This window comes from Carassius auratus, chromosome 28, assembly GCF_003368295.1.
Source record: "Carassius auratus strain Wakin chromosome 28, ASM336829v1, whole genome shotgun sequence".
Classification (NCBI taxonomy): Eukaryota; Metazoa; Chordata; class Actinopteri; order Cypriniformes; family Cyprinidae; genus Carassius; species Carassius auratus.
This window is the reverse complement of record NC_039270.1, coordinates 16628939-16865508: the sequence shown is the minus strand read 5'-3', so window position 1 is coordinate 16865508 and position 236570 is coordinate 16628939. Positions and strand designations below refer to the sequence as shown.

At 37.3% G+C, this 236570-nt stretch overlaps 9 protein-coding genes and 1 pseudogene across 17 annotated transcripts; 3 read left to right on the top strand and 7 right to left on the bottom strand.

Annotated features, from left to right (window-relative positions):
* Positions 1–15947: 15947 nt before the first annotated feature.
* On the bottom strand, positions 15948–87851 carry LOC113047012 (voltage-dependent calcium channel gamma-2 subunit). The gene is made up of 4 exons (XM_026208232.1): positions 86188–87851; positions 48988–49071; positions 24041–24181; positions 15948–18424 (listed from the first exon to the last, which is right to left on the bottom strand). The coding sequence occupies exons 1-4, from the start codon at positions 86411–86413 to the stop codon at positions 17880–17882; spliced, it is 996 nt and encodes a 331-aa protein (XP_026064017.1). The 5' UTR covers positions 86414–87851; the 3' UTR covers positions 15948–17879.
* A 19628-nt stretch (positions 87852–107479) lies between these two features.
* Positions 107480–108633, top strand: LOC113047366 (apolipoprotein L2-like). The gene has a single exon (XM_026208726.1). The coding sequence runs from the start codon at positions 107480–107482 to the stop codon at positions 108446–108448; it is 969 nt and encodes a 322-aa protein (XP_026064511.1). The 3' UTR covers positions 108449–108633.
* Positions 108634–118475: 9842 nt separating this feature from the next.
* Positions 118476–121895, bottom strand: LOC113047010 (GTPase IMAP family member 4). Its single transcript, XM_026208231.1, has 3 exons — positions 121738–121895; positions 119836–120588; positions 118476–119069 (listed from the first exon to the last, which is right to left on the bottom strand). The coding sequence occupies exons 1-3, from the start codon at positions 121769–121771 to the stop codon at positions 118981–118983; spliced, it is 876 nt and encodes a 291-aa protein (XP_026064016.1). The 5' UTR covers positions 121772–121895; the 3' UTR covers positions 118476–118980.
* A 202-nt stretch (positions 121896–122097) lies between these two features.
* On the top strand, positions 122098–127471 carry LOC113047011 (amine sulfotransferase-like; annotated as a pseudogene).
* A 1547-nt stretch (positions 127472–129018) lies between these two features.
* LOC113047009 (eukaryotic translation initiation factor 3 subunit D-like) lies at positions 129019–136419 on the bottom strand. Of its 3 annotated transcripts, none has more exons than XM_026208227.1 (16): positions 136286–136419; positions 134844–134969; positions 134679–134724; positions 134415–134551; positions 134235–134320; positions 134066–134138; positions 132562–132683; positions 132335–132467; positions 132090–132237; positions 130735–130865; positions 130532–130617; positions 130111–130240; positions 129888–130030; positions 129607–129799; positions 129224–129317; positions 129019–129119 (listed from the first exon to the last, which is right to left on the bottom strand). In XM_026208227.1, the coding sequence occupies exons 2-16, from the start codon at positions 134964–134966 to the stop codon at positions 129106–129108; spliced, it is 1659 nt and encodes a 552-aa protein (XP_026064012.1). In that variant the 5' UTR covers positions 134967–134969; positions 136286–136419; the 3' UTR covers positions 129019–129105. The 3 variants fall into 3 exon arrangements, with proteins under 3 accessions (XP_026064012.1, XP_026064013.1, XP_026064015.1); XM_026208228.1 differs by having other exon boundaries at positions 136332–136405; XM_026208230.1 differs by lacking the exon at positions 136286–136419 and adding an exon at positions 136194–136212.
* Positions 136420–147485: 11066 nt separating this feature from the next.
* LOC113047008 (somatostatin receptor type 5) lies at positions 147486–166992 on the bottom strand. 2 transcript variants are annotated; one of them, XM_026208226.1, is made up of 2 exons: positions 166828–166992; positions 147486–149629 (listed from the first exon to the last, which is right to left on the bottom strand). In XM_026208226.1, the coding sequence occupies exon 2, from the start codon at positions 149584–149586 to the stop codon at positions 148153–148155; it is 1434 nt and encodes a 477-aa protein (XP_026064011.1). In that variant the 5' UTR covers positions 149587–149629; positions 166828–166992; the 3' UTR covers positions 147486–148152. The 2 variants fall into 2 exon arrangements, with proteins under 2 accessions (XP_026064011.1, XP_026064010.1); XM_026208225.1 differs by lacking the exon at positions 166828–166992 and adding an exon at positions 162365–162824.
* Positions 166993–171569: 4577 nt separating this feature from the next.
* Positions 171570–185419, bottom strand: LOC113047007 (ras-related C3 botulinum toxin substrate 2). 2 transcript variants are annotated; one of them, XM_026208224.1, is made up of 7 exons: positions 185262–185419; positions 177889–177960; positions 177674–177791; positions 177307–177369; positions 173604–173763; positions 172247–172397; positions 171570–171992 (listed from the first exon to the last, which is right to left on the bottom strand). In XM_026208224.1, exons 1-6 carry the CDS (start codon positions 185294–185296, stop codon positions 172267–172269), a joined length of 579 nt encoding a protein of 192 aa, XP_026064009.1. In that variant the 5' UTR covers positions 185297–185419; the 3' UTR covers positions 171570–171992; positions 172247–172266. The 2 variants fall into 2 exon arrangements, with proteins under 2 accessions (XP_026064009.1, XP_026064008.1); XM_026208223.1 differs by having other exon boundaries at positions 172258–172397.
* Positions 185420–186159: 740 nt separating this feature from the next.
* LOC113047006 (cytohesin-2-like) lies at positions 186160–193255 on the top strand. The gene is made up of 14 exons (XM_026208222.1): positions 186160–186270; positions 186693–186753; positions 187280–187353; positions 187511–187575; positions 188353–188419; positions 188918–189036; positions 189128–189208; positions 189393–189505; positions 189780–189928; positions 190492–190603; positions 191031–191107; positions 191225–191296; positions 191624–191778; positions 192689–193255. The coding sequence occupies exons 1-14, from the start codon at positions 186265–186267 to the stop codon at positions 192771–192773; spliced, it is 1236 nt and encodes a 411-aa protein (XP_026064007.1). The 5' UTR covers positions 186160–186264; the 3' UTR covers positions 192774–193255.
* Positions 193256–194837: 1582 nt separating this feature from the next.
* On the bottom strand, positions 194838–205937 carry LOC113047005 (protein FAM83F-like). The gene is made up of 5 exons (XM_026208221.1): positions 205199–205937; positions 200938–201105; positions 197585–197706; positions 196630–197474; positions 194838–196016 (listed from the first exon to the last, which is right to left on the bottom strand). Exons 1-5 carry the CDS (start codon positions 205658–205660, stop codon positions 195967–195969), a joined length of 1647 nt encoding a protein of 548 aa, XP_026064006.1. The 5' UTR covers positions 205661–205937; the 3' UTR covers positions 194838–195966.
* A 177-nt stretch (positions 205938–206114) lies between these two features.
* LOC113047003 (GRB2-related adapter protein-like) lies at positions 206115–221686 on the bottom strand. 5 transcript variants are annotated; one of them, XM_026208216.1, is made up of 10 exons: positions 219540–221686; positions 219399–219464; positions 212219–212293; positions 211835–211986; positions 210962–211053; positions 210452–210571; positions 209435–209618; positions 209008–209112; positions 208419–208517; positions 206117–207143 (listed from the first exon to the last, which is right to left on the bottom strand). In XM_026208216.1, the coding sequence occupies exons 4-10, from the start codon at positions 211910–211912 to the stop codon at positions 206967–206969; spliced, it is 855 nt and encodes a 284-aa protein (XP_026064001.1). In that variant the 5' UTR covers positions 211913–211986; positions 212219–212293; positions 219399–219464; positions 219540–221686; the 3' UTR covers positions 206117–206966. The 5 variants fall into 5 exon arrangements, with proteins under 5 accessions (XP_026064003.1, XP_026064004.1, XP_026064001.1 ...); XM_026208218.1 differs by lacking the exons at positions 219399–219464; positions 219540–221686 and adding an exon at positions 216479–216872 and having other exon boundaries at positions 206115–207143; positions 211835–211954; XM_026208217.1 differs by lacking the exons at positions 219399–219464; positions 219540–221686 and adding an exon at positions 218283–218305.
* Positions 221687–236570: the final 14884 nt, after the last annotated feature.

Genomic DNA, 236570 nt, shown 5'->3' with positions numbered 1-236570 from the left:
CTATGTCTGCTAATATTATTATAGTGCATTGATGTTTTATAATAGTCAAGAGCATCTGTGCAACATAAAGAAAACATATATACACTCACTGGCCAATTTATTAGGTACACCTTGCTAGGACCAGGTTGGACCCCATTTTGCCTTCAGAACTTCAGAAACCATGTTTTAATTTCTTTATGTCCTTTACGCCTACCACACCTACCATCTGAATGTCGCAGCAGGTATTGTTTTTCCAATCTTCTATTTTCCAATTTTGGTGAGCCTGTGTGAATTGTAGCCTCCGTTTCCTGTTCTAAGCTGATAGGAGCGGGACCCGGTGTGGTCTTCTGCTGCTGTAGCCCATCTGCTTCAGGGTTGGACGTGTTGTGCGTTCAGAGATGGTATTCTGCATACCTTGGTTGTAACAAGTGTTTATTTGATTTACTGTTGGCTTTTTATCATCTCTAACCAGTCTGCCCATTCTCCGCTGACATTAACAAGGCATTTTTGACCACACAGATGCCGCTCACTGGATATTTTCTCTTTTTCAATCTCTATAAACCCTAGCGATGGTAGTGCGTGAAAATCCCAGTAAATCAGCAGTTTTTGAAATACTCAGACCAGCCCGTCTGGCACCAACAACCTTTCCACATTTAATGTCACTTGAATCCCCTTTTGTCCCCATTCTGATGCTCGGTTTGAACTTCAGCAAGTTGTCTTCACAACATCTAGCCATGTGATAGGCTGATTAGCAATTTGTGTTTCCAAGCAATCGAACAGGAGTACCTAATAAGGTGAGAGTGTATATATATATTGGACACACCTTCTCATTCAAAGAGTCTTCTTTATTTTCATGACTATGAAAATTGTAGAGTCACACTGAAGGCATCAAGGGCTATTTGACCAAGAAGTAGAGTGATGGGGTGCTGTGCCAGATGACCTGGCCTCCACAGTCACCGGACCTGAACCCAATCGAGATGGTTTAGGGGTGAGCTGGACCGCAGACAGAAGGCAAAAGGGCCAACAAGTGCTAAGCATCTCTCGGGAAACTCCTTCAAGACTGTTGGAAGAACATTTCAGGTGACTACCTCTTGAAGCTCATCAAGAAAATGCCAAGAGTGTGCAAAGCAGTAATTAAAGCAAAAGGTGGCTACTTTGAAGAACCTACAATATGACATATTTTCAGTTGTTTCACACTTTTTTGTTATGTATATAATTCCACATGTGTTTATTCATAGTTTTGATGCCTTCAGTGTGCATCTACAATTTTCATAGACATGAAAATAAAGAAAACTCTTTGAATGAGAATGTGTGTCCAAACTTTTGGTCTTTACTGTATGTATATATACACACTATAAAGATTATATATATGTTTTCATTGTCTTAGGCTGCCATTTCTATATTTATTTAATTACATGTTTTTTTTATCCTTTATGGACTGCATTGAAACCCCTCAGTATGAGTTTCCATTTGCGATTGCAGAATATAATTCACATGTATTGGTATTATTTTCTGAAGATAGATGCGGTAGAGACAGTGGACAGTTTTTGGCTAGCGTCTGCCTGACTGCAGCCCCGATGCACAAGTGCTGCACTGTGAAATCAGTATTCTGAGCTGGTTCCTAGGGACACAGCTGCATTCTAAAAGCCAGCAGCAGCATCAGCAGACTCCTGAGCAGGACACAGGCCCACCTAACTCTCACCTTACCACTAGAGGGCGAGAGGCGGAGCTGTGCACCCCACACAGTCTGCATGCATGTGCAAAGGGACATGGGGAAACGGTTGGGACATCGTGGTGAGTAATGGGTGATAACAGCTAATAATTAGCCACGGGCTGCTCATCTGCTCCATTTATGTGTTGTGTCATAATTTACATTCATTACATTGTCAAATAGTCTTTTATCACTTGAGTAACAGTTAGTCCCTCATTAACCAATTTAGTTGTAGTTCGCGTAGTGGTTTCTTTGCTTTACGGCTTTGTCCGATTAGTCTGCACATATAAACAAAACTCTAGATAAAACATGCAAGCAGAAGAGACTTGATAATGATCTTGAGTTTGATTTTGTATTAATATATATAAAATATAAGTAGGCTTTAGACCTATAGGCTACTCCCATAACTATGTGTGTGGTATAGTAAAGATATGCAATATACTGTTAATATAAAGTTTATAAATCTTAATGATTTATTTTAATAATTTCCATCTTTGTTGTAACAGTTTTGAAAGTGTCTATACTGGCTGTACCCATATGGACAAGTCATTGGTGTCTGCATTTAAAGTCACACCAGAGGTGTTCAGCGGGCTTTCTGAAGACCAGTCAAGTTCCTCCACACTAACTGAATCAATCATTTATTTTTGAACTGCTGCCTTATACACAGAGGCATATTAGAATAGAAAAGTTTCCTGTCCAAACTGTTGCTATAATATTAGAAGCACACAGTTCCCTTGAATATCATTATATGCTTAAACATTAAGATTTGATCTAATAGAAAAAACTAAAGTAGTCATATATGTTCATTATAAGGGGTTGTCCTACATTTGGTAATATATTATACAGCATAAAATGTAATCTGGTGCAATAAAAAAAAAAAAAAAAAATTCAAGACCAACTAAAATATTTTGTTAATAAAATAAAATAAGCTTAAAGCTTTTTTATTTTTTATTACCTGTTTCAGTATTTGAGTCTCATTTGAAGAGACTCAGCTGAGCTCAGATCCCAGCTGAGCATCACAAGCTTGAGATAACCCCAAAAAACAGACACAGCACAGCTCTGTGTCGTGTCTCATCCCTGACCGTTTGAAAGGATGATAGAGATACACTGAATTTTAGGCCTGTTGGACAGTTGGCTTTGTGGTCTGGGCTTATATAAGTGTGGTCAGGGGATGGAGACACAAAGGCAGCAGCTGTGGGATTGTGCCTTTAGTATTCCCAGCCAGAAGGGGACAGCATGTTCCTTGGGTCTCTGAGAAACCAACCACACACACAGTCTCTCTCTTTTCTGCTCACTCTCCACTCTGATCACACAGCACTGCAGTGAGACACACAAGGCACGTTTGATCACCACAACAGGAGAGAGAGCGAGAGAGAGAGAGAGAGAGAGAAAGAGAGAGGAAACAGATATGCGTGGATAGACATACAGAGTGATGGGGGATAAGAATGGAGGGAGAGAGAGAAGAGACAGAGTGAGGTGTCAAATGGAGAGGTAGCAGGAAAGAGAAGGCTGGAGATGGGTAGACAGACACTGACAGGTACACAGCAAGGGGCTAATACCTAACATCTTGTCTCACAGCAAGATGCAGATATTGACACTCCGGGTAAGGAAAAGAGAAAGACGGATAGAAAAAAAGCAATCTAAAGCAAAGACAATATTTGAAGAATCAAACCTCATTTATACTAAGAGTGCTGGAGGTCACCAGGTCACTGTTGTTTCTCACTGGAGTGCTTCATAACTGGCCATAGCTTTTGATTACCAAAAAAAATATATTTACTGCTGATAAAAATAAGATTTATTGCTGAAAATATTAAAGGGGTCATATGACATTGCTAAAAAGAACATTAAGTTGTTTATTTAGTGTAATGCAATGTGTTTATGTGGTTTAGGGTTTAAAAAAACACATTATTTTCCACAAAATCTATATTATTGAAACACGTTTGAAGTTCATTGTTCTGAAAAAAAAGGTGTGCTCTGATTGGCCAGCTATCCAGTGCGTTGTGATTGGCTGAATACCTCAAGCATTTGACGGAAATCTATTGCCCTTTACCATACTGTGATGAGGTGTCCCGGCGCGACAAGACAAAACCAATAAAACCCATAACAAATTAGGTATTTTCTTTTATTCAGTAGGGACATACACTCACCTAAAGGATTATTAGGAACACCATTCTAATACTGTGTTTGACCCCCTTTCACCTTCAGAACTGCCTTAATTCTGCGTGGCATTGATTCAGCATGGTGCAGAAAGCATTCTTTACAAATGTTGGCCCATATTGACAGTTTGAGATGATTTGAGCTTTGTGACATGGTGCATTATCCTGCTGTAAGTAGCCATCAGAGGATCATGGTGGTCATAAAGGGATGGACATGGTCAGAAACAATGCTCAGGTGGGCCGTGGCATTTAAACGATACCCAATTGGCACTAAGGGGCCTAAAGTGTGCCGAGAAAACATCCCCAACACCATTACACCACCACCAGCTTGCACAGTGGTAACAAGGCATGATGGATCCATGTTCTCATTCTGTTTACGCCAAATTGTGACTCTACCATATGAATGTTTCAACAGAAATCGAGGCTCATCAGACCAGGCAACTTTTTCCAGTCTTCAACTGTCCAGTTTTGGTGAGCTTGTGCAAATTGTAGCCTCTTTTTCCTATTTGTAGTGGAGATGAGTGGTACCCGGTGTGGTCTTCTGCTTTTGTAGGCCATCCGCCTCAAGGTTGTGTGTGTTGTGGCTTCACAAATGCTTTGCTGCATACCTCGGTTGCAACGAGTGGTTATTTCAGTCTATCAGTTGTTCTTCTATCAGCTTGAATCAGTCAGCCCATTCTCCTCTGACCTCTAGCATCAACAAGGCATTTTTGCCCAAAGGACTGCTGCATACTGGATGATATTCCCTTTTCACACCATTCTCTGTAAAGCCTAGAAATGGTTGTGTGTGAAAATTCCAGTAACTGAGCAGATTGTGAAATACTCAGACTGGCCCGTCTGGCACCAACAACCATGCAATGCTCAAAATTGCTTAAATCACCTTTCTTTCCCATTCTGACATTCAGTTTGGAGTTCAGGAGATTGTCTTGACCAGGACCACACCCCTAAATGCATTGAAGCAACTGCCATGTGATTGGTTGATTAGATAATTGCATTAATGAGAAATTGAACTGGTGTTCCTAATAATCCTTTAGGTGAGTGTAATTATTTATTATAATGACTTATACTGTCTTTTTACTTGTTGCGTTGCGTATCGCGCCGCGTTAACATTAAACCATATCAGCATTTGTGATCTGAGAAACGACAAACAACAAGTGCTACTCTACACTGCTCAAAACTTGCGTTTGAATCATCAGTGGCAAATCCTTTAAATATAAAACATGTACTTACAGGCTTTGAGTCAGAAGCACCTGACTGTCCTTGCAAAGTTGGGAAGTCTACCATTTTATAGAAACAGCCTTTGAGCACAGAACCATTGTAGGCTACTCTGCAGGTTCGGGGAAACAGTCCTCCATAAAATCTGTCACACAGCGTCATGTGTTATGGAAATCTTCCCCCATAGTGATGTAGACATGTGGGGGTGTGTCTAAACAAGGCGTTTCATGGTCTTCACTTTGATAAAGAATATTTCTTTGGATTTGAGGCTTTAGTCTGCATCTTTACAGATCTTCTTTATGCAACAAGATCTTGTAACACTCAAAATCACATCATATACCCCTTTACATTTTTGCTGAAAAAAAAAGAGTGCTGACAATTTCTGACATGGTTTTAATATGTGGACTAAGACTAATCAAATAGAACAGTAAAATGCTTTTAAAGGGTAGTCTGATAGTCTGGCCAAAAATAAAAATTCTGCCATCCTTTTACTCACCCTCATGTCGTTCCAAACTGTTTTGTTTCCCACTCACTTCCATTGATTTTTTTGTCTGTACAGTGGAAGTCAATGGAAACCAAAACTGTCTTCAAAACATCTTTTGTGTTCAACAGGAAAAAAAAAAAACTCATAAAGGTTTGGGACAACAAGATAACGATGAAAAGATGACAGAATTGTAATTTTTGGGTGAAGTGTTCCTTTCAGAGCAGTCCAAAAACTGGAAAGATATCCTTCATAATCTAATGAAATATGTGCAATTTACTTGCAAATATTTTTCCATTCAAAGTGTGGACCATACATGAATTAGAAAATGATCAATGAAAATGAACAACTTCTGGTACGGTAAGTTAGTTACTGTAATTCTCTGTAAGTGTGAACAGAGCTTCAGGTGGTATAGAGAGAGAGAGAGAGAGAGAGAGAGAGAGAGAAAGACACACTTTAGACATGGAATATCTTTTTAATAGTCTTTTTAAAGGCTGACAGTTTGTGCCTCCCAGCCACTGAATGGGATCGTTGGAGAGGGAAATGTAGGTCTCTCTGTAAGCCTTCAGCCACATCGTCAGTGTCACATACACATACACATACACACTGACATCCCTGCAAACCCTGCACTCAAATCTTTCTTTGAATAAAGCAGAGAGTCTCATTTTCTTTAGTCCCTTTTTGGTATACATATTAGAATTGGAATGAAATGAAAATCATAAAGGAGATGTGTTTGAAAAAGTGCACTCATTAAGTTTCCGTCCTTGTTTTTTTTTTTTAACACTATATAAAAATAAGTATACATGTGAAAAATCAATAAAAGGCCAGTAACCAAAAATACTGAGCTGCCCTGTAATGTCTCCCTTTCCTAGCAGCAATACTTTTAAAAATATATTATATATTTAGCTTAAGACTTATATTTCTCAATTATTTCTCCTCATATTTTATTTTTCTATATTTATCATCTCACTTGTGTCACCATTTTCTTGTTTCAACTGCATTAAGGAATTTTAGGAAAAAAAATCAGACAAAAATTATTCAAAATTTTACTATGGGATTTACAGGAAGTTCTGCTGTTTGCCTAATGTCACTAAAATATAACTAACATAAATTGTAATAGATATTAGTTAAGTAGTTCTCAATTTGTTTGATTCCAAAGCTCCTAATTGTCCACAACCATATTCAATGGCCCCAAGACCTCTTCATTTGTTTGTGATTTACTGGAAAAGTTAATAATAATAAAAAAATTTTTTAAATCTACCCAGTTGTTTAGCGGATGAATAAAAATATCTTTATTTGTAGTTATTTTGGGTTACTTTATGCTTGTTTTTTTTTCACTTAAATTTAAATTCATGCTGCCCCTTGGAAGTTTTCTTATGCCCCCTATTGTATGAAGGTAGCAAAACTTGAATACTTGTTGATTTGAATGTGAGAACTTGTCATAATGTCAATATTAATATATTAATATATAAAAGGGCTTCACCCCCACCCCAGCCCCACCACCTAGTTCTGCTCTCTCGACATCTGCATTTACAAGTGCATTAATGAGTTTTGCTAGAGGAATATCACGAAAGGAGTAGCAATAGTCAAAGCACTAAGATCTGAACTTGATCTGCAAGTTCTGAGAGGTTGTAAGTGCCAACTCGAGGTTATACAGCGAAACTGAAGTAAAGTGCAAAAGTAAATACGTTCTACATTTGTATCTCATTCTGTTTAGGTGAATGTCATTTTACTTATTTGTAACTCTTAATCTGCAGCTTCGAATCAAAACACGGGTGTTTAGATTATTGTCTGTATTTACAAACAAAGATTCAGCTTTTCAAATCAGCTGTGAGTGTAAATTTTATAGGGCTGCCCCCTAATAGTCGACTAACAATTAGTCGACTAGAAGAGGCTTGGTCGACCAAAATTGTATTAGTTGCTTAGTTGCAGAAAAAAGTAAAAAAAAAAAGAGAAGTCATGCATGAGCGAAGTCATGCAGTTCATGACAGATCTTAACGGCCGGTTTATGTGGTAATATAGGCTAGTTACATCGGGCAGGACATCCAAACGCTCGCCTGCATGCATCTACCTCAAATATGGCTTATCCTCTGAAAAGTATTAGCAAATTTACATTAGCGCTCAATCTAATGTTAACCCAGGCATTCAAAATATATCTTACGAAATGTCTACTTTCAAATGAACCAATTCAAATGGAAACATACATTCTCAGATTATGTAATCCATGTGAAACATGCATACAGGCGCATCACAACTGCGGATATGACGAGTAAGTGTTGCCGACTTCATCTCTTTAACCAAAAACAAAGAAAGCTAGTTTATCAATAAATTATAAAAATGTTATTGTAGCCTCCTTACTGTTTTTTTTTTTCCTCATTCATAATCATTACTTCTGCCGGTGTGCTGTGGCAAGCTTTATGCGCGTGCTTGAGCGCTTAGGCTATGAAGGCAATTAAAGGCTCTGTATTATGATTTAAATGGTTTATAAATAAACGTGTGATTTGTTGACTAATACTTCAAATGAATGACTAGTCTCCCGGAAAAATCTTTAGTCAGGGACAACCTTAAAATTTTATCTTACAAAAAATAATATTAATATGACAAGTTAGGACATTTCACTAGTTCACGCTTACATATAATTAGCTGAGGTATGGTATGCGTATTTGGCGTGCTGTCCGGGGAAGGGCTCCGAGCTCGGGAATTGCCCGAAGCTAGAGTACCCCCCCTTCCCCGTATATTGTAAAGTGAACTTGAAGTGAGGAGATGGGGTGGAGGAGGGATGCTGATAAACCGTCAATGGATAGAGGTAAGTCAGCGATATTTATACTGTGGGATTGATTACTTGATTGTGGTCCACCTGTGATGATTAGGCTAAGTATCTGACGCGCTCCTCCCGAATCTTCATAGATAATTACATTTCACTAGTTCACGCTTACATATAATTAGCTGAGGTATGGTATGCGTATTTGGCGTGCTGTCCGGGGAAGGGCTCCGAGCTCGGGAATTGCCCGAAGCTAGAGTACCCCCCAAAAAGGCAAATGTACAGGAGGACAGCCGCCAGTTTAAAGAATGCCCCCCAAAAAGCAGAGTACTGGCGGGGGCTGATTTGGTTTCTGAGAAGTTATCTCGTTGGCAGGCTGGAAGGGCCTACGTACTCCGGAGGGAGCGACTTGGGCGTTGAGAGAGTAGGCCCTACCAGCTGCAGCTAGTGAACTACGTGGTTGTTGGCGCCCGGTCGGTAGGGCTCGGGCCGATGCTCAACTGGAGTTTTTTGGCGTTGGATCGGTGAGCCCTGCCGGCAGATGAGGAGGAGCGGCGTGGTTGTGGTGCCCGACCGGGAGGACCCGAGTTGCCTCGACCGGAATAGGTCACGGTGTCGGCGTACGGGCCCTACTGGCTGATAGCCCCTGCTATTCAGTGGGTGAAGGGCCTAACGCTGACCGAGAGGGCCCATGAAGCCTCCGACAGGAGATTGAGACTCAGGATGACGGACGTCTGGGTCTTCTCGGTTAGGCAGATAAAAAGCTTTTGGGCCAGCCGACAAGGAGGACTCTGGCAACATCCGAAGGGAGATCCCGACTCACGGCATCGGCTGGATGAGATTCACTTGCGGCTGGCAAGCATAGGCCCGTCCGGGAGACTCTCGCCAGACGTCTGAAGGGAGCGCACGCGACAGACGGGTAAGCCTCGGCGGACGGGGAGGGTTGGAAAGGAAAACCCGACTGGGAGGACTCTCGCAGCATCCAATGGGGCCTCAAACTCAGACATCGAACGGGTAAGCCTCGCCAGACGGGGTTAAAAGATGTGAGAGTAGCTGAGGGTAGCTTTTTTTTTTTTTTTTTTTTTTTTTTGCAGGATTTGGCGAGAGGACGAGACTCGTGGCGTCGGACGGTTAAGCCTCGCCTACCGTCAAATGGAAAGGTAAGTTGTGTGGCCGAGAGACTGTTGCCGACGTTCGAAGGGAGCACACACATCGAACGGGTAAGCCTCGCCGACCGTAGGGTGGAAACGTAAAGCAAGTCTGACCAGGAGGCTCTCGCCAGCGTCCGAAGGGAGCACACACATCGAACGGGTAAGCCTCGCTGACCATAGAAAAGGAAAAGGTAAGGTTGTCTAACCGGGAGGCTCTCGCCGGCGTCCGAAGGGAGCACGCGCATCGAACGGGTAAGCCTCTCCAGATGGCGGACAGAAAAGGTAACGATAGGTGGCCAGGAGGCTCTTGCCAGCGTCCGGCGGGGACAAACTGGGTGAGCCTCGCAGGCCGTAGGTTGGAAAAGGTAAGTTTGCGTGGTCGTTAGGCTGTCGTCGGCGTTTAAGGGAGTTTGCTACTCCTGGCAAGAGACGGTTTAGCCTTGGTGACCATAGGAAGGAAGGAGAGTTTATTGTGTGTTAGGTACTTGCAGCATTTAAGCAGCTTGCTTGTAGGTTAGTAACCTGAAACACACAGTAGGGTCGTGGTTGGCTGGCCAGGAGGCTGTCGCCGGCGTCCGATGGGAGCACTCACATCGGACGGGTAAGCCTCGCTGGCCAAGGGTGGAAAAGGTCAGGTTGTCTAGCCAGGAGGCTCGGACCGACGTCCGATAGGAGCTTAGCTCCAGGAATCGAACGGGTAAACCTCTCTGGCTGAAGGACGGAAAAGGTTGTCCGGCCGGGAGGCTCTTACCTTCGTCCGACAGGAGCTTAGCTCCCGGATAGAACGGTTAAGCCTCGCTGGCCAAAGGACGGAAAAGGTAAGGTTGTCTAGCCGGGAAGCTCTCGCCTACGTTCAATGGGAGCCTTGACTCCATGCGTTGGGCGGGTAAACTTCTCCGTACGAAAGACAGAAATGGAAAAGCAGGTAGCCGGGGGCTTTCACCTACGTCCGAAGGGAGTGTGAGCTCCTGGCAACGAACGGGTAAGCCTTGCTGGCCGCAGAATGGAAAAGGTGAGGTTGTCTGGCCAGGAGGCTCTCGTCAGCATCCGATGGGAGCTCAAGCTCTTGGCATCGAAGAGAGAAGCCTTGCCGGCCATAGGATTGAAAAAGGTAAGGTTATCTGGTCGGGAGGCTATGGCCAGCATCCGGTGTCTTTTTATTTATCATTTATTTATTTATTTTCTATATTTATTTTTATTTTTATTTATTATATTAAAATTGCGACACCAGATGGGTAGTCTCTCCAGCCATCGGAGGGAAAATTGAGATTGTTTTATCTGCGAAGAGCTCGTTAGTGTTCGGCGAAAGCGTAACTTGCGGTATTGGATGGGTACATCTTGCCATCGAAGGGAAAATTTGTTTGGGCTGCAATGTACTCATTGGTGTTCGATAGGTAAATGTGGTTTTTTTTTTTTTTTTTTTTGTTTTTTTTTTTTTTTTTTTGGTTAATCGGCCTATTTTAATCGGGTAAGCTTCGCTGGTGGTCGGATGGAAAGTCCAAGATTGATTAAGTGGGAAAGCATCTGGCAGGATTGTAATACTTGCGATGTCAAACGAGTAAGCTTTGCTGATAGTTGAATGGAGAAGGCAAAGGTTGGTTCAACCGGGAGCCCTCTTGCAGGGCCTGGCAGGGAGTTCGATACTAAAGATTTATTTGTCTACGAGGGTAGACGCTGTGAGGCTTACTTGAATAATTGTTTAGCAAATCCAATGAGCTGCTTCCGATAATGAGTCCGAAAAAATCTTGGTGCAGTCATAGTATCCGAAATTAAGAGTGCAAAAATAAATTGGATTTCCTGTGCCAGTGTACCCCAAATAGGTGCCATGTATCGGCAATGTGGTCATTGTCAGTACGTGAGATCGATGGTACATATCGACGATGTAATCGTGCATGGGTGGAGTAAGAGAAAGATTCTTTATACTTTCTGAGCTTACTATTTACCATTTTGACCATGCAGGTGCACGAAAAGAGCCTATGGAATCACCAATAATCAAAAAATATATACTTTCGGACGTACTGATACACTGGTATTAAGTATAAGTACTATATTTAAATACTGCTAGGTCATGTAGTCGGCACTACGGTCATCTCGCTTGTCCAGTGATATTTTTTTTTTTTTTTTTTTTTTTTAACCTACGGGCTCACATCATCCTTTGAGAGCACGGGCGAGCGGGAAATGCAGTGCTGAGATGGGATAACGGAGCAGTTTGATAGCCGATTTAAGGTAGGCCGCCTAATGGTTATAATAAAAACGTTGGTTGGAAAATGGGCCTAATATCGTCTTGGCTATTGTCGATACATGATGCTATCACCGCAAGCTCGGATGCATTGCATGCCTTTAGGCAGAGGTGATGTGTGGTATTTATTTATTTATTTATTTATTTATTTATTTTTATTTATTTATTTTTTTTTTAATATTTAGGTGTAGGGAAGGCTCCTGCGGGAGCAGACGCTGCGTGGCAGTGAGGAGGTGTAGGAAAGGCTCCTGCGGGAGCAGACACTGCGCGGCAGTGAGGAGGTATAGGAAAGGCTCCTGCGGGAGCAGATACTGCGCGGCAGTGAGGAGGTGTAGGAAGGCTCCTGCGGGGGCAGACACTGCGCGGCAGTGAGGAGGTATAGGAAAGGCTCCTGCGGGGGCAGACACTGCTGCGGCAGTGGGGAGAACGGGAAAGGCTCCTGCGGGAGCAGATACTGTTGCGGCAGTGGGGAGATATGGGAAAGGCTCCTGCGGGAGCAGACACTGCAGCGGCGGTGGGGAGATACAGGAAAGGCTCCTGCGGGAGCAGACACTGCTGCGGCAGTGGGGAAAACGGGAAAGGCTCCTGCGGGAGCAGATACTGTTGCGGCAGTGGGGAGATACAGGAAAGGCTCTTGCGGGAGCAGACACTGCAGCGGCGGTGGGTAGATACAGGAAAGGCTCCTGCGGGAGCAGACACTGCAGTGGCGGTGGGGAGGTACAGGAAAGGCTCCTGCGGGAGCAGACACTGCAGCGGCGGTGGGGAGATACAGGAAAGGCTCCTGCGGGAGCAGACACTGCAGCGGCGGTGGGGAGATGCAGGAAAGGCTCCTGCGGGAGCAGACACTGCAGTGGCAGTGGGGAGGTACAGGAAAGGCTTCTGCGGGAGCAGACACTGCTGCGGCAGTGAGGAGGTACATAAAAGGCTACTTGCTTCGGCTGCTGTAGATGTTGGCTGTGGGAAGAGTAAAAAGTGTTAGTAATATTTGATGGGGCAAGCTAAAAATGGATGGGTAGCCTACTGTGTTACCAGCTTAGCAATTTGTTGCCTGATTTGACAATTCCTCAGGCCTTGTCCACCTTATTATGTTCCTGTTGGAAAAGCATCTTTCCTCTCATTTGGCCTCCGGGCTCTTTAGACGGACTCCCGAGCGGATACGTTTGGAACGCTGTTTTCACGTTGTATTATGGACTGTGGAAACAGAGGCTTTTGGAAACGATTGAGCATGTTTAGTCTTTTTAAGGCGTTGTACCGAAAGACATGATTATAGCAGTAACGTTAACCCCTTACCAGACACCCCCCATTTTTGGCATGGAGGCAGAAATTATATACCCAAAATAAAGATGTTTCTGTTCATGATTCTTTCTGACTAGATCCATGATCAACATTTGTCCATGAGCTAACACTTTGACGTTTACCGTTCAGGAATAGGAATAGTTTTCCTGACATGATGGAAAATTAATCACTGGAATTATGTTTTATCGAAATATTGGTCAAATATAAAAGCCAAAGTCTTTGGACTTCAATTGATGCGCGGTTTATCCAGATCAAGTAAGAGAGTGATGTTTAACGTGCTGTAAAAATGAAACGTAGACTGGGGGCGTTGGCGATGCTTGCAGCAAATGGGTTAACAGCAGTTATGTGCTATTCGCTTCCAAGTGGTTTCTAAAGAGATTTACTTTCCGGTTTTTTCGTATTACGGTCCTTAAAAGGCGATGGTAATTTTACTCACACTTGCTATCCTGCATCTAAACACGAGGGCAGATGCGTTTTAGATTAATTTTGAGTGATCACGCCAGTGAATGGTAAAATAGGTCCCTAAATGATTTGGTCCTACCAGGAGACTTGCATGGAATTTAAAATTTTAAAATTAAATTAAGCATTTAGCAGGCGCTTTTATACAGAGACTTAAGTTTTTTTTTTTTTTTTTTTTTTTTGAACTTATGTCTGTATCATTTCGGCGAGGTTTAAACGTGCGCGGTAAGGCGAATGTAACAATAATAGTAAATAATAATAAGAATGCATTTTATTTGTAGAAACGAACGCCAAAAGCAATACAACAATTCATTAAAGACAGACAGTCTTGGATAAATGTGACTTGTGACCCAACATAGGTGCATATCTGACGTGCAGAAGAAGTACATTCCATAGCTTAGGGGCTTCATATGAAAAGGCTCTTTGCCCCATGGTCTTTAGCTCACATTATGGCTGGTGAAGTGAAAGAGTTAGTAGAGCGAAGAGAGCGTGATGGAATATAAGGACTGATGAGTTCACAAAGATGCTCAGGTGCAGTCCCATGAAGTGCCTAGTATGTTAAGATAGAAATTTTAAAATCAATTCTCACGTTTACGGGAAGCCCGTGTAATTGTGAAAGAACCGGTAATGTGTTCGCGAGGAGAAGTACAAGCGTGCGGCAGAATACTGAAGCTTGCTCAACGATTTAGCTGGAAGGCCTGAGAACAAGGCATTACGATAATCTAACCTAATGCCTTTGGCTTCGTGGTTAAAAGTGGCATCATCATCCGACGGAACGGTGGATCTGTAGTCCAAATCTATGCGGGATCCACACCCCGGATCAGCGGGTGGCGGTAAAGCACCTTTACGTTGGTTTGCCGAAACCGCCATAAAACGCTACTAGAAGAAGACAGAACTACGTCAAGACGTAGTTTAACAAAACTTTAGCCCGCAAAACTGCTTTTAGATGCAACACTTTGAATGCGAACTGCCGTAAAAATCCAATGAAGAAAAAGAAGAACCTGTTTTTTAGCGTCTTCGCCTGGAAATGTATTAGTCTGCGCCGCTAGAGGAAGCGGCCTCACACTGCCACTCGGCCGGAACGCCGTGGTGAAAGGCTGAGCCGTGGTTGGATTCTTTCTGCTGCAATCCAGCGCTCTACGAGAGCTCGGTCTCGGGCGGCGCGATCGTGTATCGAGCAGGCAAGCTCGGAGTTGCACGGTCTATTGGCCACGATGTGTGGCTTGGCGAGGATAGCAGCTGTCGCGATGACGCTTAATGCTGCTCAACGGCCGTGTTTGGCTGGGTAGAAATGATCTCGGGTCCGGCAAAAGCAACGGGTCTTATAAATCCCCTGTTTAGCGCTCTTCGTTGGTACGAAAATTGGGTCTGTGATAAGGTGACTGACGAAGCGAACCAGCATGCTGATAAACCGTCAATGGATAGAGGTAAGTCAGCGATATTTATACTGTGGGATTGATTACTTGATTGTGGTCCACCTGTGATGATTAGGCTAAGTATCTGACGCGCTCCTCCCGAATCTTCATAGATAATTACATTTAAATCAACAAGCTCTCAAGTTTTGCTACTGTTTTACTCCGGCTCCCTAAAATCTGTCTAAAAACATAAAAGCACAGAGAAATCTGAGCAGAGGCAGCAAACATGCCGCTTCATCCCAAAGTCTGAGAGACAGCGGCTCATTTAGAAGAAACTAAAGAGTGAGCATGTTCATTCATCAGCCAGTAATCTTGATCTCGGGAACAAAGAGGCTATTACCTGATGATTGATTTGTCTGTTTATATCCGTTGATTTTTTCCCCTTTTACCACAATATTGAAATGAGGAGAGAGGGAGCTGGGGGGGTAGAATTTGATTTGCCGGATGAGAAGAATGGGAAAGTTGATGCAAGAGATGTCGGAATGTGATGAAGGAGAAAAAGGACAGAGCGAGTGATGAATGTGTAACAGAGAGGAGGATAGATGTAAAAGAGAGCGAGAGAAAAAGAAAGGAGCAAGAGCGATAGGTGGGGGAGGGGTATAGTATGCAAGTAGATGATTCACAGAGGGAGGGAAAAATTAGAGATTGTGCAGGGGAGGCAAATTAAGGACAAGCATGTTGGCCCAACAAGATGGAGGGAGATGGATGAGCGAATACACGGAGTGGGAGAATGAGGGAAGCATTTTAATTCAGAGAACTGAAAAAGGCATAAAGCACAGCTTGCGTGTGATTGTAATTCCACACTCTCTCTGCCTCCTTGGTGGAGGGAAGACTCGCAAAATGGCTGTCGCTTATAGACAGTGGATCATATTCCGGCATATATTAAGAAGGCCTGAATCCAATATGTATAGTAGCAGAAAAAAGATCTGCCTGAGAAAATTAATTCCTCACAGGAAAGCTTGTTGTCTAGATTGACATATTCTCTTATTGAGCATGAATTCATGCTTATATGTATTCATTCTGCAAGTAAAACTCAAGCCCTCTCTGAAGCTATTCTGTCCTATATGTGTAAATCCGAACCTGTTACAACAAGGTCTTCGGAAATGAAAGTGATGATTTAAGCATGCTAGAACGCTTGAGTAGGTCACATGTTTTATTACAAACCTGTGTTCTGTTTTTCTGGAACATGGCACACTTTCCCGCCACGTTCTTTTTTCCCTCCATTTTTCTGGGTTCGCTCCATCAGAGCAGAGCAAAACATGCCGAATCATTCACACTCATTATTAGCGCAACAGATACATTACATACTTAAGAGACCATTTCCCACATATAGATGATGAGCCTGGAACAGATGAGTAATTACGTGGCCTGTTACTTCACTTCCCTACTGTTACTTACTCACGTCTGACTCATTTGGAAAGCCTCGTGCTCGCTCACAACACGGCCTGTTTTTCTGCTGGTTTGAATGGCGCTCGAGACTTCGTCGGGTGCGTGAGGGTTTGCAAACACAGAGAAGCATCGAGTTCGTTCCCCCTTGGGTTTGTCTGTTTATTCATCAGGACTTGATGCATCCAAGTTTAGGATCATTCTGTTTTGGCACCTTTAGATTTCATTTCAAAGAAAACGACACGTTTAAAATGAATCCATAGAAATATGAAATGACTAAGGCGTGTGATTCCGAGAAAAAGAAAGGAGTAAATGAAATGCACTTGGATAGAAAGAAACAACCAACTCAGAATTAATAAAAAAAAATCAGTTTTGTCATATTTTGTTTGCTTGGTTTATCACCAAAGTATATTATTATAATGATTAATTATAATAATAATGTAATTCATAATAATAAAAACCAAAATAGAAAGTACACAAAACATTAATATTGAACTTTTTTAACATTGCTTTTCCCTTTATAATTATCATTATCCTTTAAAACTTAAGTTTCAAGAGCAGGTTTGCTGTAAATTTATAGCATGCATTTAATCTTTGTATTCGTGAGTCACTTAGCTTCGTTTCTCGTAATATTTCGTACTTTATTTGTCGCTTGCGTTCTTGCAAGTATTTATTAAGAGTTCAGCATCCTCTTCTTTTCCTCCCCCCTCCTCCCTTTTTTTCGTCTTGGCAGTCGTTTCTGGAGTCTTTCAGCGAAGTCTGACCCCTTTTTGTCACTCGTGCCAGCCAAAGGGTTTGCGTTTTTTTCTTCTTCTGTCGTTCGCTCCCATGACGACCAAATGCGAGAGTAGAGAAAAAAAGGAAGCAAACAGGGACTGAGAAAAAGATGAGAAGGTTCTTTTAAAAGAATAGAATTTTGTCTAAGGTTGCACGTCTTTGTCAGTCTCGTGGTACAGCAGCTTTGCAGTGAAGATTCTCTGTGATTTCATCAGTCGTCCAGCTACAGTCGTAGCTCCAGCAAACAGCAGTTTGACTTTTTTTTGCCTCTGAAAAGTCTTGATTATTATGTTGATTTATTTATAAAATTAATATATATTTACACACACATATATATACTATATGTATATATATTGTACCTTTTGTAAGAGATTGCAGACCGGGCTATTTCTTACTGAATACCTTACTGCAGTGGTTCACAGTTTTTTTTAATGCAAATAACAAATGAGCAAATAAATATGATGAATATAGTGGAGAGCGGAAGAAGACTTATGAGGGAGCAGTAGCTTGCTGATCCATGTAGACCGATGGGTGGTGAAATGCTTCCTTAACAAAAACATGTCAAATCAATGTCACAAGCTACAGCTCCCATGTCACGGGCCGAAAGAACCCCTCTGCATATCTCTTATAGCCTTTCTTCATTCCAAACCAGCATCATTTTGTCAATGGCAAATGGCAAAGTCATGCATACATGTGTAATCTCTGATCGAAATGTAAAAATCCTCCCGGTTTCTCCAAATCATGAAAACACATGGTACATGAAGTTTTGTCTGTAATATTTTGGGCCTCCGCCCCCTCTCTGCCCTGCTCCCGTCTCCCTCACCCAGCTATCTATATGGGGGGAGGTTGTGCCTCATACGGGGGTGGTGCGTCGGTTGGCTGTGTTAGTGTGGGATGAGTCTTTCAAGTCCTTCTGGATGCAGTTGTGGACCTGTAGGAAGTTGTGGTCCCTCTCCGAATTGTAGGTGGTGGTGGGAGTGCCGTGGCCGCCCTTAAGGGTGTCACCCCCACGGGTGAGTGTGTACATGGAGATCTCGGTGGAGGGTAGAGCCCCAAAGCCCTTCAAGCCCACTGGTGAGGCATCGCGGGAGTGCGAGGGGTCTGTGGAGCGGGATGAGGAGCGTGAGCGGCGCCGATAGCGGTACCGATAGCTGGGGATGCGTGTGATAGCAGAGCCCTGCAGGTAATCTGCAGCCCGCGCGCCTGCCCGCAGCTCCCTGTGCCGGTCGATGAACATGTGCACGGCCAGCACGCCCACCATTTCAGCCATGATAAAGGACAAAGCACCAAAGTAGAAACTCCAGCCATACGAGTAGCTGTTCTTCTTGGAGTCGCTCTTTGAGGGATCCCCCGCATTGGCTGATATGTACACGATCATGCCAATGATGTTACTGAGGCCTGTGGGGAAGAGAGGAGATAGTTTAACCTCAAAGTCATGGCTAAAATGTTTTTTTCACAATCTACATTCTCAGAAAAATGGTACAAAAACTGTTCCTGGGGTGGTACCCTTTTACCATATTTGCCCCTAAAAGATGTATAAAGGTACTTTAAATGGACACATTAGTATCTATCTATCTATCTATCTATCTATCTATCTATCTATCTATCTATCTATATATATATATATATATATATATATATATATATATATATATATATATATATATATATATATATACCTTATGTAAATGGTACACATTGTATTAATACCTCTTGAAAGGGTATCGCCACATAATGACAGCTTTTATATCTTTTATTTGCAGGGAGTCTTCACTGACAGTTCAAACTGACGGTTACACCACATGAAAAATGTTTGTCTCCCCCCCCCCCCAAAATAAACTATATTAATTGATAAATCAGAAGCACACACACAATTATACAAGATATTTATTAAAGTTACTGTCTGTATGAATGTTTGTGTTTTTGAATAGATCTTAAACTTGCTAATCAGATTGCTAGTTCTCAATGTTGCGTTTGACACTGTCGATCATAACATACTTCTAGAGAGACTGGAAAACTGGTTCAGGCTTTCTGGGATGGTACTCAAATGGTTCAGGTCTTACTTAGAAGGCAGAGGCTATTATGTGAGTCTAGGAGAACATAAGTCTAAGTGGACGTCCATGACATGCGGAGTCCCACAAGGGTCAATTCTTGAACCGCTCTTGTTTAGCTTGTATATGCTTCCACTAAGTCAAATAATGAGAAAGAACCAAATTGCCCACCACAGCTATGCTGATGATACCCAGATTTACTTAGCATTTTCTCCAAATGACTACAGCCCAATTGATTCCCTCTTCCAATGCATTGATGAAATTAATAGCTGGATGTGACAGAACTTTCTTCAGTTAAACAAGGAAAAAACTGAAGTCACTGCATTGGGAAACAAAGTTTTCAAGGTGAATGCATACCTTGACTCTAGGGGTCAAGCAACTAAAAATCAAGTCAGGAATCTTGGTGTGATTCTGAAGACAGAACTTAGTTTCAGTAGTCATGTCAAAGCAGTAACTAAATCAGCATACTATCATTTAAAAAAACATTGCAAGAATTAGATGTTTTGTTTGCAGCCAAGACTTGGAGAAACTTATTCATGCCTTTATCACCAGCAGGGTGGACTATTGTAACAGGCTCCTCACCGGCCTTCCCAAAAAGACCAATAGACAGCTCCACCTCATCCAGAACGCTGCTGCCAGGATTCTGACTAGAACCAGAAAATCTGAGCATATCATACCAGTCCTCAGGTCCTTACACTGGCTTCCAGTTACATTTAGGATTGATTTTAAAGTACTTTTACTCGTATATAAGTCACTAAATGACCTAGGACTAAAATATATTGCAGATATGCTCACTGAATATAAGCCTAACAGACCACTTAGATCACTAGGATTGAGTCAGTTAGAAATACCAAGGGTTCACACAAAACAAGGGGAGTCCGCCTTTAGTTATCATGCCGCCTGCAGTTGGAATCAGCTTCCAGAAGAGATCAGATGTGCTAAAACACTAGTCACATTTAAATCTAGACTTAAAACTCATCTGTTTAGCTGTGCATTTATTGAATGAGCACTGTGAAATGTCCAGCCTGATTGCACTATATTTTCAGTAAAAAAAAAAAAAAGTAAAATCATTTAACTGTTTTAAATTAATCTTAAATAAGTACATTAAAGTACATAAAAGTTTTAAAATTGCTTGTTATTATTTTTCTTTACTATTATTTTACTTTCTTTTATGTTAAGCAATTTGAATTACCATTGTGTACGAAATGTGCTATATAAATAAACTTGCCTTGCCTTGCCTTAAACATTTGATAATACCAGGTTTAAGTCATATGAAGATATACAAACTGATTTTTCTAAGAAAACATTGTGTGTTGTAAACAGATTAAATCTCAGTGGTTTATCGTCAGAAGTTTATCTTTGATGTTTAATAATTCCCATGAACTGCATGCACTGTTAATGAAACAAAGGATGAAATGGCTTAAATAAGATAATTATAATGAGAAAAATATTAAATGTAAATAATAGTTGAAAATTGTGTCACAGCTGATACATTTACTCTTTTGAGTAGCAAAAAGTTAAGTTTAGACCCTGTATGCAGCTGAGGATGACAGAACCTTACTGTCATCTCTGTGCCTTACAAAATAAAGTATAACTGCCCTCTAAATGGTAGGGTTAACACAGCCCGTTTCACAATATCCTTAACCCCTTAGCCATAAACTAAACGCTGAGTGCCTTAATTTGTCAGAGTGAGCAAGTAAATGAGGAGATCAGAGTGAAGAAGTGAGCTTATAACAGGACTAGAGTGGGTGACCTCACAGGAACATGATCTGTGGCTCACTGCTGACTTCAGTCACACTCTGCTGGAGTTGTCTGTGACAGAGTGAAACCACCATGATGGATCACTGGGAAAGTGTGTCAGGGACACCATATTTTTAGAGTTTAATCCCAAACGGCCTCTCTAAGCCTAGCAACAGAATCAGGACCAAAGAGAGTCAGAGAAAAAGAAATCGACTTGCTAACTGGCTACTGTATAGCACTGATGCAGCTTTTTCGAAAAAGTCTAGCACAAGTCTTTGTGTCTAAGTGATCTGATCGAACAGCGCTACACATGTTTGATCATGTGAATGTCTTCCAAACTTAAACATCAGGTTTTTGTTTACATTTAGGTGCAAGTTCTGATTGTCAGCTAGTCACCTTGGTAAAATTTATCTAAGTAAAGGTTGAAAATGATTTGTGGCAGCATGAGTAAGATGGGTGAAAATGACAAACAAAGTATTTGTAGCTTTTGTAAACAATCAAAAATCAAGATTCAAGAGTCAAGATTGCTGCATTAGGTCGTATATTTATTATTTTCGCACTTTAGGTGTCTTAACTACACATAAACAAAACTCTCTAACTCTTAAAGGGGACATGTCAAATATGCATGTGTGTGTGTGTGTATGTCAGTGATGTGTGAATTATGTATCAGTGATGTGTGGGTTGCTTGCCCACACAGGCCCCCCCAGAATTCACCCACACCGGCAACAGCAGCTTGCTTGGGGCTCGAACACTTCTCCCTGAACACATGCAGTAACTTGAGTCTGCAGCATGTTGAACCTCTTTAACAGTCTGAGATTCCATCCCTTTGTTGGTGGCTGGGCGACCCCTCCTAGGAGCCAGTGTGGGAACCATCTGCTGACCTATTTCTTCATGAGCTGGTTTAAGTCGATCAACAGTGAGTCATTCTGGACAGCCTCTGATGTCGACCAGGAAAGTTCCAGAAGTTCCAGAAAAACTCCAGCCTCCAGAACTAGAAAACGGCCATCTTACATAGGCAGCAAAGACTGTTGGTGAGCGCCATGACGAATGAAAATAAACTCAGCCGTAGAGAGATCTTTGGGAATCTAAGCTACCTTCAGTCCATGCTGAGAAGTAGGAACAGGTTTGAAAGTACTGGTTCTGTCCAGGAGGGCAGAGCGTTCAGAAGATGGATTCCATGGCCTTGTGCTGTCTGCGATTAAATCTCCTGGGACCCGCAGAGCCTGACCATACACCAACTCAGCTGAGGAAGTTTGTAGATCCTCCTTGGGAACCGTTCAAAGGCCCAGGAGGACCCAGGGTAGCTGCTCACTCCATCTGTCAGACTTGCCCTCAATGCAGTTTTGAGAGAGCGATGAAAGCATGCACACAGCCCATTGGCCTGTGGCTGAAAGGCCGTAGTATGGTGAAGCTGCACACCTAGGATCTGAGCCACCTCTGCCCACAGATGTAAATTAAGGGATGGGGTCAGAAGATATGTCCAATGGTGTGCCGAAATGCACAACCAAAGTTGTTGTTCTGGTCCCTCAAAAGTTTCCAGTGGCGCTTTCATTTGTCTTTGCACTTTAGCCCACTGACATGCCACACACATTGAAGTCCAGCTCTGCACATACTTTTTCAATCCATGCCACACAAACTTTGATGAGATTTGTTTCTGTGGAGCTTCCCGCCAAGGGTGTGACAAACTGTGGAACTTGTCGAACAATGCTCTCCTCCACTCCACAGGTATCACTGGACGATGGTGGCCTCTGGAGACATCACACATCAGCGTAACTCCTGCCTCCATGAATATTTTCAAACTTGAGATAGTTGTCCTGTAAGCCTGTACATCGGAATCAGATTGCTGGTCAGCTGCTAACTGGACAAAATTATACCCAAGTGTTCTGCTTGCACAGTGGCCCTGGTAAGGCAGTCTGCCACGATGTTGCTTTTTCTGCCGATTTGCTTTATATCTGTCATGAACTCAAGACATAAAGGCCAGGTGGCATTGTTGTTGTGATGACCAGGGTTCAAAAACTTTGGACATAGCATAAACATAGGGTTTATCATCCACAAACGCTGTGAAAACACATCCCTCTAAAAATAAATTACTTCCAGGTAGAGTGTGAGCAACTCTATGTCAAAAGTGCTGTACTTCTGCTCATTTGGGCGGAGCTGCCGACTGAAAAATGCAAGGGGTTGCCAAACACCATCTACCAGCTGTTCGTGTACAGCACCCACGGCACAGTCTGAATCATCAGTAGTGATAGCAATGGGGGCATCTGGAATTGATTGGGAAAGCACGGTTGCCTGTGCTAAGGCGGGTTAGCATTCACAAACAACATAGTCATCTCCACTGACCAGCTGATCTGTGTATTCCTGCTGTGTCCTTAGAGGGCCTTGTACAAAGTGTACATAAGCTCAGCTGCTTGAGGAATGAAACGATGATAGAAATTCACCATCTCCAAAAACTCTTGCTGTGCCTTCATTGCGTGGGGAACAGGAAACTTTGTAATAGCATCGACTTTGTCTGGTAGGGAAACTGCACCCTTGCTTGTGATCCGGTGACCAAGAAAGTCGATAGCAGCCAGGCCAAACTGACACTTGGCAGGTTAATTATCAAGCCATGTTGGCCAAGGTGAGTGAACCGCAATTGCAAACGAGTGAGGTGCTCTCTTGTGGAGGCACTGGTGACTAAAATGTCATCTAAGTACACAAATAAAAAAATCCAGGTTTGTGCAGCTTTTTTGAGACCAAACGGCATTCGCAAAAATTCATAAAGCCCAAATGGTGTTATCACCACTGTTTTTGAGATATCCTCCTTGAAGACTGGCACCTGATGGTAACATTGAATAAGGTCCACTTTCGGGAAAATAGTTTTCCCAGCCAGTAGGGCCGAAAAAATCCTGAATGTGCAGAACTGGTTATCAGTTGGGTGTGGTGATGTGGTGAACTCAAATAGTTACTTTCCCTGGTAACGAGTTACTTTTATTATAGAGTAATTCAGTTACTAACTCAGTTACTTTTTGGAACAAGTAGTGAGTAACTATAACTAATTACTTTTTTTAAAGTAACGTTCCCAACACTGTCAGTGACGGACAGGGGCACAACAAAGTTTTAAAATGGTCAGATACTGCTCAGAAATGAAAACAGTTGAGAATGCAAACAATAGAATCTGGGTCTTACAAGTGTATGTTTAAATTGACATTTCTTATCTCGTCCTTGATTCATTCAATAGACTCACCTGCGGACACAAAGAGGATTCCTGCACTGAGGATGATATTGTGACGGGACTTGTAGAACTCGCTGGCAGCTATACACAGGCCACCCATGAAGAGCAGGATGACGCTGAGAATGGGGAAGATACTAGACGCTCGTACGGCTCCTACAGATGGAGAGAGAGAAGAAGAAGGTGGTGGGATGAGTATAAAATGCTTTGAATTCCAGACTGTTACTTGTTGAACGAATCGAGGGAACGAGACGGATGAGGAAAGCTGTCATTTGGGTTGATTATAGCAGCTGTTCTCCTCTGAGCACATAGAGTACAGCCAATCAACACTTTGCCAGTAGAGTAAACAGCTCCCACACCCTGTTAAAGGCTTGTGGAAGAGCAATCTGAGGTCAAGAGTCTCACCAAACACTTGTGCCTAACACAAACACTCTTGTACTCCAAGACCGAACAGGACCAGAGACATTTACAGATGCTGCTATTCACGCGAGACTTCAAGAGTTGGCTTCATTCGAGCCATGAAATGACAAGTGAATGTGTTAATGAATGTTTTTAGGACAGACTGCCGAGCCTTCAACTCACCAATTAGTTCTTCAACTCGATGTTTGTGCAGCTTAAAGGGCCAGTTCACGCAAACATGACAATTCTGACATAATTTTCTGGTCTTTCCCTTCTTCCGTGGAACACAAAATGAGATATTTTGCAGAATGTTTTCCATACAATGAAAGCACAGTGACTAGGGTTTGTCATTTTATATTTACATTAGGCAGATGCTTTTATCCAAAGGCAACTTACATTGCATTCAAGGTGAAGTAACTTTGAATTTGAGTTCGATATAACAGACACATTTAATTTAAACTTTTGGCTTCTATACATTGAAACATAATAAAACAAAAACCAGTAGTGTTTGTCGAAATGATGTAGATGTTAAACAAACCACTTTTTAAATATCTTTGCAGAAAAGATGGATGAACTACAACTACATCTTGTCTTATATATATTATATGTTCAGAAATAATATGAGGAAAATGCTTTAAAAATTATTGTTTACTATTATTAACTATAAATGTTTTGTAAAAACAACAGCAGATTTCAGGATGTCACCATGATGCAAACATGAAATATCAGACATACAGTAGTTTTTGTGCTGCTTTTCCATAGTTTTTTTCTACAGTATGTAAACATGGATGCATTTGACTGTTGCCTTCACATCTCTTGCGGTTGGATCATTATTTTCTCTTTATTGTTATTATTGGCATATTATCAAAGTGTCTAATTCTAACGTTTGGTAATATTTCTATATAAAATCGCGATTCCTCAGTTTCTAAAAGATAAAATCATGGCAAAACATTAAATTCAAACGAATGGATAAAATTGGAAAAATCAAAAATAAGAAAAAAAAAAATCTATTGGAAATGACACCAAAATATGCACCTGCATTGATGCAATGCGTTATGGCAACTGAAGCTTAAACAAGAACAAAAACACATACCGCTCATGACTTCTGGAGAGAAATAGTGCAGATGCTGGACAAATATGAAAATTTCCATGTGTCATGTTATTAAATGGAGTATACTTTGAAAGGCTATGCATCTGGCTGTACACATACTGTGTCGTCATTTTCTCTTGTCCTTTTCCTTTCACCAGTCTTTCTCAATTTTTACTGCTTAAACATCTTTTACCTCTCCTCCCTTCTCTCTCTCTCTCTCTATTTCTCTCTCTTTGAAAATACTTAACATGCAAAGTTATGCTTTCATCAGGCTAGTTAAATTTTCACCACTCCATCTAGTCTGCAAGCTCAGCAGTTTTTTCTCTCTCTCTTTCTCTCTGTTCCTCCCTGCTCTTGTATAAATGCTTATATGTGACAGTACTGTGAACTCTTAGCTAAAGTGGGGACTGAAGTTCCCCTTGACAGGGTCATCTGCCCTCACCTCCACCTTAAAACCACTGCACTTGTGCCATCTGCTGCAGATCACACAAGGAACCAAAGTCAGCTACATCAAAAATTTTATTGTTTCGCTGCTAAAACAACTATGGTGCATTTAAGCTCATTTCAGCCTTTAACAAAATGCTACAAGTTCCTACACTGTTAATTTATGAATAGATCAGTATGTAAATGCATTGAATATGTGCTTTGCTAAATGGCCATATCTCATTTGCTGCATGTGTTATATAAGGTGAGATTTTTCTAGTGCACTTGCCGCAGTTCTTCTCTCCCTCTCTGAGAAACCTTAACGAGACTTCACTCGAGGTGACGAACGGCATTTTAATTTTCTTGCGCTTTGTCTCTTTCCCTCTGTGTTTCTCTCTATCCACTCAATCTAACTGAGTCCCTAATAATTCTCAGTGTCTTGTGCTATCTTTTCTCACCGTGATGTTCCACTAGTCAAACCATATGATGCCAGGAATTGCCATTTGTACATCTAAATCTGTTTGTATTCACTTCATTTGCAACTAAGGCAAGGGTCTATTCTGAGAATGATTTGTTTGTCACAACTATATGCAAGAAAGAATAATTAATATAGACATAGTAGAAACTAATGATTATTTAATAATAATAATAATAATAATAATAATAATAATAATATATAGAATTCATGACCTTTGACCAGAGCAAAGCAAAGCCTCACACAAACAATTCAGAAATATTAGGCCTACAAATAACAATAGTGAAAATCTGCATATTTTAAAATGAAATATTCATTGCAAATAGTTTAAGTAGGTTACTTCTTAAATTGAATTAAACTAGAATTTAACATTTCTTATTCACTTAAATAATCATTTAGTTAAACAGTCTTCCTCCTAATTTTCAAGACATGGTTTCAGCCTTGCCCATTAGTGCCTTAAAGGTACATCTTAGTAACTTTAAGCTTTTGTACCTTATAGAGTATCACCCCAGTGACAGCTGTGTACTTTTTTAGATTAATATAAATATATATTGAGTGTATACACTTTATATTTATTATAAAGAATCTTTAATATGAAGGCTCTGAAATAATTATTGCAGATTTGACTTGTATGCCAAAATAATGTAATGCTTTTAAATTGGCTTTATGTGAAGGCTTAGAGTTAGAAAATATTACTATTTGCAAATAACTGTGATTGATTTGATGTATTCATCAGGATATTGTTTTATTAATTCAGCTGCATTGATTACAGTTTTAATCAGTTGATATCATTAGCATGGCCTGTAAATTTCCTCTATTCTGCTGCCTTTGGCAGAAAGCTTTAATTTGGACACTGTTTGCAACTAAATAAAGGTGCTTTTATGTATGTCCTTGCGAGTTCTTTTTATCCTGTCTTCCTTTCTTTTTCTCATCCCTCTCTCTGTAGGGTGTAGAGTTGCTGGGAATGGTCTGATTAAATATTAAGGTGTGCTGGGTGTTGACCCGGTCCTCTTGCCCTGTATCAACCTTCTCCCAAATCACACTCTCTCTCTTACACACACACACACACACACACGCACGCACACACACACACACACACACACACACACACACACACACACACACAAACACTACCCAATCTCACATTAACCTGGGGACATTGACATGACCAGTCACAGCACAGAGAGGACACACTACTCCTTCTCATCCATCAGCCTCATTCACAAAGACACCACAAGGCAAGAGGGAAGGGAGCAGGAAAGGATGTGAAAGTGGGAAAGGAAATGATGATAACCTAAATCTATTGATTGTTGACACAAGTGTTTAAAACGATGGGCTTGAAGGTGACAGAGGTGTCCTCAGAGACCTGGATGCCATCTTGATTTTCAACTACTGTGAATGGGAGTCTCAGCTAAAGTTTTCATGCTTTAGAGTAGCAGATATTTTCAATAGACAGAATATGCTTTACAAAAAAATACCAGAATGCATAATGCGTTCTAAGAGTAAAACTTTTATACGGTAAGTGAGAGGATGAGATTGATAGGTTGTGGATGTTCATAGAAAAGGAGTGAATGTATGCACACATTCTTCATACATTCCTAATCAGCCCTGTGGACACATGTAGGCTCATAGAGACATGCTTTCGCTCATAAAAATCTCCAGCCGGTACACTCGCAGCTCTGTGACCTTGGCTTTGACCTCTCGGATCAGGCAGCAGCGCTGTATCCATGACTGCAGAGGCTCTGGAGGAGAAAGAGAGTTTAGCAGATTCTCCCCAGGCTCTCTGCCCTGATCACAGACGGAGACTGACCAGCCGGAGGGCTTTTTCACAAGAGAATGAACATTTGTTGGCGAATTTTCACTGCAAATAAGATTTTGAATAGATATAATGTGTTTCTATTGTACATCATGGACAAACATTCGTCTGTCGTCAAATCTTTTTTTAGCCCATTAAAAAACCTGATTGACCAGAGAGATATGAGCTTTTGATCTATAGCATTTGCAACTGAGTTTTTGCTGGATTTCATGATCTTTTGTAAACCTGTTCTCTCTTCAAAGTTGGCTAATATACACTGCGAGGCAGTAGCTTTAAAAAACATTATAATAGCAGCAAAAATACTTTTATTTGGCAAGGAGCTATCACATTTACCAAAAGTGACAGTAAAGACTTTGTAACTATATTGTTACAAAAATGTATATTACAAATAAAGATTGTTCATCAAATCATGGAAAAATGTATCACGGTTCCCATAAATATATTAACCAACACAACTGATTTTCACATTGATAATGTTAAGAAATGTTTCCTGAGCTCCAAATCAACATATTAATATCATTTCTGAAGGATCATGTGACACTGAAGACTGGAGTAATACATTAAAATTCAATTAAAATGAAAATAAATAATATTCAGCTTTACATCACAGGAATAAATTACATTTTCAAATATATTGAAATTAGAAGTTATTTTAAATTGTAATAATTTTGACATTATAACAGTTTTTTTTACTGTTGATAAATGTAGCGTTGGTGAGAATAACACCAAGCATAACAATTTTTTACTTTCAAATGGTATATATATATATATGTGTCCTTTTATTGTGGTCAGCCTAAGGCACACCGGTGCAATAATCATGCTATCTAATTAGCATCTTGATATGCCACACCAGTGAGGTGGATGGATTATCTCTGCAAAGAAGTGCTCACTAACACAGATTTAGACACACTGTAAAAAATAATTCAGTGGCTTAGTAAATTTCACAAAAATAAAGAGCTATATTAACTTAATAAAATCTTTTGAAATCATTTAAGTGATATTTTGAGTGGGTCAGATTAAAAAGAATAATTAAAAATCCAACAAATAATTTCTCTAAAATTTACATATATTATTTAAGTTTATGTAATGAAAATAAATAAGTATTTAACTAACTAATTATATTTTTAATATACCTTCAATATTTCTGGTGAATTCTAATAGAAATATTTGATAATTATTTACTTGTACTGATCTGTTTTAGAAACTAAAACCTAAATTATTAAGTATTTCCAACCAATTTTCCTAAATAAAGTTCCAGCTTAATAAATGACAGTTTAAATAAATTGAGTAAATTTCGCGGCTAAAGTGATCTAAAAAAAAAGCGGCTAAAAATCTGCTTTCCTCAGCAGAGACGTCGACTAGCCATACTCCTCACAACTCCTGGTAAGTAACGTTAGTCAGCTAATCCTACTTACGTTTGTAACACTTTATTATAAAGTTAATAATTATTAAGCATTTTCTAACAATTGTCTTTGTATTTTACGTCATATTCAACAAGTTTCGTAGCTTAATCGAAGTCACCTGAAGGACGGCTTTCCTCAGCAACGGCAAGACCCGCACTCCTCTCATATTGTGGTACGTTATGTAATTTAGCCAGCTAATACTAATTATGTTTGTAATGTTTAATTCAGAAGTTAATTATTAAGGATTTCCTAACAATTGTGTTTGTATTTTGCGTCATCTTAAGAAGTTTAACAAGTTTCGCGGCTCAAACAAGAGGCACCTGTCACTGAAGGACTGCTTTTCTCAGCAACGACGTGAACGGCATTACTCGAATTTCCTGTAAGTAACGTAGTCCTTTTATAACTATGTATATTTGCAAAAATGTTTTCAAAAGTTGATTAAACATTGACCGTGTGTACGTGTACATAACAGTGTAGTTTTCGAAGTTAGTTAGTGGGGCAGCCATATGTATGTTAGTTTTTTTTTTTTTGGAGTGGGTTAACGTTCGTACTATTTGGATCACCGTTTATTTCAACCGCCATTTGAAAATCTAACGATAAGTGTACCGTGGTCCAGCAACTATAACTATACATGCCCAATGGAAAACGATTTTGTACAGGTTCCCCTTTGGGGTCAGTGGCTTGTCAAAAGGGAACACATCATTTATGAACTTTCAAATGACAACATTCTTTCTTGTAAAAAGCTGTCACGTTGTTGTAAAACATCATAATTACAACATGAACTCAAGTATGAGCTCTTAAATCACCACTACAAATACGCCATGCAAAAGTATTTAAAATGGCGTGGACATAACATAGACTGGTGCGTTTTAATCAGCTCCCACTATAGGGAGTCGGACAGTTTAAGGCCTGCTCCGTTGTAAAATCATTCTAGTGCACTGAAACCTAGATCACATACAATATTGGTCAAAAGTTTGAAAACCGTAAGCTTTTTAATGTAACAAATCCAGACCTGGTGGGTATTGAAGGACAGCGGAGGCTGGGGGAGGGGTACGTTGTTTTAATTGAGTAAACTTTGCAACTCCTCCCCCTAGTAAACTTTGTTTGAGATTTTACCTATCATATGGTCCAACAGAATGTTTGCTTCTTCAGGTGCTATTTGTTTTGTGTATTTGTCACTTTCTTGTAACATTCAGTTTTGAATGTTAGCTCTAACCAGTTATCTTTAAAATTTGCCTGTAGGGTTCAGCTGATCTACCCGTCTTCGTACAAGCAGAGTTGGCAGAGGAGGTCATAAAAATCTACATCCTTCGGAACAATAATGGGGCAGTCAGCGACGTAATCTTGGGAATCTCAGCAGAGCCTGCTGCCATCTTTCAGGAGTCACATTGGATTTGAGATATCCCAAGACCCACAAATACAGGTCCTTCTCCAAAAATTAGCATATTGTGATGAAGTTCATTATTTTCCATAATGTAATGATAAAAATTAAACTTTCATATATTTTAGATTCATTGCACACCAACTGAAATATTTCAGGTCTTTTATTGTTTAAATACTGATGCTTTTGGCATACAGCTCATGAAAACCATAAATTCCTATCTCAAAAAAATAGCCAGGTCGTGCTGAAAAGCGAAATCTTCATCTCCATAAAGCTTTTCAACATCTGGAAACATGAAGTGCTCCCAAATCTCCTGATAGCTAGCTGCATTGACCCTGCCCTTGATAAAACACAGTGGACCAACACCAGCAGCTGACATGGCACCCCAGACCATCACTGACTGTGGGTACTTGACACTGGACTTCAGGCATTTTGGCATTTCCTTCTCCCCAGTCTTCCTCCAGACTCTGGCACCTTGATTTCCAAATGACATGCAAAATTAGCTTTCATCCGTAAAATGTACTTTGGACCACTGAGCAACAGTCCAGTGCTGCTTCTCTGTAGCCCATTTCCTGCACACGCCTGTGCACGGTGGCTCTGGATGTTTCTACTCCAGACTCAGTCCACAATCTTCCTCTTGGGTCCGGTCACCTCTTCTCGTTGTGAAGCATTTTTTGCCACACTTTTTCCTTCCCACAGACTTCCCACTGAGGTGCCTTGATACAGCACTCTGGGAACAGCCTATTCGTTCAGAAATGTCTTTCTGTGTCTTACCCTCTCGCTTGAGGGTGTCAGCGATGGCCTTCTGGACAGCAGTCAGGTCGGCAGTCTTACACATGATTGTGGTTTTGAGTAATGAACCAGGCTGGGAGTTTTTAAAAGCCTCAGGAATCTTTTGCAGGTGTTTAGAGTTAATTAGTTCATTCAGATGATTATGTTAATAGCTCGTTTAGAGAACCTTTTCATGATATGCTAATATTTTGAGAGATGAATTTTGGGTTTTCATGAGCTGTATGCCAAAATCATCAGTATTAAAACAATAAAAGACCTGAAATATTTCAGTTGGTGTGCAATGAATCTAGAATATATGAAAGTTAAATTTTTATCATTACATTACGGAAAATAATGAACTTCATCACAATATGCTAATATTTTGAGAAGGACCCTGTACTCACTTGAGTTGTTCCAAAAACTGTTTCTTGAGCTGGATCCTCCAAAACTCTGTTAATGTTCAGAGGTTAAAAAATTATCTTCTTGCATAGTAGTGGTTCATGGTCATCCCACAGAATTGGTATTCCTGATGGAAGTGTTTCTGTTATCTGATTAATTCTGTTGAAGACATAGTTCACCCCAAAAGATGATGCTGTCATAATTTACTCTCCCTCAATTTGTCCCAAACCTGTACGAGTTCCTTTCTTCTGTTGAACACAAAAGATATTTTAAGTGAAGTGACGTGACATTCAGCCAAGTATTAAAGAGTGTTGGTTAACGCAGTTAAAGGTTGCCATTGACTTTGCATAGTATACTTTTTTTTTTTTTTTTCCTATCATGGAAGTCAATGGCAATTTTCAACTATCTGTTAACCAACATTCATTAAAATATATTTTGTGTTCAACAGAAGAAAGAAATTCGTACAGATTTGGGACAACCCGGGGGGGCGAGTACATTATGACAACATCATCTTTTTGGGTGAACTATCCCTTTAATATTGCTGTAAGTGTTGCTTTTATATTTTTTTTATGGTTTAATGTTGAGTGTGACTGCAAATGGCTGGTATGCACCAGGAACAAAGATGTCATTTCTCTTACGGCTATCGTATTTTACATGTAATCAACTTGAATACTAAGATGGATTAAATGTTTCATAAGGTTTAATCATTTCCCTTATGGCTACTTTACAGTTTTTAATTTTTGCAATCTACTGGAATATTAAAATGGATACAATGTTTCAAAAGTTGATTTTAGACTTTGTCTTGTTTAATTGACAAATAAATTTTCAATAAAAAATGTGTTTCTTTCTTTATTTGGTTTTATTATATTAATTATAAAGGGTAAATGGTGTAAAAAAAAAAAAAGTGAATGCATCATTTTGATAATTTATAGTCCAATATTAAGTTAAATTCACTTTTACATGTAGTAAACGTAGCACATTTTTTTTTGGTAAAATTTCATCCAATATTTCAATTATATCTACTCAATATTTTTTGTTTATTTTACATAGAATTACAGTTGTGGTGTTTTATAATTTTGATTATATCCAATTAATTTTATTTCTCATATAAAGTAATTCAGTTACTCAGATTTACTTAATTTTTTTACTGACAATTACTCAATTTAAACCGTATATTTAATTGATTTCACAGCTTTAAAATTTACTCAATTTTTTTGAGTGTAAAAATGTTTCACCAAAAAAATTGAGTAAATAATAGTTAAACTTTTTACAGTGCAGATTTGTGAACAATATTTGAGAGAAATTGGCCTTTTGTGTACATAGAAAAAGTCTTAGATCTTTGAATTCAGCTCATGAAAAATGGGGACAAAAACAAAAGTGTTGCGTTTATGATTTTGTTCAGTGTGTGTGTGTGTGTGTGTGTGTGTGTGTATATATATATATATATATATATATATATATATATATATATATGTAGTGGTAGTCTGGCATATTTTTTTCACAGATTGATAAGAATAGATAAGTATTGACAAGTATTTTTCGGTCACCTAGCTTACAGGAGTGAATTTCATTGTAACTTAGCCCTGTAAAAAATTGTTTCATCAGTTGTTTCAAAGTGTTCCTGTAGCTCAACTGGTAGAACACTGCGCTTGCAAGCAAGTAAGCGCAAGGTTGGCGGTTCGATTCCCCGGGAACATATGACATGTAAAAATTGATAGCCTGAATGCACTGTAAGTCGCTTTGGATTAGAGCGTCTGCTAAATGCATAAATTTAATTTTAATTTTCATCTTGGTTTGCATATACTTTATGTCTTTGGTCCAGCTCGCTATTTGGTCTGTAATCCATTGCATGTTTCGCATTTGTTGTAGCTTTGACTCTAGCCTGCAATTTGTCATCAAATGCATAGGGCTCTCCATTTACAATGTATATTGTATGCTCTGCGTGTTAGGCTATTGTGGACCGAGGGCTTGAGGATGGAGGTAACTTGGGGAGCTGGACTGATAATGATGCCCCAGGGTAAGCACGTCTCTTTCGGCAATCTGCCCAGACTCCCCATGCATGACACTGGCACGGAGCACAGGGACATTTTTACACAAGCCCTGTGTAGCGTTTGAGGGTCTGTCAGGGGCAGAAACACTGCCTGCGGGGTTGTTATTAACATGGTGGAATAGGCAAAGAGGAAAGAGGAGTCAGGGGCAAGTCAAGCCTCAGGCAAGGAAAAGAGAGCAGCAAAGCTGCAGTGTTTGTATTATGTTGCCTTCTATTAAAGCGTTCTGTGCTGGTGAACCGGGGCTTTTATCAGAGGCTACTCTCAGTCGCAGAGCTGCACACAGCCATATTGCCAGTCAATTGTGTTATTTATGATTTTCAGAAAGGTCCCTGTAAAAATGTATCTACCCTTATAAAACAAGTACTGGGCCTGGGCTGTGTGCTGTCAGATAATAGTATAGTGTTTATATACATATATATATATATATATATATAAACGAAAGTTAACCATGGTTTTACTACAAAAAAAAAAAAAAAAATTTGTTAGCCTACTATAAGTGAACCATGGTAAACACAAATTAACTATGGTTTTGTCCCATCACAGGCAAGAGAATGGGAGATCTGATCAGGTCACGTTTGTGTTTTAAGCACAGGTCAAAATGCTGCCGGCTCGGGCAGACCCTTTTTTTTTTTAAGTAAATGTAAACTTCAGGTTTATAGCTTTCTGTTCGAATAGCTGATAAGCGTCTGATAGCGTTCTCTTTCACCTCAAGTTCCGATACTTCACAGGGATTACCTGGGCTATACTAACCAACCAAACCCTGATTCCTTGAGTGCAGCTCAAACAACCAACTCACAGATGTGCCCTCATCATGCGGCATGTATGAAATATGTAACCAGCTGCTTGAGCTGCTACACATAGGGCATATATAGTGCTCTCTCACACACTGACATGAATGCACACACTTTCTTCCTGACAGTGGCTGACTTTGAACTTTCATTCTATCCATTGCTCTCAGTCTTTCCTTCACTCTCTCTCTCTGATGCTCATTGACAGCATTGTAGAAGAAATTTAGCATTCACTCTTAATCAGCCTCCCACAGGCTTGAATGTGCTGATGTGCAGGACAGGGTCCTGGTAATCAGGTGCTTTAGCTTGCAGGCACATTGACTGAATACTACAAATGCTTATTAATCTAGCGCTGCCCCAGCATCTTGCCCTCTCACTACAAACACACACACTGCAGGGCTATCATTACCCATCTACCTATTAAGCATGAGCAAAATTATATATTTTTCAAAACCAACTAGTCTGTGGGTTGTCTGAAGACCGGGCAATAGCTGTGTTTCCACTGTCGTGCCAAAAGCTGGCGTGCTAGTGTGTGCAAGGGGCCAGTCGCGTTTGCACTGTCACTTTCGGGGCTTGATCGTGCGTCGTCAGTGCTTCCACATATCAGAAAGTTAACAGCTTCAGCAACATCAGCAGTAAAGTATTTTCAAATAATTGAGCTCAAATCTCACTTTTAGACAGCAGCGAGTGTTTGAAATAACCTGATCCGATGTGGATTATGAATAAATACAAGGCAGAAATATTTATTAACGATGCAAAAGACTATGAATGCTAGACATTAATGTTACCATATAGGTAAACATGCTAAATTCGACCGCTTGAAGAAATCAGATGTAAGCATATTCTCTATCACAATAGTGTATTTATTTAGTAACATAATTTATCTGTCATAAGTCTCGTCTCTAGAGTTTAGCTCAGCGTAGCCTGTCAATAAAAATATAATAATGGTTCTTGTTCGGAAGCTCTTATTAAAATATAGAAATGATCATTCTTTCTTAATGTGATGTATATAGCCTACTGTGACTACAAATAAACAAAAGCAGTCTCGACTGAATAAGCACGTATTGGCTATGTTCATACTGCAGCATTTTAAATCCTGATTAATTAATTATGATCAATGTATCACGTATTATTGTAAAACACTGATGCTTTTGGTTTTAAATCTTTAACAAAGCATGCAAACAAACGGCGGCTTTCACCGTGTTCGTTTTGTGATCGCGCTAGTTCCAGTGACTGACTTTATATTAGTTTTCTGATAGCTTCTCTTTGTTGGTGAAATGGTGGGGTTGTGTGACGTTGTTCCTGAGAGGCGTGTAAAGGGCAGGTTTTAATGAATCGCAGCAGAGCTTCTGGCCCGACAGTGGAAACGCTGCGTGATTTTGGCCTCAGTGCTACAGATCCGAGTCTATTAGCACTGCCCGGCCTGCTTAAAGCCCTGGCTCGCACTGGCCCGACAGTGGAAAAGTGGCTAATGACTCCATCTCAAGGAAGCACTGTGTAATTAGGTTGATTTTGGGTTTGTCTGACCCTGAATGGACCTTAATGGTTTTTCAAGGGGTGTTAACAGAAGATGCGTTCCTGCATTCAATACCATCTAGACAACAAAACATAATGCAAGGATTTTGTGACTGGTTTTAAAAAGTTGGACTTTTTTTAACTTGAAATAGTCTGCAATGTTTGCTTGCACAGTTAGAGAGGCTTAGATAGTAGATGGGTCATGTTGATTGTTTCACTTATTATTTTGCTATTTTAACTGTGCTACTTTTAATTTGCATATTTTATAAACTCTTTTAGACAAGTCTTTAAATCTTACAGTAAATGTGAACTATATTTGACTCCCTGCACCAACCCAACACATTATTTTGTGTCTCTTTATAGCTCTAATATATACATATACAATGTAGCAATATCATTTTTTTTACTGTCACTCTTGATCAATGTAATGCATCCTTGCTGAATATTGTTTTTATTTTTAAGAGAAATCTTATTGACTCCACTCAGATATGTGCAGCTATACATTTAAAAAAGCGCTTGTCAGTGAAAGTGCAATTTCTCTGAACACAGCTTAAGCTCTTCTTGTCAGTTATTTCCGAGTAAGTGCGAACAGACACAATCGCATTTACAGTACTTTTTTCATTAAAGCATTACACACTTAAGTTTGTTAGTGGTGAGTATTGCACTCAAGAAAACATAATTATAGTGAAATTACACTACATATAGCACATGAGGGTAAAAGATCCAAAAGCTGAAGTGCATTTGTAGTCCCTGCATAATGACAACACCCAGCTTTACTGCTCCACAATCTACTAGCCCCTGCTAGTAATTCCAAAAACTTCAATAAATGCTATTAAATGTGCTTCATTTTCATTTTCAGGAAACTGTGCTATTTGTGTTTTGTGATGCTCATCTGTTTCATCATTAATTACTACTAATATAATTAACCGTTACCCAACTTTCACGTTGCTTGATAGATTTTTACTCTGATTTGTAATGTGCCCCAATAAAATTATTACAAAAAATTATTTAAATTAATGTAATGCATGTAATTTTCAGACACAAATGGCTAACAATGACATGTCATCACACTACATTTTATGGACTAATTTTTTCTTAAAATGTCCTTCAGCTGACACAAAAGAAGATCATTTGAAGAATGTTGGTAACCAAACAGCTGCTGTTGGCCACCAAATTAAGAGAGCCGGAAAAATGCTGTGTAAGTCAATTTCAACCATCAACTGTTTGGTTAACAGCATTCATCAAAATAGCTCCTTTTGTGAACTGCAGAAGAAAGAAACTGGAGTAAGAGGAGGGTGAGTAAATTATGACAGAAAATTCATTTTTGGTTGAACTGTGTGAAGTGGTGACCAAACATGAAAAATATGAAAATCGTCGAAGATCTTAAAAGTGTCAACAAAATTCACTTAAATTTGAAAATGATGGTTTTTAAGGACAAGTGGATGTTACACAACCTATCCAGCTTGTTTTATCAAGTGACATGTAAATGCAAAATGGCAGTGACAATTTGAAGCAAAATACCAGAGTTTGATTTGATGCATTGCCAATGACATTAAGCAGTTTCTCCTTCCTTTTGAAAGCATTTTTATGTTGTTATATGGTAACTTCATTTTATTATTTGCATAAAAAAGAACTGTGACCCATTTTGCAGCCCACTAATTGAGAACCACTAGTGTAAATGCTGTTTTCTTTCTTTCTTTCTTTATTTTGATGCTCATTTCACACTAGATGCATATGCAGAACTGAAGCAGCACATGAACTTTGTGCTTTCACATTGGCACTGTTTCTAGAACACAAATGAACCGCTGCTGAGTGTGTAGCCCTCGATCCACATGCTTTTGTTTACAATCGTCAAAATACTCATGCATAACATGTTAAACCAACATGCTGTGTAGTGTAGTTTGTATGAGATTAAATAAATATTAAATATTAAATAATTTAAACATGCTTTTGTGGGTACAATAGAGCTTTATCATTTAAGTTTTTTTTTCCAAGTCATATGGTGACTGTGAAACTGTGAAATTGCTCATTTTTTTGTGTCAACCCATGTTTATTTTGACCATGAACAATGCACTGTCACTTTAATTTAGCATGAACAGCCCAACAAAAATAGATTCTGTGCTGAAAAAATACGCTGCTTACGTAGCTACTGTGAAACGGGCCCTGCAGCACCTCACAACTTTTTTTCCCCCCACTAGCCTAGAAATCATTAAATGCATAGATAAACTTGGAATTATTCCAAGCCCCTGTCACAATCATATCCTGCATTTACCTCTTTCAGTTACAATAAAGCGTTTTATCTGTCCATTTAAGACCATTACATATCCGCTAATGCTTTAAAACACCCATATCATTAAAGATTGTTCAGTGTACCTACTTTCTTTAAGTCTCCTTTACAAAATCATTACAAAATCCTTCACCTATTTCCTCTGAGCTCCACTGATCTCTATCACAATATGCAGGATCATCCTGTATTTCGCCCCTTTCTAGCTCAAAGAGCGGCTGCTGTGGTCCCGGTAATGCTGGGAATCCGGTATAGTTCACAGTGATGCAACTCTCATGACCTACAGGACAACTGTGGTCTAGATATATCAATAATGCAGAGCATGGCCTTTGCTATTATGATCATGGGCCATTCGGCTGGGTGCGTGGCCTCTCTATAGGCTAAGCGATGTCATATCAGGTGACACAGGCAGTGGCCTGGACTCCCATGTGTGTGTGCATGTGTGTATTTGTGTGTGTGCTCTATGCCCAGTGCCTCAGGGTCCAGAGGCATGTGCCCCATCCCCCTTGCCAGCCCTATGATGGATTGTCATGTTTGGAGTAAGAAAATGAGAGAGAGATAGTGACTGAAAGAGAGTGTGGTTGAACAAAAGGGAATGAGGACTCATTAAATCCCTGCTTGCCCCAGCGATCAGGCCATTCGCTGTGATGCCGGACGATGTTTTCCTCTTTTATTGCCATCTACTATTGCACCAGTCCATCCTCTGCCTTGAGCTAACCTACTGCAGCCTCCGCACATGCAAACCCGTTGTTGTTCGGCCAGTCTCATTGATTTTATCGGGCAGCGTTTCGGCATTTGTGCGTCTGTGTGTGTGTCTGGGTCATCCAGACACAGCCAGTTTTGGCCACACCGTGTGCCCGTGAGGGTGAGAGCCCTACAGACACTGATACACCAGAGCGCCTGCTGATAGTCGATATGTACTTTCAGCTGTTTACACCATCTATGAAAACTACAAAACACTTTGTTTCTGAAACTTGCAAACCCTTTGCCTTTATGAAACTTTTTTGTCCTTTTTGTGACATTCTTTAGTGTACTGTTGTTGTGATACAATTATTTTTATTCAGTGTATCTTAAAAAGATAGTTCACCCAAAAATGAAAATTCTGTCATTAATTACTCACACTCATGTCACTGCAAACCCGTAAGACATTCAACACAATGGAGCAGACGGGTACATAAATTACAATATTTTTGATGAAGTCTGAGTTTTCTTACCCTGCATAGACAGCGACACAACTGGTAATAAGGACATGATTTAAATAGTCCATGTGACTTCTGTAGTTCAATTAGTAATGCTATGAAGCTACGAGAATTATCATAGCTTCATAACATTACAATAATATTTTTTTGTGTTTTTAAAGGGAAATCGGAAAATTAGATGATGTTTAAATGTAAATGTGTGTTGGCAGTGTGTGTACACAACCACTCTATAATGATAAAAATCCCCCAAGTGCTTTTTTAAAATCCCCAACAATAATGATCCCTTTCTCAGATCAAGCTGGCAGAGTGATGTAGTTCTGCACAGGCCTCTCCCACGACTTTTGACTGACAAAGCCATTTTATCTCAGACCTGCACTGAGTGAACAAGAAAAAATCCACCTTTGTTTCAATGCCAGAGTGGTTGTAGACAAAAATTTCTCCTAAGTGATTGAGGTGGTTTGTTATTGTATGTTTTAATGAACTTATCTGTCTTCATTTTCCCCCGACATCTGAGCCACTAAAGACACAGTGGATTACGTTTTCGAAGTCTACATAAACATCTACATAAATGCATATATGTTCGCACAAATCGTTCGTGATCCAGCCGTGATCCACTGCTAAAGTTAACATCCTCATGAGATGGCTCATCACCCCACAGAAGAGAGGGGTGGGGTGAACAGGAGCTCATTATCATTTAAAGGGACCTGCACCAAAATGGCTTGATGAAAAAAGAGCTGATTTTGACGAGGTAAAAAGGATACTGTTTTAGACTAAGATTGAGAAATTTTAACCCAAAAATGTTATAGACTTTTCATTGAGACCCTAAAGAATCATATAAACTTTTGAAAAATGGGCATCCGATTACACCTTTAAAACAAGTATTGTATGCTCACCAAGGGGTCAAAAGAAGTTAATAAAAAAAACAACATAATTTTGTGTATTTGGTGTAATGCAATGTGGTTAAGCAGTTTAAGGTTAAAAAAAACACTATGTTCCTCATACTGTACATTATTGTTTCTCCTCTATGCTCCACCTTTCAAAAGCTCATCTTTCTGAAAAGAGAGGGGTGCTCTGATTGGCCAGCAATTCAGTGTTTTGTGATTGACTGAATACCTCAAGTAATATTAAGCTAAAACATGTAAATATGATAGTAAATATGATAGCTGGATTACTGTCAGATGAGCCGTCAGATGCTAAACTGAACCAGGACTCAACTTACCATCAGACTCTCCATCACTCATGGCATTTAGTATTTCTAATACCTACTTTCCATCTTTTCTTTGTCATTTTTACTTAATTTATGAAACTGATACCCGCTAAATCAATGAGTGAAAGCTGTTGCCTAGAAATGTACAATGTTAAAACATAAGCGGCAAGTAAACGACAGCGTGAAAATGCGTGCATTCTGTAGCGGGTAAATTTGTCCCACTGGTGCTTATAGGTATATAAATGCTCAATGTTTGATCTGGTTTTATCTAAATAATTTTTTACTACATTGAATTGTAAATTAAATCATTTTAGTAAAAGCCAATGACTGGGAGACTTGAATGTTTTATTTTATATCTGCTATGTACATTTGAAAAACAGCCACGGGTAAAATTGACCCCATAACTATTGCTGAGAAAGCAAATGCAATTCAAATATATGTTAAAATTTGGTCAAGGTCAATATAAAAAAATTGTATGTTACCTTTGGCAGGCCTAAAAACATATTTTACATTGCAAAAAAAAAAGAAGAAAAAAAACCATGACACCCCATATTTAAGGATCAGCATTTGTTAACAGAAACATGCTAAAGCTAATTGCTAATACTGTGGCTCCCATTAAAGGTACAGGTTGTAGGACCTGCCACTAGAGGGCGCACTACCAAAAAAAATAACAATCACGTGGTTTGATGACGCTAAGAAGGAGCGTGGAATGATGGGATTTGTTGTCTTCTACCCAACCACAGACTAGAGCTGTAATCGGGCCTTAAAAGTTAGGCCCGACAGGACCCGAGCCCGACAAGTACATTTTGATTGACAGCTTTTTTTAAGCCCGAACCCGTTTACAGCCCGACATTATTCAAATGTGCGCACGCACACAGCTCTTTTGCCTTTTGCCAACAATGAGCAATTTATTCATGTTTTAACATAATTTACTCATACCTAACATAGACTAGACTCCCGTCGGGTTCGGGCAAAGATCTTCAGCTCTACCACGGACAGCCATCAATCAGACGGAAAGATAAATCATGGATCTAACGCAAGTTCAACGATTTGCGTGTGTAGATTAGATACAAAGTCAATGCAAAGACGCGATCAGACTATGGATCAGATGCGTCCTTGCACGGGTCTAGAGACGCGATGCCCCGCGTTTGGTGTGTATGCCCCATAATACTAATCTTGTTGATCGATATAATAGCATACGTTTTCTGTAAAGATACGAATCAAAACAGCTCATCTGTCTAGTAAAACACAAGCGAGATCAGCATCTCTTTCTAGTTGAGGTTTGTTGTCATGTAGTTTCTACGTCAGTAAAGGCGGTAAAAAATGGTAACTAACGTCATTGACAGGCGACTGCACTGCCCCGTGTCACTGTTTAAAATGGGAATTTTCTCATGATTTACAAGTAGTTGAAAACATTACAGATATTGTTTGTAATCGGCTGGACAAAATATATAACACTAGCCTAGTGGTTTTTGGATATTTTACTGCAAATATCATACAAATTGTACCTTTAACTGGATGAAGGTAAAAAAATTTTGATTGATAAAGTGGAACAAATAGATAAAAACACGTGAAATTAATTTAGCCATTATCTCTTTTACCCTTTTCACCCTTATGACCCCACTCGTCTTTCTCCTCCAACATGTCCCTTCTACCAGCTGGCTTTCTTTCTCAAAATTTCCCTCTATCTTGCTCTCTCAGTGCCTTTGATTCCTGCTTTTTCGTGCTCCCCTCCCCCTCTCCCAGCACTTTTTGGTCCTCGGTAGCTCTGTAGAAGATTGCAGCTTTGACACGGCATGATCTAAAAACCCACTGGCGCTTCAGAATGCTTCAGCACTCTTATATAACTGTGTGTGGATGTGTGAACTGCTTGATTCCACTGCCTAGGCTGCATACCCGTGATCACTCCAGCAAAGAGAAGCCTGCCACTGATAGGGCCTGTGCCAATGTGTGTGCGTGCCTGTGTGTTTTGCGCATGCTGTAAATACATATGCATATGATGCGCTGTTACTACGTCGTAGATATTTCTTTCATGATAACCCTCTGAGCGTATGCCTGCGGGTGCTTGAGAATCAGCGTGCAATTCCCTCAGAATTAAATGTGCATGAATCCATACAGTAATTTTGCATGTAAGTATGCAAATGTTTGGGTCTAAAAATACAGGCATGAATATACACATGCTTTGATGTGCAGCATTAGAACGGATTTGAACGCTGACCTGTTTTTTATTTCCCCTGGTTTTCCCCATGTCTTCATAAGCATAGTGTGTATTTTCAATAAATGTCAATTCTTTGGTGTATCACTGAACTGCATGACGCTCTCTATGACATCACGTATGTGTCACTTCACTAATGTGGTTCCTCGGTCGAGGCCCAGATTTCTTACATAACTGTTTCAACGAGTGGTGGAGATGAGAGCATCCAAACCACAGTGTCTACTAAAGCACATGATAACTAGCATAAATGTGAGGTGCATCTAAAAGCCTCCTATTCAGAATTAGTCTGGAAGCTCCAGCCTTTCTTTATATATTTGCTCATAGGCACACTGTAGATCGCCAGTTGTTTGAAAGAGAGTCAGTTGTTGAAAAGACTTTTCTATGAGATGCTGCTCTCCGCCTCAGAGACATGTTCCCTTTTCTCTATTTGCCGAGGCAACTTTTTTTGGACACTTTCTTTGAAGCTTAATTAGAAATGATAGGAAAATGCTTTAACGTATTCAGGCTGAATAGCACACTTGCAAACTACTATTTCTCCCATTGTGTTGTGTACTGCAAAAGAAGAGTTTAAGATAAAAAAAAAACTAAAGAAAGAAAGAAAGAAAGAAAGAAAGAAAGAAAGAAAATTGTAAGTTATTTTTACTTAATCAAAATAACCCAACTGCAGTTTGACTTTGATTGTTGATGGTTAACAACAGAGCTATCAGTTTTTTGCAGATGAACTTCAGAAAAAATTGCCGGATCTTATGACAAATTGATTGTGATGTTTCTCATTTGTAAGTCACTTTGGATAGAAGTATCTACTAAATGTTAATGTATATACTGCAGAATCCGTAAGAGCAGTATGGTAGTGTGCTATTCCAAATTCAGCCTTAAATCATGAGAGTATGGTAATTATTAAAGGATAGTTCACCCATCATTAATTACTCATCCCCGTGTCCTTCCAAACCCATAAGACCTTTATTCATCTTCAGAACACAAATTAAGATATTTTTGATGAAATCCAAAATGAGGGTAACTAATGACAGAAATAAAATGACATATCATATCATATTGCATAAGCTAAAAATTACCAACTTTAAAATTTCCCTTTGTGTTTTCAGTTAGGAAGGTTAAGTTAATAAGCTAACAGCTGGTTCTATGTGTGTAGTATAGTGCTAAGCGATGAAGGGAAGCTATCATAAAGATAACATGATAATGTGCTTTAATTTTGTATTTATTTAACAGTCATAGAGAGAAGAGCTTAGGATCTTGCACGACACTGTAAAATAAAGTATTTAGCTTCAATTGTCCTGTAAGTCATATACAGGTGATACTGGACTTGTATTTATTTTATGTGCTAAGTGCATGCTTAAAATAAATAGAAATAAACACATAACCCATGCAAATATGAATGAAATCAATAACTGTGTCAATCAAATATCTGCATTGCACCAAACCCAATTAATAAATGTCAGTATTTGAACTGAATGTCGCCATACAAACAATCATTCAAAAGTTTGAACTCAGTACTTTTTTGAAAGAAATAAATTAATAATTGTATTCAGCAAAGATATATTAGATTGATCAAAAGTGACCGTACAGGCATTTATAATGTTACAAAAAATTTAAAATACATGATGTCTCTTTTTAATTCTATTTATGAAAGGATGCATATTTTTCCAGGTTTTCACAACAATATTAAGAAGCACAGCTGTTTTGAACTTTGATAATAATAAGAACTGTTTCTTGACCATATTAGAATGGGTCTATATCAACATTCTGAAGGATCATGTGACACTGAAGACTGGAGTAATGATAACATAAACATAACATTTAACATAACAGGAATAAATTGCATTTTATTATAATAATAAGACAAATAAGAAGAAGAACAAGTAGAATAAAACAGCTATTTTAAATTGTAATAATACAGTAATATTTCAAAATATTTGTAATAATTAGAGACAAAAACAATGAAAAGTCATACTGCCCCCAAACTTTTGAACAGTATTGTAGATAACCACTTTGCAGGCTTATCTGAACAAACTTTCTGTATTACAACACACTCTTTCTAAAGTTCAGCTAGACAGTTCTCGCAGCAATGCATAGGCTATCCTTCAGTGACCGCACTGCTCTTGAAGGATTCAGAACAGCTTGGTATTAAGGTTAGCTACAGCACCTATTTTTCACGCATAATGTACTGTTAAAAATGAGAAAACATTCATTTATTTACTGATGCATGACATCCTATTGAAATCGACGCCGCTGTATCTTCTCACTTCGTTGATCTCCCATCACTCTACTTTAACCCACAGTTGGTGACCAAAAGTACTACAGAACAGATGTCTGAGAGGATAAGACGTGCAAGCAGAAGAAAAGTAGGAAGAAGAGGATAGAAAGTGAGAGAGACAGAAAGCTGACCTATATAAGAAAGAGGCTGAAATATTTATGGAAGTGAGTGTCCTAATTCACAAGCCACTGGGAGCGTTACGGCCTATTCGTCCAATTGCAGCTATAAGGAAAAGGACAAACACACATATGCATTCATATACATGCACACACACACTTAGAGAGCACGGGGTCTGTGGTAGTTCTCTGTCCCATGTTGTTTTGACCACTCCTGGTCCACTAGTTCCCAATGTCAGAGCCTTTCTCTGTGTGTCGTTCTTTAAACTTGTTTTCATAACTATCTTTATTGCTGCATATGGGACGGCACAAGTGCTCAAAGCGCCAAGACTCACTGGCAAGGCTTTATTTGTGGAGTTTGCACGCAATGTGACCTGCTCGGCATCCACCTAGCAGCCCAAAGCGCGAGTCACGCTTGGACAGATCTGACAGACTGAGGCCTGTGCTCAGAAAGCGAATGCATCATTATGACAGTGTCAATTAAGGATGAACCGCAATGGGGTCAATGCTGCCGCATAACTGCGTAATCTGCACTGTTTAACTGCATGAGCTATAATCACAGGCTCAGTGAAGAGTTCATTACAGCAGGTCAGCCACCTGTTTGGGGTGATGCATGAAGCTTCGATACTGAAGAAGGATCTGTACTGGGATAATTGTATGGTCTTTTATCAGATATCATCATATTACCAATGGGTCCTTGGTTAAGTAGGTTAAACGGTTCTGACTGGATGATCAAACGTTGTGAAGGATAAGTCTGATTCCTTAGCTGTGATTTTAAGACTTTTGGCTGAATGTAACATTTTTACATATTATTATTATTTTTATTATTAATAAATGTTACAGTCTGTGCTGATTTAAATAACAGTTAAACAAGTTGTGTTATGTAGCAGGTGGTCATTCAGTGAGACCGAGCACAAGAAAATAGTACAAAGTGCAGGTGTATCAAGCTTTTAACTGACTCAGCATTTCAAAAACGTGGTGCAAGGTGTCACAACAGCCATGTTTAGTTATTCATTGTCCGTGCTTTAGTTTGTTGTTACAGAGTGTATTTACAACGTGACTTACACATTCTGCATAAAGTTTACTTAAATGTGCATTTTAACTTATTCAAAACAGCCTTTTTCAGAAATGTGTAGTTTGTTAGTCCTTTGATATATATTGTTACAAAATAAATGTTCTTTTTAACTTTATATTTCTAACCTTTTCACAAAAATACTTGGCAGCACAAATGTTTTCAACATGAATCATAATAATAATAAGATTAAAAGAATCGTCATATTAGAATGATTTCTGAATGATCATGTGACACCGAAGACTGGAGTAATGATGCACAGAAATAAATGTATTTAAAATTTTTAATAATATTTCAAAATAGTGCTGTTTCTATGGTATTTTTGATCATAAAATGTGTAAGAAATTAAAAAAAGTGTAAGACAATAAAATAAAAAAATCTTACTAAAGCAAACTTCTGAACTTTATATTTTATTCAAAAATTGAGGAATTATCGTCATGATGCACTTTTTGTGTTTGGTATTCATTTTTGTTCATCTGTGATTTCATTGTTGACATTAACTCGGCTTTAGCAAGTGTTCAAGCAATCCAAAAAAGTGCAGATGGACCAGGATGTGCCCTGTATGAATGGACCCTCAGACTAATTTCCCTTCTCTCTCCAGTAGTCTGCAATTGTTTTCCTGTGCAACGCTTCCAGAATCTTTAATTACTCTTGGTTGTTACCGTGTTGTTTCTGGTCAATTCAGGCCCTTGTTTTGATGACACTAACTGATAGTCCTGCTTGTGAGTTTAGGATTGATGCATGTGGCTTGTTTGACACTCACTTCCCGGTTCTGCTTGCGCAGACGAAAAGAGAGTGGAAATCAATGCTCTGTGTTTACGAGGGAGCCAGTGTACTGTAATCGGGCCTAGTTGAGCCGTACTGTACGAGCTAGAGAGTCTGCCGCTGCTGAGAGTCTAAACAGAGTGAGGAAACATTCACACGCTCCCGCAGAGACAACAGACCATCCTTACAGGGCTGAACAGCTTGACGAAACCAAAGATAGGTGGAACAAAGTAAAGACTAGGAGATTACTTCGATTACAGCTCTATTGCATTCATTTTTTTATTATTATTTTTTGCATTTTCTCCTCTGATTTTTTTAAAAACAATTTGAAGTAGACATTGTAAAATTTGTTCTATAAGATCTTATTCTCACTGGTATAGCTTCATGTTTTTCAATTGTTGTAAAAATATTTATATGACATTTTTCACTATGAAGAATTACTGTTTATAAACAGCAGTTACAGTACTACATTTTTATTGGTAGTTGAAATCTAGAAATATCCAATATAAGTGTTTGGCCAATATAATGTTTAGTATTTTAAATTATTATTACAATTGTAATATTTGATTCAATATTAAAATGTACAAATAAAGAATGATTATTATTCATTTAAACAGTGGTTAGATTATTACATTCCTATTTGTAAATGAAAGCTAAACTAATCCACAATATTTCATACTTTTCATTATTAATAACATTTTAGTAATTGATTTAACTTTTAATGGAAAAAGCTAAGATTTTTATAAGAGTACAATCTTGTTGTTTGCTAAAAGAATCCACAAAATTTTATAAGAAAAATAACAAGTTAAACAAGATAAATGCTGCTTTATTTCATGAATAATTGTAATCAATTGACAAGCCCTAATTTTAATTATTAATACAATTGTAATATTTTATTAGAAAATAAAAAAGAATAACTATTTTTTAAACAGTGGTTATAGTACTACATTCTTGTTTTTTGCTGAAAGGTGAAACTATACAGCATATTTCATATTTTTATTTCAATAATAAAACAATTGTAATACTGTATTTAATTACTGACATATAATACATATAACGTTGTGAAAAAAGGGAAATCTGACGAAAACTTGTGGGCCTGGTAATAACCTTCTCCAAACTTTTGGACTTCTGTTTTTCAACAACAATCAGTTTTTCAAAGATTGTACATGTATTTTACTTTTCCGCCTTTGTTTCAGCAGTAACAGCACTTGGGCAAAAATAGCATACCTGGTACTACTTGAACTGCCTCACAGATTGAACAAGAAAGAACAAGATGGTGAGAACATGAATACTGTCGCAGAAACACTAAGGAGGCACTCACGTAAGAAGTACTCCGAGGCATCTGCTTCATAATCTGTGTCTTCTGGAAAGTGATCTATCTGCTTACACAATCCTTTGAAGTTTCCTGTAACAGAGAAACATAGTCGCAGAGTTAGGTTTGCAAATTCAAACACCACATTTCCACATTCTATTTAACAGCGTTTCCGTATGGCTTTACACTTATTCGGAGGGGCACCTAGGGACACAGACGGACGTTTAGACCAGCACACATGTACTCGGGTTGGGCTCGGCTGCTCAAGCGAGCTTGAGGATGTGGTTGGGAGCGGAGGCCTGTCATGAAGCCGCTCCAGCAGCAGCAGCAGCAGGCGGCCGCTTGTAAACAAGAGCAGCACAGCTGGTGAAGACCTGGAGCTGCTCCAGCCACTGTGCTATGGGACGCTCATCTCCTAATTTTCGCTCATTAGGCATCCTGGCATTCCAGTGCCCAGGTTCAGACACTTCACTTCCCTGCCCTGGCCTGTAGCGTGTGACAGTCCAGTCAAGGTGAACTGGAGATGTGGGCCTGCAAACAGCAGCGATTAGCGCAGCCTTTGATGTGTGTGGACATAAACAACGGGCACGGCACCAGGAACGCAGTGCCAAGCTTATGAAGTTGTTCATCCCTCCCCCTGTTACGTCTCCGCTCTCCCTCCTTCATCTCCCACTCTCTCTTTTCCGGCCTCCCATGTATTTCTCTAATGATTTAATCAGTTTTTTTTCTTCTTCATGTTGCCAGGTGTTGCTGGGGATATTTTGGCTTGGAGGCAGAACATTAGTGGCATGCTTGTGGAGATGAGATGAGAGCAGAGGCCTATCAAAGGCGCTTTCATGTAGGAGACAGATTTACACTAGTCTCTCTGCTCCACACAGTCTGTTTCACTAGGCTTTCAGGTCGAGAAGAAAGATCGCAGGCGAGCAGTACCTTCTGCTTTCGCAGGGTCAGTCTATTAGGGGTCTTTTTTCTTTGGCTGTCATTTTTAGTTTTCATTTTGGTTAAGTGTGCAATTTCTGTGCCAAGCATAATGGCTGTTGTCAAACCAAGCAGGTCTGTAATACCTGGAGAAAGCTATCCAGTAGCATTCCTGTTCATTCCAATGGCTGCTTATTAGCTGCTTATTAGCAACAATTGCGTCCAGAACTGAAGAGGCACGAGCAATCACTTGAGCTGTAAAATGTCATGTGACTTATCGCACTAAAACTGAAAAATAACTTCATGACAATGCTCATTGGCTGATGGCAGCAAAAGAATATGCACAACCACAAACGCTTAACTATTGACTGTCCTTAGTGTTAGTGCTGTTTTTAAGAGTCCTTCAAAAATAATTGGTCGATGGTAAAACACTGACTATATTATAATTAAATAATTGTGATCTATTTTGTCAAAATACACACACACACCCACCCACCCACACACACACACACACACACATATATATATATATATATATATATATATATATATATATATATATATATATATATATATAAACAGTGCCTTGTGAAAGTATTCATACCCTTTATTTTTTTTTCATGTTTTGTTATGCTGCTGTTTTATGTTAAATTGCATTAAATTACTTTTTCCCCACATCATTCTACACTCAATACACCATTAAGGCAAAAAAAAAGGCAATTAAAAAACTGATTCCATTGGATAAGTAATCATACCCTTATCTGGGACAGTTGAAATTTAGCTAAGGAGCATTCATATTGCTTGTAGATGTTATTAAACTTCAAGTGAAGTTAACATGTGGCAAATTCAATTGAATGGGTATTATTTGGAACAGCACACACATCTTAATGAAAGGTACGAGATATGCATCACCGAATACAACAAATGGTTAAACCCATCTTTTGACACACACAGAGCACTTGTTGAAAACACAGAAGCTAATGCTGCTTGTTTTGGATGCGCTTTTAAGCTCTCTGGTTTTTACATCACCCTACCCGTAAAGTTTCGCCACTCCATTGGACTGATTTCACATGTGATTCAGAACGTGGTCATGCAGACGGATTTTGACGCAGCTCGAGTTCCTGAAGGGAAACAAGATTCTCTGGTTTGCTGAACCTCAATTCCAAGCATAACGCTTCAAGGAAACCAGGCACGGCTCGTCGCCTGCAGAATACCATCCAAAAAGTAAAGTGTGCTGGTAGCAGTCTCATGCTGTGGTGGTGTTTTTCAGCAGTGGGGGACTGAGGGACTCGTCAGAGTAGAAGAAAAGCTGAATGCATCAAAATATAGAGATAGCCTTAATGCGAACCTAGGTCAGAGCATTTACAGCCTCAGGCTGGGCAGAAGGTTTAACTTCCAGCAGGACAATGACCCTTAACACAGCAAGAGTGGCTTATAGACAACTTTGTGAATGTCCTTGAGTGGCCCAGCCAGAGCCTGGGACTGAACCCAGTCAAATATTTCTGGAGAAACCGGAAAATGTGCCTCTGCCCCCATTTTTTTTTTTTAATAATTGACAAAGTTGTGACAGTTCTGTTTTTCCTTGTTATTATGGTGTATGAAGTGTAGATTGTTGTGGAAAAAAGTAATTTAAAGCTGTTTAACATAAGGCTACAACATAACAAAACATGAAATAAATGAAGGGGTATGAAGGGATATATATATATTGCCATTGACTTTCACTGTATGGACAAAAACAGATAATGATTCAGATTTGTATTGTACAATTTTTTTATTGTACATATATGTATATATAGGGATACTTTATCTGTATCATTATCTGTTTTTGTCCATACAGTGAAAGTCAATGAGGTCAAAACAACATTGAGAAATTCTTAAAATATTGTCTTTTGTGTTCCTGACTCATACGGTTTTGGAAGGATAATGTATTCAAGATATGTAATATTCAAGTATATAATGAATTCAAGAAAATGATGACTGAATGATAATTTTCAGGTGAACTTTCCCTTAAACTGTCCCATCTCAGGAGTCTCAATTTAAAAAAAAACAAACAAACAAACAAACAAACAAAAAATACTGAAAACTGGTTTGCTGATAGATTTTCATAGCAGTTCCAGCCTTTTACTCTGTTGGATTTGTCAGTTATTTCATTGTATGCAGCTCAAAGCTATTTGAGGTTGACTTTAATGCAATAAATAAATAATATGCATGCTCAAATATAGTTAATGGCATTATGGTTAGATTGATTCAAGGCTATAGTCAGGGCTTCTGTGGGAAGCTTAACACAAACACAGTGTTGTGTGAGACACCTCTTAATCATCCAAGGATCAGATATGCAAGTGCTGAGTGTGTATGTTTGTGTATTTGTGATGTTTATTGCTCTGCTTCACCTTCCTGTGTTTTGGCTCACAATCAAACATTGCACATTGATTTCTATCAGTGAGCTCTGCAGCAATTAGCTGGAGCAGGAGTGGGAGAAAAGAGAGAGTGAGAGAGACAGAGAGAGAAGGTGAAGATGAAAGGGCAGAACAGGACAGAGAAGGAAGAACTGAACAAAGATAACAAACATAAAAAGAGAGAATGAGATACAGTGCGTATTGATACTGTAAACGGTTACAGTACATCTCCAAAATACAAATCTTCTCATGTCTGCAATGTTCTGTACTGTAGGCTTTTTGTGTCCAAATACATATAATAATATTGTTTTAGCATCTTCAAATCCCATGTCTTTAATATCAGAAAAGAAACATGAAAATATGACTGTCAATCACAGTTTTAAAATATTTTCATCTTTTTTAATTCAGCTATGCTTAATGTCTTTTTACATACAGACAAATGTTCACTTCCAAAAATAGTTTTTGACTTGCTTTCTAGTACTGAAATCATGTTTCCTATCAATCAAAATATCTTGACAGAAAATATTAAGTCTTGTACTCTGTAACATTTTAAGCTTAAAGTAAGAATGCCAGTGGGGTCACAATAGTAAACGTACCTTCCTTATAAAAAGTTAATTTTTCTTACCCCTTTGGCAGAATTTTGTTTTTCTTTGTTTTTTTTTCTTTTTTCTTTAAGGATAACATTTAATTTTGGTAAATTTTTAAGAAAACAACCATTCATATTTTTTTATGTCATGTTGCTTGTATCTTGATTTATGAATGTTTAGACATTTATATCGGAAAACAAAACAAAAATACTAAATATAAAAATGCCTTTTTGCAGTGTAGGAGTGCAATGACAAATGAACTCATTCATTAAATGGTTTCACCATTTTGAATTTGGGATGTCATCTAAAAAATGCTGCTTCTTATTCACATGCCACCCACAATGCCATTACTTTATTTGCTGAAAATGGACTATGCACTTTAAATTAAGAAAATCGTTTTGTGCATGTTTACTGATTATTGTGGCAGTTATTGATCAAATAATAATCAATTGGACATATATGCAGACGTGCAGTGCAGTCAGATTTCAAGACCTGATTTAGACGCCTTATGTCCTAGTGTTCCACCCATAATCACTTTAGCAAAAAAATAGTTTAAATGGAGGGTTAGTTCATAAAATGATACAGACGTCGCAGTTATGAATTAAATGTCTATCACTAACAAAGTTGAATGTTTTCACCTTCCTGTACTAAGAGCTGAAGAAGCTCATGATCTGCATCACTGTTATAGAGACAGAGTGTGTCTTATTTAATCACTGTAATGGCTGAGAGGGGTCGTCGTACCCATCCCATATTGTGATGTGTGGTTGGGCTATGCATTGCCCTCCTGCTACAGTTCCTCATAAAGCATGCAATTATCATTATGCTTAAGGGGAGGGGGTCAGGAATGAAGAGAGAACGAGAGAGAGAGGGATTGGTATGGAGGGAAGACAGCAAATTTATGAGTGCTTGTGCGGCAGAAACCCCGGTCAGCCCACGCACCAGGCTTTCCCAGTCACCATCAGTCGATGAACCTCCATCTCTTGTGTTCTCCATTTCCTAGCTCTTTCTCTCTGTTCACGTCAGTGGATATTCGGTTTCCATAGACACTGCCTGAGAACTGAGGCTGCTCGGGTACAATCACATGTGTGTGGGTGTTTCTTCAACTACATACACTTTTGTGTCCCAGAGGAGGATTTTCATCAAAATATCAGATTTCTTATGGCAGTAACCATCTTGAAAACTTAAGCATACATTTATTTTGGATTATATTTCAAGTGTATTTATATATACATATTTATATATATATATATATATATATATATATATATATATATATATATATATATATATATATATATATATATATATATATATATATAAATTATTTATTTTATTATTGTCCCCAAACCCACAATTTCAGCTTTAACTATGAATTAAATATGAAAAGTACTACATTATTATATTTTTAATGCTATGATGATCTAAATAAAAGGCCACAACAAAGATTAAAACCAATTAACCTTCCATCCTTGACTAACAATTTTGACCCACTAAAGTTGTTTTTTTCCTACTGTACTGCTTCTTGAGAGAAAATATTGTGTGATTGATTAATAGAGGAATAAAAGGGGAAATATTATTCCCACAATTTCCACTATGTTGGATTCTTGCAGGATTTCCCAAATTTGAAAAATTGTTAAATTCTTCTTTGATGCACACACATGTCCATTGTTGGAAATTGACAGTGGACAAATTAAACAAGTTAGAGTGCGCAAAGAGTGTTTTAAGGGTTCACAGATCAAGTGCTCATATCTGAAAAAACAAACCTTTTATAAATGTTTGAAATTAGTTTGAAATGTCACAAAAAAAAAAACAACAACAACAAACAAAGAAAGATGAACCCTGTTTTTTGAGAGATTGTGTTTTTTATTAATGAATGCAGTTGATGTTGAGATGTGAAGTCAGCTCCAGCTCTGCTACTCTCCCTACAGCAATGTTTTGATTCTGTGCTCAGGCCATTGGAGCATTTGTGCACCTTCCCCCCGGTCTCCTCTCATCCGTCTCTCTGAGTAAGTGCTGGATTGTAAGGCTGTACTGCGTGGGATTTACTGCTGGTTAAAGTGGGACAATTTCTCCCTGCTGTAACTCCTCGCTATTCATCTCTTTACTTTTTCCTCCCCCTTTCTCTCAATTCTCAACTCTTTTAATTCAAAACAAGCCCTGAGTTCATTTCAGTTCAAAATGAAGGTTTATGGATTGCTCAAAATTGTTTATTTTGGTGAAATGGCAATTACCAACATGGCCATTGATGGTCAGTTTTGCTTAAAAAAAAAAAAAAAAAAAAAAAAAAAAAAAAAAAATATATATATATATATATAGTCTGTTATGACCTAGTATGAATTCTTAACTAACCCTAACCAAACAAGACATATTTGTCTCTTTATCACTCTGTCTCTCTTTATATATATATATATATATATATATATATATATAGAGAGAGAGAGAGAGAGAGAGAGAGAGAGAGATACAAAATATTGTATAATTTTATAAACCAGCTAAGTATCTCCATATGTTGGACCAGCACTAACCAGTATAAACTAGATTGAAGCTGGTATTTTCAGCCGGATGTCTACTGAAAAATATCAACTCAGTAACTATGCTGTCCTGCCTCTTTTGTCCTCATTGTTTCATTCTCCCTTTTTTATTCCTCCCAGCCTCTTAGAGATGAATGACCGCCGAAAAACCATAAAGCTTATTGCCCAACGATGGCAGATTACTGCATGAGAAAAGAGAAGTGATTTTTACTTTAATTGTAATCTTTATCTTCCCATGCTTTTCCCTTCCGCACAATTTCCATTCAGTGTGAAAGATGACAGAGGGATTATTAAAGATAATTGGGAGCCTTCTCCTGCAGTCCTCCTCCCTTCTCATCTCCACCCTTCATGAAGCTCATTAGATATCTGAAGTTGCCTTCCTTATTAAGTCGGTGTCACTACGCAGCCCTTCTCACTCACCGTATGTGAGCGTGTATGCATTAATGGTCAGAAAAACAAGCTTGCTGGAGATGGATGTTCACAGAGTCCCTCGTCTGTCACTGACCCCTCTGAGGCCGCTGTCCTATCATCGTCCGCTCGACTAAAGACAGGCACGCAGAAGAGCCACCCACATGCTGCTCCCCTCGAGCAGTGATGTCATCCCTTCAGCTCAAGAGAAAATCAATGCCATTGCCCACACAGTTAAAGAGGGTTCGTGTGTGTATGTATTTGATGTGTTTGTGTGTGTAGGGGGTGTCAATCAGCTCAGTTCAGCTAGGTGGAGGAGTAGGCCAGATTTTTTTTTTCTCTGTAAGAGGGAAAGCTTGTCTTTTCCAGCGGACTCCACCCCATCTCATCTTTTTTTACTGGCCTGCTGCAGGTGGGAGTAATAGTTTCAGAAAGTTTACCAGCAGCCTCGTGAGCCATGCATTATTAGTCTGAGTTTCCATGGTTACAGTTTAGGCCTTTTAGATGGTTATATCAAATGGATATCTAAGCCTAACATAACAAAAAAAAAAAAAGATGTCCAACATATATAGTACAGACCAAAAGTTTGGAAACGCTACTATTTTTAATGTTTTTGAAAGAAGTTTCTTCTGCTCATCAAGCCTGCATTTATTCGATCAAAAATACAGAAAAAACAATAATATTGTGAAATATTATTACAACTTAAAATAATAGTTTTCTATTTGAATATACTTTAAAAAAATATTCCTGTGATGCAAAGCTGTATTTTAAGCATCATTACTCGAGCCTTCAGTGTCACTTGTAACATCCAGTCTATCACATGATAATTTAGAAATCATTCTGATATTCTGATTTATTATGAGTGTTGGAAACAGTTCTGCTGTCTAATATATTTGATGAATAAAAGGTTGAAAAGAACTGCATTTATAAAAAAAGAAAAGAAAAAAATCTAATGATATATATTCTAATAATATATTTTCTTTACTATCACTTTTTATCAATTTAACACCCTTGCTGAATAAAAGTATTGATTTTATTTTAAAAAAGAAAGAAAAAAAAATTACTGGCCCCAAATTACTGACCAGTAGTGTATATTGTTTATATTTTAAAAACATAGCTTATTATTATTTTATTTTTTTTACTTTTTATTCATCAAAGTATCTAAAAAAGTATCACGTTCTGAAAAAATATTTAGCAGCAGAACTGTTTCCAACTTTGATAATGAATCATCATATTAGAATGATTTCTAAAGGATCATGTGATAATGATCCTAAAAATTCAGCTTTCATCACAGAAATAAATGATCATTTAAAGTATAATAAATGTAAAAACAATTATTTTAAATTGTAATAATATATCACAATATTACATTTTTTTCTGCATTTTTGATCAAATAAATGCAGGCTTGATGAGCAGAAGAAACTTCTTTCAAAAACATAAAAAAATAGTAATGTTTCCAAACTTTTGGTCTGTACTGTGTATATATAAAAATAAAAAAAATAATGTACTTTTTACATACAAATTGTAGGCTACTCCATTATTGATTCAAAATTACATGAAAAAGTTGTAATTAGTAACATAATCCATTACATTACACATTTTAGGTAACACAATCAGACTACTTTTAGATTACTTTTGACCTATCTTATTTTTCACATTGATTTAAATAGGATAATCTTGTACCATATTGATATAAAAATGAAAAGAGTAAGAGAATGTATTCCATTTGTTGTTATCAGCAACATGAAGGGCATCAAACATTATATCACGTTAAGGTTTCTCAAACTGGGTTTGTGAAGGAACTGCAGGGAGTTCATGAGTTTAACAAAATGCTAATAATTAATTAAATCATGAAAGTGTTAAATGAAAACAAATCATTTTTAAATGAATTAAAATAAAACACTTACTGAAAAAAATATATTTTATTGATTTTCCTGCATGTCACATGACAAAAACCAATGTCAGAGACCTGTAGACATGCAAAGTGATCCTTTATTATTAAAATATTTATGTTAAAATCTCAGGGATACTTTAAATAAAAATATAATAGGATCAGATGACAAGAAATATTTTTTGTGAATTTGTTCATTTGAATGTGTTTAGAAGACAAACACCTTCCAAAGTAATACATGATAAAATTAGAGACTGAGTTATAATAAAAATAAACATGATTATGTTTATCAGTAGTTGATGCAATGTTCAAACACTTCTTAAACCTGCTTTGTAGCCGCCTGACTAATGACTGATCTCTGTGTGAACGTAAACAAATATAAAATGATGTAAGCAATATAAACATTTCCAGTCTGAAATTTCCAGTTTGAGTGTCCACAAAACTAGAAGGCTTTCTGAAAGTATATACTGTAAGCGGTTTTAACAATAAAAACCTAAAAGATGAAAGAAGAATTAGAAATAGGGAGAATCAATAATTTATTAATCATATTGCGTGAATGATATGTAATCATGTAATCCTTAAAAAAGTAACTGTACTTTGATGAGTATTTTAAAATGTAATATTATTTAATTACAGTACAAGTATTAAAATGTTTGGAATCTGATTATAATCCAAATTACATGTAATCAGTTACTGTCTCCAGCACAGGCCAAGCTGGGGTTATTCTGACAAAACCTAAACCTGTTTAAAACCATCAAACAGACCAGACTCAAGCAGGGAGACCATCTAACCTTCTCAAAACAGTTTCTCTTTTTCAGCAGGAAATTCACTGAACAATATGAATGTTGCCTCACTTTGGCTGAAGAGCCTCTAATGATCGTACTATATCTTAATAACCACAGACTTTACACCTCGCTGTGGTTTTGGAATAGCGAGCACGCCTTGGTTCCTCTTGCCCTCGGTGATGGGGATGGATGGGTATGGGGTTAATATCTGCTGGCGGTGTGCTAACGATATGGCCTTAATTAACGACAGTGGCAGCATAAGGCACAACAGACATAATCGGTGTATTCATCTTAATAATCACCGGTTATTAATCTCAATAATCCTGCTGGTGAGGTGCACGCTGGAGTACATCGCCAGGAGAGCTCTGCTCGCACCCGTCCCAGCAGGTGCTCCGTCTGTGTGTGCATGTGCCCTGGCGTAAATAATGATGCTGGATTGGTGTAAAGGTGGTGGTGTTTTGGACCGTACCAGGTTAGGTGTAACAGCTTAAAAAATGGATGCTCAGCAAATGCTATAGCCATATTCCTGGTGTAAAAACAGCTGAAACCAGCTTCGGGTGAACTCGCTGGTTAAAGCTTTGGTCATTTATTAGCCTTTCCAACTTGATCTAGGTGGATTACCAACAAGTAGGGCTGGGATCAACCTGGTTATACACCGCTTAAACTGTTTGACCCGTTAACTACCTTAAACATGCATGGCCTGTTTTTTTTTTCAAGCAGGAATATTACTTATATTCTCTTGCATGAAGTTTTTCCATATGAATCATATATGAAACATCAGTTTAGCAGTATATGCAGGTTCATTTTTTGAAGGATTCAGATTCAGCAAATTTATATAATCCTTACTGCTGTCAGTGATTTGATAAAAAAAAAAAAAGTATATATCAATATTTGCTAAGAAAGCCCTTAAACTGTGAAAGCATTGAACATACATTACAAAATGTGTCTTTAGAAGTCATTTGTTTTATTTGCAGTCAATATCCACAGCTATACATTTTTGCAATATAATTGGTTATTGTTAGACTGTTCACACCGGATACCATGTTGTATTCCTGTAATTTTTTTAATAAATTGCTCATTTATGCATACATCCAAATGGACATCTTTGGCCACTGCATCCTGCTTTTTAGTTTCACTGTTCTTGTTAAGAAAAAGAGTTAAAAAGGTCATTCCCCCCTTCATTTCATTATGCACTATATTTGAATGCAGGAAAGTCTTTTAAGTCATTCTCTGTTGAATTTCTCAGAGGTAGGACAATTGTAGTTATTTTTTATTTGTTTTTTATTATTATTATTTTTTCCTTTACTTCTGTTAATTTAAATTGTCTAATTGTAAATGCTAAACAGGTTTGGTTTGTTTTGGCTTGTTTTCATAAAAGTATATAACTGACCTCTAAATTCCTATGGTGAGAAGGGAAGAGGTGGTGTGCAAAGTAGGTGAAGATCAGTAGAAACGGGCTGCACTTTCCAACCCTTCTGGATGAAATGATCCTGATGTGCTCCATCTGAACTGTTAACTTTAAGATCCGAAACAAATGCATCTTTGGAAGGTTTAGACAGTGATTTGCAGTGCTAACACAATCATACAAACACACACCACACACACACACACACACGCTGTCAGTATTTGTGTTTACTTTTTGAGGATCAGAGAACCCTGGGCATTAGCTTTGATGCTCAGCTAAAAGAGGCCTGCACCCCACAGTCATTTTTCTATCACTCCATCACCACGGTGTTCTCTCTATCTCCACAAACACTTATCACCTCTTTCTCCATCTGCCCATCCCCCTTCCCCTGGCGGACCTCCTTTCTCTGCCAAACTTGATTTTAAGCTCTTTTTCCTTCCTTTTCTCATGACCTCTTTTTTCCTTTTCAGTTATGTCACTTATATCAGCTTCCTCTCTCGTACGTCTCTAAGCGCACCCTCCCCCTCGCATGTCCACCTGCCCTTCACGTCGGTGACAGCGTGTGAAGTGTGTGAATTGCTGATCTCAACCAAAGCTTATAAATTCCTAAAATGTTATGTCTTTGGTACTGCTGTGCAGCAAATACAAAACGGGCTACTCTGGGACTGCAGTCAAGAGTATCTGACCCAGCTGAAATTCACATCAAAGCTATAGAGATGATCCTTCACTCTTTCCCTCCGCTGGAGAGCTAATCTAAGACTCCAGACCGGTTACCAAGAACCAGGTCATCAGAACTGACAGGATGCTCAAGTATAGGAAAAGAGGAAGAGGAAAAGCAATGGTGGTGAGAGAAAGAGAGATGGAAAGAATGTTTAGGAGAAGAGAATGCTATAGTTGGGATGGCAGAGAGCAAACAGCAAAGTGGGAAAAGTAGAGATTTCAGAGAAAAGTTAAAGCAAAAAAAAAGATCTCGCAAATGAAAATTGACAATCGGTGTCAAAGGAGTATTAGAACTGTAGTCATTACCATGTAAACAGCGAAAATATATAATATAAGAAAAAAAATATATATATACAGTATCTATATAGAACTTGATATGCAACTACTTGAAAATTTGGAATCTGAATGTGCATTTTTTTTTTTTTTTAAGAAAATCAACTTTAAAGTTGTCCAAATTAAGTTCTTAGCAATGCATATTATAAATCAAAAATTAGGTTTTAATATTTTTAGAATAAAAGAATCAATACATTTGACCCATACAATGTCTATTGTTGGCTATTGCTACAAATATGCCTTTGCTACTCATGGCTGGTTTTGTGGTCCAAGGTCACATATTAATTATAAAAATAACATTTAAGTAGAAAATTTAATCTGGGTGTGCTTACATGCAAAATGTAAACAGTAGTTCTTTCAGAGTAAAACTCTAGGGCATAGTATTTAAAAAGCATTTTTCCTCATTTCTCATCTCATGTTGGGTACCAAGTGAGCCAGGACGGTCACTGGTGGCCCTCAAAAGTAGGTGTGTGAAGCGTGTCTCTGGTCAGTCACTCCTAAGCCAGCTTATTCCTCTCTGTTTCTCCTGAACATGTATATAAACCGTGAAGAGAGCTTAGACTTCAGATGTCACCCTGTCTATTTACCGCACGTGGTGCCGCTAGTAGGACAACAGTTGTTCTTATCCTAGTTTCCAGGCAAACTTTTTTTTTGGGTCATCCTCAATTCTTTTCTCACCTTCAAGAAAAGCGCAGAGAACAGAACAGAACTCTGAATGAATGAAATGGACAGTTTCATTTAATAAAAAGGACCACAGGACCCACAAATGTGAATGAGACCGAATAAAAGGTCAAGATGTGTTGTCAAGGAAGAAACTTTGAGGCCAGAATAGATATGGAGTACTTGCACGTTTCTTCACCAAACTATGGGAAAGTCAATACCCTATAAAACCAGGTGAGGAGTGATGGGGTTAAAACGTGAATGAGCTCCTGGAGAGAGAGAGGGAAAGGAGAGGAAAGGAATGGGGCGTACAGCCAACGGGGACTGGAGGGCGTTCTAAAAACAGCTGGTCAAAGATCTGCATGTACTGTTCTGTTCTCGCCTCTCTCTTCTCTTTCTTCTTCTCTCGCTATCTATATCAGGCTGCGGCACACAGTGTTCATGTCGCCTGAAAGGTGTTTAATCCTGCATACACACTAGGAAAACAATCATTTCTTAATCTGTATTTTTGTCTTGTTTTCTAGTAAACACATCCAAGCCTCCTTAAAACAAAATACACACTTGAAACAAAATCTTGAGCTAAGTTTATTTTTCCTGCTCCAAAGGCAGTTTTATTTTTTTTTCTTGTTTTAAGATTAAACCACATTCATTTGGTTAGATTTATGCAAATGCATGCAAATATCTCATGCAGCTTTGCTTCTGGTGCTGATTAGGAAAATGATTTTTTTGCAGCACATCATCAACATGATGGGACATCAACTCTGTTGTGTACATTTTGAATGTCTATCATAAATATTCTTTCAACGTAAACATCTTCTTTAAATAGTATAAAATTTAAGGGGAAAAAAATACAATTATCTGCAAATCAAAAGTTCTATCTTAAGCAGTATGCCTGAATTAAGTTTTTTTTTTTTTTGCACTTTAACAAATCTTGCCATAATGTCTGAGGATTATCAATATAGTGCTATCTTACACTGTTTTTAAATGATATTTACACATATCTATTCTAATTCTACAGAAATGTGTGTTGTATTACCTTTTTGTCATGCAGATGTGAGGTGGTCAAAGGGAAAACACACACATACTTAGCTCTGAAAACACATGGTTCATAGGGGGTGTGTTCACACTTCCGTTGCGCAGCGTGTGTACGTGTGTGTGCAGGCTCACTGCAGTGCATGCTTTGTAAAACACACTGAGTGACTGAGGCTGGGCTGCTCTCATTAACACAGCCACTGGCCAGCCAAGAACTCTCACTGACCAGGTGCTAATTTGATTTAGCTCACAGCGGCCATTCCTCTGCCACTGAGACACAGCCCGTCAAACCTGCTCCATACTCTAATATCACATACTGTATGCACAGGCCATATAAGACATGCTTACATATTTACAGACTTGAACACATAACTCCTGACATTATGGATTTCCAATTGTATTTTCCCTAACAAGAAAGAACCATGGCAATACTATTTTTATTTTTTATGTACAATGGTAATGACATTTATTTTATTATATATATATATATATATATATATATATATATATATATATATATATATATATATATATATATATATATATATATATATATATATATATATATATATGTGTGGACAATGGGGGAAAACTTACAATCTACTTACAATGAATTGAAGATTAAAATTTTTAGATATGTTCCATAGAAGTACCCTCTCATATTTTTAATGTCCAATTAATTGTTAATAGATGTAGTTTTCCCCCCTTTGTTCATTCATTCATTCATTATATTAGTTAACTACTTAATGCATCTGAATCATTTAAAAGCATTTACTCAGGTTTTATAATATATCATGCATTAAAAAAATAAAAATTTGATGTTTACATTTAATATTAGTTAATTTGGGTGTTATGTACACCACCATTCAAAAGACTTTTACATTGTTATATTGTTATATATTTATTTGATATATTTCTGTTTCAAATAAATGCTGTTCCTTTAAACGTTGTAGTCTGACAAATCTATAAAATATTTATAATGTTACAAAAGACTCCTATTTCAAATAAACACTGTTCTTTTCAACCTGCTATTCATTAAAGTATCCAGAAAAAATATATTAACACTTTTTATTTCCACAAAAATGTAAAGCAGAAAAACTGTTTCCTACATGTATCGTGTGACACTGAAGATTCTGCTTCGCCATCACGCGAATGAATAACATTTTAAAATATACTCAAATAGAAAACCATATTTATTTCACTATATTACTGTTTTACTGTAATGTTTGGTCAAATAAATGAAGCCTCCATGAACATAAACATCAAAAATAATTCTTACCGACCCTAAACTTCAGAACAGTATTGCGAGTGCATTTTAGTTTGGTTTAGTTTCTCCCGGTTTGTATTTTTGTCACTGATTGTGATGCAGTGGAGAAGTGATTGAGTACCAAATGCAGCATTCAGTAACACCAGCCTCTGAAAGCGTTCCCATACAGTGCTGCTGCGGCCCTTGCACATATTGATATTCATCATCTTGGTGAGGAATAGCTTGAGCTATCAACGTTAAAATGTGCACAGTTAGCGCAGGCACCTACCGAGTCCCATAAATCGCCATTTAAAACAGCCAGCCTTGGATCACACTGAGGGCTCTACTCATATGTAAATCAGCCGGATCTCCAGCCTCCTTTAGTTTAACAGCAGCAGGTATAGGCTAGAGCATGGATCTGCTGGACTGCTTTTATTAGAGACCATAAAAGATCACAAATCAAAGGCAATCGATGTTGCTGTGTCCCTAGATTATAAAGATTACTGTAAAAGCAGCCACCCAGAGAAAAAGAAGAGTAGAGGGAAAGAAGGGAGATGTCATGCGAGTGTGAATGAGGAGGAAGGGTGAGAGAGGAGTATATTTTATATACTTTATATTTATGGTTATATTTAACCGTGCATCTTGTTTTCCCATATTTTGACATTTATTTAACTTCTGCTGTCATCTAATGCTCATTTTAATAAAAAAAATGCTGCCAATTTAATAAAACTGTTAAATGCAAATTTAGCAAACCTCAATATATCATTTAAAATAATATATATTTTTATATTTTTAGTTCTTTGTTTTTTAATTCATATTGGCAATATATACTACCATGCAAACGTTTGGGGTCCGTAAGAATTTGAAAATGTTATTTCGAATAAATATTGTTATTTTTGTATGTTCTGTTTGTCAAATAATGCTGAAAAATGTATCATGTGACACTGAAGACTGGCGAAATGATGCCGAACATTCAGCTTTGCTGTCGCAGAGATAAATTACAATTAAATTACAGTTAAAAAGTTATTTTTTTTAATTGTAATAAATTTATTTATTTATTTATTTATTTTTTTTGTAATAAAATTATTACAGTTTTTATGACAATTGTTGGCAGAATCTTTATATCAGTTCATCCCTGTTTAGACGTTGACATGTAAATTCACCAAGAAAAACTCATCACCAAGACAAATGTTGGTGAATTCAAAAGGCTGGCAGACCAATATAATGACTTCATCAGAGTGTATTGTGATACATCTGTGCTCATATTCAAACCACAGAGGAAAAAACACTATTGAAGACCACATTATGAACCAGATTTGTCAGAGCCATGTGATGTTACATGTGCGAGTGCATTGCTTCACCTCCTGTGTGCATGTATGTGTGTGTGTAAACATCCCTGATTCTGTGCCCTGTGGTGTGTGTGGGCTGCAGGGCGGCTTCACTGCTAACCAGGTGCTGGGTTGAGGGGGTGGATCAATAACATCTGCTCTTATGTCTCCTGTGTAAGTTTCTCTGTCTCTCAGGTCACTCTTCAGGCTTTTACTGATACAAATGTGCCGGTAAGTTCCAATCATTCAAAAGCTCAATTACATCATATCCTATAAATGAAGCTGTGCAAGGACAGGACCACTACAAGTGAAGCGGCGATGCAAATGCAGAGTCCTCCTCTTGTAGAGCAGACACTGATTATAGAACTGTACATCTCAGTATATATAAATATTGACTGTAAAAAATAAATAAATAAATAAGATTAAAATTTATGGTGAAAAAACAACAGCTGTGGTTGCCAGAACTTCACTCTAAAAAAGACAGCAGCAGCATTAAAATTTTTACAGGTTGACCTTAAATTTGCATTACAAAAGTATATTTCATAAGCTGAAAACCTTGTTAAAAACACAGGTATTGCCACATAGTGAATCAAAGCGCATCACAAGTGTTTCCACAAGCTGTCATAACATGTGGCATTAAAATTATGCAATAAACATACATTTAACAGCACAAGATAACATATAACACAAAACCAAAAGTTGAAAAAGTATATGCAGAGTTATAACAACAACAACAACAATCAGTTGTTTATTTAATTTAGTGCTGGGCAACAATTAATCGCATCCAAAATAAACATTTTTTTAATCTAATATATGTGTATGTACTGTGTATATTTATTATGTATTTATACAATATACACACACATGCATGTATACATTTTAAGAAAAGTGTTATGTTTATAAATTAAATGTATTTATATGTAATATAAATTATATTAATATAAATATATGCATGTAAATACATGCAAATATTTTAAAAATATATATCGTTTGTGTGTTGTCTTAATATGCACAAATATACACCGTACACACACATATATATATGATATGAGCAAAAACCTTTATTTTGGATGCGAATAATCACAACCAATCATTGCCTAGCGCTAATTTATTTATTTATTAATTTCAATGCAAACTCATCAAATTGTCAGTTTATGATTTTCACTATCACAAGAATTACTTGTTCTTTATCGCTTGCAAAAATATTTACATTTAAACATATTACTGTAAAATGTCATGGAATTAAATGTCCCATTACATCTATTACATAATTTCACTATATAAAGTAAAAGAACTTACTTTTAACCAGTTAACAGTTTTTCACCATAGAATTTGCACAATATTTTATCAATAAAATTACAAACATTTTACAGTGTTTAAACACAGATATAGTAGGATGTCACTCAATTAGTAAAACCAAATAAAAAATTATATAAAAGTTATATATATTTTTCTGTATCTAGTATTCCAGTGAAAATATAAAGATGATGGGTTCACACATAGTGATCAAAAAATAGACAATGATGAGTTATAAATGCTAAAAAATTTTGTACTCACTGGACAATTAGTTCTATAATAAAAATAATACATTATTATAATAATAATAATAGCAGAAGTAGTTTGCATAACTTTTTTTTTTATCCAAACTCATCAATTTCTGTGTGAACTTATTGATGATGCTGCTAATAAAAATAATGATGACAGTAATGCATTTTTTGTTGTTGCTATTATGTTAGAAGTTATGCAGAAGTGAAAATAAAGTGAACCCCGCGATGCTCTGAGTTCACAAAGCTCATTATGAGCGCCCGCACTATGTGGGTTGCGGACAGAAGTTAAAGTGTTCACATTCACATACAAGCCCAAATTTTAGCAAACTGCTCTGAAACTAATCAAGCGTCGCCCACAGGCTGACAGAAACTATAAGTGGGATATGACTTTTTACTCTGTTTATGACAGTGGAAGCAGAATGAATCTGGCAGTGAAGATATGAGTGTTTCCGTTTCTCATCTCATTCTCTCCGCTCACATGCGCTCCATTAACAGAAACAGCAAAGGCCAATGATGTTGCATGGCGTATGATGAGTCACTTACATAAGGTAAATACTGAGCCACCTCTTAGTCAGCCTCTTTATGGATGACTAGTAAAAATGATTAGCTGTGCACACCTTACCTGCTATATACTTCTATGATACTCTTAGTTGCTTTAGGCTGGTCCCACAATGCACTCTCAGAAAAAAAGTTTATCTGTTTTATTATATTATACTGTATATTATAAATATTATACTGACAGGGGTACAATAGCTTGTCACTGAGGCAGTTTCCTTAAAGGGAAATTCTTGTTCCTTATTTACCACTAAAACGTATCTTAAGGGTACATATTTCTACATTATAAAAAATATTTATTGAAGTTGTAAATGAAACAATTGTTGGAATACATTTTAAAAGAAAATATCTCTATAGTCATTCTACTTCGAAATTTCATTTTTAATTCAGTGTTTTACTTGGAGCTTCATTGTATTTGTTTATAAAATGTACTAGTAATTTTCAAATGAAAATTATGAAAGCCAGTTTCCACCATGGAATATAAAAAATTAAAAAGGCATTTGCACCTTTTTACCTCCCAATTCAGATTTTTTTTCAGATTACAATTTCAAGTCAAAATGCAAAAGTATCCTGATCTCCTTTCCTACGTTTGTAAGTAATGCTGACTGACAAGATCTGAACAGAGCAAGAAAAATGAGCTCAATAACAAAACACCACAACAAGCAAAATAACCATTAGGGTAACGGTATCAGTTCCACCCCCAATATGAAATAATGTTGGTTTGGCCATAAGGAGAGCTTAAATCAAATGTCAGAACATGTACTACTGCCAATTCTTCCTCAGCAACACACACACATGCACTCACTCACATGCACACATCTCCGACCCTCCCCCTTTCTACTGGATTGCCTTAGGCAGAATGATTAATTTGTTGCTATTGATTTCTCTTCCTGAGCCGAGAGAGCGACCAAGGGGGCACATAGAGTCTGTTTGCATGTACTGTATGTGAGAGAGGCAGAGGAACAGAGAGTGTCTTGAGAATGACGTACAAGTTAAAGACAGACTGTGTATGAGATTTACAGCTATGAGGAAGTTAAAGGGATAGTTCCCTAAAAAATTACAATTCTATCAGCTAAATGTTATTCTGAACCCATATCACTTTCTTTTGTGTTTCAAAATGAATTCACTGCAGTAAAATGTTCCAGCGGCTGTTTTTCAAGCAATAAAAAAGACCACTTTTACCATCCTGACTCTCCCTGTTCCCCATCCACTAGTAAGTTAATTAGAAAAGAAAGAATCTACAGGTACGTTCAAATTGAACAAATTATTTGCATTCCAATACACTGCTTCCATTGTTGTTCTACAGTATCCAAACATGTGCTGGATTAGCATATTTGACCGCTATGCTCAAACTATTGCAGTGTTACACAAAGGACACGGTCTTCCAAAAAACACGGCTCTCAGAGAACTTCAACTTTTAAAAAAACAAAGCTTTTTTGCATTTGCAATAACATTCTTTCCATTCCACTCCTGTGTTTCATGTTCTGTGAATGGCGCCTAAATCATCATAGAACTTAAGTGGAATTTGAAACACTAAAATATTATTATTATGCCTAAATACAATATACAGTGCACACATGAAAATTGGGTAACACAGTCAGTTTTAATTACACTGAACTACTTTTATTCACTTTCACTTAAGTTTTTAAATGAAGGAATGCATCCTAATCTACTCTAGCATTGCATTCTGAATGAGGACCTTCAGTTCTGCCTTAGAAATCGGTGTAAACAAGACACATGAAAACACATGTTTAGGCAGCTCACTAGGTTTTCAAAAAGAGCAATAGATAGACAGGTTTGGAACGACATGAGGGTGTGTAAATGATGACAGATTTTTTTTTTTTTTTTTTTTGATGAACTATCCCTTTAAGGAGTGTGTTAAAGGAACACTCCACCGTTTTTTTAAATAGGGCTTATTCACATTATTTCCTAAATTTAGATAGGTGGGCAAATGCATTTTTGTGTCAGTGCATGCATTGTTTTAGTTTGACTGGGTCGGCGTTAGCTTAGCTTAGCACAATGAATGGAATCCTTTGTTGCCAGCTAGCATGGCCTGAGTAAAAGTGATCAAAAAAATAAAAAAAACGCACCTAATTACTTCTTGTGGACTGCGTATTCACAACGAGTACAAATAGCGATCCAGATTAACACTAGGCGATTTCCTAGGCAGATATTGTCTTGGGACTATATTATGGGGAAGCACAGGCGAAGCACTGCTGCTTAGGCGAAGCACTGCTACTTCGGCGCAGAGATATCACGCAACACATGAAATCCCACGACTTCCGTCAACATACCGGCGTGAATAGTAGCTGCCTGGTTATTTTCCTTACAGTACACGAATGGCGATGAACATGGCTGATTTTGAGAGAGACGAAGAGGGTGACTTCTCAGACAGTCAAGAACCAGAACCATACCTATTTGAACCAGAGTTTACAGAAGACGAGCTGCGTGCTTTGGAAATAGAACGACAGTAGGAGACTGCGGTCAAGCCAGCCGCACTTCAGAAAAACACCGTCAAGCCAGCCGCGAGTGAAATTTATATGCGCGTGTATTCGTTGCGATCGTTCAACAGCCTGAGGACGTGAGGATGAGAGCCAACATGAACTGGTGGTGTGAATGTGGGGGAATATGCCAATCTATGCCGACGGAAATAGAGTGTCTTTGTTGTAAAGAGTGGGATATGTTTTTGCCATTGATGACCAGGCTCAACACGTCAGATCAAGATGAGCGTGCCCGAAGTTGTGTCACATCTACAGAGGATTTCACGGCGCTGATCCATTCTGCAGTACTCGATTTTTTTTTCCGGTGTGACAAAGTGAACTGGAAAAAACGCCCCACGCCGAATGGACCAAATGGACAGCTGTCCACAGAGTAAGTGATTATTTTAATCATGACGCATGTATAGATCGACCCATATTATACCTGTATTCACATAGAGTTGATGTTTTCATGTGTTGCGTGATATCTCTGCGCCGAAGTAGCAGTGCTTTCTTCTGTGCTTCCCCATAATATAGTCCCAAGTCAATATCTGCCTAGGAAATCGCCTAGTGTTAATCTGGATCGCTATTTGTAGTCGTTGTGAATACGCAGGCCACAAGAAGTAATTAGGTGGGTTTTTTTTATTTTTTTGATCACTTTTACTCAGGCCATGCTAGCTGGCAACAAAGGATTCCATTCATTGTGCTAAGCTAAGCTAACGCCGACCCAGTCAAACTAAAACAATGCATGCACTGACACAAAAATGCATTTGCCCACCTATCTAAATGTAGGAAATAATGTGAATAAGCCCTATTTCAAAAAACGGTGGAGTGTTCCTTTAAGAGAAAAAGGGGGCTGAAAGAATCAGACAAAGACAAAGAAATTGAAATGTTAGTCATGACAGATGGATGTGCATGGATGGATGTGAAGAACAAATAGGAGGACAGAGAGATGAATGCATCCAGGATTCAGTGCATTGCTTCGCTGCAGTTTTTTATTTCTTCTGATCCCTAATGAAGAAAAAAGCCAATGGTTGCAGTCTGGATGCGTCAAACCACCTCCCCTCAGCCTCACTTTCTCCCCTCCACTCCACTTTCTCCTACTTCCTTTTATCCATACATATTTACCCTTTTGGACACTCTCTGACCTTTCTTTGACAACTGGGAATTCTTAGATTGCATATAATCTCGAATACTGCAATTTCATCAGCTTTTATTTTAATTTTTTTAAGCCTACAACAATTCATTTTAACAATAAACCCCATGACATATGGCTGGTTTTATGCTGAATACAATAATTTTTTTTTTTTTTTTTTTTTTGGTTTACATTTTATTTATTAAATATTCTCAGATTTTTTAAAATATATCTTAACATATTAATTGTGCATATTATAATAGTGCAATATCCCATTTGTATAACTGTAATAATTTGATTATTAGATAATAAGATATTAGAAGTTTTTATAAGTTCAGTATCATACAATGCAATGTGGTAACACTTTTACTGTACAATAAGGTTTCATTTGTTAACATTAGTTATACATAACTTCTAAAGCAGAGGTCTCAAACTCAATTCCTGGAGGGTCACAGATCTGCAGAGTTTTGCTCCAACCAGCTTCAAATCACACCTTCTTGGAAGTTTCTAGTGATCCTGAAGTGCTTGATAAGTTGGAGCGAAACCCTGCAGAGCTGTGGTCCTCCAGGAATTGAGTCTGAGACCAGTGGTTTAAAATACTTATTAATTTTTGTTAATGTTAATTTCGATATTTCCTAATAATTTATTACATTTATAAGTCATGTCTGTTAATAATGTTTAATGCACCTGAGCTAATTTGAACTAACAAACTTTTATTTACATGAACCAAAGTTAACAGATTGATAAATACTATAACGCATCTATTACTTATTGTTAACAATACATGAACAAATGTTAATTAATGGTACCCTTTCTTTTAAACTTTAAACTTTTGTTTTCACTTGTTTCAACTCATATATTTAACTGTTTTTATAATAGTTTGTTATTTTAAAATATAATAATTGTGTTTTAAAACATTTTTTAATTTTTTTAATATATATTTTTGCTTGAAACCAAGCAGAAAAAGTATTGATTTTGCAGCGAAGAAAAGACAAAACATTGATTATTCAGCCATTTCTGTGTTGCATTACATGCATATTTGCTTTTTCAAAAAGCCACCCCACATCTTTCATACGTATGCTTCATTTCAACATGTTGCATTTTCTTCACTACTATCAATATACATGTTTCTTCCTTCATTACGCTGTCTCAATCTTCCTCTCTTTCTTTGTGCATGTCTGCTTTTCTGCAGCCTTAATAGGCTGCTGCCGTTAAAGGTGTTAATACATTCTCACAGTATCTTCCTCACTCCTCCCTCCCTCTTTCCCTCCTCCTCCTCTCTCTGTCCCTTTTCTTGCTGTTGCTATGAGCCTGTGACTCGTGACGCTGTCCTCTCATCTGATTACTTCCTGATAGTGACACAAAGCAGCTTGACGTAGTGTGTCTGCCATTGGTTCCCTCCAAACACAGAGACACAATGTCTAAGTCACGCAGAGACACACGCGCACACAAACCCAGTTTTGAGCACCGCCACTGTGACCCTCAGAGCATGTTGCATGTCTGTGTTTGTGTGTACGGCTGTGGGGCTGGAACAGAATGAGCAAATATGAGAGCGAAATAGAGCAAGATATGAAACCAAGATGGCTGCCTGTCACTCAAGCCTAAATGCTCTACACTTCACTACACTCCATGCTATTTCTATGGATATTTTCATGTTCAATTTGTGAAAAATTAGCTCAAAGCTCCTCATTACCTTTAACACCCCCCCCCCCCAAAGTGTATCTGAAGCAGCAGTTTACTTAGCTTTAGCATTCACGCTAGCTGTGGTCACTCTAGAGCCCCCAAGGGGGCAGCTGGTGGAGCGGTATGTGAACTCAGCATATTTATGCTGATTAATTGCTGTAATTAGGCTCATGCAGGGCTTAGCAGGGATGCATTGCATGTAGAAGCACCTTGGACAGAGGTCAGTGTCCCAGGACCCCTGTTACTTCTGCCTCAGACTTCCTATCCATCTCCCAGCAAAGACTGACAGAAAGATTGCACCACTAAAACAATAATAATGACTGTTTCCAAACAGGTGTGCTGGATTTTAGACTCGGAAGTAAACACCCACTGCTATGATTGGTTGTGATTTATTGTGTCTGCCATCCTACATCCAGATGGACGCTGCTGTAATTTAGGTTAAAAACTCATAAATAACTTGATATATATAAAAAGATCTGTAATAACAGACAAAGCGATAGTAACCACGTAATAAAAACAGTTACTCACACTTGTGTTTTGCGTTTGAATTCTGCGTAGACCTACATTGGCTCTCATCATTTACCTACACATTTGAATAAGTGGGCGGGGCTAAACAGACAGCGATGTAGAAGCAGGCATTGATCATCTTCTGTGGAGGCAGTGCAGAACAGTAAACACTGTTTACATTCAGTGGATACTCTTCAAAATGACACTAGGGTGATGTGGAGGAGATTAATTGTTGAATAAAGCCTTTTTACTTTTGCACACAAAAAGTATTCTCATAGTTTCGTAAAATTATAGTTGAACCCCTGATTTCACACAGATTATTTTACTGATCTCCTTGCTATGTTTCTGGAAGTTGATTGTGTAAGGAACCTTGCAAGGTTCTATGGGAGGGCCAGAGAGCTCTCAGATTTCATCAGAAATATCTTAATTTGTGTTCTGAAGTTGAACAAAAGTCTTAAAGGTTTGGAACAACATGAGGCTAATGACAACATTTTCATTTTTGGGTGAACTTACAGTTTAAAGGATGTTTTTATAGCACAGTGACCTGTTCCAAAGTTTTGATCAACATTTTTTTATTTATTTATTTTTATTAAGACTTTGATTTAGCAAGGATGCATTAAATTGATCAAAAATGATAGTAAAGTCATATATAAATGTAACAAAAGATTTCTAATTTAAATAAATGCTGATCTTTTGAACTTTCTAAAAATATGTATGACTGTTTTCTCAAAAATACTATGCAGCACAATTGTTTTCAACATTTATAATAAGAAAAACTGTTTCTTGAGCAGAAAATCCACATATTAGAATGATTTCTGAAGGATCATGTGACAATGAAAACTAAAAGTTTCGGCTTTGCCAGTAAAGAAATAAAATGACGATGGGATGTGCAGTTCTCACTACGTGCTCGTTGAATATTTATCATCATTTATTTACAGTTTTCAAATACTTCTCAAATGTGCATCAAATGTTGTGGTGTTTTCCTATGGAGAAAGATACCTTGTTATGCTCTTTACATCTAAGCCACTGTGTTTATATTTTTCAGGAAATCAGTTATAGCTGACTCTGCACATTGAACTGGGATAGGAGAAAGGATTATGGCACACTTCAAATTTAAGCTCCACAGTCTGTGTTGATTCCTTAGCATGTTAATGCATTCATACATGCATACATATACATACAGGCAATGTGAAGATTAGAGACTCCTTGTCCTGGAAAGCAATCTGAAAGAGTAAAGAGATGCCATGCTGCTCCTCATTAAAAATTCATATTGTTCCTTATTACTCTAAGAAAAAGACACAGGCACACACACACACACACACACACACAATGGCCTGTTCCAAGTTCAGAACCCAGCAGAGATCTGAGACGGGTAGAGGAAAGTGGGAATAGAGGGCACAGATGACACAGCTGACAGGAAGTTCATCATCATCATCCTCCATGACCCAAGCCGCATACTTATCTATGGGCACATCTGCACAAAGAGGTGATAGCAGCAGTCTCTTTTGATAACTTGTGCAACCTGTTCCTGAGGTTATCTTCAGATGGGAAGCTTCTTGTCAGCGGTTTTGTTAAGTTTGTGTCCTGGCACATAGGGAGCCCTTAATGCTTTTTAAACATGAACAATTTGATGTCTGCAAAATTATGATAGCAGGCGCACATCATTTCTTGCTATGAACTCAGAATAGCTTCCACTTTCAGAGTGACTTAAATCAACGTTTTTCTTACCAATTAACCCTCTTTATCTCTTGACTGCATGCATGTTGTTGGACTTACAATGCAAACACACATAGACACACAAACACAAATGTTAGGTATAAACTTTTTTGGTCTGCTGACGTGTACAAATCTAAGTCACCACATTCTGCCTCTATATTGGTATGCAAAATCCAATCAACCAATCAGGGCCCGGTTCCCCAAAACGTTCTTATCGCTAAGTAGTTCTTAACCTATTCCTTAACCTCTCTCTTAACCTTATGGGATGATTCCCGACACGTTCGTATGCTAAGTATATCTTCTGTAAGTCATACTTTCGTAAGGTTGGTCTGGACCATTCGTAAGCTCTCTCTTAGCATTGTTTGAGCTCACAGCAGTCTTTAGAAATCAGCGCAGCGAAGTACAAGTCAAACTATGGTATGTTGACAATGTTGTGGCTCAACAATGATTTTATGTTATTTTTTAAGACTCATAATAAATTATGTTAGCAATGGATACAGGCCTATTTATGAAGTTGACTTTATGTGCTATCAGAACTAATATGGTGGTAATTAGCCTAGGCTTTTTCGTAATGTAATTAAACCGAATTGGCAATCACTATTGATAAGATATATTTTTCGAGGTCTTTTTAGCATGCTAAGAGTGAAAAAATTTATCAAGTATATGTTCTTTTAAACAATTGTTGGGGAGAAAATGTCCAAGACCAGTTTAAGTTTTTTTTTTATAATATATATATATATATATATATATATATATATATATATATATATATATATATATATATATATATATATTGCAGTGTTCCAGCTCATTCTTTAGAGCACTTTAGCAACTATCAGAAAATGAAAAAAAAAAACACTCAAAACACTAAACCACACTAAAACCTGCCAGAAACACCAAAAATCAACAACACAGAAATGCACTAAAATCACTTAGAAGAGCTTAGCATCTACATGATAACACACACAAATCCCCCAGAAAGCCTTAGCTACTACACAGGAAAAACACCCTAAATTTTTTTAACAACCACACATAAATGCACGAAAGTCACTCCAAACACCTACATATTACAATAGCAACATGTTCAATCTCAAACTACCAGAGCAATCACAACTTGTAAAAAAAAATGCCATCCTTAAGAAATTAGCAACCACATAGAACACATTAAAACCCTCAACCCTAAAAACCCCTGCCTTCGAAACTACACAGCAACACCCTGACATCATGGTGGTGAGTTTCGTATGGTCAAACTACACTTAGATATTCTAGACAGTCAGTCTAAAGTTAAAAGCTTGATTTTTAGGTCGAACATTGAAATATAGAGTGCACCGCAAGACTTTGGCTTCCCTGAGATTGCCGGTCTTGTTGGATTCTCCCAGATGAAGTTGACAGTGGCAGTCTCCTGACAGCAGTATGTTTAGCCAACAGCACCATTTGCTGTGACTGGAGGCTTTGCCAGCACTGGTGCCTGGTGTAAACACAGCCATCTGAGCTGCTCTGCTCAACCACAGCACTGCTTGGCCCCTTTGGACCCAGACCACCAGACAATGGCTTTGACAATTGCTACTAAAATTAGGTGCAAATTTTCAACACTGAATTGGGTGCCATTACCCAAGAGAAAAAGACAATGTGGGACACACACACACACACACACACACACACTCAAAAAATGAGGAGGGAGGAGATACTCGTACCATCAGAATGAGACACAGGGCACCATTTACTTCCCATCAATAGTCTTCAAAGTCCCTAGCAGAGCTGGAATCAATACAGATACAATGTGGACCGTTATACCTGATCCCCACTTAGAGAAGGAAAGGAAATAGGAGTAAGATGACCATATATTTGTATGAAACCAGATACTATAGTGCACCTCTTGTAGTTTCGGTAATTCATGCTAAACAAGTGCATAATTTAACTAACTGCAGTTCAAATGGTCATGTGGTTTCAGGTTCAGGAGGGACGCGGAAATGCAGCACGCAGCTCAATGCACATATCTTGAAAGCCAGCTAATAAAATGTAGTTAATGAGCCCTGCTGCTCTGTACCATATAAACTAATATACAGATTGAGCTAATGTTGTCTTTTGGGATTTTTCCTTTCTTTGTGTGGGAATGAACTCACTTTGTCATCTCATTGAGGCTAAATAACTTACTGTGCAACTTTGTGTGACTTTAGAAATCACTTTCATTATTGCTTCTCTTCTACAGTTCTCTGTGTGCATGCGCCGTCCTCCGTCTCTTCCTCCCCCCATGCACACAGCCGCAGAGGGGGGTGGATTTGGCCGTATGCTCGCTCCTAGACCGAGCAGCGTGACTGTCAGCACCTCGCCAGCTAGGTGCTAAGTGCGGGTCTGCAGAGGTGGAAACATCTCAGTCCATCCTCCGCAGAGCCAAAGCCACAACGAGAAGACACATGCTCATTATGTGAGTACCCATGGCATGTAATTAGATCAGAAATGAATGAACATGATGTTACACATGGTAATGTTTAGGGACATCTTAATGGACTGTCTGAGTGTTGTCCTATATGAAACATTACACTTGAGCCCTGTAATACATCAGGACCGAAGCAAACGCGTAGCTGCGTGTGCTAAGATATGATCTTCTCCAAGGTGAGACTCACCCATAGGATAGAAAAAAAAGATCTCATTAATTTCTCCATTTGACAGCAATGAGATTCAACGGCAATAAGAGAAAATGGAGAGCAAATGGAGTCTTCTGCTTCTGAAATTGCTCTCTTGAGTAAAAGACTCAAGTAATCTTACACTTGTCTCCTTTAGAATGTCACAAGAGATTTCAGTGTCACACACACATATATATATAATAAAAAATTCTTGAATGCAATAGCAGTTTATATGCAGAATATTTTTTTTATATATTGATGGATGGGTGGATGTACGAGACAAAAACTAGTGCTCAGCAGATGCTACACATACATACACACAAACACACACACATACGCACACACATATAATATGTATGTGTATAGCAGAATCTGCTAAGCACTATACTATATACAAACATAGAAATGAATTAGCACATTACAATGATTTCTGAAGGACCATGTGACACTGAAGACTAAAGTAATGGCTGAAAATCGAATAAAAGAAAAATAATGTAAAAAATAATTTAAAAATTTTAAAATATGAATGTGTTTTCTATGGCTTAGTACTGTGTTTTTGGTCAAATAAATGCAGCCTTGGTAAGCATAAGAGACAATTTTCATGATAAAAAAAAAAAACTTGACCCTAAACTGACCCTAAATGTTTGATTGGTAGTGTATACTGTATATTTGGTGTATATACTCTCTCTATATACTATAAATACTTTTCTCTGTATGTCAAAAATTATATCATTTATTTCCTAAAGACAAAGACAAAGGTTATACATAGACAAAGCATAACTGAGATCTCCATTCATTTAGCAAAGCTATACATTTTTAGACTCATCCTGTTTTAATGATATACTTATACAGTTCTGGCCTAAATTCAACATACTTTATAAAAGACTAATTGAAATTCAAACGTGCTTTGGAAGTCGATGGTATGTGGGTGTAAGGTGTAAGTTGGGGTCTCTGATCGCATCCCCTCACTTTAGTGATGCATGGTGTTTGGGTTCCTCTCTGACACAAAGCTAATGCGCTGTAATGGATTGCAAATGAACTGTGCCAAGGACACCACCAATTCATCACACCTGAGAGGGCCGCAGATTCCACTGCCGCTAACTGGGGGAAAACAGCAAAACACGTTGACTTAAAATGAATGGAGCAGATATAGAGTTAATCAGCATTTATGGCGGGATTTCCTCTAGCGGCTTTAAATCTGCAAAATGGCCATCAGAGTAGGGGTGGAGGGGGGATAAATGAATGATCTCCTTTAAACGTTATCACAGAATTGGTCTAATGTCTATTGTGTAGTGGAAATGAGATCAATTCTTTATAATTGGTCTTGTATCACTGAGATTTTGTCACTTCACACAAGAGTACAGACAGAAATTCTAAATGACCACACAACTCTTTGTGTAAAAAAACATGTCGAGTTTTTTATTTTTTATTTATTTTTCTTTAGCATGTGTTGTAAGAAGTCAGAAAGGAATTGATGCTGTAAAGGAACATGATGCTCTATTCTATACAATTAGACCTATATGGAGCCCTTAATCTAAAAAAACAACAACATTAATCTAGATTATTTATAATCCAGGTCTTCTGAGTAATGAGATCAGTGAAAAACTGACAGAAAAATCTCATCTTCTTCTTAGTCTAATTCTAATAGCATCATAACGTTTTGCTGCACCATGTGTGAATGCATTTTTAAAAAGTAGTTTGGAGTCAGTAAGTTTTTATGGTTTGAAAGAAATTAATAAATATATTAATGAATGATGCATTCAATGGATAAATAGTAACAGTAAAGAATTAACCTTATTACAACAACAACAACAACAACAAAAAATATTGGAAAATTTTGGAAAATGGAAAACAGCATCAGTCCCTCTGCTTGTCTGCCCTATTACATTCATTGATCAGCTTTAATCAGTGATGTTACACTGTAGAAGCCATTCCCACACAAACAGATCCTGGGAGTGCCCTCTATTGATCTGTCTCCTGGGTTATAGTGCAGAGACATCACACGGCACACCAGGACCAGAAGCAACCAAGATTTTTGAGGAACAGGTTTCCCCTGATGAAGGCAGCCCTCAGCTCCGGAGAAGATGATTGGAGGAATGATGAATAACCGTGACACGACTGTCAAAAAGTTACATTTAAGACCTTTTCTAATTTCACCACACCATGTATAGTTTATTACAAGGACTCTATGATCATTTAGCTTTCCCTTATAGTTTACAAATGAAGGAACCAAAGCAAAATGAATGCAGAAAGACTCTTTAAGGGGATTTTACTCATGCAGATGTGCTTCCTCAGTAGGGGGTCAACTGAGTGGGGAAAACAGAAGTTCCAGAATAGCATGAGTACTACTAAACATAAACCTGCCAACCATCAGGTAGAAAGAAGCAAAAGCAGGAGAGAGAAAGCAAGCGATAGAGAAGAGAGAAGACGAGAAATGAGATGTGGAACAGACTGTTCTGTTGCACTCTGATCACTGCCGTCACATTCAACCTGCTTTCAGAGCTGAATCAGAATGAGGATGATTCAAGTGGTATTCCACCCGGGCCGTCTCCCAATCCAATATTAATAATGCCCCTGAGACCCTCATTATGTTCCTTCCTATCCGAGCGGCAGAGGAGAATTTTGTCCTCTGATACCGGCAGAGGTTGTCTAGATGTCGCAAAAAAAAGAAAAGAAAAGATATGCTGTTTCGTGTCCTGCATTTGAGAGGTTCAAAATGAGAACCGGCTTGCCAGGACATTAGTTCTAAATAAGATCATTATTCTTTTAAACAAATGGCTTCTGTCATTTTTTAAATGGACAGTACAGCAAAAAAAAGAAAAAGGTTCTTCATCACTGAATCACCCTTATGTCTCCCATATGACTTTCTTTTTTTCTGTGAAACTCAGTAATATATATTTATAACTGTTTTATCTGCAGTTTTCTATTTTCTAAGTGAACAATTACAAATGTAAACCATGTAAATGTAAATCATATGGCTTCAAAAGACTTGGAACATTTTTTTTTTTTTTTTTGAAAGTCAAATCGATTTAGAATTACATGAGGGCATAAAGTGAGGTCACAATTTGGACATACCCCTTTAAAATATAGAAAAAGATACACTAAAATTGTGTCCGTAAGATATTTTAAAATGTTTTTGAAATATGCATTCATTTGATAAAAAAAATACAGTGCAAACAGTGCAATAATGCTGTGAAATATTTTTACAGTTTAGCTGTTTCTAATATTTTAAAATGCACTTCATTTCCACAAAGCTGAATTGTCAGCGACCACTGTTGCAGCCCTCAGTGTTACGAGATCCTAGATTTTTTTTTTAACAATGTAAATGTCTTTACTGTCACATTGCTCAATCAAGTGAATCCTAAATCTACCTAATGAACTTTTGTGAGCTTCCAGTAATAATTTTTTTTTTTCATTTTATCAACTGTCATCATTTACTCACTTTGGTTCTCCCTTTAATGTCCCAGCTGAACATATCAAACTAGAAATATGACACCTTAAAACTGTAATGATCATCTGACAAGGCAACGAGAAAAGGCAGTAAATGAAACAGCTCTTCTCTTACAGGTTAACCTGACAGGATGTTTTTTTCTCCTACTGTTCATCACATCTCTGGTGTTTATAGGATAAGTGGATCATAGTATTGAAGTGTTATAGCGAGTGGGCATGCCAAATAAAATATGGTTGGACTTTTGCTTTGGTAAGTGTAGAGCTGAACTGGGATGATTGTTTTTGGGCAAGGGGCCTGTGTGAGTGAACTGAAGCATGCAGTAGTGTTGTAATACTGCATAATGCCACTCCGGACCCGGGTCATTAGCTGGGTAGATCCATGCCAGGCTGGTAATCCTTATCTGATCAGTTTATGAGCGTAATCCGTCTCTACAGCAGTGCCAGGCATGGCTAAGACCCACAGCTTGTCTATCTATATCGCACATACATAAAAATGTGAACTTTTGAAACCAAAAAGTCTTACACACGACCATCATGATTCACAAATACTAGCACAACATGGCCACACTGGTTCAGGCGACCTGGATGAGACCTCACACACACTTGCTTACAAAAAGCAGATTTGTGAGTATGAACTACCGAGAGGTGAGAAAAATGCACGAGTATTTTTCACCCCTCCTGCTGAGACAATGCTGGTTATCTCTTCAAACAAACACTTTGGCTGCATGCGAGTGGAAAACTTGTGCAGGAAGCCCATTCATTAGCAACAGCCCCCCGTGGCCTGGAAAATATTCACAGCGACTCGAAGCATTCAGGAGAATGATCTGTCTTCTTGGGAAAGTTGCTGTCACGGAGATTCAGAATGATAAGTGTTGGGTATGCGAGGAATATAACTGTGCCTCCTTTGTCACTGTTCTTTGCTGCGCTGCTTCTGTGCTCTCGCTGTACTGTACCCTCACATCCATTGTTAGCGTAATGAAGATTAATAACGCAGATTACCTGTAGTTCTGCTGAAGTTCACTTGGCTCTGAGTCACTACAGTAATGGTGGCCCACCTTATACTGTACTAGCTTGTGTTCTTTCATGGCAATGTTTGTTCATGTGTCCATGCATGCACTGCAATGTCATGCTGATTCATATTTGCTTCCACTCACTATAGGGACACATTCTAATCTGCAGTGGCATTATAATGGCTCTGTGGGTGTCCAGAACAAGACCTTAACAAGCTGTCATCTTTCACTGAGAGGTGCGGTAACAGAAATGCATTGTGCTTTGCTTTTGTGTTGTAAAAAAAAAAAATAGTAGAAACTTCGGCCTAATTATCTGGTTTGGCACTTTTTGCTTTGTGATTGAGGATGGAAATAAAAAAGTTCTAAGTTGAAAATGTGCAGTGGCCATTAAAAGTGTTTGGACATTTAAGCATAGTTGAAAAGTTTATGAATTGTATTAGATAACAAGGTGTTGAACTAAGTGGCATCTGCAAACAAAAGATTCTAGACTTCACATTTCTTACTATAAAAATGACTTTTAATCAGCTGGATTCATGGTCATTTAAGATTCTTCGAGTCACCTTAGCTCAAGATTAACCAGCGGTGTAGTTACGTTTTAAATCCACTAAACTTTGACACTCAAAAGAAAAGGCCCATTGTACTGTGTTAATAAAGGAATGTTGTGTTTTGATGTTTCACTGGTGTTTTACCGGTGTTGAAATATGCAGTGCATAGTGTTTAGGCTTAAAGTAAAAGCCTGTAAACTTGACAGAAAATGTACTGGCAATTTTCTGACAAGACATCATCCATTTCTTTACAGATTATTAGCAGTGTACATTTTGTCCTCATTTGTGTCTGTGTCTATTGTATTATCTTTTAAAACAAACGACAAATGACATGCTTTTCTTAAAAGTGTGCTTGTGCTATTTATTTTAATAAATGCCTCTTGGTTTTTATCTAATGACATCCATATGTTTTTAAGTATGCCTTTAAGGTGTTGAAACATTGCAAATTCATTAAGAACAAAGTAGATCCGCTGACATTAGAAATAAATGCAAATGAACTGAAAGAAACTGAAATATATTAGAATAACAAGTGAATAGACACATGACCCAGCTACAAGAATAGCTTTAAGTTTCATAGATAAACAGGGCTCTCTATATATTATTTGCTCAAAGCAGACTGGTGTGTCCTCTATTATTGACAATTGCTTTATTTTAAGGGTTGGATTTTAATCTACTGGATATACAATATTGTTCAGAAGATCTTTATTTTATTTTTTTAAGATTTACTTTTATTTAGCAAGGATGCATTAAATTTATAAAATGTGACATTAATAATGTTAAACAACAACAACAAAAAACTTAAAATGTATGCTGTTCTTTTGAACTTTCTATTCATCAAAGAATCCTGAAAAAAGGTTATCCACAAAATTATTAAACCGCACAAATGTTTTGGGCAATGATAACAATAAGAAATGCTGCTTGAGCACCAAAACCAGTGAATTTGAATGATTTTTAAAGGATCATGTCTGTTGAGTAATTTAACATACGGTATATATATAACTGTTGTTTTACATTGTAATTATCAGCTTACCAACCCCCAAAAAATGTACATTTGTGTACAGTACATATAAAGATGCTTATGCTTTCCAAATACTGGCACCAAGTGAAAAGAACCACTTCATGTAGATTCTCTCAGGAAGTTATAATGCATCTGACTGAGCCAAGCTGTAGAATATATGCAAGTCTTTTTGTAGGTGTGATCCTCTGGATTGGTCTATAGTGTACTTCATACGGGGGCGGGTGCAAGAGTAGATGTTAAATATCTGAAGCATTGCTAATATTGCTGAGGACAGTCCAGCGAGGGTGTTTCCCCTCTCTCATCAGTTTGGAGCACTCCAGGGACAGATTACACTAACACTCTTGCCCACCTGCATGCTGTAAATCCATTCCTCCCCCAGCAAATCATCTTCTGCACTGGCCACTGAGATTTACATCCTGGCCTGCCTACACACAGTCTACGAGATGGCAGTGCAAGACGGGCTCTGAGAGGCGGCACCTGATGGATACAACCGTGTAGGTTGAGGGATAAGTGTTATTTACTGTTGCAGCTAATTGCTTTTGTCATAGTCTGAGCATGAGATCTGTGTGAGCCTGAACTGAGAACAGAAGGAATAGAGACGTTTCACAATTAAGCAGCACAGTCCTCTTCTAATTAAGACTTATCGTAGACCCACACCTAATTTTGCAAATGAGCTGGCTGTAATCAACAATTTAAGTGTATGTTCTACTATCTAAGTGTGTTATTTATTTAGTGATCACTTTGCCTGTTCAAAAACTGTAGGATTTTGTGACGCACACAGAAAGGCAAATGTTTCATTCTTCTGGGTTCAGTTAGGCTGGCAGTTTATTAGCTGAACCGAATCAAATGGTATTGCTGTTTCAAAGAATTTGACCTCAGTGTACAATATCTGTGTAACTGAGAGCTAAAATGAATCACAGACTGACTACCATGGGGAATTTTGTGGTGCCAGTGACACATAGACGCAATACGAAAGCTATTAGGAAACATTTTATGTGGAAATGTTCATCAGGCCCCACTTGGATGGTTCTCATGAAGCACCTTTTGATCTAAGAGATTCCTACACATCAAGGTTGTGTGTCTTGAGTCTTTTAGGTCATTTGACAGAAAAACCTTAAGGATGTATTAAAAAGCAGATGTTAAGGACACACTCACAGATGTGATCAAAGTCACTTGTCTTGACTTAGTGAACATATGGCTGTGAGAACTCATGCTGTCATAATGATGATCAAGATCAACATCCATTCTTCCCAGTCTATATGCCTTGTAGTTTAACTCATTTGACTGTATATAATGCCACATGGGCTTTCCTCAATGGTTCTTTCTGTGCTTTAGAAGCAGCAGAGGATGTGTACAGATAGCATATGGTCGAGTGCCTCAGAGACCCAGGACATCTTCTGTGCCTCCTCTGAGCCCTGGTGAGGATGAGGATTTGTTATGCTCTGTGACCTCACAAGGTGACAATGCTAGGCCAAAGTCAGCAGTCAGTACAGCCACTGAAGCATGACAGGAAATCAGCAGTCTGTGTATGTTGACCTGACTTACAGAGAGCATTTCTAAACATGGTGCATGCGAGTAGTGATTTCTTTTCCAGGTGGAAGTCCCAGTAGTGCACACATGCATTTATCTGCATTTACATCCATATCTTTTCCCTGTGGGAAAATCCATCTTAAAGGGATCGATAACCCTAAAATGTAAATTTTTGTCATAATGTTTTCATCCATTCTTAGAAATAATGGTTCTCAAAAGAGGATATTCTACAGCTATGCCCTATAGCCTCTCTCTCTCTCTCTCTCTCTCTCTCTCTCTTGGTTCCTTTTCCCACTGCAAATACATTTACATTCATGCATTTAGCAGTCGCTTTTGTCCAACTTACAGTGCATTCAGGATATACATTTATTTTATTTTTTTCAGTATGTCTGCTCCCTGGGAATTGAACCCGTGACCTTTGCACTGCTAACGCAATGCTCTACTACTGAGCCACAGGAACAAATAACCTTTGTTGGAATTAGAAAAAATTTTCATGGAATATAGGTGCCAATAAACTTTTTTTTTGTTTATCTTAATCTTAAATCCATATTACTGACTTTCTTCTGTAGAACACACACACAAACAAACAAATATTTTTAAAAAAGTTATTTTTTTGTGTTAAATTTTTTTTTCAAAAGATCTTCTTTTGTGTTCCACGGATGAAAGTCATTTGGGTGAGCATATGATGACAATTTTTTTTATTTCTGGTTCAACCCAAAGATGCTTGAAGATCTGGTAAATGGTTTCCAGCTGGCTTAAGCTGGTCGTGAGCTGGTCCAAGTTGGTCATGAGCTTTAGCAAGAATATATTAAACAAGTTAATAATAATAATAATAATATGTATCTAAAACGGTTTTTAGATCATGGTCATCTCAGACCAACAAGAAACCATTAACAACTTCCTAAGAGACAGCAGTGTGTTTGAACTATCTGGCGAAGTAGACCCTGTTTAACGTTTTTACGCATCAGTTTCAGTATTGTGCGCCGCTGTCGCTGTCCGTGGTGCTGAAGGCGGAGCTGTTAAACAATCACGAGAGCAGCAGGCCTGAGATGCGTTTCCGTAACAACAGACAGGAACACGTGTGCACATGCTGAGATGGACCCTCTAATGCAAATGGGGGACCGCTAAACGTCATCGGTGGATAAACGAGAGCAAGATGAGAGTCGTCTTACCTTCCAAGCAACATGTCCTCCACAGTCCCGAGTGGGTCATCACCTCTTCGTTCTTCTTGCTGGTCTCGTTCTCGTTGTTGCTCTTGATCTTACACACGCCGCGCGAGTACAGCCAGTAGTCCGTGCCCACCGCGATGGTCATGAGACTGAAGGCGGCGAACGCGCCCACCGTGGTCAATAACATCTGAACTCCGCGGTCAAACACACCCATGTTGCCGCATTCCATGAAAGGGGGACCCCCTTTCCTCTTGATGTATAGGAAATAAATATTTGAAAATTTACGGGACCAAACCAAATTTAAAAAATGGGATATATTTGAGCGAAAGGAGGGGGAAGGGGGAGGATGCGGTAGGAACCTTATGGTTGCGTTTGGGTGAGAACCGATTAAGGAAGAAATAGGTGAGCCTTTGTGGCTTTTTCGTTTGTTTTCGGAGTGGAACGGTACGCTTTCCGCACTGTTCCAACAAAGAGCAATATTACCGTCCTAAATCGTTTGTCCTTGTCTCTCTTTTTTTCCTAAACGAGTTGAGATATGCAGCAGCTAGTGCTACAGCTTAAACTTACATGAACATTCACGCTGCAAAGCCACTAATCAAAGATAATAATTAATTGCTGAGGCCTTTAATAATAGCCTGAGCATGTCATTCAAGCGCCACAGCAGTTAAGCCAATGTTGAACAATACTCGGTTTTAATTATGACAATTTAGGCGCGTAGATTTGATGTGTTAGGAATTGAGGATAAATAATGGTTTAGGAAGAATGTGAGATTCAGACTGGCGTTGATGGAGCAGTGGAAGGCGTTGCTTCGGATCGGAATATATATATATATAAACAATTCGATGTGTATCAACAACTGTTGACCTATGTAGCTGTTTAACAAACGCTGTTCTCTCTTAATATGGCTAAGTAAATCCTAGTTTATTCTTATCAAGAGGGTAAGAGGCAGAGAATAATAAAAAACCCGAGAGGATAGGGAAAGCTCTATTGAAGTGCAGGTGCAGAAAAAAATATATAGCCTATATAGGATAGATGGATGGATGGCCAGGATAGTCCAGTTCAAAAATCAACAAAAAGAATGTCCAGGTGATTCTAAATCTGCTGCATCTCTCGCTTCAATCGGAAAAATCAAGTCAACGATGGAATGAGAGAATTCATCAAGAACGAAACAAAAATGAGCAAAATTGAATAATAAAATAAAGCACTACTATATATCCTTTTTCCTAAAATTCTGATCCCCAGTTTCCATATGTATCTCCTAGCTCTTTGAAGGTTTCTTCCGAAAATGGCAATCTGCTGTTGAATATGGTGCCGTCGAAGATCCGGTTAGAGCAGGGAGCTTCCAGCAGAACGAGCCGACCATTACTCGTCATAGAGCCGGCTAGAAGAGACCGAGAAGGCGGAGGCGCCGGAACTGCTGTGGTCCACACCCGCCACTGATGCTCGCTTATCCAGATCCGCGCTGGCTTTCTCGCACCCAGAACCGTCCCGCGTGGAGAGCCCTTGCGCCATGTAAAAGACAAGAAGACCTGAGAATGAGGAACGTGGTGTGCTGGGAAAGGAGAATACGGATCTGCTTCTGTCCTCTTTGCTTGTGTGCTAGTGAATATTTGGGAAAGGGATGTAGGCAGGCGTGCTGTGGCTCAGAAAGAGGGAGGGAGAGAGAGAACGAGAGAGAGGGAGCGAGAGAGAAAATTATACCATAGAGAAGGGATGTGCGGCGACAGAAAAGGGTGCAGTTAAAAACTCTTATTTGGACGGAGCGAAAGATACGGATATGAACTCGTTCTCGAATTAATGTAGTGGATTTGAAACGATGCTTACATGCTGGGTTGTAGCAGACTAGCCTACATGTTATGTGGATTATGTAATCAGGTTTTATTGACAAAAGAAGATCATTTTATTACTAGCTGTAATAGCCTACGCTACATTTAAATATACAGAAAATCTACACTCGACCATGTCCCTGATCATTAACCTGCCAATTATAAAGACGTTTTATATATATATATGAGATGGGACTTCTATTTTGTATGATTCTAATTTTAACGAAAAAATGGTTATCAGCTCAGACGATCGCAAATTCTGTTTGCGAGCGTCAGGGCATTCTTTTAACAATTTGCACTTGCTGAAACCTTTGATAGTCTATGATGAATGGACATAAAAAATGACACAAACTTATGGTTTAAAAAGGGTCGTCCTTGCTTTTGCAGCATTTCAATGGTGTTCACACACTGCATTATTATAAGCCATTTATTTTCGATGCTATCCAGCAATACATTTTTATTGGCTTATTTGCTATTCATATTGATTGTATAATATTAATAAATCATGCTTATTAATTGTCCTATTGCCCAATTCATAAAGCATACATGTATCTCCTGTCATCAGTTAGTTCAATGGTTCACAATAAATCAATTATCTGATGAAAGTAGGCTAACATACAGTATTGGAATAGTTTTGTCTAGTAAAAACTAAAGTGAGAAAAAGGCTTATTCCCTAATTTGCACCAACTGCTGTGTAAAGGAATGCCAAGCCGCATAATATAGCTTGTTACCGTGCTAGAGCCTCCTTCAGAGCCCTTTTAAGTTTCATGCATATAGCAACCAACTCTACCGCCCCCTTCTCCTGACCAAAGGACATGCTTAAAATTCTAGTCTGGTACAGCGCTAGACCACTCCGGATTCAAAGCGCAGACAACAGATGAGGAGAGCACACTGACAGATACAGAGTGGAAGGCATGGGAATAAAAGGGTAGTGGATTTACTGAAGCAGGGAATTGGGGAGTGTGTTTTCAGATTTGTAGAAGAGAAAAATATAGCATATTGGACATTTGTTTGTGGTCTCAAGCATAAATACATCATAAGCTATGGTTATCATTGGGAGAAGAAGGATGAATGTAAATGTAATGCACCCAAATACCTTAGTAAACATAATATGCACAAACTAATGTCAGGGGCAAATATGATAGAGGTGGTGTTAGAGCATGATCAAGTGGTGCAGACTGGCTGGTCTCCATCATTAGTCTCTGTGTGTTTGCCCGCTCTGTTCCTGCACACTAATCCGGCCTCTATTAGCTGTGTCATGATCACTGGAATGAACAATGAGCAAACAGTAGTTCTGGCTTTGGGTTCTGGAGTTTGTGATCTACTGTGAACCAATAGGGATTGATTAAATGGACATAAGTTATTAGGGATTTTAGAGACAGAATTATGCAATTAATGCTGGAACATATTGCTGTGTAGCATCAACATATTATATAAAATCCCAGCCATGTTTGTGTTGCAGAAATCTGCCTGAAGTGAACCTATCATGGGCAACAGAGTATATTTACTGTGAAATATTACCTGAGCTACCGCTGTGCCTATTATCAGTTTATGGCTAATGTTTTGAGGTGCGTGGAGTTTAATATCAGAGGCTTTAAAGTGATACAGAAATTCAGTGCGGCTCCATTATCCCTGAGCAGTGGGGGGGCCATCATGTGGTTTTGGAGATGCTGCTAAAACGGCTCTCTGATGGTGTGGCTCCTGCTGATTCTGGGCTTCACTGGCAGATGGAAAACTGGAAAATCATTCCCGACGATTGAGGTCCATGTTCAGAGTACATACTTCCCATGTGGACCTTTAATGTCAGCTAAACATTAGCCTGCAAAAGACCAGCGCTAATCAACTGCTTGTTAAAACACCCCTTGAGCGTTGGCTTAAGCAATGCTTAAAGTGAATTGTGCTCTGCAGAAGAGAGAGAGGGAGCGAGAAAGAGTCGTGGAAACGCAAAAGGATAAGGTAGCTCTTTGAACTGCCTCCTTTTTTGTGATTTCATTAATTGGATGTGATTATGTGAAGTCACTCGGTAAAACTCGCCTCAGGGCACACTCTGTCTTAGGGGCTGATACTATTTCCCTCTTCTGTAGGTCCCGTAGATAATTGATACACTGGTTTCAATACACCTTGCTTTTGTGTTGCCACGTGCATTTGGTCTAACACAGGAGTCTAGATCTAGACTTTTTGAGGTCTGAATAAATCAATCAGGAACTAGTGCCTGTATAGTCTTAGTGACACACCTTTCATTTTATGTAAAAACTGCACTTGTTGTTAGTGCTGCGTTCGACACCATAGATCATGACATACTCATAGATAGATTACAAAACTATACAGGTATTCAAGGGCAGGCTCTAAGATGGTTAAGATCCTACCTGTCCGATCGCTACCATTTTTTTTATTTAAATGGGGAGTCATCTCATTTATCACCAGTAAAATATTGAGTGCCACAAGGATCCGTCCTAGGTCCCCTACTATTTTCAATATACATGTTGCCCCTTGGTAATAGTATTAGAAAATACAGGATTAGTTTCCACTGTTATGCTGATGTCAGCTATATATCTCAACGAGTCAAGATGAAACTTTTAAATTATCTAAGCTAACAGAGTGTGTTAAAAATGTAAAAGATTGGATGACCAATCATTTTCTCCTATTAAATTTGGATAAGACAGAGATATTATTTATTGGACCAAAAAAAAAAAAAATTGTACACAGAATCTAGTAGACTACAGTTTGCAACTAGACGGATGTTCTGTTACTTCCTCTACAATCAAAAATCTGGGTGTTATATTAGACAGCAACTTGTCTTTTGAAAACCATATTTACCATGTTATTTATTTATTTAACCAGGAAAGAAGACTCACTCAAAGTTACAACACACAAACATAAACAAACATCATTACATAGATATAAAAACATGCATCTGATTAGAAATATTTACACACCATTAATTTACTCTGGTGATTGTTTAATAAATATTTAAAGTAACCACAAGATACAAAATTCTTCAACTTCATCTCAGTCTGGAGAAGATTCCAATCCGAATTACAAAAACTGCATTCGGCCTCTAGACTGGACTATTGTAATGCACTTCTAGGTGGTTGTCCTGCATCTTCAATAAACAAGCTACAGGTAGTCCAAAAGGCTGGACTTTTGGTCGTTCCTAGGATAGCAAAGTCCACTAAAGGAGGTAGAGCTTTTTCACATTTGGCTCCCAAACTCTGGAATAGCCTTCCTGATAATGTTCGGGGTTCAGACACACTCTGTTAAAGTCTAGATTAAAAACACATCTCTTTCGCCAAGCATTCAAATAATGCATCTCATAAATTGTGACTGCAGTTGCATCTGATCAAATGCACATTATTATTCTTTAGCTTGGGTTAAACTAATTATAATTATTATTTTTTTAATTAATAATTCATTTTACTTTGTTCGAACAGCAGCTAATCTAATGATGTCTCATCTTGTTTCTCTGTTTTGCAACGGGATGTAAATCTTGTGTAAATAATGCTGACCCTCAGAGGACCTCAGATGACACTAACCCTGAAACAACATACAGAACTAACAAATATTGCTACAAGTGTGATTGCATCATATAATGTTTGCTGTTAATAATGTTAATCGTCTGGCTGACTACGTCTTGTATTAATTTTTCGGAATAATCCAGTCGTATGCACACTGTAAAAAATAAGTGTAATTTTAACTGTAAAATTTTGTAAAAACGCTACGGAAAAAAACTGATAATAGGTTAACAGTAAGTTCCCGTACTATTTACAGGAAAAAACTGTAAAAGATCTAACAAAGCATTTAATGTAAATTTACAGTAAAATTCTGTTAATTATACAGCTTTTAGAAGTAAAAAAAGAACAAATCAATGTATAATTTACAGTCTAAAACTGTAAACTGATATTCCCAGAATTCCCTGCGTGACACTCCACGTTTGAAAGTATTTTGTTTAAATAATCATGTTTTTAAATAGTTCTTGTTATCAGTTATGTACATTTGAGCTTTATGTTACATCTTCTGTTGCTTAATGAAAGTTTTTTGCATTATTTAAGTATCACGTGTGTTACCATGATGGTGTTTTGTGTTTCCATAAATGTGCACCTTCTATATGTTAATATATACTTCTGCTTGTGGTGAAGCTACTTGTGATGAGCTTTGATACTTCATGTGGCTTTCTCTTATACAGTACCATCTTTATTATTATGGTGGTTGTCAGTATTTTCAAGGTACAAAACAGATTTAATTTTGTGTGTTGTTGAATTTACTGGTTTATATTCACATTTTCTTGTTTGTAAATTACAGCTTTATATTGTAAAATTAACAGTTTTTGACGTAAATGTGTTTACAGTTTTCTGTATTTTTACAAAATTATTCTGGCAACCACAGCTGCCAAAAAGTTTTTGTAAAAACAACAAGAAATTTTTTACAGTGCACATAAACTGACAGTCATCACTTATAAGCTACTACTAAATATTGTAGAAACGTACTTTTCTGTAAAGTTGCTTTGTAATCATTTGTATCGTAAAAGCGCCATACAAATGAACTTAAATTGAATTGAATTCAATTGAATGTATGAAACATGGACGATTCAGTTAAAAATGCAGGTTTTGGTTTGCAAAAATTACACTTTAGCACTCAGATTTTTGAATAATGAATTCTGATCTTGCAGTCCTTATGAAGTCCTAATTTTAAAGGAGCCATTAAAAATAGTGCTGTCAAACAATTCATCCCAGTTTGTTGCATATATGTGTGCGTTTAATGTGTATTTATTATGTATGTATAAATTTACATATACAGTATATATTTAGATTTTATGTATTTTCTAACAATAATAAATATATATAGCGCAAGGCTGGGGGTTTGATTCCCCGGGAACACATGATAAGTAAAAATTGATAGCCTGAATGCACTGTAAGTCGCTTTGGATAAAATGCATAATGCATAAATTAAATTTTTTTTTTTTCTTAAATATATACATTCATGTCTGTGTATTTATAGGTACATAATAAATATAAACAGTACACTCATATATCTTATGTAAACAAAAAAACGTTTTATTTTGAATGCAAATAATCACGTTTAATCATTTTTTGACAGCACTAACTAAAAATACAAAATTCTGTCAACAAAAAACCTGTATCACATTATATATTCTATGCATCACAAAAGACAATATTTTTGTTTATATCTGTGCTTTGTTTTTATTTATTTATTTTCATTTTGAGGAACATATTTATTTTGTTTTATTCCACATAAAAACTTGGTTATTCGGGTGTTCTTTGGGGTGGCTGGGGTATAATATAGCCCCACTTGCCATACAAAGAACCCATTAAGCCTCTTTATAGTTCTTTAAAGTTTCTCTAACTCTCTTATACCCTTAGTTTAGTTGGAGAATGAATTAAAAAAAACAACAACATTAAAATACAGTGATATTACTTGAAGATAACTTACTCAACTTTACTCAAAGTTCCCCATAAGGAAATATTCATTTGCATATATTCACATTTGCAAGTGATTCAGCTTTTGCCATTGTAATAAATTCCCATTCATAGCGAACATGAGCATGGAATGACTTTTGCTTCTATTGTGTGTTCTACTGCTCTATTAAGCACCATTCATCTGAAACTTGACAATAGTTAGAAACATCCAAATATTCAGCTATGCTGTTGTGGTACATTAAGTGCATGGCTCCATCAATAGGCTGTGTTTGGTGCCTATAGCTTGTTGCCTTACACATTGACACCAGCAGTATGTCTGACAGCAATGCCCTGAAGCAGTTCTTTATGTAGTTCTTTCTGTATTTGCACTGAGATATAATGCTTTATTCCATTCCTTTTCTAAATAAACAAATACAAATCACTTTTCTTGTCATGGATTCCTGAGGATTGTAGAGTGGTGATACATTGCTGTAGATGAGGAAGCTATTGTATTGCCTGAGGGGAGACACTGACATACAACACAGTAGATGACTGCATTTGACAGCCTCACGCTTTTGACTTACCATCTGCCTTCACCAATACTGCTCCTATTTTGGTGCTTGTACCCAGACACACACATACACATTGGACCTTAGCGATCTTCCCTCTAGCGAACTATTTTGCTGTAACTACTTCCCCTGACGTCAGTTCAGTGGACTAGAATGCCCTCTTTTCATCTTATTTGGGGCAGAAATTAGCTGAATGAACAGGCGGAGCTATTTGCCTGTCAATCCAAACTTTCAACAGAAACATCCTTGCCGTTTCTTTTTCAGAATAAAAAAACAAAAAAATCGAGTGCATGACGTAATCTCCTTCCCTCGCTCTCTCTTCCATATTCTCTCAATTCTCCCACCAGCCCCTCTTTCCTGCTCCCCGTTCCCTTGTATGTGAATCTCCATCCTGTTCTCAGGCTAGGGAGAACAGAGCTGAGGGAGAATCAATATGTTTTCAATTTGCAGCAGCGACCTGCTCCCTCGCATTCTAATTACAGCTTCTGCTCTTTCTAAGTCTCCCGGCAAGAGAAGGAGGGAGAAAGACGCCACACTGCCACCACCGTTCACGGCATCACTGAAACATCCAGCTGCTGGAGTCCGTTTCATGCTGAATATGAGGTCATAACTGCATTATGTAATTATTACCAAAGCCAAGCAGATTGGAAAAATGCTATCTATCTGTCTGTCTGTCCGTCCGTCCGTCCGTCCATCAGGATATAGGCTCAGAATAGCATAGCAACATAGCACCCATTCGGCATGCCTTAAAATATCTCAACAAACACCTAGCAATGCCCTGGAAACCACCAAAAACACATTTGCTTACACCTAAATCCCACCCAGAACACCCTAGCACTGTGATGCTAAAGTTTGTATGAGCAACCACTATTTACATTTTCTTTTGAAAAAAAGACTTCTTTAAAACTAGCTCAAGTTCATTTTTTGCTCCCATATTTGTCCCAGAAATCCATACGATCTACTGTTGATTCTGTGAACCATTATGGAAACAAAGCCAAACCAAACCAGGCCAACAAAGAATAAAGTTAGTTGTGGTGCTGCCGTGTGATGCAGTCTGTATGAATGAAAGAGAGATCAGAGGAAATAAGAAATAAAGCATCGGTATAGGCGAAATTTACACAGGGACTCTGTTTCCATGGCAATGGCAGACATAACCTTACCCCTCCACACACACACACACACACACACACACTCCCTCACACAGACACTGATAAATACCAGGTATTACATGCCTCTTCATGTGTATATCGTAAAGCTCACCTCAGGCAAGGATCTCTTCAGTCTTTTACTTTAATGTCATTGATGCCCCAAGAGAGAATATCTTTTTGGGTGTGCAACATGATTGTAAAAGTGTTTCATGGCATAAATGGTGCTGCTTGTTTATGAGACAGTGGCTTCTCAAGTTAAATAAGGCTTTGCAGTTTACAGTTTTATTGCTCCTTGGTTTTTATTAAGTTGACTAAACTGATTAAGCTGACCCCCAATGCTCTACAATATGCAGAAACATGAGGATGGATGTTTAATAAAGCCTTCACGCTCTTGCCATTATTTATCATCTGCCACAATGTGAAAGAAAGAATAATTCAGATTCATGTTCAATACCTATTTATATTTGTAGAAAAATCTAATATAACAAAACAAGCACTGCTGCTGACATCCTTAGTTTGTTTCTGTTTCATTAATAAGATTGTGTTTTTTTTAGGAGGGTGGGGGTTTTGAGGTGGTGCTAACATGCACACAGGCTGTGACCAATCAGATTCTGCTTGCTTCAGTGATATTGGGATACTTGACCTTCCCAACTACTTCTTTCCCAGGAAGACTTCTCAATCCAATCCAATTAGTCTAACAGTGTGTCACCACTACACCAGCTCTGAGGACTAGAAACACACAGTGGGAGGCCTCCACACACACTCTCAGGACATTTAGCCAATCATTCACATGCAGAATTCATTCTGTTTAAGTGTAATTCACGTGTTAAAAGACAAAGTTTTCCATGATTCTCCGTTATGACTCTTTTTTGCTGCTTCTGATTTATAAATTCTCAGATAATATATATATATATATATATATATATATATATATATATATTTTTTGCAAGTTCTGGATGGTTTAAGAAAAAAAAAAATATAACACTGATTATTTAACGAAAACAATGAAAAATGTGTCATTTGAATATGTATCCTATGAGGAAATACTGAACTCAGTCGTGGACCGTGATGCTGTATCGTTATTTGACAGCGCCCTCGTGTGGACTGTATTGTACAGTTAAATTTACGGAAAACAACTGATAGAAATCAAATAACTCAAATCAGAGATGAATCTGAATTATAACTGTAATATATGAAATACATATTGCTCTGTATTTTTAATTGAAGGATGTCATAGTAGCAATAACCTATGAATTAAAAGATAAAAGGAGGTCTTATATGTTTGGAACAGCATAAGGGTGAGTTATTAATGACATAATTTTAATTTTTGGGGGCGAACTAACCCTTTAAGTTTACAGAAAACAAATTATAGAAAAATCAAATAACTCAAATCAGAGATACATCTGAATTATAACTGTAATATATGAAATACATATTGCTCTGTATTTTTAATTGAAGGATGTCATAGTAGCAATAACCTATGAATTCATACGGAATGGCTAAACTGGCCTACCGATTATGAAAAATTATTAAGATATTTAGTAAAATATTTGGTGCCAGTAGTAGCACAGATCATGGAATATGGCCATTTTGATATTAGTCAACATCAGTAAATAACTATCGAAATACAATCGTGTCCTGCGCCTGTCCTGCGCCGCTTCCCTGTCCTGCTTCAGTCAATGTACTGTTTGAGTAAATGAATTACTACGGGATATTGGTTTGTTTGAATTTAGAGGGAGTGTCAGCCACATTAAAAAAGTTAACAGCTTAAGTCATTTGTGGATTAATGCGTATTAGAGATGCGAACCATTTAAAACGATTCAGTTCGATTTGGTGAACTGAATGATTCGTTCGCGAACCAGATATCCAGACTGCTTTGATTTGAACTCTCTCTCACACAGACACGGAAGAGAAGACAATGCTGAATAAAGTCGTTGTTTTTGCTATTTTTGGACCAAAATGTATTTTCAATGCTTCAAAAAATTCTAACTGGCCCTATGATGTCACATGGACTACTTTGATTATTTTTTTCTTACCTTTCTGTACATGGACAGTATACCGTACACACAGCTTCAATGGAGGGACTGAGAGCTCTCAGACTAAATCTAAAATATCTTAAACTGTGTTCCAAAGATAAAAGGAGGTCTTACATGTTTGGGACAGCATAAGGGTGAGTTATTAATGACATAATTTTCATTTTTGGGTGAACTAACCCTTTAACTGTACAATACAGTCCACACGAGGGCGCTGTCAAATAATGATACATGCTAAATATGAGGTCATAACTGCCTCATATTTATATATATATAATATATATATATATATATATACAGTACAGACCAAAAGTTTGGACACACCTTCTCATTCAAAGAGTTTTCTTTATTTTCATGACTATTCTCATGTCCCACTGAAGGCATCAAGGGCTATTTGACCAAGAAGGAGAGTGTTGGGGTGCTGCGCCAGATGTTCTGGCCTCCACAGTCACCAGACCTGAACCCAATCGAGATGGTTTAGGGGTGAGCTGGACCGCAGACAGAAGGCAAAAGGGCCAACAAGTGCTAAGCATCTCTCTGGGACCTCCTTCAAGACTGTTAGAAGAGCATTTCAGGTGACTACCTCTTGAAGCTCATCAAGAGAAAGCAAGAGTGTGCAAAGCAGTAATCAAAGCAGAAGGTGGCTACTTTGAAGAACCTACAATATGACATATTTTCAGGTGATTCACACTTTTTTGTTATGTATATAATTCCATATATAATTCCACATGTGTTAATTCATAGTTTTGATGCCTTCAGTGTGCATCTACAATTTTCACAGTCATGAACATAAAGAAAACTCTTTGAATGAGAAGGTGTGTCCAAACTTTTGGTCTGTACTGTATATATATATATATATATATATATGAAGAGTTCAGATGCAAAATCCTCTAAGTGCCATCTGAACATGGCACGATGCAACACAACAGTTGTAGACAGTATACGACATTATAATCAGTAATTATGTTCCCACTGGATGCAACAAATGGCTCATTTATAATGGGTTTGAATGTTTTTGTCTCGGCACCCTGGGACACAGCATCACGGTATATTAAGGGGCATAAAATTTCCTTCACACACTTGAGGTATTCGGCCAATCACACACTGGATAGCTGGCCAATCAGCATACACCTCACTTTTCTGAACGAAGAACTTTGTAAAAATGTATGCTTTTTAGAAAGGTAAGGCACAGAGGACCAACAATGCACAATATGTGGAAAATAATGTTTTTTTTTTCTTAAACTGCATAAACAAATTTCATTACGCTAAATGCACAAAAATTTTTTTTATTTTAGGCAACATCGTATGACCCCTTTAATTATCAGACCAAAAACCTCTGCATGTAATGGCCTAGAACACTCTTTAAAGGGGGGGGGGGGTGAAATGCTCGTTTTCACTCAATATCCTGTTAATCTTGAGTACCTATAGAGTAGTACTGCATCCTTCATAACTCCAAAAAGTCTTTAGTTTTATTATATTCATAAGAGAAAGATAGTCTGTACCGATTTTTCCCGGAAAAACACGACCGGCTGGAAGCTTGACGTGTGGGCGGAGCTAAAGAATCACGAGCGCCAGTAGGCTTTTGCTTTGAGAGTGTTTGGAAGCTGTGACATTACCGTGAGGGAAAAACCATCATCCAAAACAAACCATGGCTAACAGTCAGATTCAGCCGTTTATTTATGATCCAGAATCAGATCCCGAGGCTGAAACTGAAGGAGAGCAGCAGCAGCAACGACTCGCTCCGAGCGGGGCTCGAACCCGGGTCTCCGGCATGGGAGGCGGACACACTAACAAGGAGGCAGAGATATTTGAAGCAGTTTTACTCACCGCCTGCGGTTCCAACACACGATTGTGACCCTTTTTTGTTGGGATTGCATCATCCTTAAGAAATAAACGATACGCAAATTCGTCGTCAAACTGGCCCTTGTTTGTAAAACAAGCATCTTCGAAATGCAGGGAACAAACAAAAACACTTGCACAACTCCATTGATGCTCTGTAAAAATAAACTCCATCCACTGGTCCCTTAATGCTGTTTTTTTTTGGTAATCTGTGCAGGGTTGTCTTGCCCTGGCAACCAAAAACACACTCCTTTTGTGTCATTTCGCGACGCTCTCGCTCTGATCAGTGAAATGTCTGTGCTGCTCAGCCTTGCTATACAGGAGCGCGCGCTCTTCCGGCAGAAGTGCCCTAGGACCCTTATAAGGAAATTCCGCTCCATCTAACGTCACACAGAGCCATACTCGAAAAAAACTTTCCGAAACTTGTGACAAACCAAAATACTCCTTCAAACTTACAACTTAATTTTTGAAACTTTGTCCATGTTTAGCATGGGAATCCAACTCTTTAACAGTGTAAAAAACTCATTATGCATGAAATAGCATTTCACCCCCCCTTTAAGATTTGATGGCTGCTCTGTAATTCTTCGTCATCAGTTAGTAATCCAGGCAGCTATTTGATAGCAATCTTTCCTTTGAAAAATGTTTATAGCATTTTTAAAACCAAATTTTAACAGCATAAAAACTGTAATGTTATGTAAAAAAAAAAGGTTGACCGATGAAGAGCCTTGGGGTGTTGATCGACACCATCTACATTTTGATTATCATTCTGAATCCAAATCCTATTTCAGCTTTTTGTTCAAAATGTTATTTATTTTGTATGAAACACATTAATGTGTTTATAAAAATAATGCATGAAGCTAGAATAAAAAGACAATTTAGTCCCAAGGAGTATTGAAACAGTACATTTATTTGTATACTTGCTACATAAAGTATCCTTAAAATATACTTTAACTTTACTTAAGTATACTTAGTAAAATAAACTTTAAGTATACTACTTTTTCGTAAGGGATGTGATAGTGCTCTCCATGAGAGTAGCATTTCTGTGTTCTGTGCGTTTAACCGGTTGTTAACGGACAATTGTTATGAAATCTTGAACCTCTGTGACGACGGGTGAATCAATGATAATTGAGAAGAGAAAGCGAAACTTAAAACTAATGTTCGGAGAAGCAAAAACACAATATTCGACTCTAGGTTTCTCACCTCAGTTTGGAAATAGTATCACAACTTTCCATCTGCAGATTATTCTGGAAAACCATGGGCACCAGGTAGGTAATATTTGTAATTGTAATATTTAAATCAATACAGTTATTTTTTTTCTTATTTAGTCACACAAAGTAAAATAAATAATAAATAAAAAATGTCGGAAGCCATTATCAGAGAGGAAAAAAAAGTCTAAAGTCTAAAATGCGTTTTAACGTGAATTAATATAAGTGTATATCCAGTTTGGCAAAGTTTAAGGGTCTAAACCGTTTTCTTCAGGTTAACTATAGCCTACTAAAGCATTACAACCTAGAAAAACTAGTTAAATTAGCTAATTTTTCTATGTAGCTAGCTGTTTATTTTGGGGGTGTGCAATTTAATGTATTCTATGAATAACTTTGGGATCTGCACTTATTGGCATTGATGGCGGTTTGCCAGTGTTTTTTGGCAACCGGAAAAAAGTAAGACCCGCATAACTTTCAAAATATTACTGTTATCGTGTCATGAAATGCAATTCTAAGAGTATTTCAGGCAAGAATGTAGTTGTTTAAACCCCAAATGTGCGGTTTATTTATAAAGATATCGCCTATTTGAAAATTAGAGACGTGAGATTCACGCATTCCTCCATTCAATTTTGCTTCAACCAAGTTACATGCATAGTGTGTTTTCACTTTGTGAATTATTGATTATTTAATTTTTTTCGTTAAAAGTTATAGCCTATGCATGTGATCTTAAAAAAAAAACAGATCTAACCAGCGTTTTATATTTATTTACACAAATGGTGGCATCTGTTTTTAACTATAAAAATGTTTATATAAACTTAATATTTCATATTTATTTCTGAATTACATATAAGAGCAAGAGCAAGAGACACAATATATTTATTTTTTATATCTGACAGTGTAACATTAAGCAGAAGTGTTTTGAATGAGTTAAACCTGTATCCAGTTTTCTGGGTAACATTGAGAATATATATTGTTGCAACACCTTCCCCCACGACCAGTCTGACGGGGCTCATGCTTATAACAGTAGCTTGGTGAAGTAAACTTTAGATTTAGTCTAGATTTAGACCAATATAGTCATTTGGTTTTAGCCAGATTTCAGTCAAGCAGAGTACATCAAAACTATTATCTGCGACAATTTCATTTACAATATCTGCTTTGGGTGTTTATGATCTAATGTTTATGAGCCCAAAACTTTAAAAATTATTTTTGTACATTTATTTTTAATTTTTCTGGTTTAATCATGATAAGATTTTTTGACCCCACTATGCAGGGAACAGACATAGTCTTAATAGATTGTACAGCGCAAGTACTTCTATCATTTAAGTTAGTGGAACAAAAGTCATCATAGTAGTTATTTGAGAATTGTAGAGGTTTGTTGGATCTTACTAGTGCACTTTTCCAGTTTTTTGGTATTTTCCCTTCTTTCCATATTCTATTATATAATTGAAGTATGTATTCATGTGTTTCTATTGGAATATGTTTGAACATGATATAAGATATTTGGTCTTCTCCCAGTGCTGTTGTTAGTTAATTTATGTCGAACATCAACATCTAGTGTTTTCCATTGGTTTCTTTGGTGTTTTATTATCTGGATACTTTTCTAAAAAAAGTTCGAAAAAAACATTTTTGCAATTAAATTGCCTTTATTCTTTTCTTTTATATATTCACAACCACTCTACCATCACTGGGATGTTTGCATATTTCCCCTTACCACCCATTTTTTTAACACGTTCCACACTTCACTTAAACTAGTCTCATGCCCAATCAATGAAATATTCCCTCCAGTGTCACAGTAGCAAAACCACTTCCAAGTGGTTTGATGACCATATTATTATTGTGCTTGATTGGCCAGCCAAGTCACCTGACCTAAACCTCAAAGAGAATCTATGGGGTATTGTGAAGAGGAAGATAAGTAACATCTAACAAACTATACAAAGGAGCTGAAGGCCGTTATCAAAGCAACCTGGGCTTCAGTAACACCTCAGCAGCGCCACAGGCTGATCGCCTCCATGCCACTCGCACTGAAGCAGTAATTCATACAAAATGAGCCCCAACCAAGTATTGGGTTCATAATTAAACCTGCTTTGGAGATCTTGAACATTTCTGTTTTGTAAATCTTTTTTTGGTTGATCTTTGAGAAAATATAAAAAAAGTTTTGAGATACTGAATTTAAAATTTTCCTAAGCTGTAAATCATAACAATCAGAATCAAAACAAATACACTCTTGAAATATTAACATTTCGGTCTAATGAATCTATAATACAAGAAAGTTTCTATTAAATTATAAAAAATATATAAAAACCTTTCCATGATATTCTAATTATCTGAGATGCACCTGTATATAACCTCTGTTCACACACAAAGCGCATTTATAGTCCAAATCTTGGTTCTTTGATGTTTTCTTTTACTGTATCTGTATATAGTTTTCTTGGTATTTCTCCTGCTGTGTTACTTTGTTCTTTATCTCTACTTTTTTTGCACTCTTTCACAGCGTCTGTGTACGTGGTTTTATTATCTATCTTGTATCTCTGAATTTATTGTGCTTGTTTTTGAATTTCAGAGCCTCTGTACACTGCACTGTTGTCGCCTCTACAGTTGCAGCATTTCATAGTCGTTGCATTACATTACAGTTCATATTCTTGCTCGTCCCCACATTTTACACATCTGCTACATGTCCTATCCTTTGACATTTGTAGCATCTCAGAGGAGGAGGTGGGCAATTCAGTGCAAAGGTCATCCTTACCATGAAAAAAAAAGTTGGACATACACAAACAGATCTTTTCTTAAAATGTTCAAGAAGGTCTATATTTTATTGTATGTAACCACACTCATTGAATCGTACAGATATTTGTGGTTTTGTTACATCATATACAAGGTGTGTGCCAATGCAAGCTGCATTTTTAATAAGGCTGTGTTTCTACTGTTTTCAAGAAAGTGAACTGATAGATTCAATGTTTCAATAAAATGTTATCACTAGGCAATTTCCCACACATAGCTTACTTTAACAGTAAAGCTCAATACATTTATAAGCCTCTTATTAAATGTGTCTTTGAGTTCCAGGGCAAGGTAACATCCATAACGTCTTACTTAGAGAATAAGTTTATGCTACACATACAGGGTTAATGCAAAAATATTCAATGTTTTTGTGCAATGCTAACTCATAAAAAGGTATCATGTGATGAACACTTCACACAATTTTGTTACTTGTAAACACTTTAATTTTGCGTTATGGATGTGACCTTATGGACTTGACATTATACAGATCTTACATTAAAAATTAAACACGTGATATAATGCATGTTCCTTCCTCTGGCGGCATGGCAGTGATAAAATCATTACTCCTCCGTGTTTCAGTGAAATGTAACACAGCCTGATGTCATTAGGCTATAAGTGCAATCATAAGTAAACGTTAATGAAACAAATGTGGATCAATTCTACTATTTTCCATGTCCAGAAGGATAAGAAAAACATCATCAAAATAGTCCATGTGACATCATAGGGTCAGTTAGATTTTTTTGAAGCCTCAAAAATACATTTAGGTCCAAAAATAGCAAAAACTATGACTTTATTCAGCTTTGTCTTCTCTTCCGTGTCTGTTGTGAGAGAGTTCAAAACAAAGCAGTTTGTGATATCTGGTTCATGAACGAATCATTCGATGTAACCGGATCTTTTTGAACCAGTTCACTAAATTGAGCTGAATCATTTTATACGGTTCGCATCTCCAATAAGCATTAATCCACAAATGACTTAAGCTGTTAACTTTTTTAATGTGGCTGACACTCCCTCTGAGTTAAAACAAACCAATATCCCGGAGTAATTCATTTACTCAAACAGTACACTGATGTGTACACTCTGTATGTGTGAAAAAACAAACTGCTGCAAATGTCTAAATTACTTGTTGTGCTTGTGGGGCAAAAAGTTGCTGAAATAAATCAATATGTACAGCTCTGTCTTTCTTTTCTCTGGGCTTACAATTTTGGCATGATTCTCTCACTAACCGAGTTTTGCAAGCATGAGGAAGAGGGTAGGTCCACCACCTTCTTGTAGTCAATCACATGAGGCTCTCAATGACTCTCCATCTGACTGGTTCAATAAACACATCATATGCCAAATATGCCAATTATACATAATCTTCATTTAGTTTCGGATCGTTCTCGCTGCCAGAATGGTACTTTTAACATACACATATATTAAAAATAACAATAAATAAATAACAATAAAAAATATTAACCAACAGTAATATATATATATATATATATATATATATATATATATATATATATATATATATATATATATATATATATATATATATATATAATTAATTTATTATTATTATTATTATTATTATTATTATTATTATTATTATCTCTAACTTATTGGGAACTTATTAACCATTTATCATCTGTAATACCATTGTGTGATGGCTATATGACTGTTAGCTCTATAAACATATAAACATGTCTGTGTGTTCCCTAGTGGCTGGGAATGTTGGTTTCTTTCATTTGGATATATTTAGAAATCATTAATGACATTTTTATTGTAATTTATTTTGTTTTGAAGTGTAAGTTTTTGCCTTTGTCACATCTGGACACAAAGAAATACATTTGTTGCTCATACTTTCTTCCTATAATAGCTTGATCAGTCACATGAAAGTAATTAGCATTATCAAAATTTCAAAATTATACAACTGAGGGTTAAATACCGTAAACAGAGACATTTGTGATTTATGTAGTTATATTGGTTAAGTAAAAAGGTTTTACAAAGTATAGCACTCTGATAAACTAGTGCTGAGCATTTTCACATAACATCATTTTGATTGTAATGTTTAATAGCTCAATGGTGTATGCAGATTATATGAAATTTCAATGTAAAGCCAAACCAATCCAATAATGTTAACACCAATTCACAATTCACTATGAACACATGGAAGTCTAGCCTAATGGTACACAATTTATAAAGCTTCATGTTTTAATTAATTTGTTATATATTTATTTTTAATGTAGCTTATGTATACATTAAAAGTACCATTCTGGCAGCAAGAACAATCCAGAACTAAATGAAGATTAACGTTTTGGCATATGATGGGTTTACTGAACCAATCAGATAAAATTAAATGGAGAGTCGGTGAAAGCCTCATGTGTTTGACTACAAGAAGATGGTGGCAGCACAGACAAAAGAAAGACAGCGCTGTACATATTAGATATTTCAACTTTTTGCCCCACATGCACAACTAGTCTTTTTTTTTTTTTTTGCATACATACATACTGGTTCTATCCAGTTGATCTGTTTTGCAGTTGTTTAAATTTTTGTTTTCTCTGGCAAATCACTGTTCACAGGCTTGCAATATTTTTGACTATATTTTAGCAAAAACCACATGCCAAAAGTGTAAGCGCAGAAAAATGGAAGTCTGAAGAATGCAAATCATATTTATTTTGCTTTAGCGTGAAGCTGCATTTTCACAATGCTTGAATAACACTTATGAGTAACAGTAAAATGTTGCAAATATTTTTCTTAGTTTTGAAACACATTTACACCTTTACAAAACTTATATTGTGCATGCAAATTTAATTTACGCTTACAGTTTTACGTACACTTCTAAAACTCTTACCCTGCGTATGCAGATCTATTTGACATTAAATTACCTTCATAACACTCACGGTACATATCACACATCCAGCCAGAGTTTACTGAACATGAATAATATCATAACAACTCGAGATTAAAATCAAGCTATGTTGCAACAACATTCAATAGCAATTGTCTGAAAAATGCACTTAACACAGAAATGGCTAAACCAGATCAACTTAACCTAGGCATTCTGTCACTCTTACTACTTCGCTAGTGCTGCTTACTTATATTGCTGTTTTTTTAGAGCAATATCAAATTATTTGATCACGTCAGTGAAGTCAAGGCTGCGCAGCAGCTCATGCTCAATGTTCATAAGCGCCAGCATGCTTAGCCTTTCCTGCCCCATTGAGGACCCCAGCTCTCCTTTGACTATTCCCAGTTTTGAGCAGCTCTGCTCGCCGGAGGCATTGGATACCATCATGCACAGATAGAAGCAACCCAATATCGACATTTGGAAATATTTCTGATAAAGGTTCAACAATGACAAAAGCTTTTACATGGTAAGCTCTGCTGATTCGTCCATTCGTTTGGTCACTGGTTTCTGAATGCACATAAATGAGTCATCTGGATACGAGGAAATTAGATTCTAAGCTTTCTATGACATTAGTTATGTCATACACCATCATCTGCTTTTCCAGTTCAGCTAAAAGACTGTTGATCATGACCACATACATCAGAGTTTCGAAAGTTTCCCTTGGGTTTAGGTCTGCTTCATTTGCAGCTCCTTCATCAGGCATTCACTTTCGCTAATGCCCTCAATGCTGCTCAGCCTTGTATTCGCCATGTTGAACCTTTTGAATTTTAAAAGCTATTTGATTAAATAAAAATCTTAATAGGCACAGATAATTGAATCACCTCTGTGGTATTTATTAAATCATTGAAGGCTTCCACAATTTCATCAGTTATTAATGTTTTTTCGCATTTATTATATTTTATCTCACAGATCTAGGAGTGTTTTTTGGTTTGTAGATATCCATAGGTAAGTAATAATAAATAATACATTACGATTGGGTAAGGTTCAAACATCTTCAAACCCTTATTAGTTTTTTTATAAAAATCACTTAAATATATGCCTATATATAAATCATAGAATGTTAGTGCTTTTCAGTTGCATCTCTTTGACTGGAATTCTTTTGACTTGTCTGACATTATTCAATTGACCTAAATTGGATTTACATAGAATATGTGATTTTACAGTAATGATGTCAGATGTATTTGATTTATTCTGCAAAGTAATTTAATAAATTCACGATTTTCACTTTTGTGCTATAAAAGCTAAATCAGCACTAAATAAACTTACTTCAAATTATGTGCCTTAATATATTGGCTGATGCATTGTCATGCTTTCACTTTCTGTACAATGCAAACATCTTCATCGCTTGGGAAGTTTTGAGTGTTTGTTAATAATTATGAAACTCTTCACAGACTTAAGAAGGGTGAGCCTGAAGTGAAGATTAGCTTGAACTTAAGTGAGGACTCCATGCAAAAAATGCTTGATCATTTGAAGCAGTTGTGCAAAATAAGGTGAGACCTTTTTTTTCTATTTTTGCATCATGATCAGCTGTTTTCTTTACTCTCGGGTGCATTGTCAATGGTGACTAAACTATTATCTTTCCTATTATTGTCCAGGATGGACCAGCACACCAGGCTGACCTTCATTTTTCAGAAACATGCTCAGCTCTTCATTGATGTTTTCAATCAGTGTTGCTCAAGAATGAAGCAGTTCCTGTCAGATCTGGAGGAGAGTGCAGTCCAGCTGGACAGGATGAAGATGGGGGCCACTATATCCTCTGTGGTTGGCAGGTCATTTGAGATAACAGGGGGAGTCTTTTCAATCGTTGGTCTTGCTCTGGCCCCCGTCACTGCAGGAGTGTCCCTGGCTCTGACAGTGACCGGTCTCAGTCTGGGGATGACCAGCAGTGTCAATAGTGTCGTCACAGGCATCACTGAGACAACAGTCAACATTCAGCAAGTGAGAAATGCACAGAACATTTTCCAGAGATTCATGAATGATGTGGGGAAGATTCTAGACTGTCTGGAGCAGGCCAGTAGTGAGCAGCGTTTAGAGGGGCTTGCTTTTGTAGATATGATGATTGGAGCAGGAAAGTTGATAGTTTCTGTAGGAGGAGTGCGCCGAAAAATCTATAACCTAGTAGATGCAGACTCAGCTGTTCAAGTTCTCAAAAGGGAGGTGATTCCAACTGCAGCCATGGTCGGGCTCCAGGAGTCGCAAAGTGCTCGCAGCATTCCCAAACTGGCAGCAGACCTGCCTGACATTAAGCAGCTGGCAAAAGGGACGCCACTAGCGCTCTCCAAGTCTGCTAGAGCTGGATTCATTGCTCTAAATGCCTTCTTTATTGGCTTTGATGTCCTATTTATTTGCAAAGACAGTAAAAGTCTGGCCAAAGGGAGTAAGAGTGAAGCTTCTCAGCTCATTCGCTCCAGAGCAGCTCTGTGGAAATCTGAACTTGAGGCCTGGCAGAAGATCTATGATTCCTTATGCATTGGAAAATTGAAGTTTAGGAAGAGCCAGGAAGTTTTGGACCAACTATTTCTGCCTTACTTTTTAGAGCAGGGCTATTCAGTTAGTTTCATTTGAGGGCCAGATTATCAAATTGAAAATTTGAAGGGGGCCAGGTGGGGGCGTTCATCCCAATGTCTTTTTCGGGGGGAGGGCTATAAAATAAGAAATTAAATTGAAAAGCATATTCAGCTGTAAAATAAACAAATATTATACCAACAATTACATGTTTGAAAGATTAAAATTAGTGCTAACAGTGTCATGAACTGGAGTGCATTTTCTGCACAATACAACCAGGACTTCTGGGTGCCATGTACACTGACCCAGTGCCTACGGTGCATTGAGATATTTAAAGACTGCCCACCTAGGTATGGGGAATGGCAGGAGGGGAGTCCTTTATGCATTTTATTCATTCAAAGAATTTGAGTGCTATTGCTCGGTTGATTGTTTTATCAGTGATGGAGATGGATTTCAGAATGAGTAATTTTTTTTTCTTGTGTCATGTTTATAGTCTGTAGCAGTGGTTTTCAACCTGTGGTCCGCGGCCCACTGTTTATAGTCTGTAGCAGTGGTTTTCAACCTGTGGTCCGCGGCCCCCTAGTGGGCCGCGGTGGTATTGCAGGTGGGCCGCCAATTATTTTCTGTTCATTTCCAGTCCATTCTAGGGCTGTGCGATTAAAAGAAAACGTCCTAAAAATCACGATTTGAGCGTGCGCATATGCCTAACTCCAGGTTCACACACTGTCTGTGATGCGCCATTTTTCTGAGCCAATGTTGACGGATCAGAGCGTTCTCACTGCGGTGCACACTCTCTCCTCGCAAAGCAGCGTGTATCTGAGCAAGCACGACCGGTTTTGTGACAGAGCAAAGGAAATCTGCTGCGAACAGAGAGATTCGCACTTGTGCATTATTTTAATGTGCTTTCGCGTTATATTTATGCGCTCTCACTGCTGAGCGCATACACATACTGTATACACACTGCAAACACCTGAGGCACCGCTACAATTAATGAGCTCTATGAACAATGCATGGCAAAAAAGAAAAAAAAGTCCCTGTATACAGGATTTTTTTTTTATTTATTTTTTTTGCCACAAGTCTATAATTTTTTTTACATCTTCACTATAGTGATAATTTTGACTTATGCCTGTTCTAGAGATGTTACAACTTTTTGATAAAGCTCTGATTGGTTTTCTTTTGGAAATATGTTTCAAATTAATCCTGAATGCATTTATGACTGTAAAAGCACAATTGCAAAATTGATCCAAAAAATTGCGATAGTTTTTTTTTTTTTTTTTGTCCATATCGCACAGCCCTAGTTTATTCAATAAATATAGTTTAAAATCTAGCTTCTGAGTACTAAGTTATTAACCCAACAATAGCGGGGTCAGTTAATTTTTTTGAAGTGGGCCGCGCAAACATATGTGTTTGGTTGTGTGGGCCGCGAGTTGAAAAAGGTTGGGAACCACTGGTCTATAGTCTAAATCTATTTTTGTATATACAATTATATTTTCTGTTTTGTTTCTTTGAAATAATAATAATAATAATAAAAAAGATCACTGTTATCAGTTATATACTGTATAACTGATAACAGTATAAATAGAGTCAATTGAACTTAAAACTACTTTATTTGCTTAAATATTGCACATATAGAATTGCCAAAGCAAAAGAAAAATGTACAAAATTAGAGTTAATAGGATCATGTTATACAGTGACTTTTCAATGATTTATTTAATCATATTTTCTCCAAAATGAGTCACAGATTTATAAGATATGGCTTAAATTATATATTTAGGTCTTCTTATTAGGTCCACTTAAACAGAGATAGTAGAAATTATGAATACTATTTTGTATTTTACACACCTTTTTATCGATATATGCATTCAATTTTATATCGTCCTCAATGCAAAGTAATCAATTTCCACAAGAAATATAAACCATGAAATAATGATTTTTTTTATGAAATAAAAAAATCAAAATATATTTTAATTATGTTATAGACTAGGCTAAACTGCCTCTAATCATACAAATCATGTGAAAATATAGTTATTTTCTTACAATTTTCTTACAATTTTCTGCTTGTCTCACCCTTGAAGTTCCACCCTGTTATGCTATATTATGGAGACTGTTTGTCCTATCAATGTTTTTTTTTTTAAATCTACATTTACATTTAGTCATTTAGCAGACACTGTTATCCAAAGCGACTTACACATGAGGACAATGGAAGCAATCAATAACAACAAATGAGCAATGATATAGAAGTGCTATAACAAGTCTCACTTAGCCTATATGCAGTACACGTAGCAAGGGCTTTTATATAATATAATAAATAAAAAGAAGACAGAATAGAACAAGATCGAGCGAGCTAGTTTTTATTTTTTTTGCTTTTGTTATAATAAATTAAAAGAAAACAGATTCATGAAGATGGCTAAGGACTCGGGTGCTCAGACTGAGTTGGGCAGGTCATTCCACCAGGAGGCAACATTTAATTTAAAAGTCTGTAAAGGTGACTTTGTGCTTCTTTGGGATGGCACAATCAAGCACGTTCACTTGCACAACGCAAGCTTCTAGAGGCACATATGTCTGAAGTAATGAATTTAGGTAAAGGGGTGCAGAGCCAGTGGTGGTTTTGTAGGCAAACATCCATGCTTTGAATTTTATGCGAGCAGCTATTGGTAGCCAGTGCAAATTAATAAACAGAGGTGTGACGTGTATTCTTTTCAGCTCATCAAAAATAATTTTGCTGTTGCATTCTGGATTAACTGTAAAGGTTTGATAGAACTGGCTGGAAGACCTGACAAGAGGGCATTGCAATAGTCCTGCCTGAACAGAACAAGAGCTTGAACAAGGAGTTCTGAAAGAACAACGTTCCGAAAGAAAGGGCCTGATCTTGATGTTGAATAAAGCAAATCTGCAGGACCGGACAGTTTTAGGAATGTGGTCTGAGAAAGTTAGCTGATCATTAATCATAACTCCAAAGTTTCTGGCATTTTTGAAGGAGTTATGTTTGATGTGCCAAACTTGATGGTGAAATTGTATTGAAACGATGGGTTTGCTGGAACCACAAGGAGTTCTTCCTTGGCAAGGTTGAGTTGAAGGTGAAGTCCTTCATCCAGCAAGAAATGTCTGTTATACAATCTGAGATGCGAGCAGCTACCATCGGATCATCAGGATGGAATGAGAGGTAGAGTTGAGTGTCATCAGTTAAATCTGACATAGTTATAAAAGTTCTGTTAATCTGTAGAAGGTTAGCTAGCTAAATGTTGATCACTCAATGAGCTACGGCTAACTTAGCTCAAAAATTTGTGCAACTAACAGGGTTGAAATTATAATAGAATAAATAGTATTTAGTGTATACAGCAAATAAATGTCTATATACGTATATATATATATATATATAAAGATACTGTGCAGAGCCCTTAAGCTCCAAGGTCACTGTATAAGAAAAGAAAGAAAAAAAGACCACCCACTAGGCTGAGCGTGGTAATATTAAAATATTTTATGCAATTAACGCAGCATCCATTTTTTCCATCATAATTATCATCATAATAAAAAAGACAAAAAATGGCATCACTGTCCATTATTGTTCCTTCTTGTGATGGTTTATGTGTTTGTTTATTAATCTAGTTAATCCAAATTATTTAGAACATCTTTATTTTTATCCAAATATAAATAAAAAATTATTTATGTCTGTCCTCTCTAATTTGTAATTATTTCTCTAGCCATCTGAACAGAGCATTGTTTTGCCGCCATGAATGATTGTGATAAGGAACCAGAGATATTTTTTGTGTCCTTCCCCCAAAGGAAATCTGGATTATTATTTATTTGAATTTTTTTGGTATTGTTTTGAAACAGTTATATAGGTGCAGTTCCACACATTACAGATGGGAAACCATGCAGGACAATGACGGAAAGTCCACTTTTAACTAACCTGTTTTTCACTGGTTTTCCACCCTGTTATACTCCATTCCACCCTGTTATGCTCCTTTCCACCCTGTTAGACAAGTCATTTTAAATAATAATTTGACAGCATCGTTAAATGTTTGGCATATTTTTGTCTTATTTTGAAAGGTGAGGAGCACTAACAGCATATACATGTTTTTTAGCAATTTTGTATTATTATTTACAACCCTATTGGCAAAAATTGGCACAAAAAGTACCTGTTCTTAATAATTAAGACATATTATATTCGTCAATAATTGTTTTGTTATTGTTTTTAAAATAAAATAAAAAATAATAAGATGGCATAAAGGACATACACTATCCAAGAAAATTAACATTTACATTATTAACATGTTGTGATAAGTATCTATATGGAATATTTTCATGGCCAGTGTCTGAACAATTTACCCATAATTCAAATTTTTTGAGTCCCTGAGCTTGACCAATATGCATTCCTAATAGTTAAACATATCACTATTTTGGTAGAATGCAAAAAAAAAAAAAAAAAACCATAAAAAAAATTTTCCAACACTTTTGAAGCCAATATGTTACCACATACTAGGAATGGCCCAATAAATAAACAAGAACCATGGCAGAGGAAAGATTAAAATAAGAAAGGCAGTGGCTATTTGCACTAAGTGCAAATATTGCATCATCGCGCAATGCAAATTACACACACATACATTGTCAGTTCCTGCTGAATGTTACATGTACTGTAAGCAACGTTAGTTATGATGACATAATATTAGAAATGTTAAAATAACAAAAATTATTGTTCAATCTTACTTCTGAAAGGTTATCCCGATCAATCTGGTATCAATACTGCTTAGGTTATTTCAACCATAAAATACACAAAAAAAACAGGCATAGTTGCTTGCTCTGCCTTGACTCAGATTGACTATGGTGCTAGCGTAGAGTAAGGAGACCTAACCAGTATGGTGGCGATGCTGGATTACGTTCCAGCACGTCATGAGGTGTTTATGTATAATATGTCAATGGCAAGGGGTGTGTGCGACTCTTCTCCCGGGCCATATGAAGATGATTGGAGGGCCGGATTAGGCTATAAATATGGGAGGCCATTTGAGACTAAACCCATTGAAACACTTGCAATACACATTGAAAACTTGCGATACACATTGAAAACATCTTGGGTTATGACTGTAAACCTTGTTCCCTGAGAAAGGGAATGAGAACTGCAATCGAATGAACCTGAACCTGAGACGGTTCCCTTCGAGGGAACTTTGAACTGCGTCAAATGAGCCCTGCCTGTCCTAGTGTGAAGCTGCGCATAGACACACTTAGGACGAGAGCACAAGGGTGCCCGGTTTTCAATGGAATGTTCAGGCTGTAAAGTCTAATAAAAATATGAGGGGTGGCTGCATCACAGACCTCCTGGATTGGGGCCCCTGAAAGGAGGGCTCTAGAGGATGCCATTCATCTGGTAGAGTGAGCCCTCATGGCCAGAGGTGAAGGCAAATTGTGCACCTGGTAGGCCATAGATATAGTTTGGACAATCCAGTTGCTAATGGTCTGTTTGGAAGCAGGAAGCCCCTTCTTTCAAAACACACTAACAACTGGTCTGTCTACCGCCATGAGGAGGACCTCTGGATATATATTTTGAGAGCTCTGACAGGGCAGAGCAGGTGAAGTCTCTCCTCTTCCACTGTCACGTGAGGCAGAGGATGACAAGCCTGCAGAACTGTAGGCCGTGTCACATTAGACGACACCTTGGGCAAATAGCCCGGAGTAGGATGTGGGATGGCTTTGATGTCGCCTGGAGCAAACTCCAGGCACCCATTAGATATAGAGAGTGACTGGAGATCTCCTACCCTCCTCAGAGAGGTAATGGCCAACAAGAAAGCCACATTTAGGGAATGGTTCTTGGCCTCAGCTGACTCAAGTGGTTTTGAAGGGGGCCTCAACCAACCCTTCGAGAACCACCGGCAGTTCCCAAGAGGGAACCCTGGTATGAGCCGCAGGTCTCATCCTCTAAGCCCCACGGAGGAAACGTATGACCAACGGCTGTCTCCCAAGAGGCCCATCACTCAGTGGAGCGTGGAAAGCCAAAATGGTAGCCACGTACACCTTGAGAGTGGACGGGGTAAGACCAGCCAAGAAGCGATCTTGGAGGAACTCCAGCACTGAAGCCACTGGGCAGTTAACTGGGGCCACTTCACACTCTCTGCACCAAATGGTAAAAATATTCCATTTCAGGCTGTACAATTTCCTCATGGAGTGAGCTCTAGAGCTGAGTATGGTCTCCATTACTCCTGCTGACAGGCCGGCCTCTTGGTACTGTAGCCCCCTCAGGGGCCAGTCCCACAGTTTCCATAGTTCAGGCCGAGGGTGAAATATTGAGCCCACTGCCTGTGTCAGCAGGTCCCTCCTAATGGGAAGCTCCCTTTGGAGGGCCGTCCAGGAGTAATATGTCTGAGAACCATTCTCGGGCCGGCCACAAAGGGGCTACCAATAATAAACTGATGCCAGCACGACAAACCCTCTCTAGAACTCCCGGGAGCATAGCGATCGGTGGAAAAGCATACAGATGCAGCCTCGGCCACGTCTGTACCATGGCATCCAAGCCCAGTGGGGCTGGATATGTGAGGGAGAACCAGAGTGGACAGTGAGTCATCTCTTGAGACGCAAATAGATCCACTTCCACTGGGCCGAACCTCTGAAATATTGACTCCACCACCTCGGGATGGAGTATCCATTTCCCGGGCATCAGCCCCTGCCTCGACAGGCCAAAAACGATTCTCGATGTGAGGACGCGAATGCTGCCTGGCCGCAAGCCTGTGGGGCGGACAGTGCAGGGCGCGTTCGCTGGAAACTGATGCATCCTGAAGCGCACTTGACAGCAGGAAGTCAACATCAATTTCCTGTGGGCTCCATGGAGGAGGCAACCACAAGTGGGGGAGCGAAAAACCTAGGCTAGATGTATCACGGCACAGTTTACTGGGCAGCACCGGGGTTTTTAGGGATGATTTAGACTCGGGGGTTAAATAGGTGGCAAGCGGCTGTTCCACTTAAGGCATCATCCCATAACCGTTCTCTTGCCCCCCCAAGATATTACTAAAGTTTAGCACAGGGGGGTTGGACATGCGAGATGAGTGTGGTTTGTTCCATGAGTTGTGTAAATCGGGAAAGAATGGTAAACCCTGATGATAAGGTTGCTCTCTGTGCTGCAGGAAACACTTGTCCAACTTGCTTTTAATAAGCGTTTCCTGCCTTTCATGCGGCCAAATGATATTAAGACGGGCCACCGCACGAGAGACCACCTCCACCAGTTCCTCATATGTGGGGACATCGGATGGCGAGTCATCCCCAAAATCCCTGCCTTCGATGCTGAGCACCTCTACGTCCTCAGAAGCAGACAGCTCAAGCATTAGGCTCTCCACACATGAGGAAGAAGCTGCGGGGCAGGAGAGCATCAGAACTGGCGAATGAATCACGAGAGCGTGCTTCGAAACAGAAGCACAGTTTATGCAAAGAGTATATTGTATATAAGAGTATACATATAGTGTTTCACATGTATTGCCAAGTGTTTCAATGTGTATCGCAAGTTTTCAATGTGTATCGCAAGTGTTTCAATGTGTATTGCAAGTGTTTCAATGGGTTTCGTCTCAAATGGCTTTCCATAGATAAATGTTTACACCTATTGCACCAACAGAAACTATGATCAGCCGACACAGCCTCCTGCAGTTATAGATATATCTGCAGACATCCCAAGTCTCCCGGAAGTTCCGGGAGTCTCCCGCATATTGAATCGGGATACCTCCCTGAAATGACTTCTTGCAGGTTGGGATGTCTGTATCTGTGATGATGTTCACGCAGCAATGGCTACAGCTGCTGATATAAACTGAATTGCTCAAGACATCATAACATGTGAAGCTACCGAGCCATGATTTGAGTAAACATTTCATAACAAGTCAGCATGTTTTTATGGGGTCTCCCTGCACATTCCTGTAACATATTTCATCAAGGTTAAGTGAAATATAATAAATAGTTTGCAATGCTTCTATTTTTTTTTAATAGCTGACTATCGAGTTTATGTTCAATGAATGTCTTTGCTGAGGTAAATGTGACTTTGGTGTAACATTTGGACCAATCAGACACACAACTGTTTGTTATATTTTACAAATAATCTCTAACGCCTCCTTCTACGCTTCCTCTAACACTTCCCCAAAATGCAACTATCACCTCAAAAAAGGCAGAACAGGCCTCTGGTTCCATAGCAACCAAAGGCACACTATCTGATAACACTAGGTTTATGACGCCCAGGAATGTGGCTAAGCAACCCTTAACGCAAGTCTCTCAAAAACAGATATACGATGCACATAAAAAGGGACTCTTCTCTAATTAATTCATAGAAAAACCCTTGACTTCCCACCTGTGAACTTGTACCAGATTGATGAACTCCCAGTTCTGAGCTCTGACATCACATAGCCCGCGAAAAAATAATGGCAGCCCTACGGATAATATTGCCTATGGATGCGGTGTTTATGCAAGTGGTACATGGTAGAAATAGACTTTAGTACAATATATAACGTTGCAATAAAATTAATAATCTAGCTACAATTACTTGCGCTCAGGCAGTTTGGCGTGACTTGCCTTGAATGCTACAAAGTCGTGAGTCGTGGTTTGAAGTCATGATTTACGGGCTCAAAAACCTGCCTGGAACGTAGCATTGGCTTACTGTGCATTCACACTGCCACCGTCGAGAGCGTTAAATTGGCCAGAAGCCATCCATTTTCAATGAGAGCCAGCGTCGAGCCGTGGCAAGGCACGACTTGGACGTAGAGAGCGTCGAGGAGAGTTGAAATCAGGGCAACTTTATGGTAATGAGGTATGACACAGTTTGGCGGCACCAACTGAAACGTAGAAGTCCACCGCTTCAGAGCATTCCAGAGAACGCAGCTCCGACCACATTAGTGATCCCAAGCAAAATGGAGGACAGGTTGATTATTGCTGTGGCAGGTTTGCAATAATGTATGATGTGTCCCTGTTTGTGTACAGGAACATAAATAAAAAAAATAAAAAAAGATACTTGAATCAAGATGTCTGTTCATGTTCCTGGTGAGTTGCTGATGTACAGTAATGTTACAGGAATAATCATATAATCATATAATAAATAATAGTACAGTAGACCCAGTTTACTTTTAAACAAATGTCCCTGATTATACTTAAATTAAGTAATGTTTATACTTGATTATATTTACTTAAGTAACATTGTCTGTTATACTTATTTTCATCAGAGTATTTTTAGAGTGCTTTATACATTAAAGGATCTTAATACTACGTTGTATTAAGCGTTGTGAGCAGGGTGGCCAGAGCAATTTTTTTTGCTCTCGACTGCAGCGGTGTGAACGCACAGTTAGAAATCTCTAACTGCTGGACAATAAAAAATAATAATGATTTATTTATATACTACAAACATTTTTTTCATATAATAAGGCAGAATAGTTTCTATACTGTAATAAATGCTATGTCAGTTAGCACTGCATTGTTCATATACTTTATTTATCACCTGCTGGAGATGTCTTGAAAAACTTTAAATGGGATTTTATGTCGAGCCTAGTCAACCGGGTTTACGTCCAGCTAGTGCAACCGACCCCTGGAAGACTAATTAATTATCAACACTTAGCCTATGTCTTTTCAAGCTTTCTGACTTGTTAATAATTCATGTTAGTAAAAATTTAAGCGTTACTGAGATCGGCTCAATTTGTATAGGCTACATAATAATATGAATGTTAAAAATTATTACTTTTAAAAAACTAAGCTTAAAAATCTGTTTATTATATGTACACACGATTTACACTGTCGAATTACATTTGTATATAACTGATAATATAATTAATTGCATTAATGTTTCTGTCTTATCAAGGACTTTTATGATCAAGGACACTTATGATTTATAATGGAGTGTTTATATTATATATAAGTGTTTATATTTAAGATAAGTGGTCTGGTTACATCTCATTTTTGGATCAGTGTGAAAGCTTTTGCAGTTTATCATGTTAATTGCTTTTGGGGTGGTGGTGTGAGTTTCACATGCTTCAGTTAAACACTGGCAAATCTACTGATATGATAAAGTGGGTGTATCAGCATAAAAGGACATTTTGAAAGCCACAGACTGATTTCAGCAGAGGAATAATTACAAATGTTGCAACTTGTATTTTATTCTTCAAAGACAACTAGAAAAACCAACATATGCATCTTCTTTTGCATAGTAAAGGAAGTTATCTAAGATTTAGCTTCACTACTAAAATGTCACAGAAAACCTAGATTTATTTAGCATACACATTTCAAGATTTAAAAATTTTAAATGTTTTTTAAACCCCAAAACTGGCAAAAGTAGGAGAATGTTGTGGGTGTTGTTTTTTCAAGTTCTTTAATTACCATGAGTGTATTTTCACAGAAGGGAAATAAGTTTGAATACAAAATATTGCGACAATATATTTTTACTGAGCTTTGACTATATAAATCATCATCTAAAGTGAAAAGTGCTGTTAAGTTCATGTTCCTCATTTGTCGGTTGGTTTGGTGTCACAGGTTATCCATCACTCTGTGGTGAATGGAGATGCGCGGTGATGATGACCTCTGGTGGTGGGTTGTGGATATTGCAGTGCTGGATGTTTGTGTTTTAAGCGAGGTCCTTTCCTTTCTGTCGTTCATTGTTGTTTGCAGCTCTGACGAACACTGCTTCTGCTACTTAGAGGCTGGTCACTGCTAATATTGTACCTAGCTGAATATTTCTGTTCTGTAGAAAACAAGAAAAACATCCTCTAAGCAAAGCGGACGTACTCAGGTAACCACATAGACGCCATATTTAATTTAACACGAATAGAAACGAGGTTGTGAGAGAGAGACTGTCTTTACAGAAAGTCTTTACAGTGGCACGCAGGTAGTTACTTATAAGGTCACGCAATTTTCAAACAATTCACAATTTTCAAAACAGTTTAATATATGGATTCTGTTTTTGAACAATCAGAATTTGTTAATCAACAGTGAATGCACTCGCTCTTCACAGCCTCGTTTTCCTGTCAGTAATTAAATATGGCACCACCTTGACTAATATTGCCATTGTTTTGTTGTGTTGTTATTTCTTCAACAAAATCAATTTGGAGGATCTCAAGACAGCTTGACAATATTACAAACGTAACAGAATTAGTGATGCAAACTTTCTTTAAATATGAGGCAAATACAAATTCAACAAAACAATAGTGTCAGTATTCTGCTCCAGTCAATTAATCTGCTTATCTATATGATTTGAAAGTTTTGAGTTATGAATTAAAACATAAATGGAAAGTACCCTAAATGAAACCACTTCAAAAGTAAAAAAAATAAAAAGTAATTTAAAGTTTTACATTTTACTTGAAATTTTGATTGTTTCAAAGTGGTTTTAATCTCTCTTAAATTGGTCATTACATTTCACACACATATAAATTGATATATTTTCATTTTTCAAAACAATGAAGAACATTAATATAAGTTAATGAGTCTTAAGGACAAGAACATTCTCCTACCATCCACTGTCCGTTGGGTCATTTTCCTTCCCGATCTTCTTAACTCTCTCACTTTTTCTATTTTCTCATCTCTTTTTCGTTCTTCCTCCAATCTCCTGAGCTCTTCTTCCTCCATTTCTCTGGCCCGTTCCAACACCTTCTCACTGGAGAGCATAATCTCCTCATTGGTAGCCACCATTTTCTTGATCTTTGCCAGAAGACCAGCCACCTGGTCCTCCCCTGCTTTGGGATTGCTGTACAGAGCACAGAAACGGCCTCCACACTTGACAATCAGCCTGTGTAACTCGACATTCAACATCACTTCTTTCTTTAAGGTGGAGCCACGTAACTGCTTTCTGTCTAAAATGGTGAAGAGCACCAAGCTGTAACTCCAGGCTTCTGGACCAAACAGCTCTACATGTTCCTCCACGGCACGACGTTCACGCTGGGAGAACGAGAAGGACAGTGGCACCACCAGCAACAGGGCATGGGCTCCGGGCTGGCACAGACTCATACTTCTCATTATCTCCTTCTTCACAGACCATGCAGAGGAGCCATTGACATTGAACCATTCCCAACCTGGGGTGTCAACCACCAGCACCTGCTGTCCTCTCACAAGACCCTGACATGACAAACTCATTCGGGTCTTCACCCCAACCTCGTCAAAGGCTTTCTTGCCCAGAATGGCATTACCAGCAGCACTTTTCCCAGATTCTGTCACTCCAACCAAGACAATTCTCAGTTTAGGACAGTCAGGAAGACAAATGCCTTGTTCTGTGGATAAAAAGATAGACATGACAAAAGGCCAAATTTAAGATTTGTGTATTTAAATTGCATTAAAAAAAACATTATTAACTTCATTCACAAAATAAACTTTTTTTATTGCATATTTTTCTGTCATAAATATCATGGTATAGTTTATTATTAACTGTTTGCAATGCATCTCTTTGATTTTATTTAAATAATCACATTTTCAAAATGCTCTTTTTCATATTGCTTAGAATGAGAATGAATTTGTTCAAAACAATTAAATGTATTGGAACAATAAATCGCTGTGGAACAGGCAACATTAAATGTATGAGATTGAAACTGTGTAAGTTACATGACGATTTTATATTGCTTGGTCTGAATTGGTAGCAGTAAAAACAGTAATAAAAAGGCTGTATGAATATCAGCTGTTAGGTATTGAAATTATTGCTCGCTCGATAATAGTATTATATAATAAGCACACACCAGACTGGTCTGTAGACACTAATTGCTTCATTAAATTTTCATTTGGTGCATGCCTTATTGATTTGGAAGTTTAGTATAGGTCTTTTTCATTAAGTGTTACAAATATCAAACACTGTAGGTCTACCTCTGTTGATATTACCAAACATCTGATAAATAACTTTGGCCTTATTTCACTGCCATGACTACCTATTGACGTTAGAGCTGTTAAAAAAAAAAAGGAGGATGATCTGGTAATAAAAATCTTTTTTGACTAAAAGGGAAAAACACGTGTTCCTGTACTGCTGGCTGTCACTAAAAAGATCAACACAATAGAATGTGAAATTAACTAATACATGTCTAAATTTAACTATAGTCACTGAATAATCCCTTTAGGAAATTAGCAAGATCTGTAAAATGAAATAAATACATTTTAAAGTAATAACACTGATTGTAATAGTCTATCTGTAGTATATCAATTATTTGGATTCTTGCTAAATATTCTTGACATTTAACTGTGATAATCTGTAATAATCTATTTTCTAAATTTCACAACTTACACATCATTTGCAGTATAAAACCAGCTACACTGAACAAACCACTGCAATCTATCGTTTTTAGCTGTGGTTACAGTGATCTTGCAACAAATTGTACATTACTGTCCAGTAACTTGTATATTTAGTGAAGGCAGTCTATCCAGAAGTGTGTACTGACCGTGACCGTGGGATATTTCTGTAATCTCATCCATTCTGATCCAGTCTGTTCAGTGTTTCTCGCTCAAATGTGCTGCTCTCCTAACAAAATGTTCATTCCTGATGACTTGACTGTCACAGCTGAGAAGATTGGACCAGGAAATATTTCATCCGTCGTCTTATCTAAATATTGTTTTCCCTGTACATTGTCAGAGCAATCCCGTATCAGGCTGTGTTTACAGCCTCTTTTACTGTCATACATATCCAAAGTACAAACTATGAAGACCACACCTGTTGCTTACTAACTTTTATGCTGTTTAAGATTTTATATATGCTTTATTTTCAAATCAATTGACAGTTATTATTCATTTTTAAACAAGTATTTCCAAATATGAAGTCACACTTTATCCCACAGTGTTCATTTTATTCTGTGTTGATGTGTAAATGATGTATTTTTAGTGATAATAATGCAGTTTAATGTGTGATATTGACTCTATTTCACTCTGTGTTATTATAATTAATTATTAACATCCAACCTGGGCTGAAGAAACGGGTTGACGTCACTTTTTGCACACTAAATTCAGCTTCCACACTGATTCCAAAGGTCATCCGCTTTAACTGGTTTCTCCACATTGCAGATGGAAAGAAGTGCAGCATTATAATGGAAAGACTTGACAACTATCTCTGTAAATAAAACGGCTATGTTTTTGCGAAAGGTGAAACCACCGCGGAGTACATAGACTCTTCAGCATTTTGTGATGTATCCAAAGTCAGGTACGATTAAGAATTATTTCAGTCTTTGCATGTAAAAATGTGTTTTCTTGACAAATCAATTTATTATACCGGGTTTCATCAAGGAGAGGCAATGATTACAGATTCTGTTTACTGGTAAAACCTCCAAGGGTACAGACATTTGTCTATATAGACACATGTTATTGTTACGCCAATAAAAGATAGGTAGATGTTTTTCCTGAACGTGGAAGTCACACCTGACTCTTAACCGGAAGGATGCTTTGCATTCTGGTCCCCAGCATTTTTAGTCAAATTAGTGTATATTCTGAAGTGATAATATATTGTTAAACCTATTAAAATGTTTAAAAAAAAAAAAAAAAAAAAAAACACTTGGATCTCATCACTTTACTGTGTCAAAATGAATGTTATTTGTCAGTGCATCACTGCTCAAAGTTTAATGAGTGTGTAGATTACACGAAGCTGCCTACATTAAAACAGATAGGCACTATTTGAATGGGTTCCTATGGAGAAAGAGAACAAAAGAGCATCCAGTAAGAAGTATGAATTCATAATTCATTCATTACTCATCGTTTACTCAGGAAAAAGGCCTATAGATAAATAGACTTTGACTCAAAATCTAATGGATAATGCACTAGTAGCGAAAACCAGAAGTAAATAGCATGACAACTGGTCCCAGTCTCCCTTATTAAGTTTGCTGCTAATGATAAAGATGTGTGTGTGTGTGTGTGTGTGTTATTTTTCTTTGGTTGTAACATGCTGAACCATATTTTTTTTAAGGTACAATATGGACATATAACATCATACATTTAATTTGAATTTGAAGATGCTACAGACTAAACAATATTTCCCAACAATCTTGAGATTCTTAGAAGATGCCTTGGTTAGAGAACTGTTAAGGCTGACCCGACTATTCATTGCGCTCGTCTCCACAGTTCTTTGACACCCATTTCATACCCATACTGTTGCCACCAGGCCTTAGGGACAAGAGAGGAACATATTTAGGTATCCAATGCAAAAATGTAAAACAAATAACTACTTCAGTAATAATGTAGTATTTTGTGCGAGCAAAGTAAATGTCAGCCACTTGTTTGGTTGTAAAATCAAAATGTATTGTTTGGTCTAAGCCTCACTGCTCTTCATGTCTTTTAAATAACAGATTGTGTATGTGCTTAGAAATCCAAAAGACAATGTAATGTCATATTATCTCTTCAGCCATGTCTGGGCCAAGCTTGAGACATGCAAGAGCTTTGAAGAATTTTTGCAGCATTATCTAGCGGGAAATGGTAAGACTTCCAGCACATTAGAATATTTTTAACAACGAAAACCATATTCAGAACAAGTTGTTTTGTAAAGTTAACAGAGTTAACAATTAGGTAGCACTTTATTTTACAGTCCTGTTCCTCATGTACATACTATGTACTTATTATAGTACTTACAATAACTATGTAATAACTAGGTACTAACCCTGAACCTACCCCTAAACCTAACCCTACCCCATGTAGTTACCTTGTATTACCAGAACTTTCTTAGATAAATACACTGTAAGTACACTTTAAGTACATGTTAGTACACGTACTGTAAAATAAAGTGCAACCAACAATTAATACCTCATGTTATAGTTGGTGGAGAATCTTGGTTTGATCATGTCCGAGAGGGGTACAGTAAAAGGGACCAGTACAATATCCTTTTCCTGTCATTTGTGGACATGGTCATGGTGAGTAATCAGTAATCACAACCTCATAACATGTGAAATGCATTTGCAGGATGTTCTTTAATACAAAATATTTAGAGGTTTAAGCGTGTAGCGCTGAAATCCTATTATAATTGTTAGAATGTCCAAGGATCAGCATGCTCCCCTAAACTAATCAGGCAGACAAAACCGTAAATTGTAGGGACTTAAAACTTGTACTGTTAAAGTGTGTACTGTTAAAATAAAGGTGCTTCACGATACCATGGTGAAAGTTATTTCACCAAGTACAACATGTTCCAGGATCAGCATCCTTGTTGACCCTGGAATAACATTCCTATCAACCAATCAGAATTGAGGGATAACTTTTCAGGAAATATCTGTTTTAGGTTTACCATCAGGGTAAGGTGCTTCTACTCCTTTGTTAATCAGCTATCATGATTCATGGGGTAGGGTGAGGTTTAGGAGTAGGGATTGTATTGGATTAAGTCTATATTTTTGGACAGTTATGTTTATCCAGGATCCACAAAAGATGTTGATTCAGGAACATGTCTTACTTGGCAGAATCACGGCAACCCGATACCATAGAAGAACCTTTTTATCTAATTGGTCCATAAAGAACCGTTAACATCTGAAGAACCTTTCTGTTTCACAAAAGTTTTTTTTTTTTTTTTTTTTGTGGGGAAAGGTTCCTTCAGATTATAAAAAGGTTAGAATGGGATGGTTCTTTAAAAAACCTTTGACATAATGGTTCTGTTTGGAACCAAAAATGGTTCATCTATGGCAACATTTGTGAGGAACCTACTCACACTGTCTACAACATCACAAAGTCTCATCCCAGTCGGCCAGATGGTGGCACTACAGTGATCGAAAATGCTCAGAACTCCTAAACAGTTTTGGGCTCAAGTGACTTATATTGTTGGAATCCTTGACCAAGGATGAATAACATGCATGCCTTGAATTTGGCGCAACATTTAGTTTTTTTTTTTTTTTTTTTTTTTTTACTTATGCGAGCTAATTCTAGGTTTTTCAATTAATTGGGACCAAACCAGTACAGAAAGATCTCTGTTCTCCTCTCGTCAGATGAAACCAGCAGTTCAAATTCCAGGCTGCAGCAAAGTCAGATTGAGCAGAGGAATCATCTGGTTTATGTGGTCTCATGCCGATGGCCATCTAGGTGACATGAAGGTCTTCACTGAAGATCTGTCTCTGGGGCACATCTAGTTGACATGGTCTCCACTGACAGGTCTCTAGGTGCTGCTCCACCATCTGGACTAGATACGGACTGGATCTGGTGGCTACAGTGTCCTCGGAATAAGAACGAAACAGACTAATATCAGCGTAGATGCCATTCTTCTTACGATGTAACAAGTACATTGGGTTTTAAGGGAATTGTTCCCAGTTCCAGTTAACCTATTTAATACAGCCTAAAAATCCTTTAACATATTTGAATTATAGAAATGTGTTAGTGTGTTATGTATAAAACAGCTTAAAAAGATGGATCTTTAATCTAGATTCAAACTGACAGAGTATGTCTGCCTCCCGAGAAGGGACATTGCCTCCTGACATATACGTAAACATAAGGAATATGGGCTCATATAAGTAATTACAATTATTAAAGACTAATTTCCGATTAAATCTAAAAACCAAAGAAAAAAATAATGTCAATATTTTTAGACAATAAACAGTATTACATATATTTTATTAAATAGTATTGTAGCACATTTGTTGGTTATAATGTGGTAAATGAGTCCTACCTGTCACAACATTACCTACACTGTCTACTAGCATAGCATAAAATAACATTACCAAGATAAAATTTATATAGGCCCAACAAACGTATTGTTGATTCATTAAATGATAAGCTGATTCCTCACAAAAGCTCTTTATTCAGCGTAGTGAAGCCTTTCCTCCATTGACATCCATTAAAAGAAAAGGACCCTTATAATTTAATAACTTTAGCCATTATGCTTTTTTCTTTTGCTAAAGGTTGCAGGCTTGTCTTACAATTTGGTTTGACTCATGGTCCTCAAGGTCTGTAAGAATTTTGAAGGAAATCGTTCACCAGGTGGCGTTAATGAGTTTTAAGCCTCTGTAATTGTGTGGTGTTTCACACATCCACACAATATTCATATCATAGATCTATTCATTCGGAAAAACTTTACCTCAAGAACCACCGCTATCAAATAATTTATTAAATAGTTAAAAAATAAGCAAACCTACTTTTGCGAACTAGTCCTAGGTTTTTCGCACAGCCTCAATAAAACCACTGCAGTACATAACTTATATACTTCAATCTTTGGGAAGCTATAATGGTAATTTGAAAAATGGGCATGGCCATTTATACCCAAAAGCCTATAAATCCTAAATAAAAACCAGATGAACGCACATGACAGATGATTGTAAAGAAGCATGCAAAGTTTTATGGAGATCAGAGTCGGACCATAGATGGCATTACAACAGCCATAAATGTTAATAAACATTTCTATTGTAAATTACCTGGAATTGCATAAAAGCTCTTTTTATTTACTGAAATAGCTGGTTACAGGCTTGTTAAATAATACACAATGTATTTTTCCTAATGCGCTTAAATATCATAAAGCAATTCAACCCCAGTAATCACTGCTTGCAGCTATATTTAATATTTATCTTTATACCGTCCTTACACTGATGTATTTGGCGCCACATTCAGGATCTCAGGACAGCAGTGGAGAAAATCTACAAGTTCTTGGAGAAAAGCCTGGATGATGCTGCTATTGCACATATTGTGGAAAAAGCCACTTTTAAAAATATGAAAAAGGACCCAAGGCCAAACTGAATTTGTTCCTGGAGATCATCTTCTTAAGCCCCAATTCATGCGCAAAGGTCAGTGTTCAAAGATTACAAACTTGGAAAGTGTAGACAGGTTTCATCCTTCACTTATTTTGTTGTTATAATTGGTTTGCTGTTGCAGGGACAGTAGGAGATTGGAAAAACACATTCGCTGTGGCACAAAATGAAATGTTTGACCAGACCTTTAAAGAAAGAGTGAAAGACTTACCACTGAACTTCATCTGGGACTTGGACACCAAAAGAAACTGAAAACAATCACAAAAGAACCAGCATGTTTTGCACTGGACATAAAACATGGTTTTATAAACATTGTTCTCCAATCCCCCACAATAATTTGAGTATTTTCCCTCTTCGTGTGTGTGCTCCATATTCTCCTATACAACCCATATATATATAAAGCATGACATTCAACAAAAATACATATACAAAATTGTATTGTTTTTACATTACCTAAACGTTCAGTAAAGTGTCCACTTTAACAAATTGGATTTTTGTTTAAAGTCCGTGTGAACCATTTTTTTTTTTTAGATTAGATTTAACTTTATTGTCATTATGCAGATTACAAGTTCAGAGCTAATGAACCTCATCAAACCAGAAGTGCAGAATATAGTGTTTTATATACAGATAAGTGCAGAATAAGTGAAGCTATAATTTACAGTATGTATAGTGGAGTTGCTATATACAAAATGAAGCAAAGTATTTACAGAATTTAAACAGGAGTGCAATTTAGGGTTATATGTACATTATGAACAGCAGCAATGTGGTAATAAATGAACAGTGGTAATAAATGGTTGTAGTATAGTATCATAAAACACTGTATTTAATGCAAAATATCAGTAGTGCAATATTTTTAGAAATAGTTTACTGTGCTTTGTACAGTAGCAACGTTAGACATTGTAATAGACACTGTATTTCAGTATGGTGACATATTTCCAACTGAAACAGAATATTGAGTAGAGAGAGGGGTTTTATTTTTATGCTCCTCTGTTTCACTCGCAACAAACTAACAGTTTGGGTGGCATGGTTAAGCAAATTCTGTCAAAGCCATTAGTCATCCGAGGAGGCCTGCCATTCCGGAGCAGAAGCAAATGATCAGATTTTGATAAAAAAAAATTCAGATGATTAACTTGCACAGATTAATTTTTCACCTTAAGACATTGTGCACTAACAGAATAGACATTGTAAATTTAGATTTCATGCAGACTTTAATAATTATATTCCACATGGCATACTTTACATGTTTTAATGCTTATTCGTAATGAAGACGGTCACTCGGGGAGAAGAATTGTATAATAAATTGTTTCAATTATTGTTTTCGTTGTGCACAAAAAGTAGCTTCGTAAAATTATGGTCGAGCCACCCATGTCTTTGGCATGTTTCTCGACCTGGGAACATTACAGTTGCATTGTTGATCTATGCAGGGTCAGAGAGCTCTTAGAGTTCATCAAAAATATCCTAATTTGTGTTCCGAAGATGAAAAAAAAGGTCTTACAGATTTGGAAGGACATGAGGGTGAGTAATTAATGACAGAATTTTTATCTTTGGATGCACTATCCTTTTAAGGAGCAAAGCTGCTTTCAATACTGATAAGTAGTGTTTATTGAGCATCAAATAATCGTATTAAAATGATTTCTAATAGAGTGGAGAAATTATTCTGAAAATTCAGCTTTGAAATCAGTAATAAATTACATAAATATTCAAACAAGTTATTTTAATATTCCACTATTTTTTTTTTTTTTGATCAAACATAGGCAGCCTTGCTCATTATGCATTTTAAAATTCATGCATTTATCAGACATTTATACATTTTTACTTATCGTGTTCCCTGGGAATCAAACCCATGGTCTTGGCATTTCTCACACAATATTTTAACAATTTAAGATGAAATATCCTAATATATCAGCACAAGTTTTTAAAAGAAGGGGAACTTATATTGCCCTCAAACTTTATAATTGAATCTACAATGATTAAAACAGGAAAGGCAGTCAAACCTGAATGTGCACATTATAACAGAACAGACAGACACATCGCCACAGTGAAAGAATAATCAATTATCTTTATTCAGCTCTGACAGCATTGAAACACATAATACCAACAGCTGTGGTAGTTAATGACACCTTAATTGTCTTCATCTGTTGGGGGAAATTAAAAGTGCATTAGACACAGAGGTAACCAGATAAAAACAAAAACAATATGGAAAAAGGTAATGAAGTAAGAAACAATCCGTTATCCTCACCCTCTTCATCTTCTTCCTCATCGTCTTCCTCCTCCTCTTCATCTTCATCCGAGCTGAAGGTTCCATCAGGCAAGCTGTACACCCTGATTACTTGCTGTAAGGGACACACACACACACACACACAAAGAGTTATGCATTAATAATCTTTGAAGTTACCAAGGTGATTCCTACTGGCACAGTATTGCAACTAAAATGAACACCACCGATATCACGTAGTATATTTCTACCCAAGGTGTGTTTATTGTTTAGATATATATATATAAAATCAGAGAAAATTACTCCTTCGATAGTCATTTGGAGCTTCCTGCTTTGTTGCAGTATATATCAAACATCTCAATTCTGCAATGCAACAGACTGAAAACCCAGCACAGCTTCCTCCTTGCCTTATTAGGGTCCTTGAGGATGAGGTATTTGCCCTCCTCCAGCTTGCGACAGATGTCGATCACACAGCGCAGGATGCCCCAGGCGTTCTCCATGCTCAGGTTAATTTGGCTGGCAAACTCGTTGGGCTTGAACTGCTGTGTGCCCAAGATGACATGTCTAGATGAGTCCTTGACATGATAACGGGAGACGTACCTAAAGAGAGAAGGATGTGCAATGACAAATCGGATAGGAAATGACATGAAAAATCAACATCATATAGAAATGGTTATATGCTTCTCACCCTAATTTGAGGTACTCAGATCCCGCGAGAATGGCACAGCAGGTCCAACGGGCCAATTTGTAGCTGTTGTTCTTCAGCTCTGTGGCCAGAACCGCTCCTCTCTGGGAATCCAGTTTCTGTCTCCAGTCCACTCCATTGCAGTACTGTGGAGAGCACAGAATTATGTCACCTGTATCTCTGAAACAGCCAAATACAATTATCCAGCTCTCTTTCTGTGTCTTACTCTGGAGTCCCACTCGTTCAGGGCCTTGACATTGATGAACGAGACTTCTCCGTTTGCACCGGTCATCACTCCATCATGCTCACAGCGCACAATGAGGTCAATGTCATCCCCGAGCTTCCACCTCCGGTACCTGAGAATCAGTCCGGTGAGGTCATGATTTCAAAACCTACAAAATTCACTATTTCTGCTTAATATTAATCCTTTGTTAAGATTAAGAATTAGTAATACTACTACTACTACTACTAATAATAATAATTGCTTATTATATATTTCATAATTGTTGGGCTGTTCAAACAAATATATCAGAATCTCAGGCTCAAACACCATGCTTAGTCTGTAACAAAAGTCAGATCTGATTTAAAGCCACACACACACAAAAAAAAGATATGTCTGTATCTATCTACAAAAGGTTAGCACAAACCTGTAGGCAACAGATGCCACCTCACTCTTCTCCATGTCCTCCTCAACAAATGGGTTAGGATTGGGGAACTTATGCCTCTCTCCTCCCTGACACCAAAGCAACAAACAAAAAAAATTCACACAAATATCTTTGTCTGAAACGGAATCTGGATCATTAATGTATCATGTTAATGGGCTGTTTACTGTGGGAAAACCCAATCGTACCATTCGGAGGCACTGCTGGCTGAAGTTGTGGTTGATGTAGGTTGCCTCCATGGCCAGGTTTCGGGGGGAGTTGAGGGAACTGCCCTCGTCCTGGGGCGGCTCATTCGCAGTCTCACTCACAGTAAGCAGGTCTACCAAGGAGAAAACGTTTAAACTTTAAAACCGCACACGTCCACAGATATTACTTTATGAAACAAAAACACAAATAATTGAATTATCAGGGCTTGATTGTTTTTTACACCACTAATCACAGTCATTTTCAATGACGCAACTAAAAAAAATGTAAGGGTTCATAAAGTGAAAGTGACGTGTGGCCAAGTATAGTGACCCGTACCCAAAATGTGCTCCGAACCCATCCCAGTGCACACACACACAGCAGTGAACACACACCCGGAGCAGTTTGGGGTTCAGTGCCTTGCACAAGGGCCTCACCTCAGTCATGGTATTGAGGGTGGAACAGAGTCACTCCCCAAACATACAATCCCTGCCAGACCTGAGACTCAAACCTGTGAACTTCAGATTACAAGTCCAACTCTCTATCCATTAGACCACGACTCCCTACATGAAGATGTAACATTCAGTATTTATACTAATTGATAGCACAAAGATAAAATTTTTTTTTTTTTTTTAAACACTGTCAAATTTGTCAAAACCTCATCTGATAACCAGCTTGATACCTTTACTTTGTATTTAATGTCACATATTTAAATCTGCTGAATCTGAAAAAAGTGTGCTCAAAAACTAGTAATGAATAAATAGTACGTCAATGAAAGTAAATTAAGTCCAAAACAGTTCATTTAATCTCCAAATAGGCAGAAATTCATTTCAGGAATGAACAAAGTGGTGTCAGTGAGTTTGAAGATCAGGGTTTGAAATAAACAGAACAAACGCAAAGCGAAAGTACAATCTATTCTATTATAGCGCTCTATATGAACCACATAAACTTTATTCAAGCTACAGATACACTCACAATACACCACCTAACAGACTAGGGTGAATTCATTATGTACATAAAGATCAATTTGGAATAAATAAACAAAAATACGTGGGTGGTATGGCAGGATTTTGAACAGCCTGAATTGGTGACGCCGAGTGGCGCCGCCAGTGTTCACACACTCACAGAAAACAACACGTTTCAATTTTAAAGATGTGGCATGATGCGACACTGCTTTGCTTTTGATCTACTGTGCGACCCCCTTCACACTGACCCAGGGTAATCCTTTCTGAGCTCTTCAAATCAAGGCAAGCGAAAATGCAATCGCTCTTGTGTTAAATCCGAATATGACCAGCATAAAGACTCTACAGCCTTTGACATCCATCGAAATGAGGCACACTCCTCTGAAGCACATGCTTACCAAAATCAGAGTTGTCTCTCTTGTCGAAAAAGAGCTTGTTGCCCACACGCTGGACGATGATATCCCAGGAGTTGACTGAGCGTGTGCAGCACATCAGAGTTGCCAGGATGGCATCAGTGGCAAACACATTGCCCTGGGTTTTTGCCAACTGTGGATGTCATTTTCAGAACAAAATACATTAGCACTGCCACTTATAATAGAAAAAAAGACATATAAGATTGTCAGAAGTGATCCTGTGGGAGTACCTTGCGGATCACGGGGTCATCAGTGGTGGTAACGGTGTGGAAGATCCTCTTGATGCTCTTGAGTGGTTTTTCGTTGCGTGTGGTGACGCGATCGAAAGCCTTGTCGTAGTGCTCAAGAGCTCCACAGCACTCACTGAGGAAAAAACACTCAGTGAAGGACTCCCTCGAGAGCAACACGCTCGTATAAAATGATCTGTCAGTGACCTGATTAACGTCAGAGTGCTTACATGTCAGCCGGGTCGGCCACATCCATGTATCTCATCTTCATGAGCCTGGGGAAGTCCATCTCCTCCTTCACCTCCCAGTCACTGCGCACCTCCACGGAGGAGTCCCTGGGCTTGAGCTGGGTCTGAAGACACGAAGAAGAAGAGAAGAATCAATTTAGCCAATGAAGGAGTAGCAAAGTGAAAAGCACTAAGTTTTGTACCTAGCTGAAACTGAAATTCAATACTAAAACTAGGGGCAGGCAATATGACTAAAATCAAAGGGAAGCATTTAATTATACGTCAAAGGGAAGCATTTAATTTCATGATAACTACCACAATATTAGTAATCTGTGCTTGAATTATGTTGTTACAACATCTAATAGTTTTGGTTAGACTTTACTGGTGTCCTTGTTACAGTGTAATTATACATTTAAGTACGGAGTAATATTAATTATTTTCTTTAGGGTTAGGTTTTGGTTTAGGGTTACTTGCATGTAATAATGCATAATGTATTATTATTATTATTATAGTAAGTACATGCAACATGTGTAACAAGGACACCTTAATATAAAGTGTTACCAAATTCTTCGGATAAATTTCATTATTGAACTTGGAAATTGGCACAAAAACACAATAGTCTTAGTCTAACTAAACCAAAAAAATGGGGAGGGCGGGGGTGGGGGGGTTATTCAAAACAAATAGTAGTAAGTGTATTTATTCAGCGATAAAAATCACAAACAACACAGTCGAGATCTCACGACAGAACACAGATCGGCTGAATGACGCTTTCATTTAAATCACTAAACTCCAGCTTGTTTGTTTTTCAGATCATCAGCGGTGGCGCTTCCCCAATGAGGAGCGAGCGTGTGCGCATGGTTGCCAGATTACTTCAAATATGCTAAAACCCAACGGGAAGAAAATGTATCAATATAAGAGCAAAGCTCTGATTCGAGGAACTCTTGATATATGGCAAGCGCTCTCATGAAAGCTTGCAAGTTTAAAGGTTTTTCTTTTTCTTTTTGAATACATTTTAGTCTTCCTTTCAGTCAATGAATTTGAACATTTATGTATTAGCTATCGTTTATTGACTTTATTGTCATCTCGTCTTAGTCATGGGAAAAAAGCTAGTCAACAAACATTTTTCATTGACTAAATTAACCCTAGTACCAACAGAAACTAATTACGAGCAATAGGACAAATAAATACAACAGAACAAAGATGCAAATAAAATAGTAATTTTAGGTTTACATGAAATTTTAGCTATGAGAAACATGAAATTCTACAGAAATAAATTAATCAAATGTTAAAACAAAACAGCACCGTTTTCTTTGTTTGGATCTAAATATAGATGGGGGGTGAATGAAAAGTCAAATGCTGAAAGACGACGATGGTAAAACACGACTGGTAATAAAGTGTGCAAAATATTTAAGACTGCAATAAGAAAATAAAAAAAGTGGAGGTGAAATGCTGTGGTGCTGGAGATCAAAGAAAAGATGAAAAGAGATGAAACGCATGAATTCAATACCTGGGACTTCTGATCCCACTTCTGCCGAACTCCAAACTGCTTCTGGAATTTCTTCTGCAAGCGCATACGGTCCCTATCCCCAGAAACATAAGGGTGAGTGCATGTTGACAGGTCACAACTAAATGTTTTAGTGTGTTTTTTTCTCATCCTCTGGTTAAGCAGAACTCACCTTTCCTTCTGCTTGGCGCTCTTAGGCAGGGTCTGCATGTTGAACTGAGTAAGAGTCCTGCGATCTTTGTCTCTCCGAAGATTCCTCTGTAGAAGAAAAGCACAAAATATGATAAAGACTTAAACATGCGAGAACATGGAGGTTAAGAGGGAGGTTATATGTAAATGTTCAGAAACCCACCTGAGCGAAGCGCATACGGTTCTTCTGATAGGCCGTCTTCTGAGTCTTAGCAGTGTCCACCAACTGGAAGCTGGTCTCGTCCTCCTCGTGGAAATAAGCATACTGACTGCCGCCTCCGAACTGAGAGGAGTATTTATCTAAACAGAGCAGAGAACAACCATTTTGACCGATAAGAGACTTTAGCAAAAAAAAAAAAAAGAAAGGTCCCAAAAGAGCAACTTCTGTTGGGTGAACACAAATAAAAATAAATGTGCCAACACTCACTTGTGTATCTCTTATCCTGGTACGTTGCACCAGTCCAGTCTGCTACCTGTGTACAAAAATAATTGCAATTCACTTTCTGGAGGAAAAAAATACAATTATGATCTTCCACCTTTCACAGTTATACGACATAACAGGATTGAGCAGGAAATATTCAAGCGAATTCACCTTTCCCAGTCGGTCTCCCTTACTGAAAGGCTGGTAGGGCATGTCTTTAAACTTCTCAGGAACAGCACAAGGACCCCATCCTGACGGGTTGTCCTGGATCACAGGTGCATGGAACTTTGCCATTGCCTAAATTTTTTTTACATAATTAACAATATAAAATAAGGCACCACTTAAGAACACTTCTATACGTTATATTTTATAAATATACTTCTATATTTTTAAGTAAATTTGTCTCTTGAAACAGAGCACTGGCTTTAAAATAAACATTACCAGCATAAACAATAAAGCTGGTTCCGGACACATGACTAGGCCTGTTGCAATGATCAATGTACATGACCCCAGGAATTTTTGGTGATGCAATATATTGGCCATTATATTTACTTAAATATTAATGTCACCATGTTCTGTACATTTCACTTGCGCCCATGTTTTCTGCAGCTTCTCGTACATAAGTGGTGAAGTCATGAGGAGCTAGTTCAAACAAAAGAAAAGTGAATAAAAAAATAAAAATAAATAAAAGTTTACTCTACAGATATGGTCTTATTTAGTGATCTGTATCTTTGTGCACACAGACATCTGACTGCTAAGAAGTGATAGTGTTTTTCAGCAATAGTGTGCACCCTTCATTTACAGAGAAAACAAGATCAGGGAAACATCTGTAGATGGAAATATCTTTGTGATTTTTTTTTTAAAGAAAATATTTATTTGCTATCTATTCAGGTTTTTTTAGGGTATCTAATATTTTGATAACTTAATTTCCATGATCCAAATATTCTTAACTTCAGTTTGTTGTCATTTGGAAGTATGTAGGCCTTCTTGCATTATTATTCGTTTACATTATGATTAAAGTTACTAAGATTTAGTAGCATAAAAGGACACTAATATCGCTTATCGCAATTTTTTCTGGGGCAATATATCGCACAAGAAAAAGTTTTTATCGTGACAGATCTACATACGACCTGAAGCTTTGTTCTCACTGATCAGCAAGTATTATGTAAAATCGAAATACAACACGAAAATACACTGGATATAATACACAACGCTCGGAATGAGCAGGGCTTCGGAGGCTCTCTCCTCTGATCAGTGAGGCCACTGTGCAGTGACGTTAGCATTTCTACATCCTCCATGATGAAAAGACTCAACGCTAATGCGAAGTCACAAACAAGAACCCTTCCCTCTCCCTATGACTTTTTCTTCTTCTTTAAATTTGTAAAAGGCATATGTTAGGAATTACTCTACGAAAGTCGCTGCCACGATAAGTTTGACTGATAAACAGCAGCGCGGAAGGACTGAGCGCGTAAAATCAGCTGATGCATTGAGCAGCGCACATCTCATTACACGGGAACTTACTGATTTCAGTTATTTTCTGTGAGCTTCGGTTTCTAGCCTTCGCTCTTGACTGTTTTCATACACTATCTGAGATTATATCACGTAAAAAATACCTTTACTGGAGTACAATTTCGTATTGATTCAAGGATGCACGCTTACTTCCAGACGGTGCGGTGAGAGGCCGTGCCGTAAAGGAACGCGTCACTACAAATTTACGACACTTCACAAATAAAATAAAAGTCTCCCGTATTTGCGGATATCTTTCAAATAAAAGCTCACACACAGGTTGAAAAAGGAAGAACAACGATTTAGATGTGTACAAGTTAAGTTTCTATTAAAATTGTTTACATTTACCTTTTCGTGTTGTTGAATTAATTTTGGACTTCATAGTATGAATGTAAATAGTTTAGCACAAACAAGCCATTCACAGTTTAACCCATTATGGATCAGAAGTTTGTACATTACACATCTTTATTACATATGTTTAATGCCAGTGTACCTGACTTGTTATTTGTTGGATAAAAATATGAACTTTATGGACTTCATCTGTGAATTTATTTGGTAGGCTTTATTTATTGAGAGAGGTATTCATCTAGCTATCGTCGCCATCAATGCTAGAAGCAGTCTTTTAGAGGACTATATATATATATATATATATATATATATATATATATATATATATATATATATATATATATTCTTCAGTTGTATCTTTTTTATTTATTTATTTTAACAATTATAAATAAACTTGTTACATGTTACACTAGGAAAATTGTGTTTAGTCTTGTCAATGGACATCGTTATCAGTAAATTTCCTAATCTTGGTGTATTTCTAGGGTTTGAAAATAATAGAGTTAGTCACTCTTATTCACACTTCTTCAGATTCTACAGTGTGACACATAAAATACTGAGAAATGCATCCCCTACTGCCAACTTCAGGCAGCTTCAGCTCTCAAGTTCTAATTCTCTTTCAAATTAGATTTTTTTTTCTTTTTTCTTTCAGTAATTAATATTTTAGGTAGAAAGTGATTACTCTGGAGAGCCTCAAAACCCACTCCACTCCATTCATGTGTGTCAACAAGGCATGTTTTCTGCAAGTTGAGTTAACTGTAGTGTAGGCGGCACAGTTTGAGGATATGTTTGAGCCAAGTTCCTGCACTCTTGGAGATAAACACATTCACACAAAAATCAAGAAGCAAGCACAAACAACAACAACAAAAAAAACAAACAAACACAAAACAAAACTTTGATGAAAGTACTTCTACACCACATATTTATTTGCAGTGTTTGCACTCTTTTATTGTATATACATAATTCTCTGCCAGATTAAGTTTATCTTGTGTGTGTATTTTTATTTATTTTTTTGATGTATGTATGTATGTAAATTGTAAATTTGACATCCTCACTATAGCCCCATTGCATCAGGGACATTTCATTTCCTCTATATTACACACATAGTGTCAGATAAAAGGCTAAATACTAGGTTGAGTTTATGCATTTCAGATCTCAGACTGTGCCCAGAGCCCCGGTGGTGTGGAAAGCTTCATGCATTTATTCATAGGGAAGATGCTATGATCCAAGATGAGCAAACACATGTATAAAAGCGATGCTGAGAGCGGAGTTGAGTACACTACTCAGCAGACGGAGCCAGCACCAGCCCTAATGGCTGTCCGACAAACACACAAAGGTCCTACGGGACATGCTGACATTTCATTATAAATTGATCTGTCTTTCTGTTCATTCAGTGTGAAACTAATGAAGGCATTCATGTACAGACCCTGTCAACTTTACAGACTGGTTGTATTGTGAGACTTGACAGCTTTGATGGAATCCTTGCTGAGACTTTCAGCGTTAATTATATTGAAGAAACAGTTCAGATTCTACTGAACAACAGAGAAACTGCAGATCTGGAGTGATTTAACAATCCCATTAGGTAAACTACAGAAGGGTATATTCCTTTAGGCACTGAAATGGTTTCTCTTTTCTGTAAATACTGCTTCTCCACTGGGTTTAGTTAGATTTGGCTTCCTGTACACATCTCCAAGAGTACCTGCTGAGTGCCATCTCTCATATCATTAAACTATTTTAGCGATTCTCTCTGCTGGTATTTTACATCTGTTCCGTTTTATCTTTGGCGTGATAGAAATGAGGCATATTTACTCCCGTGGTCTCATTAGTAGAGACTGGGAGTTTATTTGATGTTTTAGGGAGCGTTTGCTAATGAAAGGAATCGCTCTCTTAACTGAGCACCACTTTATTTTAGTTATGTGGTGTTAGACGTTGATACGAAAGCAGATCGAAATCATCCTTCTTTCTTTTAGAATTGCACATCTGGATCTGCAGTCACGCGAGGAAAGCTTTTCATTACCCCCCCGAGGCAAAAACAACACATTTGTGAGTGATACCTTTAGACTGAGTGAGTGGGAAAGACTGTCAGGGTTCATGTTTTTATATTCTCTTTAATGTGCCTGCTTTGCCATACATATGAAACTGTAGCAGCTTGAGTGATAGCGATGTAGATTTTGTACAGTTTGTACAGACAAAGTGGCATGCTGAGATTTGTTTGACACATTTAACATGACAGTTTTGTCAGTCTGGAAACAGGAGCTTTGAAAGAAACATAACTTGTATATGAAAGATGAGGCATTTCACTCCTTCTGATCTCTATAGTGTCTGGAGCAAAATGGAAAAAAAGACATTATCTGTACTCTCTCTCAGACATATATTTATTAATTGTATAAGTTATGGATTGAAGTCTTCTGTAATGGACTACAAATAAGAATGAATGTTTACATGTGACCATATTTATATTTAACATGGCACAATAAATCTCAGTTTGCAAGCTCAAATATGTTTATTGTACCCTCATTGGATGCACATGTCATATTACACACTAAGTCCATACTGAAAGTAAAATAGGGAACAGTTCTCACTATTAACTAGCTGTTTATTAGAATGCATATTTCTGGCTGTTTATTAGTAATAATAAAGCACATATTAACGCACATAACGCCTTAATCTGCATGACCATATTGTGGATCCCTTATACCCAATAGCTAAATATTACAACTATAGCCTACTAACTATTAATAAGCAGCAAATTAAGAGTGTAGTGAGGTCATAGTTAATAGTGAGAATAGTGAGGTCTCCAATCTAAAGTGTGACCACACTAAACCTGTCGGCATGTGGATTCCTCATTCCACATCTTCGAGGTAAATCAAAGCTGATGGCTGGCGAGGTGTAAGATCAGAGCTCTGACCATAAGGTCGTCACTGTGCACAGTTGGTTGCAGGGGGATAATAGGTGCAGCGAACCAATCAGACATCAACTGATTAAGAGTAATGGAAGTGTCTCAAGCCGAGCCGGCGAAGAAAGGTCAGCAGATAATACAGACACACAAACAATTACATACCACAATTCAACACAACTGTTTCTTCTTCAAGCTGTGAGTATGTATTACAAAACTTTTATTTTTAATAAATGCTGCTCCTTTTAATGTTCTATTTATTAAGGGTTTAAAAAAAATGAATGAATACTTTTAGTAGTCAAGCACACATTCAAATTATTAAAATAGACAGTATAGACATTTATAGTGTTACAAAAAATAAATGCTCTTTTCAACTTTTTATTCATGAAATTTACCAGAAAAAAAAAAAATATATATTTTTTTGCAGTACTTGTCTCTAGTTCTGCATAGATGAGACAATTACCAATTAGACATTAAATGAAACCAAGTCTGTCTGGTCTGTGTTTCAAATGTAAATCTGACACTGGGACATTCTACCATTGTATGTCCTCAACAGTTCTGGGACTTGATTGGTCTACAGCTCAACTCTGTCTTTGCATGTCAACTTTGGGTTGGAGCACAGACTGCTTTTCGGGTGTAAATGATGAGATACCCTCAGGCTTTCAGAACAGAGACGTTCTCTATATTTTACTTTATGTATCCTGATTAGGTGGATTAATGAGGAACCCCCCCCCCCCTCCCCCACATTAAATCCATGGATATCTACAGTTTCTAGCATTATTCAATCGGAGGCCTAAACATACTGATTAATCGGAGGCAATTCTCCACAGCATGAAGAGCAAAGCTTTTTCTGTTCTATCTGATTCGGGATCCTTTTTTATTTATTACGAGTCTTTAAGTCTGAAGGCATGTCTGTTAGACCTGGCTTAGATAAAAGAAGTGTAATCTATAATCTGTCTAAACACAACACTCTGGACTTGATGCATTTATTTATCTAACTTCTCTGATTGTATATTGTTTTGGGCTAAAAGAGTTCAATAAAAATATACTTAAAAAAAGTTAATAACATTATAATAATAAAAAAAAAACATAAAAAAATTAAATGGAAAGGTTATTTTAAATTCTCTTGATTAGCATAAGAGATGTCTTTCAAAAACATTTTGTAAAACGTTAATCTTAATATGTTTTAAAAATATTACACCATTCAAAAGGTATTTACAAAATAAAATACAAAATATTAAAAAAATGTCATTTTAATATTTTATTTTTTAGTGGTGTCAACTAAAGATTATCGTAGGTGAACAGTGTTATGTAAATACAAACTAAGTATTGACCTAATATCCTATTAAATTAATAACATCATCACTTGTTATTATTGATATTACATATCTTCACTCTCTTTTCTGCTTCTTCTCCCAGTTTCTCAACTATACTTTGTTTCTCCAACCACCCACTTACCTGGCACTCTAATATCACCTTCTTTCTTTCTTTCTTTCTTTCTTTCTTTCTTTCTTTCTTTTTTTCTTTCTTGTCTTCAGCTTTTTGGTCTCTTAGCAACATGACTCATTTCCTTTAAGGCTAGAGTGAAGTTTTCTAGTTTCAAAACGCATGTGGTTTAAAATTGTATTTCTCTCTTTCAACTTCCATTTGTGGGCACGTGTAAATGACTGTTGTTATTTTTGTTTCTGTTTATTCGGGTTGTTAAACTGAAATGAACATTTTCAGGACAGTCTTAGCAGAATGACTTTGGTGTGGAAATGAACATATGAGGGGGCATGTGAGGACTAAAAGTCTTTCGAATCTCTGCATCTGCAGCAGAGACCCAAACCTTTCTCGCAGACCTCAGTGCTCTGTGATACAGTAGCAGTCTTTCCATAAAAGCCACTAGCCTCTATGCATTTAAAGAAGGAGAAATCAATCAATCCTCGCTACTCAAAGGTTGCTGCGCTCTGCAAATACTCGAGCCGCTGAGAGACAAGTTACCTCGAGTGTACTCTCAGTATGTGATACTGAGAGGCAGCAAATTAGGGGTGGTGACATTTAATTTGGCTCCTTTGGTGAAGCGTCTCATAGCACTCATGAAGGATTGCAATTAGGGTAGATGAGCTGTTTTACATCTTGGCCTGTCATTCATTTCTAGGTCGTCCACAGGTCGCACAGCGGTGCGCTGTACCTCACTAAAAGCCAAGGCAGCTGCAGAGCCTGTTATTACCATCCCTGACACGGTGAGGATTAAAAAATATCACATTAAAAATGTACCACTATGTAATGAGAATGATATTTAGAGTGAGAGGTAAACATGTTTTTGCCTTTGGATACATGTCTGCTGCTGCACCTGTTTCACCGAAAGCGAGTCCTTAACAAAACAAAAAATATTGTGTGCAGGAATGCAGCATAATGGCATAATTGGTGTAATTTGGCTCATAAAAGAAAGATATCTAGACTACACCTGCAAAGGTAGACGCTAAATTAATATTAATGCAGCCTCATTTCTCCAAGTGTTTTTGAGGAGCTGCCTGGGAGAGAAACCCAAATAACCTTTGAGATAATTGTGAAGAAAAATGAAAGCAGGAGCTGAGATTGACACTTTGAGGTAATTTCCTCTCAGGGCTCCGTATCCTGCAAGTATTAGACTACACCTGCTTTAGCATAAATGTACGAATTTATACTCAATTGGAAAGACTAATTGAGTTGCTGGCGTCTCTCCAGTGTTTGGGGAGTGAAATGATCAACAGCTGCTGTGTAACATTTCTTCCTGTAGCATACCTGCTCTTTCTCCTTCACTGAGTCGCACACCTATCTAGAACAGGGCCACTAAATAAATGTTTGTGTGCATTATTTCGGAGACTTGATGGACTTTCATTTTCGACATGTTGGTATGATTCTTTAGGGTCTTCATCAAATATGTGCAAAATTCCTCAATGGCTGTGTAAAACAACACGCTTTTTACCTTGCCAAAACACCTCTGTGCACAGCAAGCTGTTTTGGTGCATGTCTCTTTAAATGGCAATTCAATCTTTAAATTGTAATAAATAATATTCTTTTCAATTTCCTCTCCAAACCATCTTGTTTCAATATTTCCCTCATGAAAAACATCCATCTATTTTCCGCACCACTTTATCTTCTCCCAGCATCTCGAGCCATCCAAAACATATTGGAAGTCCATCACAGACCTCACTTTATTTCTAAGGGCATTTTTTATTTATGTATGTGTTTATATTTTTATGTTGTTTATAGGCATAGTTCACCCAAAAATGAAAATGGTGTCATTTATTACTCACTATAATGTCAGTTCAAACCCATAAGACATTCATTCATCTTTGAAACACAAATTAAGATATTTTTGATGAAATCCGAGAGCTTTCTGACCCTGGATAGACAGCAATGCAACTACCACACTAAAGGCACAGAAAGTTAGTAAGGACATCTTTAAATTGTGCATGTGACATCAGTGGTTCAACTTTAATGTTATAAAACTATGCCAATACTGAAGAAAACAAAAATAATGACTTTATTCATTAATTTCTTCTCTTCTGTGTCAGTCTTCGAGGCACATTCATAACAGTACACAACACATACACAAATGTTTTTCGATTGCTTGCTACAGCTCACTATGCTGTCTATAGAGTCCAGAGAGATACTCATTATTTAATAAAATTTTAAAAATCAAATGCTAAAAAAAACAAAACAAAAAAAACTTTATTTTCACATATTTTATCTTTATCGTTTCCATTCTCATCAAAACAGTCTGTTGGGTTCCTGGTTCTATGAAGCCCCTCCCTCAGAAATACGCAATGGGCTCTGATTGGTTCGCTAACCGCTAATCCATGTTGTCTGGAAATGTCACGCCCCTTACCATTATAGGTAGTAGCGTGTTCCTGGGGGCGTGGTTTATGAAAACATTGGTGTCAGTAATGTCAAAAACCCAGGAAGAAGCATGTTGTAGTCCATACCAACCATTTCTGTAGTCCTTATTTCTTTTTTTCTAGCAATTTCTTTAAAGGAAAATATGTCTCTGAGCCTCATAACTTTGCAGACATGGTTTATGTTCTAAAAGCAACAGTACACACTAACTGAAGTTCAAAAAAAGAAAAATCATAATCATTCACCCCTTTAAATGTTACATAACAGAAAAAAAAATATATTTGAAGAGGCACATGTTAAGTGTGGGCCATTTGAGTCATGTTTTGGTAGCATTACTGATCCTGCCGAGAGATGCAGCCAGATGTCAACCATCAAGCTTGTATTTAAACCCATTCAGATCTGCATAATACACTTCTGCACTTACAGTACAAGTACCTGACCTCCAGCTCTGCCGTTTTCCTGTTCACTCCTCCGCTTTCTGTCTTTGTCAATCTTTCATGCATAATACAGCTTCAGTAAGTTTCTGTACACTTGGTTTCCAAGAATCCTGCGCAATACCCCCCCCCCCTCCCCACCCCCATCCCTTTCCTTTCATCTGTGATGCCTGTGTCCCAAACACCAGCGTAATGAACACTGTTACACGAAAGAGAAAATTAAAGAGAAGGGATTCAGGGAGATTGTGAGTATTTAATTGAAAGAGAAATTACTAGACCTTTCCTGCTGGCTGATGAAGCAGTCTAAATTCTCCATTTTAACAACAACCTCGCTATAATTGGCCCATGAGTCACAACGCTGAAAAATGCATAGATAGAATAATTAGGAAAAATGTTATTAGGAACAATGTGATCTGAACTACCCTAATTAAGTACTGACAACAGAAATTATTTCAAAATACTAGCTTGTCTCCTGCCAGGGGCAACTTAATGTTTTTACAGATACTAGAAGACTGATTGATTTATTATTATTTTTTATTTTTTTTGGTCTGACACTACATTCAACTAATCAGCTCATTTAGAGTTCACTTAGAGCACACTATTATCTGTATCAATGGCTGTATCAAATAAGGAAGGCATCCAAATAAGGCTTCCAGCACTCTGACCATATCACTAAGACATGTACACCTAATACATTCATACAACAGCTTGTCAAGACGTCAAGGACTTAATGCCATCCTATATACACAGATTTGCTTGGGGTGCTTGGGGTTTGCATATTTATTATTAGGTTAAAAAGAAAACAGCAAGACTTCAGCAGTGATTGACCACTTTCATAGCCTTAAGCCTATGGGAACCACTATTGATCTCACTTTCCTCTCACATCATCATTTCAGTCTTAAGTTCTGAATTTTCTTCAAACTAGAACCTGGCTGGCATTGTTGTGCAATCACTGGCTTGCTCATGCTAAACCATAAAAAAAAGCAAAAGTGCAAGGCTACATGATGTTCCACTCTGGTGCTTGGAGATATGCAGTCTGTTATGTCAAGCCACATGTAGTTGCAAGTCATTTCGAGAACTAGTTCCATGTAACTGCCATTTTCAATGCCTGCAGTGTTGTTGTTTTTTGTTAGGGCATTTATTTGTAGTAAGCAACGCTATTCTATTCTATTCTTGTTAAAGTTCTCCTCTTTCTTGGTATTAACTATGATTAATTTAACAAATTCAATCAAATGCAAACAACCGAAATAGCCAGCAGCTATGATTAAAAAGAAAGAAAAAAATAAAAGCAAGCATAAAAAGCACATTCACAGAGACAAAATATTTATTTATTTATAAATCTAGAATTTGGTAAATATCAGACTACACACACAGTGATTTATCAAATGAAAGAACTTGTTTAATCTAACACAAAATGCAGCCTTCAGCTTAAGCAGAACTTTTTAAAGAGAACAGTTAAGATATGAAAGTACGTGAATGCAGACAAAATGGCTTTGCCAACACATATTCATTTGGTGGTAATAGAATATATTTTTGGGGATCCACGCAAAATATTTCTTCATGCAGATTTCGCAACAGGCTCAGATTAGTCACGCAAATTCAGAGTTTACTTCAATAGTTAACCGAGAGCCTTTTTTTGCTCACAAAATTTCAAAGAGATAGAATAAAAATTTGGGTCTGACATTAAACCAGATGTGTTATTATTTTGGCAAACTGCTAGAAACATATTGACTTTAACCGCTGACCTAAAAGAGAAAACTTAGCTTAAAAGAAAACATTTAACTTGACTAATGGTGCATTCAAATTGCATTTACAAGCTGAACATCAATACAAAACCATAATTGTAACTTCCCAGGAGGACCGAAACGCACTATTATTCCAGCTATAACACCTCTTGTGGCAATGCTAAGAATGCAGTCTTCACCGTGAGAAAATTAAGCTTTTGTATCAAGCTACATCTGCATTCAGGTACTTACATGGTTCAAACATTTACACAATAGAAAATAAATAACCCCTCACAATGTTTTATACAATTCAAGGAGCTGTAACTAACCAAAGATTATAAACATTTGGTGTTAGAGAAAAAAACTTTCTTTGCACTTATAAAAAATGCTAAAGTATCGACCAAGGACACATGGGCAGCTATGTATTTTTATCCTTGAGCAAATGGCTTTGTTTGCACAAGAGGCCTATATAAGTCTGTGCCAAGAAATGAATAATGTCACAGCGTTCACAAGCAGCCTTCAGCACTATTTGCCTCTTTGTGGATCCATACCATGTGTGGGTGGGTGTCAAGCATCCAGTGAATCACAGAGATTCATTTAGATACGGAGAGCTGTCCAATCATAAGGTCACAGGATGGGCGCCTCTCTTCCCACAGCCACAAACGACAGCTTCTCTGAGCAGGTCAATAGTAAACACAGTGTGCAATAAATCTCATATACTGTATAGCTATAGCACAACAATTAAAAATATCCCTAAACGACAGAATAACATTTTCCGCAGCTTTTTAACACATTCTTTTTTAATATTTAAACAATCAGTTCTAAACGGAGGCTGTGAAATCCACAGAGTCATGATGGAAATGGTGGTAGCTCTCTCTGTTTCTCTCCATAATGCGTCTACAATGGCTTCCTATGCACCTCCAGACCAATCTGAGTATAAGCCCGTGCGTAGGAGGAGGTGGTGTAGGACGGTGGGGAGTGTAGTTGATACGTTAGCGCTGGCTATGATCTCAATAGTTAACGTTTATTTATAACACTCAGAAAAGGGTATCTAAATGTCACATAAGCATATTACGGTGCTGGGAAGAGACACTGTGGAATTTTAATGTATGTGTAGCTTACGTTGTCTGTCTGTGGAATTGGAGCATAAATGACATTATAATGGGAGGCACTTTAACCTCTTTAGCAGGTGTCGGAGAAACCCAGTGGCTCAATGCTCTTTAATTATGCTAAATAAACATCTTTCCATTATTTATTCACCCTCGTGTTGTTCCAAACTCACATGCTTTTGTATGTTTCATTAGAACACAAAAAGGAGATTTTTAGATGAATCATCGCACCGCTCTTTTCTATGGAATGGAAGTTAATAATGACCTTCAAGTATCAAAAATGTCTAAAATACATTAAAATTGTTTTATGAAGTATTCTATATTGCATGCTCTTTATTCCATGTCAAAGAAAAGTCATACAACTTTGGTTGAAGAGCATTTATCAATAATGACTTTTTGAGATTTGTCATACGGACTACTGTACCTTATTGTGCCGTTGTGATATTTCTTATCACTAAAGTCACTATAGTTTTATAGCCAAAATTATCACTGTATAGAAATATTACATGTCTCTTAGAAAAAGAAATCCATACATTTTTTGGAATGATATAAGAGTGAATAAATAGTGACAAGTCAATTTTAAGTAAACTATTCTTTTAAGTTCAAAACCTGAGTGTGTATGTTTTTTACCATATGTCAATTTACCATTGGTTAAATCTGAGTGTTAGTCAACCTGCACAAAATAATTCAAGAAGTATTACAAAACAGAAATTCTTTAGGACATTAATTCCAACAGTGGTGCATTAACTATAAAATAATATATATATATATATATATATATATATATATATATATCATTTTTTAAAGAGTCCTCATAAATAAATGATGATCTGGATAATAAACATTCAGTTTTTAAACTGACATAATATGTTAAGTATTTGTGTAATATATATATAAATAAATGCCAACAAATAAGAACACAACTGATAGGCATCACAAAGCTGTATAATATAACAATGTGTATGTAGAGTTTAAAGACCTGTTTGCAACATATTTCAATTAGTGTACAATACTTTTATAAGTAAGGCAAAAAACACATACAGATACATTTAGAGAAAACTACAAGCTGATGTGTAATTTTTGACCTGTTTACATTTACAAAATATTTTCCAAATTTTATCTCTTAGTAGTATGCTACAAGTATCACTAAGTATGTTCACATAAACAGCTAGAATTGAGCAAAAGTGCATGTAAATGTATTTAGTGATCTAGTGCCCAGTCAGTCGTAGACATAGATTTACTGCATTGATTAAATCTCCTAAACAAATTTAGAAAAAGGCACAGAGATGCTTCACATATTGTGGTGCTGGTCCCATAGGTATTGATACCATGGAATGCTGCTGATGACCCTTGTTTTGATTTGCCAAGTCTTATAAATAAGGCAAAATTCATTGTGACTATTTCAATTGTGTTGCCAGATTGTACACTTCCATACTACAATGTGTACATTTCCATACTTCCATACTACAATTAGACAATGTCTAATTACTAGGAGAAGATTTCATAGACATTAAGACGAGTTGTACTGTAACTACAAACTGGATAGAACTCAGGGAGGCATGTACAATAATACTGTTTTTCCAGCTGACACAAATCACAAGTTTACAAGTAGCTGATCTCTAGTGAGCTGTTTTTTTCCACCGGTTCCTCTGGCAGTGTTTTCACATTCCCGTTTTTAGCCCCGTTCAGAAGGGTTGCAGCAGTTCCAAAGCCTGGTCCTTTAACATCCCCAGCCGTGCCTCTCCTGTCTGGGGAACTTGTCTCAGAAACCCCTGCACCCGAGGGTCTCTCTAAGAAAAGCGCTCGGCTACTTTCAGCTTGTCTGCTTCCGTTTCCATTCTGAGTAATCCTGCAGATTTCCGTCATCTCTGTCACTTCCTCCCTGTACTCTTCTTCTTCCTCATCCTCTTCATTTCTCACTGCTCTTTTAAGGCTTTCCCTGGGCATCAGAACTCTTCTTCGTTCCTCTTGATTCTGTTGCTCGGTGGACTCGTGGTTCTCCACCCTTCGAGATGAGCGGCACAGAGCCTTTCGAAATCCCCGCTTGAAGTTGTCCGAAAGGAAGCAGTAAACGATAGGGTTAGCGCAGCTGTTAGCGTAAGACAATACCACCACAAAAAGATGCAGACCCTGGGGCTCATCGCGCAGCGATTCCACCAGGTTTATGATATTGAGGGCATAAAACGGCATCCAGCAGAAAACGAACACAGCCACAACGATCACCACCATTCGCGTGACTTTTCGCTCTGACTTCCGCCGTTTGGTCGAAGTGGCGTGAACCTTCTTTCCTGAGCTGCGGATTTTGATCACAATGAGGAGATAGCACATGCAGATGACTAGCAAGGGAAAGAAAAAGCCAACTGTGGAGGTGTAGATGATAAATGCTGCTCCCCAGATGTTGGCTGGCTCCGGCCAAATGATGTTGCAGATGCCTCCCTCCCGTTGCACGTTTGCAAAAATCACCACAGGCAAGACAACCAAAAACGAGACCGCCCAGATTGTTCCATTCACCGCCTTGGCCACTTGTGGTCGCCTCCATTTTGAGGACCGTATAGGATGAACCACGGCCAGGTAGCGGTCGATGCTCATCACGGTGAGGCAGAAGATGCTGGTGAACTGGTTAATGCCGTCAACGGTCATGACCAACCTGCATGTGAAGGAGCCGAAGGGCCAGGAGTGCATGGCGTTCTGCACAGCGAGGAAAGGAAGGCCCAGCATGAAGAGCTCATCGGCTATAGCTAGATTCAGGATGTAGATGTTGGTCACTGACTCTGTCTTGGAGTAGTGCAGGACGATGTGGATGACCAGTGAGTTTCCTCCCAGGCCGACGACGCAGACAATGATGTAAATAAGAGGGATGAGGATTCCTGCCATGCTTGTTCCTGCTCGGTTCCCCGCATCTGTCCCATTAGTGCAGTTCAAAGCATTGAGGAAGCAAGTGTCATTGAGAATGCTCTCGTTAAGGAGGAAACCAGGAACGGAGCCGTTGCCCCATAAGTCCAGCACAGCAGAGGCGTCTACTGAGGTCAGCTCCATCTCAGTCTCTTGTCGTCACTGCCTTCAGCTGGGGGCCATTGTCCTGCACAGAGAACAACCACAAACTATCATTTCTCTCTCAATGCACTCTCACATTCAATAAATGCATAATCTACAGACAATAGCACCACTGTTAGGAAGTTTGTTTCACACAGTTTTTTGCAAATCTGGAACTAGCTTACCAAGTGAAAACATACAATAGACTAGACCAGTTGTTCTCAGCCTTTCTGAGTCCAACAGCCAAGACGATATTCATCAGCCCACGTTTATTTAATGCCAGACATGACAAAGACACCTTTTTTCAATTCATAAAATCATACATAAAACATTAAATCCATGTATTGTCTTTTTTTTAATTTAGCCTAAATAATGATTGTTATATGAGTTTTGGCACTATATAAAAATATTGACAAGTTAAAGTAAAATTAAAAACAATAAACTGAAATGATCAAGTACATGCAAGTACATGCAGTATTGCTGCATCAAGACCTAAAAAAGCAGGACAAGACAGGATTAAATTCATTGTAAGAGGGACCGTGTGTACCACGCCGCAGGAGGGGGAAGGTTTTGAATGAAACTTGAAGTACTGGGAAAATTGGTCTACACAGACCTCTGTGCTGCAATGGACAAAAATGTGTGAAAGCTCAGTGCATGGTGCATTCTCATCAGAATGAGAAATATGTTCAGTGATTTTGTGTTTATAACATTTAAATAAAAGCAGATATTTTAATAATAAAATGTTATTGTTTATTTTTTAATTTAATTTAATTGTTTAGTTTATATCATGTTATATCTATTTATTATAGAGTCCTCCTTTGATATTTACTTTCCAGAGGCACCCTGATTGAGAACCACTGGACTGAACACTGGTCAAATGACATAAAAATACAGAAGGATTGCAGAAAAAAAGTTTGCCGTAAAAACACTCATATGGCTCACAGGGATATGGATGGTGTTATTTTTGTCCCTTAGGCAATCAGGCATGCCAATTATCCTGTGTATGTGAGATGCTCAGTAGAGAAAAGTCTGGCTCAGCAGTACCTTGCTGAATCATTGGAATGGCAGCGTTTCAAAACATTAGCACTGCATATATTTGAACTATGGAAAAACAAATATGGCCAGTGACAATTAAATTGTAAAGCAAAGCATAATAGAACAGAAGAATGGTGTGCCATACTGAGAATGGTAATATAAAATGCATAATTAAAATAGAATGAAGGAACAAAGGGTGAGAGCTGTTATATGTTGTGTCAGATAAGAAACAATTGCAGTGATGGCAACAGCAATGAGACTGACTCCATAGAGATGTTTGTGTTTGGCTTGGTTCAGCAAGACAGTTCAAATACTGCGCTTTCCAACATGTGGCTAATAATTGACATTTTATTAGCAACCGTGCACACTGGGATTCAGAACTGACTGAGCAGATGATTTAAAGCCCATTCATGGTGTGTGTATGTGTGTGTGCACATGTTCTAAGGATAAATACTCTCCTTGGTTATCTTAAACAGATAGTTCACTCAATTATGAAAATTCTATCATCATATACTCTACAATTTCATCTCGCTCAAAAATGACCAAAGAGTTTAAATATGTTCCCTATTTAAAACTTGACTCTTCTGTAGTTACATGAATGAGAGTATAGTTCCTAGCCATATCGTCCTAGAAAATCACAACTTTTCCATTTCCATCAGTCTTAGTACACAATGTAACTACAGAAGAATCAAGTTTTAAATAGGGAACATATTTAAACTCTTTGGTCTTTTTTGAGCGAGATGCTAACGGTCTAATCAGATTCAATGATCTATGCTAAGCTAAGCTAAAAGTGCCACCACCAGACCCGGAGATCGGCTGAATGGATTAGAAAACTGTAAAACACAACTGTTTAGCTCTAGGGTAGTTGGAAACTGAGTCTATTTTCAAAAATAGTGGAGTGTTTCTTTAAGAAAGGTTTGGAACAAGACAAGGGTGCGTAAATTACAGATTTTTTATGTTTGGATGAATTAACTCTTATATATAATATATACAATGGCATATAATATTCAATAATTCTATAGCAATATATAATATATATAATACTATATGGTGTTTGGAAGTGTAAGAACAGTCATGGGAGAGAAAAGTAAATAGGATCAGGTGATCAGATGTCCATATGTTTTTGTTGAAATGGAAATGCTTTGTATGTAAGATAGTCACACCTGCCTCTCTCCATTTCTATTGAATTTATTTTCTTTCTCCATCCCAATTACATCCAGAAGCAAAGAATACGGAAGATAAATTGACTGTAGACCACTGTGGCACTCACACAGAGACACAAACCCGCAGAGAAGAACTGCCATCATCATGCTCTACAGTATATAGGTTTAATGTAATCTAGGCTGAGATATGACCGTAAATTAATTACATTTAGGCTGATAAAATGAGATACACTGGATACCAGAAAACTTTTTGATTAAAGAACAATCTGTTTGTTGAAAGATGTAATGCCACTGCTTTTACTATGCTTCATTCTTTGAAGCACCGTGCAATTGAACATAGAAGACAATGTTTTGGAACATTTCAGAATAAAGGCGACTAATAATGTTACATGAATGAAAGCTAATTCATCATAAAGATTTGTTCCCTAAAAACAGTTAAAAGTTGTATTCAGTGTGAGTGTAATGTTGAAATGGGGGAAAGAAATTAATGCAGAATAGAATAAAAGTGTGAGTCGAACAAAGAGAATAACTGAAAAGAGATAAAAGCAAGAGAAGAAAAGCTATGACATTAATATGGAATCACACTCATACCTTAATGATTAAATAGCTATCCAAACCATCAAACCATCTTTCTGGCTCCGGTTTTGCTTAAAAAACTGCTCAGAAGATCAAATGATTGATTTCATTAAGACTAAGTGTGCAAGCAATGCTTTTTGCAGTATTTTCAAATTAATTGGTTCTTTTCAAGTAACATGAAACAGAAATGCGGAGAAAAGAAAAAACATTTATATGTCTTTATAAGCTTTATAATGATTGCACCACAGGCTGATTTTGTAGAACCCATTAGTTAGTGTTAATAGTATTATTTAATGTCCACCATTTACATGATCTCTGGACTATATTATTGAAATTGATTCTTATAGATTATTATGCTATACACACTGCAATTTTTGATGTTTTACAAGTTGGCAAGAATTTTTTTATTTATTTTCCCATTGGGAGAAATTGCATGTCAAAGCAATGTTTAAGCTAGGATCACGTGACCGGAGCAGCTGCTGTTACGTTTTCTTCCACGTGCACGAGTGTTATGAGTCAGAGCATGTTCATTCTTTTTCTACACATGAAATATCAAAAGCAGATAGACATAACTATTTTCTGTATGTGTTTTGTATGCAGCTCATGGTATTTTTATAGCAATTAAGGATGTTTTCGACAAATATTAGCAATAGCGTTATTAAACATACAGAGGGAATTCAAAGCCCGCCCTTTGAATACGATGCTCTCCAGATGTAGGGCTGAATGGGAAAGTTATCTGTGGATCTGTCCAGTAACTAATGATGAACGTTCAGTTTGCAGAGAGGCAGTTTAGATGTTCACTTTATGTTCTAAACCTGCATAAAGTGCTTTCCTTTGTTGAACACAAAAGAAGATACTTTGAAGAATGTGGGTAACCAAACAATTTCTGGTCCCTAATGACCCTGATACTATTTTTTATCTACTATGGAAGTTACTGAGAACCAGCAGCTGTTTAGTTACCCATTGTTTTATTAAAATCTTTTGAATGGGTGTCCCTTACTTTGCCTCGCTGAAGGTGGCAACACACACAATTAGACTAGTTTTTTTTTTTTTCTCTGCACTTCACCAAAACATTTGCACAGTCATTTTGAATTTTCTTTTTCTGTCTAGTATTAACAGCAACACTGAAAACCCTGACCTCCGTGTTTAGTGCAACAGCTGACACGATTGCCAGCTTGCAGGACAATCCTACCGTGTACCAGCTTTGATACAATTATCAGGTCAACTGACATCTGCAAAAGCTGATGTCCTCTCAAGTGCCCAAACTCGCACTGGCTTTGGAATATGAAGTCATTTTAAAATCACTTAACATAAGCTTAATATAGAATTAGATTTTTTTTTTCTAAACTAAGGAAGATACTTTTTTTAAAGGCTTTTGAAAATGGTGAGAGCAATGCATAACTCATCATTCAACACTGGGCACGTCTCCTTGTCCTTTTCACTTTCCTTCCATCTCATTGACAGAGGCCCGCTCTGCTCCGGGAGGTCAGCATTGTTTGAACGGATGCTCACTTTAATCGATCTTTTTTCACCCACCCATGGGAGCCATTCATCCATTCAATAGTTCATCTGATTATATGGCATTTGCTCATGAGGACAAGTGCTAGATAAGAACTTGTATACTACAGCCAACAAAACCATCAATTAGCAAAAGCCACAATTTCATTTATTTGATTTGTTTTGAGAGACGCTTAACTCGGTGCACTAGGGCTGGACAATTAATTTAAATAGCTAATTCCTAAAATTGTCAATTGAATACTGTAAATGACAATTTTGGGAATTAGCTAATTATATTAATTGTCCAGCCCTAGTTCATTGAGTCAAGCGTCTCTCAAAACAAATAAAATAAATGAAATTGTGGCTAACGCGAATTGACACATCTATTGAAAAAAAAAAAAGTAAAAAAAGATGTTTTTACAGCATTTTTTCTTGTAGCAGTAACCAGTCACATACATCTTTGTTGTATACAGATGAATGTGATGGCCAATCAAAGGGCTTCTAGCCTATCCATAATGACAACCGGCCCTAATGAGGGTTTTATGGGTTTTAAGTAGTCTCCTCCATAGAAGCAAGTTTAATGTTTCCTTTTCATGAATTTAGAGACGAAAATTATCAGAGAAGTCCAGAAAATATTCTAGTTCCTTCATTGATTAGAGAAGGAGAAGACTTTATCTAACAAACCTAAAATCATTTGAATGACTGTTAAAGCATTGATTCGGAGTGAAATAACCTCAGACAGTTTACTGCATCTGCTGTTTTTAGCAAAGGTGAAGAGAGATCATCTAATCACAGATTTCAAGGGTTCAGACAGCTCAGTTAATTGCAGATTTTTAGGCAGGCTGAGATGAAAGATGGGATCTAGCAATATCACTGCCTGACACTTTAGAACTAAAGTGAAAAGCAATGGCAGTAATCTGATTTGATATATGTGTTTGATATATATCACTCGTAGATGATGTAACATCCAATCAAACTGCAAGTGTTCCTGAGACTGCAGAACGTGCTGCATGTGGTCTCAAATGATCACATGCAGCTTTACTGATTACACTCTCATAAAAAAAAGAAAAATCAGTGTTACCCTTTAGTGGGCATATTATATAAAGGTTCAAAAGTGCATCTTTTAAAAGGGCACCGCCACAGTAACAGCATTTGTATCTTTGGTTCAGAGAGGGTATAATGGGATGGGATCATCAAAATGCCATTCTCACCTAAAATAAATATTTAATGTACATTTTATTAATTAAAATTTCAAGGGGGGGTGGGGGGTGTATTTGTCATTATCATGCAGCTTCTATGATCTGAATGATGCTCTTTATATGCTCTTATTGTATGTGATAGCATGCTTCTCATTCAAATGGAAATCAAATCACCGACTTTTCATGATTTCTTTTTTTGTCTGATGTCAGTTCTTTAATACAGTATTTACACTGAAAGATTCTTCTTCTCAGAGGTCATTATTCTGTAGTTCCTTTGTCTGTAGTTTGTTTTTCTAAGTAGGATGTCGGCTACATAAATTCACCATTTACAGTAAGACTATGTACTTTGCATTAACCACTGTCTAATTTAAACAAATCTTTTTTTGATGCATGACTAAAAAAGATTGTATAAGTGGCATTTAAAATATAAATGGTTTATTACAGTGTGAATCAGAAGGTGAAAACAATAATTTCTGTTGAGAACTTTTCTGCTGCCATAATCACTTCTATGATTAGAGATGCTCTAAGCAACTTAACGCGGGATAAAATTAGTCAACGTAACTTAGCAAAAGAATAATGCTGTAGAATTACCTAACCCCTGTATCACAAATAATAGTTTTTACAGTTCACTGCACTCCAATTGTGAGAATATGATTACATTACCCAAATAAATGGAGATTAATTCATCTATAGACAGAGAACAACAGATATGACTCATTTATGTGGGTCTGATCTCAAATGAATTAGCAGGAATTTATCATCTGAAAAGCAGAACTAATGTTTTACAACCGTAACAACCTTGACCTAATCAACCTGACGAAACAAAATAACTGCACGGACATATTAAATCTTTTAAATATTTTTTTGTGAGGTTGGTTTTCTGTCCAACAATTTTTATGTCTAAAAATGTCCTTTATCGTTTTGTTAAGGACATACAGTACATACATTTGCATGTGCAATTAAATTAAATATAACTGTCTGATTAAGTAAAATGTCAGATATGAAATGGAGATTATGATAATCTTGTAATATACTTTAAGTAGAGACTCACTTTTTCATCATATAAATAACTTAATCTGGCCTTTCCATGTCTGTGAAGTTCACAACACCATAGGGTGTCCTCCCATTTGTCATGTTATGAATCATTGGTGAGCTCACGAGACCCCCCAGCCCGTTGTGGCCACTCTATGTCCTCACTGTGCTCTCTCGCTGACCCTGCAGTGTTATGCACTCCACAGCAGACTACAAAACCCACAGTCTCTGGCATTAGCTCACCAGTGTCAGAAAAGGACTGCAACTAATATTTTTGGGATGGGGCTACTTCTTCGTGTAAAGAAGTGATTGTCAAAAAGGAGGAAACTTTGAAAAAAAAAAAGGAAACTTTGACATGGAAACACACTGCATCAGTGTAAAAATGATCAGTTTACATTAATGTTTCCTAGTTATGCATGGATGCACAATGTGACATAATTACAATATTTACAAATATTTGCATTTTTCCAAGAAGCAAAAGCCCTGCTTGCTAATGCCTCATTAATAAAGAAACATCTCGGTTCCCGAACAGATGCACATGCATTATACAGACAGCGAGAGACTAACACGGCATCTTGTGTTGTAGGATACAAATGAGCTTTGAAAAGCTTCAATTCAGTTTGAAAATCACTTATTTTTGGTGACATTGTGTCACATTATTCATAAATATTAGCATTGCACTGATCAGCACTGAAATATGCAAAATTACAGCACACATAGAGTTGTAATTTTATTTAAATATTATTTTAAATATGGTTGGAGCCTTTGTGTTATACATGCAACACCAACCGAAAAAATAAATAATGACTAAAATGTTAATTTAATGCTTCATTTAACTGTTCATTTAAAATTATTCATTTAAAAATCTAGAGATTAAAATTAATATGACGGCAACAACAAAAAAACGAAAAAGAATAGTAATGAATACCTGAAAGGAATGGTAAAGGGGAACGGACACAGTTACAGTTATGGGCGGTCGCTCAGAAATGTCTTATAAATATTACTCAAGCTCGCCTTTGAATATTTTATAAACATCTGCTATGTGGTGTCACCTTTGCGTCCCAATGCAATTCTGCATTCTGTTTTAAATATTCTTCTCCATGTCCATAGTGTCCCCATCAGCTAATCAGATCATTGACCCTTGCTGCTCATATCAGCAGTAAATCTGCTCTCTGGTGAGGTTTGCCAGATTTAGTTGTACACATCTGTCTCATATACACACGAAACATCCTTACACATTTGATCCCCAAAACTGCAATTATACACCCATGATTAAGATGATGATTTTACTTCAAAATGCATGCTCTTTCTTTTTCGCTGTCAAGGTTAATGTGCTGGTAATTAATATTTTCATTCAGTCTTGTTTGCATTACGTAATGAAATATTTGAAATCCTTCTCATGTCATTCAGACTGCTGATGACATGGTCTGTTAAAATAATCAGTATCACTGGGTACTGGCATTGTTGTCCTTGCACTGACAGATGCAAGTAAATCTACAATGTGTTTGTCACTGCCACAGGCATGAATACATTCATAATAAAGTAGATCACATAACTCTTGTTCAGCTAAAGTCCATGTTTGAGCTGATGAGCAGCAAGGACCTTCTATCTGGGACCTGTCCCATCATCCTTTGCAGCTCCAACCACACAAAAGGCCTTGAATTGTTTATAAATTCATGATCCAGAATGTCCTTAAAGGATAGTGATATCATTTACTCATCTTCGAGTAATTACCAAACCTTGATTTCTTCCTGGGACTGTCGGAAATGCTTGGAAAATGAAAGTATTATAAAAGTGGAGTACTACAGTATATATACTCAATATAAAAAATCTGAAAAGTTTGTGTGACCAATCAATCCCAATTATAGGCTGTTATTTATTATTATTTAAAAAATAAATAAAAAATAAAACTTGTTTTACACAGCAATAAGTCAGCCATTTAGGTTTGGAATAACGGGTGAATAAAGGATTACAGTATTCACACACACACAAACACACACACACACACAGATATAGGCCTATATGTCGGTATAATGTATTTGCAGCTAATATCATTTTGTATCATATTTATTCCCTGCACTAAAATGTTTTATTTGCTAAAAAATGCTTTGTGCAAGTCTTCATAAAACTATTTTTTTTAAAGACATATCTAAATACAGCATCTTGAATGACGAGGAAAGTTGCAGAAATTCATTGTCCAAAGTGTGTGAGAAGAGTGCAAAGCATTTTCAATTAAAGTTTGCCCATTTTTTTTTTTTTTTGTGACCATTTATTCATATATGTATGCTGCAGTTCATTTGTTCTCAAAGAATCTTGTTTTTGTGCTTGAATGTTCTGAGTTCAAAATTGGTTGGTTTTTGGGAAGCACTGTTATAATTATTTTTTGAAATGACTAGCCCAAAGCTCTGGTAGCCGATTGTAGCAGTCCTGAGAGAGATTATGTCACTCGCCGCAGGCTGGTTCAGAATCAGTGCTTGTGAAATGGGTTAGGTCTTATGGGCCACACATTCACTGTTCATGCCTGTCAGACAGTTTCTAAACTAGATGGCCTCTGATCTCTCAAAGACTTGCAATCTACACACAGAGCTTAGTAGCAACCAACAAACAACACACTTATCAGCCCTGAAATGCTGCAGACTTAAAACACTAAAGGCTGCAGAAGTCACACAGCAGGAGACCTTCTCAAACAGAAATCCCTCCATATCACCAGATCCATATTCCCCTGCTTTGCTACCCTAAGCTGATCTGCTTAGTTCCTCCCTTGATAACATCAAATATCTCGGACTTGTCTGAAACAATACCGGTCTACATTCAAGTTTCGCCTTGAATACATAGAGAGCCATTCAATCACCTGGGCACAGCTTCGCTCTTTCAACGTCAATAGCTGACAGCCTTGCAGATATTTCTCCCTCTCAGAGAATAAGTAAGTCTTTAAATAGCAATCCCGCATTTAATCAGCCTCTCACAATTCAGAAGGAATGATGAACTTTGCCTTCTGTCAGAAAGTAAGGCCGAGGTTACATATGACTGAGCTAGAGAAAGAAAAAGAGACAGACAAAAAGACTCTTTCAAAAATTCATTATACATGCAGCAGCTAGGCCTATTTGATCTATGCATCTCTACTGCATCGATCTGAATGTTCATCATATATATATATATATATATATATATGTTTCATCAAATTTAAGATATGATTCAGTAATAGATAGATAGTGTTAAATATAGCTAGATATAAATATAATTCAAATATAATTGATTGACATATGGGTAGTAACTGATTACATGTAATTTGGTAGTAGGCCTATATATAATTATATTAGATTACATTTTAAAGTACTTGTAATCATACAGTTTCTTATTGATAACATTATCACATATTAGTCACATAATTTAATAATTCTAATTCCTAATTCCTCTTTTTAACCTTTTAAATGTTTTTTTTTTTCCTTTTTCCTAAAATTACCTACATTTGCAGGTCATATGCAGGTCAACAATTTATTTATTTACTTTTAATAAGTGTTTTATTTTGATGTAATTACAATTTTGTTTACATTTTGATATATTTCTGATATAAATAATTCACTTTTTATTAAACTCTCAACCCCCCGCCATTTGTTCCTTCATGAACCCAAGTTTGGGTAACCTTGACATGATGTAATGCTTACTGCATTTCATGTTTTTAATAATGAATGGAATATATTTCCTTTACTTTTGTATCAATATGGTAAAAGAATATCCTATTTACATCAATGTGATAAACAAGTTAGGCCAAAAGTAAGGGGGGCGATATGACCAAAATCTTATATCATGATATCAATAATTGTATATCACGGTAATGTATATAGATATCAAAATATAGTTATTTTTTTTGTTTGTAAAAGGATTTTTAGGAAATTACAATCTTTGATACCGTAGAATTCTCATAATTTTTACCACCAATGTCAATATCAAACTAATATACTGTAAGCCTAAAAAGAGACAAAAAAAATCTATCTATCTATCTATCTATCTATCTATCTATCTATCTATCTATCTATCTATCTATCTATCTATCTATCTCCATAGTATCTACTGTATCTATTGATCAATAGATAGATTAACGAACGTGTATTATATATATATATATATATATAATTATTATTATTATTATTTATTTCTTCTTATTAAAGTTACAAAAGTGATTTAGTTAACAGCAGTGAGAGATTTTTTCTCACTGTTGTTTGATTAATATGAATGGCAGACCCATTGGACAACTTCCCTTTAAGACCGAAGTCCGAATTTTGGAAGCAACTTCTTTAAAAAAATCTCTGCCAGCAGAAAAATGAGTGGTAGATGTTTAGTGAGTTGTCTTAACTTTCTATATGATAGACGGTAAAGTGTGTGCTGCATGTGGGTGGAACAGTTGGAGCAGTGTTGGGATAGAGAGAGGCATGTGATGAGACAATGCAGTCCCACTGTTATCACACAATCACACTGTCACTGAGAAAAGTCGAAAGGCTACTGACAGAGGCGCTGACATGTTCTGTGGGTAAAAATAAAACATAATAAACTAACACACCCGATGCAACCAGACATGTTTGTGGGAGTCTTGCAAACACAGCAGGTGCGACGTGTCAGATCACAATATGAATTAAATCGCATGATCAGACCACATGCAACATACAGCAGTGCAAGAATGTGAAAATCTCCTGGTATTAATACGAAATATTATGCTCCACAGACTTGTGTTATGAACAGGTATATTCTGAGACCATTTGGGTTAGATTTGAAGAGACGGGTTGACAGGACTGTCAGCTAAAGGGGGAACAGGACTAGCAAGGAGCTGTTAATTAGAGAGTGGAGGGGGGCACATATTTATCACTCCTGCCCTCCCACTCTCATTCTGTCTCTCTATCCCTTTATTCCTTTTTCAATCAGTCTCTCTCTCTGTTTAATTCATGGTAGAACAGACCATTAATGCATACCTGCTTGAACTACTTAAAATAGAAAGACTATACAAATGGCATTCATTTAAGCAGCAACAAATAATTGCAATGCTAAGGGTTGGAATTATCAGTCTGTTAATGATACCGGACAAGATGTTGTCAAATGGCTCTATAGCAGAACCAGTTCACCAGTTACACTATGTAGGCTGTCAAAACTGACACATCTCGCTTGAGAGTAGAACAGGCTGAGTCTTCTGGCTCTCGCTATGCCTGCATTCTTGGCAGGCTGTGGCTTCTCTGTGGACAGCACTGGCTTTTCTCAAAGTCATGAGTTCAATTTTCTCCGAGAGCAAAGTGCTGTCCATCTCTGCTCACACTGAGTGGGTTTTTGAGTTAGGGCTTCTGTATTAGTATTCGTTTTTTCAGTCTTTTACCTCAGGATTAGTGTAACAAAAATGTAAGAAATACTATTTACCTTTTATTTTTATTTTTTTAATATCGAATAGCAGATACAAGTTTATCAGTAACTAAAAGTCAAATGTTGGTCCTAAACCAGCTACAGATGAATGACAACTTAATTTACGCAAAATGTGCATGGCTATTACTCTTTTTTTTTGTGCATAGTTGTATTTTTTTATTCTTCTTCTATTCTAGTGTTACTGTTAATTTAATGTAATGTTTTTACATTAAATGGTCTATAGTCTATATAACAGCCTATAAAATAGTCTAGTATATATATATATATATATATATATATATATATATATATATATATATATATATATATATATATATAAATATATAATTTTTTTTTTTTTTTTTTTTAAACAAACATACTACTAACAACTAAATTGCATACAATGCATAAAATTGGATACGCAAAACTGAATTGAGAGTTGCCAAGTTGTCAACATCATTTAGGAGCAATGATAAACCCGTGAGTACTTACATAGTCTATCATAACCACCTTTACAAGACTTTGCTACAGTATGACTGAAAGACTTTAATAGGATGTTACCAAGTAACAATTACGCTCTAATAACACTAAGTAATTAGTGTGAATAGCACCTGCGCTTCACCTGACTTGCTCATACCACATTACATGAAAAGCAACGATGTTTACTGCAGTCACGAATGAGCTCCGAAATATAACCTGGAATCTGTCACAACACTTATCTACATGAGCCTTGTCCTATTATTTATTATTTGATATTATTTCGAACAGTTTGATCATTCAACAGAATGAATATCCATAACTCTTTACAATATGACCGAAGACTATTAATCAACTACAAGGTTAACAATCTGCTGCCGACAGAGACCCTCCGAAGATGCACTTTGCAAAGTTTCCTACCTTAAACTTCACAACTGGGAATTTGACAAACTGGAAACTGTCCGTGGTGATACTTGTAACTTAATTCAAAGGTCAAAGCGTTTTTCCTGAACGAGCCGTTGCTCGCGCTCTCCGAAGACGCTGCAGGAACGGCGCGTGGTGCTTTGGCTCAGCAAGCGCGAGAGAAACTCTCATATCTGAGGAGTCGTGAAGATTACATTACTCAATGCTCCATCACTCCCCTGTAACCAGGTAACGGCTCTTCCGCAAGCACAAGCCAAGGCAAGGTAGGCGTGATATAAATCACTCCGGTACCGTCAGTCTGTGCGCGCGCACGCGTGTGTTTTAGAGCTTTGTTGTTGATTATAAGCAGCGAGTGCACGGCGTGTTCTTTATGGCACAAGACTGGATAGGTCATTACTGATTGTTAATAATCCCAAATGAGAAGCGTCATATTTTTCACTAAGATAAAACAAAATTATACAGCTAACCTATTTTGTTTGACAGACCAAGATGAAACCCTTAAGTAAACTGTGTTACAGCTTTTGGATTCGAAATTGTAATATGCACAAGATTTTCAATGTTTTGAATCTAATGATTATTCCATGCATTAATTGCAATATTAATCAGAATCGTGATAATCTGATCATGCACGCATCATATAAACGCTTTTAACAGACTGCTATAACAGATAAAAATAAAAAAATACATATGTGTGTCAAATTTCTGAACATGAAAACAATATGTGCAATATATAGCTACTAAACCTTGTTTGAACAACAATTTAATATGTGCATTTCTAAACAAACTTAATTTTGAGTGATATTAGTTTAGATTGCATTTATTTAGGCATTTATTTATACATTTACGTATTTGCATTGGTTAACATATAAATATTGATGGATCATTAAAGGTGCTTGATATGCACATTTTGGACAGTTACACATCTGCCCTGACTTCTTATGTCTGTTCTATTAGTATTTGCACAAAATGTTCTCACTTTTTTCTGCTTGTCTAAAATGTTTAAGGGTATTTTTAGTAAAAAAAAAAAAAGAAAAATATATTACATTATTCTTGCATAATACAATCACTTTAAAAGAACCATATAAAATCCCTTATAACTCTTGTATAACTCTGAATTTCTTGTTGAATACACCAGGTTTATTGCAGTGGTAATGTCTGATTTAGATCGTAAATTAGCTATATGGGATCAAAAAGGTCTAAAAATATGAATATGTGATACCTAGATCAGCTGTCACCTGCATGAGTATAATAGAGCCACCAAACAGCAAATAGAATGAATGATGCGCTCAAGAGGTTAAAGATGAAAGGATATGTATTGAAGAGTCATACCAGATAATGCATGAACAAGAAAACACTCTCACCGAGTGCATGCATGGTTGGAGACTTTAAAAGCACGTTACCAGGTAAGAACGGAAAGGTTGCTACAGCTCTTCAAACAATTATATACATTTCAACTTCAGAATTTTGTCTTCATTACAACAACTAATAGTTATGTTTTAAAATATCTCAAAAAAAAAAAAAAAAAGGATTTCTCAATTATAAGTGCTGTGCTGAAAATTCTTTACCTAATTTTGTGTTCACAGTCAAAAGTAAATTGTAAATCTCTCATTACACTATATTATGACCAAATTTTGGATACAGTCTTTTTGTCAACATGTTTTAATGTTTTGTAGTTTTATTTTTAGAACTGATTGTTCATACGCTTTATTGATCTGAACTTGTGGACATCTGTTTTTTGAGTGAGAAAAAAAAGTGAATCATTTGTGGATCATTTTGCCAGTAGTCACTCAAAAACTGAGTATAAGGTCAGTAAGCTTCAATGAAGCCTATGATCAGTCAGTTTAAAATAACATAGCTTGAGAAATTAATTAGCAATTTATTTTTGTATGCTGGTCCTTTTCATACTCTTTTCAGGTCAAAATGGCCAGAACAGAGATTTAAAGATTTAGATGTGTTGTTTAGAAACTCTTTTCCTTCGTAAGTGAGCTAAAAGTGGTCTGGATCTGATGTTGTGCCGTCAAGATTATGTCACAGGATGCAGGAAATCAATAGCTCATTACTTGCACTTGACTTAGGGATCCCTGTCTTGTTTATTCGTCATATCTATGGCATTTCAAAACTGTTGATGCCTTAACAGCAAAGAGGTGTTCTCTGAAAATCCATCAAACCCTGGGCCACCATAAACAACCGCTCAGACCTTAAACCAACCATGCCAATTTCACCATGCCCTCTCTGCCATAAAAAATGAGCTCCATTAGTGGCTTGTCCCAGTGCTAGTTCACAGGGAGACTGACCGTCTTGTGTACCCGACTGTCCGGGTTTGTGGGTCCACTCCCACGGTATGCTAAAGGTCACTGCTAAGGTGCACTGGCTGCTTCTGTTCCTGCATCATTAAGCCAGCATGAGGCTTGTAAATGTCAACAAGTATAACCCCCAAGCGCTCTGCTATGCTCCAGAGCATCATCATTTGTGTCAAACCTCTACTGTCTTCACTGAGTGGGTCTGCTGCTGGCCTGCAAATACTGAAGACTGGCTGATTTCCAGCTGAACCAGGACCGACTTTTAATTTGTGTAACTGGTTGCGTATTAAATTGATTGATAGGTCAAGGCGATCAAAAAAACAGAAATCCTTTTTAGGTAGCTGCTTGTTAGTGTAACATATGCCTCTGTTATATCAGTTCTGTCAGCCTGCCTCCAGGCTATGTGATGATTTCTGATATATTCCAGCAGATATGACTGTTGAATGCCTCCTGTCTATGTCAGGTCACACACTTAATGGCCAGACTAGCGTTTTCCACAAATGATTGTCATTGAGGTCACAGTCTAAACCGCCCACAGCAACAGTCTGATGCATGCCGTCCACAAAACTGGAAAGTACTTATTGCTTTTGGACAGAAATAATCACTTTCAGCTATATTTAGTGGTGTTATAGAAGCTGCCAGGCAGCTATTGAATTATTCTAGCTACACACGACAGTTGAGGTTCATGCCCCCATTGAGACTTTCCTTGTGGTTTCAGCATTGATAATTGATTAACCCTGATTTAGATTGATTACTTCTTGCTCAGAATTCAGAATAAGGCTTTAGAAACATGTATGCCCAAAAATGTGTTAAGATAAAGCCATAATCTCACATAAAACATACATTTACTTTCATGTTATGAATGTCTTTGGTGGAAGGCAATTTGTTCTTTCACACAAACACAGAGAAAAGGATGTGGTCAATAAACCGTGAAGGAGAAAAGTGAGGTTGATAAAAAATAATCAGATTTCAAGGAGGATTTTTTTCTTCTTCACTTGTTTAGGTTTGGTCAGCCCATATATATATATATATATATATATAGCATAATTCACTGAGAAACAGAGTCTGAGAAAATGCAGTTCAAAGAACTTCCAAATCATTGAGTATGCTTCAACTAGAGTTGCAAAAACATGCATCATTATTATTTTATGTGAAATATGTTTGATGTAAAATTTATAGGAAATGACACCACAGTTTGTTTTGGGCAACGTGCTATACATGCTGGTAATGTTAAACATTGATGTAATAAATTAAAATAGATTTTTTTTTTTAAATGAATACTCATAAGAAGATATTAAGTAATTTTATTTGTCATTTTAAATGTGATCATGGAGCACAAAACCAGTCTTAAGTCACTGGGGTATATTTTTAGCAATAGTAAAAAAAAAAAAAAAAAACATTAAAAAACATTGTATGGGTCAAAATTATCAATTTTTCTTTTATTTAAAAAGAAATCTTTAAGATATTAAATAAAGATCATGTTCCATGAAGATATTTTGTAAATTTCCTACTGTAAATACATAAACATAATATAAATATAAATATATTATGCAAAACATAATTTTTGATTAGTAATATGCATTGTTAAGAACTTATTTTGACACCTTCAAAGGGTATTTTCTCAGTATTTTGATTTTTTTTGCACCCTCAGATTCCAGATTTTCAAATAGTTGTAACTCGGCCAAATATTTTCAAATCCTTATAAACCATACATCAATGGAAAGCTTATTTATTTAGCTTTAAGATTATGTATAAAGCTCAATTTCATAAAAAAAAAAAATCTTAAGTTTTGTGGTCCAGGGTCACAAATACACTGTTTCACTGACAGCATGCTTTAAAAGTTAAGCAAATTTAAAGCTTTAGTACAGACAAAACAAGATGAAACTATTTGTCAAATGCAGTTTTCTGTCTTTTGATGTATTTCCTGCTGAAATAGCAAATAATCCTTAGCTATGAAAGTAAGGACTTCATATTGTCTTTACAAGGTGTGTGTTTTTGTGTTGAAGTAATTTAAAAATGTAATTTTTGCCTGCAGACAAGTGTATATGACAAAATATTGCTTCCTAAACACAAACAATATATACAATGCTGCATGTCCGTCAATCAATGTCTCTGTATGTTCACAATCTTAATTTGGATTCAGAAATGGATTGATCTCACCAGTGTTGTTTATGTCCAGAGTGAAGGAAATCCAATTGGATTCCAACATAGACTGTTTAATAATCCAAACTCCACACATGAGGATACTGCTGACAAAGATACGTTTACTGAGAATATAAATCTTCTGTTTAGTTTGGTTGTAAACTGAAAATGGTCACGTGGCAGGAAGCCCCCTCGTCATGTGACAGGAAGTATTAGTACATATATAAACATATAAAATATACACTTTGTTTCCATAGTTGCGAAGTCCGCTTATAATACGCGACTTTGGGCTTTTTTTTTTTTTGCGTTTTTTGGGGCTTATTAAAGAATTTATGGTTGCTTGTTAGGAAAATCTGACAAGCAACTTCGTTTTCTTTACATCTATGGTGTACACTGATATTGATACATTGATTGACACTGTCTGCTTACAGATATAGCCAAATCAGTGCAATCAGTGCAAGTGCTGTGGCGTAACATTCGTCAAAACATTCCGCTGAATCCGCCCCCTTATCCCCCTCATTGGAGTAAAATCACGTTCAACGCGCAGGCCGCGTGCTCTATGATCTACAGAAATACACGTATTTCAATTTCTACAAACAATGCCTCCAACGAAGTGGAGAATTGAATTTTTTTAAGCTAAATATATGTTACAACTACCCTTAATGCTCTTAATTCTCTCCGCTTTGTTGCAGTTCCCTGATTTTTATTTATTTTTATCCTTTTTTTCCTAATCAGTTTATCCTTTTCTAATAAAGCTGTGGTTTCAGTTTAATATGTTGCAGACTCATTTATTTTTAATAAATGATTATGCGGGAAATAAATAATCAAATAATATTGGGCTTGTTTTGGGCTTGTTTTTGAAGCTCCAGTTGCTTATTTGTCTCGCGAGAGTTGGCAACTGTGTTTGTTTCATTGGCAGCTTGCTGGTTTATTGCAGGTGCATTGACTTTCTCATTTAGATAGCACTTGATTGTGTAGTGTAACATTAATCATCAAATATCTTTCCCCAGAGGAGAAAAACTGGATTTTCAATACTACCTGTTAAAAGGTCATTTAGAGTCAACACAAACACATGAAAGATAGATCAAATCTTTTATGTCATGGGGTCTTCGCTGTGTCACTTGCAACACTTTTGTGTGATGTTATATGAGTTTGATCAATGTAATAAATTAATAAATTGTCCCTTTGGGATATACTGTCATTATTCATTACCTTTCAAAAGTTGGGAGTTGCTAAGATTCTCTAAAGGTATTTGAGGCTGCATTTATTTGATAAAAAAAATACAGTGAAATATTGTGAAATATTATTACAATTAAAAATAACTGTTTTCTATTTGAACATATAAAAAAATGACCTAATTAGGTAAAGTGCACATGAGCTGATTAAGACTGTGAAAACAGAAATGGTCTTTTTGTACGTTGTATTGGATAGAATGTGTTGGTGTGGGTGTGATTGTTGATTAAAGATAAAGAGAGAGAGAGAGAGAGAGAGAGAGAGAGAGCAGTGAGCAAACAGAAGCATAAGCCACAGTCACTGGCACTTATTTAACCCAATCTGACCTCAGTTAACTCCACACTATTTCCAACAAACACACAATTGAGAAGATTTCCGTGATCAGCAAATCCGTGGACACAGCAGCAGATATTTGGACCCTTTGAAAGACCACCTATATGAATACATTCTTTAGAAGTCTACTTTTAAATGAAATAGTAAAAATGACATTTGAACAACTCTTCATTCAAGCACTGACATGCAATTTAATGCTGATGGATTACCATTGTATCAAAACTGATTCTTTCATTCACTGCAGTGATGAAAGAGAGTGGGAGCAAGAAATGAGAGATGAGTCACACGTCATCAGACTCTGTCGATTTATGTAGCCTATGTATCCGTCTAACTTTCCGCCCAGAAGCTTTCTCATTTGTTCCTTTCTGTGGAAGACAATCACACAGATTGATATTCTGGTGGTATTGCTCTCGTCTCATCACATTGCGAATGACTGGGAGGTTTCTGAAGATCAGACGATACCTCACGAGATCTCGGGTGTCTGAAGCCTTTTTACGTTCACTCACGTTGGCACATAATTTAGAAGCCCTTGGATAGCTGATGAGAAGCTGAACCCTCTTGACTCCTCTTGATTGTGTTTGTGTTACTGTCTTTCACTCTCTCTCAGCTCTTTTTTTTCTGATTCCATTCCTTGGTCATTGGACTGACCCCATCGCCGCATCTTAGAGTGCTTTATTTGTCGCTGTGATATGAGAGTCATAACAATTTATTTGCAAGTCACTGAAATAAATATGAATGGGCATAAAAAAAATAAAATAAATCTAAGTGTAATTTTCCACTTCATGGTGTCCTGGTTTATTTCTCTAATTACAAAGGAACCACCACCTCCTGTCATGGTAAGCCATCCTGAGATACTGCTACCAGCTGGTTTATCAGGAGATCAGGTCATTCACACAGTTTGGAAACACCATAAGCCCAGTTTCACACTGCATGTTGTGTGTTCACACTGATGGTGTTTCTGCTCAGTGCTGTGCTCTGTGCCGAAAATACAGTTTCTGGATCACTACATTGAGTATTTCTTTTAATAAGCCATAAATGGCTACCAGAAGTGGGACAGCTGTCAGTATTACAAACTTAAGAACTGGGAAATCTAACAGGGGACCCCATTTACATTTAAATGTTAAAGCAATTACATGGAACCCCAAAATGTAGCTTTAGGCCCTGTCCACAAGAACACAGGCATTTTAACAACCACAGATTGTTCTATGTGGTTTGGCCTTTAGTCCACACATACATGCAGATTGAACCTTTTTGAAAACTCCAGCCAGGATGAAGATTTTCAGAAACTCCGGTTGCAGTGTTTTCGTGTAGCCGATGAAACCGGAGATTTTGGCTTGTGACTTTGTAGTGCGCGCTTTGTTCAGGGTTCTGATGGGCCCACATGACTTTACGGCTAGGGTTATATTGCCGCCTGTTGGTTTGGCATTCTGTTGACAGAGCTTCATAGCATGTTTTTGCATTTTCATGTGAACAAGAGTTTTATTTTTTAAAACAAAGGAAGAAAACCCTAAATTAAATTAAATGTATGCATTTAGCAGACACTTTTATCCAAAGCGACTTACAGTGCGTTCAGGCTATCAGTTTTTACCTATCATGTGTTCCCAGGGAATCGAACCTCAACCTTGCGCTTGATAAGCAATGCACTACCAACTGAGCTACAGGACCACTATTATTTACTTAAATTATTTATTGTTATCATCTGGATTTAGTCAGATTTGCTAAATGGTAATGGTGATTTCAGTGAAAAAAATGTCAATGTGATTTAAATTGAATAAGAAATGTAGTTACACTGTGAGATAAAAAAAAATAGGGCACAATACAGGCACAATTGCAGAAAATGCTTTTATTGCAAGAAAAAGTCAGAAATTGTAGATTATAAACTCACACCACACGATGTGTCACACCCCCAAATTGTTGCAAAACAAAGAAAGACTTGTATGTATCTTATGTGTCTTATTGTATGTATCTAATATATCTTATTCTTATGTAAGAGGACGCATGGACATTTTTAACCTGTACAAAGATTATGTGATTCTTGTTTGCTTGAAGTTACAAACTAGTAACCATATTCATTTACTAATTGCATTTACTTCACTTTGTTATTTTTCTATTTATTCACCTTTAGTGCCTAATGAACCAGAAGTCTTGGAACTAGCTTACTTCTGCATTGAACTATGGTTAATAAAGTCACAATTTGAGATATAAAGTGGCATTCATCTGCTTTTTACATTAAAGCAGAAACAGGCTTCCAAAAGAACTTCTATAAAAGCTTGAAAGTTGTTATTTTTTTTCAAACAGTAGGTTTACCTTATTACTTTATGTTGCTTCACAAAAGCCTATTGCAAAATACCACACTCTGCAGTGTGAAACAGGCCTGACACCGTTTTACTGCTAAACCTACGAGATGAAGAGGGTGCCACTGCAAGACTTGCCGTAAATGGTAACACTTTGATGTGAGCTCACGACAGTCCCATTGAAGTCAATGTTTGGCGTGTTGTTTCCTCACAAAGTCCACACAGCTAGTATTAGAGGAGGGGCAGGTAAAGTGAGAGAGTGCCATCATAATAACAGCTCACATTTCTGCTGTTACAAATTCAGCAATTCAGGAACCAATGAGAAGCTATTCAAGTCATAGTTCTGCTCTCAATGGGGAAAACACGCTGATCTGTATCACATCAGGAACTATAATTGGCACCTTAGAGGACTTGGATCAAAGGGTTTCTCAAAGTATTATAAAATACATTAACTAGAAGTGATGCGTTCACAATATAAGTGCTATGAGTGTTATAATTCTTTAGACAATAGTGCAGTTTAAATTTTTTTTTTTTTAAGATTACTGGAGTATGACGACGCCGGTAGCCACAGTAAGTGCATCGACTGTGCTCACATTGACCAGAGTTCGAATCCCATCTCGAGGTCCTTTGCTGATCCTGCTCCCCTATCTCCATCCCAGTACTTTTCTGTCATCTCTTCACTGTACTCTCAAATTAAAAAGCCCATAAATATAACTTTAAAAAAGATCAGGGGAATATTGTTTTTAAAAAACATACTGTCAGTCTGTCTACTTTAAAGTGTTCAGTTTAATTCCATGTGTTACTGTTCTTAACAGTGAGATTTACTAGCAATGCTTTACAACATTTTTCAGTGTGGTAAAAAAGACCTCAGGTGGATGTAGAAAAAAAACCCCACACCAGTATGGAAACAGAGTTGTAGAGTTTATTTTTGCCATTGTTGCCTAGAATAACTACATAAGTATTATGTGGATGTGATTCATAGGTCAGAAAAATCCTCCGAGTTCAACTCTGTGTAACAAGTACTTGTGCTATTCTTGGTCCAGAAATGAAGATCATCTCTATTATTCTGTCTTGAGAACGACAGCGTACCCAACGACAACAAAAACTCCAACACAACCACTCACAATGTAACACGATACATCAGATAAAATATGATTAAATATTTTCTAACAACAATATTATTTTAATGTCATCATGTGACATATTCAAGAGTTATATTCTGCTAAAAAGAGAAGAAAGGCTTTCGTAATGTAAATGCGCCCCTTGTTGGTCTGTGGGAGAAAACCAGTGGATTTCTCTGGTACCTGTTTTGCAGTGATGAATCTGGAGGCAGAAAGAACAAAAGGTCAGTGGACGTTCTACTTTTTGCATCTCCTCACATCCTCTTTTTAAAAAATAGCCTTTGACATGAGTCAGGATTACTGTGTTTAACTTCCACCTGGAAGCGTTTGTAAGTCGCGACTACTGCTAAGCAGCATTACAACAAAAGCTGTTTGCTATAATTTAGGTGGCATCTGAAATTTTATGCATGCACTTCTCCCTCTCTGACTTCTGTCTCAACAGAAAAAAACACACACATAAAATGTACCGTGCATCCTTAGAGCAGCACACAGCCCTTCTTCTTGACCTTGGTGGGCTGTGGGCAGAGCACAGCACGGATGGCCTCATCAAACACTGTCTTCAGACCTCTCTGAGTGAGAGCAGAGCACTCCAGGTATTTTACTGCATCTGTTCACACACAAGCACATGCACACAGATCAGGTTTGTTAACAACACCTCCTTTCTCTCTCTCTATATATTATAAGCATGGTTTGTATGCAAACTGAAGCATCTCTGATCCACTCTGAGTGGGATATTTAGCACCAGGTGTCTGGGTGTATTAGGTGTGCACAAATCTGTCATATCTGAGCGTGTAGGAGGACTAGCCCATGTGTTCTCCCAAATGCTAGATCAAATCACACGGAGAACAAATTGCATTTAGCATCTAAATCTGTAGCCTGATATGTAGCACTTTGTAATTTTGCGTATTTAGAGACTGTGGTAATTATGTGTTACAAAGAAACCAGACAATAAACAGTGTTTGCATTTGTCTTGTATCCTTTTCTATCGACAGATTTCCAATATAACTTTTGCAGTCTGGAGTTCAAAAAGAGGAAAACAATTTTTTTTTACGCCTAATTTCAGAAATATATTACTCAGAAAGGGAACTGTTCAAATGTTAAAGCTTAGTAAGAATTGCGTAATGTTTCTCAGTCTCTTATGCTCAACAAAGCTGTATTTATTTGATCCAAAATACAGTTAAACAGCAATACTGATTTAATATAATTGGTCACACTTTATTTTAAGGTCCAGTTCTCCATATTAAAAAAACATTAACTAAGACTCTTGCCTCAACAAACTCCTAATTATTGCTGATTAATATTTAGTAAGGTAGTTATTAAGTTCAGGTATTGGGTTGGGTTATGGATGTAGAATATGGTCATGCAGAACATGTGCTTTTTAAAAAACAGCCAATATGCTAGTGATATGCATGATAATAAGCAACTAGTTAATAGTGAGAACTGGTCCCTATACTAAAGTGTAGTATATTGTTTACACACATACACACACACACACACACACACACACACACAAATACTTTTCAGCATCATTACTCCAGTCTTCAGTGTCACATCATCCTTCAGCAAATCATTTAATATGCTGATTTGGTAATATTTATTCTTTTAAATGATGAATTGACAGTTCAAAAGGGACAGCATTTCAGCATTTATTTGAAGTATTTTATAATGTTACAAATGTGTTTACTGACACTTTGATCAATTTAATGCATCCTTGCTGAATAAAAGTAATAATAATAAAAAAATAAATAAAAAAAAAAACCTGACACCAAACTGTCATCCAGTGATGTAAAAAGCTGCCCCGCTGCTGCCTTACCAATTTCTTTGGCCAGTGCAAGACCCTGAGGGTAAGTGATTGGTGCCAGTTTTTTCTCCTTCAGCTTCTCGATGGTCTCCTTCTCATCTCTCAAATCGAGCTTGGTGCCGACCAGAATAATTGGAGTGGAAGGGCAGTGGTGCCTCACCTCTGGGTACCACTAGAGGGAGCAGATCAAAACAGTGATCATCACATCTGTTTATCAGTCCATCTTTAGACTCGTGGGATTTTTGTCAAATACACAGGCTACAAAGCTGTTCAAAGCAGTTCTCTTCATGCAGTTGAGTGGTTACTGCTCGCTCCTTTCCACAACCAATCTCTATGCAAGTCTTTCATTCAAATGCAGGCTACAATACACGCTAATGGACATGTTCAGTTTGTTCCACTTTACGTCTGTCCTTTTTAAATGTGCCAAGGCCTTTTTATTGAAAAGATTTTCCTCAGAAAAGCACTCATTCAATCATTCAGCACAAAAAAATGTCAGTGGTATTTCAGAAAGTGGGCAGACTATGTGAAAAATGCAGCTAAAAACTGTTTTTTAACTTAGTGACTGCAGAGCAGATGAAAACACCTTATGAAAACTTCTGGTGCACAAGGACTGTTGCACTTCTCAAGGCCTGGCCTCTGAATGTTGTCTTTAATCTGACAATCACAAACACCATTGTTTTCTTGCACAAAGCAACCCATGCAGTCACGTTGAGCAGACCTTGGGTGAACAATGGGCACAAGAGCATTGCAATAGTAAGCCTACAGTGTCCTTGCCATCTCAACAGACACACACGTTTTATATCGTCAAACACTGTCTAAAACAACAAAGCAGACATCCATTTATAAAGTTAACACTGTCAATGATGTTTTGATCTCTGAAGAGCAATTTAGCACTACGCTTATACTGTAGCTTTACAGATGCAGACAAACAAAACAGACACTGCACTGCGAGCTAAACTGCACACAATAAGATATCAGTTTAAAGAAAGCAGTAAACAAACATATCCTTGATTACTTCTATGACTCAGGGTCTAAATCTGGCACTAGCCAACATCAGTTCCCTTTCAGTCCTGGATTTGATCTACAGAGGCTCGTCTATTAAGGCTTTTGCATGCAACTTAAAGGTGTCTTTGTTTTTTTCTCTTCAAGCTTATTATTAAGAGACTTCAAAACGGTGGCCTTCGTTAGAAATCAGCACATCTGCAGTGGCATTTATGACTCGCGAGGTGGTGGGCCGCTATTTAGTTTCCTAAGCCTCGCTTTCTAATCTAGTCAAAGCATAGCATTATTGCAGCAGCCCATTTACAGGTACTATCAGCCCAGTAATGAGAAGTGATCTCTTCGCACTTAACATCTTCATGGCAGGTGATTGCTACTGAATGGATGCGTATGCACACAGGCCATGTGGCGTCTTACAACCCCCAGTGCATGTATGCGCTTTCCTCCCCACTTTTAAATAGATTTTAATTTGTCTCCTCAACCTCGCACAATCTATCAAGACTATATTTGCATATGGGTAGTGTTACCATGGTTACTTCTCAGGAATACAGTGCAGAAATAATAAAGGGAACGACCGGGAGGGTAGAAAAAGCAAAGATTGGAAGAAGCTTCTCAAGGTCTTTGATTGGGAGTGAAAGCAGAAATCATTAAGGCACCTGCGAGATGAGATTGCCATTGTTTGAACTTATTAAGAATTCAAAGGGCTGTTTGCATGCCTGTTTATGCGAGCGCTGGTTTTAAGCAATGTAAATTGGAGCGGATTAAGCCTCGAGTGGTTCTGAAATTATTGATATCACAAACAATTTACGTTCTGTTCCATCTCAGGAACATTAAACATGCTGCGGAGGCCTTGATAAGGGCTGGCGTAATAACAACAACAACAACTCAGCAGAAAAGAATCTCTCGTTCTCTTTCCTTGTTCATTTTATCTTTCTTAATGATAAGAAATCTTGGAGGGTACAGTGTTAAAGAGCTATCTTTCTGCTTGTGTTGGATCATCATGATTTCTTTGATCAACGTGAATCTCTTTTTTGCTTTTTGTCAATTCTCTTTGTACGTTCGCGGCTGCAGTCCGTTTTTTGCGCTCTCACTAATGCACTAATACGACCAAGCTCAATTCAGCCAAGATTCACAATACAACATTTTGCTATCACACTTTGCAAAATGGTTCTTAAAACTGTTGTAAAGACCAGTTAGTTTATGCAATAGCAATAAATAACAACAAACAATGCTCTTACATATCAGTTTTTATATACTAATGCATTTTTTATATTTAAGTTGTATAAATTAATATTACCTGATTTATTGCGTGTTACGAACAAACACAAACAACGAACAATAACGTATTTATAAATTAACATTAATATTAATGTAAAAATGCAGTAAAATTGTTTAGATAATGCATTAACTAATGTTAACGAATTGAATCTTATTGTAAAGTTTTATATTTTTAATAAGTATGCATTTATGTAAGTGTGCAAATCTTTACAACTTTTTTCCCCTTGCAAAACACAATATTACATATTTTGAAGGCTGTTGGGGTCCAAAACAACACAGACTTTCATTTTAGTCAAAATATTATTTTATGTTGCACAGAAGAAGGTCATACACGTTTGGAACGTCACGCTGGTGTGAAAATCATGACAGAAGTTTCAACTATACCTTTAATTATAATTGCTGATTTTCTCCAGTCAAACTGCACTTTGATATAAACACAAATCCTGGAGTCAATAATCTTTCCTGACAGAGAAAGATGTCTTTCTCAACAATACTCTATTGATTTGAATAGAGAGAACAGGATGATCTGAAAAAAAAAAGTTTTCTAAAGAGAACATGTCCCTCACAAAGTATTTGATTGTTAATGTCAGGGACATTTTCTCTTCAAAAAAAAAATATATATTTTTTATAATTTCTTACAAAGACATTCTTATCCATAGCATGCCAGGTTTCTTAACCAGGACTGCTGGTCTAAGCAGAACACACTACATTCATTTGTTAGAATCATGATAGTTTAAGGGACAAAATAATAAGTAGCAGTAACCGTAGTAAACAAAATATCATCCCAGAATCACAGTCCAGAGTCAAAGGTAAACTAACCAGTCTTCCTGAACCGATCTACATCACCTGAACCCTTGAGGACTGTACGGCACTCTTTTTGCCCCTAGGACACTGGATTATTTTCACCTCACTCTCAGCAGAGAACCATCATTCTCCCTTTTGGGATCACTCTTGAAAATGCTCTGTGTCAGGGTGAAATAGCAGCAGTTTAATCATGCTAACTGTAACACTAAGCGGTGTGTATCTGCCAGGCATCTACAGTTGCATTAATAGAGAACACATCAAGGTTTTGAATGTGAGGTAGATAAATAAATTAGTCTCTAAATAAATAACGAGTCTCTACTGAATGGACCTTTTGGCTGGCTGGTAAACATCATAGGTAAAGATGATGCAGGGTGATATAAATGCTTCTTGAGCACAAACCAACTCCCTTTTCAAAACAGCTGAATACCACTGAAGGAGCTCAGCCTTCATTTGTGAATGTCTGAATTCTCACAAAGCCCACGTTATCTCTATATGAATATGAACGTATGTAGTTAAGGTCAGCAAATGCATCATCGATTAATGCACAGTGGCATCTAGTGTCCAGTCCAATGCAGAGCAAGTGTTTCAGGGCATGCATGAATGCAGATACTATACCACCCATAAGGACTCTCACCTTGGCTCTGACGTTTTCAAACGATGCTGGGCTCACCAGAGAGAAACAGATGAGAAACACATCCTGCAAAATACCGTCAGAGGACATTCGTTTGAAAGACGATAATTCAGCCTTGCCATCACAGGAATAAATTACATTTTGAAATATATTAAATAAATAAGAAAACAGTTATTTATTTCAAATTGTATTCATATTTTACAATATCGATATTTTAATATATTTCTGATGAAAAAAAATGCAGCCTGGGTAAGCTTGAGACTTAATATTAATATTTTAAATCACTGTCATTGACATAAAAACATTGATAGATCACTGTTTTAAATCTTTAAGGGGACGTGTCCCACTAAATGTCTATGGTGGGGTGTACCGTCTGAGGGTAGGACAGTGGCCGCAGTCTGTCGTAGTCTTCCTGTCCAGCTGTATCCCAAAGGCCCAGGTTAACTGGTTTGCTATCCACCATAACATTCGCTGAATAGTTATCAAACCTGTGAGTGAAAATACCCAACCCTCACAATCTCTCAACATTTCGGCATGAATGTCAAATTTTAAAAAATCAACATTTCAAGTTGTTGTGGTACTCACACAGTGGGAATGTACTCCCCAGGGAAAGCATTGGTAGTGTAGCTGATGAGAAGACAGGTCTTTCCCACAGCTCTGAAAAATAGAAACAACAGAAGAAAACAGACATTCAGTTATCCCTCAGATTGATGAAAAAAAAAAAAAACTAGTAATGTACTACTTTCAGTAAAACACATGCTGCTAAAATGACTTCAAAGAATGCTAGGTATCTGAAACCGTCTTCCAGTAAGAAGAACAGGTGTAGGCTACTGTACTCCCATAGTGAATTCACACATTTGTTCTCAAACACAAAGAACATTGTATGTGGTCTTATTTTGAGAACCTTTAAATCCTAACCGCATACAGCAATCCCATAGATGAAAGGAGGGAATCTGTATTCACTTCATCTGGACTATTGCTTTTTATTGCTCACAGCTAGACTACCTCAGGACCGGTTCACACAGAACGAGTTTTTGCATGCCACCGTGTGGCTTTTTAGTTGAATATAAACATACGCTAGACAATGTTCTTTACATATGTGCTGTATTTGCTTGCTGCATTCGTGTCTCAATCATAAGCACAACGCGGTTGAAAAATGTCAACTTTTGACACCGGCTCTGCTGTCTGCAGTGTTGGGCAGTTAATAATTACTAATTACAGACATAATATAGCTTTTAATATAGCAGTAACTAGTAGTGTAACTAATTGCTAATAAAATTCCAGTAATAATATTACAGTTACATTCATAAAACAGCTAGTTACTTTCAATGCCTTCTCAATGTCCGACAATCCAATAATTCCTAGATTTATTTTCATAATTTCCACAACTTGCACAGGCACATGAAGACACCAGCGCACCAGACGTGTGGAATATGAAAAAGCTCACATTTAGCAGATGGAGATATTGCCATTACATGGATTTTGTCAGGAGAAAAGATGATCTGAACATGCCATGTGAAGCTGTGGCATTACTTTACTCTTCACATTACATGGCTTGCCAACCGAAACCTTTTTAGTGAATGAAACATTTTCTTATGAACTTATATGGTTTCAATTGATACATACATCATGGAATATATCAATTATAGCTACAATTAAAACCACTCAGTGTTTGTAGTAACTTCTGACTGCGATCCATTGTAGATTGTGGTCAAATGATGAGGCTGTAGTGTAACCAATTACTGTTGCCAGAGGGTAAAAAGTAAAGTAATAAAAAAACATATTTTGAAAGGAGTAAATAGCAATGAGTAATATATTACATTAATAACTAGTAACTAGCCCAACACAGGCAGTCAGTTTCAAAACACTGAACCAATCAGAAAAAGGCGAGGGCTGGGAATGCATTGTATTGTCTCACTGATCATTCAAACATAGTGATCTCATGTGTACGCTCACCAATGGCAGTCTGATTTTGACAGTTTGTCGCAATGTCTATTAAAATCATGTAGTGCAGGGGTGAAAAATTCACTTCCTAGAGGGCCACAGCCAGGCACATCAGTTTCAACCCTGGTCCAGCACACATATCATGTAGTTTTCAAATAAACCTGGACTTTATGAGCTGGATCAGTCCTGTCAGTCAGCATTACGAGCCTATGTAAGTACAGTCACTGTGCCGTTCCAGTGACAATTCTTCCGGCATTCCTCCACCTCCCCACCTCCTCCTCTATTTGTGTTATTCCTCTCTGTTGAGGACAGCAAGCCAAGATTGTTTATCATTAACTATTAAGACTGGATGGGCAGGTGAACTCGTGAATTAGGGTTGACGCTAAACTTTGCAGGGCTGTGGCCATCCAAGAACTGGGTGTTAGTTTACATGACAACAACATAATAAAATCATAAAAGATTTTTCTTTCTTTCTGTTTTTTTTTTTTCTTTTTTTTTTTTGCAGACAGTAGACAATGTTGTCTAAACAATCTTTGTTCACATGGATCCGCAAAAAGAATTAAGATGCTGTATTATGCATGACAGGCCAGTAGTTTTCACAAATTCACATTTTCATAATGTATAATAACAATGAAGTTTTGAAAACTTGTGCTTTGAAACCTGTTTTCAAAAGTTTGCATTTTTAGGCACTCAAGGACCCCTGTTGCAATGCATGTGTGGCATAACTGTTTAAATATCTAAAGCTGCGATATAAGTGTGAAATGTTTTAAATGAAACTGATAACTGGGGCTACAGTCGCGATTGCTGTGAAATGAACAGCAATCTGAAGATTTTAGACATTACAGTATTTAGAATATGGTGGCATTAGCTGTTACCAGGATGATAATTATTTAATTTACGCATTTTCACCTTTTGGTAGCCCTCATTTCTGCTGCTTGGCTATATCTGTTGTTTAAATTTTTACCGAAGGTATCATCCTTAAATGCCCCCTTACTTATGTATTTTGCTCCTGTAATTGTGTAAAAACATGATCCTTTTTTCTTTTTTGTGCATCCCCTTTTACGGATCTTACTGTATTACCAACAACAGAAGATTTCCCTCTGGGGGAAAAAAATTGCATATACTCAGAAATCCTTTCATTTAACTAGAAAAAACAACAACAAAAACCCCCTGCTGTCACACTCAGATTCAGTGATAGTGACGCCACATGCAGTGCTGTGACAGCACACCGGAGAGCAACACCAAATACCTCAAAACAATTGTGCATGCTTACATATCTCAAAAAGAGAAGATGACATTCGGTATGAAAACGGGTCACCTGAAGCTGCAAATACATAGATGTGCTGAAAGAAGTGCGTACGAGTGTACGAATTCCAGTGGCGCGCATGTTGATGCATGCAGGGAGCGAGAGTGAGGAATGCTGGGATTCAAGAGCCTGTGGCTACATCTGTGGCTACAAAGCCAAGGCCAAAACCACACACCTTAGGCTACACACGTTCAGTCACATCAGAACTATTTCAGAAATCAGAAATCTTTATTAAACTCACTGCTTCATCAACACATACATACAAACACATGGTAATAACCACATGTCGTCAGAGTTATCCAGACTTGTGTGCACTTGACTGAAGGGCTGGGCTCTAATGTATTGTGCACTATGAGCCGTGATTCAACAGCAAAAACAGAAAAAGTTCATTTTGACACGTTGCAACTAAATAAAGTAATATTAACAGCACTGTGTCTGTGAGTGCAGCCACTGTGGAGATCAAACATGCCTTCACACTAAGCATGGTTGAATACATTTTAATCTACAAAAAATTCAGTACAAATGGGAGGTGGTGTGCTGAAAACATAATTAGAAAACAGTGGGAGATAACTGTTAAGAGGTGCTTTCTGAAGCTCTTTGAAGTTGTGAATCAGATATAGATAGATACAGGGGGAGAGACAGATTCAGAGAGAAAAAGAGCAAGAGAAAGCTCAGTATGGGGTCTGTTATTGTCGTGACAGGATGACAGGAAGTTGGGCGGTGTCAGCCAGGAAGAGAGACAGCGAGCCTCTTTTTGAAGTGTGTCTTTGAAAATGTGCCCTTAGTTGCTTCAACTTCTTCATGCTCTTGTTCTCGCTTTGATTAAACATGAGCATTTTCTGTAGCTCCTACAAATGTTAAACAATGTGATAGCTATGCGTGTGTAAATGTCTTGTTCTTGCGGGTTACACATCCCGAGCTGATCGTATAAAATGGCAGGGCCTCGTGTTTTAGCAGAGCTGACTTCCGCAGAACGCAAGAGAGAATTGATACAGAAACTGATACTCAGAAGATAGGCAGTCAGAAGAAAATGTCCACCTGGATGTCAAGACAATTCATCGGTGCATCAGGGTTCAAAACAAAACAAAAAAGGAGGGAAAAGGGAATCAATCCAAGCACTGCAGGGTTTGTGTTGACGCATGGATGAGTTAAAGGATGTACATTCAATATGAAAAAAATAAAAATTAAAATCACTGAATTAGAAAATAAATTGTTGAAGTATTGCCCTGACGTAATGTGAATTGATTTGTTTGTCTTTGTTCACTCAGCTATCTGAAATGGATGTTTAGTTGTAAAGTCCTAAACACACCCAGTGGAGCATTTATATAACAGGGCTGATTCTGTAGACACACTGGACTTTGTGCATGCTACATTTCTTTGGACACTGCAAAGGTTGTGATATGATGTCACACTCCATGGGATCCTTCTAAAGACATGCATTCAACATAATATTGAATGTAAAAAAAACAACAACATCTACTCCACTACTGCGACACTGCAGACCTGTTGGTTTTATGTTTAGGTAGTGTTAATTCAGCTAAGAGGTCATACCGTGACACATCCATCTTCTATTAGTCACACATCTTCAGGTGACTCAAATTCACAGATCAGCGTCCACCATGATTTGGAACGCAGCAGTTGCATTTCCACTTGCTGCATTTGCATGCATATGAATGGAAGTCAATGGAATAAAAAGTTTAAGTGTGACCATTCATGATCTACATAACCATTTAGTAAGTTTAAGTTCTAGAGGTTTTAATATTTAAGAGTAGTTGAGCATGACTAGTAAAGAAATGAAGCACACAAAATAATTAAAAAATCTTCCCATAAAAGTTGTCTTCGGAACACAATTTGAGATATTTTGGTTGAAAACTGGGATGGCTTGAGACTGTCCCATAGACTGCCAAGAAAATTACACTGTCAAGGTCCAGAAAAGTATGAAAAGCCACAAGGATGCACTGTTTCTACGTGTATTTATGCTTTGAATTTGAAAGAAAACAGCACATCCTTGTGGCGTGGCTGATACAGAAGATCATATGCAGCATACGGTGATATGAAGAGACACAGAGACTGTTGACAAAGGAATTGTTGAATAAAGTCGTTATTTTTGTTTTATTCACGTACAAAAAGTATTCTCATCGCTTCATAAAGTTACGGTTGAACTACTAAAGGCAGATAAACTATTCTGATGATGTTTCTTTTTACTTTTCTGGACCTTGACAGTGTAATTTACTTGGCAGTCTATGGGACAGTCTCAAGCCGTCCCATTTATGATCCAAAATATCTTAAATTGTGTTCTGAAGACGAACAAAGCTTTTACGGGTTCGGAACGACATGGGGGTAAGTGATTCATGACAAAATCTTCATTTTGGGGTGGAGTATGCCTTTAAAGCATTATATCACACTTTATGTAAAGCTTTCAGAAGGCATACAATAGATTTGTGTGTGATATAAACCAGACTGAAGCTGTTATCTCTGCTGCAGATCTCAAATCAAATATAAAATATAATACAGACATCAATAACATTGTTTCATTAGCTCATTGGCTAGTCATAGCCAAACATAATGAGAGCACATAAACGTAGTGCACAGTTCACGTGCACTCATTTATTGTGGTTTTAAATGATGCTTTTTTTAGTTTGTGTTGCAGCTGGATAGACTGTGGTCACGTTGAACCATAACTGTATAAAAATATCTATATGATTTTTTTAAATTAATTAATTAATGAGGGCATAATAGTAAGTAACTTTTTCATTTTGGGGGCATTTTTTCTCTCACTGTGTAAAAGGAGGATTATTCACCCTGTTAAACTTTGAGCAACATACGGAACTTAAGACGCTGGGTCAAGACATCAAACGCAAGAGGAAGTTAGCAGCTTCAAAATGGAGAACTGTGCACAGGGTTAAAACAGGATATCCTCAAAGCAAAAGCACCTCTCCCCTGCTGCCATTCGCCATGTTAGATGTTGCACTTGACTTGGCCAAAATCCATAAACAGTGCATTTTCTCATGTCAATCATGAATTACCACGTCAACACTTTAAACCTTCAGCCCATGTTCCTAACAACCGCTGCATCAGCATCCCGCTCTGCTTCAATATCTGTAATTCATCAGCATCACTTTTATTCTCCAGTACTGTCTCACTGCATTATATAAAGCAGATGAGATAAAGTGATGTCGCAAATCACCTCATATACGTTCCCATGCAAATTCTCCCTCCCCCTTTCGAAAAGCAGCTTCATACTCGCATGTTTCAGAGCCATCTCATCCTCCATCTTGAATCATCACTGTCTGCAAGTCAGCATATGCTCTAGAAACACCTGACATGTTTGTCTGTGTTTATGGTTAGGGATCTTAACAGAAAGCAAACTACAGGCCTGACAAAGGAGAATCTGCTTCTCTGACATTGTCAGTCATCTTAAAACGAGATGTTTGACTGCATGACTAGACTTTGTATGGCTGCACTCTCACAATGAAAGACACTTGTATTCCTTGCACTGCTATGATGCATCATTCATGGAAAAAATGCTTGGTTAACTAGCCACAGCCCAAATGTTTACACCCAGATGAAGAGCCCAGTTGTCTAAGCCAGTGTTTCCAAACTTATTTTTGACTTCATACGACAACAGTCCCATCAGTAAGGTTTAAATACGGCATCATCAATATCAGACCTAGAAATGGATTCATACAACTCCTATACTTAATTATATTTTTTATATTATTAAATGTCTCCTTAGAAAAAATAAATACTTACGGAAAAAAAAAAAGATTCACAAGTTAGGACTTGTATCCTGCAATAAGTGTCACCCACACAAGTTTATGAACTTGCACACATTACACACTTTTTAGTTTTCTTTCCTTAAAACAAAGAGGTTTTTTTTAAAAAAAAAAAAAAGCTAATTATTTTTATCTATTAACAAGTTAAAAACGAAATCCTTTCCTGGAACCTTTTTTGATTATGTCTTAAAAATTGGTGTAGATGGTATGATTTCATTGCATTGTCCTCATGATATTGTCACTCACAGAATAAAACCTTATTATAAGAATGTGACCCATGTGCGGCTGCTGTTTCCTTTTCTTATGAAAATCAGTTGGCATGTGTTATGTGTGGCATAACTTCCTGCACACACTCGGAGGAATGGCGAAAGCAAGAAGGTGCTCTTCCCTCTGTGTATTAACTTGCCCATGAATGTCAAGACCTTAAATATCTCTGTGACCCCCAATCTGTCAGCCCAATAGGCTCCTGCATATCTGTTATAGCCAAACACAACTGCAGTAAGAAGCTAAACCACGGAACCTGTAGATGGCTTATTTTATGCCCTCACAACCCGAATTGAGAAAGATAGAAATCTCAGATATATTAAGTGTATTCAGGCGTGACCGAATAGATTTTGCAACCAACCTTACCCCGAGGGTATATAAACTAAAATACAAAGTAGCTATCTCACTTGACAAATGAGGAAATGAAAACTAGAGAACGGACGAAGTAGATAAAATAAGCGCTTTTAATACATTTGCAGTTTCCATGAAAACGATATAGGCCTACTTGCTACCAACTCAAATTTAAAAGAAAAAATTACTTTCAAAAATATAAAATATAATATGAGGAAATATAAACTATTTTAATGTTTACAAACAACTTTTAAATATAACGATGGAAAACAGATATTAATAAATAACTCCGTTCACAAATGTAACTTTTCACTCACCCATCTCCGACCACCACACACTTTATTGCTTGCATTTTTCCGATATACTTTTGACAAACTTTTGCCGCCTGCCGCTGTAAAACAACTGTAAAGGAACTAAGTTGTAATACAGGAAACTGATTTGCTACTTCAGTCTCTCTCTCGCTCTCTCTCTCTCTCTCTCTCTCTCTCTCTCTCTCTCTCGCTTACTTGCTCTAATCTGCGCAGTGCGTACTCGTTCTTGTGGTTGTGACAGTTTTGGACGTCGAACTATATGAGGAAGTATTTAACTTTGAAGACATGAACGCGCTTTATATCAATGCGTTATATGCATTATAGTCCACAAGGGGGCAATGTTGAATCATATTTGAAAGTATTTAAAGTGCACTTAGTACTGTTTACCTAAAAAAAAGAGAAAGGTTTTCAGCCCTAAATATATTATTAATACTTGAATCATATTGTCAAAATAATGGGTAGGCTACGAACATTTAATCAAGTTTACAGTCATATATTCCAGTTTGCATCTTATAATTCATATCGTTTTTCATTTCTGCAGTGGCACTGGAAACTGAAACCTTGCTTTTGTGTGATTATGCTTTCACTGGTAAGTACAGGATTACGACTAAATGATGGAGAAAGAAAGAAAGAAAGAGAGAGAGAAAAAAGAAAGAAAGAAAGAAAGAAAGAAAGAAAGAAAGAAAGAAGAAATATTGGAACGTTAGAGTAGTTCACTGATCATTTAGAATTTGTAAAAATTGTATATTTATTAGTTAGGACTGTTTTCACTGACTTTTTTTTAACAGTGCGGAGGAGGATTCTATGAATTGAAATGTGATAAAAATCTAATTGACATTTGTGAAAGAAAGAAAAAACTGTGAAATTTGGTGAGGAAACGCTGAGGCTGTCATTCATGGTGACGTCACCCTCCTCGCGCAAGGACTCAGTGCTTCTTCATCAATTAAAGCGCAGTTCACGTTTCCATTCGACTGTACGACGCCGAGTACCTGCTCACCGAGTTACACTTATGAAGGTATGCGTTTTCAACACTTTCCTTGGGTTTTGAGAAAAAAAAAAAAACAACAACAACTTTGCATTGCCTTGGAATCGTTACTTTATAATTTATTTATTGAGTGTTAGAAAAACGTTTTACGTCCTTGACCATCCATAACCTCTCACCAGTCGTAGCATTCGCTTTTAAAACATTCGTTTTGTTACCTGTGTCTTGTTTTGCGTCTGTTAGGTTATTACTGGGGTTATATTTTTATAATATTAAATTTGTTTTAAGAATATTAGCCTTTATATCTGTAAGCTGAAAACGGTCATCATCAAGACAATATCATAAAGTTTTTGTCATTTTAATATAATCTGTTATCTAACATAGCCTAGTACTTCCAGATGTACATTTCTCTTGGTATGCACTGATGTGTGTCTGCTCTTCCTGTTTTACTGCAGTCTCCCTGCAGCACAGCCGGCATGGGAACCCAAAGAAAGGACAGCTTCCTCTGGGGGAAAGGTATGTTCCTCCTTACTCATTTTCTTAAGGTTTGAGACTGCTGTATAAGTTCTGTCTCTGAGCTGAACTGTGAATAATAGACTTTAACGGCAAAATGTTCCATTGCTTCTGGGACGCCTGTGATATCACCTTCATCCAAACTTCCACACTGGACTTTTTGTAAAGGCCTACAGTGTATATGTGATATTAAAGATAGAAATTAGTTTTAAAAATAAAGATATTATTTACAATTTGGATAGCTTTAAAACTGTAAATGCAAGCAGAATCATATCCTGGAATCATATGCTGTTCCATAGCATTAGTCACTGTTGTAAATATTCATTATACATATTTTGAGTGATTGCATCCACAGAAATTTCAGTTTTGTGTAAATTCAACCACTAATATGCCAAAATCCATCCTATGTGGGACAGTTCTCCAAAACTGAGGTAGCAGAGATATATTTAGCTGAGAAATTTGGGCTATGTTTGGACTTCAGGTTTTTCTTCTCTTTTTTGCTAACTGCTGATATATATGTCATCTTCAGCACCTTCAGCTTTCAATTCAAATGACAAGAGGCAGACGGACGTCCATAAGCATGTGATTCTAGATGATATTCAGGTATATGGCTTTATTTTGTTTCATTCTGCTTATAGTATCGTACATAATGGTAAAGGCTTTTAAGCAAATTAATACAATTTTCTGCCAGCTGAACTTCATGAAGCAAATGATGTAAACTATATGAAGCTTTGGCGGATCAATTTCTCCACTCTTGCAGAAACTCAGGCTGGAGATTGAAAACATGATGTCAGAAATTCAAACGATGGAGTCCGATGATGAGAAGTGAGTATTCACCGCTATCACTCAGAGTTACCATGGCAACTAGAAACAGAATCGATAAGCCCAATATTTAGACATTTCCTACATAATATTTTTGCTGTGTGTAGTTTTTTTTTCTGTGTTGCACTGCTCTTTATGACAGGCTGTAATCATTGTGCTCATTTTCATATCCACTTTCTTAATGTTCACATATGTCACTTGGGTTTATAGCATTTGTAATTTAGATTAAGATTAGAATGTCTGATAAAATAACCTCTTTGAATATAGCAATCTCTATCCATGTCTCCCAAAACGGAACACACAAAAAAATGTGAATTCCTAGAGCCAAGGATGTAACAGTAGATTAGGATCCCAAACTTAATGTGCATTCTATAGTCACTGGTCAGGAGAAGTTGCTTTGAGTATTTTAGTATAAACATTATAATACATCCCTATGTGTACATGCTTGCATGTGCATTAGAAGCTGCAGTATCTCCACTGAACTGAATTCTGCCATTAATGCACAGTTAACATTTGCAGGTTCACGAAACACCATCGTTGAGCGTGGGCTTGTATCTATTTCCTGTTTCTTGGTATCAATTTTACGAGAAGAGCTTTAGCTCTAGATGTGACGTTGCTAATTGTAATGCGTGGACATGATAGAAAATGATAAGATTAGTTTATTTGCATCAGCCACTACACATTCCTTTACGATTTACCTGAATCAACGCTATATTGTCATAATATGCTGGAAGTGTTTCATTTCCATCACAATAATGTCATTTTTTTATTCTCCTCTAGTAAAAATGTAATGAAGAACAAGAGAATCCAGTGTGGAAAAAAGAAGTTTAACATGGACCCAGAAAAGGTATGAACAATGAATCATTGCATGCAGTTGCAATCACGAGTTGCATGCAGCACAAAACAACGTAATGCAACCGCTTCACAACTATGAGATTTAGCTAAACTAGGTTAAAGGAAGAGGGGGTGGAAAGAGAGATAGAACCACATCCTGTGTTTCTGTAGAAAGTCAGCTGAAGCTGCACTGCATTTTCCGAGTGTCTTGGTGTGCATGGTCAGTAAAAATAAAAAGTGCCTTACCTGTCCAGTTTTGATCTTTTTTTCATTTTTCACAAAAACAAACCCCCCAACACCCACCCCCTGTCACAGATAATATGAAACCTGTTTATAAGAGAGAATGCATGTGCATTTCACTGGTAAAACATGCAGTTGGTGTAGCTATTAGACCAAAAGCAAATCATACATCATGATCTGTATCTTATATCCTGTTTGTTAATGAATGTTTAGTAACAGTAGTACCAGTAATGGCAATTTCATTGATATTAATCAGTGTGTTTATTTCCAGGGTATCCAGTATCTTGTGGACAATGAGCTTCTGGAGTGGAAACCAGAGGCGGTGGCAGAGTTCCTCTATAAAGAAGAAGGCCTCAATAAAACAGCTATTGGCAACTTTTTAGGTGAAAGGTATGAAGATGAGGAGGAGGATGTTTTTGTGGCCCATGCTTCCTGTGGTTTTGATATAGAAAGAGAGTTGATTCCTTTTTTGTTTCCACAGGGAGGAGATCCATCTTCAGATCCTGCAGGCCTTTGTTGACCTTCATGAGTTCTCAAATCTTAATCTAGTTCAGGCTTTGAGGTGGGTGGAGATCCTCATCTTCCTGTTTCATACTGTATGTCATTTGAACTATATATATATACACACACACACACACACACACACACACACACATATATATATAGATATATATAGATATATAAATATAGATATAGATAATGTTTTAATTTTGGGCGAATCTGCGATGGTTTGATGGTGGACACAGGCAGTTCTTGTGGAGTTTCCGTCTACCTGGCGAGGCTCAGAAGATTGACCGAATGATGGAGGCCTTTGCTCTTCGGTACTGCACCTGTAACACTGGGGTTTTTCAGTCCACAGGTAGAGTACCTTTGCATTTGGAGGTTTTGTGTTTGACTGCTAAAAGAAAGAAAACATAAAAAATTAACAGACAATTAACGACCAAAATGGATGTTTTTCCTTTATCCAGTCTGTGTCTTGTTAATAATTGCAGGGTCCTAAAATAATAAATTGGCCTATATATCTCAGTGTTTGACTTACAAGCCATTTCAAGCTGCACATGTTGAGCAGCATTCTTGCTATAAACTACTTGCATGCAGACAATTGAAAGCGTGTGTATATGTGTGTGTTGCAGACACCTGTTACATCCTTTCCTTCGCTATTATCATGCTCAACACAAGTTTGCACAACCCCAATGTGAAAGACAAGACCACACTAGAACGTTTCATCAGCATGAACAGAGGAATCAACCATGGAGAAGATCTGCCTTATGAACTACTGGAGGTGAGAGGGGTCATAGATTACCAAACCAAATACCTGCATCTAGAGTAAATATACACATTGTTCAAGTTTGGGTTAGAATGGGTCTGCATGCTTTTATTCAGCAAGGATGCGTAAATGCACACAAAAACAAGTCATTTACAATGTGACAAAGCAATGTAATAAAATCCTGTTCTTTTGAATACTCTACAATCACAGTTTAAGCAAAAAATATTAAGCAGCACAACTGTTTTTGACATTGATAATAATAAGAAATGATTCTTGGACAACAAATCAGCATATTAGAATGATTTCTAAAGGATCATGTGACCCTGAAGACTGGAGTAACGACTGCTTAAAAGTCTGCTTTGCTGTCACATAAATTAATTACATTTTGATCAGTTGAACATTTTTAAGGGATACATAATTATAATATAATTTTTAGTTATTATTTTACAGCCATTTTTGTAATTCATTTTTTTCCATTCATTGAACATGTTTGTATATGAATCCATTGTTGGAGTCATGATTTTGTCTTATGCAATGATCAAGTGTTAATCATTTCTCTTTTCTGACACATCCTGTAGAAACTTTACGAGAGCATTAAGAACGAACCCTTTAAGATCCCAGAAGATGACGGCAATGATCTCACTCACACCTTCTTCAATCCTGACCGAGAGGGCTGGCTTCTAAAAGAAGGTTTGTTACTCTCGTGTACTATTAATATTCACAAAGTGTTGTACATGATCACATAGGAACCAGTACTCAGTGTACACATTTATATTCCTAGAACACTGTTCTATGCAGATGCACAAATAACGTTTTTGTCCTAACATTTATAGAACATTAAAGACTAGACAACTTTAAATGAATGTTCAATTAACATTACTGGAAAAACATTAGTTCAAAACTTGGACTGAACTTGGTGTGAGAAAGTTAACCAAAAGTTCTGAGAATGTTCCTGGTTAGCTACAGTATTCTAAAAATTTGATTGGCCCAAACAGTGAAACAGCTCAGTGCAGCTCAGCCGATCAGATGAGAGGACTGGAACTAACTGCTATGGAACTGTTCTGTACAGTTATCTTTATTTATCTAAACGTTATTAATGATTTTGGTTAATCCATAGGTGGCAGAATAAAGACCTGGAAGCGGAGGTGGTTTATTTTGACTGACAGCTGTCTCTACTATTTCCAATATACCACTGTAAGTACTCTACCTTTACACAACACATTAAAATCAGTTTAAAATTACAATTTTTTCCTATTTTAATAAGGAATATTACAAATGAGATAACTAAAAGTCAATATTTCCCCTCTCTAGGACCAAGAACCAAAAGGAATCATCCCACTAGAGAATTTATGTGTTAGAGAAGTGGATGATGCAAACAAACAGGTACATTTCCCATGTGTTTTCCATTCCTCCTCATTTATTATCACTGATCCACATAGATTGTGTGTTTCTCTACACTCTATTACACCTGCTTCTTTACGGGTTTTTTTAGTCAGCGCTGAGTGATAACTGAACCTCTGTCAGCACAGTCTAGATCTGATTTGATGCAACTCCGCTCAGATCCTGATTTCTGTTTTTTGTTTCTTCTTTCTGAGTCAGCATCTCGTAATACAGAGTGACTTTTCAAAGATCTTGATATAACAGGGTATCGTAACCTTTTGGAAATGACAGCATATGCATTTTCCCTTTTTTTAAAACATGCACGTTTAGTTCTGTTTGGAGTTGTTCAGCCCTCATCGTAAAGGAGAGACGATAAAGGCATGTAAGACCGAGACAGACGGGAGAGTTGTGATGGGCAAACATCAGTCCTACAGACTCAGTGCTGCTTCTGAAGAGGAGTGTGCTGACTGGATCCAGGCCATCAGGTACCAGACAGCACAGCATACGGGATTCATTTGACGGGTTGATTTTCCTCGTCTTTCGGGTCTACACTGATTTCATACAAAGAGCACTTTCTTAAAAATGGTCTCTTTTTTCCTCATATAACATACTATGACATTCATTATGTAGCGAATAGTGAATAAGTCGAGTGTTTCAGACCTCGCTGCAAAGAGGAGAGGAAAAATGTCCAGTTTTTCTATTATTCTAATGCTTACATTATTTCAAGAGCAGTCGTATTATTAAAAGTTTATTTATAAAGAAGATTTCATACATCGTGGTAAATTAAAGGGTCTCACACACTTATTAATTCAAACCTTCCTCTGTGCTTTTACATCATTTTGGTGTGAAAAATGAATCCAGTCTTTTTGAAAAGGTGTGTTCTTTCAGTAAGCACAGGTTATTTATGTCTTTTAGGAAGTGATACGGTAGACTGTATGCCTCACTGATCTGAAAAATCCTCTAATAAAATGCGTTGAAGTTGCTATATCCTGTATGAGCAAAGTCAGCCTAATTTCTCATTTTTAGTCTAATTTAGTCAAATATTTCTTGTATTTAGTATTTTTTTTAGAGAAAGGAATCCTCTCTGGGGCAAATGACCAGAAAACCACATGACGATTAAAAAAATATAAATTAATATAAAAAAAAAACAAGAAAATATGAGAGACAAATATGATGCGGACACTAAGATATTGATGGCGAGATAACAATAACTTTTCAGCAGTGTGTTTTGTAGGTCATGGGAAAGAGGAAGTTGAGTATGTTTAGAAATGTGCACACACTTAGTCATACATTAACAATCGAATTAAAATATATATAGTATGTTAGCATTAACAGAGGAACTGAGAATTTAAAAAAGCTGCATCTGAGTCGAACTGTTTCCTCTCTTGTTTTTAGAGCTTGCATCACAAAAGACCCTTTCTATGACCTGGTATCTGCACGCAAGAAGAAGATCATCGGCCACGCTGAACAACAGGACTGAAGCTGACCGGTGAACTGAGGGGTCTGACCGTTTAAACAGCTGCGCACAGACATGGAGACAGAGGACTGAATGAGCTGGAAATGATGAATGAGGTTCTCAGGGTGCTGATTCTCTCTCTCTCTCGCTCTCAGAGGTCACCGCTGCTGTGTGTGCAGCCTCAGGAGTGGCTTACACAGTGGTGTTGTGGTCAGGCTTTCTGTGAAAAAATATTTTCCTATTTATTTAACGCTTATGAGAAATTCAATTTTATTTGTGAAATATCCATGTCTAAACATGAAACCGTTTTGTATAATGTTCCCGGTCACTGTAGAATTTGTTTCTGTTTCTGTTTAAGGAGAGACACTGCAGGCAAAAACACAGTTTTTTTCATTAACCTGTCTTTTTTTTAGATCCAAAACATCCAAAAAACACTGTTAAGTGTTTCTTTTATTGCACTTTATCTATTTGTGCCAATAGTGTTTAATTACAATACATATTTTTAAAGGCCGTTTTCTCAAAATTATGTTTTTCTCCAACACTGAGCCATAAATCTCCACTTCTGTAGCACGTACACACACCAAACTTTGAATTTTTATGCTTGTCTATATTCTGAAGGTTTTTACAGAGGGATTTATTCATATAGAATTTTCTTGATTATATACAACATTTAAATCCCCTCAAATTGTGAAAATATATTGTTTTCTAGCTGTTTAAAGTATTTTTATTTTTTATTTTTTTACCCTATTCACCTGCAGTGTCTTAAGTGATATTTTCGATGAAAAACACTTAAATGAAGCTACATTTCAAAGAACTGAATAAGGTATTTGTGTTTTGACGCACAATTAGGCCATTTTTTTATTTGTATCTTTCCATTTGACTAACACGCACTTATCATTTTATAATCATAGGATTTGTGAAAATCAAATTGGTATGTCTGTCTTGTAAATATTGTGATGCCAGTTAGCATTAACGCTTGTCAGGTTGAAATTGTCCATATTCTGTACATAATAAATGACTTATTTAATGAATATACCATTATTTGTCATTCCAGATCATTCCTAAAACTTTTGAATACATAAGACCATGTTATTAAAATCTAATGACTGTGCACTGGGATTCTCTAATTAAAGCTCTTTACAAAACAAGCCTCGTTTTCACCAAGTAATGCACACATCTGTCCAGCAGAGAGCACCATTGGCCAAGCTTCATAATCCCTTCAGTGTATGCAGCTTATATATTTTTAAGCGTACATACAGAGAGGTTATGAAAATGGACTATAATATTAAATAACATTAAATAGGATATTTGGGACCCCACCCCAATCATTTCGATGGCAGAAAGTATACCTGAAGTAATGAAGCTATATATAAATGAGCTTTTTTGAGCCTGGAGCATGAGAAACATTTGAAATGACGTTCTAGTCTATTGAAAAGGTTGCACATTTGCTTCCACATTTGCTACACCTACAGTATAATGCACTTGTGGTCTTCAAAAGCACACTCCCCTCTTCCTGTGCATCATTTCCTTTATCTCTGCCAATTCGTTCGCCATTTCTGTTATTTCTCTTAGAAGACTAAAAATACATACTTGTTATAAGTGCATTAGTTTACTCAGAAGTTGTGCACTATTTGGTGGTCAGTGAAGAGTCTGGCTCAAGGTCATGTAGGCCACTGGTTTACCACACATGCCTTAGTAACACACATTATATTACTCTTAGCAAACAAGGGAATTAAGGCAGTGTCACACCCATGTTAGCCTAACAGATCTGTTGACGTATCTCTGATGTTTAGTACATTATCAAGCACTTAGTTTTTCTATATATTTTCTTTTCCAATAAATTGCTGCATTCAAAGAATTCAGTGTGATACTATGTCTTCCATAATTGTCATTTTCTAAGCGTAGCAAGCCCCATAATGACATTTGACCGCTGATAAATAGTGTAAAAGCAACTGTTAGCCACTTCACAATTAAATCTGATTAAACTAACATTTGACAAGTTAGGCTTATAGTCTTTTCTTCAAGGCAGTTTTATACAGTGCAGATCACATCTTCTGGAGTTCAATGAAAAGAAATAAGAATTAACAATGTATTTAAGGCCACAGCCCTTTATTTATTGGCACTCTTGATCTAAAAATCAGTTGCATAACATCTATTATTCCCGAGGGCCATTGGTTCACACAGACGTTTGTCTGTGTTTTTCAATGTGCTACATTGTAATTGATTGTTTTTATGTAAACATGCACAACAGATGTCTGCTTTTTATTATAAAACCAAAGTGGTCTTATACGTTCTGCTGTTTTGTTACAGCATCTTTAAATCAAGAATGTGTTCTGTGTAAATTCTTAAAGACACAGTGCAGACATTTATATCTATAAAGTAATACAAGTGTAAAAATCATTCAATTTATACACAAAGCCATTCATTTTACATTGCTTGAGTGATTTTTTTTCTTCTTCTTCTTCTTTTTTTGAACAAAATTATTTAAAAGTCACTTTCAAACCAAGCAGCTCGAAGACCAGTGCAGCGATTTCATGGGAGCAAATTAAATCTGTATCTGCAACCTTTTCCCCCTCAAGCAAAACTCTCCATATTACAGATTCATATTGAAATGTGTGGATTTGGCCTGGGAAATTTTGCTGAGCAATGGAAAATGTGACCGCACCTTCAATGGTAACTGATCGGGCATGTTTTTATCTGTCATCTGTTTTCCAAGATTTGATATGGAGCTCCGAGGGAGCCACACAGGCTTGAGGATTGGATAAGTGCAACTGATTAGGCCTGGGTCAATGTGCAGGGTTAAGATCTGCTGAACAGGAAATATGTGAAACATGCTACATCTTCAAGCTCTCTGCAGTCCACCTTTGTAACCGGCAGGAGGTCACATGATCACAGAAGGCACACTAAAGTTCAGTCATTTTTTTTCTTCTGACGCCAGCTCCTCGCAGTGTCAGCAGCATTTTGGAGGTTGTTCAAACAACCTCACTTCCCTTTAAAAACACAGAACCAATACTTCGTTTTTCAGCTGACAGCTGAATCAATATTATTGTAGGGAGAATCACTATCCACATCTTGTCAAAGCTGAATATAATAAAGAAAAATGCCCTATTTTTTTTTTTACAGCATATATTGTTAACATTCTCTCAGAAACGTGTCTTGTATCCAAAATCCTGATCTAAAAGCACACGTTCTAGTTGATTCCTTTTGCAGAGATGCCTCAGGACTGAATACAGGCCTTCTTCTGGTTACGCCTCCGTCCTCTCGGGCCTGAAAAGAAACAAAAGATGGCAAACAAGTCTTTAAAAATATCAAAATAGGACTGCATGATAAATCTAAATAAAACTCTGATATGTGCTATTATCAAATTGCAAGGGCCGCAATTTAAATAGATGCAATGGTACAGAGTGAAGCACAGCGCTGTGTTCTTATACGTCTCAATGCCGCTCCACTTGAGCTCTTTAATAAGTGTTTGGGAACACAACATGTGGCAACCATCTTCTCAAACTTGCTGTAATGAGAAGCGCTTAAAAAGGAAGCTTTAAGGGCCCCCTGTTGTTTTCCACCAAAGTAAAAGTTCTAACATTGGAAAATAAAGAAATTAAGACAGCTTTAAATATTATTATTGTAATTTTATAGTTTATAATTACATAGTTTATATACGGTAATGTAAAATAAAATAGCAATGCTGATATATAATAACAAAATCTGGGCCAAATTGTGTAGCCCTACAAACAAGCAAGCCTAGAGTTTTTTTATATCACATTTTAAATTGCATCACAATTTTTATCTGAAAATTACAATTAATATTTTCCCTCAAACTGTGCATAAAAACACTGCACCACTCGAAAAATTAAAAGAAAGAAATAATCAGCATACGTACCATCCTCACTATCTGTGGCAATGGTCTGAAGAGAAACACTCCTTGGGCCCATTTTGTTCTTCTTGAGTTTAAACTTCACCTGTGGTGGACTCTCTATCGTCTCAAATGTGTCTTGGACTTCACCAGTGCTGTCAGTCTCGGAGATCTTGCGAGGAGCGGGAGTCACGTGTTTGGATACGTCCTCTTGCTCTTTAATATGACCGGCCAACCAAGAAGCTTCCCTGGAGTTGCTGGTGATCTTAGTGTCTTTCTGACTGATCTGTTTCACATCCGTGCTTTGATGGGTTGTTTTAGAGAGAGGGTCTGGGCTCTGGTTGTTTGCTCTGCCTTTCAAGAAATTCCGGAAGGAAGAGCGCTGCTTTTTAGAACCAAACAGTGAAGGCTTCTTACCCTCCTCTGTCCCATCTGGGGATGTAGGGGACTGTGGACGTACACCGTCCCCATTGGAGTAGATTAATTTTTCCATGTTATTAACAGGGGCATGGTCAACATAGTCTCTCAGCTTAGAAAGATCCTGCAGGGAGCCAGTCACACCTAGACTGTTGCCGACGACTAAAGAGTACTTGGGATTATGGTATTTATGTGCAGGCACTTTCTGGATGGAGTCCCCTACAGAGATCTGGAAGCGTGACATGGATACAGGAACTGTGAGTTTGTTGGGTTCCGCTGGCGTTTTCAGCACAGGGACTGACAGGGCCGGCTTACTAATGTGAAACTCACGATACAGGTCCACCTTATCAGACACCGCATACAGCTCTCTGAAGTCATTGTCGTAGAAGTCAACCACTTGTCCTGACATCACAGTGATTGTGTTGCGGTTCATCCTAGAGGCACTCCACGTAAAACTGTAGAGATGGGAAGTGTACGGTAAATGTATTGATTAGAGATGGAACAAACGTACCACAACGGTGGGCGAAACTACAAGATGCACTGTTTGGTCTGCATGCATACGAACCTGTATGATCCAAACATCACTTTCTCTCCATCTACCAACATGTACTTGGAGCACAGCGATCCAGGCAGACGACCGAAGGACAGAGGCATGCCAGAGCCTCTCACAGTTCTCACACGCAGGTTCTGAGAGAGAAGAAAGAGAGACAACTCTTGTAAATCTACAGCACAACATGTAACACTCTGAAATGCCTGAGCTTCTCATCAAAGATTTTGCTTAGCATTGCGTTACGGGCGTCCTGAGCTCGAATCCTGGATTGATTCCACCCACTTTCTCGCTTCCCATCACTTCTACATTGATAACTTCCTATACTAATAAAAAGTAAACACCAAATATAAATAAACTGCTAGTGAACGGTCTCACACTATTCAGTTCAATAACATCAGGCACCCGAATACGAGATAACATTTAGTCTGCGCACTCAGAGGTGCAAGCAATTTATTACGTAGGAAAAAAAAATTACAGGCTTGCCTAGTTGCAGTAGCTTTTTTATCAATGATGCTTTGTGACTGTTTCACAGGAACTGAAATGTTTGGGTCCATCTAGTAAAACAATTACAGAATGAGGAAACCAGAGGTCAGCAAGAGATGACATCAGGGCATGTGAGAGACGAGACCATATTATTTAGCAATGCATTTAAGTTATGAACCAAATTACCACAGGTCTGCTCTGAAGAATAAAGAAAGATCTCTTTAATACAGACACAGCTGACTCCGGACAAGATTTTTTGAATGGAAAAAAATGGCCAACATTAGCTCAAGGGCTTGCTTCCTGCGGTATCATTTCAATTATGCATGTAAACCAGGATGTCAAAACAACCCAGTCATTTGAAAAGTGAAAGTCGAGACATTTGCCACGTATGATAACCCATACTCGGAATTGGTGCTCTGGATTTAACCCGTCCAAGTCCACACACACACACACACACACAGACACACACACACACACACACACACACACACACCCACACACAGACACACACCCACACACACACAGACACACACACACACACAGACACACACACACACACACACACCCACACACACACAGACACACACAGACACACACACACACAGCAGTGTACACACACCCGGAGCAGTGGGCTAGTCTGCTGTAACTTTTAACCAAGATCTGGTTTGTACCATAAAAAGGTCATTAAAGGGCAGTTAAGGCCTATTTACAATAAGAAAACTATCTTTCACTAAAGGTTTTAATAACTGTTTTAGTTCTATGAAAATAGTATCCATAAGACAGCTGTAACCATATTAACACACAATTATTTAATTGGTATAACTCTCAGAAAGTTTTTTTTTGTTGTTGTTTTTTAGTTAGCAGTCAAAATTCATTGACTTTAAAGAGCTTGCACGTTAAAAGCAGCAGAAAACAAAACTGCCATCTTAATAATAATGTATCGTTATCGTCTATAAGTGCGGATGATATATCAGCTACCGAAATCTTTCTAGTTATTGTTCGTGGCATGAACAGTATAAAGTGGCAAATCTGGATTTTACAGAAGGCAGGAGGTGTCAGAGCAACACACCTGACGTGGGCAAATATCCAAGGTGAAGTCGGTGGTGAGACGTTAATGAGAAAATCCTTGCACACAGGGGTGTGGCGAATTCATTTGCACACTGAGGACTCCAAAGAAAGGAGTACTGTAGTGACAAAAGGGCTTTGAGTACAAGGCTGGCATGGATGAAGAAAAAGCAGAAGCGTGAGAGATGAGAGCACTGCACAACTCTCCTAAACACGATCAAGTTGCCGTTTTTCTTAGTTCTGTTGAAATCTGCAGATCCTCTTTCAGGAAATAACAATGCTGAATTATCCGACTCTATTGCTCAGTGTAAAGTGTCAGATGAAAAGCCCTAGTGTCCTATATTAAACAATCCACACAGACCAGGCTCATTGACAGGTTATCTCCAGGAGATCGGCAGTATTTGGGGCAGTCTTGTGGAAAGCACTGGGTTTGATTCTACAGCGTGGAGTTCATAAGTGTGTGCAGAGCAGACCAGGAAGTCAGTTGAACCCTGTGGCAACAGCTCCAGACTCAGCATGAGTTACAAGTTCACACAGATCCCTTAAAGGTCAGCTGACACAGTCTGTTAACATGTGCATCTGTGAGTGCTATGGTAAGTCACGTGTTCTTTTTGACTTCTTTTCCAGCTAAGCTGAAAAGCCACGTCTGACTATGGTTAACACATTCTGATGTTTTGATAACACGTGTCTTCATTTTAACTAGCATTGTGTGTCATCTGTGTGATCACACACAGAGAGTTAAGAATAAAAGGGCAACGTTTTGGTTCACTAATGGCTAGTGTTAAAGAATAAAACTTGATAGACACGATGTGCTTGATGTGCTTCCAAAAACCAAAAACCTGGAAGAAGTTAAACGTTTACAAATTGTCTGTTTTAAATCTCCATGTACTCAAAACTCAAGTTAACCACAATTTCCATGTAATTTTATAAGAAAGAAAAAAAAATTACACACACACACACACACACACACGTTTGATTTTGTGAAAAGTGGGGACATCCCATAGGCGTAATGGTTTTTATAATGTACAAAGTGTATATTCTATCGCCATTCACCAACCCTACACCTAACCCTAACCTCACAGGAAACTTTGTGCATTTTTACTTTCTCAAAAAAAAAACTCATTCTGTATGATTTATAAGTGTTTTGAAAAATGGGGACATGGGTTATGTCTTCATAAGTCACCATCTCCTTGTCATACCTGTGTCATACCCATGTCATTATACAGAGTTGTGTCCTGATATGTCACAAAAACACACACACACACACACACACACACACACACACACACACACACACACACACACACTTTTATTAGATAGTTTTGTAATTTGGTGTAAAATAGGACCCTGACATATATTATCATTAATTTCGATTTCATTTAATCACATTGAAAATGAAGTCTGTTACCAAAATATTTTGCAATGTGACATTATTTAAAGGCAAAAACTGATCTCCAATTCTCATTGTCACAATGCTTCCCTTACTTTCCCCATTATTTTCAGTGAACATTCTTTTAGCTAAGAACCACACATCTTTTCAATTAAAATAAGAAATTATAGACACAAATAGTTCCACAAATACTACTATGATGCATAAATATTAAAAAAATGTAATAAATATGAATTATATTATGGTAATGAGATTTATTTGTATTATGATAATGGGAATAGTTTTTTTATTCATTATTTTGATAATAATTTGAGGGAAATGTGCTTAACTACCAAAAACAATGGCACAAAAGAATTGCCCTAAAATTGGCTTCATTTTTGTTTCATGCAAAACACATTTTCCTCTGCATCAACCAGTTGTTATCACTCACCCTCAGGTGTTGCACAGAAATCTGCAGCCTGCTGCTCATGTCCAGGAAGTGTGGCAAGCCGTGCTCCTCCAGCAGCAGGTACACAGCCACCCCCCTCTTACTGGCAGCGTCTAACAGATCCTGCAGGATCAGCAGGTCCGTCAACAGGTCCATGACCACCGCAACCAGCTGAAAACCAAGTCAAACCAAACTGTGGTTAAAGCTTAGCTGATTCACTTAGCTTATCATTACATCTGCTTTGAGGTGAGTGTGAGCCACACTGGGCATTTCTCTTTTCTTACACTATGACAGTGTACTTGGTCTAAGTTTGAGTAGACACATGAAATCACATCCAGAACACTCCAAGCAGACACATTAGCAGTGAAAAGGTCCAATCTCCACATGAGTCACAGGCTATTTATGAAACAAAGCAGTCATTCTGGCTTAAAGGACACATATGTGTTATATATGAAGTTTAGAAACCACACAAATAAAATGCAAATTAGGTTAGCATAAAACTCGTGAATGACGTGGAAAACAAGTTTTAAATTGGTCATACATTTATTGGGTCAGTTCAAAGCTTGTTTAAGGTTAGGCCTTAATTCCTTCTGCATCCTGACTGACTCGCATGTCAAAGCTATGTAAATAAGAAGGAAACTATTTGCATTAAAGAGAAAACAGATACTGTAACAGCTGAACAGGAGTGAATCACTTTTGATAACACAGATTCCGTTCGTTTGCTAAAGCTGAAAATAATTGAAAAGGAAATGTTCTTTTTGATTGTAAACTATTCTTCCGACAAGGAACTGATAACATCTTTTACACGTTACAGTAGAGTGAAATGCTATTTGAACATTTTCAGACATGCATGTTTCTATCAGTTCCACCTGGTTCAGATGAACACATGCCATCGAAAACACCAGCGTCAGGATCCACCTGGATGATATCTCAACACAACGTCCTGTGGACATAGTCTTATGCTAACACTGACACCTGGTTTCCTGAAACTAAAGCCAAACTCTAGTCAGCGATCGGCTTTGAACTTTTTAAGACACATCTAAATATCATCCAACTCAATAAGGGTGCTCAGAATGTGAAGATGTGCATATAATGTCTGGTCTTCTAATACTTTACAGCAAGAATATTACCAAAGGTGTTTTTAAAAATCACAATTTAGCACGGTTTATTAAAAAGAAGACGAAAAAAAAACAGTTTGAGTTGCTGTATAGAAATAAATGGATATCAGTTAACTCCAAAACCAATCTAAAGAAGGGCAGCACCTGCCAGAACATAAGGATCTCAGTTTGTCAAGTGCATTTGAATTAGTTTCACAGCAAACCACCAACAAATAAGTCTAACCGGTGTACTTAAGGTGCAAAGAGATGTGACAAGTGTGACAACCAGAACGAAGCAGCAAAATGTTAGTGTGTTTACAATCAAATGAACCAGATTTTGCTGTTATAAACAGAGGTGGCCCAAAGATTGTAATGATCTGTTGAGTGGAGTATTATCATCTTATAGTGTTCGGGACGTATGACAGATTTACAAGGCATGTGTGAGAGGAAACAGAACTAACTTAGAAGTTACAATGAAATGTATTAGTTCTGGAGGGAACACTTTTCAGGAATGTTTTGACAGCTTTTGAATTTTTTGAGGGTTATAGAGTACAGTACATTCATTGAGTGAAGGCAGCTGAAACGCTTTGTAACTAAAGTCTGTCATTATAACTAATAAGTCATAAGTCACAGTGTGTGTGTGTGTGTGTGTGTGTGTGTGTTTGTAAACCCGGTAATAAAGCGGTATGACTTGAAGGCAGTGTGACTGACTCGCAGACAAAACCCTGACAGAGTATTACTTCACTCTTTTTACTGAGACTCGTTCAGTAATGACACACTTCACACTGTACAGAAGGTTAGCCATATTTCTATACACTCTGCCAGATTTAACCAATGGCTAGATGCCTCAGTTTCCTGTGTTTAGGGGAAATGGGTCTTTATGAGAATATCTTATCTTTTTAATAGTTCTTAATGCATCATGCTTATAAAAAATCCCATCATTAGTTTAGATGAAGTTAATTATCATTTGGCAGTTTCTATGTATTTAATCAGTCTTTTCATTTAAAGTTAAAATGAATGTTTCTGTTTCATATCATTTTAGTATGACTAAAGATCAATGTTTAGTCATGGTGATTTCCAAATAAGAGTTCAGAGCTATTTCTCAAACAAACAGCACTCCTCCAAAACACCCATATAGGCCACAGGGACTAGTCCTCGGCCGTTTCTGAAGAAATGTCTTCTTCAGAAAAGGAAACCTGATGAAGAGTATTTTTAATATTTGTACTTCATTTAATCATTGCTTCTTCCATATACCCGCAACTTTATGGCAGCGTTTAAAACAGTTAGGTCAGAGTTAAATTTAAGGCTAATTAGTTTAAAAGATGATCTTATATGCTCAGTATTATACAAACAGTAACATTTCATATTTCAGTTACCACTACACTTTAAAAAACAAGGTTATTTATTGGAATCAATGGTTCAAGTGCAGAAAAAAGGTTTGTTATAGTAAAAAAAACTTTTTTTTTTTTTTTTTTTTACAAAAACATGGTTCTTCTAGGAACTGTTCTTCACTGAAAGGCTCTGTTTGGATCCAGAAATGGTTCTTTTATGGCATTGGGGCAAAAACACCCTTTAGTTACATTTTAGTAGAAACAATGCATTAGTATCCAATTGCGGTAACTCTTTAGAATACTGCTTCTTACTTACTACACAACTTATAAGGAATTATTGAAGAACTAAAAGGTGATTATTCATTAACACTTAACTCACTACTGTTAACTACTACTATTATGTAATATCATTTTATGATTTTATGATAACAGTTAGCTAATCAATAACTAATGAATTCTGCCATATCTACTGAAGAACTACTATCAATAATCTACTAGTTAGGGTCCAAGAACAATAACTATGAAGTAACTACTAATGAACAGTTATACGCAAATAATCACTATAATAATCAGGCTGTGGCCCACAAATCAATTACTTGAGTAAAAGTACAGATACCCCAATAACATATTACTCCAGTGAAATTATAATACGCCTGCTCATTTTCAAAGTTACTTGAGTAAAAGGACAAGTACAAAGTACTACTACAGTAGCAACTTTGTTAAAGTCCATTTATTAGCCTATAATGGAAGTTTTGAAGAATTAAGTTTTGATTATAAAATGTTTGTTAAATTAGTTTAATTGTGGGCAGTATGCATATTAAAATTGAATAAAATATGAATTATCTTATAATTCTTTATTAATTACTAATGGGTTCCCAATATTTTCACTTTAGAATAGGCCTAATGTTTCAGGTTTGAAATAAGTCCTGCAGAATTATTTGATGATTCTTTATTAATAACTAATTGGTTACCTGTATTTTCGGCTTTGCTTTACATGAAGAAATTGAATTAATGGTAATGTGGTATATGCTGAGGAGACACACATACAGTACTATACATAAAATATAAAAACTAAGGTAATTATCACAAGGCACTGGAGTCGTGGTGGGGTTCCTACTGGAAGCTGATTTCCTACAGAACACACTCACAAAACAATTCACTACACAGGCAAAACCTCTGTAAAATGTATTGCATTTATTAATATTTAGCATTTTCATACTACTACTACTACTGCTAATAACTTTTATATAAAAGGGTCACAATTCAATGACATTGTGTATAACTGTTCATTAGTTATTTCATAGTTATTTTTCTTGGACCCTAAATATTAGATAATTAGTAGTAGTTCTTCAGTAGGTATGGCAGAATTCATTGTTATTGATTAGCTAACTGTTATCATAAAATCATAAATTTATATCACATACTGATTAGTTAACATATCTTCCTTAGTAGTTAACAGTAGTGAGTTAAGTGTTAATGAATAATCACCTTTTAGTTCTTCAATAATTCTTTATAAGTTATGTAGTAAGTAAGAAACAGTATTCTAAAGTGTTACCGCTATTATTAGTAACGTTAGGCCTATATAATGCAAAGGAAGGTACTGATGACTAATTGAACAGATATAGGTCACTAAGTAGCCTACTAATGACTAATGAATAGTTAGGTATGCATTTTCATTAGTCACTAGTTATAACTATTCGTTAGTCATAAATATCGGAAAACTTTTTTTCCACTATTAATACAAAAAAATAGTATAAAAAAACTTTTATTTATTTATTTAAAAAAAAAAAAACTTTTTTCGTTTGGAATAAAAGGTAGACGGCCATGGCTGCTTACCTTTGTGGATTCTTGAATGAGTCTGCGGACCACCTCTTTAATATGCGGACTGTTGGATTTGGGTGGGTGGGTGTAAACCGACACCCGAGTTACCCCTTTGTAATGGCCGTTGCTGGGCCAACCGATGTCCAGCGGAGGGATCTCCGTGTCAGACATGGTCGGCCAGTAGGTTGAGTGCACGCCTGAGTCTTCACTCGTATCATGGGGCGACCGTGAGCAGCAGGTGTCCGAGTCGCTGTCATATTCCTGGAAGGTTTCCCGAATCCATTTGATTTCCCTCGCGGAGAGAAAGTCTTTAACATTATCCTCTTTGAGACGCATCTTGAACGCGCCATCCCCGTTCTTCAAGAGCTGCTCGAGCGCGGCCCGCTGCTCCTCGCTGTAATAAAACTCCGGTTTGGACTCCGGTATTTTCACGTTGACATGTTCATCGTCCATGCATACTAGCTGAGACTCAGCCATGGCAGCTGTGCTCCCGTGTTTGGCTCCAGGCAGAACGCTCAGCACACCTTTACCTGTTTGAGTGGTTGGCTGAGGTGTCTCTGAGCTAGAATAAACTTATAGGGTGGGCGGAGTTTCGGCAGCGTGGCAGGCGGGGCTTCAGCACTTTTTATGAAGGTTCTTGTGAATTGACATGACGACACTTGTTTAACTTCAAATAAACACGGATGAAAGCGTCACGGTAGTTTCCTTGACTGACGCCAACTTTTTGTTTATTTACCAAAAATGAAAATACAAGAATACAACTACCACCAAGAAAAGGCAAAAAATAAAATAATAATAATATACCTAATAATATTAATAAAATAAAATAAATAAAACTGTTTTTTTTTTTATGTATTTACCCTTACGAAAATCTGGTCTTCTCAGGGAACCGAGGTTACGTTAGTAATCCAGTACGTTTTGCTACACTATAGTTTAACCATGGTATTTGTAGTAAAACTGTGGTTATGCAAATGTTAATCATTGCGCCAGAAAACCATGGTTTCTACAGTTTTACTACAATAAATCAATGGTTAATTTTCGTGATATCCTGTTATCGTTTACCTGTATCTTTTTTACCTTCATGGAACACGGAACACAGAAATAAAGTTCTAAAGTTTTGAAACAACACGACAGTGATTAAATGATGACAGAATTAGACTGAACGATCTCTATGAAAATATCACTTGACTTATATTTGAAAGCAGAAAGATTTATTCAAGTCTGCGGTTATTGCCATATTTGCCATCCGTATTTTCCATCTTGTATAACAAAACAATAATCATACCTCTTCTGCCTGTGGCTATTTTGACAAATCACATTTGTTAAAAAGTCTCTTCTTTATACAAAATTTGGTACAGTAACATAGAAACTTTGCTTAATGTAACACTGTATCATGTGTTAGTGTGTCCTACTAAAGATCTCAAAATACAAACATGAGCTGAGGGGTCACTGTAAGTCTGTGTACTGTATATAATTCAGTGATTTATATAAGGGAAATGTCTAGTCATTAAGAGAATTTGACACATTAGAGAAATGGTATAGTTCTTTCTTCGTACCATAAAAACATATGTATAAAAAAGATTATGTATATGTAAAAGAGAAGCAACAAAGAGCTCCATGAGTCTTTTTTCCTCACTTCTCCTCATCAGTTCTGCAACCAGTTTTATAAAAGTAATTTGAAAATAATTGACCAGTCCATACATTATTGACAGGCATTTGGCAAGCGATTGATGGATTTGACTCTTAGCATAGTGATTCCACACCTCTGAGCAATCAGAAGACATCAGATCGGTTCTGTGTAATTGGAAGGGAACAGACCAGTCCTGCCGCGCAATCGACCTCTCCACCACGACGCATCAGAACGGTCCAGTATTTCAATTATTTCACCAGCACTGAAGCCCAACTCGTCATCTTCCTCTGCTGTGAAGTCGTATATTGCTCTCACCTGTATGGTTGACTTCTAAAACACACACACAAAGAATCATCAGTATAATAAAAGATACTAATATCCTTCTGAACTTTGTTCCTTAATGTTCCTAAATGTCTGGTTCCTAAATTATTTTGTAATACTGATGATCTGCATTTTCCTAATTTTACTAATGTATCTGGATAAACTACTAACAAATATTGTTAAATAAATAACCGTGTAAAGCCATTTAAAGGTGCAGTGTGTAATTTCTGTGCATTATGAAAGAGAATTGCAAAAGAAATCGCAAACAAGTTTCTTGAACACCTCTTACATTCTATTGGCTGGACAAACAGATAGTCCTGCCCCCAAACTCATGCCATTGGTTGGTTTATTCAAGTCCTTTTTGTGACCCTGGACCACAAAACCAGTCATAAGGGTATATTTTTGAAACAGAGATTTATACATCATCTGAAAGCTGAATAAATAAGCTTTCCATTGATGTATGGTTTGTTATGATAAGTTTTTGATCGAAATACAACTATATGAAAATCTGGAATCCGAGATTGCAAGAAAAAAAAAAAAAAAAAATTGCCTTTGAAGTTGTCCAAATGAAGTTCTTAGCAATGCATGTTACTAATCAAAAATTAAGTTTTGATATATTTACAGTAGGAAATTTGCTATATATCTTCATGGAACATGAACTTTACTTAATATCATAATGATTTTTAGCATAAAAAATAACAATAATTTTGACCCCTACAGTGTGTATTTGGCTATTACTACAAATATGCAACTCAAGACTGGTTTTGTGCTCCAGGGTCACATTTATGAGTTGGCAAGTCACAATTATGATGTCAGTTGCATTCAAGTCACTTTGGTCAGAGGAAGATTTAAAAAAAAAAAACTCTACAACTACAAAATAATGAATGAAGATTGTGCATCAGTGTGTTTTTGCTTTTTTCTGTTTTTCTTAAATGTATGAAGTTGCTTTAAACTGAATTGTTATATATTCTATTGTATTTGTATTTATATAAAACATTTTTTTTATATACAATCATATTTTGTAGATGCAACTTAGATAGTAATACTCAACTCAGAGTTTCTCATTTGTAATTATGACTTTGTGATTGTGCACATGTGCGATCAACTTTTCCAACGTGACTTGCACATACAGTACAATAAAATAGGATCGTAAAGTATTTTTAAATCGCAAAATATTACACAGTACACACATCACCTTTAAAAAAAAAAAAAAAAAAGCTCAGACTTAAATAAAGCATAGTGTGATGAAACTCTTTACAACCCATGAGAATTTCTGTGTCGTACCGGAGCAGGCAAACTTTCAGAGGGTCGCCGAGGGACTGGGCTGTTCCTCCCTTGGTGTCCCCGAGTGTTAGCCTTCTCCTCAAGACTTCCTCTCTTACCCTGATAAAAGAGCACAGCTTGATTTGTCAACAAGTTCTTTTTTCTCATTAAACAATTACATATGAAGAGTTCAGAAGTGTCATCTGAACTTTTCTTCTAAAATTAGCATTTTTATCAGATTCCTATGTTCAGGTTCAGTTATTATACTTTAATGGTAATGTATAGGTCATTTTCTATGCCATTAAAGTGAAATAAATTAACATAAATATAGAAGATAAAAATGACAAAAGATGGCACTTCAGACGGCACTTAGAGGCTTTTGCATCTGAGCTCTCTCTCTCTCTCTCTCTCTCTATATATATATATATATATATATATATATTATATGTAAAATAATTAGTTTTCATGTGTTTCAATAATCAGTTTTTCCAAGCTGGTACAGGTTTCGTAATGTACTTCAATATGAATGAAAGCTTTTCAATAATTGATCAAGGTTTTTCAGTTTTAAATGTGTGCACAGTAGGGTTTTTGACTGCTGGCATGCTTGTACCTTCTGGTTGTGAGTTTGATCTGGTGGGTTACGGTGTTGTGATGAGGTTGGGGGACCGCCATAACCACCAGCCGGGGAAGGCCGAACCTCTGGTGGACACCTTAACTGAAAATGAGGACGATTTATTGACCTTATTAATATTGTTTATCTCCTGTTCTCATACTCTCAGCTTCATCCACATTCAAAAGCCATGTCTGACAGAATCGACTCATAGTGTATTGCTGAAATCTTAAATTTGAAATTAAAAATCTTATTTTTTGATTTTCTTACATTAACTGTCCCTCAAAAAACAAGAGAAATCAGCAGATAAATGAGTTAAAAAAACATTAAAAAGAAAGTTTAATGATTTAGCGTGCCTTCATGGAGATTCATTATAAACAGTAACCTAGAAACTGTACTTAAGGATTGAAATCTAGAGATGATTTACAGTTGGAGGTGCTCGTGGCTCATTCCCACTCCCGTCCCTAAGGTAGATCTCCTTCTGTTTGGATATGGAGGTGGTCTTGTAGAACTCCACCAGCTTGTTTAGAGAGGAAAACTTCTCCGTCCACAGGTAGTACTGGCACGATTTATCCTTCATAACTTTAAAATGCTGTACATCATAGTCGTGTCTGAGGAGACATACGAGATAGAAATAAATGAATGTGAGAAAAATGAAACCTAACTGTTCAAACTTATTTAGTGTCCTATGACAGACTTCTCACTTATAAGAAGCTATGCGGTCATTTAGTAGAAGTACCAGCCCTCAGAATGTATTAATGTCCAGCTATTTTTAATAAACCGCCATTAACGAAAGCTGCACAACCCACTTTCTGCACTAGAGGGAACCCTCTCTCTCTCTCTCTCTCTCTCTCTCTCTCTCTCTCTCTCTCTGTGCATTCAGTTTGGACCTACTGTACGGTGATTTATGAGAGGATGACTGAAACAAATGGACTGTCTGACCGCTGTAATAAGATGGATGTTATTGATGCATTATTGATGGAGTGTTTCCATAGGCCAGATTCAGTGTGTGTGTGTGTGTGTGTGTGTGTGTGTGTGCGTGGTTGAGATGGCTCAGGTGTGAGGCTCTAGTCTATGAGGATCTTTCATCCTCGTGGCTTAAAAAAGACTGACAGGACAATTTGTGGGATTACAGAAAATGTTGCACAACATTTTAAGGGTGACCTTCATGCGCTAGTTAAAATACTAACACTAGGCCGACAGGACTATGACCTTATCTCATTTTTTTTATTTTATTTTTTCTTCTGCAGAACACAAAATACGATATTTTGAGGAATAATGACTTCCATTATATTGATGAAAAATGTTGCACAAAACTAAGGAGGTCATACAGGTTCAGAAGGACATGATGGTTCTATTCTTGGCCAACTATGCCTTTAAGCAAACACACAGGCAAAATCAAAATCCTAATCGACTAATTCTATTCTCTCCTCATTTGTGTTACCTGACTGATATGGAGAAGTCTCCAGGGGAACTCTGGCTGCCCCGGATCAGGAAAGCACCCACCTCTCGGGACATGAGCATCTCCTCAGCCGAGCCACGGCCGGCGTTCTCTTTGAACCAGCTGTAGACAATTTGGAATCCAAATACACTTTTGTGTTAATTTAGGTCTTTTACTCTCTCTCTCTCTCACTCTCTCTTTATCTATTTTACAATAGCTCACCATATTAACTACTACACTCTTAAAAATAATAATGATGCCATAGATTTTGGTTCCCAAAAGAACCTTTCAGTGAAGAGTTCCTAAAAGAACCGTATTAAAAAACATTTTACAAATCTAAAGAACCTTTTTCGACTATAAAGAACCTTTTCTGCATTTGAAGGGTTCCATGGATATTCAAGGTATTTTCAAGGAATGATTGATGCCAATAAAGAACCTTTATTTTTAAGAGTGTTCATATGTTTTTTTGCATGTGGTAAAAAGCAAACATTAATATCCCAAGCATAAGCTTACCTCGGCGTTTGCATGTCAACATAGTTTTTAGGTATGAAGCCCTCATGACCATGTAGCTCTGCCTTGAACCACTCGTCCTGAGATCCCAGGATCTGTTTAGAGCAGGATTTGTTCAAATGAATATAAGCCCATTGCTAAATGGTTAATCATAATTATGAGATTAAAAAGTCAGAATTGTAACATAAAAAATACAATTAGGACTTAAAAACAATTAACAAAAGGTCTAAATTATGGGGGGAGAAAGTTATGGCATAAAAAGTTAAAATTATGACATAAGTCAAAATGATTAGATAAAAAGTCAGTTACGACTTAAAAGCTGAAATTATGAGATGAGATAAAAGTGATAATTATCACATTAAAAATGATTTCTGTCATAATTAGGACTTTTATGTTGTAATTCTAACTTTTTAATTTGGACTTAGGACTTCTTATTTTACAGTTTCAATATTTTATTTCATGAAAGCATTATTTTCATACAATTATTATTATTAAGTATTATTAAATAATTGTTTATTTTAATTAATGAAAGGTTTCAACAGTGTTATTTATTATTTTTATTTTTTTTAATAACTATCCATAGTATATATAGCGCAACTTTCATCCTGCTTGACTTGATAGGTCCAACTATCTAGGTCAGCAAGTATTTTTTTCTTTTTGCGATGTTTCCAAGAAATATAGATGTGCTTGTCTTATAAACACTTGTTTTAACTGTTTCCACTGTACACTTTTTTTTTTTTGCTAGCATCTGTAACTCTTTCATGTAGTGGTCAATGCAAATCATGCTCTGAGTGGTCTTTGAAAGGCTTTAGTTTGAGGGCTTCACAACTCTGCAATCAAAGAAAGTGCTTGTGCATAAACTACTCCATCGCTCACTTTCAGAATGTCTCCTTTCCTGAAGCTGAGCTCATCTTCTTCTTTACTATTGAAGTCATACTTTCCTCTGGCCTCCATGGTGAAATACTGAGGGGCTGAACGGAGTGGAGGCTCTACAAGCTGAGGAGACAGAGGTTGGAGAAACCAGGGTGCTAAAATGAAGACAATGTAAAGTAAATGTGTTAACAACGGGCTTGTGAAAGACCAGAGAGGTCAAACTTCTGCTGATGTTCTAGCTAAGCAGAAGCATGCAGCTGTGGTTAGCTGGCTAGTGGCAATTGTATGCAATGCAAGAGTGCGACTTTATTAAAGTGAAGTAAAAAAGCCCACTCAGTACTTTTCATGTTTCAAGTTATAATTGTGAACAAAGAGGACCCAACTTACTATAGTACAATGCCTGTGATCTGAGGATGATGAGACACTTGTCTAACTAGTTTCAAGAGGCCATCACAGCTCCATCTAAAGAAAAGACAGAGACAGGTGAAAATTAACAAACTAAAATGAATGCAAGACCACAGATGAAGCCTCCGTGAATGTGCCCTATTGTGTAGTGCAGGTCTTCTAATGTCAAACCATACTAAAACAATGTTTTTGAGTTATGACCGTTTTAACCGGATTGGTTGAGAAGTTTAAAGGTCCTCTCTGTTCTCCTCTGAATTGGGCTTTTCAGAGAGAAGGGGAAAGGAAGGGATGCTGGTAATCAGGATCATTTGCAGCAGGATCAGGAGGAAGGAGAGCTGCACAGACAGCAGAGGAGGAAATGCAGATTCAATTATATTTAATTACTACAGTATGATGCATGTCCTTGCCCATTTTCCATTTGAGATGGAGACCGTAGAAGAGAAAACACGTGGGTAAACAAGAAACGTGGCTTTGGCTCTCTAGAAGAGGAACTTTGCAGAAGCAAACACAAACCTTTACCCCTTTATCAACTTTTAACCCTTAGAAGAAGTTTGTTCAGTTCAGCTCTCCTATCTAGGTCATACACTTCGTGGGGCCACATTTAAAACCATTATTCACTAATAATCATCTAATCTGCTGTAGTAGCTCTCTCACACGTTTTATGGACTATTGTTCTGATAACTTTTTTTTTTTTTGGTCATTCATGAAACTCAGCAGTCCCAGTCATGTTCATTTTCACTGTATGAAGAACAGTGTGTGAATAGTGTTAACAGACTTGTTTTTATAAATGCTTTACTAAACAGTTTTTCTGGTGAACTATCCCCTTATGTGTAAATATATTATAAAATATATTAACAAACGCTTCTTATTTAACAAAGAGATTCACTTGTTAAGACCAGAGTAACACAGAAAGGTAACAAAATATTAAAAGGATGAATTACAGTATGGAGTAATAAAAATAAGTCTTACAATGACATCAACCATAAGCAAGACTGTAAGACATACTGTAGACAACTATACACCTTAAATCTTCCTATGGATCACATTATGAAGGTCTCAACATCTTTAAAAATCCTATGATCTCACTTAAATCACATCACTACAATACACATTATTTCTACATGGACCTGTGAACAGCAGGGGATATTAAATCCAACATTTCAAGAGGACAAATCACACTTTTTTTTGCCTTCTAAAGACGTGTAATCAAAAATAAAATATTATTTTTTTTACCTGCTGACAGTTTTGTACCTTTTTTTCTAAGTGTAGTAGTTCTTTGCATTTTATTTATCTACAGTATATATTTTTCCGCTCCACCCTTCAAATTAAACAGTCTATTTTCACTTCTGCGCTTTTAGGAAACACCCATTTTACAGATGAGATCAACTACACAGGCGTATACGCTTATCTCTTTCATAAAGATATTTTTTTTTCTCTAAATGTTTTCATTCAAAAGACCATGGACAATTAGATTCCTTTTTTTAGATTGTTTTTTTTTTAAGGTATTGTGCTTTTGCAAGGATGGGAAAATTCTAGAGGTTTCTGTAACGTTTTGTAATACTTCTGAAGTTTCTGACTTTTTTTTTTTTTTGGTAACCGTTTATGTTCAACTGTTGTGAGCTCAAGTATTTTGCATGTACCAAGTAGCATAGCTTACGATGCCATCTATTTCAATTTGTCACCTCTAGATTCCACTGGGCCACACTCGGAGACATGGATTTGAAGTCATCTGATCCCTCCCTCTCCCCTCTGGCCTTGTGAAAAACCATTTCTCAGATGAGCAGCGATTAGATGTGAGAGCTGATCTGTCAGTCATGTTAATGTACTCTGTCAGGTCCACAGTGCTCAGTTATCTTTGCCTAAACTGAGCTCATGCCGTACCGCAGACGGGGACAGAGGAGACCCAATGATGCATGTTCAAAAAGCAACAACTTCACATGAAATCAACTGCAAATTAAACCACATCTGATGAATAAAAACACAATTTATTCCCTGACTATAAGTGTTACAGAAACATGGTCTGCTCTCTTTTCAGTAATGCACAATTAGTGAAGTTTGTGAAGAGGAGAGCCGTTCTGTTTTGCCGTTGTGAATTAAACCGCCTTAATTTGACTATGAAAGAGAAAGACATAGAATATAGGCTAATGAATGAGCCAAAGAGACACGGAATACACTAGACCAAATTTGCATCGTTTCTTTGCATAAAGATACTTTAATTTACTAAAGTTATTGAAAAGTTTTTTTTTTATAATTAAAATTAAAAACTTTTTTTATAGTGTCTAAAACTCCACGTTGAAATAAGACATTCAAAATCGAATTTAAACTCACGAAAACAAAAACATTATGATGTAAAATGAGTATGACATAAGACTCTTGTACACATGGTCAGAAGTCGAACCTTCTATCGAAGCTCAAGATTCTCTTTGGATTATTCTCAAATCATGATCATCGGGTTTCATTCATGCGGCTATCATTAAAGCAAAAGAGGTATGAACAAGATAATAAGAAATTCTGAAATTAACTGAAAATAATAGTCAAAATCAAATTTGCACAGTTTTTTTTTAAATGCACTGATATTGTCATTTGTAATAAAATATTATTAATCCTTAACACTGTCAGTACTGTTGAACCTCTCACAGTTCATCCGGCCTTCACAGATCTGAACTCCATATCATATTGTGCAAACAGTATGTGTAATATAATCTGCAATTATCAAGATAACAAAACTAAAACCACGTGAATAAATTAATTAACCTAAAGGCAAATACAAACTAGATTTTGCCTTTACCTGTTGAGAACTGATCTCCTGTTTACCCTTGAAACACAGGCTCAGTGTACATGTAAACATGACTAGATCAATAAAGGCTTTACAAGGAAGAAAGACAGAAAAACAAAAACGCCATTTACAGACTGAAAGCTGATTTGACTGCTGTGACAGGGGAAGTTGTTTTATGATAAACACTGAGCTTTAGTCTCACTCCCTCGATGCATGCTCTCTTTGTGTTATGTGCTTTTATGCCGAGGCCCAGTGTTTTCATACCTTAGTAATATATGCTTTGGGGAGGACTGTGCTGATTTACAACCGGACACAGAGTATGTACAAGTAAAACAAAATGAAACAATGTGCACAATTTTGAATCCAATTTAAGAGTTGATATTATGATACATTTATATTGGTAGAAATAGGGAAAATAGAAACTGCATTGGAAAAGGGCTTCTGTTGTAGGCTATACGTTCTATGAGTTCTTTCTTTCCGGTGTGTGTGTGTGTGTGAGTGTGTGTGTGTGTGTGTGTGTACAGTCCGACAAAAAATTATTCAGACACCAGATATAATTTTGTATATCTTTTTACTAGTGGGTGGAGGACTGGTTCATTTACATAAGCGAGAATAGCAAAATAAAGTGAACAGTGACACATTATAACCAAAAATTACCAGTAAAATTTTGGATCAGAAAATATTCACTCCTTTACACATGTTTTTTTATTTTATTTTATTGCTAATGCGACGGTTTTACACCACAGACTGAACAAAATTAAGCATTGCTTGGTAATTGGTTGACCTAAATCTGTATTATCTGATCGTGTAGCTAAATTGAACAGCTGAATAATTTTTGGTTGACTGTAATCCATTGCATACCTTTCTATCACAGTTATCTGACATTATCAAGATGAATTTGTTCGGACACAGTAATCTATAGCGAATGAACTTTGATATAATGTGAGGAATGTTGAAGGTGCCTGAATATATTTTGGTTTTGACTGTATGTGTGTGTAGGCTGTGTACACCCACTTCTTTAATTTGTTAATATTACTGTTTTACAGTAGCTAGTGAACAGTAGTTAACAGTAGCTAATAGGCTACCTGAACGTATGGGGATCACGTAACGACCAAACACGTGTAAACTTTGTATTTTACATCTTAGATATATTTGAGCTATTTTAAAAACAGTGTCTGATATTGTCTGCCCTTCATTCACTATCCTGACCAACATTAATATTTAATGTTAATTTCATACAGCAGGCTACGTGCGCACAGTTTCAGTGTTTTCCACATGTCTTTAAATCAACAGTTCAGTATCACGAGAAACATAAAAGCACTAAGCTTCAAGACCAGAAGGGAAAAGTTCACTCGAGCATCAGCCTGTCAGCTCTCTCGCAGTGGGAGGCAACTGTCAAACTTCTCACATCTATTTTGATCGTTGCAACTTTGAAATAAAACTAGAAGCAAGCCAAATTACTGTACCGTAGTCTCGCTGTTTCACTGTCCGGCAACGAAGAAAGGCAAAGCACCTGCAGCAGAGGTCACCGTCTCAAATCACCCAGTAGGCTGCTCAACCACTAGTCCGCTACCTGCATGCCCTGCACGGCACACTAAAGCACTCACAAGAACGAGCGGAACCTAGTCTCCGCCCCTTTCTGTGTCGGAGCACTGTATCGAGCGGCTATCTGTGCCAAATATTCAGTGACTTTCAATGGTGTTGATATTTAAACCCCGTTTGAATTCGTCTTGTATCACCGCCTTAATCACATCTTTTTGATTTTTAAATATATGATCATCTTGCAATGTACATTTTATGGTTTCCAAAACGCTTTGAAATCATTTTTACACAAATATAATTGCATTTAAATGGAATATTCCCAAAGCTATTATTTTGAAAACATATATGTGTAGCTTAATATGCAAGTCCCTTTGTCATTTTTTTTTTCTTCTTTTCTTCTTGTAACTCAATCTACATGCATGTGTCTATTTGAGTAACGTCTGCACTAAGAGAGAAGGAACACACAAGTTTTTGCACTTCTGCTATAGCAGAGTGGCAAAGCATGCGACAGGAAACCCTGAGATAGACTTGCTGGAAGTTTGTGGTTTCTCTCGCTCTCTTTCTCTCTCTAAAACACCATATAAGAATGCTAGTGTCTATTTAGACATTTTGCAACACACAAACATAGTTTAGCATATTCTATATTTCGAGCACATGCAATAAGATAAAGCGGGTTCCTGTTCAAGTTCATGGATGTTCAAGCTTTGATATTACGGTCCAGGTCAGGATGTAATGTGCTCAGAACATTTATGCTTATTGTAGCTTGGTTGGGTCCCCCCTGTGTAAACCTTATATGCACCTGCAGGAATCAGGCCAACACCCCGAGCCACATAAGCATCGGAATGACAAAAAAACTAAAATTATTATACCATTTTTTATATATATATATATATTTTAAGCAAGTTTAGTTTTTAACAAATTACAGAGAGACAGACAGAGAAGAAAGAAAGAAAATTGTCACAAATGCCTCATTTCCAGGAACCCTCTGAAATGTTTGTTGGTTAATATCCAGGTGGATCTGAGCTGCGCTGACTCTGGGTTAGCTTCTTTTCTAACTCCCTTTCTGACAAATATCCTTCCTTGTCTGTCAATAATTAAGTTACGCTTCCTGACAGAAGACAGAACATGACCTCAGACAGGTCAGAATGCAGAAGTAAATGGAATTCCGCTGCTGCATCCTGACAGCCTGCTATTAATTATTAATACTAATACTTAATACTAATTATTCTCCAGTACTGTAAACACATGCCATTATGGGCTGGTCACTCATGCTTGGCTTTATGTACTGTAAAGTTCCTTAAAGCATAAATTTAGCTAGGATACACTGTAGAAAAATAATTTTTGAGGGTCAGATCAGATAGAAATATCTCCTACAAATATTCTTGCTTTTTACAGTGTGCATGTGGTGGAGAATGAAATCATAAATATGCATATTATAGTACACTGAAAACTGAGTTTTGAGGGTCTGAGTATGAGGTTAATCACTTTTATTAGCACAAGATGTGCTTCTTTACACTAAGCATGCTCTGATAAAACTAGTCAGAATCTAATTTTGTGTCATTTTTTTCTGCACAGTATGAGGTTGTGTCCAGATGGTTGGGATCTGTTAAACCGTTCTCACAACAGACCTGGTTTTGTCAGAAAGGTGATTATTTATGTATCCTGAAATTTATGTTTTACTTTACAATCAGCGGTGTATGAGAAAAGTCTGAGAGGTAGCTTTGATACCTGACTGAGATGTTATCTCATTAACACTTCTGACTAATATCTGGCAGATGGCTTCCTGCTTCCTTTCCTTGAATGTGGGAACCGCAAGCTCGCACCTGAAGAGAACACACATCTGTATCAGTAATATTGGTTCGGGGGAATATTTTTTGCAGGGGAGGGACATATAACGATTGCATGATTTTATGGCATTGGCCACATCAGACAGATGTCTCCACACACCAGTGTGCTGCTTGTACATGAAAATAATATCAGTTTTGCTCAAACTGTGTTTCTTGTTGGTTGTTTGATGTCATTTCAGAAGCACAGCCAGATCCAGATCAGCCAGATCAAAACTTCACAACTTTTCATTAGAATGTACAGACTTGTGTAGATTAGATGTCTTTTGACTGTACAGTTTATACCAAACGTATATATATATATAACCATGTAATATAATTTAAATCACTATTTTATCCTAAATGAATCCTAATTAATTATATAATGTAACCTAATCAGTGTTTATGTAGTCCATTTGCAATGCTGTTTACATACTGTCATGCTCTAAGACACACATCTTAATGTGATTTCACACATCTGATTTGGTAAAATATAAAATTGACTGATTTAAAGTAAAGAAATGAACATAAGACTTTAACATTGCACTTTTCTTAAAGAAATGGTGTTATTTTTTAACTTCATCAAATAATCCTGAAAAATCATGGTTTTATTAAGTGGTACAACTGCTGTCAACACTGATAAAATAAGAATTGTTACTTGAGAACCAAATCAGCATATTAAAATGATTTCTGAAGGATTATGGGACACTGATAATCCAGCTTTGTCATCATACAAATTAATATTTTATTTTCAATAATTTTTTACTTGATATATATATATATATATGGGCTTTTTGTGACTTTTATTTTGAGAGTACACCGGAGAGATGACAAGAGAGTATTGGGTGGAGAGAGCTATAACCATGAGTTCTTAAAAAAAATAATACAAATCTTACTGACACAATCTTCTTGGTATTGTGTCTATAATGTTCTTAGACAGAATGTTTTAGGTAATTTCCTAGTTATATATGCAATAAAGTTGTTGGTGTGCAATGTTTTTTTTTGCAAAGTGAGAACTCACGTCTCCTTTCTCCCGTAGGCATATGTTCTTGAGTCTCTGTCTAATGACATTTCCTCTTGTCCATCTCTGCAAGGAAGAGCATATTCTCTGGAGTCACACTCCATGAAACTGTGTTAAATCCAGCTGAAGCTTCTCTCTTACTGTGATACGATCCCTCACATTATCCGTATGTGTGCGAGTTGTTCTCGAATAACTTATTGCTGACGATGGTGATTTGTTTCCATGGCAACTGCTAGGACCAGTTCCCGATGCCACTGAGGAGAAGAGGTGAGTACCCCGCATGCAGCAGATGGTCAGGAAGAGGAAACTGCTAAAGAGGTCAGAATACTGGCCAGAGAGAGAGAGAGACAGCTATTATCAATGGATACAAATGATGTGCTGATGCTATGAATGAATGAGGGACAAGTGTAGTCATCCTCAAAAACTGAAAGTGTTACTAAAACTGAAAGACCTGTAGGTACAGTATGTACCTGACAGACAGGGCCAAACAATCTTAGACCAATGAAGCAGATATATATTTATATTGGCTATCCTCCCTAGTAAAATGTCACCCCTTCATTGTTGTGTACTTTTTTTCCGCATTGTGGCTGATTTATAGATTTTACACACACAAACATTAGCATTTTCTTTTTTTATTTGCCTATTTACAATTAGTTTCCTATGACAGTCTTTTTTGACAGTGAACAACATTAGTGTGATTATTATAATTGTTTTTTGTACAACCATTTAATTTTTCGAATGGGGGGCAGTGGGGGGTGTTCACATAACGACTGCCATAAAAGGTCACCGAGATTTGTACTATTCCGTATTTTTTTAATTTACAAATATACATTTTTTCGGTCTAAAATGACCAAACAACCCCAGAGCATGGAAGCGGTTAGACTCAATAATAATTCACACAAAAAACACGATGCACACATGTTTCACAATTCACATGCATGAAACCCACTTAAAAAAAAAATCAAAAAAACCAATTCACATGGACCAAATATGGGCATGGAATAATCGCGATAAGTCATGGCAACTGATTTTAGCTATATTTATTCATGTGTTGTATGTGTCTGTACAGAAGAAGCACAGAGAGCCACTTCAGAAACGTGTGTGGCGCAGCTGGAATAAACACAAGCACTGGCTAGAGCGCGTGCAATCAGCTTCAGTGGCCGTGTCAGAGCCACACTGCACCGCAGACGTGTGCAGTGTTAAGTGTCTACTCTAAGCATTAATGTTAGGGAAAACCCCTTATACTGGAGAGCGGCCATGTGCTTCCTGGAGGTTATAGTTCATTGAAAAATGATCTTTTTATTATTCTTTTTTTTTATTAATTTTTTTTACATACACCATGTGACCTGTCAATTTTTTCTTCGCATTGCCTGAAAAATTATGCGAGCGTAAAAACATTTTTGTGATATGTGCATTTTTGTGAAATTGACACGTTTCCATTAGACATATTTTTCCATTTGCAATTTCAGTTTGCGCAGTTTGAAGGGTAATGGAAACGAGCCTAGTTTTGCCAAAAATTCAGCTGTCTTGTGTTTGCCACAATGTCCCGTACATTGGCCAAAATGAAGAAATAATTCTGCTCATTGGCCTGTTTTTGTTCAGCAACGCTGGGTGGCCAATGTCCAGTCTAGTTCCCACTTAGCACTAATGTTTTTCTTGTTTAGAGTTGTAATGTAAAAATCTTTGAGATCACAGCACACAAGATAATGTTGGGAAGCAGCAATTTGTATTTGATTGGTAACAGCTGTAGAATTTATGCTGGTCAGACAAAGATAGATTGATCATGAGAAAGGAATTCAGCAAAGATTCTCCGGTTAATTTTATTCAGTTATTTTACCACTTTATCTTATGTTTCCTGCTCTTTCTGTATCTGTATCTCTTGTAAAAGTATAAAAGTTAACAAGGTGTTAACTGCTTTGAATATCAACACCAAAATCTGGGACGTCCATAGTGAAGATAGATAGAGAAGTCTGGATCGGAAACATTAGATTCATTTACTTTTCACATAATGTATTAGATGTATTTATCATTTGTCAACGAAATTTACTTTAAAAGAATGCTAAAGACTCTGAATGGGACACTATACCAGCCATCCAGTGTAGCTGAGGTTTGACTGAAGAACTTCCAGCACAGTGTCAAACTGGTATTGAGTCAATCTCAGCTGTAGCTGTGCTACATTTGTACTCCCTCATAATTGTCAATTCATATTTCATATTACAGGCACATTACAATTAATCATGGTCAGGTCATTCCATGGACATTTAATTCCCCAAATATTCAGAAAACTTTAATCAATTTAATAAATCTCATACAGCAACTGTAACAACTGCCATGTTTTGACTTAAAATCAGAACAATAACAAGACCGTTAAACAATAAATTACAAAGCTTTAAGCCTTAACATGTGTCATAGGGTACCATTCTAAAAGAAATGTAGAAATAAATGCATGACTTCAAAAAACTCTGTTGAAACTGTCAAAATGCATGGGTTGCAACATGACTGTTTTGAAAGAGTTACAGTACCAAATTAAACTTCTAGATTCATATCAACTCATAACTTCAGCAATTTGTACATCATCAGCCTCAAAGTTCTGAAATAAACAGTATTTGCAGCATAAACAAACTTACATGAAATGTAGATAAGTGGTTTCCAATGCGTGTATGTTATTTCATACATCATCAGCTCAATGCGTGTCAGCTGTGACAGCTCTATAGAATGCTTGAACAATATCCAAAAACTATATTTTCATAATCTTCTACTTATTTACGACATTTCCCATCAGTCAAAACCTTATGAATCTAATATCTTAATGTGGTACGGTATCCACGTGAATAATGATTATTCATAAAATATACACAAGAATCTATCAATGTTAATTAAATCATATCACACTCTGGACTAAACAGCAGCAGCTGGCTTACACTGGTCACATTAACAAGTCTGTCTACTTTTTTTAGTTTTAAATAATGATTTAATGAGTCGATATTTATTTCCATAGACCAGAGGGTTAATTCGTGTTTTCTGTCACCATCTCACATCTGACCCCTTCAATGCTGAGATGTTGACTATGTGAGGACTGGTTCTCTTCAGAAACAGTCTCACACCGAAATATTTCAAATGCAATGCTAACCCTGGTCCTAAATTGGGTCTACAAGTGTGAAACGTTCCATTACTTGGAGTTAAACATGAAGTTAGAACAATGACAACTCCCAAGCTTATCACTAACATTCTTTTAAAGTTGTGCAAATGTTATTACAAAACGTTATTAAATTAATGTTCTTATAACGTTGTTAATATTCTTATAATGTTGATAGAAAACGTTCTTATATCAACATTCTTGGAACGTCTTTTGGACATTTGTACTTCATGAACGTTCTCATAATGTTCTCATGAACGTTCTCATAACGTTCTCATAATGTTGAGAGAAAACATTTTTAGAACAACATTCTTAGAACATTCAATGTTATTAATATAATTTCTAAATTAATTAATTACTAAATGTTATTATGGTTTTATCCTAAAACATTCTGATAACCGTATTTATGTCTATTGCAGGCTATTTTATGAACATAATCATAGTTTTGGGAGAAACATCTTTGGAAAAAAATATTTTAATTAAACATTAAAACTTACAATTATATTTCTAAGCAGAAAAATACTGAATATATGGTTAAATCCTTGCTAAAAAGAAATGCAGTTTAAATTCAAATGTCTTTAGAACGAGCGGGTGCAACAGAGAGAAGAGCAAGATGGAGAGAAAGCGTAATGGTTATAGCTACACTGGCTGAAAGCCACCTTATATCGTGTGTAATCAGTTCTGTGTCTTTGTGGCGACCTCACCAGCCCACAGCCGGGCTGGCACAGAGCGTGCTCAGTCAGAACTCATCACTCGAGGTGTAATTAATAGCCACTAGCCACCAGGTCAATGTACAGACTGTGTTTAAGGAAGCTCCCTGGGGTTTTCCTGCTCTATATGGCTGGCCCTGGTCCAGTTAGGCCACACACACACACACACACACACACACACACACACACATGGTCAACTGCCCAACGAAAAGAGGAGAAGAGATAAATAACAGGCCCAGGCCTTTCTGCCCCTTATCATCACTTAAGGATCCAATAAGGGAATTTGAGATGGAATGCAGGAATCATGCAACGGAATTCAATTGCTTCATTATTCTACATGTTTTATTCTTTCGTTCTCCAAGCTACAATTTATTCCAATATCATCATATTTTTGCTACAAGCTCTTGGGTAAACAAGCAATCACAATAAAATCAAATTTATTTCAACGTCCCACCCAATTATATGTACAAGTAAACTTGTGAAATCACACTGGCTATATTCAGACAGGAGTACATATTGAAAAGGTTGGGGTTGATTAGAATTTCTTTTTTTTTTTAAGAAGTCACTAATGCTCACAATTTATCGGATAAAAATACAGTGAAATTTGTGAAATACTAATAAAACGAAAATATATTTTCCATTTTAATATAGTTTACAGCAGCCACTACTCTTCAGTGTCACATGATCCTTCAGAAATCATACTAATATTCTTATTTGCTGCTTAATAAGCATTGTTTTATTATGATTTTCATAATGTTTTGTTGCCCAATATTTTTATAAAAATGGTGATACCCGAAAAGTATCACAAGGGTTTTTTTCTTCCTTTTTTTTTTTTTTAGCACTCTTTTATGAATAGACAGTTCAAATGAGCAGAATGGCAGGTTACATTGTGAAAACATGCCCCAATATAAATATTCAGCAGAGTAAATGTGTGACAACTTGCTCCAGCCTCCCTTGAAACCACCGCCGCTTTGAATAGAAATGCCTGCAAAATGCATAAATATATGTGAATGTACATCACCTGAATAGATGTGTAGATGAAGCTCCTCTTTTGTATTGTGCCAAATATAAATCTATTTTTATCCTTTAATGCATGGTGTAGGTGGGGGGCAGTTCAGACTGACCACAACTGTCACGTGACGCTCATCTCCATCCTCCTCTCTGACCCCATGAGCACACGTCTGTCTCCATGGAGAGGTGAGGGCTCCTGCCGGAATGTTCTCTCTTTCCCTGAAAGAATTGATTATTAGATCGAAACCCTGCAAAAATAGAAACTGTCTTTATGTTGCTAGTTTAGACTCAGTGTAATCTCACTTCTGGGGTGACACCAAGCTTTGCAGCACTTGAGAGACATAGCTATTTAAAACACAGCACGTTTCCTGCCCTCACCCATGCTGACTTCTCCTTTTTGGGCTTGATTTGTCAAATGATTAGCACTAAAGAAGCAGTTACTACTCACCATTTCTTCCACACTGCATGGAAACATGCTAGCTCCAATTCACACTATTTCAGTCTCAATCTCTGTTTAGCTTAACTGCTGGAGCACAATACTACAGGAACAGCAAGGTTATAGGTTTGATTCCCATGAAATGTGCATACTGATCAAATGGACGACTTGAATATGCTGTAAGTCGTATCTTTTCTAAAAGGTACAATTGTATTATATTGAATGCCTGCTGTCAGCATGTAAAACGACAACAACAACAACCTCCTAATCGTCAACAGGGGGCAGTGTTTAGCTTTTAACAAAATTAAAAAAAACGAAAAGTCCAAAAATGCTTCTTTTTACTCTTTGTTTCTGTGTGTGCACGTGTGAACAAAATCTTAATCGAAAGAATAGAACAGCAAATGGCTATTACAATTATTATTAGTATTATTTTTAATACATACAAACTCACAAGGATACTGAGAGACGTAACTTGAGATTTGAGGGAAGGGACCCTTTTAAATGTTCCAAGACATTATTTTATTTTAATTTTAAAATGACCACATTTAACTGCACCCAAAGCTTAATCCATCTCTATTTCTCTCTCTCTCGTTGAGCAGATGGCCCATCCGTAGGGGTGTGGCCCTCACGCGGACATCTCCGTGTCCCCTCTCTGACTCCCACCATAGTCACTCTTCTCATCTTGTTCTGCATTTATTCATATTTGTTGTTACTCACTCCAGTGTCTGCTTCCATTTTAATTCCTTTAGGCATTACAATGCTTTGTGCTGTGCTTGCATTCTTAGGTCTTGGTTCTTGCCTCTCTCTCTCTCTCTCTCTCTCTCTCTCTCTCTTTCTCTGGAAGTGGATGGAGATATGGATGTAGTCCAGACAGTGAGTGCCCACCGCTCTGCATTTCTGGTTAAATCACTGGTAATGTGATTCACAATCTATTTGACTTCAGCAGAGCGGAGGCAAGCAGGTGAGCTAAACCAGAGGAGACGTGAAATTACTCACTCCCCTCTCCATGGCAACGCTTCAAACCTGACCTCCTATAATCTGCATCGTAATAATAATAATAATAAAAAGGGAAAACAGTCAAAGCACCATTGCACTCGCTCACAAACAAAATAAGTGGCTTGAAATCCCCTGAAATCCTCCTCATTTCAGTCTCTTTATCTTTTCGTGGCCTTTAGAAGACAGGCCATGATGTATTGTGATGAGACACCATGTTTGATCATGGTGTAGAATGACTTTCCTATGCCATGCTAACATTTCATATGCCACATCTCTTTTAAAAGACTTTGTCTGAAACCAGCACTGAACAAAATCAGTACTCACATCTAGAAAATGTGTAGTAGCCATAGCAAAAGCACAAAAATAACATAAAAAATTATACCATTCTAATACATCAATATACTCTTAAAAATAAGGGTTTCAAAAATGAATGAAAAGTTTTTCATGGACCCATCGATACTAATGTAAAACTTTTATTTTAAAGTTATGGAAGAATATCAATCCTTCAATGACAACGAAATGTATTATTTATTATTTATTTATTAAATTAATAGAAAGATAGATGTATATGTACATATGGCTGAATGTGCTTCACAATTCAATTTACATATAAAATATAAACATAATTGCATAAGTTTACTTATGAATGTTAATATAGATCACTTAGTGTTTGCACATCTCATTTACTGTATTTATGTTGACAGCTGAAGCAATAAACAAACATGTTGTTGCTAGGTCAGGGGAGACAGATAGTTAGTTCATTTGCACATAATATTGATCCTAATGGATTCACAGAGCATCTGGGGTCCATGTACGTTTGAACCATTGTGTTTCCTATTTGGAAAGGAAGAGTGAGAATAGAAAAGAAGGCCTTTTTTTTCTTAGTTTAACCAATTGAAATGTCTGACAGCTGGATTGTTCACCATCTGATTCGTTCTCCCTATGTTTCCTATAAAAGGAGGTTGTAGTAACTGATACTGGCTAAGACCCCAAAGTTACCAAAGCTACTCAAACCTCCAAATCTATTCTGTGATCAATACCTAATTATTTAATCAGAATTATAATGTGATTTAAAAAAAATCTAATCAATTAAAATTTGATAAACCCTGTATAAAAAACCAGTGAAACAAAAATACTTTTGCATGGTGTTATGGAGAACACTAACCTGGAGACACATAGAGGATAGACTTTTACAGCAAATAAACCTATTTCAAAATTACAATTATTGTTATTAAATATAAAAATAATAAGCAATACTCCAAATTCCATCCCAGCATAGCCTATGGCTTGTGAACTTTCATGTCATACATTAGAAGTTGCACTTCGCAAGTCACAGCAACACTAAGTATGAGCCCAGAAATTGAGGCCAAATCTCTTTTTTTTTTCACCTTATTGTGACTGACAAATAACAATGTCATATTTACAATTTTTCCCCAAACAAGCAGTTTCAGTTGCACATTGCAAAACAAAAGTGGTATCAAACTATCAGTACACTTTAAAATAAAGGTTCTTTATTGACATTAGAGTTTTCTTTAATAACATGTTCCATTTTGAAAAAAAGGTCTACACAATGGAAAAGGGTTTGTTAGCTTTGAGGACTGACCAGCAGTTAACAGAGTCGTATGTCATGTTATTTATGCTGTGTATGTGTTTAAACTTGATTTGTTTTCACTTTGGGTAATGAAAATCCAATGGCTGGTCGAACGTGCAATTCTGTGCAGTTTCATCCAACCAGAGCTACTCGGGAATGTGTGCTTAAATTGCCTGCAGCCAGGAGAAAACAGACGGTTTATCATCTGACCCACTGCGCACGCTCAACACATGCATTACTGAACATGCTAATTATTTTGATCATCATGATGATTGCAGGCCGCTCATCACTTGAAACACACATGCTTACACACAAATCCGAGGTGTGGGAGAGGGGACAAAGCAGAGAAGCACTGGCAAAGAACGGCGAGGGGAAAGAATAGCAAGAGGAGATAGAAGGAGAGTCTTAATGATAATGTTGAATACGACAGAGGGAGATTCATGGGATTTTTTGCACAGGCTTCTGGATGGAGCGACAGATTTTTCCTGCACCCACACAGTGCTATGACTGATGACTTTTACAGTAACACAGTCTGCTGTGTCACCACGGCTAGCCTCTAACAAGACCCCCTGGGTGGAGAGGATAAGATCTTTCACTCGAACACACACACACACACACACATACACACACACACACCTGTTTTACCTTTGGTATCTGGGTCTCTGTGGAAAGGAAAAAACCTCAATAAACCATCCTACATGACAATCGATAGATAGATAGCAATATCCTACAAGGGCTAAATGGCACATTTTTTAAAGCTTCTCTGCGTATCGCTTTATGGCATTTCATTTTCATGAGGCTTCTTTAGAGGAGAAATACACCACAGGCTCAGGTTGCACAAAATAATGCCAAAAGACCAGCATGTAATGTATAACTCATTCTGGCATGTTATTGTTTCGTCTAACAATATCCACAGAGGGGCTGGAAGTGACTGCATGGCGAAAAACAGTGTGGTGCTCTTGAGCACAGAAGCTTAGACAGACCTAATGGTTATGGTAATGCAGTGCTGAAACATATTAAAGGCAATATTTTTTAAAGGTAATACTTTTTTTGTGTCCACACACCTGCTGAAGCCCTTTCTACAGTTACCAGAGTGCGACGCGCCTGCAGGCGACAAGCTGAGAGCAGCTCTAGAGAGAGGTTTATGTTTATTACTGACGCATCTAGGTTTATTTTTCATCTTTAGTTTTCCCATTAGTGAGAGGAATGAAAGAGTATATAAAAGCAATGAGTGCATCTCCTCCACTGCACCGAAGCTCTGTTCAACATCAACAACAAAAAAAGAAAACATAAATACTAAAGATAAATGGCAAGTTTTGTCATGAAACTCTAGATTGTAGAGTCCTTAACGCAAAAGGTTAAACTACTTGGCACAATTTGATTGGTTCATGTTGCATATGTAGCCAATGAGCTTGCTGCTTTACATTGAAATGACTGGTTAGCATTTACTAGAGTAGTTCGCACTGTGAGCTCCTCTATAACCCTCCACCTCCCCAGCTCCACCTGTACAGATCTGCTATGGGTTATTACATACTGCCTGTGTGTCTTAAATACTTACAGCACCATATTGCTGTATGTACTGGCAGTAGCAAGTCCCTGTACTTGATCAAATACATTAAAATTATCATATCCATTACCATACTAAAATCTTCTATAATACTATTTAAGATTATGTGCATACTAAAAAATTTTAAACCACTGTTTTGTTCGAAGGTTGTAATGGATAAATAGAATTTGTTTTAAATGTTATATTTTTGTGTTATACATGTCACAGCTGGCCCTGATCTATAACATTTATTGGAAATACCATTGATATGATGAAGACAGTTACTGTTGTTTATTTTTATTTTGTATGTTTCATTTAATATATTTGACAGCTTTTACGGTAATACAAATGTGCGAGTTTTCTTGTGCCAAAACCGCACGCTAAACAAGAGCTGAGAGCGGCAAACAGAGCAGCATCGGTATCATAATGGAGTGGAAGATTGTTTTGGACCAAAAGAGCAGTGGAGGAGGGGAGGGATGAAATGACAGCGAGAGAGGTGTGACAGAAAGATGGTGGAGTGTGAGGTGAGGTCTCAGCCCTCTGTCGTGTGGTGGTGTGTATGTGTGCTGATTGCGCTTCAGGCCGCTGTCTCAGGCCTGCAAGGTCACACACAATAGGTTACTGTCAGACTCGTGGAAGTAATGCGTGTGGATGTGTACGCATACTTGTGTGAGAGAAATGAAGCCTGTGCAGCAGTAATAATGTAAATAAGATGCTCATCAGAGCAGTGGATTAGACGCAGACGCTGACAGCGAGGAGGTGAGAGCGGTGAGAGTCTAATATTCAGAGACTGAATCAACATCTTAAACTCAGCCATTAATTCTAATACTGACAGACACAGCGACTGAGAAAGAGCGAGAGAGATACGGAAAGCAAAAAAAAAAAAAACATCAAGAAATAAGAGCTGATTATTTTGCAAATGCCACATTCAGCCGTTGACAAAGCACATTTACTCTGCAACAGAATTTGACAGAATTTGACAGTTTTGTAGGAGGTGTTTTCAAATGGGGAAATATTCTGGGAAATATGATCAGTTATGGTTGTTTGCCTTGTGAATGTGTCTCTGTCCTTTTAACTGCTTTGGCATGCCTCACGGACTCGTGCTGATCGATGACACCACATGTAAGAGGGTTAAAAGTCAGCCACAAAGGTAGACTGTTAATACATCACCTCTTGCTGTCATAGAGGCAGTGCTGCAACGTAAGATGCGTGTAGATGTGGCACATAATAAAGATATTCATAGGCAATTACTGCTCAAAGGCATCACTCACTGCTACAGCTCAAATGAAAATTGAAATAGTAAACCTTAAACTTGTTCAAAGAGATTTTTTTATAGATATGGAAAGATAAGAAAATATCTCTTGTGTTATTTCTGGAATAATGGTACATTTATAAAACAATAAGTAATGTACGTAAAGCATTAAGCAGTGAAGCATGTGACTTGAAGAATTAAATGTTTATGTATGAAAAACCTCCAAAATATATTTAAAGGGGTATCAGGAAGATGTGCAATTAAAAGCAAGATGTAATATAAAACTTGGGTGTCTATGCTGTAGAAATGCTTTTTGAAGCTCAAATATATATATGTATTTTTTATGCTATGCTAAAAAGGTATGGAAACTTAAACACCCATAATGCATTGTGGCTGTGCTCGATCTGTCTGATCGTTAGCAGGGAACAACCTTTGGATTGCGAGTCATACTCTCTAACCATTAGGCCACGACTTCCCTAGATTTTCATAATCACATGAAAAATGATTTAGAAAAACAATTCTACTTGCTTCAAGTTCACATTAATACATGACTTTTGTTGAATAAAAATTTTCTTTTAATTTCAAAATGATTCGAAAATGTTATTATTTTCTCCGGCATCCTAAACACAGTAATTTCAATCTCAACAGAACATGAAGTTTAAAAAAAAAAGTATGAAAAATATGTTTCTGAATCTGAAATATACACGCTGAAATCGAGACATGAGCAGCCTCTCAATCAAACTCAATACTAACATGAACCTTCATAAGAGGGAAACAAAAGGTTTGGGAAAACAGAAGGGGGAGGAAGGTAATGAATGAAAGCAAGTGAGGTATGGGTGTGCAGTCCATCACACGTCTCTGAGATCTGACCCAGGGTCAGCGCATGAACTGTCATGAGGGCAGGAGTCATCATTGTGACCTTTGAGGAGATGTGATAATTGAGATGCCAGGAAGACTAATGGACCCATCTGCTTCCATCAGGTTCTCCTCCATTCTCTGTTAAAACTAACTCAGTTCTCTGTATGGAATATAATCTCCTGGACTTCCACATAATATCATTACAGAATGATATGAACTGATTTCAGAGACAGTCCCTTGGATAAAGTCTAGGGTTAAGTGTCATGCTCAAGGTTAAGATGGTGATGACTCATGTCTCCATCCTTATGAGGGTCGAACCAGCAATCTTCTGCTGACTACATACACCATGCAATGATGCAGGGTTTAAAAGCTTGAGACCACATTGAAAACCTGGGAAGTTTGTCTGTTTTAACCTGGAAATAAATAAGATCATGCACATTTTATTTGTACTATTGTAAGGGCGCGGAGGCGGCGTTAGAATCCATGTGCCGTTTATTGACATCCACAGCAGACATATCCAAACAGTAGGCAGAGAATCGTAATCGTGGAAGGCAGAGAATCATACACAGATAGGCAGTCCAATCCAAACAACAAGACAGTGGGCAAATCCAAAGACAGAGACAGGTAACCAGGCAAATATCATACACAAGAAGGCAAACTATGGCGATGGGAAGGCAGACAGGTAAGGCAGACAGGCTGGCAATACTTCGCCACGTGATAGTGGTGGCGGCCATGCTTATATATAGCACAAACAGGAAGTACACATGAAGCAGAGGGAGCGCAACACAGTCAGTACTCGGGAGAGGGCTCCCTCTGCTGGCGTGGCGTTACAACTATTATATTTATTTTATTTTATTTCCTTTGCAGTGCAATTTTATTACCCTTGCTTGAGCAATTCATGCTTACAGTTATTGTTGAGAAAATGAAGCCCACTTTTGAAATTACTTGAAATTAGTTGGACATACCAACTAATTAATGCAAATTATTATATTCAACATTCTTCTCAAATGCATGCAGGCAATAAAATTTGTAATTAACAATATTTTATTGTATTTGACTAGAAAGTAAAAACAAAAACAGAAGGATTTTAAATATGGTGCGTGCTTTAGGACCCCAGTCTTTTCTTATCATATGTAAGTATTTTACATTGTGTGTCTTTATCAGAGTTGGGTATAATGTTTTGTATGTGTGTTCCTGTTTTCTAGTTACTTTTGCAATAACACAATAATGTAATGCATTACAATTTAAATGTGATTTGATTACAGTTCCTGAATCGAAGTACATTAAGTTACTGGCATTGTAAATGTATTGCTAAGAAAATAATATGAAATAAAACGCATTTTAAAATCTCGTTTTGCATGACTGTGTCAGTTAATGAGCTTTTGAGCAAGAGCTTTAATAAATCACTGGAGGGAAGGCACAGTAAAATGGACACAGAGGATGGTTGTTTCTTCAAATAAAAGCAGACATTATTTGGATTATTTGGGCATAAAAAGAAAAGAAAATACTACTGTTAAATACCAGCTATGCAAAATTAACTTGACCATTTGAACCATTTCAACACACACAAATGTGAATCGCTAAGGAGTATTTCCATGCACAATATGAGAGACGCTCAACCTTACCTAACCAAAGTAGACAGGATTTTTGTTCAGGATCGAGGAGTGAAGGTACCTTCAAAACTGATAAAAAGAGCAGTGTATGCAGTGGAGGAAATGCTGTCTTTATTGACATAGTTTCATTAAACACATGCCTGCAAATACAGTATTCTCTATATTTAATTGTTATGAATGTAATTTTCACAAGACTCTGTATTTTAGATAATAAACCTTTTCTATGACATCATATGCAATGTGCAATCCTACTCCCTGACATGCAGACCGGTTCTCCGGGACTATCGCCAGGCAGCAGAGCACTTACAGGGCTTCTTCTCTTATTTTCAAGTATCCAGTCTGTGATACTTCACATCTTTCCTGGGTTCTTGGCGAGATCTGGCTGAACGTTGTACTGGTGAGGACTGAGGAGTAAGCTAGATGGAGATAAACCGACACGACACATGGATTATGTCCTGTGGAGTGAAACAGAAGGAAGAGAATGTGTGCACTTGTGTGTACGCTTGGCTCTTATCATAAAGCTGTAATGACACTCATCTGCACTTGGCAGATGAGTGTCATCTCGCTATGCTACACCAATCACATTTCAATATGCTGGAGATCCTCCAATCAACACACATTACCTTAGAGGACCGAGAATCCTGGAAAGCCAGAGTCAAGCAGATGATAAAGGCTGGGGGAGAAAACACAAGAAAACTAATGGTGCACCGAGTCGAGAATTTAGATTTGCAGATCTCAAATTAAAATAAAAAAGAATGACGTTCCAGCTGGAAAAGATCTGATCCACACTGACAGACAGACGATCTGGCTGCAGGTCCATGTGTCGTTCCAGCAGAAAGAGGGATCAGATGTTTCTGTTTGGGGCAAAATGGAGCACCGCTGCGCTGAATCAAAAGACTTCACACTGATCAGGGCTTATGGATTTAACACTGTGACACTGCACAGGAATCACACACCTGCAGCCCATACTGATATTACAGACAGTGTGCCTGAATGTGTATGTTTGCCAGAAAAAAGAAAGTAATCTAGCCCAGAAGTAATTATGTGCATTCCCATTCAGTCAGAATTAGACTGCAGTGCAAATAATTAACCTTTCTCATCACTTTAAGCAAACAATATTTGAATCAACTAAAGCAGTGGTTCTCAGTATTACTAAAGCAATCAATGAAATGCAACTTACCATACACCCGTGTACTGTATAATGAGGACAGAAAACTAAATTATGCATCCAAACAAAAAATTTATGCAATTCTGGTGTAAATTCATTGCCTTAGAGATACAGCCTAATACAATATCTGAATAGTGCTTATTTAAAGTGTTAGGATGATTGATCATACATCTGCGGTTGTTTATACATAAGCTTAAATTCTCCTATTAAACCCGTTATGCTAATAAGTAAATAGTAAATTTCATTTAACATTAAATTGTTCAAAATGTAAACTTCAGTATCATTCTACAGCAATATTAATATTCAGATGTTTAATATTTAAAATAAATAAAAAAAATATATTTCTGAATATACATTTTTAAACGTCAACTTTAGATTTTAAGCGTGTTTTGTTGACATTTGGACGGTATGAGTTATCTATTTGGTCGCCACTTGAAGTAGATGAGAACCTCTGAACGAAAGGTTTTTCTGGCCAGCCACAACAAAACTGAAGAGAAAAGAAACTATAAATAACTTATTTCTTCCTGGTGTGAGACCCGCAAGAGAGCTACAGCTCTGACAAACGTATTACATGTAAGAGGCATGTCAGGGAACAAATCAAAGCAAAAACAACTACAATGGAAAGAAAAAGGAAAAGAAAAAGGAATTAAAGGACCAGAAAAACACATGCCTGCAGCCCTATCCTTAAACTATACTATAACTATAACTATAAAGTCTCGTTTCCCACCAGTGCAGATGAAAGTAATTGGCAGTATCAATTACAAAGACACTCATATTGGAGAATGAGGCAGGGTGTGCTTCAGGCAGCTATACTGTTATCAGTTCCTTGATTACCTCAATGGCACACTCACAGATATCCAACTACAAAATTACATAGTCTTGACATGTTGTCCACCACCACATGTACTCTGAAAAAAAAAATGCATTTATGAAATCTCACGTGGCATGTAAATGATCCTTCTTGTCATTCTGACATTCCTCCTTGTGGTTGTATGGAGTACATTTACATAAAGCTCCATGAAATCTTTGAAGCATTAGCCCTCAGGGGACAATCATTAGCTGCTAAAACGAGGCAGAGATACGAAACATGACCGTGGGTAGAGTATGCAAGTTCTCATTTGTGTTTATTTGATTTATTCTGGATGCTAAAATGTGTATACTACACGATTACATGACAGAGAAGGCATCTGAAGCCTTGTTTACATAATTTCAGCTCATGTGGATAAAGCAGATTTCATTTACATTTATTCATTTAGTAGATGCTTTTATCCGAAGTGACTTGAAGCGGATTCGGGGTATAAACTTTAGCAGTATTTGTGTCCCCTGGGAGTCAAATGTTGACTTTGGTGTTAGTAGTGCCACTGGTCATTGCTGTGACATTTCATCGTTTGTGCCGACTGATTTAAAGGAGCAAAGCGATTGACTTTTACTTACTGTTTGCCTGGGAAAGTCCTGTAGTGCATTAGAGCGTTAAGACGTTAAGAAAAGTTCATGCAAGTACACATGCAGTTTTGTACACAAAAAATTTATATACCATAAAAAATAAACCTGTTTCCCAATATTGAACCTTAAAGGAACGCTCCACTATTTTTGAAAATCAGCTCATTTTCCAACTCCACTAGAGTTAAACAGTTGTGTTTTACTGTTTTCAAATCCATTCAGCCGATCTCAGGTTCTGACGGTAGCACTTTTAGCTTAGCTTAGCATAGATCATTGAATCTGATTAGACCATTACCATCTCACTCAAAAATGACCAAAGAGTTTAGATATTTTTCCTATTTAAAACGTGACTCTTCTGTAGTTACATCATGTTCTAATTGAATGAAAAGTTCTGATACTCTCATTCCGATGTAATAATCAAGGAACTTTGCTGCCGTACCATTGGTGCAGCAGACGCAGTAATATTACGCAGAAAGTAGTCCCCAGCAACTACACAAACTAGCTGGGACTATTGCCAGGCACTGTGTAATATCACTGCACCCGCTGTTCCTTTAAAATGTTGTTGGATGATTAAATATTTTTGCCTAAAACCAGCACATTGATCCCTGACATTTTTTTATTTATTTTATAAACACATGCTTCTGAATAACATACAGTTTCAAAGCCATTAAGACCAAAATCAGGCTTCAAGCACAAGCAAAAAGCAATATCATCCTTGTTAACATTTAATTAAAGACAACTCAGTGTGATTTAGAAAGCAGAAGACTCTCTGTTGCTTGCTTTGACCCTTGAAATTTAACATCAGTCTGTCAATAGCAGTCCTTTAATCTGAGTTATTAAAAGACAGTGGGAAGTCGAGTGTGTCTGAGATGCTCTTTTACTTCTGAGACACTCTTGATGGGTTGATGGGTAAAAGGGGTGTTCAGCAATTTAGCTTTGAGCAAATATTGTAGGAGTAGATCTGGCATGCACTCAAACAAACATCTGTGACAGAAAATAGATTCAAAACCCACCAAAAAAAGGAGGGAGAAATCACCAAAAACACAAACTGCTGCCTGTATTTCGACAGGCAAAGCAAAACAGGGTCATTGTGAATTAATGAGGCCTTGAGATTCTATTCGAAAAAGGAAATTAACTATAACTTGTCAACGAGAGAACTAAAACACCATCATGATCTGAGAAACATAAAATTCAAACAACCTAAATTCATTCAAATAATAATACATGACCCAGTGTTTTTCATAAAGTCGCAATATCTTAAATTTTATTTCATACAATACATTTTACAATGAAAACTTAAGCAGTACCGGTGGTGAATGTACAAAGGTGAGAGAGGACACCTCAGTCTCCGTTCTCAGTCAAATCTTTTTAGAAGTCACACCTCTTTATTGCCACCAGGCTGAATATATACACTA

Excerpts from the sequence above, each read along its gene's own strand:
- LOC113047003 (XM_026208216.1), bottom strand. The coding sequence starts at position 211,912 with ATGGAGGCCAGAGGAAAGTATGACTTCAATAGTAAAGAAGAAGATGAG. Across the intron at positions 208,518-209,007 it reads ATCAAACTCACAACCAGAAG|GGTAAGAGAGGAAGTCTTGA; the intron begins GTACAAGCATGC and ends CTCTTTTATCAG. Across the intron at positions 207,144-208,418 it reads CTGAAAGTTTGCCTGCTCCG|AAGTCAACCATACAGGTGAG; the intron begins GTACGACACAGA and ends TGTGTGTTTTAG.
- LOC113047008 (XM_026208226.1), bottom strand. The coding sequence starts at position 149,586 with ATGGAGCTGACCTCAGTAGACGCCTCTGCTGTGCTGGACTTATGGGGC.
- LOC113047009 (XM_026208227.1), bottom strand. The coding sequence starts at position 134,966 with ATGGCAAAGTTCCATGCACCTGTGATCCAGGACAACCCGTCAGGATGG. Across the intron at positions 130,031-130,110 it reads TGAACGAGTGGGACTCCAGA|TACTGCAATGGAGTGGACTG; the intron begins GTAAGACACAGA and ends TGCTCTCCACAG. Across the intron at positions 129,800-129,887 it reads TCTGAGTACCTCAAATTAGG|GTACGTCTCCCGTTATCATG; the intron begins GTGAGAAGCATA and ends TTCTCTCTTTAG.
- LOC113047005 (XM_026208221.1), bottom strand. The coding sequence starts at position 205,660 with ATGGCTGAGTCTCAGCTAGTATGCATGGACGATGAACATGTCAACGTG. Across the intron at positions 197,707-200,937 it reads TTTCTGTGCAACACCTGAGG|AACCTGCGTGTGAGAACTGT; the intron begins GTGAGTGATAAC and ends CTTCTCTCTCAG. Across the intron at positions 197,475-197,584 it reads GTGATGTTTGGATCATACAG|TTTTACGTGGAGTGCCTCTA; the intron begins GTTCGTATGCAT and ends CCATCTCTACAG.
- LOC113047006 (XM_026208222.1), top strand. Across the intron at positions 189,506-189,779 it reads TGGGGTTTTTCAGTCCACAG|ACACCTGTTACATCCTTTCC; the intron begins GTAGAGTACCTT and ends TGTGTGTTGCAG. Across the intron at positions 191,108-191,224 it reads ACTATTTCCAATATACCACT|GACCAAGAACCAAAAGGAAT; the intron begins GTAAGTACTCTA and ends TCCCCTCTCTAG.
- LOC113047366 (XM_026208726.1), top strand. The coding sequence starts at position 107,480 with ATGGACCAGCACACCAGGCTGACCTTCATTTTTCAGAAACATGCTCAG.
- LOC113047012 (XM_026208232.1), bottom strand. The coding sequence starts at position 86,413 with ATGGAATGCGGCAACATGGGTGTGTTTGACCGCGGAGTTCAGATGTTA. Across the intron at positions 24,182-48,987 it reads TGCCTCGGAGTACTTCTTAC|GAGCCGTACGAGCGTCTAGT; the intron begins GTGAGTGCCTCC and ends CTCCATCTGTAG. Across the intron at positions 18,425-24,040 it reads AATCCTCTTTGTGTCCGCAG|GCCTCAGTAACATCATTGGC; the intron begins GTGAGTCTATTG and ends TCTTCCCCACAG.
- LOC113047010 (XM_026208231.1), bottom strand. The coding sequence starts at position 121,771 with ATGGATGAGATTACAGAAATATCCCACGGTCACG. Across the intron at positions 120,589-121,737 it reads AGAAATATCCCACGGTCACG|AACAAGGCATTTGTCTTCCT; the intron begins GTCAGTACACAC and ends TTTTATCCACAG. Across the intron at positions 119,070-119,835 it reads GACCCAACGGACAGTGGATG|AACAGAAATATTCAGCTAGG; the intron begins GTAGGAGAATGT and ends TGTTTTCTACAG.
- LOC113047007 (XM_026208224.1), bottom strand. The coding sequence starts at position 185,296 with ATGCAAGCAATAAAGTGTGTGGTGGTCGGAGATGG. Across the intron at positions 177,961-185,261 it reads TGTGTGGTGGTCGGAGATGG|AGCTGTGGGAAAGACCTGTC; the intron begins GTGAGTGAAAAG and ends TCTATTTTTCAG. Across the intron at positions 177,370-177,673 it reads CACTGTCCTACCCTCAGACG|GATGTGTTTCTCATCTGTTT; the intron begins GTACACCCCACC and ends GGTATTTTGCAG.